This window comes from Poecile atricapillus, chromosome 3 (genome assembly GCF_030490865.1).
Source record: "Poecile atricapillus isolate bPoeAtr1 chromosome 3, bPoeAtr1.hap1, whole genome shotgun sequence".
Taxonomy (NCBI): Eukaryota; Metazoa; Chordata; class Aves; order Passeriformes; family Paridae; genus Poecile; species Poecile atricapillus.
This window is the reverse complement of record NC_081251.1, coordinates 94714912-95003269: the sequence shown is the minus strand read 5'-3', so window position 1 is coordinate 95003269 and position 288358 is coordinate 94714912. Positions and strand designations below refer to the sequence as shown.

Genomic DNA, 288358 nt, shown 5'->3' with positions numbered 1-288358 from the left:
CTCACACTAATTAAAAGCAAATAATCAAATACATTCAATTTGAAAAGTTGGCAAACTCTCTTGTATTATTGTGTTAGCACCTTGGCACCAAAATGATCACATCGTGCTAATCTCATTGTGCAGGAGAGCTCTTGAGCATGTTATTCAGTAGGTCTGTCCCTACCCCCCATCTCCCTAACCCACCCATCCTCCTCCTCTACCACCAGTGCTCTCTTTCTTTAACCAGATAAAGAAATTAAAACAGTAGCAAAGATACCCAAAAGCAGGGCAGTATTTTCATCATATTTCACTCAGAGGTAACCAGGACTTATGTTACCTTTTACAGAGATTTTGCTTCATCCTAGCTTCATTTCATCACCACAGATACAGTGGGTAAACCTGAGAGATGTTTTAAAATAAACTAAGCAGGCTGCATGTGTTTCTCATTAGCTTTCATATAACATTCTTAACTTATTGTATAGAGTACTTGCCCACCACAGAAACATGAAGAGTATAAATGCAATAACCAAAAGATCAAAAATTAACAGGTTACTGCTGACCAGGAGATGAAACCCAGAAAGCAGCTCTTTAGGATTTCTTCTCTCTGAAAGTTTTATTTTACAGTCTTTTGCATACAGGCCTGTGCACACCTGAAGTTAATGACTAACACCTATAGATGCCCATTTGTGGACTATGGAGAAGTATCAGTTTAATTTTCTGCAAGAGTCTGGGAGGAATTCTCCCGAACAGTCCAACAAATTGACGCTGAACAGACTTTCATGACCAAAGGTGCACTCATTGCAGTGTTTCCAGCCCCTGTATTTTTTTACAGCTGCAATATCCACCACAGTAGCTATGACTGAGGGCTAGGTAAGACCATGAGCTGGTACAACCATTCAGCACTAGATTTTCTGCCTTGTTGAAGAGATAGGCTAAAATCAATATATTTTCCCCAACATTTTCCTCTTCTGGGCTAAGGGAAGTATAATTCTTTCCAAAGTTTTACACCAGGGTCCTGTGCCTATGCTTTGACATGGATTTGGTTATTAAATGTATGACTCTTATCAGTGCCTTTCAATTGAAATATTCCATGATTCTATGATATGGCCTGCCATCCTCTAGCCAGGACATACAAGCAGTAGATTTTTGCCTGGATTCCAGAATCTCTTTTGAGAAAGAACTGTCTCTAAGAGAAAGGCAATGAATTAAAGGTCTGTGTCAGGAGAAATACCTTTTTTTTAATTTCTTGACATTTATTGGATAAAAAAACATTAAAATTAGGCAAGTGCTACAGAAGTGCAATGCTGCAGACCACAGCATTTAATGTAAAAAATTCAATAAATAAAAAACTTAAAAAATAAGATTTTTTAAAAAAACAAATACAAAAAAAAAAAAAGACAAAACAAAAAAAAAAAAAAAAAAGAAAAAAAAAAAAAGCCACCAAAACAGGGAAAGAGGTAGCTGGAGGAAATTTCTGACAGGACTGGAATGGTCCCACTCATCTTTTAGCACAAGGCACTCACAGTGGAAGGTGGCACTCTAATACACTCTTTAATTGAGGAGGGTGCTACATAAGAGAGTCTAATTAATTTGTGACCTTCAAGACAGTGCCTATTCATGGCTGAATAATGAAGGAAGCCCACACGCCTGAGCCTCTTAGAAAAAGAACCCAAAAACTGCTGGAGAGTCAGTCCCACTGAATAGTCTCTGAATTCCATAGAGGTGGATGTGCTGGCCATACACCATCCCATGTTGCAGTCCCCAACCTCAGGATCTCGTCCAGGGAAGCAGCAGGATTCTGGGGACCAGCATGGAGCACCAACGAGACGGGCCTTTGTTCATGAAACCATTTATTCAGCATAGGAACAAACTCAGATCCAGAACAGAACCCCGAACAGAGGCAGAGCAGGGGTTTTTGAGGGACAGAACTCCCGAGGGTCTCCACCCTTGAGGGTGGAGTTCAGGGTCAGGGACCAGTAGAAGCACACCAAGGGAGAAACCCCTCAGGGACTCAAACCCAATCAGAACTCCTGGGCCGCCCTTCACAAGGGGTTTGGGGTGGGACAGTGTAACTCTTTGTCTCCCTGAGGCCGCTGCCACAATCCCGTATGCTCCTTCCCTGCTAGCAGGGTCAGAGGACTGCCCAAAAGCCTGAGACAGACCTGTATCTAGTGGGGCCATGGAGGGAGAGCCAGACTCAGACTTCCTAAATTGTGCCAGGGTATGGGGAAGAAGTCCTGCTTCCAAATACCCTGCTCCTCTTACTAGACCTAGACCTATAAACCTGACTTCTTAAAAAACACATTCATCTTTCAGTTGACTTCAGCAGGTTTAAATCAGGCACCGTTTATGGACAGGCCTAAAGACATATACTGATGTTACTTACATTAACTACTACGGCATATTCATAGTAAAACATTTTGTTCATAAAGTTTGCAGTTAAATAGTGCTAAAAAGGTGAACTGTGATTCACAACAAAATAGTAGTTATTTGACTAAGCAAGTTTTAGTTTGAGTTGTACCTAAATTTCTGTCTGTCATGAAGAAAAGTTAATAAGCCAACACAAGTATCAAGAGTAGCGTCCAAGCTTGGAAAGCCCTGACTCCACAGGGAGAACTCCCATTGATACTACCAGGAGAAATGCTTGTAGACACCAGGATAGCATATGGCCTCTGAAATCAATATTGGTTTGCAGCTTGACACGTAGATGGATAGATACCACAGAGAGATTGAAAGAAATATGGCAGGCTAAGTCATACAAAGACAATGTGGATACACAGTCACACTTGAACAGATGCTTTGGCTGAAACAGGTGCTTTGGAGGAACACATTGTAGATCTGAGAAATGGAAAAATTAATCTAAAACTTACAGTATCATAATGAACTTTTGCAAGCAAAACTGAGAGAGGTTTCAGAGAAATCCCTCAGGGACAATGCTAAGAGAACATACTGGCAACAAAGTTGTTGGTGAACCTGGTGTAGATTTAACAGCAAATCAAAGTTCTTCCTTCCCCCAGCTTCCATATCAATTAGACCAGAGAGGTTTCAACAAAACACCCCCATAGCATGAAAGAGAAGGAGAAGGTAGATTTCTCCTAGGCATTACAACAGGGCGATGCAAACACTTCAGCCTTGTTTGTGGTTTAATGCATCACCCCAGAGATCTGAGTGTGAAGTCTGGATTTAAGGAATAAAATCCCCATTTAGCAAAGAAAGCACTTCAGTAGCTATGTGTGAAAATTCTTCCAGAACTGTTTTCTGCTTACCATATGGCCAGCTTCACCCACACTGAGAGAAACTACTGAGTAAAGCCTCAGCATCTTGAAAGAGAGATACAGAAAGAAATGCCAGTATCTCATCAGCAAGCATGGCCCAAGGAACACTCAGTTGTCCATTTACACTGTTGCTTTATCTTTGTGTGATGATAATAACAAAGAAAAAGGAAGTAGCAATCCCAGAAAGTTTGGAATTACATACTTTGGTGGTTTTGTAGCCAAAAATTATAGTTTCAAACAATTTAAACTATTCCAGTATCTACTGTTGTAGATGTAGGGACTGTTATGAGGTGTCTTAAATTCTTTCTACAGACTCATAAGGTTCAGGAGCTAACAGAAATATTATCCCTGTTTCTGTTAAATATATACACAGACATACCCCATAGGTATAATCCCCCCCAGTCTCCCATCCCACAAAACCAATTCCTCACCTGTGTTTGACCCTGATATTCAAGGGAACAGGAGTGTGGTTTTGGTTTTCAGAGGAAATACATAGGCACCATTCACTCAGATTCAGAATGCCATGAATTTACCACAACGGGGAAAAAAAACTTTTGCCTCCCTTTTGTTCCAGGGATTATGGTGATTGTTTACTGTCAGATGAGCCATAAATCAGGTTCCTGCACCACTCTAAAATTCAAATGTCTGTATTTACAACAGGTGATCCCATTTAAATGGGCTGCCTCACACTTTTCCTCACAGAACTTAGTGGCACAGCACTTGGGAGACCAGCTCTGAGCACAGGGAACCACTTGCAGCTGCATCTGCTCAGCAGCACCTGAGACTATAGCCAGGCTCCTGTGTCCTGTTTATCTGAAGCACCATCTTTCACCAGGAAGACTCCTTGGCCAGGGCTTTCAAAGGTTCATATTTCACATTGCAACAAGTCCTGAAACTGAGAGTGTTCTGAAATACAAGGCTTCACATATGACCTATTGTTTTATATTGCTTTCTCTTTACTATTTGCTAATTATTGATGCTGCTAATACCTATGTTCTCTCTTCCCTTCAGCCTCCCCTTCCCTCATTTAGATCTCTCAGTGAGAGCCAGAGTCCTGCCTGTGCCACAACCACGTGTTGGCAAAGAGCCACCTTAATGCCACAGCCAGGTAGCACTGGAAGTTCATTGACACACCAGCAGGAACAGGGGGTGTGCCTCAGTTAATAAACAGCTTTAAACTCTTTATAGATTAATGCTGTGATGAATTTATAGATGAGTTCATGTAGATGAATGCTTAAATGGACTGGAACCAAAGAAAATCAAAATCTGATTTATCCAGAGGGTAGATAATCCAGAAACAAAGCAGTCCTGTCTGAAACTGCCCTACAGAAACATTCCTTGGTCCTGAGCTACAGGAACCAAATTTAATGGCTCCATATCACTGAGATTTTCCTAAAAAATTCCCATTGCTGTTACTGCTGATGGGAACTCTAGTGTAGACAAGACACTCATCACTTCCAACATTTTTATTATTATGTCTTCTAGTCTTTCTGTTTTCCAGGTTGGATGACATTGCTTTGCTTATTCATCACTTTTACTTCTGGGAGCTGTGCTTGGACCTATTTGGTAACAGTAGGAAATTTTAATGTAGAAAAATTCTGCTCTGCCGCATTACCTGCTTAGCCCCTGGCCTCCCTGGTGAGAATATCATCAAAGACAGCAGCTAAAGCAATGTGCAGATTAAATATTTAACAGAGACCAGCCATTCATTCTCCTGCCTCAATGACTAACTTTCATACAGTGTAACAAATTTCAGGCTCACAAGAAGGCTATGGTTCCATAATCCATCCCTGACCATCCAGGTACTGAGAAAATTCTTTGCACAGGTGTGAATATTCCCCTTTAGAATTAAGCAGAAAATATTAGCTTGTGTGTGAAAAACAATAAAAACTAGCACTGGTGCCATTCCAATCCAAATTATAGTTATATCTTGTGTAGTATTTGGAGAATTTTTCAGTTTTGGCCTGGCAAATAAGAAAGTAAATTACCGAGGTAAAGAACAGCTATGTTCAGTGAGCACTGAAGCCTGGTAAATATTCAGTTTTTAATGGCATCCACTTCTATTTTGTTCACTGAATTATTGGGCTGACCTTAAATTAGAGATCTGGATGGAGCTGAATTGAATATTGTGAAGATGAGTGTAATTACCTTGCTTCCCTTTATTCTAATTCATTTTATTTTTTTAATTCTTGTTCTGTGTGACAAACTGAATGTCAGAGTGCTTGTAGATTTATCCTCACAGTAACAGAGAGCAGAGCTGATAGAGCAGAGAGTGGCACAAGGGAAGATATATCTGCATTGCAGTCAGGGGTGTGACTGCAGGACCTTCCTGCCTTCCTCTTCATGGAAGGACTGGAGTTGTATGTACTGTCCAAGTGTCAACATAGGCCAAGTAAGAATTCCAGTTCTGGCACATGCAAATGAGGCCCCTGCCTTCCTGGGAATTTCTTCCAAACCAGCTACACCCCAGGCTAGAGTAGCAAGGCAAGTGCATCTTTCCCACCTCAATCCACAGCAGAGGCATGGCTTTGGGATGCAACTGGGGCTGTTTTCCACTGCTCCATAGAGCCACTTCAGACAATATCTCTTGGCACTCTTTCTAATTAACTTCAAAAATTTCCTAATATGTTGGGTTTTTTTAGGCATACATTTAAACTTTCAAATATCTCCTGAGCTCCCCTTACAGTTAGTGCTATCTGGTCTTCCATATTTTGTCTGCTGACACCTTCTGTCACTTCTGACCCACTTCATCTTGGGGAAATAGGGCTCAATACTCTTTGATAAGTCACCAAGTAACAACAACCATGTCTAGCCATTCAGGGTAACTTGGAGTTACCAGTATGTCCACAGACACTCAGCAGAAGTAGATGTAGAAATAGAGAGAGTCCAGCTGGTTAATCTGTACAGCAGGCAAAAAGGAAGAAGGCCAACAGGAGCTCCTGATAGCCCTAAGGAAATGTGCAATGGTCCTAGCTGTGTTTGATGGTAAATGTGACATGTCAGAGCCTGCCTGGAAATTACCCCTGAAGACCTTATTGCCTCAGAAGCTAAATATTAGCAGCTGCATGCATGTCATTAACCCCTCACCTACCATGCAACTTTGCACTTGCCCAGGGCCAAGGACTTTAAAGGAAGGTTGACTGGTTTTCTTACTGGGGGTAAGAAAGCTACGGGACATGCAATGCCCAGAAAAGAGCACACAAGTACATGTGCCCTTTCATAGGACATTTATGTGATAGCACTGAGCATTTCAGGACTTTCAGCTGATTTGAAGGATAATACTCCGATGCAGCTGAATAACGGGCTATATTCCACGTTCTCCCAAATATTTTGTAGTTATGTTCAAGCACATTGCTTTATCATAGCACTAAAGGTATGGGAATACTCATCTACGTTGACTCAATTGTTTCTTGGCTGTGTAAATTTTTTGTTAAGCAAACTTCAGAAGCGTATCTTGACCCATAGTGGCTAAGTATAGAGCCAGTGTCAATAGGACTCAATTACGGTGCAAAGGGCAAATCTGCAAAACAGCTGTACTGTCCACAAAGAGCCATTTGGAAAACAAAGGACTTCATCATCCTAATCCTCTGCATGAACCCAGATTTAGTCCACAGACAGCAAATTCAGTAGTGAAAGCAGCCTAGAGAAGGGCATTTGGGCTCATAATACCTAATGTAAAAAGGTAGAACTATCCATATGAACTCGAACCTGAGAAAATGTTCTCATAATTTAATGGCAGCATAATAGACTGTGTCCAGGATTTTCTATTTTAGTCTTCCCATGATGTCTGAGACTTCACAACCATATTTCTAAAAGTACAATATCCTCTCTTTTGCCTGCTATTCTACAGAAACTTTTTTAAAGTTGTCTAACTAAGGGCCATGGCCATAGACTTTGATCCACAAATGAATTCAGCATAAATGTGAAAGAGTATGTGAGGAATTTACACTGTCTAACTTAAAAGTCTAACTTCACGTACCCACACTAAGACCCTATATAATCAATAGAGAGAGGTGAAACAAGCTCTTCCTGAAGGCCATCCAAAGGAGTGAACTCCAGTGTTCTACAATTACCTCTTATTTTTTTTTAAACTTTTGATTCTATTTTGTCTTTTCCATTTTAAAATTGTATTTTAATTTTTTTTTTTTTTAAATATCAAAAAGAAGTGAGGAGAAATAAAGAAAATGGCAAACTATGAAAAATGTACATTTTATATTGAAATTAAAATTTCAATTCCAATAAAGTCATACAAAAACAACTATTAATACTGACTAGTAATTTTCTAAAAGTATTTTCTTATGATAAATGTTGGTCAAAACTGGTGTGAAAGTGTCATAAGCAAATAAAACTCAAAGAACCCCCACGGAAATTATGCATAAAACCATGTAATTTTGTACCATTGTTTTCCTCAAAATCTACTATAAGCTTTCAAAGCATAAGATCACTGCATTTAACATAATAAACCTGTTCCATACAAAAAGTTATTATTACTAATGGATCTGGACATGCTTGGTAATGTCAGACCTCTAAGCACTCAGTGCAGAAATACCCATTTACAGCAAGTCCAACAAACAAGAAAATAGCATCAGATCTAATTCCTTCAATTCAAAGAAGCAGTTGCACAGTTTATCATCTTTTCTAATTCCCATTCGGAAATCAATGGATATGCTTTTAACTCTAGGGCAAAACAGGAAATAACTAATAAACTGGAATTTATTAACAAAACATACAGGATAATATTTGAAAACCCTTATTTATTCATCCTCCTTGGATGACTGACTCAGGTATGAGCAGCAGAACAACTTCTTTCCAGATGAACAGCATTCAACAAAACAAAACAAAAAAATTATCTACTGCTTGTCCACAAGATAAGCTGCAAGCTTGCAGTCTTATGGTATCCAGATACTCAAACTCGGGGATCTACCTCAAGCATCTGAACCAAAATATATCTTCCACAATGCCATATCCTATCTGAACACAGGACCTAGGTTTTACAGCAAAAATTCATCGGCTGCCAAATGTACAGGGCTGCAGATGCAATCCAGACTGAAAAGTCTTCCTTTTGAATCCAAGACAGCAGTTCAATCCAAGGCACTGCTCTGTTCATCTGAGCCCTTCCTGCCAAGTCACTACATCTGGCCCATCACTATATTCAACTAGAGGTTTCTGGGAGCAGCTTTCTGTGGCTTTGGGGTTAAATTGCAAAATCTGGATCCTAAATCAACAGATCAGATTTGTAAGCAAATATAAGCACCAGATTTTAATGCAGTTTGCTCTGTAAGTCCCTCTTAAAAAGCAGTCACAAATTCAGGGTATCTACTCTTACCCCCAGAATTCTCTTCTGTGTTGCCAGTAAAGTCAGAAAAAGAGGAAATTACTCTTGAAATTATTTCTGTCTTATTTATACACTTCCAAGGCATTAGTTTCTCCTCCTAATTTCAGAATTTTCCTCTGAGTATTGCTAATGCCGAGCAGCAAATTTAAAAAAATAGGTATTAATAGATATTTTGCCAAGAGCTTTTCATTGCAATGGCTAAAAGATAGCCAACTTCTAAGCAAGTTGGGCAACTCAGAATGTATTTCTAATACTCCAGTACATGTAACCCTTTAGAATATATTTCTAATATTCCAGTACATGCACAAGAAGGAGGCTGAAGCCTGGGTTAGAGCCATCCAAGCTGGCTACTCTGGAACATCACAAGAGTACACAGAGTTCCACAAGACCAATCTGACACTTTGCACTATCAAATTTGGGCATTTTCAAAGGTCGCTACAACCTTTATTTCCTTCTTTTCTATTCCAAGACACACTGAACATATAGGGAGACAACTCAAAGATTTGTAGGTGAAACTCAAATTTATCAGTGGGACAGCTTTCTGTGACAGCTACAAACTAAGGGACATTTTCTTGACTTCTTAAAATACAGCATGATAAACTGAAATGCCTGTAAAGAACCTGCTGTGGTCTAGTAGATTCACACAGTGACCTGAATTATTTTCAACATTAACCTGTGTTATCACACAGGAATTATTGGGGTGAGAGTGAGTTCACACTTCTGTTTGCCTTTGTTCCCTATGGTCATTGATATCAAAAGCCATTCTGCATGTGTTGTGAAAATAGATAGTGTCATCATTGTATTAGGCATCGTTGAGATGTATCCAGATAGATATTTTCCCTAATAGATGGAATCATAGCCTAAGTTCTAGACAGTCCATTTCACTGATTTGGTAAAACAGCAAGTTTTATCTGTCTGAAAACATAATTTTTTTATTATATCATATTTATGTAGTAACCCATTATAACATTATTTTAATATAATTATTTCTATAACAATTAAATTACTTTTAAATATAATATTATGTATTGCAATTTCTATTATAACCTGTTTTGTATTGTATCAGCTCACCTTATAAAGGTAAGACCTGTCCCTTCAAATCTTTCAGTCCTCTCTAATATCCTCAGACTATCATCGACCTAAATCTGTACTTCATGTCTTTTTAACTAATATATTCCTTCCATTCAAAATAAAACCTAAATAAGTAATAGTAAATAAGCTGTTCTTGTGCTCCCAGACTGTATTCTGGGCTTGTTAACTATTCAGTATAAGCTGAACTGCAGAAAAGTTATGTCAGACTAAAAGAGAGAAAGCTGGTCTTCACAGCCAAGCTTGAGCCAGCAAAACCAGTAAATGCTGAAAACCTCGTGAACAGCAAGGGTGGGTGAAAGGGTCAGCTTTAACTTTCTGTTGTTAATTGTTAAATGTCTTTAATAGTAGTGCTGGTGACTCACACCACAGAAAACACGGGAAGAGATGCAGTACGTTAGATACCTTGCCAGAGCCCATCACTTTAGAGGGTAGAAAGCTGAGATGGACAAGGAAAGCATGTTATGTAAAAGCTATTATTTCCATTAATGGGCTTGCACAGCCATAGATCTTTGATCTGGGGAGTCATTGCTCTTGTAAATATTCATCTGGCTTTAAATGTAACCAAACATATTCTGCTTCTGCGATTTCCCAATCTGTAACCAGTCATAAGAATTGCAGCAAAAAGTGGCTCTAAACAGAGATAGCAAAGAAATCATTGAATCTCTACCTCTGCTTAAAACACTTTACTGTATCTTAAGATATTGGCTCTGCAATGCATGGACAGCACTGTACAAACCTGAACTCCCAGGCTTTTTCAATCACATCCATCTTCTTGTACATCAGATTGTTTCTGCCAAGCTGGCTATATTTTTTTCCAAGCAAACCCTAACTATCAGGGAGGTCTAACACGCTGTTCCTTTACCGTCAGTTTTGTTTTCAAACATACAATGGTTTGGCATGACTCCAGTCACCACCAGGTGATTTTTGGCCCTTGCCCTTTTTATTATCTGGTATCTCTTAGGGAACTACAGATGAAACCAATAGAAAAGGAGAGAAAAAGAAAAAGCAGGAAAAAAAGAAAGACCTTCTCCTTTGCTTTCCTGGTAATGTGACATCTTGCCCTCTTGCACTGTATATTTCTGTCCAGCTGATGCTTTGTCCTAGTGGAATCGTGGTTCTGGTATTAGCTCCAAATGGTAGGCAGGCATTTTCATTAAAAACAATTACTATTTCCAAACAGGAGCTGGTTCCTCAGTTCCAGCCATTCTTGCTGTAAAACGTTCAGCTGAGAGGAGCAGATTGTTCCTGCTGAAAATGAATGGAATCTGGCAGGAAAACCTCATGTTTTTCCAATCCTAGTTTTTTACAAAGAAAACACTGGGATCTTGTTGAAAAATCACAATTGTTTTGGTGTGCACATAATTTTTCTCAGTTGAAATGTTTCCAGCTACAGGAGACAAGTTTTGTGCATACATATGTGCATGTGTGTGTGAATATATATGTATATATCTGCACAAGCACACAAGATTTTGTATCTAATTGCTATGTAGAAAAAAATATTAATAAGTCAAGGAAGAATAAACTTTTTCTTGTTGTTGTTAAAAAGCATTTATGCAAATTGATTTTTTAAATAGCTTCCACATTATGAACCTTCAAAAGAAAGTCAATGAGTAAAATACTATATCATAGTAACTGCTAGCCTCTCTTCTAATACTAGGAGAAGAAAGAGGCCAAGGTGACTGAACTGTTTATCCCTTGGTTGTTCTCAGTAACTTAAAAACATTGTCAGACTGAATTATTCTGATGAAAATATCAAAGGAAAGAAAACAGAGGAGACTATTACATTCACAAAAGGAGCAAGCTGCAGATGTCCCCATATTGATCACCTGTGTGGATGCTGCCATTTGGTAATAAGTGGTTTTGTTTGCCTCAGACAGAAATAGATAATAGGTCAGGCTGACCTTGTGTCTGTATGAGGGTGGAACACCTCCTTCTAGTAGCTGTTTTTTCCCTTTCATGTGAAGCAGTCATGCCAGACAGGTTGGATGCTGGTGTGCCTTGTGCCTGCTGCACCTCAAGAGTTGAAGGGCACTCCCCAGGCAAAGTTCAGCCCACCGTAATAGCAACCTTCAAATTAGGTTCTGACCCTCTGCACCAACAAATAGGCAGGATCCTGACACTTAAGCTAGGGCATCTCCAGCCACAACCTTCAACACAATTCAACTGCCTTCACCTGCACCTGACAATCAAAATTGCCCAGAATTGGGCAATAAAGCTTTCTCTACCAAAAATGTGCAACAAACACAGTACAATAGCACAGAAAAGCCCAAAATCCGATCGCTTCAAGGATGTGTTGCCAAGCCCTCTGATGCACTTCGATCACAGCTGCAAATATAACCAGTCCTAAAAAACACTCTTGAATTTTCTGAGGCTGAGAAGTTGAATCCCTGGTGGAGCCAGCTGTAAATCACTGGTTTTCACCAATCTTTTTGGGTCACCTTTTGACCCAACACAAATAAAACACAAAGGAAATTATAATGGAAAGGATGACAGTACTACAGTAACTGCTCATTTTAAAAGCAATCACCTGACAGAAAAAGGAAAAATGAGAAGCATTTCCATTTTCTGTTATTGTTCAGCTAGTAGAATGTCTTGTCTCCCTTTCAGTTGTTCTCACCCCAAATATTGTCATTATAACAATAAAATTAGGTAAGTTTACAGCCAAAAGGAACCTCAAGATCTGCTGGTCCAGCTGCTTGTAGCTAGGCAAGATCAGCTACCCACACCTTGTCTGATGGACAGCTGCTGAATTTGGACTTTAAAACCTTGACAGAATAGTCCAAAACATCCATTGTGAGTTTGCTATTTCAATTGTTTGTCCTGGAAATAAGTGTGCAGCCACTCAGCACAAAAGCCACCACAAAATGAAGTGTAGCATTGCTTCTGCACTCCCTGCCTTTTTCTGGTCTGAGCACACTGCTCCATCTAAGCCCTAGGACCTTCCTGGGTGAACAGGGGTCAGCAGCTTCACACTGTACAGCTGTGGCACACTTACCACAAGCTCAGCCTCAAGATCTCAGCTGCCTTGCATTGCACGAGGGCCAGAGCTGCATTGCTCTAATAGGATATGGTACCTCACAGTCAGAATTTGAATGGCACAAAGTACATTGAACAAGTTCACTCTTCTTCTCATAATTTAAAATCAGACACTAAATAAGGTGTCAGCAGGCTTCCCACAAGGATCTACCTGTAAAGTCTTTATTGTTGTGTTTGCTTTGAAGTCAAGAGGAAAAAAATTCTTGTTTTCCAACTTATAATTCAAAAAATGCCAGAAGAATCTTCTTTCAAACAAACAAGATGCAAAAGAAATGCACCAAAGTGGTGCAGTCTTGTGAATTATGGAGTTATGGAATCATTTTGAAAGTAAATTGTATGCTACATAAATGTTCATGTAATAAGAATAGATTTCTTCCACGGAGGGGGAGATGCAGATCCGAGATACAGATCCAAGGTACCAAAACTATTCATGGTCAGCCATCAGAACTGTTTACTTGATACACAGGTATGCAGCACATAACAAAAAGAGGACATTCTAGTGTGGAAGAGCGCCAGAAAAATGAGAAGAAACCTCTTTTTATAAAACACATCTGATCCTGCAGTCCTGCAACACATACTGCATAACAAAACTATTTCAGTCACTTGCAAATCTAGAAGCCTGCCTTTGTCAGCCATTTGCACATGTAAGGGATCAGAGCAGCTATTGCTCAAATGAATCAGTCATTTTTCTTGAAATAAATTAAAGCTCTGAGCCCTGCTGAAGGAGTCCTTTTGTACTGTTCCAGCAATTTTGTTATATTTTCCATTTGTTCTGGTTTTGTCTGATTTATACCATTCTCCCTTGATTGAGCCCAGCAGTATCCATTTTAGAGATAAACAAAACACTGCAGGGGCATTAAAATGGCAGGTACCAGACACCAGCCCATCAGCCCAGTTCCATATACCAGAGCATTTACCAGCACCTGAGCACAGCTGTGCCCACCAGGGCCTTGCACTTACCTGTGGAAAACATCTCGTTGTAAGTTCTGATTCAGTTTCTATTGTGTGTGTATAACCACACATGTTTTTCTGTGAGCCCCTAGTAGGCCTGAGGGTTGCTCTTAAACCTAAGTACAGAAAGGCTGTATCAAAAGTTGGAAGTTTTCTGTTTGAAACATCATTTTGGAGCACTACCAAAACCAAGCACAACAACAAAAACTATATTAAGGTAGAAAAAGCCAGATGTGGCTGTTGCGACACAGCTGTTGTGAGATACCTCCCACCCTCTGAAGGTACACAGAGCACACAGCACAAGAACATATTACTGACAACTCATCCCACCAGCAGCCTCAGCCTGTGGCAGCAGCTCTGTGGGAGTACCAGGACCAGCAGAGAAGGAGCACAAGAAAATCTTTTCCAATGTGAATGTAAGACATCGAGATCGAAGTTCTCACTTAGCCTTAAGAAAAAGGTTTGGTTCAGGCAAGCTGTCAAAACCCACATAGTGTTCTATCCATGTAAGGTTCTTCCTGACAGGAGTTAGCTGTGCACACAGCTCTGCTAAATGGTGGCCTTCAGCATGTGAAGGAGCCACGAGGTGGTGGCACTCTTCTAATGACCTAAACTATGGGCACATGTCCTTTTCCTGACAGAGAATTTAATACTCACAGCCAAATCTGCACCTCCTGGTTTTTGCTTTATCCTTGGTCTCTGCAGTATATGTGAGCACTCCCCAATTCACTCCAGGTCGAATATTCCAGCTGAAACCACAATTTCCAGTTGTGTAACTACCCCTAAAACAATTTAAAGAGTGAGGAAGAAGTGACCTCTGAAGATGAGGGCAGTAACATCTTCTATGAGCACATCTAGATTCGGAGGAGGACAAACTCTCTTTGGCCATAAAAGTGAAAAACCTGCAAATAGTTAAGTGGAAGACTGAGTTGTTTTCCTCCAAGATACCTCCAATCCTAAACTCAAGTGGAAATCAGATACCAACAGACCCCACTGAAGTCAAAGGCAGTTTTGTCATTGACTTTAACAAAGCTAGGATTCACCCTAGGGTAAGGGGCATTGTGTTTTTCAGCAGCCACTCATGTGGAAATTTTGCTTAGATGACTGACTGCCTGGAAGGTAGCAGTGGTAGACCACATAATACCAGAAATGTTTTTTGTTAACCCATGTACTCCAGCATTTGAAATTGCAGATATTGGAGTACCCTCTTGTCCTCTAAAAAGAGTATGTTTCTATACCCTTGGCTTCTTACTCCACCTGAAGCTGGTTGTGCACCTGAGGTACCTAACCAGTTGTTCAGCAGTGCTACTGAGTCTGACTGTTTATCAGGAAACATCAGGGAGTTTTTATGTTCTCACATTGTAAATAATGTGACAGACCTTGAAAATATAATGTGTCTTTTTATAGCTACTGTATGCATTGTGAATTATAACAACTCATGAAAATAGAGTTGAAAGTAGGCTGTTAACGTTCCTGCTTCATGTTCACTAAAATTCTGATTTTAAAAAATCCACTTAGAATGTATGTTGAGAGCATAGAAGATAGGTAAAACTATTATAAACTGGAATCTAAAAATTAATCCAAAAGCATGCCGAGAAAATTCCTAAACTAATTTCAGGAATTAATCTGGTACCTAGGCTCCAGGCTGAAGCATCATCTGAGCTCAAAAGAACTAACATACATATGAAAGGATATTTCAGAATTCCTCTGAGCTGTGAGTCTGAACAAAAGTTCTTGTTATTTCTCATAGTTTGACCCCACTCAGCAAAAGAAATGCAACCAAAGTCCTTGGCAAGACTGCTTGCTTGAGCATTGGCTTTTCAGTGCAAGAAGTCCTACACCGGGTAACATGCATATAAATTTTTACCTGTGCAAATACAGTTTGGTATTAAAACTGCCTTGAAAATGCACACTGTGTAAAGGTTAAAACCACATTGCAGTACAATAAAGCTTATGCTTAGCTGAGCTGATTTTACCTGCCGTAATTAAAGAGGGCCTCACATAAATAAAAGATAAAAATCAGAGGTGGAAGCAAAGCATCAGAAAATTCAGAAAGGTTGCAAAAAAGAAAAAAAAAAAAAAGAAGAAGAAAGCAAGAGAGATTCAAATAGCAGGCCTTGCATCTTGGGCTTCTTTCTAGTTCAGAAGCATCCAAGAAACCTTCCCCAAGCTTTTTATAATTTCTTCAGTCTAGAAATTAGAGCAGAAGAGAGGGTGCCTCACAAAATTTCCACCATTTCCTGCTTCTCCCTTCTGCAGTGGATTCTTTAAAAGCACTTCTGTGCTTCCACTATTGGGCCAAGCCACACAACAGGGCCAGAAGGAACCCCAGATTTCTTAAACAGCGTTCCTAAAGCACAGGAAGGGCCCCTCAGCTCCTTCATATTCCTGCCCCCTCAAAGAATCTTTCCATCAGTGTGCAAATGAGGGAAGACTCTCTCAGACATCCCTCTCCCCACTTACAACCTGCCTCTCTTAGAGGTATATTTTATGTCTACCGTCCCTCTTTAGCTGCCAAAGAGCTTTCCAGCTCAGTACTAGTGCCTTACAGAGCAACCACAAAACCCTGCAGTACGACAGAGCAGAGCTTCTATGGCTGGGACAACTGCTATTTTCATCAATTCTTCAGCAAACCAGCTGATCATAAAAGCTATTCTTGACTAGGCTGCCTTTGTAACACCAGTCACCAGGAGAACACAGCACTTACGATTGGCTGTGGCCCTCACTAAAAATACACTGCATTCTCACACAACAACAAAAACTCCCACAAGGACCAATGGACAGCAGACTAAAAACAGTAACCAAAAGCTTTAAATTGCACAAATTACAAAGGTAGAAGAACTGAAAGCAGCATGCCACTAAAAGCCATCTGCCATCTTGGCCCGCCCATGTGTCCCTTCTCCCCAGCAGTGTTTTATATTAGTAATGATGTCTCTGTATTATGTATGACAGAGTCTCTGCTGCTTTGAGCAAGCAGTAATATAGATGCTCCTTCAGTCTGGTGCTTTGCATATACACACTAGCTGCGGGAGCAGAAGATCTGCCTCCCATGTCTCTCTCTGGATCTAGTTCAGTTGGAAGGCAATATTCACATGCATATATTTTCCAAATCACATGTACATGCTGTATTATCAGGACTCCCATGCGCATTAATAATACACAAAAATACACAGAAGTAAGCATGGATTCAGACATGATGTAGATTAGATGAGACAAGAATGGACAACGTAGAAATACAGGAAGAAAATCAGCAAATGGTTAGTCTGATTATGGCCAGTTTTCAGAATATAAAACATGGTTTAGTTTTTTTTATTAATTATTTTTATTAGTAGGTTAATTACTTTACCTGTCAGTGAAGCTGTCATTTATAAGAGTCTTTGAAGTGAATTCTCAGAAGAGTTTTGAAGGAAGAGAAATATGAAGCCAGCCATTAGAATGGCCTGAAAGAAGCTTCAGAGATGGGTGTGGAGACAAGGATGGGGCACAGTAGCTCTGTAAGGAGAAATACTCAAGATAACTCTCAGTGATCAAGCGCAGGTACAAGAAACAGTTTCCCAGGTTAACACCCCTGCAAAAGAACCAAAAAAAAGAGAGAGAGAAAATTTGTTAGCCCTGGAAAGCTAAGACGGTGATCTATAAAAACTGCTTTTACTACCTAAGCTAATAGGTTAGCTCAGGTGTTTTCATGTAGCCCTGAAAATACCATCCAAGCAGCTGTACTGAGAAAGGACAGTGACCAGGAACCAGAGAAAAGACTATAATATTACTCAGAGAAAAAAAGCTTATCAGGAGCAGGTTCAAGTGAAATGACTACTTTTGCAGCTGACCTTGGAAACCACTGCAGGGAAATGAAGTGGGCTATTGGCAAGTTGGTGGAAAGGTTTATTTGCTAATTATACAAGTTCATTTATTCAGAGCATTTTGCAAAATACTCTGCCTAGCCCACTTTCTGGGCTGCTGCACACTGGAAGTATGAGACTCCAAGTTTAGCTGGGGTTCAGTGGGTATTCTCACAAGACACAAGAGCTTGCAGATCTCTGTTACCACGTGACTACAGACATTAGTTGACCTTCAACTTTCTGCTCAAAGAGATCTCCTCCTGCTCCAGTAACTTCCTCAGCTTTCCCCAGGCACTTGAGGAGACTGACAGACATCGAGTAACTGTGAGGTGCTGTAAGGAATGTGCCATCACCACAGCTTAGCCCTCCTCAGGAAACAGGTTGAAGGCACAGGATATATACAGGGTGAAGGCAAGGAGGACAGAAAAGGTGCACAGCACAAAATAGGAAGTGGAAAGATACAAAGGCGAAGGAAGGACCAGACAAGGAAACTTCACAGGGAGAAATAGGGAGGGAGAGGAATTATCAGAGAAGGAAAACAGAAACACAAACAGGTAGATCATGTGTAACTGTGGGTAACCAGCAGCCTAGGGAAGAACAAAGTCTGCAAATAACAGGAGGAAGAAATAGTATGATGGAATGGTTGAATCCATGAGGAACCAGAGAAACAAATAAGCTGTCCAGGTTCAGAAAGACAACAGTGAAATGTAGTAGACATATTTTTCTATTTCTTTGTTGGAGCATTTATCACTGTTAAAGCACACAAGAATTACTCCACTATTGAGTTGGAGATCCCAAGCCAGCGTAATCTGTATTTGAGCACAGGATGTTATATACTAGCAGATGTCCTCATTTTCAAAGGTCCTAATCTCCTAATCATAAATCTCACATTGATCAAAGGCAGCTGCTTTCCCCTTAAAAGCTGTCCTGCAACAGTAAAAGTTATTTTACGAGATTCATAATTTGGACTCATCAGGCCCCAGCTCAGAGAACTTCTGGACAAAAGCAGCTACTTGGCAAGCACACAGCATGGGTGAATCTGTTCTTGAAGTCAAAACTTTTCAGGTATTCTCCCAGGCAAGCTGCTCAACTTGTGGTGCCTCATACTTGTGAGATGAGAACATCTAATTCTGTAACTCCCAGGGATATTGGCCTAGGTATAAAAAGTGCAATCAGATCCTCAGAAGAAAGGCTTAATTTTAAGTCCAGAGAGTTGACATTTACTTGTTTTTTCCAATCTGCTGTTTCTTATAACTCCAAATCAAAAGGGATGGGATGGTGCAGGCAACTGGCGATATCATTGTCACAACAGCGACATCATGGCACAGAGAGCCCCAGCTCGTAAGGCAGGAGGAAGCACACGAGTTGCTACATCAAAAAGGACTGGCAGCACAATGCACTGTGTGGATGCCAGATTCACTGCTCTCTGAAAGCTGCACTTTCAAATCCAGCATTCGCCTCATGTTTGAGTTTAAGCTGACTGTAATAGGGGAAAAATATATTAAAAAAATATTCCAAGCCTGAGACTTTGTATTTCTCTTGATTCTTACAGCACAAGGAGGAAAACAGCAATTTTGCACTGAAATGCCATTGAAGTGTTGGTCTGGATTAAGCTTTCTCTTGGCATTCTGACTGTTCCTGCCTTTGTAAAAACTATCAGGCAAGGGTTTGTTTCTTTGTGAGATTTAATGAAGCTACAGGCATCCATTTTAGCCAAAGTGATTTCATCTGTTTTTCCTCCAAGGCTGCCCAGCTGAAGAGTTATCATCAGAATTTTTCTCCTCACAACTGTCAGTCACTGCTTGGTGACCAACCTGCTTTTCACTTCTTCCAGCCCCTCTCCAGACTCACAAACATCAAACAATTCAGATGTAGTTCAGAAAAAATAGTATCAATAAAAACTAGCAGAGAAAATAAAAACCCAAACTACTCTTCAGAGATCTGTACATATTTTACTTCACACTGAAGGTATTTAAGAGAGAATCTACAGGCTACTTCCTGACTTCTGGGGATGTTGAGATTCAGGCTCATGGTTTGGCCTACAGGACAGAGGAAGAATTGCTTACAGATCCAATTACAGGACTGAAAGCCAAGAAACTATGAATATCAATACCATCACCAGAATTTTCCCTTGTAAATCACTTAATTTCAGTGCCTCCTCATTCCTGTGTCTGTATGAGGACAGACAGACTTGCCTACTTTGAAATAAGTCTCAGAGTTACTGGCAGAGAATCCCTTAGGCCAAAGTCAGATTTGATTCTTGGGTACTTGTCAGGAGTTGAATGTGTAAATTACCCAGATTAGAAACAGCAATTTCAAGACAAAAGGGGACCTGTTTACAGTCTCTGAAGAAGCTTTGGGGAAACCAAAACAAGTTCAAGATTGATCTTGTAGGCAGAGAAGTTCTTTTCTTACCAGCCTGAGATTTACATTCTTTATGTAGCACTGGACCACAGCTGGAAGTATTTCCTTTCTCTCATTTTGGAGTATGAAAAAGATTGCATGAAAAATTGTTCATTTTACGGTCAAAATATTCCTTTCAGCACTGAAGAGCATAAGAAACATTTAGTAAAGAAATACTAAGAAACATAAATAAAAATATAAATATATAAATATAAAACAAATTATTATAGAAAAAATAAAAATATTAAATATTTTTAATTATTATTATATAAAATATATTTTATATACTTCATATAAAGTATATTAAAATATATAAAAATTAATAAATATTTTGCTTATTTTTGCTTATTTACATAGGCATTATTGCAGAACAGAAAAACTAAATGGGGGTGCATATATGTAGGCAATATTCTCTTCGTCTTAAACTCCCATGGGGTATTACAAGGAGATAATGCATGGGCTATGATACTGCAAGCTGTGAAAACTTAATTAAAGATCAAATACTTGCTGAATAAAAATAAATAAATAAATACCAAGAACAATATTTCTTAAAAATATGCAAGCTTTTCACCATCCATTTTTATCTAGTGAGAGACTGGCCCAAGGAATGCGATATTGTACCTGGCGTGCTCAGTACAGAATGTCTGAACTGGTAGTCAAAATAATTCAAATGCAGGGGGAATTATTTAGAAATTCTCAATAACATAAAATTATTTGGCAAGATTCATCACTTTTTAAGGGTACATTACAAAGTGACTTTGCTTGATGTAAAGTACAGCTATAAGCAGATATTTGATCAATGTAAAAACATGGATCATCAGAGACATCCTGATTTACTTAGATCAGTTGCTCTGCCAAAAGATGTGTCTTCAGGATGATTAGGTCCTGTCTATATGCACGAGGAGCAGCCAACTGCATTTTCATTAAGATCCCTAAATGAAGCGGGAAAATCAGGATGATGATGCTGGAAATTGTGTACAGCTGATTTAAATCCTAGTAGCATTTGCTTAGGAGTGAAAATAACTGTAGAAGCCAAGTTGAAACTAATGGGGAGTTTGTTTCAAAAATTTATTTTTCATCATGTAATGCTACATTTGCAAAGATACAGTCGAAGAGTGGAATACCAGTGGGGTGTAAAAATCTCCTTGCACATTTGGAGAGGGATCCATCTCACACCAATGCAATGTAAACAAATATAAAACACATAACAGTGAAGATCTCTTGTTTATTTAAATGATCCTATTCCAAACCATAGAGAGATAGTCAATAATTCTATAAAGACAGCCTAAAGAAGGAACAAAATTAAACCCCAGAACAGGATATACTCATCACTTATTGGAGAAGTCTTTGATGAAAAAATACACTCATTTCTCCAGCAATGTCAGAAAAAGACACAGGCATTAAAATTAAAAGCAATGTCCATTATGAAAAAATAAGCAAAAACTAAGAGATTATGTTCTAGCCCCAGCTGAAGTGTTTAGTAAAGAGACAAAACAGCACTTTGTGATACACATAATTTCTCCTGAAAAGCACAAGCAGAATCAAAATCCCCCCAGAAATACAGAAAGACTGACAGGAGACCTTGCCGAGAGTAATGAAATATTTGCAGCAATCACTACCTTTAAAAGCACAGATGTCCAGAAAGAGTCCAGAACATTTCCAAGTTATTGGGGACACCACCTCCTGCTTTCCAGGCCTTCAGAGGGCCCCCAGTAGCTGCTATCTCAGCCAAGCTCATGTAAAATTATTGAAGAAAGTGAAAAGAAGATAAAACTGGAAATAAATAGTGAGTTGAAGAGTCCTTAGAATAAATCAATAAATGAATATTAAGCAATCACTTGGATTAGAAAATACATATTCAAGAGCTCCAAAACAAAGATATTACTAATTTACTGATGGAGGCCTGTAACCAAGACTTCAAATCTGCCTCAGTATCTGAAGAAAGGATAGGCAAAAAATGTGAAAATACTGGTGTGTTTCCTAAGGGCTCCATAGAAGACTGAGAGAATGAATGATCAGGAAACCTGACCCCTGCAGTGGATAAATTGCTAGAAACCAATATAATGAGTAAAATTAGCAAACACATACAAATATAATGTTTTAGGGAAAGATACAACAGTTTCTACAAAAAGGAGTCATGCCTCACAAATTTTTTGAAGTATTCAATGAGCATATATGGTCTAAGACAGTACCAGGTCAAAATGGTGTGAACATCTCCACTTGCAGTGAAGCCAAGCATTCCAAGAATAAGAAATTAATAGCAGAAATCTGTACAATTAGTTTTCCCAGTGGAAAAAGGTTTCAAGCATGTTCTTCACTATATCCATAAACAACCTGGGGAAGCAGTACGAGTGAGATAACAAAGTTTGCTGACGATACAGCATTGCTCAGAACAGACAGAGCTGAAGCTAATTGTGAAGAGCTGCTGAAGGATGTCATGAACTAAGATGAAACTCAGTGGTGGCAAATGGCAACTAACACATGTGGGGAAATATAACACTAGTTATAGGTACACAGTGATCAGCAGTGCTCAGGAGAGAGATCTTGGAGTCACTTTGAATAATTATAAAAGGTCACCTCAGTGCCAACTGCTGTCAGAAATTCCCAGAGGGTCTTTTAGGAATTGCTAGGAAAGAAAATGAGAGAAAAATAGAATGAAAAAAAAAATCCATCTTGCTGCATAAATCCACAGTGCACGTGCATCTTGAATACTTTCAATCTCTATCTCAGAGCACAGAATGCGTAGAAATGTTATGAAGAGGGGTGGAATAGCTGATCATAGGCATGGGAGAGATTTTTTGCAGTGAGGAATGGGACTGTAGCTCATCAGACTGGAAAAAATACAGCAAAAGAGAGATGTGATAAAGTTTACAAAAGCATGAATGGTAGTAAGAAGGTGAACGGGGAATGATTATGTTAATACAAAGAGTTGGGGGCACTCAATGAAATTATCAGATAGAAAAAAAATTTAAAAAATTTGATGCAACACAAATTCTGATATTTGCTGTCACAGGGTGTTGTGAAAGCCAGAAGTATGAATGGGTTCTAAAAGGGATTCAAAAAATTAATGGAGATATAAATCTATGAGGGACTATTAAACACAATGCAGTCAGAAGTTTAGAAAGTTTCTGAAGTCCTAATTGCTAATATCTTGGAGGGTAAATCTTTGGGATTCCTCTAAATTTTCAGAAGGTGATGCACTTATTGCTTCTTCTTCAAAGCTGAGCAGTAAGTCTGGAGTGTCTGTTATGCTAAACGTGTACCCACATAACAGAGATGTTCTCAGTCCTCAAAAATATATCCTGTGCAGCGACAAAAGCTCTAAAAGGCAGAACACTCAGCTCCATTTTGCTGCTGAATCTGAGAAAACACAACTCCGGATTTTTTTTCAGGTGTTATTGCTTGTACTAAGTAATCAGAAATTATGGGATGACATAAAGAACAGCAAGATGTTGTAAACGGGACGGTTCCTGAGACAGCCAATAAGATGCATTTAGTTTGGACTTACTTTAAGAAATAAGAAAAATAATCAACCCATAGGAATACTTCACACCATTATACCTGAATTAGCAGATCTGTAATTCAACAGTAAGAATGAAGAAATCAGCTCAGATCAGGATTGGCTGATGACAAGTGAGCCATGGTTTAATGCACAAAGTGGACTCAGCTGTGATAAATACACCAAGATTTAAGGACACCATGGCATGACTTAGATGCTCCTTCTGTTATGCACAGGAAAACCACGTGAAGCCGTTAGCTCTCAGTTGATGGAGCAGGATCTGAGTGCAGCAGCTCCTAGCATGGACACTTCTTCCCACCATCACCTAACACTGGACAGGCTTCACTGAGCATCGGGATTTTCTCTCTGACTACACACAAGAGAAGGCAGTGCTGCTAAGGATAAGAGCAGGCACTCCAATCCCAGAGAGATATTGGAGCCAAGCTTGAGTGTACCCCAGGCTACAGCACCACAGATGCTTGCTGACACAGGGCTGCAGGCATGATTTGACACAATAGGAATGGGAAGGAGTCTGGTATTGTGACCTCTCTTACTGCAGCTTGCCATGGCAGGTAAGATATCCACAGAAGTTAAAGTCAAACGTGAGGACCTGTTTCACTCTTCATTCACAGGTATAGTTGCTGCATATCCAGAGGGATGCTCTCTTCCCTGCTTCCAGGAAGAATTTTCTGGTTTTGCAGCCAGGAGTAAGACCATCAGCATGTTTCAAACAGACCACAGGTGATGCATGGAGAAATAAGCAACTTCAGAACTGATCTGAAAGGAATCAAAACCACGTAACATGCCTAGTGACAGATGACAAAGTAAAAAAATAAGCTTTCTGTTTTTGTTATCTTTTTCCACTTCCTACTAATAATTTCCCATGCACATCATTCTCTTCTTTCCTGTTCAGTATCTGATATCACTTCTTCCTTACTGACAAGTAGATACTCATCATCTTAGATTCCTCAGGGTAGATTCCAGCTAACGATCTGGAGAAAATGGTTTCCAGGACTGTTAAAAATGCCCTAAGCTGCTCCACGCTTCCTCACTTTAGTTTGTCTGCATTGCAAGGCAACACTTCTATTTCTAAAGAAGGAAATCATTAAAGGCAGTAAATAAATAAATCATGATAGAAGAAAATGGAGAAATCACAATCTTTGTTCCATTTAAGTTTTCAAGAGAAACTTGAGTTCACATGGATAAGTAATATATTGAGAGAAGTTGCATCTAAAGCAGAGCATGAGCAATGAGCAGAACTTGTATTGTCACGCTGCTTTTCATCCCCTGTCAGCTCAGAGTGTCTCAAAATAGGAAAAAAGTGCAGCTTCACCTCAAGTCCTGTGTGTGGTTTTGAGTAAAAAACTTTTACCACAAGGTAAGAAGGATGTAAAGCTACTACAGAGTGTCCAAAGGGCAATGAACATGGTAAAGGATCCAGAGGGGAAGCCACACTTAGCTTATTCAGCCTGGAGGAGACTGAGGAGAGACTTCACTGCAGTTACAACTCCCTCATGAGGGGAAGAGGAGGGGCAGGCACTGATCTCTGCTCTGTGGGGCCCAGTGACAGGACCCGAGGGAATGCCCTGAAGTTGTGTCAGGGCAGGTTTAAGTTGGATATTAGAAGAAGGTTCTTCACCCAGAGGGTGGCTGGGTACTGACACAGGCTCCCCAGGGAAGTGGTCACAGCACCAGCCTGACAGAGCTCAAAAAGAATTTGGACAATGCTCTCACACACATGGTATGAGTTGGGTTGTCCTGTGCAGGGCCAGGAGTTGGACTCGATGATCCTTGTGGGTCCCTTCCAACCCAGAACATTCTGTGACTCTGTGATCCCAGAGACCCTCTTTCCAACTCTCGCAGGTATGGATGATTGTCAAGAATTTGTACATCTTCCTTGTGCATGAACACACTTCTCTGTCCATTTAAAAATATTCATGCAGGACAGTCACTGCATACACCTGAAGGTTTTGATTGCAATTTCAGAGTTGTATATAAGCATTTTAGAAGCGTACAGCCAAATCACAGGCACAGCACAGCATAAAGCAACCTATAAGACTCCCAGCTGCATCAGGAGAGCAGATAGAGATGGATGAGAGAACACTTCTTAGTGCATATAAGAATGGAGTTCCCAAGGGAGTTGCCATAAGTATTTTCACTGTAAGACTCTGACTCCTGTATTTTTACACCCTACAGGATGAGTATCCCTACAAAATGCATTGAAGAAAAGTCATTTTCACAAAAAAAGGGTGAAGAATTAAGATTTAGAGTGTGACATTTCAAAAGCATATTTCATATCAGGATAGGTCTGCTCTCATTAGGGAAAAGGACCCCATTTTTCAGGGAAAGGCTCACAAGCCAAGCCATGGTGTGTGTGGTAGAGAAAAAGAAAGAGGCTTATTTTCAAGTTCAAAACACCATACAAAAGCAAGGTCATGTTTCCAGCAGTTTTGTTGGGGTTAGGTTACATCCAGTTCCAACAATGCTATACTTATCAGACTTTAAAATAATACCTCACTTGATCTTACTCAGTAGAAAAGACAAACCACATAAAACAGGTGCTAGACAGCAATGCAGCCTCCCCACAGTTATCTGGTTTACAAACAGTAAACTCTTTAGCCCTATTATTGTTCTCTCATTTGCCACATTCTAGCTCCAAAAGGCACTCTAGTTCTCTAAATTGTTAGCAGCTTTTATAGCCAAAGATAAGTATCCATCACTTTTAATTTTCATCGTTGCATCTGTTTTGTCATTTAGCTGCAGCAGGTTGTATTACAATGATTAATGAGGAAATGGATACAAACATTTTTATTTCGAATAGCAGCCCTCGGACAAGATCTGGAAAACAGAACCAAGCCATATGATTGTAAAAAAATAAATAAATACACACACACACACAAACCTAAACAAGTGGGCATTGTGCCACTCTCTGTGAACACTCTTGAAATGCAAATATCTCTAGAAAGAAAGAAAAAGGTACATTTTTCACATTTGCCCATGTGATGGTTTGTTTGCCTGTTTTCGTTGGAGGGGGGTGTTTTGTTTCACAATTAATTTGGCCCCTTTTATTTCACATAAATGTCCAGCTCAAGTGTGCCACATCAACAAATGGGTTCATTTATCTTTCAGGGAAAAGCCAAACATTGTATTTCTCTTCAGAAAAGGTAGCATATATAAAATGCACTGCTAATAGCAGAGGCCTTTAGCATGAAAAATAATAATTTTTATTGCTCTCTATAGGACATTTGCTGTAAACATAGTTTATCTGTAACTACATTTTTTAAAAAAGTATTATAGTTACCTACAAATGTAGAAGTCAAATAATATTTTACCATTCCTGCTAGATGAAGAAAGGACTGTGAGGGCTTTATGCAGAAAGCAGAAAAGTCTTTCAGATTAAATCCCCTTTAGAACAATCCTTCAACTCTGAAGAATTAACTTTATTTCCTTATTATTGGCATTGTATTCACTTAGTTGAAAGATTTTTCTAGGAAAGCAAGAAAATTTAAAAAAACATAGCCACATGAAAGAACTATTCATCTAACAAACAAAATGTGAAAAACACAGATGAAGGCTATAATATTAGACTGAGATAAATAATCTAGCTGGAGACCTATTAGATTCTACACTTTCATGTCAATGAAGCATTTGGACTACCAATGTATTTTTGCCTACTCTGCCAGGCAGGGCTCAGGCTCTGCAGGAGAATACAGCCGTGGATCTCTGCAGGAAGAGAAGACCTTTTTTTCCAAGTAAAATGTTCCCTAACTCCACAAGGGAGGTTGGCAGTAGATCTCAAACTCTGGCCTGTCTTTTTAATACCCCTACAATAGCTCAGTTGGATTGAGACCAGCTGTTGGTGCATTACCATTTGTAAATGCTTTAAGCAACTACTCCTTGTTTTCTTGGCAACACGTACTGTGAAGGGGGGAAAAAAAAAAGCACTTTCATTCAGACATTAAGAATTGCAAGATGCCAGCTTTGGCTTACACAAGCCATTGTTTGCACAGCTCCCTTCAACAAGTTTTCACAAAAAAAAATCCTGTAGAGATAAATTGAGCCCTTAAAATCCTGATTTACACCATTCTCTTCATTAGAAACAAAATTTCTTTTTTTAATCCAACCATTTAAGGTTACAGGTCCTTCAGAGTTTCAATTTCCACAACACCCCCAACAAAATCAGCCAGTCTTAGGAATGAAAATTATAACTTTCTTACTCACTGTTTAAAAATAACAGTGAGGTTTGGGGTTTTTTGCTGCTAATATAAGCATAAAATAAGAGATCTAAAATCAGAGTTTCAGCATATGGAAGCTTGGTTGCAGGGGAAAAAGGAAATAAAAATTACATTGGCATTATACTTCAGCATTTGAGAAATACTGAGAGTCTCAAAATACCAGATTGATAGATTGAGTTGCCACAGTAAAAAGAGCCTAGTCACAGTAGAGAACATACACCAACATTTTTTATGATTATTATTGTTGTTCTTGTTCAGATATAAACAGCTCCAGTGACCTTTCATTGCCTCATCCTTTCCAACCACCCCTACTAGAGCTTGGTGTACTGGAAGTGTCTAAGCATGAATGTGAGCATCTTGGTGGTTGCAGCTGCTAGTACAATAGGATTAATTTGCCATCCACCAACTCTAATGCCCTTCTGTTTCATCTTCTTTCCCCACCAGGGGCAGTGGTGACAGCATCTGTTCCACTGTTATTTTAGTGGCGCCTTTCGTGCTGTTATAGTTAAGGGTCTGTCAGCATTTCCATTACACACACACATGCATTTCTTGAGGAAAGGAATGGCTCAAATCAGCCTCCAGAAAAACAAAACAAAACAAACAAACAAACAAAGCATTTGTATGTTTGATTTTGTGTGGTATTAGTTGAGAAAAAAAATGGAGATACAAGAAGCTCCAAGTAACCTATATTGCATTTAGCAATGGCAAATAATGGTGAAAGTTGATTTGGATTGTTCTATGATCACAGAGAAAGCAACAGTGCCAAAAAGACAAAGGAACAAAACCTAAACAAGGTAATTGTTCCCTGCCAAGCACCTTCTACTATTTTTAAAGCACCGCAGCAAGATTCAGCAATTGTGGGTGACCAACTCTAAATATGTAGCTGGAGCCTCAGATCTCCACGTTGAGAGTGGTAATCACAGAGTCACAGAATGGTTTGGGTTGGAAGGGACCTTACAGACCATCTTATTCCAAGCCTCCAGCCATGGGCAGGGACACCTTCCACTGGACCAGGTTGCTCAAGAGCTCCATCCAGCCTGGCCTTGAACACTTACAGGGACGGTGCATCCACAACTGCTCTGGGAAACACTCACAGTAAAAATTTTCCTCCTACTATCTAATCTAAACCTACTGCCTTTCAGTTTGAAACCATTCCCTCTTTTTCTGTCACTGCAGACTCTTCTAAAAAGTCCTTCTCCATCTCTTCTGTAGGCTCCGTCCAGGTGCTGGAAGGCCACAGGTCCCCCGAAAGTCTTCTCTTCTCCAAGCTGAACAATCCCAATTCTCTCAGCTTTTGCTCGTAGGAGAGGTGCTCCAACACTCTAATCAGCTTGATGGCCTCCTCAGGACTTGCTCCAACAGATCTGTGTCCTTCTTGTGCTGAGAACCCCAGAGCTGGACTCAGTACTCCAGGTGGGGTCTCACCAGAATAAAGAGACAGAACAAGAAGAACATGTTTTCTTGTAGGCAGTCAAGAACACCAAGAGATAAAAGAACATCTCCCGCTGCCAGGATTGGTTTGAGAACTTACAGGTGGATGTTCCCAGCCTCTCTGATATGTGTGGGATACAAAAGGTAACACTCTGCAGTCTGCAAGACACAGGCTTATCTCACTGGCGCTTTGTGGGAGCTGTTGCCCACACACACATCTGACTCATGAGCATTGCTTTCTATCCACAAAAGGAACAGATAAAAAGCAACTGCTGGGGCAATTACAGAACAGGTCAGCTTATTTCAGCAAAGAAAGCCCTCTGGAAGATGATAGGTGTGAGTTTAAGCTACTTAGGGCTCCTTCAAAGACCCCACAGATGATTTCTCTCCTCAAGCTCTGCCAGATTTCCCACATGAGATTATTGTGTATGCATAGGTTTCCACCTAGACCAAGAGAACTTTGAACTAGCAGAACTCATTTGAATTCTCAAAATAAACCCCCTCTTCTTTGGTATGCTTCACAACTGCAGGCAGGTATGACTTCTGCAAGGAAGTAGGAATTCTGTTTTTTCAGAGATCTCTCCTTACAGAGACAAATTAACAGAAAATTTAGAGGGTCAACACAGGTCTTTCCTAGCACTAGAGTACTCACTGTAGGATTGATAAAATCTGTAATGCCAGATGTGAGTATCCCCCCATTCCTACCAACACCCTACCACTTACAGCACTTTCTGCAAATCTCTCCAGTATTTTGAAGTTATAGTGATGATTCGTCTTGCAAAATACACAGACAAAATAGATTTGGAGATAACTGGGGATTTTCAAACTCACAGCATACTAGGAGGGTAAAAAAACAACAGTTAGGCAATTAATTTGGAGGCAAGGCTTTGAAGCAATGCAGATTTCTTTAGTCCCAATCATGGTAAGCACAGTCCAGTCTCTGTGATTCAAAATGGATTAATAATATGATGTTTCTTTTTCAAGTTACATTATCAAATACCTAGGTGTCCTTTGTCACATCACTTAACTGCTCTGCATTTCAGCATCCTCATCTGTGAAATGGAATAGGTAATTAAACACTCATGAATGCTTTGGGACTCTTTGGTGGAAAGAATTATTATGGTGTCTTATTACTGTGAGACAACATGCAATTGTCTCAGGTCTCTGTAACAGCTGAGCCTAAACAGAAAAGGAAGAAAAATCTAAAAGCTCCACTGAGATCTTCTACCCTATCCTCTGCAAGATGCAACTACTACTTCAGTCCATTTTCCATGCTGAAGAAATTGCTCTGAGGTTGATCACGCTGTGAAAATATTATCATGTTGCAGGACTTTCAAAACTAGTCTGAGAAAGGATAAAAGAAATAACACATCTCCCAGAAATATTGCATCCATGGATGGTAGGAATTATTTAAGAGATGAATGAAAAGAGAAAACTCAAAAGAAGAACATGCAATATAAAGCCCTCCCATCAGGAAAAAAAAAACAACAAACAAAAAAAAAGGAAACAAAAAACCACAAAAATCTAAAAGCAGCAGAAACCCACTCCCCACTGTAAAGACAATTTCCCAAAAGCTCACAGCAATGAAAAACATTTTATATTGCCCCAAATCATGCCAACAGAGAGATCTAGGTGGCTACTGCCCACCTCACAGCACTGAAAAAGCAAGTGCCCAGTGGGTATCATTCTCCATTATCTCTCAAACCTTTGCCACCAGTGTACAGATAGAAGCGACGGAAAAATGAAAAGTGTGTATATTGTAAGCATTGGTTAAACAACCCCACAGTAATTCTTATTTGCTGGAGGTTTTAGAGAGCAGATGTAGGATTGGCAGGGGCTGGAAGCTGGCTATATTGTTCTAGCACATTTAGAGCCAACACGGAAAGAACACGGAAAGCTGCATTTTTTGTGTGTATGCATGTGAATGTCTGTGTGTACGTGCATGTGTGTGTGTTTGCCTTTTGCCATCAGCTCATCTAAGGTTTCTTGGATTCACACTGACACATAACCAAAAAAAAAAAAAAAAAAAAAAAAAGAGCTAGGTTGGTTCTCTTCCAAAAGAAATATGACTTATATCAGCTGCTGCATGAGAGTCTCTCAATTGCCACTACTAAGCTGCCTATTTTGCAGTAGCAAGTGGCCATGTGCTGTAACACACTGATTGCCTGCTTTGGTGGTATCGGTTGCTAGAATAAGGGCAAACAAATGGGGAACCAAATATAAAAAGCAGCCAGCAGCACTGAAGAAGCATTACAGCTGCCAGGCAATAACTTAGATAGTTACAGCTGCCATCACCTAGTTCACGCAAGCTTTTTAATATCTTTTGGCAGCGCTTGGTGTCACAGCACAAAAGGAAAGTTGGCACTTCCTAGCATACTTTGTTTGACATAACTGTGGGCAGAACCCAGCTGATACCTTCATCAATGTGTGTGTGTTTGCTCTTAAGGTACGTTTTAGCAGATCAAACATTGTTTTTCTCTTTCTGTTGCACACACCACGGTTAAATCATAGGTTGGGAACCGCACCAGATAAATGGGAAAGAGCTCACTAAGCTGCAGCACACGGCCAGTCCCAGCAGCACCTCAGATAAGGAACACAAAAAAACCCTAAAAAAAAGAAAAATATAGTACAGCAGGAGGGGCTGTGGAGGGAGGTTTAAAAAAAAATAAATATACTGCTTTGCCAAAATGTTCTCCTGCCTCGCCAGTAGCAGCAGCAGCCTCAGAGCCAGGCCAGATTCTCTTCCCCATTTACCGTACTTATAAAAAACCCACAAGCACAAACACATAGACCATCACATACACATAATTAAAGCATCGACATCCCTTACTGTGATTTACAATCCACACCACCAGAAGTACACAGGCGCTCCCAGGATTTCATCAATGTCTCATCTGGTGCTCTTGGCAAACCCAACCTCTTCCTTAGACACAGCGCATGCTGCACCTCGTTCTCTCAGAAATGGGGATGCAGAGCTCTTCCCCTTATGTGAACTAGGGAAGACAAGCACTAAATGTGTCAGCACTGGGTGATTTGCTGCTGTGGGACCTCATTTTGCAGGAGATTAATAAAAGACTAGCCTGCAGCATTGACTCTTGAGACTGCTTTCTATCATCACAAGCCTTCTATGTGGCCCACGAATTTGGGTTACAATATTGTACAAGGAGCTGGACAGCCTCTGCGGAATGATCTTATTTTACAGCTCTTAAAAACAAATACACAGAGGGAGAAGATTTTGCCCCCAGGAGCATTCCATTACAAAACAAGCCCGTAAGCCTCTACCTGAAATCAGCCCAGGGTTCTAATAGTGTATTGAGTTAGTTCATTTATAATTCATCCCATTAAATAAATGCACTTATCTTTTAGGCCTCTGGCACTTGAACAGCATCAAGAAGCTACAGTATTAAAACAAGCAGCTTTACAAGAATTTTCAGGTGTAAGACCACCATGAAGAGTAACAATTAAGCTGACAGGAAGAAAAAAATGAGAGATCAAATATCAACTATAAATATCTCTGTTTGAAAATTAGGAAACTAAGGCACATAGATGTGAGATGGTTGGTCCAAGCCTGACCCAGACAAGAGGGACAGAAGGTTGGTCATCCTGAGTTCACATTCAACACCTCACCCTCACAAGCCCCTGAACAACAGTATGAAGTGGGTTTCCCTTCTGGAAGAAGTAGAGTCCTGCCCCAATCCAGCTGCAGTTCCATGCAAGCTGAGGGCTTTTGCTGAATCCAACCCCAGAAACACCAAAGGGGTATTAAGGAAGTGCTTGCATGTTTTCCTGACACATTGTATCTATAGTGGAATATATATTCTTTGGATAAACCAGATATTGACAATAAAATGTAAAGGCAGGTCAAGAATCACACCAATCTGATTTATTTAAAGCTGATCTAGGAGCAAACTGTTTTAATGGCAACATACAGGACAAGTGAACTGACTGTGGCTAGCAATTAATAAAATGCATACAGTGGCCCATGGGAAGGACAAGAAGTTTTACTTTGGGACCCCTAGATGATCCTTTTGTGGTAGCAGAAAAGGGAAGCCGATCCATAAAACATGCACATGTCCCCCCAGAATGGTTCAGGCTATGAATATATTTTGGAAGCTCCTAATACGCTGCATAAAGAAACAATCATTCATGTACACGCACACGAAAGGACAGTCCCAGATTTACAGCCACCCACCAAGGTAGAACAGGTGGCTGTAATGTAATAAAAATGTATTGCAAGGAACTTGTCATGAATTTTAAAAACAAAAATGCCTACAGACATAATAAAATTGATGTGACATTCAGTTAAAGCTAAAGCTTTCACCTATCTTAATAAAATGACAATGCAGGGGAATTCAAGGAAAGGGAGCATTCCCATCAGCCCTCACAGAACACAGTGTTTCTCTCCATTTGTGCAAATAATGTCATTGATCTCATCAATGGCATGGCTTACACATGGGTAGGAAATCAGGACCAAAGATACCCAACAAAATCACCCCAGACAACTGCTGCAGAAAATAAATGCCTCAAGGTCCTGGCAAAGAAAGCCAAGTCCTTTCCTTCCTCTACCACAGGATATTGCATCTTCTTTTCCTTGATTATTTTAAACATTTCAGGGGAGCTAATACCGTTAGCCAAGAATTGTTTCCTCTTTTCCTCGATTGTGTTTTTAGTGGCAGCACATGAATTTGGAAATACTGGAAATCCAAGTTATTTCTCAATAGCTTGGGCACAATAAACTGACAGATTCCCCTGAGAACCCCAAAAATAAAGTGGAAAAAGTAAGAAAACCTGATTTAAATTTTGCAGGCAAGGTATATCCAGCTCTATTAAGATGCAGATCAACAAGTTAGCCAGTCTGATAGCAGGTTATCATATCTTTTAACTGGGGGGAAAAACACAGACAGGTGCCATGGGATAGAGAACAGAAAGAGACTGAGATAAAGAATGAAACAAGGATAACCAATTATGATCGGCTGGTTTCCTTGGTAACTATGTTTATAACTCTAATGATGTTGCTATTCTTTTAGCAATGAATGTAAAGGTTTGGTACAAAGTTTCAGTGTTCAAGCATAAACCAGCATTTGTTCCATTGGTAAAGCTGAATCCATGCCTTAACACAAGACAACAAACATCAAAAGATTTGTAAATGCTTTTAAACAGCTTCCAAATGTTTATAAACTTTCTCCTAAGGACAGGTGAGCTCATAGTGCTGAATTTCTATCCCCATATCTGGGCCTGGCTGTTTGTAATTACCTCATGATCTTTGTGCCTGGAATAACACTCCAGCTCGAGAGACAGCAGGCACAGGGGAAAAGGAGAGAAAGAGGGGAAAAAAAAAAAACAAATGAGAAAACCTTGGGAATTATATTTGAGTTGTTGAGCAGTTTAAGTGCATATGACTGTTATTGAATGTTGCCATAATTGTACATGGCATCCTGACTGCTTCCAAATATTATGTTGGTAAACAACTCGTTCATTTTGAAAATTTACTTGAATTTCCACTACTGTCCTCTGAAACTGAGGTCTCTCACTGCCATTTTAACCATTTTGAGAAGTCCATTGAAATTCCAGTATAAATTACACCTGTCCTATAAAGGGTCCCCAGAAGGAGTCCCTTTAAAGAAGTAACTGGGGGCAGCACCTAAATGAGGGGTGTGGGCACCCTGCTGTTATGAATCTATGATCCTGATAGCAGGTCAGGCACAGGAACTGGCTCCCTCCCTCCACATGTTCCCGGCTTTTCCCTCAGTGATTTCCAGGGCTGGAGGACAAGCATAGCTGATGCTCAGTTTGTACATGGAAAGAAATAATCCTCCTGATGAACTACACTCTGAGATGAGGGCTGCCTGTGTGCCTGCGTGTGTGAAATGCAAGCCTTCCTTGCCTGACTGAAGCAGGCTTTTCAGTTGGTGCTCAGCACTGACTAATGGAAGCACTACAGCTCTAGCATTATAATGCTCACAAATTTTACCCTCTGCTGTCTCTTTAGGCCATTGCCCCAAAGGCTTTCATGTTCCTAAAGCTGTCATTTAAAACATTTGTGAATCAGGATGTGTGGACAATAGAAGAAGCTGGTAGAGCCAGGGAGTGCAGATGTGAAATAATTTAATCAACTGCAATTTTTCCATTTACTTCAATGGGCTTTGGATCACCCGCCTCATGAGTGGAACATGTATTGAGGAGGAAGCAACCCGAGCCAGATAAAGAGCCAAGATACCAAAGTAACAGAGTTCCACCAAACAAGAGAGTCCACAGCAGCTGCAGCTTGAGATGTATGATGTAAACATGGATCTAGACTCAGCTAGCAGACTGGGAAAAGGACTGAAGAGAAAACAGAAAATAAGCAAGGATTTAGGCATCAAAAAACAGAGCTGTATGAGTTACCACTAAGAATTTTTTTGTGATAGGAAATGTTACATAAAGTACAAGCAATATTCAAAGAGCTTTACAGAATTTATATGACGAGGAAATGAAGGCACAAAGAAACAAAGTGAAAACCTCAGAATACAGAATTTTTTTGCCAAATCAGAAAGAAAAAAATAAAAAAGCCTGAAGCTTTTTATTCCAGATATGACATAAGTATCAGGCTATGATACTCATTGTAATAGTTATATCACACTGTGGTGCTGAGATCATTGTGTGCTAGTTGACAATGCTTGCCCTAATTGGTGCCATTAAGTAATAAAATAATAATTGTACCTCAGATCATTGGCACTTCAGAAATGGCCATTTCCAAGCACAAACGGTGATGTGTCCCTGTGCACAGTTCAGTGCTGAAATGGTTAACACCATGTATTATGTGTCAGTAATGAAAACTAGCACTCAAGCAAGGAAATTCAAAGCTAAGGCTGACACATCATCGTTAACGCAGCCCTTTGTGCTTAGCTACCACAGGAGTCTTGGAGCAGCACATGGTGTTGTACCCCACACAATATGTGCTACTACAATACCGCATTCACAACACAATGAATTGAGGTCAAGTGAGTGACCTTAAAAAGAGCTTTCTTTTATTTCTTTAAAGAAACACCCCATGATATGTAGGAGCCCATTAAACAAAGCTGCAAGAAGATACAGTAAACTTTAATTAGCAGTGAAGGCAATAACCTCACTTTATACTTCATAATTTCTCCCACCATGTTTTATTACATGGAACAGTCATTTTAGTACCTTTGTACCTAAGGCAGCATCCATGTGGTGTGGAAAGGGATGTGTTGTTGGATATTTATTGTAATGGGGCTTCATGTGGTTGGAGGTCAAAGTGTAGGACTTTCATTTGTACATCACTGCTCTACTATCTGCTCATGTCTCTGGGTAACCTGATGTTCAAACCTTTTGTAAGGCAATTGCTGAGGAGGTTGTTCTTATTGTTACGAGAACTTGGAGAAAGGATGCTGGGCCCTGGCTACGGCACAAGCCCACTGTGTGACATAGGGTACTCCGCCAAAATTTTTTCTCACACTGATCTCAGAATCTTCCATTTTTAGGGGACTCAGGTGCATCCCCTAGGGTCTGGTCTCAGCCTGGGAATCAGTAGTTCCTGTTGACTTCTCAGGACCATTCAGAACCAAGCTTGGAAAAATCACGAATTCATCTCACAAATTACCTACAATATTGAAATCTTGCCTTTTTCCTCTCTGCCCATCAAAACATCCCACATTAAGATGGAATTATATTTTCCTAGCAGCTGGCAGTCTGAAAGGAATGCTGTTAAACTTTTCTTTGTCCTTTTTATGTTAACTATCTGATAATGGAGCACAATAACCGAACTCCCTGGACATTGTCTGCACTTTACTGGTAGAAAACTCAGTGCTTCTAGACAACAGTGCTTGGAAAGCTATAAACTGGCTGCATGGCAAAGATATAAGCCTCAGAATACCCAGAAGTCTTTTGGCACATCGATCAATTGCATTACATTTTGCCCAGTTCCCACAATTTTCTTTCTATGCGTGGCTAGAAAATGCCACCTTGAAAAGGCCCAATGGGGATTGAGTACTTTTGCCCCAGCAGGCATCCACACACTTCCATCTACCTCAGAAGATCAGCCTGGTCTTATAGGTACCTTTAGAACATCTGCTGGAAGGGCCTTCCATACAAAACCATCTCCACAGAACACTCCATTTCCTACATACCAGGGTAGAGGAGGAAGGCACACCTAGCCGTAATGGCAGCACTGGATTCCTATTACGTGTTTCACAGTCTTTGATACACAACCTTCCTTTCCTAAGTAGGTGTGCTAACTAGTGTGCTACAGTTAGGCTATCCTCACATCCTTTTACTATCCCCATTAATCCTGAATTTTACAACAAGCATTATTTTTAGAAGAGGCATGAAGAGTGTCTTCTCCTCTCATCCTGTCTAGACTAGCTTGATGTGCAGGATCTAATTCTACCAGAAAGGAGATGAAGGAATTAAGGCAGGAGAAAAGGAAAGTGAACTCCCATGTTCTGGATGAATGTACAAACCAGTAAAGTATCAGACAAATACTGCTGTCACCTTGTCGGTTCTTGAGAGAAAAGTCAGACACTAAGCTAAGTCCAGGTACAGGGTGAGAGTGCCAGTTAAAGAGTCTGTGCCTGGAGGACAGCACCTTGCAATGGTCTGTCCCTGGCCAGCTCCTGAACTCCATCTAGATGTTACCACAAACCTGCACACCTACCTTCAGGCTGCCAATCTCGCTGTGGGCACTGGGCCACTGAAGAAAGGTGGTGTGAAACTCGCTACTGTGGCACTCCGCATTGTATCTGTGTGCTGAGGCCAGAAGACTTGCTAGAACTGGAACAGAAAATGAAAATATTCTGGAGGGATAAAATACATCAGCTCAAATGTATCAGTGCCTTAGCTGAGACTTAAATACTGGATCAAGCTCTTCTTCTTGGAGCTTATTAATTTTTCTTGTACACATGGTTGCAAACAAAATTCTGCTAATAAGGGTGGGACAATTTCTCTCAACACAGTCCTTAAGAGGTGAGGCATCTTCACCTCCCTCTGACCTAGAAGAACAGCACTCTTGAGCATCTGGATGGCTACACACCACAATGAGCATGTCAACACGTGTAGACCTGCCTTAGCAGCAGGACACAACAGAGTTGCTGCATGCTCCCAGCAGCACATCCTCAGTGAATGCTGGGCTGGATACTCTGATCCAGCACAGGCTTCTCAATTGCCTGCAGAAGTAGCTTTGTTTGAGCACTTTACAACAGCCTACCCACACAGTGACAAACACACAGAAAACTGCCGCACCTTTATGACACAGGAAAAGGCAAAATCTGAACAACCCAACAGAGAGACAAGAGGTGCATTCATATGGAAGCAAAGGAGAAAGTTCAGCAGAATTAACACAAGATGCACTTCTTTCATAGGTTAGGCAAAAGGGGAAATAACAATTAATGGTAGTTCCATTTATCTGGTCAATTTTTCCCACTTTATGAAAGACACCACAGTGACTCACTGAGTGCCATGTGAAAGTCCTGTTGGGATAAACCTTTTAAAATCTGTGTTGTGTGCCTAAATCCTTGTTGCAATCCCAGCAGGCCAAGTACCCAGACAGCACTCTCATCTTGCTCTACAAAAAAACATTTTAGAACTTGGAAAGAATAACAAGAACGCCAAGCAAATTCCACTATAAAATAATATCATCAATAACTCCCTTTCACACATCTTTATTCCTAGAAATTATCAAAATATACTTGTTTAGATTTATCCTTGATGCAACACTACCAAATCTGTCTGCAACAAAATTATATCAGGTGTGATTTTTGGCCCTAGGGCAGCATTCAAGAAAATTTCAGTGCATTGAGGCTTAAATCCTCCAAGAGGAGAAACAACCAATCAGCTCCAGAAATTCCAGGGATGCCTTCATCTCTGTGTTTTCCCTGTGTTTTTATAGAATTTTATTACGTATGAGTTACAAATGTGGGAAAACATTAAAGTTGAGCCAACTACAAAATAAGCTAATATCTTGTGTTTTCTAAAAAATGCAAGCCTAATTAGAGTTTAGGTAATTAAAGCCTTCACAGTTATAAAAAATACAATACATTCATTTATGCAAATCTGTCACTGAGTGTGATTTCAGTAAAATACCATGTAATGTGCATAACGTCAGAATTTTGCTTTCAATTGAAACGTCTGCAAAGCAAGTTCTCTTCCTAAATTTCAGGCACATGCACTGTAATTCTCTTGCATTATGGATTTAAAACTCAGATTGCTTTGTCTTCATTTAAAAATGATTAGCAGTTTACATCGGATTTATGTGCTGGCATAGCCTTTGTATCATTGAACAACTACAAGCTGATTTACAAAAAGCCCAGATACACTATGTGTATATCTATGTAACTACAAAGTAATATGTGATGGCAGGCATAACCAGCAGACATAATTTATAATTAAGTGATTAGCAATATAAGCCACTATTATTAATTAATGTGTAATGCTGACATTGTGCTTGGGGCTGTATAAACTACAAGTGTAAGGCAATCTCTGCCTTGGAGTGGCAAGAGGCTAAAATGACAGGTGACGTCTCCCAGTCCCACAGCTTCTGGAGAGCTGGGAGAAGGCAAGACCCAGTAGGAGTCCTGAAGCCAGTTCAGCACATCTGGAGTGGCTCAGCCAGCCACAGGCCACTGCAGGCTGCCACAGCCACCAACACCTCTGAAATTACAGCAGTGGCTAAAGCTGAGAGTCCTTTTCTCTAGTCCGAAAGCGATCAAGAGCAACACCAAATGCATAAAGGCTCTCCAGCCTTTATAACCATGGAAAAAATGCAGTAAAAATACAAAGAAAGGCAGACCTGGTGTCTTTGCCTCTTGCTTGCTGGGGAGCAAGTGGGGAGAAGTTTCTTTGAGAGCTCCACTGGTGACTTTTTTCTCCATTCTGTCACTCCACAGAGTTGAGATTAGCTCTTGAAAGCAAAAACATGACCATGTTTCCTAAAAGGTCAAGAAATATTCACAGCATATGAGGTCCCCCCAAAACCATAACAGCCAGTTCTCATGAAAAAGCACCTAATGTACATCTGCACAGAAATATAGAAATTAGGAAGGTGATTCAGAAACACAGTCTGAAAAGTGAGATGCCACAACCAGAGAAGTTAATCAGGACATGTAGGAGCACAAGAACAATCACTAAATATTGGAAGAAAACATGGCTTTCTAGTTAGAGCACATATTTCTGTTTGATCCTTTCTTTCCAATTTAGATTGAGATTTTAACAGAAGCAGCACATTAGAGAGCTATTTATAGTTCACAGCACTCACAGTATTGCTCTGAAAGTAGTCACATTTCCTTGAATCCAGAAGCCCAAAAGATATGAAACTTCTTGCCATAAATAGAGTACAGCTCCAACAATGGTAAACACCCAAGAAGGACTGAATATCCCTTTCCATATAAAGAAGGGTGGAGGGATTTCAATACCTGCCCTATGAATTAGCCAGGTGAAGTTTACAGTAACTAAAATTGGGGTTAACATTTTTTGGGGGGTAATTAGACTTTGAAAAACATGTCTAACAGATACTGTCATTAGTTTTGAAAATCCTCTGTTTCTTTCATGCTCAGCAATCTAAATGGGAAAAAATCCAACCTGGAAGTGTCCTTCATCATTATTTACATAGAGACTTACCTGCTCTTTTGTTGATAAATTGAAAAGCTGTATTTGCAGCAAAATAATGATAATATACAGCTGCATGGGCAGATTACGAAAAGCCAAGCAACCAGACAATTATTTCCTGTGCCACTATAAGACAGGCCCTAACTTTCTTTACATCAACAAGTTTTAAAACTGTCACGCAGCTTTTAATTACCATTAATAAGGTAGAGATAAAGCCCTCTGGGTCTTAATCCCATCATTGTGGTGTCGTAAGTTAATGATATGTTAGCCAGTGCTTTGTATCACCAGCTTACAGAAGGGTCAGGGGGAATATTTCATCCTAGGCCATCAAGACTATATTCCATGGGTAACCTCTAACCTGTTGGGGCTGTCAATCAATGAGTACTATGCATGAACACCATGCTCCTGGTAAATCTCCTTTCACACCTAAGAGTTTTGTCAGTCATCATCCATTATTAACAGTTCTTTCAGTTGCTACACCTGGACTTCAGTTGCGAGATCTTTTTAGGAAAGCAGAGGGTGTTGGGCTATTGATCTTATCTCAGAGAATTAGGGATCTACTCATGGGCTTGGCTAGCTGATGGCACTGTGAAAGGCAGAAGATTATCTGACTTGCTTTGAAAGACCTCAGAAGGTTACAAGAATACAAGAACTGTAAGAAACCTGTAAAATATTGAAGAGGCTACCAAGGAAACAGCTTCAGATGAATTTAGCTAAGAGATGAACCAGGATCATAAAAGTCAGGTCATGGAAAGTAGCTGGGCCCCAGTAATGAGCAGGACCTCTGAAAGGTATTGTCACACAGATAATAGAGATCTGCATCCAACCTACCACAAGATTCATTGGCACTTTGATCAGATCTATGTCTCCTGTATAGGTAAGGGCAAACAAAGAATCCAAAGGAAAGGCCATTTTCCCTAACTTGCTATTGAAGTCATTTTACAAAAAAAAAAATACTCTGGAGACCAGGGGCTCTGTTGAATAGTTTTACATAGGAAATAGGACTGGAAGAGTCCTCCCAGGTCATCCCCTGCTACGTCTGACATATCATATCTCATTGATATCACATCACAATCTCATTGATAAATTTCTCAAGTTTTTTCTTGAAATCAGGTAGTTTTCTTGCCCCTGTGACTCCTATTGGAAAGCTGCTCCAAAACTTCACATTATTAAAACCTTCATCCCCTTTCCAAAGAACATTTATTCAGTTGGAACAATTATCAATTGTTCCTATGGCATTCAATACACCCTTAATTTAACCAGTTCTCTCTCACCACTTACCCTGATAATATATTTATAGGGAGAAATATACCTCTACTCAGTTTTAGTTTTGCTAAACTAAAGACACAGTCTTTTATCCCCCATTTCCTATGTCAATTTAATTTCCCTTCTTCTGGAGTCCGTCTTTTTTTGGATATCCCCAGTGGCTTGTACAAAAGTAGTCAGGAATCCCACATGTTTCCTGTTCCTGATGTAACATCCAGGAGAACATCTCAGGGAATACTTCCCTGCTGCTGTAGAGCCCCAGCATTTGTCAGTCATTGGGAGATTCAGCAAAACACTTCTCTCTTACTTCCAGCTGATGAGCCTCCTGCTCAGAGCAAAAAAACCATCTGCATGACCTTGTGGTTTATTAGTACCTCATTTTATCCGTTTTCCATTTCTCCTGTTGTCAGGGTCAGTCCTTCTCTGAACTGTCAAGGCCTCTCAGCTTTCTGTCTCTTTATAGACTTTGTATTTGCACGGATTTTCTGCTGTGCCTACAAATAAAAATGTTCAGATAGGTCAAAAGACTGATCATTAATAAACTTTCCTAGTTACTGTTCTTGCCCCTTGGCAGTTCTTTTAGCTCAGTTTCCAGCAATCTTTCCGTAGCCATTTCTTTACATTTACTGTGCTGTATCTTCTCCAGGCCAAATTATTTTCTTCTGTATGCCACTGTATTAAACATTTTATAGAAAGCTTGATGAACTAGAACTACTATATTTCTCTTGGTCACAAACTGAGGGAAATCTATCATAACAATGTAGCACAATTTATCTTTTGTAGGTATCTACTGCTATAGCATTCGTTAATTAATTTTCATTTCAACAGATCTACACAAAGTTCAGTGTCTAAGTATTATAATGCCAAAAAAGGTCAGTTGCCCCTAATCTCACTCTGCTACAAACAAAGATCTTAAAAACTTAGTAACATTACTTTGTGCAAAAAAGGATATAAGAGCTGACCTGCCTTGGAATATGAACCATTATGTAAACCCATAAATATAAGATCATTTACAGAGATTGAAAGGATTTGCCATCTCAAAAGTATGACACTGTTTATCTAGAATCAAAAGAGGTTGAAATGTCCCAACAGCCTTTGATATGTTTTGAAGTCTATGGCAGGAATTTTCATTGCTCACTGTTGTCGAGCTAAGAAAACACCATTTAGTTGCATACAGCTACTTGCCCTGGAGTGTGCAATCAGAGTATTGCAAAATTTACAGTGTTGTTCTAAATCATCTTTAATTTTGTCTCAGCAAATCCCAGGTGCCAGCCCCTCTCTAGTTATGACCTTGTGTTCTGTAGGACAGTAACTTCAAAATTACAAACATGCACTGAGCCCATGCTGCTATGGGCCTTTTCACTCTGCTACTCATGATGTCAATGGAAGTATAATAATATGGACAACTGGCTGAAAATTACATTCCTTTGTGAACTCCACTGTCTCACCAGGTCAATTTAATTATTCAGACAAGATTAACAAAGAGAGGAAGAAGTCCCATCACTATACCCCAAACCCTGTGCCAACCACATCCTTCTGTCAGGAGAGAGGATGACTTTGACTAAAACAGAGCAGAGAGACTTACAGTGGGACTCTGGATGTCCTTCATGACATTGGGTAAGTCATTTGAGCTCTTTGTGCCTCAGTTTCCCCACCGGTAAAGTCTCCGTCATGACAGTACACATAATCACAGACCCATTCTGAGCCTTTTAGATCCTTAGGTGAAAGTTGCTAGAAACTACTATTGACTCAGTAAGTGTGTTAAGAAGCAAGAATTCTGGTTTTCAGCTGAGTCAATAAGGCTGTCCCTCATATAAAGCTCTCAGCATAGTAGTTCTTCTGGGTTTAAAGAGCCTGACTTGCAGCCTTGTTGATGCAGCTTGGAAAAACAGAAGCAACGTGTACAACATAGTATGTGTTGACACACTTGTCACTGGAAGCCAGTAGATTTAGGTGAACATTAAGGTGACAGCAGACAGATACCCCAAACCCTGACAGAACTAAATGGTAGGAAATGTTTTAGCAAAAATCTGGCATTTGCCTACAGGCCCAACACTACAAAATGCAGGGCACTGTTTCTATGACAGCCGTTCACCTAACCCTCTGTACTGATTCACTCAAAGCTGCCTGAACAGTCTAAAACATTATCCTTACAGCTATATAATTTCTTTCTTCTTAGTTTCTTCTTAAACTTCTCAGACCTGAGCTTGTATGAAATCCAAGAGAAGTCACCAAAAACTCAGCATCTAACCTGCAAACCCATGCAGTATGCTTGACTGTCTTCCTGCTAAGTGTTCATAACTCCTGTTGTCCAGCCTTCTCTAGAGAAAGAGGAGAAGAGGAAAGTTCATTGTTTCCTCAAAAATTTGCAAGAATATCTGAATCAAAAAATGAAGTTTTGTCATTTGCATGGCAAAGAGAGCAAGAAAAGAGAGGAAGTATTGTTAGGTATTGGTAATGTAAAAACATAAGTATGCTGTTATTTATGTAATTAGTTATTGCTTTCATTATGGGTGCAGTCTTAATGGTTATAGTATTTATGTATAATTACCTTAATATTCACTGAAATTTCCAAGTAGCTCCCTAATTAACTGTCTCAAATATATAATTACATTGCATCTTTACGCAAGACTTGCCTAATTAATGTAGTTACACCACTTCTTTGTGAATGTGCATTATTAAATGCTCTTAGCATCATTCTTCTGACTTCTTGTAATTCACTCTTTACAAAAATTAAGACCCTGAATTAGAAACCTTCATGAGCAACCAGCTCCAAAAGCAAGCGCCAGATGATCTTTTCTTAACAAAAAACAAATCTTAACTAAGCCTCATTACCACTCCTTTTAATAAAAGCTTTCCATCTGGATCTGAAAGAAATCCCAGGTACCATTGTCTTTTAAGAGGGCATAGAAAACATGTTATATGTACATTTAAAGAGGAGAAGACTTTGCTGCCATCAAGGGTCCAAACTCCTGGACTTCCTAACTCATCTGATAAGCCCATCTAGCAAAGGCGTCAGGTGACTGCTTGATAGCACCCCAATCACTTGACAGCATCAGGTGGCATTTTCAAAATACAAAAAAGTAACAAGATTTTGGGAGACTGTCATTATCCTCCAAAACTATGTGTGACATGGTTTAAATCAAGAACTTTAAAATCCTTTTTCCCAGGTGTTCCACCTCTATGCTTGGCACACTGCAAGCCACTCTGAATTGCCTTGCATTTCACAAGTTACCAGTGTCTCACAGCTGGGGGGCTCTTTTGTTGAATTCAGCTCCCAGCTGAAATGGTAAGCTGGGAAAAGGACTGAATGCCACCATCAACCAACAACACATGTGAAGGGGAAGTTTCTGCTGTGAAGACTTTAATTGCATTTATATATTGAATTCCTCTGATCCTCAGCATCCTGGGCAGCCTGGGTGGTGACCAGAGAAGAAGATTAAGAAGAAATTTTGGGGCCTTTTCCTGTGGCAAGGTTTTTCTCAGGCATCATTTATGCCCACATTCACATATTGGACATTACCAAGCTACTGAAGTGGCAGAGAGGTTAGGCCAGACACAATTTCTCTAACCAGTAGATACACTGGGAAGTAGCAGAGCCATGGATACATCACGCAGAGAGAATCTAGCTGGCGATAAGAACATGACAAGCCTTACAATGTCTTCCAGCAGCAATGGACTCAACCTTCTTCTGCTTGTTCAAAGGCAGCACATTTTTTACACCCTGGGTCTTTTGAAGAAGAAGAATAGGGTCAATTCACCACATTTTCTAAGTATGTATGTAATACTTAAAGTGTTACTCCAACAGTTGCAATTTGGAGAAAATATTCCCAAGTGTACTTGTAGACACTACAAGCACTTCAGCAAGTGGCATCCACCCTTAAACTGAGTGAAGTGGGGGAAGAAACATGCTTCAAGGACATTTACTCAGAAAATGTTCACTTGCAGAACTGAGGGGAAAGCTGACACAACTATGACAAAGATAGTTGCTGTCAGTTCCAAATAACCTGGTTTTTACATTAGTTGTCCCTTTCCAATGTGAAATTCGACTTGACACATATTCATGGCAACTAAATCTCAGAGGTAAATTGCCAAAACCTTGAGGTTAGGACCCAGGTTTACATGTACTTGCCTTTGCAAAATTTGCAGGAACAGGCTGTCAAATACAAGGACTGTAAAGGATTTTACAAGTATGTAAAACTAAGCAGCTCATCCCATTTCAGCTCCAGGCAGTCACTACATACTAGCACCAGGATATACCACACATAAACTATGCCATACAGGAAGAGAACCTGACCCTGATAAGTCTGCTTGGATATAGATAGAATTACTTTGGTAAGCAAAGAGTTGGCATGGCTGAGCTTTACGAGGCAGGCTGATATTTTCAAGTGTAGAAATACACAGTTAGGCACCTTAATAGATAACCTGACTTTCAGAAGCTAGAATAAGAGCTGCTGTGTGCATCTTCAAATATCCTGCCCTATGCCTGTGTATTTTGGCCATTTAATAAGTACACCGTGTTTTTCCATACAAGTCTATAGTCCTAAACTACCTATATCAAACAAACCTGGGCCTGAACAGGTTCAAGCACTGAACAAATATTAAATTCATCATTGCCAGCAAATCGTTGCTATTTTAGAAGAGCCTTTTGCTTTTCAAAATAGCAGATGCCAACTCCTACCCTGAATAGATACAATAATTAAGCCCTTTGTAGAGCAGTATTTTAGATAGATGTTTAACGTATCAGTTGAACGTGTTTCAGCCAGCGTGTGACACGCGCATGGAAAATACGCTATCATTCCAATGTGGGGTTTTTCCACTTGCCTTTTTTTTTTCAGTTCTGTAGTACGCAAAAAGTTACTGAAATAACCAGGCATACAACATCTGGGAGAAAAAAAACACACACAGGAAAACGCAGCAGAAGGGCAAGATTCATGAAAACAGGAAACATTAAGAGGAGAGTGAAAATATGTCAAAACAAAGGAGGTAATAGACTGTCAAAACGAATGAGTTCACCAATCAGCAGAAGTTCCTCAAGAGCCTTCAGAGACCAGCCAGGTGACGTCTGCCACTCCTGACACAACAGAACAGCAACCTTTTTAACCTCCATTTTGCACATATACGAAGGATGCTGGTCTGCCCATAGACATGCTCATTCCACACAGAAAGGTCCATTTTCTAAGCCTGTGCCTCTGATAGGAAATAGTAGCATTTAAATAGTACTGCTAACAGCAAATGCAGATGGCCACAGGTGCCCAGCATAGGTGTTTAGACCTAGTTAAAGCACTATTTACAACATGCACATTGCAGAGACCTTTTGCTTCCAACTGTGTCCATACCCTTTTCACCAGCGTTGGCACAAATAGCCTTTTATTTGCTCAAAGCTTTGCCAGTGCTTCTTGCCTTCCAGGCACACAAGAGTATTCATTTGCATCCTTCATCTTCCCTTCATCTTCCGTGTTTCCATTCAGAACAGTTTAGTCACTCAGATGCTATTGATAATATTCTGTGCATTGGGATAGCTTTGCAACAGAATAAAAAGCGATAAATACCAAAAGTGAGCAGCCCTCACACGGACTGAGCACTGTTCACCCAAGCTCAGGCAATGTTTCATTGACAAATACAAGGGTAGAAATCAGGACATGATGCAACATGAGGAGCTGTGAAAGCAGAGGCCATTCTGCAAGAGATTACACAGACTTTAAAGCCTGTCAAAGGAAAACTTCCCCCGCCTTTCTGAGGGGACCCTCGGATAGAGGGAGCCTTTGTAAGACATCATCAGCTCTTGAATCTCTATAACTTTAGACAGAAAAGCAGCCAGGTATCATCTGTACAAAGACAAGTTCCTTGTGTGGATTTTCTCAGTCTTCTTATCACAAAACTATCTAGGAGGATTTTGACTGAGGAGATGAGGTATCTCAATGCTTTGTAACAAACCAATTCCTGGCCTGTGAGAAATGAAGGATGTGAAGGCAATTTAAAAAACAAAAAAAAAGACCAAAAAAACCCACAAAAAAAAACATTTCAGTGTAGCCTCACCCATTGGCTTTCTTTATCACTTGCAACAGATATGTGGGCTCTACCCATTTCACAGTATTTCCCTCACACAAAAAGGCCATTTAGATGTGTAACTCCTGTTGACTTTCAAAAGAGAGTAAGCACTTAAATGCATTTGTGCCTTCAAAAATCTCCCCCTAGTGACACAGCAGTAAAATTAAGCCTCCAAGACTTGCAATAAAATGTGTTCACCAATGCCCTATGAAACAGCCCAAATAAAAACCACACTTGTTCATGGGAATGAAAGCAGTGCATGGAAGAGAGAATTACTTTTGCCTTTCCAGCATAACTAGCCCTCTGTCTTCACTGATGAGAAGGGGAAATGATCCTGGCACATGATTTGCCCTGCCCAGGGCAAGGGGAATCATCAGCTGGGCCCCACTTCTCCCCAGGGGCGTGATTCTCTTTCCCCTCTGGCACAGGGGGAGGAGTGGGGAAACCTTGGGGCCAAAGCCACAGTGGGCCATGGGCACTGTGGAGGGAATGAGGGGAGGACAAGGAGGAGAAGATGGACACTGGCAGCTGTGCAACAGAAGTTCTGGCCTAAAAATTACATCAGCTTCAGTCCCAAAAGTTGCCATCTCAAGGGCACACCATCTCCATGAACCTGTATCAACACACAGCCTCTAAAAAGACTACAGGAGATGGGTTCTTCGGAATAGCTGCCCCCCCAGAGGCAATGCAAACAGTTGTTGGATGCCAGCCTTGGCAAGAGGTGTGTCTCCAGTTTATCTCCTTGGACATGATGAGCTTGAGCTCTCCCTCCAGCATTGCAACTACACTGCCATTGCCATGGGTGTTTCATTTTACTTTGAAAAATATTAAAGACTTTCACAATCTCCTATTTTGGCTTCAAAGGTACCCAAAAATCCTGTGCTGTTCACTCAAGACATAAACATGATTGCAGAGTAAAGTATCATTCCTGGGCATCTGTCAGTTTGCAGCAGATGTTGGGCCAAAAGATAAATGACTACAGACCCTGAAAGTTCATTGTAATCCAGGACCATGTCGTATTACATAAAGACCTGCCCCTCTCTGACCACAGATCCCCACAATTATCAGGCAAACAAGGGATACCCCAACTGCCCCAGATGAAAGACCAATAGCAGCTGCCAAGGCTGCCCTATAAATGCACAGAGAGCAGCAGACACTTCAGACCCCGCCATCAGGAGGACGCGTGACCCCACTCCAGCCCCTGCGAGTGAGCAGTACTGCTGTGCAGCACCGTGCTCAGCACGACACTGGGAAGTGAATCCCTAACCACACATCTCATTTTTACAAAGTTAATGTTAACCATTACCTGAAAGGCAACTCTTCCACAAAGTGTTGATCATTCACAACAACAATGAAATCAGGAAACATACAGGGGGTTAGGGAAAAAAATAAAAAAGGAAAAAAAGCCTGTTAATTACATACAGTGCTGCATGACTTCACAGAGCAAAGCTTTTCTTTAAGATCTTCAGACCACCCACAAGCATAACACATGGCCTGGAACCTGAAGAGAATATCTGAACAGGGGTCTCAGCATAAGGATGGGAGGGGGGCAGTTTTGCTTGGGCATATGCAAATGTTTGCTTCTATGGGATCAAATAAAAATTAACTATTTGTTGTGTCTGGTTATCATTTGTCAGAGCTGGGAGCTGCTTGGTAAAACAGGGAGAAATAAACCTTTAAAACCTGTGACACAGGAGGATTATTTGTCTGTGCAAGGCTTTAGTCACAGGTTTTGGTGTTTTATGTATGGCTGTTGTGCGGGAACAGGACAACAAGGGCTTTGTTCAACTTGATCATCTCATCAAACAAGGCTAAAAGAATAAAAGTTGGGATGCAAGACTAAATGGATATGATCTGAATGCATATTTGTGTTACATCTAATACAACTAGCATCATAGATGAACAAGATCAAATAAATGGTAAAACCTGACAAAGAGAAGAATAGATGGTGTGTGGAGCCATCTGTTTTGGAGGACACCCAAATCTGTCTGAATCAGGAAGGCCAAACTACCAGCTATTCTAAGATCCTCCATTCCAAGAGTGGCCTAATACGCAACTACACAATCAGCTTCTCTCACCATCACTTTGGCTGCAACTTTTTTGTGCAATTAAGTAATTTATTCCTTTCTTCATCCTCCTGATTCTAATGAATCCAAGCCACAAACAAGCCCCAGTTGCTCCTATTCAAGGAGTCTGATTGCATCTGGCAGTAATTGCTGAAAATCCTGAAGAGGAAACAGGGAAGGAAAGCATATTGTTTGTGGGGGTAATAGGTGAAGACCTGCCTCTCTTGACCTATAATACATTAGTGTCAGTGAACATTTGGCAGCCTTCAGATGATTAGCAATGAAGATGAATCAAGCAAAAAAAGAGGTAGAAATCTGCCTCATCTGAATCGCCAGAACTGCATAAATTTGCATGTTGATTAGCTGTTCTTTTGTCTGTGTTCCTAATTATTATGACACATTATGTCTTCATCATGCAAGATTCTGATCTGTCTTGTTCAAAATGCATGTAGAAAAAAGTGCTGTTTATTGATTCAACATGTAACTTTAATTTTTATGTTTGCTTTAATTAAATACATATTTGATTGCCTTTGACTGGTGTCTCTGATTTTTTTAACTCTTATTTACTTCATCCTGTTGACAAACAAACAGGTAACCTTTCTTTATTCTCAGATCACTTGGTGACTCAAAACCTCCCCACCCCCACCCTTGTCTTCACTCACAACAACCTTTGCTTCCTTGTTAGAGCAAAGATTACAAAAAAAACTCCTTAGGAGGTAAAGTGTGATATCTACAGCACAGAGCAGGATTGCAAGGACCTTAAAAGCGTTGACAATAGGAAAGCTATGCACACACTATAGGGTCAAGGTAATTTTCTTACATCACAGATTCATTAGCAACAAGACCAGGGAAGTACCTCAGTCTGCAGACTTTCTGATTCCCAGGATTAGGTACAACAGGACAGATCCTGCAAAAATATTTTTCCACTGACTTTCATGGTAGCCAGCTTAAACTCCAAAGCTTCTGAGCCCAGAGAAAGTGAAGTCCCCATCATCCCACCTGGTTGCAATAGCCGGAACATTTTATCTGTTTCTGGGAACTAGGAAACTTGAAATTGACATTTCTTCCTTCAAGCTTTGTTCAAGGGGCTATAAGCAGCCAAATCTAATCAAAGCCAAACTAATCAAAAGATAATATGTAATCATTAGTTGCTTTGACCCAAAATAAGTTTCCAAAAGTTTTCCTTTGTTTAAAAAAAGCAATAGCAAAAAAAAAAAAAATAAATTAAAATTAGCAAACTATATCATTCCAGAAAAAAATTTTATTCACTCAAAATAGATTAATTTATATTTCATCTCTTTCATTTTACTTTTTTTTAATAAACTGGAAGTAATTTTGAAAATAAATAACATTTTTAGTTGTGAAATCAAAGTATTTCATTGTAGAACATATTGGAATGTTTAGAAAGGCTGAAATGAAACAGGTTTTTTGGCCATTTTTTTTTACTTTTTTCCCCAGATTGAAACAATTCCCTACAAGCAGCAAAAATTCATTACTCTCTTTGTTTGACAGAAAACTGCATGTTTTAACCAAGAAATCAGTTTCAGATTAAACATTTGACCCTCTCCTCTGCTGGCTAATATTAGTTTACCTTCATTACATGTTTGCTTATTGTGAGCTCTGACCTGTTTGTAATGGGGCAAACAATACTCTGCTGGAATTTTTGTTTGTTAAATAAAAATAAACATAGTATTGTAATTTAGAAAACTAAATAGCTCACAGATCTTTTTAAATAATTCTTCAGATTCTGGGTCAAATATGAGGATCATCAACATTGACTGACTTCCTCTAAACATAAACATTAGGCAATTAAAAAAAAAATCCGAAATCCACCTCTTGAAGAAAAATAGTGAACAACCTATTACATTTTCTCTAATGGCAATAGGAAAATGCCAGTCAGTGTACAGATATTAATCAAAGCTGTGCTGATAAAGATGCCTGAAGGTGAAAAACCCTGTATATTCAAGCAATTGATTTAGCTGTTATTTTTTACCATCATACCCTTGCCAAATCAAATGAGATTTGAAACAACAGTGCCTGCCATTTTTCACTGTTAATGGCACAGGATTGGCTGCAAGTGTAATCAGTTGCTTGGTACCCACTAATCATGTTGAAACATAAGAATCTTGAAACATCAGGTAAACATAAGTATATTTATATTTTTAAGAATATAAACATGAAATTAACACATAGCCGCAGAAAAACTACTCAGACATAAAGACTTTAAGGTTTTGACATTTATCCAGAAGGTAGGAAGGAAAAAGTTGCTGCATATTCAGGCTTCTCATGTTTATTTTCGTTCAGTGCCAAGTGCATTTGGTCCCAACCTGATGGTACACAGTAACCATCCCCATGGACCTCCATTACAGCCAGAAGGAACGAAGGAGCCAAAAGAAATCTTACACATAGACACAGTCACAGGGAGCTCAAATGAGACAGCTAATAGACTTTCTCTTTTCTGTAATTCTCTTCTTGAGGCACTTCAGCACATACTGATCTGCACAGAGGCACAACAGCTCTGGGCTCAGCCAGCTTCCACAGCAACCAAGCAGAGATGGAACAGCTCAGTGTCCTGTAAACTGGGGCAAAGTGCAGTGGACAGCTGGGCATTCTTTTACATATGGCCAAAGTTACTTCATTTTAAAATCCTAAAAAGTGCTTTCATCCCTTCTATCAGAGGAAAAAGTTACCAGTGTCTTGACAGGATAGGGCTTTTGGCTGCAGCAACTACACCTCAGAACTCCTCCTTGTCCTGGATCTAACCCAGCAATGTTGTCTGGCTTCCTCATGCTGCCATCTGCCCAAGATTGTCCCAGAGCCCAACCCAGAAGGTCAAAGTCTTGAAAGAGGGAAGATGGGGAACACCAATTGGTGAATTACCAACATGTAACCTACCCTTGAGAAAACCTACCCCGTGGACATGAGTTCTTCCTAATCAATTGCCAGGAAATTTCCTATGGTTTCTAGCCAAAAGGCAATTTGAACTAAGCCTGCTAAAGGTGAATATTTTAGATCTGTCACAGTCTGGGCTGAAGACAGACCACGGAACTGGAGCTGTTCAAGTGGCATTGATGGATGACACCCTCCTGTCAGAGGAGAGAAGGCAGGCATCCATCCTCATCCTCCTTGACTTCAGCATTAACCATGAGATATTGCTGTCTCACCTGATGGGTGGCAGAAATCCAGGGTAATGTACTAAAATTATTTTGAATCATTCCTACTGGTACACACCTCCTGACTTGTGACAAAGTGTTGTCTCCATCACTACACTCCTCTCTCCTCTGGACTCCTGATCTGTATTCTTTGTGGTGCTGTTTCTACACAGAGCTGCTGAATGATACAGTATTGACTGAATTGCCAGAAATGGGCAGGTGAAATACAGCTATATCTAAATTTCTCTGTATATACACACACTGCTACCACCAACACAGCAGTGAAAGAAAAACAGCTGGTTAAATCCAAACAAAACAGAGGTAAGACAGATGTGAGACAGGAAAGCTTCTCTAAGAGCTTGTCACTTGAGTGCACTATGCCTGACTGGATGGTGTATTTCCCCAGGTGGTGTGTTGGCTTCATAATTTAGGTGTGCTCTTGGATTTGTTACTGATGCTAAGTTTTCCCATGGCAACCTCTGCAAGAAACACTTCTTTTCCATTGGTTAGGAGGCTCTGTGGCACCCTGGCAGGTGATGACCTTGTCTCCATTATTCATGGCTATGTCACTTCTCAGCTGGACTATAGTCATCTGAAATATGCAAACACGCAGCATTCATGCTTAGAAAACTTCATTTACTGCTGCAATGCATCTCTTCAGTGACAAAGGCATATCAAACCTGGCATTGGGCCTGGCACCAGCTTCCTGTAGAATTCCTAATTGAGTTCATGGTCTTCATTCTTATCATCCTCATCTAACACTGCATGAAACTGCAGCAAAGGAAACTTTTGACAGATTCACTCCACCAGCCCTATGAGCTCTCTGCAGAAAGAATCACACACATCTGTCCAGAGCCCTCAGCTTATAGATTGAACACCTTCAGGGAATATAAACCTTCACCAAACTTCCCCTCCATCATAAACAAGATACTCCATTACATCTACTTCTCCCTTGGCAGGAAGGTGGGAGAGGGAACTGATGAATGGGTACAAGGCTCACTGTATGGTGCAGGGAGCTGGCTGTTATGAGCATGACCCACATGAGCTCATTCCCCACCAAAACTACTGACCTCAGCCACCAACAACACTTTCATAGGCCTCTGTCCCTGTAAAAGTCTCCTTGTTGTGTGGCATGATTTCACCAGAAAAACCTTTTCCACAATGCCTGTTCCCCCTGAGAGACTCTCTCTGCAGGTAGCACTAGTCCCACCAGCCAAGCCAAAGCTTGGTGGGCATGGTAGAGCTGGTTTGGCATGACCCTGGCACCTGCTGTGCTAACCCTCACAGGGAATGCCAGCCACTCAGGGGGAACCAGTGTGCAGGGCACACACCTGGCTCAAGAGTCCCTGTTGTGCCTGGGATTTAGCTTGGATCTGACTGGAAAGAAACCAGACTTGTCTCGCTCACAGCACATTCACCTTTGCTATTTTTATTGGAAATATTGTTCCAGTTCAAATAAGGAGTTTCCATTAATTCTATACCTTGCCAGTTCCTTAGGATGCATATTATAATTGTTTAAACTGAGAGTTTATACATTCTTCTCAGCATATTAAACATGGTTTTGAAGGATGTTAGCAGGTTATTTGGCCTTTAAAAATCATGTGTTCTTCTCTGAACTTTAATCCAAATAAGGCTTTTTAAAATTGATTCTTTCAAGTGTTGCAGTATTTTTAAAGCATTATTGTAAATCCCATCTTCAAATACTGAGCTATCTCTGAGTCCTGAAATCTGAAAAAAAAATCACAGCAGATGATGGTAAGATGGCAGTCACGCTACCAGGTAGCAGACGGAAATTATTTACAGTACAAAAACCTGTAAATATAATGAAGACCTGCATAAGGGATGAAAGCATTTTGCTTAAAAGCACTTTTCACTGAAATTCACACTGGTGAAATTATTGTGGCAACTCTCATTCTTCCCCACAGCTAACTTACAAGTCACTCATAATATGGCTCTTTCTAATATCTTTATATCTAGGACACTGAGTGTTGTATTGCACCTACATTTTTTTGCTGTAAATACACTTTGCCTTCAAGAAAGATTGACACTTGTTCCGTACTCAGATTTCTACCAATATAATGGTCAGTTAGACATATTTATCTTGCCAGTGTATTCAAACTAGTACAATTCCTAATGCACACCAGAGCAGTGTACTCATACAGTACAAATCTACTTGTGTTGTAAGTAAGAAATCACTACCATGAAGCATCTTTCTATCAACTAAATTGCACTCACACAAGGGGGGTTGTGTTAATTTAACCAGGCTAACGTGATCTAAAACAGATTATGCAAAGCTTGCTTAAAGTCACTGCAGCTACCTGCTTGTGGGCTTCCTTGGGGAGAAGGATCACCAAAGTTCACATTTGCTGGAGCATTTTCAACTATTTTTGTTAGTATGGTTTGCCCAAATTTCAAAATCAAGTGAGAGGAGGGAAAAAAAAAAGACCAAAGGACTTTTCTTCTCAAAGGTGACAAGACCTGTGTTGAAACTTTGGAAAACAGGAGTTGGCCAGAAAGTTTGCTAGAAATGATCTACACACTCAGCAGAAGACAGCTCAGGGTCTGGGGCAGATAGCACTTCTTGACCTCCCCATATCTCTGCATAAGGGGTTTTACCCACCATTGTGCTCCACTCCTCCCAAAACCTGGAACAGATCAAAGAGCACATGGCTGTTTTATTCTTCTTATATCCTTGCTATTTTTTTTCCTGAGGAGACATCTCCAAAAATCCATGCCATAGTCCATGCCCTGCCACTACTGGCACTGAGACTGGAGCTGTAGGGGCCCTCATCTCCACCAAAGGCCATAGCACCACAGGGGTGGGGACAAGCCAACAGGTTCACCCAACTCCACCCTCCTTTTCTGAAGCTTTGAAAGGAAAGGGAAAGACACAAACCCGAATCTGCTCAGGAGCTGATGAGCACAATTGCCATAGGCAGCTGTGAGGGTGTTGGCTCCAGGGCAGGGGCAGTCAAACTTGCTGAGGGAAAGAGTTACAGACAAAAATATGCCAACAAGTAGTTGGCAAATTCCTTGAAAGTAAGGATTTGCAGGGCACTTCAGCTTTTCTGCTCTCATGGGTCCTGGGCAGCCCAGAAAGGAGGTCACCTCAGTGACCCACAGCTGTGCCCCCAGGCAGGAAAGAGACAGTGACATGGCACCTGCCACCAGCAGTAGTGAGGGAAACACCGCTTTGGGGTGGAGATTATTGTTCCTCATACTCCTTTGTTTGCCATTGTAATCTCGGCAGTCATTCTCCTTGATAAACAAACAAGTGAAAAGATGCAATGAGGTGTAAGAATAGATTTGCACAGGGCAGACAACTGAACATTTAATTTATTTACCTCTCCTAACAGATACCTGGGGTGACATTTATTAATAAACGGCATTATCAGGTGTCTGATATGTAGCTCACAGAAATTAATTACCCAGCCCATGGTAAAACCATAACAAGCCTGCAGTGCTGTAACATTTGTGCTAATTGAAAATGAGATAAGTGCTGTGGGTGCAATTTGCATTCAATGCAGTGTATTAATTATCTTCAGTTCTCTTCATGATAAATGTACCTGACTGAACCACTCTGCTAATTTACTGGGTAATAGAGTCATAAGTGGATTCCCTTAGGTGACCAACTACAGGCATCGGGCTCTTTGGAACATCAAGGCCTTCCCCTTTCCTGAGCACTCATATGGGTTCGCAACCATGGATCACTTGGAGGCTGGGCTGGAAGTACAGGGCAGCAAACACTTCTTGTGACCACAGGGATGCTCAGTCCAAAACTGGGAAACAGCACCCCTCACCCCGAAACTTCTGCACCAAGGAACAGGCAGTTTGCTTCTGTCAACAGCACACCACGGTGTCTGATGGCAGCTCCATAAGAAAAGGATTTTCCCACCCCTCTCGTCACTCCCTCCCTCCTCATTTCACAGTCAGGTTATCGTGGGATTTAATTACATTTTGTGTGAAATATAAATTAATTGACTCTTGTAATACCCATAATGATCAGGAAAATTCAGATTTAAAGATACTGTGTAGTTCCAGTAGATTAAGGCACTAATTGTTCTGCTCTCACCAACTATGATTTATGTGGGGATCAGGTTACAAAACCAATATGTGCTCAAGTTAAAGCTCTGTGGTACCATACAATTAGGGCTAAAGCTTTTTGTAAATGGGTCCAATAATGCAAAAAAGCTCTTTGCTAATCCTGGTCTTTTAATTCAGAGGTCACGCATTGTCTAAGGCAACCGCTTATACTGTACACAACCACTGTCCTTTATTCACCCTCCCCGTGTGGCTTGGGTATCTGAATTTGCCACTAACCTTGGACGTACTGTTACTAATTTCAGGGTAGGTGATGGCAATGCAAGAAGATCAGGGCCAGCGCTTTGCTGCCCTGCCCCCAGAGCATCCCGGGCACGTTGTGACTGAGAGGTGATATCTGCCTCCCCCAGCTCCCCTTCAGTGCGCAGGCTGCGGATGGGGTCAGCGCTTGGGCTCTGCTGTCAGGCAAGCAGACATCCGGGGCAGCAGACGGATGGAGGTGACAGTCACTCTTGCAGCTGAAGGGGGCAGGAGGTGGTGCAGGCAAGGAGAAGGGGCAGCAACAGAGGAGGGGGCACAGGCTCTGCTCCCCTTCAACCCGCCTACCCCACAGCCAGCAGCACTTTGTTATCTTCATGCAGACGAGTGCTTTTCCATCATTTTGTCCTTGTCCCTGGGGTGCTAAAATTCAGCTTAGTTTTCCCTGCTGAGCATTACTAGGACTCCCACCACCCTCCATCAAGTACTGGATACCCATGTAGTGAAGGCATGCGCACAGGGCAGGAGGTGGCATGGGATAAGCACGTGGTCAGTGTCCCAGAGGAACTAAAACATGGGAAAGGTCAACTCAGTGCCAGAATAATTAGTTTGCTTTTTTAAAAGATCACCTAAGTAAGCAGAAAAGAACCAGAGAGGAGGTGTGTCTCTGACAAAGGTTCACTTATTCCCATTTAAGACAGTGAAAGCTCCCTCAGCTGCTACTCTGTCCTACACATCAACAACAAATACAAGTTACTTTCCCAAAACATTTTGTGTGGCTGCCGAAATACTCCTTGCTTCTTGAGTTTGGTCAATTTAATATGAAAGGACCACTGTAACATTTTGAAACTATTTTTAAAGTGCTGATATTATCTGTGCCAGAGACATTAGCAGTGACATCTACGACGGAGGCATCAATTATATCTCCTCATCCCTTTCTCATTCTTTAGTAAGGAATTCTTTGGAAAGATACAATCAAAGAAATCTTCTTTCTTAGAGAGCTCTGTGTGTTAGCTTAGCAGTATCACTTGGTTCAAATGGTAGCCCAAAACCAGATTTCTTATCTTTCCCTTTGGTGGGCAGAGAAAAGGAAAACCTGGTGGAGTACTGTTTCTCCCAGTCCAAAGCTTTCATCATTATCTTGCTACAAGAATGAGGGATGAAGAGGGGTCTTGTAAGGGTGGAGTACTGGGGTAGTCCTCAACCCAGAGCAAGGGCAAGATTGATATCACTGACTTGTGGAAAAAAACAGGCATGGGACAACACCCACTGCAGCCACTCTTGCTTTACCATCCACTCCTTAATATCATCCAGGTCCAAGCTAAGTTTTTCTCAGCTGTAATGTGGACTATACATTCTTTTCCTGGAGAGGAGAAAAAAGCTCAGAGAGGAAGGAGAGCCACGGCACATCTGCAGCGCCCAAGGACCCCCAACAAATGTTTGAGCTGGCATCTTTTTGTGAAATGTGCTGCAACACCTGCCTCTCCCAGCACCATGCAGCCCACCTGCATCTTTACCACCATGGAGTCCACCAGCAGCTTCAGCAGTGTCACAGCCCCTCCTGAGGTGAGCAGGATGGCTGCTGTGCTGTGCTGCAGGGGCGTCAGCACCCTCACCCCTTGGGCAAACAGGACACAGCAGAGTGCAGGCACACAGCTTGCCCAGGGGTGCTCAGAAGGCTGCACCAGGGCTCAGGCAATGCTCTGCCCTGCTTCGTCCTTGTTTTGTTCTCAGCATGCCAGGCCTCATTGTCTTTGCACAGGTGCAGTGGGTAAAACACTTTCCTGCTCTTGCAGGCAAGCCAGCCCTGCACAGAATAGGACATGAGATGCAATCGAAATCATGGCAGGGAAAACATGAACAAGAAGAGTCTTAACTTTTAGTGTGAAGCACACATTTGCTAAATAGAATCCTAATGGCATTATTGTAGCTAAAAACAGAGACTTGAAAATGCTGTATACATTATTATGTTCATTATCTACCAACTGCAAGAATGCTGTATTAAAACTAACTCAAAACACCTCAGGTAAGGTAATTGCTACTAATGGATTTGAAGTGTGCAAAATTGAGCATTATTACACAGACATCACATTCTCAACTTGGTGAAGCCATTGGATATTGTAGCTACCAGCTCACTCATCTCTCGATCAGGGAGAGATTTGAGGAAAAGGGCAAGCTCTCTTTCATTCAGCACCGGAAAGAAAATTCAACAACACAATATTACAGCAGCCTGGCTGTACCTCTGTGGTTAAGAGGGGGTCAGTGCTTGCTTTCTGAATCAATGCTTCAGAAAAACATTTACAAAAATTTGCTCCGGGATTCAATATCTTGGGAAAGACCTGAAAGCAGACTTTGCATTTATAAACTTTTGCAACTTGTACATCAAAAGAAAAGAATGGGAGAGGAGCCTGCAAAATTATGAGGGGATCCATAAATCCTTTGTCATATTCTGATGAAAATAAGGGCTGGCTCTTCAAGATATCCCGAGCCTCTTGCCTAAAGACAGAAGACAATTTTAATAGATTCCCTCCTATGCTGGGATATGTCTGTGGGTCAATCACAACAAACCTGAACTTCAGCAAAGTCCAGGTGTGTTTGAAACAAGATACTTAATTCACCTGCTGGAAAAGCCCCATATAACAATATAACTAATACATTTAGTTTGTTTGGTATCTTGGCTTTCAGAGAGGGTAGGATTCATTTTTTTAATTTAGTGACTCTGCATAAAAATCCATGATTCAAACTGTTCATAGCTAATCTGTAACCCCCAGGTTATCTTCAAAAAAGGGCCTCCCAGGGGTTTTACTCTCTTTCATGAAAACAAAAAATTAACTCTACCAGAGCAGATGGTTTTCTAACCTTTGAGAACTTAAGTAATTATCTTATAAATTATTTTAGTAGTAACACTAAAGCTATGAATTGCTGTTTGGATAAAATTCTGTAAACCATTGTCATTTCCATTAATATGTCGAAAAAATACGTGGCCAGGTCCTAGTAAGTTTCAATTCCTTCTGATTATGTCGAGGAAAAGAAATTAAAAAGGCCATGTACATTCAAGATTAAAGCAGTCTCTATCCGAGTACAGAAAGCACAAAGAAATTTGAACTCACAGCTGCAACCGAAGGGAATGGGAGCTGTGCTTTGAACAGATAACAAACTAAGTCCTCTGAAAAATCAGACCATGCATCTCAGATGGGGAACTTAAAATTAGTGAATACTTTTGTACTTAATCTCTTTCTGCCTCAGTTCTTCATCATGAAATGTGGATAATACTACTACCCAACGCCAACTGCAGTGCAGTGAAAATAAGTTCATTAATGTTTATGAAACATTCGGTTACCATAGTGATGAGTTCTATAGAAAAGCCCATGTGGAAATTAATATTTCTGTCTTCAGAGCAGGGTTTGAATAGAACACATTTAGTAAGGCCTGGGGCCACACAATGGGGAGAAAAGTAAACAGTAAATAACTTGCTATTGAAAGATAAAAACAATAATCAAATCAAAATGGCCTGTTAAACAAAATATTTTTTAAAGAAATTTTTTATTTCTATAAAGTGAAATTTTATTTTACAATTTTTTACCAATTTCGTGGTAAAAAACTGAAGTTGTTTTGCTTTTAAATTTCACTGCTCTAGTTTTCTGCTTTTGTCTTCCTAGTCTAGGAGAGAGAGTTTATTTAACCACTGTCTTCTCCTTTTCAGAACTCAAAACTTTTACCAATTTGCTTTGGCAAAATATCTGAAATCTTAGCGACATTGGTGGCCTCAAGATTGCCAAGATGGGTTTCTGAACAATCCTGAGTCATCCTGACCCAGCAATTCTTCTCACCAAGTCAGTTTGCAAAGTGGGGGCTATAGGGTTTATATTTTGAACCATAAACCCAGGTACTTGGTTTGGGTTGGTTGCTGGCATATCAGGTGCTGATTTGGATTCTGATACTATAATGGCAATGAACACAACCATCTCTGAATCTGAGTCATTAATCTCTTGGTGATAAGTAAATCACAGGCAAGTACAAATCAACTCTATATAACCTGTATAGATAAATACGGAGATGAGAGGACACCCCCTTTTAAGAAGAGAGTTGCCTCTGTCAGGTGAAGAGTTTTACTAAGAAACTGCCCCATGGCCAACAGCAGGCTCCTATGACAGGTGCTGGACAACCACAGGAAGCACAGATCAGGGATAAGTTTGTCCAGGAGTACACTTTCCACTACTTCATGAACTGCTTTTGAAACTGGAACCCCGATTTTTCTCTTCAAGCTGTTTTGTAGTCAAAGGCATTGTCTTTCCTTAATAGGAGCACATTTGCCAAAAACCAAAGAAGAAAAAACTGAATACATCTACCTTCCATTGAAATCAATTATTCAAGTCTTTCACCCCACTTGTCGGCTTTAGTCATTGCCTTCTCACACACTTCTGCCATTGTGTCCAATAGAAATGTCACAGAATCATAGAATGTTTTGGGTCTTTCAAAGGGCCTTTGAAGATCATCTGATCCTGCAATAAGCTGGGACATCATCAGCCAGACCAGGTTACTCAGAGCCCTGTCCAATCTGGGTTTGAATGTTTCCAGGGATGGGACACCTGTCATCTCTCTGAGCAACCTGTTCCAGTGTTTCACCACTTTTGTTGTAAAAAAGTCTTCCTTCTACATAATCTGAAGCTCTTTTAGTTTAAAACCTCTACCCCTTGACCTGTCATTACCTGTCTTTTTAGAAAGTTTGTTCCCAGTTCTCTTGTAGTCCCTTTAGGTACTGGAATGTGCTACAAGGTGTCCCCAGAGCCTTCTCCAGGCTGAACCCCAATTCCCTCAACCTGTCTGCACAGCAGAGGTGCTCCAGCCAGATGAAAATTTTCATGACCTTTTCTGGACCTCCTCCAACAGTTCCATGTTTTTCCTGTGCTGAATATAGTGGCAGAACCTTCTGCAGCAGCTTTATTTTCATTTAGCAACAATGCTTTTTTCTGAAAAATGAAGTTTTAAAATGTTGCAGAGCAACAAGATTGAGGTAGGGATAATAAGCTGCTGGAATTATTTATTGTGCTCATTTATTGTGCTCATTCATTGAATTTAATACCAAGCTGGGTTGCTCACCTTCTTTTTTCTTTCTGATGAGTAACACTGTTGTCCTATTAATTACCAGTTATTTTAAAGCTATGATTAATAGTTTTTAAGTGTATAATAATGGAATTAATAGAATATATTTCAAATGTTCCTATGTAGGAAGCAAAGGAACCTCTTCACTCATGCAGAACTTCCACAAAGCCAAGACTCCAAGGTGTGTGGCTGCAACTGCTCTAAAACCTTTGTTGTCCTTAGCTGTGCTGGGAGGTGCTTCTGTTCCCTTCATTAGCACAGGAATTGCTCCTACCACACAGGAATTGTTGTGGAGCTGAGCCTGGGAGCCAGCACTCCAGACAAAAGACAGCGTTTCTAGTTAAGCACAGCATCAGATGGGCTTGTACAATCCACAGTCACAAAATCTCCTTAAAACCAAGACATTAATGGGATTTTTAAAACAATAAATAAATATTTAAAACCCAATAAATTTTAACAACAATTCAAGCAGATCTAGCTAAAGCTGTTCGAGTAAACAAAGGTAATATGGGTATAATCTTTTACATTTCAAAGCAAAGTCTGCAACTAATTGGACTTTACAGGGAACTCCCCCTATAAGAAAGTTATGTCACAGTTCTTTATTATAGAGATGCAATTCTCAGGCAGGCCTTGTGCTGAAAAAGAGTGAAGAGCAGGCACTCAGGGCAGTGAGTACTGATTTTATTTCAGAATGCCTGTTTCTGTATGGCACCTAAAGCTGAGGATGCTGCAGCATCACTGGTGCTGCATTTTTGCCAGGATGTGCAGTGGGAGAAAGAGCAGCCGTGCCTGGAGCCTTCAGTATCCTGTTACAGGAGTGGCCCTGCCTCACAGGCAAGGACCAAATGAGCCCACAGTTTTAAACTTGTCCCTCTGTGACAGAGAATCATGCTGTCCTTTCCCACAGACTTTAGGGAGCTGCACCAGGATTACAGAAGCTTTCAGGTTTCCTTTAGGAAAAGCTCTTCTAAACCAAGGTAGCCTAATTATGAAACCTGAGTCTGCTACACAGAGCTCTCATACCAGAAATGATGTGAGGGCCAATTGCCAGGACTAAACATTTACTGCATCAACAGGTGTTACATGTTATGCATCAATGAGGTGTACATCACTGAAACATAAAGACCCAGCAAGCCAACAGCACAGCTATCAACAGAACAACACAGCTATAAAATCCTAATTAGCCTCATACATGTGTTATGGACATTTTTATTTATTGACATGGTCAAATTAACAGGCAGCAGCATTTATTTTTAATGATAGCCTTGAAATCAGCCCAGGAAGAAAGTTAGCATTAATGTTCAGAATACTGCATGCCATACACATTTTTCCAGATGAAGGTGTATTTTAAAATAATAATTAAATATTGTCACCCTAATTAAGTTACCTTTAGCAGGTGAGAGAAATCCAGTTCTCAGTCAATGCAAATCTTGTTTGTCCTATTCTCAAGCTGTACAGGAAAACTACCCAGCAGGAGGAACTCAGCAAGCTCCATGGTTTTAAGTGTGTACTTAATTTAGGTGAATGATAAACTGTGTCTATAAAGATTTGTGTTGGTCACCACGGAGTGGAAGATTCCTGTGAAGCAGACAAGATGTAATTTCCAGTAAATATCAGTGCTAGCTCAGCCACACAACAGTTACAAAGCAGGAGGGAATATCTTGGTGTATTTATTATTACAGTGGGGCATTCTGACAGTCGCTCTTTGAGGCAGGTAAAGAGAAAGGAACTGGGCAGCAGTGCAGTTATCAACTGGGTTAGAAAAAGCACAAAGAGAAAAGGAGAATGAAGAGCATTTCACAAGGTATTTTAAACAGATTTACATTTGGATGAAGATATATAGAGTTTTTGGAAATTAAGCACTTGTGGGAATTAAATCATTGCTTCATGCATTTAAAATTTACTCGCTAGAAGTGCCTTCACAAACCAGACTGCCCACTTTAAAACTTCTGATTTACCCACCTTAAACAAGAATATTCCATAAATTGCAAAGAAAGACTGGGAAATGATCTGTGTGTAATAGCTGAACCAAGCAATTTGCATATTTTCATGAATTACTGTAATGTGCTCTGCTTGTTGGTAATTTCACTTGTATAGAAAGGATCACAGTTGCAAAAAGTACCAACATCTCATGTTCAAAAGTGATTCAGGAGTCTAATTTCATAGTCCAAAATGCTGACACACTTAAAAATTAGAAGTTGAAATCATTGTTCTCTTCATTGCACTAGAAAGTTTTGCACTAAATCCTGTTCAGTGGCTTAGATATGGGCTGAAAATTGGAGGAAGAGGAAGGAAAGCACTATTAGATGCTCCTTTATTCTTTTTACTTGGCATTCACATATGTGCATGCAGATAGACCTGTATCAATCTATTAAAAAAAGAGAAAAAAAAAAAAAGAAAAAAACCAACAAAACAAAGGAACTAGAAAAATCAATATTCACTTAAAGATTCTGTTTCTTTTCAGGGAAGGAAAGGTCTGTAAGCTTACCTGAGAAAAAGTTTCCACAGCAATTTTATTTAAAAAAAAAAAGATGACGAATGCCCCACAGTGAAGATGGGAGAAGGATCCAGTTCCTGCCCACAAGGGAGAAGAGTGAGGGCATGGTAGGCATCTTGGGCTGCAAGAGCAGGCACAGGACAGGGCATGGGCACGCAGGGCAGCTGCCTGTGGCTCCTGGCCAGTCTCAGCCTCTGTGGGGTCTTTGAGAGGGGCTGAATTATTGTGCCCAGGGAGATCTCCCCCCCCCATCCTGGCCAAGTCAGGATACATTTTTATAGCCTTTCTTCAAGTGATAGAAATATTGGGGGGAGGGCAAAAAATAGGGGAGGGGGGAAAGGGAGGAGGTTTCCAGTATTTGTCATTATTATAGGTTATATATACAGGAAGAAAGTTAATTAAGCTTTAAAAAATCCATCACACATCAATGGGTGCATTTTAATGAGTACAAAAAGTTGAGATGTTTACTGCCAATTAAAGTGGTTTTTAAATAAGCATTAATTAACACGGAAATCCAGAAGAAAGTTATACCTTGTCAAAGAAAGGCCAGTGCAGTCTATGCCCACTTCTGCTCCCATTCATACTCAGATAGTAATTACCACCAACCCTATATTTTCCATAATAATGAGAAGAGGCTGTCATGGCTGTCAAACAAAAAAAAAAAAAAAAAAAAAGAAAAAAAAAAAAAAAGGAAAAAACCACCAAAACAAAAAATAAAATAAAAAAAAGGTGCTGCACAAAAATACCCTCAATCTGGAGTAAACTTTTTTTTAGTGCCAGAGCCACAGGAGACAGCAGTGTGGAGCAAGGCAGCAAGTGGGGCAGTCATGCAACCACACCAGGGGCAGCTGCACACACATGGCTCCTTCCCAGGAAGCAGAGACTTGGATCATAAGAGGTCCTGCTGAAGAAAGACTGAAGAAAAGCCAAAGAATAAGCAGTTGTTTCATCCCTAGCACTGTAACTCATGGAGAAGTTGATTCCCTTCAGTCAGGTCAAAGCAACCACTGCAAATAAGTTCAGCTTGCATGTGCACTTCCAGCTGGTGCAACTGGTGACATGGAAAACAGTGTGACCATCAATTCTGCCACTTCTCCATTCTTGAAGGATTTCTTAATAATTGCCACAAGTTTCAACTCTACTTCAGCTAGTGTCAAATCCTGAGCACAAAGCAAAGGAGGTGAATTCTCCCATTGTTAATCAGGTGAACCTTTAAATATCTTAGGAAAACCTTCCTTCCCCCAAATGCATCTTAGGCACCAAGTAAGATTTTCAAACTGCCTTATTGGAATGGCTTCTCTACTCACTTCCCCAGCTGTGGACAGATGAAAACCCCACTGTCTTTTCAGCCAACAGAAGAGGAAGGTTCCATTTCCAGTAGCCTAACAAATTTTAGACAAATCTTTGGTGTAGTGTTTTTAAAGTTAACAAAACAAACAAACAAACAAACAAAACCATAAAATAAGGTTGTAGATATGCACAGACTCCTGTTCCTGACCCTTGGCATGTCACTCAGACAGTGTGCAGCCTCTCTATAGAGTACACAGTTTGTGTCTATCAGGGAGTATCTGGGAGCCTTTTTCCTACTCCATGTTCACAGGAAATATCTGCAATGAAATAAAAAAGGAGAGCATTAAAGGCCATGGAAGTTTTGTTAATTTACCTGGACAGGGCCTTCAGATCTTGCACTAGTCCTTCTAACATATCTGATGGCACTGCAGAGGAATATTTTATTGCTTGAAATAGTTGAGCAATTACTTCAGAGAAAGGACGGACGTAACACAAAAGAGTTTCCAAGTGCCGACAGGAAGGAGTGTTGCTCATGCAAAATTCCACATTAGGTGTTACAAAAATAATAAAAAAAACCACCGGCCCTTGTGATGTCTGAACTCCCTGACACTGATATATGGACAGGGGAACAGAGGAGGAAAAAGACAGGGAGAGCAAAGCAAATACACTGGGATGCTTACGAGCAGAATACAGGAGCCAAGTGTCACAAGCTGACCCTCTGTGTTTGTACTGAAATTTGACCACTCCAGACAAAACTCCTTTCGTGGCTCTTACCTAGTCCGAGCTAGGTGGATAATGGCTGTTTCTTGCAGTATTATGACATTAATGCTGTTGAATCAAGACTTCAGAGGAGGAGTTATAACTTCAATTCCTAAAAAAACCCATTGTAAGACCTTTATGTTTTCCTTAAAGGTATTTGACCCAGCTCTGATTAAGGGCTGAAATAAATAAGCATTGTGCATAGAATGGCACACCAGGAGCATGGCTTGCTTTGTAACAAACGAGATGCACACATCCAAGGAAAACACACTCTCCATGATGACTGCAGAAAAGCCCTGTTGTATTCCATGCTATCCATGTTGTATTCCATGCTAAAATCTCTGACTTCCTGCAGCAGAGCTGCCCAGTGCTCAGGGTGGATGTGCTGTATGTCATCCTCTGGGACTCCCATGGCAGCAACACCCGGAGACCAGCTCAGGGGATTCTTACCATGCAGGAGCAAGTAAAACAAACAAGTGAGAAAGTTGTGTTGGATATAAATCATCTACGCTTTTCTTATTAGGGTGAACATGGCACTGGGCTGGAGAGCATCTGGGAAATATCAGGCACCTGAAGAGAGACTGAAGAGCTCAGTCCCAGCAGGATCAGTGGTACCAAAGACTGTGGATTCAGCCCCATTTCTTCAGGCCTTCTGATGTGAGACCATTTGAACTGTCAGTTCTCTGGGGCTGAGGATGCTCCCTCCTTCAGGCTTCCACATGGGTTGTATGAGACTGCAGCACAAAGACAAAATAGTGCTATCTCACTGAACCCATAACAGGATTTTTTCTCTTATCCATCAGACTGTTGGGTTGGTGTCCTTCTCCAGCTGGTCCAATTCACACTTAGTTGGAATGGGGACTATACCAGCCCCACTACTGGCAGGAATTCTGGTGCTTTGGTTTTTGCATAATAAAAAAAAGTTAGCCTCCAGCCAAAAATCTGGTTCAAAAAGACCAGTGGGAACAACAATCATACTATCAACAGCAGGGTTTAAAAAAGTGGAAACCTGAAGAAACCCGATCTGCTTTCAGTCATCTTCTGGAAGCTGTACTGACCCAGCTCTGAAGGTGGACTCTGAGTTCAACTATGTCAGAGCTCTGCAGTTAGTCTCTTAAAATGATGAAAGATGAAGGACAGAAAGCAAGCTTTTGTTTAAAAAGGCCTCTAGCTGAAGGTTGACTTACGCTTTAAGCCAAAAGTGCTTCTAATTCTTCCAAAGCTCCTAATCTAGTTCACAGTATTGGGATCTTTTAATACTTCTCATTCGTTTAGAAACATTTTAATAGCCACATAAACTTGTGCAGCACTTGGGCCTTAGCATAAAAGCTATAAGGATGTACTAAAAAGAAGGAAACATGCTTTTAAATTATTAGAATGGAATGAAAGCCAACATTTCTGCAGCAAACCATCCTTTTGGTGGCTAGGAGACAAGTGAGAACCAAGTCCATCTAGAAAAAGACTATGAAAATAATAAAGTCAAAAAATAAATGAAACTCAAAACTGCTGTCATGTGAATGATAAAAACAACATTCATTTAATAACTTGGTTGTAAATGGAACCCCCTCAGGAAGCACATATATGGAGAGAGGAGGTATTTCCTTAGAAGTAATGTAGGAGCTGTCCAGGCTCCTAGGGCTTCGAGTGAGAGTGCTTGGTCGAGCCAATAAGCAAAGCTGTGCCATACTCCTAAGACTGTGTTTTATGCTGTTTTGTTGGCTTTTTTTTTTAGTTAAAACAAAGAAAAAAAACCTACCTGTATTCTGTGAAATCAGTAGAAACCTGATTTTTTGCATGATGATCGCAGCAGCCTCATCAGACACAGCTGGTTAAGTGTCCTTTCGTAGGGCACAAACATCATGACACACATGTAAATCTCAATATAACCAATGTCTTGCACCAACACCAGGACTTAAGAAAATGGAAACATCAGACAATATTGGCTTTGCCTGTACGTGCCAGGATACTGATAAAACATCTCAAAACCCAGCAGCACCACCAGGTTCAGCTCCATAAGCAGTTACAGCCATAGGACAGACAGCTTCCCTGTACCAACCACTTCAAGCATGCACAGCTTTATTTGTAACCCTGAAAGAGGTGCACATTTCCTTCACTGCCACATAAACATACAGTGACCCATCTCTGAAAACCAACTTGACAGTTTTACATTTTTTTGTACAGCTGGACAATAGGTTCCCATTTCAGTGAGGCCTTCTCTTTTGGTGACCCCCCAATAATATATCTTTTGATTAGAAAATCACTCAAACACCAGAAACATTTTGAAAGGACTAAAGAGATGCCACACTGTAAAGAGGGTCCAAAGAAAATCTCAAAAGACATATCTCTTTTTTCCCATTGGCTGTGTGGCAGGAGTCCTGATTTACACCTCTCTACCTGTTCAAGTGACAAAGGTCAACAGAAAATTTCCAAAACGGAAACAAATCTTTAATTTTAGATACTACATTTCCAGAGATGAGGCCAACAATGTGACATGATAGTATGCTGGTATGAAGGTGGATATTATTGTGAAATGAGTGGGAGGTCAAAAGACCATCCCCGAGCTAGGGACAGGAGGTGACCAGTAGCACAGGTTCCATATCCCTGTGCCAGAAAAGCCAAACCAAAACACAAATCCTCACGTGCCTTTGCACACGTGCTGCAAAACCAAGGTGTGGGACTCCTAAAGGGGCCATGCCAGTGCTGGTGTCACTTTGCAGACAGGACCTAAGGTCTGCCAAGAAAGCTGCTACCTCCATTGTAAAGACAACTTGCCAGATTTTTTTATTTGAAAACCAAAAATTATACACTTTCTAGAGAAAAAAAAAAAAGAGAGAGAAAAATCTAATTGTCATAACAAAAAAAATAGAGTACTGTGTTTCCAAGAGGGTCTAAATAAAAAGCCACCCTGAAAACCTCACGTGAAGCAGCTCTGAGCATTTAGAGGTTTCTCATGCGTTGTATTGTAAAACAGCAGCTCATTCTTTTCAGAGCAGCAGAGGTAAGAGCACACAAATGATTAAACAAGCAGGTTTAACTATCTTGCACTGACGAGGAATTTGTCAACATGGGCTCAGTATTTATGCAGCTCTGCAGCAAATACTGTATGGCTGCAGGAGTCAAACAGCTGTCTGTCAATAAAGCTATTCTCCTCGCTGGAACATAATAGCACAGACTCAACATGACCCTCAGAGGCCTCTTTAAGCTGCCTGGCTGTCTCCTCCTTCCCCATCCCTCCAGAGTCCTTCACCAGCAAGCTCTGAATTAAAAGGGAGAGGGGAATAAAAAAAAAAAAAAAAAAGGAAAAAAGAAAGAAAAAATAGTATTAGAGTCTTTTCTATCCATCTTAATATTAAAAGTGACTTAACCCTGGGCAAGTCAGTCTACACGCACAAGCCTGAGCTAAAGCAAAGTTAGGGAAAGACAGCTTTGATTCACCGCACGTGAAGGGCTACTGACAATCCCTTTTAATGGAGCTTACAACATTAATGTAGCCGGAGCCACATGTGACACCCATTAGGGCCAGGGAGAGCTCCCACGCATATATTTCAAGGAAGCAGTAGATTCCCCAGTCCCAGAAGCTGTCTTCATTACAAAAGTCTAATGCATTTTTTATTATTCAGCCTTCAGTGGAAATGTCACCTTTCTAAAGCAAGCTGTTATCGTGTGTTTCCCATGCCAAACACATGGCCTCTAAGGAGAGGGTTTTATCTCTACATTTTTAGTGATTTGTATTTCTCTTTCAAGGAGCTCCATGCCTTAAGGCACCTGAAACGCTCACAGCACAAGAAGGTGAGGTTACACAGGATGCTGCCGACGAGGACAAAAAAATCCAGGGCCGGGAGCCGGCACAGCTTCCACTGGTAGCCGCCCTAGCCGATAATTCACCTCCTTTAGCAGATTTAATTATTATCCCTGCTCTTGGTTGGGACCACATCCTCAAAGAAGCAGGGCGCCCACCAAGCGCCACCACCGCCGCCTGAGAGCACAGCCAGCACCACTGCCCGGCGCCTGCCAACCAGCCAGATGCTGCCACATATTGGCATCTGGGGCCTGGAAAAGCAACTGCGGGCTCCGTTTGGCGGCGAATCCTGACCCCGACAACTGAAGGAGACAAAAGGAAGATAGACGGGAGAGGGGGGTGGAAATCTCTCCTGACAATTTCACTGGTAAAGATTTAGACAAAAACCTATTGTTTCATTGCTCTCCAAATGAATAAGTTTCGGACAGGAGAAGAAAAAAAACACGCCCGACATATTCTAAATGCTGTCAGAGTCCAGGGTGCAAGGACAAGGGATTATTTATGAAAAGAAATAATGAGGAAACCAGATGCCTGCCTTTCTCAGCCCTCTGCGCTCCAGTCACCCTAACGGGGCATGTGCAACCCTGCTCATCAAAGACTTCTCAGCCTTAAAACGCAGGGCAGGCGCTCACTAACTCTTCCCATCTCTGCCATCATGCAAAATGCCCTCCCTGTTACATAGGGAGGCCCCCACAGTAAATCAGAGGCACAGCAAAGGCGAGGGAAAAGACTAGCAGACCTCACCCCAGGCAGGGAGAGTAACTGAACAGCCATATTAACTGCACCCACCAGAATAGCAAACAAACCAAAACAACGTTAAAGAAAAAACCAAACCACAAAAAAGCAAACAAACATAAAACCCCCACGCGTATTGCACTAACACCAGGACTGAAACTACATGGGTGTGCTTAAAGTAGGAAAGCAAACAAGCTTTCTATACCTGTTTCCATGAAATTGGCTTCTCTCTGTAATTGAAGGGTAAGCTCCTGACCCCAGAAAAGTCAATGGAAAAACTCCCAGTGATGTTAATGGGGCTGGGACTTCACACTGTGCAGTTGCTTTACCCTGGAAAGGTGATTAACTCAGGACTCTGCAGTATCCCAGAGCACCTGTCAAGGGGACTGCAAAGAGCTGGAGCAAGCCAGGGTCCTTCTCAGGAGAACTCCCCTCTCACCTCACCCTATCGTGTTTGCCAGGCGTGCCAGGGGCTGGTCACAGAAGAGTTCTCTGAGGCCAAAGAAGACATGAGGCTGGAAAGGACAGAGACCAAGGCAGCAAAATAGCAAATTTTAAAATTTGGAGAAAGGGTATGTGCCACTTGGCTCATGATCCATGCTGTTGAAGTAGCTCTTCTCCATGCCTGGTTTGTAAAGGAAGATTATGAGCTGGCAAATACCAGACCACAGAGCACAAGCAAGACCCCAAGTGGAGCATAGCTGGCCAGCACCATGCTCTAAATCATGGCACATCACTGGTGCCTCTCATGGAGCCTCCTTCCTCGTTACCCCACTGCTGCGCAAGGTGCCATAAAACTCTCATTACTCACACACTGCTGGGGGAACCAGTTTCCTAACATTTTTGCAATCCCTGGACTGTCATATCATGGGCGTAATCCTCTCTCTTTGCTTCACCAGTACATGGGGCAAACAGCTGCATTTAATAATGTGTTCCTGCATCCTAGCATTTTGGGGCAGCATTTCAGAATCAAGGGCACAGAAAGGGCAAGAAAATCTGTGACCAAGCCTGAAGGATATAACACAGGACATAGATGGAAATCCAGAAAATACCCTGGAAATAAATGGCTCAGCTTGCAAAAGGGGATGGGAGAAATTGGCACAAGTGAGGCTGTATCAAGGCAAAACGTCTCCTCTCCAAGACAAAGCAAAGGAGGTTAGCAAGGCTCTGCTAAGGAAGACCACTGACTCCAACAACTGCTCGTTCCTTGTCTGGTCTGTCTTTATCCAGCTCCACCACTTGGCAACAGCCTAGTGTAGCTTATCACTCCCAAAGGACTTTTCTCAAACTTGCCACCCTTAGGATCTCAACAGCAAAGCATCAAGGTGACCACCCACAGCCTACCCAAGACAACACCAATTCCCCACTGCCCAGATCTGCACGTCCCCAGCCCTCCTGCGCATCACAGAGCCACTGCAGTCCTCTGGCAGCAGCACTAATCCCTCCTGATGGTTCCCTGGGCCAAGAAGATGGAGACAGAGCGGCCTTTGGAGAAGGAGAGCCTCTGATCTGCCAAGAGACTGTGAGGTCCTGTTGGGGCAGCACATCAAGCTGTCACCCGCTGCCAGGAGTCTGGAGCATCCTCTCTGCTGTACCCTGATTAGCCTACTCTGCCCCGCAGCAGGGGTGCAGGAGATTTCATTGCACAGCACTAGCGAGCGGTGGGATCACTTCCACCACTTTGCCACACACAAGTTGGGATTTTCTTGAGGACACCGCAACCTTTGGGCCAGGGCTCCCCAGCTCTGCTCATGCAGATGGCTCAGGCAGCAACCAGCCCTCCACCGGCCCTGCGGCGCAGCAGCCAGCCCTGTGCTGCCAGTCTCAACCCCTGCTGCCAGCAGCAGCTGCTCGGCACCTTTTAAGCGAGTCCCATTCCCCCTCTGGGATTTGGCTCTGCCACCCCTTCCCAAACGGCAGCTGGAGCCACGCGAGGCACCCTGTCCTGGGGGCTGCCAGCACCCCTGCTGCTGCTTGGCCCAGTCCCTCACTCCCCCCTCACCCCTAAACCCATTCCCCAAAGCAGGAGCTACACCCCAGCCTGCTGACTTTGCCACAGCCCTCATCCCTGTGCAGCACCAGGGTGTGACACCTACAGGGGACCCAGCCCTGGAGGTACAACCACATGGAAGGTCCTCAGGTACCAGGGTGGCCAAAGCCCCAGATCTGGTACTCACTATGCCCCAATCTACCCTTTGTTGGTGGGCACATGCCAAACAACCACCATTAATGTATATGGTGCCACGAACCACTGCAGAGCAGAGCCCGTGGGAGGCTGCTGGGCAGGAGCACGGCGGAGGGAAACAGGCCCTGGCCACACGAGGGGCCTCTCCAGCAGCATCTCCCACCATCCCCCAGGACATCACGCAGCAAGCACAGCAGGCCTCAGGGAACAAGCCACTGCGGGGAGGGAATGGGCAACATTCAACCATGCCCTGCTGCAGGCAAACAGAGCCCACACACCAAATTTCTTGGGGCCACAAAAAGCTGTGGGGCTTTGAGTTGAAAGCCACGGGTGGCTCAGCATATGCACAGAGCTGAGGGCCGGCTGCCAGAGGTGCTGCTGACTGGAGAAGGGCATTGGGGTGCCCAGCCATGGCATGGCACGTGCTGGGGCCCAGGAAATGGCTCCTGACATGGAGCACGGGACCAGGCAGCAGCCAGGAGCCACAGCACTCAGCTAACAGCACAGCCTTCACAGAAAGAACAAACCCAACAAAGCTAACAATTGTACTTTCTCATTTTATTGCTAAAACCCCTACCATAAATCTCATCACACGGGAAGTTTCTGTTTCTCCAGCTTCCTACTCGGTGTCCTTGAGAAAACAAATGACACCACACTCACCAAAAAAAAAAAAATAAAAATCCCATAGTGGTATACTTTGCACTTCCCTGTACCTTGTTATGCTGAGTGCTTCGTTTAGAGAGGGCTGACCTCCCCAGCCTTCTTCATCCCAGTGCCCTTCGCTGCAGGGACACACCAAGGAACAGGTTAGCACTGGAGAGAGGAGCAGGGTGGATGTTCCGGCACAGGTAACCCTGCCAACTCAGCATCCCAAAGGTGTGCCGAGAGTCAGCGTGACAGTGACTGCTGTCTGCGAGGCGATTTTCACAGGAGACACAGGAGCTGTGCTACAAGAACAGAAGCTGTGAATACAGCCATTCAAAGTTATGCCCCTCATATTTCATGAGATCCAGTTTCTCCTATAGGTCTGGGCAGGGGCCCAGGCTCACCTCATGGCAATTCTACCCAGGGCAAGCCTTTTTTTGTATCCCAGTTTTTCTTAGAAGGACACAAAGAATGTTACAGGGTAGTTCAATAGGGTGCAATGAATTACCACTTTGAGATGCCCCAAGTGTGTAATCTGCTGTACCTGAACACCCACAGGAGAATAGAAAAAGCTACAGGTTTATTTTACTGTGTTTTACATAGACTGACACTAATTCCTGTGAGGAAAAAAAGGCACTGATTTGTTTTGCGTTTAACTACTAGGTGTAACAGAAGGAAGTGGCAATGAACAGTCATCCAAATGGAGATGTGCATCACAGGGCTTTGCAATAGGCACCAAAAAGAAGGTATCTAGAGCATTTCAATTCATTAAAGCAAAGGACAAAAAGCACTGATCAGGTAAGGTCAGTCTTCAAGAACTAAATGTGAAGTTCAGAAAGGTAAGGTCTGACTTAGGTTTGAAAGGTTTTGTTTATTAAAGGAATACATGTAAACACCAATACAACATAATACATGTTCAAGGAAAAAAAATTAAAGATAGAAGCAGGATTGGTTTTGTGCAATTAACTCCAGACCGTGCTTCCCTCGACAAAGCAATTATCTGAGTCAGTGGTAATGTTTCAAATACTTGTAGCATCTCAAAGGCTCATTTCTGGCAAGTCATACTGCCATTCCTTCTACTCTCTATGATCTAGAATTCCTCACTAACATACTTGAAAAAAAATATTTTGGTGTCATTAACTAAACCGAATGTTTTGCAGTCAGAGAGACCAATCATGTGGTTTCTGCCAGAACAGGGTTTTTCTTCTGCTGCTCACAGAAACCAGCTTGTGCTCTCATGCTATCTTATCCTGCCTTTGCTTACAGCCAGCACAGGGGCACAACCTGAACACAACAACATTTCAAAGTAACATGGAAAATACTTTTTTATACAGTTATCACCAGGCAAATGCAATGGGACAGATCAACACAGGGGCATTATCTGGTGGCTGGGTTAGAGAGCCCCAGGGAGGGAGTCAGGTGGCTGAGGGGATGGAGGCTTTCCTTGAGCAACGAGCCCTCTCCAAAGTGACAGGCAGGGCAGTGCTGGAAGGAAGCTCGGGATCAGCTTGGTCTCTGCATTAGAGATTTCCGACCCGCTCGGCACAGGAAGTTGTTCCTGTGGCTCACCTGAGGGAGTTCCTGTTATGAAGCCAGAGGGTGGCGGGTTGAAACGCAGTTTCTGCAAGTGATGTAATCTTGGACGGCACTGGGTAGGCAGTGATACTAGTGACCTGGTTACAACCTGCAGTGTTGTGACAGCCCCTCTGCTGGCCTGGTGATCACAAGAAAGGGAAGAAAAAAAAAAAGGGGGGGGAGTGGAATAATTTTAAGAGGAAAAAAAAAGTTTCCAGATTTCCTTTGTTTAAGTGAAGCATTTTCCTTTTCCACTTTATTTGAATACATCAACCTAGTGTCTAACAGATGGAGACTGTACAGATGCACTTTTGGGAGTGCCCATAAAATACACTGCTAAAATACAAATGGAAGGATACTTTTTTTTTTTTTTTTACTTCTTTTTTTTTTTTTTTTGAGTTGTAAATTCAATAATCGTTGCTGTCACTTCACTTTCCCAAAGGAATTTGCCCTTTGTTCTCCGGATAAAGCTGGGCAGAAGAAGAAAAGTAGGGGAAAAAAAGAGTGCAAGCAAAGAGAATATTTAGGAAAAGCCCCATGGATCCATAATCTGTACATCACAGTGTACAGCATTTGTACATCAGGAACCCATACAGGCATGGCTGCTTAGCAGCACTCAGCAAAATATTCTGCATGTCTTATATTCTTCTCCCATTCTCCAGACGTTTCTAGCAAACAAACAGGTCAGCTAATTGGCTCCTGCCCAAGTCTTACCCACTAGGGTTTGCTCAGAGATGTCACTTAGTCATTTGGCATGAGCAAATCCCAGGCTTCTTCCTGTTCAAGCAGCAGAGTGGGTGAAGGCTTTCTTTGATTTATTAAGACTATTAACAAACAAACAGGGGAGTTCAGAAGCTTCCTCAAGCACAAGAACACAAGCAGAAAGGTTTTTTTCCTGAAGTGGCAGCTAAAAATAGGACACTTAGAGGAAGTAAAGTTCATTAAGTGATAAAGCAGTGGTTGCAGCAATGAGAGAAGAGTTCTTCCTTTTTTATCTATATATTTATTTAGTGTTATGTGTTCTTGCTCCTTATTAGAGTGCTAAAGCAGTGTTTATCCAGCTGAGGAAAAGATTTCCCTTTCTGTAGTGACTTTAACATGTAGCTCATCAAATACAACAGAGTCAAGGGTTTTAAACAGACATTGCCAGCCAACAAAGTACAACATTTGACAGCATTATTTGCCTTTTATATGCTCTTTCCAGAATGGGAAATGATATGCTATTTTCAAGACACATTCCACAGTATTATGCAACAGCTTTCTTAATTTTTAATGGATATATTATTTTTAATGTGTCAACTTTTGCATAAAGCATTTTAGTATTTTATTTAGTATTTTCTTTACCATATACCATTAATAAATTATTTGCTTTTTCCTTCCCTACCCCTCAAGAGCTGCACCTAGCATAGGGAAATGGTCTATTGACACAATAAAAAAATACTTTCAACTGGCACAGCCTATAGACACTTCCATCACCAGACAAAGCACCAGAAAGACATTCCCACCACTGCTTATCTGGCAAGCTGGCAGTGCCAAACATGCTGCCCAGGAGTTGCCTTTAATGAAAGGACTCACACACACATAGCAACCAGCTGTGTTAAAAATAAGCCAGCACCCTGTACAACCAGTGACTCCTGTTAAAAGTGTTCACTTCTGGCTCTGTTGCTCCAGCATCCTTTAGCCAATACGTCCGAGTGGTTGGAGACATCCAAAAGGAGTGAGTCAGGGTGCTCCTGTGCCAGAGAAACTTGTCCAGTTGACCTGAGTTTGTTCAGAGGGCACGTGTCTCTCATCTCTGCAGATCAGCCCATTCTATAAGGGCAAAAAATGGATGAGATTTGATGTCTTCAACACCAGCAACGCCAGCACCAAGACGCTCCGCAGGATTAAACTGCAAAAGCTTGACATAAAAGAAAAATACACATGATTCAGTGAGTAAGAACAAAAACAACCGCTTAAAAGTTTCAGAAAGGTCTAAGGTAAGGGACATCCTACCGTTTTCCTGCTCTATGACTTACTTTCAAGAGTGCAAAAGCATACTTGAAATTCCTAAAATGCAGTAAATGGAAGAAGACTCTCCTTTCCTTGAGTCTCAGTCTTACAGTCTTCAGAGACTACTGATCACAGCATGCAATTCCCTGAAGCACTGCACACTGGGACTTCATTTTAAGTGTAACCTCATTTTAAAAAGAGAGAGCAGCAGCCAGAGCCTGCATCAGTAGAGCTCTGGACGCCGCATTTGCTTCATGTTAACCTTTGCTCACACCACTGTGTTACGGCTACACCAGGGATAGTGGTCTGTAACTTTCCATTTCATAAATTTCGAGTTGGTCCTAAAATATCAGGATAACATAGCCAGCTCTCCATTTCCTTAAAAAAAAAAAAAAAAAAAAAAAAAAAAAAAGTTTTAAAAAGTCCTCCAAATGGCCTAAAACTGAAAAATCAAACCAGTGAAAGAAACAAAACAGCCTAATGGCTTCATGGAAATTTCCTGAAATTCAGCACCTCGTTTGCTTTTTAGTTGTACATCACATGCTGAATTCATGTGAAAAGGAAATCACAATATTTACATCTGTTTAAAGATACCAATCCATATAAAAGGGAATGCAAAGGTAAACTCCAAAGAGACTAATAAAGACACACAAACATATTTTGCAGTTTTCAAGAACTGTTTATACTCTATTCAATTACAGCCAGTACAAAGGCATGATCTCTTGCTTGCTTTTTCTGCAACAGCTAATAGGATAACTTCTCCCAGTTGTCACTTGGAAAAATGTGTATTCATATCTTGATGCAGTCAACATCTAAGTGAGCCTACATCCATAAACATAGGAATTTACATATTTTAAGATGGCTCTGCTATTTGCAGTCATAGTGTCATAGAGTAAAAGTAGCTTGCTGACAGTGAATGGTGCTGCTCTAGTATCTCCCCCAAGCCACAGATACAGCCAGGGTGTCTCTGCCTTCCCTGGAAATACAGGCAGCACCAGCAGAGGGAAATCACACATGGTCACTTATTTTCTGGAGTTTGTCCTTCCAAATAACTTTAACCTCAGAAAACAAATGTAAACTTGAAACAGACACCTACTGAAAAGTCAAAGTGCATATTTTGTTGGTAGTAGAACTTGAAGGTTCCTGAAAAAAAACCTGAGTGCAAAATACCAAATCAACATCAAAAAACAATTTTATCTTTCAGCAGAAATAAACAGATCTCCGTTTTTTTAGATGCTGGCTAAATGAAGAAGATGTTTACAATGAAGTGACCTGGACTGGAAGCCACAGCAGGAGACAACACCTGATACAATTTTCTGTATAGCAGGACACTGGTCCTGGAGAGCTACCCTGTGATGTTTTGACCTGTTTACCCTTAGCAGTGGAGGGAAGGAAAGTCGCAATGACAAATTGCTATCCATGCCAAGAGAGCTCTCTTCCTTTTCCTGACAAGGCTTCCTCAACAATGAATGGCAGCTTCCTTGGATAGTCACACAACAAAAAATGTGATTTACTGCTTCATATAGCCAAACCTCCACCAGATAAGTCACCACCCTACACTAGACAGCTTGACCTAACAGGCACTGGGGAGACTGTTCTCTGAACAGACTTGGCCTTGTAACACAGCTGTGAGAGGCAGAAATTTGCCACTTAAACCCACCAGTGGCCAAAGAGACATTCTTTGGCATACGTGAAAATAGGCAATACATTAGTCTACAGGAAAAAAAACAATCCTGCATTGACATGGACACATGGACTGGATGACTTAATTTGTCTTCTAGTCTTACTGGGAGGAATTCTCTTCCTTAACTGTGATTTTGCTTTCCCTCAGCTATTTGTTTCTAATAGCATCTGTGGGTGAAGGTAAAAATTTGCTACCATCCAACTACATAAATGCAGATTACATAAAAATAGGATAGTTCTTCAGTCATTTCCCTGTCTACCTTTGACAGAAATAAAAAGACATGTACTTTCACCTTCAGTGACTTCACTTACTCAAAATAGGTGGTGTCCAAACATACAGCTCCATTTCCACTAATCATTTCACAGTAACAGCAAAGAAATCAATCTGTCATTAGGTCTTTTCACTCACTGAATTTTCAAAATCTGTATCCTTTGTTTTCTTCAAGAAATACTTTGTCCACTCTGCTCTGTTCAAAACTACCTCTAAGTCCTGCCATTATTTATGCATCCACTAGCAAGATCCTCTTCAAAGCTGAACAGCACAATTCACATATATCACTTATTCTTCTCAAGTGGAACAGGTCAGATCTAGGCATCACTTCCACAGTTATGTCAAAATTAACTAGAAAGAAGATTGCATTAACTGAATTTCAAGACCCTGTACTGTAAGTTCAGTTATGACTACCTAAAGCTAAGAGTAAACCAAAACCATCAAACAGTACTATTCCCATTAATTTTAAAATGCTGTATCAGTCTGGAAGCTTGTCTATACAATTTTGCCTTTTGTCCAACCTACCACTTATCTTCTGACTACAAAAGTCATTGGATTCACCATTTAAACTACTCTTCTTACCAAATGGCATCCCGAAGGTTTCCTGGAGGAGAGCTACAGACTTTCAACCACAGTGAAAGTCTGTAATCAGTGTGCTACAGGTTTCATAGTACTTTGAGCAATCTTCCTCAATTGGTCATCAGCATTTTTTTCTTTAGTTCATTACAAATGTTTCCATGAACATTTAGGGCAGAATTCCTAAAATGCTGTGTATCACCAGCAGGTTGCCAGAGCACTTGTTCTTTGAAGAAATGGCAAAGCACTCCACTTTTCCACAGACCCAGCCGGCAGCAGAAGTCCAAGCTTGCAAATGCAACAAGACAACTGGGCGCAACAAGACAATTGGGCAAAATTCATCAGTGCTGACAAAAGAGCCATCCATGTTCTTATCAGCAGCTTTCTGGTTTTACATTTACTTCACCAGAACAAGTTAGGTATGTAAGTATTCATCCCATCCACACACATACATAGAGAAAACAACTTCTCCCCTCACCTACCTGCTGAATCAGTGATCTGGCCTCCTTCGATACATGGTCTGGTATGCTCAAAGAAGTGTGAGTGTTTATTCCTGATGGATGGCACTCAACCAGAGACTGCAGGAGAAAAGGAAAAAGGGAAAAAGAAACCAGGAAGGCATATTTATTAATTTCAAAATTGCAGTGTTGGATTATCTCCTAATATCCATGCAAATTTAACACACAAAGCCAAAATTCAGTGCTTCCTAGTGTGAAGTACTGGTTCTGGGAGGAATGTATACAGGTGCTGATGAACTCCCCGAGACAGAGCTTTAGGATATTTACATCTTAAAGCTTCTGTTCTATTACTCAAATTTGAAGAGCCTGGTAATTTGGTGGACTTTGGTTCCTTCGTGCAGAGCTGTCAACCAATCACTAGTTTGATTTGGCCAAGCACTCTTTGTCTCAAAGTACTGAATTAATATATAGCAGCAACATATGCCTTCTACACAGTCTCAGGAAACAATAGTGGAAGTATTAGGGCAAAAGGTTTGTACATGTACAGATGGAATTTTAGAGAACTTAGATTTCAGTGTAGCTAAGACGGCAGCATAGTTTTGGTTATTTATTTTTTAGTCCTTATTTTGGGACGTCTATTAAGTTGTTCTGCTGAAGGCTGAGCATGTTTTGTTTCTCTGGTCCCATGCAGACTAAGCAAATTAAGAGTGCTCAGGTTGGCAAAGCTCATCTGAGAAAGACAATCAAAGGAATCACACCTGGACACACCACTGGTGAGAAACTACTGGCCAAGAAGTCACTTTTATCAAGTCACTTGCCCCCAAGCCCTACCTTCCCAGTGAGGAGTTCAAAAAGAATGGCACCCAGGCTCCACCAGTCACAGGCTTCTGTCTCTTCTAGGATAGCACCAACCTCTAAACATGAGACATTTCAATTAATATTAAAAAGGTCAGTTACACCTTCAAAATTAACATATATTTACAAGGTGACTGTTTAATGCTGACAGAACATATACTAAATACCACAGAGCTTTCATTATGCCTGCAATTTAGTTAGCCCTTTAGCCACCTACAGATTGCATTGTTCAAGCACAGCAACACCATACATTTCATGCATAATTTGTCTTTTCCATGCATACATAGGCACTTTCGAGACTTGTAGGCATTACAGTTATGATTTCTCTACACTGGACAAAACTGGACAGTGACAGACAGTAAGCAAAGCATACTTAGAGTATTTATCCTGGCCAGAAGAGCTGGACAGATTAGAGTGGTCTAAAACATCGAGAAAAGCAGCACAAGGGATGGTACAGTAGTCTACTGCATGCCTCAGTTTTGCCTTAGAGGGCAGGATTTGTCTCATGGCTAATCCACATCCTTTACTGGGATCACCATGGGAGGCTTTTCCCAATGGTCTCATAGACCATCATAGACATCAACTCTACTTCCCACAGCATAACCACAGCCAGGAACTGTCCATTGCTGCAGCCCAGCCCAAACTGTACCTTGGTATGGAAAGTTGTTTCTCCCTTGCATCCAACCCAACAGCACAGCTGCTGCACAGGCACAAGGGACAGCAGGGAGGGGAGATGGAGGTGACAGTCCCTGGCCATACACACACACGTATTCAGTAGCATGATGCGTGCAGAAAACTTGGCCTTCACTGACTCAGGCTTTAAACTACAAAAATTATTAAATACAAACACACCCTGCTTTCTGATCTAAAACAGGCAGAAAACCAGACTGCAACAAAGATGAAATCTTCATTTTGACTGTCAAAAAAATGCAGAAGCTGCATTAAAATAGCTTGGGTGGCAAAAGCCACACCAGCTGCCCAGCAGAGGACAACAATTAGCATACAGTCACATAGCTATTGTTGTGAAAAGCAGTGCAGCATGGGCAGAAAAATCCTACTCATCGTTTTTTGGAGCTTAGCATGAGCATGGCCAAGGAGAGCTCCAGATGAGTCCCAGCCCAGGGTCAGGGAGAGGGAGGTGTCACCCCAGAGCTCCCCAGAGGCAGGGAAGCAAAGCCATGCTGAGCTCAGGGATGTGCAGAGGGCTGCCCCTCAGGCAGCCTCCACACAAATTGGAGAGGCTCAGCACCTCACAGAACTAAGCTCAGGCTGCTCTTGCAAGAGCACCAAGAAAGGATGACTCAGACATTGTTTCTTGAGGTAGCACATCCCTCATGTTGAGGAGTTTACTACACTTAATGGCCTTGGAATGACCAATACATCACTATAAGGATGCCACACATCAGAATTTATTCCAGCCCTTACAGATTAATACTCCTATCAGCAGCAAGAAACTTTTACAAAGATGTAACAGCAACCACATGAAGAACTGTATCAGGATAATTACATTCATTTTTAAAATGTCTTAAGATACCAGGCGAGCACCCAGATGAAGCTGAAGTCATGATAAATTGAAAGAATTTGTATAAAAATCAAAATTTGTTCTTGCAATTTAATTTTAAAGCCCTTCAGAAAGGCAGACCTTCCAGGAAACTATTATTTAAAAAAAGAAAAATAAAAAAACTGCAAAGTTGGGCCTTTCCACACAAACCAGCTGGTGAAAGGTTTTCACAGAATTTCTCAATGAAACCTACTAAATGGAAATGCCTTTTCAGTTCAAGGGAGCTTTCTTCCCAACAAGTGAAGATTTTTATTTTTAAATTAAATTACACACTTATTACAGAATAAGGACAGCAAAGCCAAGAATTAATAAGATTGACTACTATATTCGCACTTCCATTAACTACCCAAAATTGATGGAAATTTTAGAATGATGCTACAGAAGGAAATAATCCATTTTTCCCAAAGGTGTTCAGTGGGAATAGGCCTCATGAGTCACAGCCCAACAGAAAAAAAAAATTACCTAAATGTGAAAAAATGCATCATTCAGAGAACAGGGAAAAGAAATTCTACCAAAAAAAATTTACTCAGTCTTTGTGTTATTTCCCTTTATGTTGGCAATCAGAGATGCTGATACAATTCTCTACAGAACCAAAGTTACACTGCTTTCTTTCCCAGAACTGTTCATTACAGGAAGTAGCACTGATGAAGAAAATGGAAATATATAGAGTAAGAGTCAAAAAGCAAACCAGAATCCACTTCCTCAAAATCCAAGCTCATATTTTTCAATTGGAAGAACACTTTCAATATATGCCAAGCAAAAACAAATGTCACTGCAGTTCTCTGACAAGAGCAGCACTGAGCTCTTCCATCCACTTTTGGCCATGACCAAAATGACACAAGTGGAATAAATTAAGAGCAGGCAAGTAACACAGATTCCTCCCAGGGCTAAAGGGTTCTGCTTGGGTTCTCATGCACAAGCAGAAGCTGCATGACAAGTCAGCTGAACCAACACAGAACAGAAAATGGAAAACTCAGCTGAGGGCAACACCTGAGTCTCCTCTTTTACAAAAACTAAATTTTAGCTAAACTTTTTTCCTATTATGCAATGTCTGCCTTCCAGCTGCTTTCCCTAGGTTCCAAGGTTTCCTTACTTCAGGTTAAAATAAATGTTTTCCTTATTAAAAAAAAAACAACTAAAAATCACTGTGAATACTACAAATAAACATGTGCTGTTTACATTTCCTTCCTTCAAATAGGTCATATGACTTCTGATGCAATACTGATCATAATAAGTCCAGGATACCACATCAATATTACTGCATTTTATCTTGACTAAACATCATGGGAAAATTTAGAAACTGTAGATTATGAAGTGCTTTTGAGGGACACAGAGTAGCTGGCTAATGCAATATACCACACAGGGCACATGCTTTTTTTAAAGCTTCAATATGGCAATAAATCTGAACTACAATATCTGCCTTCACTAAGAAAACATTTTCATCTCAATCCATCAGCAAAGTAATTTAGACAATAAATGGTAGTGACACATAAGCTTAAGTGAATAACATGGGGATATTTTTGCCAAATCTTTCCTTCATGAACCTTGAAATCAAGGACCTTACCCAGATTTGTACAAAAATAAGCATGTGTACACATGTACAAGGTGTTGGTGCTTCTAGGACTGGCAGAACAACATTTGCAGAAAAAAAAAACATTCATATCATCCTCAAATAGAAAATTGGAGAAATAATAAAGAAAGGTGAAAAAAAGCCAATAGCTCTTCCAACTTCACTGCAATTTCATTAAACAGAGAGCCTTCCTCTTTCTCCCTTCCCAAAGCATGGCCATAACATCCAGCACCAAACAGCACAAGTCAACAGCAATGCTAAATTCCTGCACAAAGCAATTCCAACAGCAGCCATTGGGACAACTGAAGGGAAGGAGATTTGTAAAATGCTATCAGGTTTAGACAGAGACAGATGGTGCAGGTAAACACCTTCACTACCCTGCACTGTCCTCCTTCCAGAGCAGCTGGTCTCAACTGAAAGGCCATTTCTTCATGGTTTCCATACTTATCTCAATATTTGCATTATACACAGTAATACCTTACTTCCTGATAAGGGAGACATAGCTGACAACACTGTATTTTAAACAGAAGTGCCAGTTCTGAAGAAAAAGAACTTCCCCTCTCCTGAACACACATTCTCAATAAAGCTATCAATAGCAAACTAAGGCTTATTTTCTCATTCTTTACACAGCACCTTAACTTGAAATATATACCCTTCTTGCTGAAGGATTTCAAAGGCTTTTACTACCACACCTCCCACATTTTTTTCAAAAAAGTTTCCTCCAGGGCTGACAATAATGCCTCATGACCAGCACACATAAACAGTAGTTAACATGGAAGAAGCCAAGCCTACAAGGGGCCTTAGACATTCAGTGTGCAGCTCAGGCCAGATGGCTTGTGAATCACCAAGAACAAAAACTTAATCAAAAATTTTGTAGGAGAAACTGTAATATTAAAAAAAAAAAAAAAAAATATATACATCTCCAGTCAGATCACAGGAAAACTGGCTCTAGGTAGATGTAGTGCTTCCCCAGACACCGAGGAGGCAAGAAAGGCTCTGCACTGAGATGGCTTCTTGGAATTAAGAAGGGCAGATTGATAAGAATTTCCCTGCCTTTCCCTTACCCCACACTCCAAGCAGAAACAGCATACTCTCAAGTATCATCACTGATAAAACAATAAGGAGACCCATCTGAACAACCATCAGGTGTCTGAAACTCATGAGGAATTGGACTTGTTCAACATCCTGAAAAGAAACACGATATTTTCCTCTTCTGTGGCCATTAAGATAAACATTGCATGAAAAAAACATTATTAGACACTGGAAATTCTGTTTACCTTACACTCCCTTAATTTTAAAAGATTACTGTTTTATCATATTTTGATATCTATGTATGTAAAGAAACATTTGCAGAGAATCAAATAAAGTAACTCCAACCTAATTTGCTCTCATCAGACTCAGTCAGCCAAGATACCATAAGATACAGTCACTAAATAAAATATCCCACAAGCAATCTGCCAATAATGCTCTGCCTAAAATGCTTCAGCAATTTATAAAACACAGTATTGAACCATCTATATTAAAGTATAAGAAGTTTATCATGGTCTTTAAACAATAAAGTAGTGAGGCAAGTCCAATGAACATTTGCTAAGATCAAATGGAGTATGAAAATAGGAAGTTTCATTAAAAAGTTATTCAAAAGCATATGAGCATCTATGTTCCTCTTTGCAAAAGAAAAAAAAATGAGGGGACTGTTCTTTTTCTTTTAGCAGCCCAAGATGGCACCAAAACTTCTTCTAAAATGATCATGTGACAAAAGAGACAAAGTTTTATTATTGTTCTCATATCAAAACAAAGCAAACATTAATAAACCTCGTACCTAGCTCCATTTATTTTCACAAGGCATCTTGTATACTATCTTCAAGGTTTAGTCCCATCTGTAATATTAACACTAATAATAATAATAATAATAGACATAAATAAACACAGGTAAAGTACAGTTTCTTCTGGAGTTAACAATTGGCTTTTATGACAGCCAGACTAAAACATCAGGTTTTTACAACTCAACAGCTTGGGTACATCTTACTGCTTATTCTAGCTACAGAGCCTGCGAAAAACCACAAGACCATGAAACACATAGTGTACTTACAAGAAGCCTGAGATCAGATTTTTTTCAGAAAGTACCTGATACTCTCTCCAAACCTATGCTTTCAATTACCAGCTCCAAGTTCATGACATTTTGCTGTTCTGGGAGCAGTCAGTCATTGTTTTCTGTGGGACTTGGGTCTTTAGAGAGCTGCCCCACTTCAAATGGTTGTTGTAAAACTGTTATTCTCAGCCTCACAGGAATCAGTACTTTTTCTGCACCTCCAGACCTTTTTCAAACCAGCCATGTATTTTTCATGTTAATGTTTGATCCTGTTTCATATTGCCAGGGCTTTTCCAATCAAGCTAGCCCAGCCTTCTGATTTTGATGCCCAAAACTCCTTCACCTATCCAGATTTTTTCTTTTCTTTTTAGGATAATCCTGAGACATTAATGTCACACAAAAATCTAGGACAGAGTCAGAGATAAAAAGCAGGAAGTCCAGTCTTAGACTATAACTATGAGACCAGCCCACTCCTCGACATCTCTCAGGGTCAATGGTACTTTAATCTACCACAGTTATTTTGCTTCTTAAACAAATTAAATTACTATAATACAAAATAGCAGATTTAATGAGTGCCTGCAAACTCCTACTGAAAAACACATACACAAATAATATGCAGGTTTTCCTGCATCAAATGTCTATTTGGTAAACAGAGGCAAATAATCCTTTTCCTTATTCACTAAAGAAAAATTATAGCACGCAGGCTAATAATATCAACTAGCAATTTTTTATTTTCATGCCATATATTTTAGGTGTCCAGCTGCACTTTGCATCTGTATTTTCAACTGTTTAAGAGCAAAGAAGTGACATCTGCATTTGGGAGTACAAAAATCAGGTTGCACATTGAAACATTTTTGTCTTTTTTGGGGGGACAAAATCCTTCGCACACAAAGCCTTCTTTTTGCTTAGGTTTTGCACTGTGCACAAGTAACAGCAGGTTACATAAAACCAAATTTACCATATATTTATGTGTAGGCTTCTGTGAATGCTAGTTTGTGTAAATAAGGCTTGATTATAGCACACAGCTTAGGAAAGCATCAGAATAATACGATGCATTACTGATGGCCAGTTTCCTACTTACATTTTCTATGAAGCTAAGCTCCCTTTGGCTTTAGGATCTCAAGCAGCAAATCTCCAGGTTTTAGTAAACACAGTCTAGTGAAAACTTGTTTAAACAAGAAAGAAAAGACTCTAAAGGCAGCCCGGTTCTGAAACCTCGTCCTCCAAAAACACTACAGGGATGCAACAGAAAGCATCCCCGCTGCTGGAACAAGAACTCGGGGAGTGTAAATAAAACATCTCATTCACACATCAAATTTACACAAGATGTCAGACCAGCAAGCTGCTTCTACAACATGACACTTCACAGGCTAGACTGAAAAAGTACCATAAAGATTTCTCTTAATGAGAAAATCCTCAACTTAAATCTGTTTTACCCAGTAATAGCCTTGACTAGGCAATGGCTGCAGACAATTCTGTCTTTCTCACAGGTGTTGAGCATACCGAGAAGGCTTTATTAAAAAAAAAGTTACCAATTTTATTTTTAAAGTTGTGACTGTCAAGAATGGAATACAATTATTACTGTATTTCAAAGTTAACAACTCTTTATATTTAAGATCACAATGTTGGCAAAACCAATACTTAAAATAACAGAAGGTGATAATTTGCATTTCAAAATTCATCTATCTTGCTTTTCTCTCAATTAGACCAAAACATGTTGATTCACAGGTTTGTGTGTGTGTGTGTGTGCATGTGTTTCTTTTTTAAACTTATTTATAGAGCAGAATAATGGCCCCCCTGCTAGGCTGGCATTTGCTCAAATTTCTGTCCATGTAAATTGAATCTGTTACTGGAATTTTCCCCCCTTCAGAATACCAAGGCACATTAACCAAGAGATAAAGAGATACATTGCTGATACTATCAGCCACCAGGCAGGTGGATAAAGCAAGGGATTTTTTGTTAGTTTTTGTGGGGATTTTTTGGACAAATATGTGATAAGAGTTCTCAGGGGGCATGGAGAGCAAAGGGCTGTTTAAACAGGAGTGAATCAGTCTCATCTGATCTGCTAATAACTTTGTATTCAGACATCAGCTGCTCAACACACTTTAATGTTCAGAAAACAAAATTACTATAAAAAGGAGGAAAGTTAAAGGAAATAAAACACATAAACCTCACAATAGTCACCTTAACCATATTAACACAGTAGAAATTCTCAGTTACAAGTGCTTAATTTCTTCTTTAAAAGCAAACAAGTCATTCTTGGCCAAACCCCCCACAGTTTTACTTGAAGTGGTGTTGAGTTTATACGGTATGATTTATAATCCAACGTTTCCCTTGTGAATTAGAGAAACAACATTTGACTTATCATAGGTGAACAGCAAAGATTTAGTTTGGCCCTTAATCAAAGTATAGCACAGGCACTACTTTTAAGCATCTGCAGACAGCTTTGTTGGTACCAGAGTTGGTTCGGGAACTTTTGCTCTTTTAAATTGAGCAGAACTACAGAGCAGCAAAGAGTTACCCAGTCACACCAACAAATTCAACAGCACAGTAACACACCATGAGCTTGTGAGCACAATTCCTGATGTGCAAATCATTACAAATGAGCCGCATCTTCCGTCTCCAGTTCTTAGGAGAAGTTAAGCAAATTAGGGGCAGCCAGTGGGACAGCAACATCCATTAATGGTACAATGCCACCTCCCGTCGGCAGCGGGGAAGTGCCACTCCTGCAACAGATGCAGCCCTGCTCGGAACTTACACACGATGTAAAATGACAACTGCTATTTCATACAAAACTAATTATACTGCTCACAGGGAGTGGGATGCAGATTTTTAAATATTCCCTTCCCTCATCTTTTTGACACTTCTGTATTTACAATCGTTGCAGTTGTTGTTTATATCCACTGCATAATGTCCTTTTGACAAACACAGTAAAATTGCCTCTCCACTTTTCATAGAACAACAGGAGCTGAACAAGTCCCTGCACTTCACCAGGGATCAGAGATCTGATCACTGTCTGCTGTACCGACACTGCCTTGTTTTACTTTAATGCAAGGTTACACTCTGGTGTACAGAAAGCCTAAACACAAAGTCCTAGATCCCATAAGCAAGTTCCACATAGGTGGACCTCTATTCTCTCTTGGCTCGGAAATGCTCCCACACTGATACATTACGATCCCTAGCCCATCCAGCAACTAGCTTTCAATATATAAATTGTAGAATTTAGGCTTCATGATTTTCTTCAACAAATAAAGCAACTCAAGATTTAAATACATCTTCATGCACTTCACTGAAAATCAATTTATAACTTACACCGTAGAAAAGCAACATCTGAAACCTTAACAACTGAAAAGGTACGACTGTTTCAAATACATGTTTAAAATTTTCATATAATTCTGCAAAACAATTTCCTACCTGTTTTAAACTGAAGATATCCTGCAATGTGTTTGAATTTCACATTCATCGTCCCCTTTTTCTGTCTCCAAAATTTGCTCCTCAAAAATCAATGCAGAAAAAGAACTGCAGCCCTAAACTCATCATCTGTTCTTGGTCTCCGACAGCAGACCCTTAAAAGCAATGTTTATTGATAGACACCTTCCCTTTCTTGCATATGTTGAAAGAATGCACTAAACTGTTGAAATCAGGTAGCATACAAGTTATCATATCCAAATATACTCTATCTCAAACTCTGTTAAAAACAGACAGCAAGCTAAACACAAAATTTTTACAAGACAAGTTTCACTGCATGCTTCTGCCAGGAGAGAAAAGGAGAAGGAAGGCCGACTACCCAGAGGCAGGGCAACACAGCACATAATCCTGAAAACACCAGGAAAATTCAAAATGAGATAAAGACTCATTTTGAGTCACTCATTTTAGACACTATGTTTTGTTATGGTAAGAAATCATAAGAGCTGGTAAAATTTTGTGAAGATAATTGTTCACCTCTACAAAACTACAGCATTTCCCTCTGAAAAAAAAAAAAAAAAAAAAAAAAAAAAAGTTGTGAGAAACACTTATATTAAAAAGAAACATAAAAATAATATTAAAAGCTCAAAATTTGTTCCTAGTGTACTGAACTGAAACACAAATTATAATTTCAAAATCCTTGTTCCAAGAAGCAACTTGAAGAGCAATGCGTTCATGATATAGGGGTTCCAGGGACATGGTACACCCCATGAAATTAAAAAAAAAATATCATCCAAATGAAGCTTTTTTTTCCCCCCCTGTAAAATTGGAACCTAGAGAAAGCTTATTAACGTGATTTTTTTTTTTTTTAATGCTAATCAAAAGTTCTAAAGCAACATTTACCAGCAGCAGTAGCCCTAAGAAAGCTGCTATGGACTCATCTATACATCATTAGCGAATCATTCCTTGTGACAGAATGGCACTTGACTCCAAAATATATTTTGTCCTGCTAAGTCATACCAAGTATTACTCTCCCCCAAAAAATTAATACGTAACAGCTACACTAAAGCACAAGCAAGCTTCACAGAGATAACATTAAGATCAAGAAATATGAAAGGCAAGAATCAGGGAGCAGTACCAATTCATCCACCTTGAATATCTAATACTTGCATTTGCAAATCTTCACCTTGCAGCTCACCAGCTGCAGACACACAAAGCCAATACAGCCTGGGGTAGGGCAGAGAGGGCAGAGAGGGCAGGGAAACTTCAGCAAAAAAAAGCCCGGGTGGGTACCGCACCTGTGCTGTGAGGTGGAAATAACGACGGTGTGGAAAACTTTATTCTTGCATTTGGGGACTTCTAGATATTATTTCAACTGCTCCCTAAACACTTAATTACTGCAGGAGTTGGCTGGTTGGGGCTTAGGGGGCAAAAAAAGCCTCTCTTTGGATCCTCATTAAAGTACAGAAAAATTAAGCTTTGACTTTCACAGCTCATTAATGATGACAGGGTGGGAAAAGGCTGCACTTCCATCTTTGCTAGAACTCAACTGGGGAGCGCTTTGTTCAAGGCTGGGGTAGGGAGGCAGGAAAACACCTCTCTCTAACAGGTTGTCACACATGTTGGCAACCAGGACAACCATCTATTTAAGAAACACAGTAATTGCTGGGATTCCCCAATTATCTTGCTCTTGAATGAAAGTGGCATGAGGGTAGAACAAAGATGTTGGACTTACTTTGATAGGTTAAAGAATTATTTTCTCTAACACCTGCCCTTTTGACATGCATAGAAAAAAATTATTTTTAATTTATCTCAAGAAGCTGACACTCAAAGTTTGTTGAGACCCAACCACCTTTATTCACAGAGACAGCTCCTTGCTGCATTTCACTTGCAGAACAAAAACACAGAAGTAACACCTGATGCCAAACTAAATTCAGAACTTCCATGGCTGGTAACTCTTATTCTAAATTTTTCTAAGCACATTAACAGACTCTGAGCTTGAGGACTACCTCAAGCTGCAATGCCAAGCTGCAATGCCTGGCCAGACCACACACTCAGCAGAGTTATGTTGGCATTCCAAAGTCTGAATAAAAACAATAATTTCAACTCTAGTTTTTATAAGTTAACTATGAAATTTTTAAAATATGAAGCTGTACATGAAACATCTGATTTTTGGCTGTCACTGCCAAAAATCATAGACCACTATATTAACAGAAAATAAATCGGAGAAAGGAAAAGAGGGAAGGCTCAGTTTCAAGTGCCATCCTTGCCATAAAAACCCAAGAGATATTGATTTTATCACCCTCGTGATTGATGAAAGCAGTTCTAAGGAAAGAGCTCTCTAAACTATTTCAAAGCCCACTGTAGCTCATCAAAAATGTCAGAGGCATCTCTGAGCCTATTAGGGTTGTATTTTTCAAACCTCTGTGGCTCTCCCCCCACCACCCATGTCCCTCACATCTATAAATTTTTGTATTTTTAAGGGTCTTAGTGCCACCTTTTCAGCCTCATTTGCTCTTTTCATTTATCAAGATGTACTCACACACAGGAAGTAACTGGAAGAAAGCAGAACATTCCCAACTTGCTTAAACAAGACATTCAGTACAATTACACATTATGGAAATGACAAACACCACCACAGTTCAACAGTAAAGCAGTTATGAGCCCTGTAGCTTTTTAAGACATTAAGGAAAAGAAGCAAAGAAAACTCAGATATTGCATGATCTCAAGCTGTATGCTACAGAGACTACAGGAGAAAATGAAAGCTGCTAATCTACTTTCCAAGTGAAACATTGTAGGTGATTGCTCTAACCTGGGGCACAGTACATTCTCTCTATGGCATCGTTGTCACAGGAATCTTCAACCTCCCTCCACCTGCTAAAATACGTTAGCTGAATGTGTCCTAAAAACAAAACGACAGGAGAAATCAAAACATTTTTCCCTTCCATTTTCTGCAGAAGTGAACTGTAATTACTCCTTTTGTAGCTAAAAACAGTATCATTAAGAATAATGGCATCATTAAGTACTAGAAGCTATTACTGGGGGTGAATTTGCTGCACTGATAATGAAGCTCTAGACAGGAAATGAAGATACTAATTACAAGATAAAACGCCTACTCAGTTAATTGGAAGCAACAGCGAATAAAAAGAAATGCATTTGCAAAAGTTCCTGACCTCTATCATTCAATAAGATGTTGTTTGGGTTCAAATCACGGCACACAATTCCTTCTCTATGTAAAGCATCAAGGGCTACCACCATTTCAGCTGCCCATCTTTGAATGCAATCCTCTGGGATATTAAACCTGGAGGTTAGCGCTAATCTTTCGTCGAGGTCCTGAAAAATTTGATGTATTTCCTTCTGCCCTGCTCCTGCTATTTTGTCTTCCTTCTTTGGTGCAGTCTTTTTACTTTCAGCTGCTGGTGACATAGCCGCGTCTGTCTCCTCTTTCCCAGCATCTTCAGTTTGATTGGAAAACAGCGACACTCCATTCTTTAGCACATCCGTATCCAAGCTAATCTCTTGAGCACCTGAGAGCAGGTTGGAAACACATGAACTTTCTTCTTTGCTCATCGTATTTAAGGAGCAGGCCCCAAGCTCTTGGAACAGAGCCCCATCTTCTGAAGCACCTACCTCTTGGTCAGATGTAAAGAGGGTCCCAAGAGCTCCCTGAGTGACACCACTTGGCTCATCTGCTTCCTCATGGGCAGGATCACCCACTTCTGCTGCCACATGACTTGGCTCTTGATCAAATGCTTTGCATGGCTCTGCAGAATTATTTAATTGCAAGACATCAGGTGTTTCTAACAACTTTACTTCTGACACATCCTTAACAGATTTTGTAAACTTTGTCGGCCGTGACACAGCTGGCTCCTCTGTTTCATCAGACATGCCTGGTAAGTTTATTAGGAGATCAGGCCTTCCTTCATCAATGCTATTCACATCATCAAAAGCAGCATCCTTAAAGGAGATAACTGGCACAGAGTCATTTGAACCCCTGCTCACAGTGTCATGAGCTTTCACACCCATTTTGCTCTCCAGGGCATCCAAACTTCTGTCATGATCTGGCACAGAAAACAATGGCTTTAAAGGCTCCGATTTCAGGTTATGTATTTTTTCTCCAAACTCAAGCCCCAGGAGCTCACTAGTGCTATCTTTGCTGTCTATCCTGAAGAGCTCCATGGGGCTGTTCTTGGATCTAGTTAACGAGTCCAATATCCTAGTAGGGCTGGCTATTTCCGACTCAGCATCGTCAATGAACAGCTTTCGTTCCTGAGGTACAATCTGGGAGGTGAAGCTGTCACTACCAACAACACTGCACTTCTGCAAGGAGCTCCTCTCTTTGGTATGCAGACCTTCACTCTCTGCTTTAGCCACTGGTTCCTCATTTAGGGAGCCAGAGTCAATTTTTTCCTGCCCATATTCATTGCACAATGTTAAGTAACTAGTGGTGCACTCTTCTTCTGAGCTAGATGCTGAGTCCATCCACTTGGAACTCTCCTGACCATCTTCCTGGTTGCTGCTGTCATCCTGAGAGCTTGGTGTCAGGCTGCTCCTCAGTGGGACCACCTTCAGCATGCTCTCCCCAGAGCTTTCTCTGGAATCAGTACTACTACCAGTTTCTTTAGGACTAGGCGTTGGTTGCTCCAGGAAAATTTTAGTTGAGCTGGAAGTTCTGGATTCAGGAATTTCAAAGCTCTCTTCAGGACTTCTGTTTAAGAACTTACTGACGTAAGACCAGAGTTTTCCTCCTGAAAAATAAAGAAAAAAGGGAGGGGATCTCTTAATTTCACTCAAAATAGCATTTATTTTTATGAAACAGGAAAATATCCTCACTGTCACTATACACTATACCCTTATGTCCACAGAGTTTTTTGGAACCATTTCCTCAGCAGGAAATAATTATAGGGACCACAACTTGCTTTTCACATAGATTTGTATTGTTACATAAATATTTAAAGAGCTTCATCAGAGATTAAGCTGCTGCTTTTTTTGTTTTGTTTTTAAACTTCAGTAAAGTCCCATTTCAGAGCATCTCTCAAGTTGCACAGTGGTCACGGCTCTCCACCTGCCACCACAAAAGAAGCAAAAACTAGGAAAGATCAAATTGTTTACTGCCCATCCCCACTTCTGCCTGCACTGAATAATTCTGTATCACAGCTCTAAACTCATCAGCAACATTAGTGGAAATAGACTGAAAACTAAACAGCAAGTTCAGTAAGGGAAATTACCATATCAGCAGGATATTTTAAGGGTCTGTGTCTGTATTTGAAGAAGTTGGGGTTTTTAGTTAAATATTGATATATTTCTTCCATTAACTTTAGAATAAAAAAAAAGCTTTTTATGCTTTACTACACCACACAAGGGCTTTTCAATACAAGTTACACATGCAAACAGCTCCTTCACAGCATCTAAGAAAGTTCTATCTTCAAAAATAAGTTACATTTAAAAAACACAAACCAGGACTCTTCATGTTTCCAAATGCTGCACATAATAAAAGAGCTCACAGATTTCAAAACATAAAATTTTAGCAAAATAAATCAAAAAAGTTACCGTAACTCTTATGTGTGCCAAAGAATTTGGCTTAAAGCTAGAAAGTCTCCTTTGATAACTTAGGGAGAAATACAATGTCAAGACATTTCAACTTAAAAGACTGTACAGAAATTCTGGAAAATGCAGGATTTTGAACAAAATCTTTGTAAAAGAAAAAAACAAGTATCCATCCCACTGGGCATCTGCAAAGTTGGTGGGGTTTTTTGTTGTTTTTTTTTTTTACTTATTTGGATAAAACAGAGTTTTATATTTTTCCAAAATACATTCTTTAATAGTTTGGGGTTTTTTTAACATTCTCTTTATCAGGCAAAATTCCTTTAAAAAGTACAATAAAAGAAGAAACTATTTATCATTGCCTAGGAACAGATTTTCTATACTCCCAGGTATTTCAAATAAAACTTATCAAAGACAGAAAAACCTTGACACTTTAAAAAATTAATTTGAATAATATAATGTGAAGTTTTCCTGCCCTCCATCCCCCTGGCTAAGACAAGAGTTGTTTTTCAAGGGGAAAAAAATATCTCACTGGTTATGGTGAAACTAAGTATATTAAAAACACTAAGAAGGAATTCTAACAGCTTGAGTCCAATAGTAAAAATGAAAATTTAGGTCTGTTAATCCACATGGTTTCTGCCATAAGAACAAAGAGAGTCAGCACCAGGTCAGGATAACCCTTGCCACCTTCTAGAATGCGTTGAGAAAGGATGCCAGGTAAAGCACCAGGAGCAAAGGGAAGCAATGCTCACAGAGAAAGGAACAAGAACTGCTATACTGACCACTGTATGGCATAAGTACCTTAAATTCTTACCCAGAGGTGCATCCAAAATATGCGCCCCAAAGTGTGCCCTGCCACAGCAGCAAGGCACAGCCCGAGTCCCTCCCAGCAGAGCAGCAGCCCCTCAGCCCAGCGAGGCAGGACAGCAACTGGCTCTGAGCCTGCCTGGGCACAAGTGACACCAGGCCCTGTGTTGGTGACACTGAGGGCCCTGGCCCTGCCAGAGGTGTCTCACGAGCAGAATTTCACCCCTGTGAGAAGCAGAGAACCCGTGCAGGCTCTTCAGGTGAGGCCACTTGCTTTAAACACATGTTACACAGCAGCACAACAGGGCAAAGGCACCTTGCCCTCTGAGTCCTTGCACAGCACTTCAGAATTACTGATCTTCAGCTGATTTGGTGAGAATGAGAGAGCAAGGACATACATAATTTTTACATATGTGTGAAAGAGTTTATTCTCTTTTTCACACTTTTATCCATAACAATTAATTTCCTTTAAAATTTCAATTAAATTACTTCAAGTACTATAATGAAATAACTTTTCCCAGTTTATTAAGTAGGCATGGAATTATTCAGGTCCATTTCATACCAAACAATAAAATCGAATTTGAGAACCACACCCTTTCTGCATTATTACTTACATAATTTAATAAAAAAATCATATAGTCTCCCCATCCCACCTGCATTAAGATTAATTAATACAAACTAAGTGTTTTCATCTACATTTTACTAGCGTTTATTACTTGTGCTTTATGAATTTCTTATGAAAACACAAATCTCAGACCATGACCCATGAAGACTCATGTAAGATTTTTGGAGCTTTGGGAAGTGCCTGGCACACCACCAGCTCAGCCTCCAGGCATGGCTTTAATGCAAGTAGGAGCACCATCAGTGCTTCCTCTGAAGGAAGCTGTAAGAGGAGGTCTTTCTAACAGAGGCCAGCCTTGAGCTTTGACCCAGGGAAGCAGAAAGCTCAAAACCTTTTCCCTGTGATCCTTTGTCAGATCCGTTTTTCCTGTTCCATTACCGGACACCAGGTATGCTTTTATATATGACACCTGAACAGCTCTCACTGACCCAAATGCTTTGTACCCCTACACTAAGATAAGAAGGGGCTGGGCTGCCCAGCAATATGAAAAATGCAAGTATTACCCTTGCATAATTTAAGTTTTTCACCTATCAACACATCAAACTGCTCTCAGGACAACTCCTGTCTTCTGCTCCCTCCACCTCACATCATGCAAGATTTCATCCAGCCTTCACTACATTTGGGGCTCTACTTGGCTCACTGCAGCTTAAGAAGGGAGACCCAAGAAACATTAAAGATATGTTTGGATCAATACTTAAAAAATCCACAAAAAAATCACTGGCAGATGTGAGGAGTTCAGTAAACATAAAAGTTGCAAAAGACAAAAAAAAAGAAATCTCTTTATTCTTATAGTGTTCAGGAATTCACCATTGTCCACGTGTGAAAACAGGGAGAACTGCGACAACTCATTTGTTCTTGCAAATCTATTATCTTAGGTTTTAAAAAAGTTTTTCATTATTAATGACCTGTATTTAAAAATCACAGTAGAAACGACTATTTACTGCAACTTTAACTTAAGAGTTAAACACAAGTAAACAAAACCAAGCAAAAAAATTATGTCCAAATATGTTAACATTCAAATATTTCAAGACTGGCCTCCTGGTCAAGTGGAAATACGTAAATAAATGCCATGCAATAATTGTGTTCTATAGTGAAAAACAACAATTTTATTTCTTTTTTAAAACGTCCAATTCAGGGTCAAACAAAAGTGATATTTGTATCTGCGTATGTAATTATGCCTTTATGAATGACATACTAATAATCTTTCCCCCTCTCCCTATGTGTTGTGTAAGATCAAGAAAACCCATTAGCAAGCCATGCTAATATAGTATCAGGAATCTATAAAAACTAAAATTACAGAAATCAATCCAAACAAGTAAGCTTCAGTCACTGTCAAATAGTCCAACAGGATAAATAACTATAAAAGCTACAGTATTAAGCTAAAGTTTATTAATGTTTAATACAATTTCAGAAGTATATTATTAACATAACTAATTATTAAGTTTGTTTTCTTCTACCATTAATTGATTCCACAGCCAGCCTAGTCCAATCTTTCTGGTTTTATAAGCACATGAAAATCATCAAGTTCCACATTTTTCTGCAGTTATTCAATGAAAAATTTCTTATTAGTAGTGCTATACTTAACCACATTTCCAGCAATCTGGAGCTTATACCTCTGCATCTAGAGGCAGAATCTAAAAAGTTAGTGTCCAAAATAATCAACAGGAAATTCAGCATAAAGTGACTAAGTGATGAATCTAACTAGGAATCTTTCATATTCTTTCAAACATTTCTGCAGCTTTTTTTATTACTAGCACTTGATGTACAAACACCAAAAAGAAAATGCAGACTAGATAGTATATATGACAGGATAAAATGAAACCTAACAGTTCAGAAAATTTAGTCTCCTAAACATGGTTTTGTTCCAGATGACAAGAAAAAAATCATGACCAGTTGGATTTTTCCTCACCCAGGGCTCAGACACTTCCCGTTTCAGCTTCACATCCTGAAAGACTGGCTGAATAAATCAATAGCCTTTGCTAGCTTGGCCCATGAGATTATTCCCAAGAATGAAGCACTGCAATTCCTGCAGAACTGGAATGCAGCTAAGAATGCAGCAGCCACTGTATCTAGGAAATCCCAAACAAAGTCAAAGTGGACAACCCAGGCTTCCAAATAACTGTAATGTGATAGAGAAGAAAAACAGCGTACTGAAAGACATATGCTTGAATTATTCTCCAAAACTGGGCCCAAATCTCTACAACACTGCATAAGAATTTGTGCATGGCCAGGACTTCTAATCCTAAACCATGCACCTCATGAGAATTAATAGCCTTCCTTGCTGGAAAAGGAACAATTTCGTGGTTTTCAAATAATCACTGTCCTTCTTTTGAACAGAGGCATACCTACTGCTAGACTTCACTATGTTAATGCAATGGCTACAAAAAATGAGTCTTGCCAAAAGTAAAGCAGACACACAGGCACTGCCATGGTTCAACAACAATATTCCACAGCATCCCAACAACAGCCACAGTGGAGTTGCAGCTCCACACGAAGGGGAAGCTGACCTCGTGCCTAATCTCTAACATGACAGTAGTTACAAGCATCCTGTATCTGCAGTCCTGTATTTCCAGTGCTGCTGGTGGACCTCTGCTGCAAAGTTTGCTAATTTAGGCAAAGCTTAGCAAAAGCTACTATTCCAAAGCAGCCTCCTGAAAAAGTTACTTGCCAAGGAGCGTATCACCCTCCCTACATTTTCTGATTGCTGTCAAATATTTACAGCTAGAATTATCTCCTCTCCTAACAACAAAACCCCAGCTTTGCAAGCCAAAGCACTACTGTGGTGTTGTCTATCAATTGCTGCGTGCAGCAAGCTTCTTCAGCAGGAAGTTTCTTGAGTGCTCTCCAGATTGATAGGAACTCCAGCTTGTTTATGCTTAAAGAGATTTGACAGCTTCTAACAGCCACTTAAACTTTGATGTCCCATGGAAGCCCCCCAGCCTATTTTTGAAGCATCTGTTTCTAAAATTTCTGTAGTCAGTAGTGCCAGGAAGAAGCGAGGCCTTATTAACATCAGATTGGCTCTCTCCCACATTAGAACTTGCCAAGTGCTTTCCAACAAAGCCACAAGATAACTTGATGGACTTTTGTGCTTCTGATGCACCCTTGAAGCCTCTCACTGTGGCCAGGAGAAAAATCTCTAAGAGAACCCAAGACCTCACTCACCAATTCTACGCATGTAACACCATCATGATTTACCAAAACAACCAACCAACCAAAGTCTTCCTCTTGAGTCTGTGGTCAAGCTTGCAGAATTCCATACAAAACCCAATAGTGCTGCTCTTAATAATACAGTTAAAATCAACTATGAACAGGAAACAGTGAGCAGCTTACATTAAAACCTCTGAATTTGCTACAGCACAAGCCACTTCCCATTTAAATTAATATTTTACCCTTCAAACTCACAATGGTGTAGCTAACATACCTAACATCATAAATCTGCGCCACTTACAAATTTAACTGGCACAATCAAATTCTTATTGGAATAGAATTACTTGGAGTATGAATATTTAGAGCATTCACAAGTCATGAAATAAAATTTCAAGACTATCACTTAAAAAGTACAGAATTAGAAATTTTTATCCCTTCTCAACATCACCTACAAACACCTTCTCTATTCATACCTGATCTGAGATGGATAAAATTTTAAGACAGGTTTGTCTGTAGGGATTCCTGGTATTACTACCCTTGTAATTTAAAGAATAAGTACTACTAACATAAGATGATCAAGACCATCATCAGTGGGGTGAGCTAGACTAGTCTGCATATAGTGCAGCATAACTTAAGCCCTATTTTCATTTATCCTTTTTTCACACAGAGTTAGAAGCCTTTCCAGAGTTAGAAGCATCAATCTCATGGCAGGATGAGGTGCAGTGGCCATTCAGTTCGGGATTTGGGATCAGGCCCTACACCTGCAATACACTTATTGAATAAATTTTCAGGCAATTTACTCATCACTGTGTACCCCAGCTACCCCTCTTTACAACAGAATATACCACTCTTCCTCTCCTTTTGCATGTTCTGAGCCCAGACAGTAGGTTCATGAAAATGAAAGAGCTCTGATCATGCAATGTCTATTTTTCTCACTGTGATATCACAATAAAATTAACACTTCCAGAAGATTGTCAACTGCTCACATTAGGCCTTCCTTAAAATTTTTGTTCTTACATCTGACCACTTTTCCCATGAAATTCCACTACTACTCCACTCACTTTTCCATCTATCTCAAGGAAGAACATTGTTCCTAAAGAGAAGAGCAAAACTGTAGGACTTCAGAAACTGCAGAAATACTAGGAAGAGGTTTTTTAAATTATGTAATTATGCTAGCCTTAAGGGCAGCTGCTATCTGACAAGGGTTGTGAGTGGGTTTTTTTTGTTTCTTTTGGGGTTTCTTCAGTTATGGGTTTTTAAAAAAAAATTTATCTGAAAAACAAAATGTAACAGCTTATGTGGAGATTGAAGCTCAGTTGAGAATCTCCCAGTCCTCTTGTGTATTATTATATACACACCTCAAGAGAAAGTGCTGCACTGAAAACTCTCAAGATCACCATCAGGCACTACTGTAATCTGAGGCTTTTCTTCCTGCATCAGTGCTCATGGCAAAACCAAGTCACATATTGCAGAAACATTCATTCCTGTTGCAAAGCTAACTTTAACTGGTCTCATATGACAACTTGTTCATGAAAAAGCCAAAATCTAAGTCAGTAGGGGAAAAAAAAAGTAACATTAAATGCAATAAAATTATCTTCTCTATCAGTCAACTTAGTTCTTTCACATCATCCATTCTGAGTTATTAACATTCCCTAAAAAAAAAAAAAAAAGAAAAAAAAGAACTATTAGCAATCCCCAAATTTATATTCTGCACTCATTCTAAACAAATATGGGTAATTACATTTAGGGAATATTTAAATCCAGGTGTTAGACAAAAAAATCAAAATGTAATTATTTTGTGCCACCTGTTCCCCTGTATATTTAACAGGAATTTTATAAATAGTCTGAAGGCACAACTCTGTGGTTCTGCTTTGAACTCCTGTGTGATGCCACTAGCTATTTTCTTAAAAATCCAGATCAGTGCAGTATTAACCAACAGGAAAATGTTCATGGCTTTTAGTGGAGCTATTAAATTACTGTGCAAATGCTTGTCATTTTAACTAGAAGATGTTAAAAATATTTACTAGTCAAAGTTTATGAAAGTAGCCAAAGACTTTATCTCTGAGAGACAACTGTAATTAATGCAGATAATGCAGTCAAAGCACTCCGTCTCCTATAGAAAATAAACAGTTGGAAGCTCTCAATACCACTACAATTCAAGTAACCCATCAGGATTTGAGGCCATTTGAAGCAGGAATCAGATCCACCACAGAATGAGAGGGGAAGAGGGGGAGGGACAGAGGAACAGAGTGAGGTGTCTTACATGACATCTCTCTGGCACACTTAAAATATTTTAACTGGATGTATGAGAGATTAATTTGACAATGAAGTGCACCATCGATTAAAACTGAAAACCTTTGACTCTTTTCAACAATATGCTTAAAGGGGAGACAAACCTTCTGCGTGCTGCAGCACAAGGAAGACAGACTCCTCAGAGATGATGTACTTGTGCAGACACACCATGTTGGGCACGCAGCGGGGGATGATGGTCGTTCTGCTCCTGCTGCACTCACTACTTTTCCTTAGACCCTGACAGAGAACAAAAAGGTCAGTTGTACCCTCAGTTGCCTTTGGAGCCTGCTGTGCTCTGTGTTTATCAACCAAACTAATCTATCCGAGTTACTCTGGGCTTCAGAGAAACCACTCATCTGCTGCTCTATGCCCCTCGGTCCCCCGAGGCTGTGCTGATGGCATCTGGCGTGTTTCCAGAGAACAGAAGATGGCACAAAGCTGCCATTAAAATCAATTACATGGGTCAATGTTTTTATTAGAATCTCTCTCAAACTAAGTCATCAGGATGACACTCAGTTATTTCCCTGTGACCCTTTTTTAAAATTTTATTTTTGCGTGTGACCAAAAGACACTATTAAAAAAATTCAATTCAAGTCTTAAAGACAAAAGAATGCCTTAGCCTCATAGGTAATCCTCACATTTCCATTTTACTTTACTAACGACAGCAACCACCTCAATAAAAAGGAAAGGAAAGGATTAGTCTCCTTGAGAGACAATGATTTTTGGGAGGTAGGGATGAAGTTGCCAGAAGTGAAAAAATTGATGTGGGAGGGTGGAAGGGAGGGGAGAGAGAAAGAGAAAAAAAATTATGTCAATAGTGTGACCTATTACAATATTGATAAACATAGGCAGTTACATGGGAAATTCAATGTTACCCTATCTGCCAGTAGATAACATGAGGTTCTAATATACAATATTCACAAATGAACCTTTATGTGAAATAAACAGGTTTGTTGTATCCTGCACATAGAATTTCAAAGGCCAGTGCACAAAGGTGGGTTATAAGCCAGATATAAAGCAACGTTACAAAATGTTAACAAGCAATTAAAGCTTTATGTTTGGGACACAGCCTTTTTTCCATCCTTCCTGCCATCAGCAGTGGAATTCATGTCAAAGGGAGCCTGAAGTAAATGGCCACAAAAACTATGCTCATAACTAAACCAATTCTCAGCATCACAGATGCTCTGATAATACTGGGGTCTTGATCTGACCACCTTCTGAAACATAAAATAATAATGCAAAAAATTTTATTCTGATCAAATAACTGTTCATAAATGCAATGGGTTAGTAATATTAAACTCAGCTATCTCAGACTATTGATGTAAAACATAAGGAAACAAATTTGAAGAAAACCAGTTGTACATTTCATCCACAACACACTTTGGCCAGTAGGATATTCCTCAGCTAAAGAAGACCAAACACAAAGCGCAGTGGATGTGCTTGGATAAAGAAGAACTTTCACCTTTGTCGGAAGTCCTGAGCCACCAGGGCTTTACAGATGTTTTAAGCAGCACATTAAATGTGTGATTCTTTACCAAAGCCTGCAAAGGCGTTGGCCTCAAGAACCAGAGGTATCTCAGGTGACTAAACCAGCACATCTGAGCACTAGGGATGTTAGAGATAAAGGAAAGGAATGCAACCAAACACTGACAAAAAGAATTCCAGGGCACTTAGTATGTGTTACCATAATAACAATATCTTGCTGGGATACATCTATAATTAAACACAAATTGATCTTTGTGTGGTGGTGTAATTTAGGAGACCATATAATAAAAGATTATTAACAAATAATGAAAGATTTTACTTACCTTCAATATAAAAGTCTCCTGTGTTCTAGTGTCCATTACAAGCAAAACCTAAGCAAAAAGTAATCAGAATTTATTTAAATTCACATGAGTAAGCTAACAAAACATAGTTCTTAAATCTAATGTTGAATATTCTTACAAAGAAAGTGATATAACAAATTTAAAAATTAAACCCCTGCAGCATACAGATTTGACAACCAGTCTTTATTTTAAGCAAAGAAATGATGGAGGACATAGATCTCTAAAATCAGGGTAACGATAAAAAAGAGGATTTACTTAAAAAAGTATGGATGGGTTTGCTGCAGAGAGAACACCTACAGCTGTGAAGAGCATCTCTGTTAGCAACGCACCACCTCTACTGAAAGCACTTTAAACACAGCAATGAGAGAAGCACTAAACAGCAACTACACCCTTAGCAAGCTCCATTTGTTTATGTGTTGAAAATAAAACAAACAAAAAGATATATGTGTACATACACTTAAGAAACTGCATCTTCAGAAAGCCGGAACCCTCTGCCTTCAAGTCACCCTGCTCAGGAATTAAGTGTTTCCGAACTCTAAGAACACAGATGTGCTTGAAAAGCACCAGCTGCAAGACAGCCACACGAGCAGCACAAGCACAAGCTCAACCCTCCTCTAGGAACAGGAGTGTGCTCTCATTGTTTATTTACACCAGACATTGTAAGCTTTCAGTATAAATATTCACATACAGTTATACCAAAATATTTAGGCTCCAAAATTAAACTCCTAGAGGGTTTCTTTCCCATGCTGGCACTGGGGTTACCTAACACTGGGTTTAATAGACAAGATGCAGCAACTCCAAATGAACAGACAAGGTGCAGTGAAGATTCAAATCAGCTGGCATCCAAAAAGACTTCTTGCAGAGGAATGACACATCAGGAGCAACACAGCTTCATCAGGTGTCAGAAGGAGCCTGCCCTAGCTCCCTGCTGTGAGGGGCAGCAATGCAGACATGCTCTGCTGTCTCTGGATGGCAGCATTCAAATCCTACTTCTCTCCACATTGCATCTCAAACGTAGTAGGAGAACTGTAGTCTTCTCTAATAATTTCTTTCTCAACGTATTTCACCAAAATAAATAAAGTCACAGACTCTTCCCCATTTCCAACACCTCCTCTTTTACTAGGGCTGCAGACAATTTTAAAAGCTTTTTTGTATATTTGGGGTGAAAAAAAATCAACATAAGTTGGAGCTACTGAGATTTTTTGGACAAAAGAATGACACAAAGTTTCCATGTCAAGGGCATGGTAAGGAAAGGCAAACATGCCCAGGCTATCGAGTTTGCTGAACAATTTTTTAAGCCTCTTACGTAGGGCTTCCAGAAACAGTGGAAACCAACTTAATAAATAACTACTGTAAAACTGGTTTTGTTATCCTTGCTTAACCAAAAGGTGTAAAATTACAATTAAAGAAAAACCCAAAAGCACACCAACCAATCAAATACAATCAACAGAACAAGAGAAAAATAAAAGCCACTTTACAAGAGGTGCCAAAAGAAGATAAAAATTGTTTGGAAACATCTATGTGTTTACAATCATTCTCCTTCCTCTTCTCCCAAGTTTGTTTGCAACTAGATACTGTTCACATTGAGGCAATAAATACGAGAACATATGTGATTTTTTTTTTAAATGTGCCCTTTGACTGTCAATATCTCCCAAACAGGTGTTGGCTAAATGATTATAAATTGGCCTCTGGATACACCTCTTCAACTGAGCCGTACAGGACTGGCGATAATATAATTAGACCTAAAAACATCAGGCTGGTGAATGCTTTCCATCTGTTTGGCAATAATGTTTAGTTAACAATAGTCTTTAAAAGAAGCACCTTCAACTTCAGTTCTTAAAGTTATTTATAGGGCCATTCTTAACACACCAGCACTCTTGCTAACAAGAGCTTTAGCCACTTGGAAATTATTAGCCATACGGCTGTATACGAAAAGGAATGGCAGCATTTAACATCTGTATCTCTCCAGATTTACAAGCATCAACCTCATTTAAAGTCATTTCTTAATGAACAGTTCCATGGTCTGTATTAATATTATAGTTGCATGCACAAAGATCATAAGGAGCCAAACATTTTTTTAATACCAACAGTAGGCCAATCAGTAATGAAGCTGTCAGCATAAAGGACAGAATAATAGCTTCTTTAACCCTCAAACAGGATTTGTTCATTTGTAAAGTAGAAGACACCAATTTAAAAACTGCTCATGGGTTTGCTCACCTTTATAAAGACAAAAATCTAATTTGGTACTAATTTGATACAATTGTCTTTCCAATAAAAGGCTCCTAAAGCCATCTTTTATTCCATGATAAAACAACTGCTATAACTAAAACTGTCATGAAATAATTACCTTTGATAGCATACCTTATTGCACAAATACAATTAATGTATTCCTCCCTTTCATTTTTCACATTTGCTTATCAGCATTGTATTAGCATATGGTGCAACAGAAGAGATTACTGAGCCCTCTCCCCTTAAGTTGAGAACAGAACCACGACCACCAACGCCAATAAAGCAGGCAGCAGGTCCCTGTAGGGTAACTTCATCTGCTGTTATATTGCAGCATCAACACGAAAGCAGCAGCTACACTTTTATACCTGCAATAACAACAACTAATATCCCTGTTCCTTTGAGGTTAACTACCTACATGGACTACCCAGTCCAACTAACCACCTCCTTTCTTTTTGCTTCCCATCAAGCATCTTACCTTCCCCGAGTGACTAACACCTCATTTACAGCTCCTCTTCATTTTAGGGACAATTATTTCTCTGTTGATTCAGTAACAACCTTTGGCAAGACTGTTTACATCAAAAGGGACTCCAAGAAGCCCAGGAAGAGCCTTGGAAGTAACTTTAGAAATTCGGCCCTGGCAGACTGCAGACTTGATATGGGCCCAGCAAATCACAAACTTGTTTCAAGTGAAAGAAGCCCGTGTGCATTATTACAAAGATGTGGTTTAACCAATTTCTCCCAAATAATTAAAGGACAACATGAATGGGTAAGTCACTGTCAGAAAGCTATTTCAGGAAGGGATAAATCCAGGAAAGAGAGTGTACAAGTGTATTTGTTTGACTTTTTATCACTCACCCAGAGCAGAGAAAGATCAGCAGCTCTTAGATGCATTACAACACTGCTGCACAACTGACCCAGGTGCTCACTTACTCTCCTCATCTCATGCTTTACAGCCAATTTATAGACAGCAGTGCACCAAGTCTCCTGTTTGCATTCCTTCACACTTCTCTCCTGTGGCTGAGGTGTTTTTGTAATTCTAAGATTCCTCTTTTTAAAATGCAAAGTGACAAGTCCTCACCCTAAAGGCATGATTGGACAAAACAGGACTCCACAGAGCATTCCCTAGGACAGAACTCTGCTGTTCTCTAGAGCAGATCACACCGGGATGCTGGCATTAGCCTAGACTGCTTCTAACTCACATGAGCTGATAGAACCTCTTCTACCACGTAAGTTGTAATATTTAACATCTCCTAACAACAAGCTGTTGACTGTAATATTCAGCATCCTTTCTTGGAGAGGAGGGAGAAGGATGCACAGCAGGACACTCCTGGGCACTGAGCAGCTAAACTGTGACACAAAAGGAGACAAGGCAAAATCCTATTTGTAATACTAATGGACGAACAGAGTCAAGGTCCACGTATCACGCTGGCTCTTATGACTCTGTTGCTTACTCATTCTTTCTCTATTTTTTTTCAGTGATAACAACCTCAACACAGCCAAAACTACTGACACACAAATAGCAATTACCACAAATAAATATCTAATGTAAGTGTCTTTAGCAGCAGAGATATCCTAATTTTGCACTGGAGCTCTCAGGAACATCCCAAAAACAAGTGAATGCAGTAGCACTGCATGACAGCATCTCAGTGAAGTGCAGATAGCAATACCCCTTCCCTCCATGATGCCAGATAGGATTTCTTCCTTTTTTTTTTTTCTTTTCTTTTCTTTTTTTCTTTTCCTAAGTCAAGGGTTAATTCTGATGCTGATAGCAGCTACTTAAAAAAATTAGCTTCTTAGATTTGATTTACAGTGTATCCAACAGCTTAGAGGAAAATAAATTAAATTCAATTCAATATAGTAGGTAAAATTAATTGAAGAAAAATAAAATAAAACCTGCTTGGTAAATAACCATAGTCTAGCTCTAAGAAAACAGTTAATTTTAAGATCCTTTAAATGCACAGAAATTAGCAAATGTTTCGGTATGCTAATTTTTTTTAATTAAAAGATATTTCTGCAGTAAAAGCTCTTTCATATGCACTACTGATTCTTCATCAAACGTTAAGTTTCCAACTTAACACCAGTATAGCCGGTGGCAGCCTGAAGGTTTACCATCTGCTGCCACCCAAAGTCACGGTGGCCACCTTCAGAACATATGCATCAAAGCCCTGAGATAAGAGACTGAAGGAATACTGCAGAAGTCAGCATAAGGGGGAGCACAGACCCAGGGGCAGGCAACAGGCAAGTCACCAGGAAAAAAGAACATGGTGAACCAGCAGTCACCCCACCAAGCACCCAGCCAAGGTCATGGGGGACAGCACTGAGAGAAGTAAGGGCTGCTCTAAACCGCGCTGCTCTCCTGCAGGTGGATTTAACATCAATGCACAAATCCTGTCACGCTGCAGACATTTGCCTCCCCAGTTCTCCTTCATTTTCTGGGATTTTTTTTCCCCCCACCCCCTTCTCCCCTTCGCAGCATCTCAATACTGATTCTTTTTTCCTAGTTTCTCTTCTTTCAGGACATAGAATATACCTGGGCTTTTTATTTACTGGAGCAGCTTTTAACACTAATCAAAACAAACACGTCAACAAATTTGCTTACAAAAATGTAACTAAGTTCACTAACACAAGTGAAAAATAGCTTGTGCCTGATCAAAGAAAATGGAGTAAGATCTCTTACTGCAGTAGTAGACAGAATAAAGGTTTCCTAGACAAACCACAGCTAAGGGATTACTTTAAAACCAGCTCCATTTTGTTATTAAATTGGTACTTTATACAGAAAATACATCATATAAATATTGGGCCACCTATTAACTCTGGTCCTTACCTGCTCAACAAATGTACCTTTTCATAGCAAAAGTCCTACAAACTTGAATATGTGTCAGATGGTCATCTAAGATTTTTTTCTTGTGTTTACCCCATCAGCTGGAAAATGTTGTAGTGACAGATGACAAGGAAAGAGACAAGTCATCCACCTGATCCCTGGCATGAGTATTTGGGACTGCAAGAAAACCTAAGCCAGGGCTGGAGCTCAGCTGGGTGCTGCACTCAGGACACAGCTGTGTTGATGGGCAGGAGCAGGGGTCCAGTTCTTCCTGCTCTCCTCAGCTGTGCCAGCTGTCACAAGGCTACCAGGATAAAAAGATCTACTTAACACAGATTTATTCTTGTCACTTTTCAGATTACACCACCCAGACTCTCACTCGTCTCCCTCTGTTGTTACAGAAAGAGATTACATTTGGCTAATATGTATGAAAAATGTCATTATTCCTTATCCTTGTACCTGTGCAATATGAATTATCTTCAGTTTGCAATTATTCCTCCTTTCAAACCATTATTCTAAGGAACTTACAGCCTGTATATTCTATGACTTGGAATAATAGTGTACTTATAAGACAAACGGTGCAGCTTTAAATAATGAAAATGCTAAAAAAGCAGCATATATTCAAATCTGAATTTTTAAATACTTTGAGTTGGTTGGTAACAGAGATGAAAGCCCATTTTCTTAAAGTAAACTAAAAACTGGCCAATAAATTACAAATGGTGAAATATTAACCTAGAAAATATATCTGGCAGGTTTTACTAGTGAAAGCATTTTACAATATGAAATGCCACTGGCATCCCAGAGTAATTGCCTGGCACAAATTATGTACCGAGCAACTTAGTAACAGTTAGGAAGACAAACTTAAATAATTTTGGCTTAAAAGAAAACACCTCAATAATTTATTTCTTTCTGAAGGCCAGAAGATATGTAGCACAGCCAGCAGAAGAATGTTCAACAATGTAATTTCTTTTTTCCTAAAGGCAAGGGCAAAATTTGCATTACTCTACCAAATCTCACTCCAAGTCAAAAGAAATTTTAGTGAGACAAACAAGAAAGAAGCTAGAGAGAAACAAAGGGTTACAACAACAAACACTCAGAAATGTTCAGATTTGTGTAAATGGAAAGATTTCAGGAAAACAAATGGCAGGTGTTTGGGGGCAAGGAAGAAGGGACAGGACATTTTCTAGTTGGCAGAGAGACTACATTTTAAAGTTGAGCAAGCTTTGTTACTTGGAGTTTGAAAACTGACAGTAACTTAGGAATAATCCCATAGCAGTAGGGAAAGAAAGGTAGTGAGCCAAGAAATCAGTTTTGACAATAACTCTGTAGGTGGTTTGATTTTGTAGCACTTGGCAAGCCACTTAAGAAACTAAAGGGTTATCAAAACATAAAAACAGCTCTTAAAAGTTTATTTGTATGAATAGTTACTATTATTACTCAGTTTCAGATTTTCAACGTTTTTGCCACTGCTATTTTCCATTATGCCCCATCTGTATGTACATTCCAGCTCCCCCCCACACCTCTTAGGCACACACAGCCACTCATTCAAATCCATAAGATGATCAAAAGATGCTCTACAGAGTGCACCTGAGAGCCAAGGGAGAGAAAACATCTGCTACAGTCAACTCCATTTCACAACTGCAATAGTCTTTAGTCTCACCTCACAATAAAAGGCTGAATATTTAAGTTACTAGCAAACACTAACAGGACATAGCCAGCTATGCCTGTTATTCATGCACAACACCACACATGCTGCCATAAGAAGGGCCTATTCCTCCTACCCCTCTGATTAAATTTCATTAGAACTATCCATAACCTGTTTGCATTCAGCTCTGGGTCTGCAGAATATGCATGTGAAGTTGACGTATATTCAACATATTTCTGCTTTTTGGCACTTTCATTCATTAAGCAGACAAGTAGTAATCACACTTTATAAATAATTAATAATATTATTTTTGTTCTCCTGCATATTTTTAATGTCATTTCACCAAAGTGTACAGCCACCGGAGTTAGGACTTCTCAGGACAGAACAGGAGACAAAAAAAAATCCTATATTCACAATTAACAGAATTGCTTCCATTTTCTAAAAAACGTTATCTATCTCTGAAACTCTGAAAAGAATTTTACCACAAGGCCTTGATGAGAGTATGTTATTTTTTTTTTAGCTTTCATAATAAAGCTTAACAAACAGTGTACTGAACAACAAGCTTAAATGCATGGACAGCTGTGGAAGAACTGAACACAGCCAGTGCCAGTACTGACAGTGTGCCCTGATGGGGGACCAGGGAGGGGATAGAAGAGACATAAAAGACAGCCATTGGTTACAGAGGCATAGTTATTACTTAATGCACTCCGCTTTCAAGATGAATCTTTAAATTGAATGAATCTAAATAACAGAGGGTTCTAAAGAATAAGAAATTGGGTTTGAAACAGCATTGTGAAGGTATCCAGCAGCACCATAACAAAGTCGTTTCTTTAGGGGCCGGTTGTAGTTTCAAAGGAAAGATTTGCCTAGGGCAGAAGCTCAGCACAGAACCTGCAACCTTGATTTTTAATTAGGCAAATTTTGAAAGCAAAACCCTTTCCTATTCCAAAAAAGAAGTTTTCTACTTTAAGGTACATGAGCTGAAAAAATAATGATCACTTGTAGTTGGTTATAACAACAGCTACAATATTTAGGTATTTGTTTTCAATGCAGTACCTCTGGTAACATTAATAAGAGCCTTGCTGACCAAACAGCAGCGCCTCACATTCCACAACGTTTTCAGGACAAAAGCCACCTTTACAATTAGATTACACCTCTATTTTCAGAAACCTACTCACAGGCAGCCTCTTCACATATTAAACATATGAAATACCTACAAATACCACCTCATTAACTTTTGACACCATGAAGTGAGCAAACACAGCAGCAGAAGTAAAAAAAATAAATAGAATGGATTCCTTAAGCAAAATGTAAGTCCTCTTTGGTCTACTAAGATTTATACTACAGCCTTTGCATGAGAGAAGAAGCAGAAGGATAGGAGGCAAGGCAGACATGGGCATTCTTCCCTGAATTTTCACAATAATTTAAGAAGTTTAGTAACTTAAATTAGTAGTAATTTAGTAATGCTAAGATCTCTAACTCTCTCAGATTTAGCAGAAAAGGGTCGAGGCAACAAAAATATTGAGGTGACAATATTGCTTAAAGGAAGGTGAAAGGGCAGACAGGAAAAGAAAGATTGCACATTGGGAATAAATTAGGCTAAAATTAAATATCTAATCATGCTGCCTAATCTAAAGTAGTTTGAAAAACTCAGAGTTTCAGGTAGCAACAAGGATTTTGTCTGTGAAAACGAAGCCAATTCAAAACACTTGAAGAGGCTTCAAAAGAAGAACAAAGAGTGACATTACTCTAAGGGGAAGCGCTGAACCTTTCAGCATTTAAATGAGGGAAGGTTAACAGCTGGTTTTCTCGAGGCAGCACTGTATCAGGCAGACACCACTCTGGGCTTCAGCAGTGGGAGAACAAGTCTGCTAACCAACCAACACCATTTTTAAGTCAGGGTGTTTAAGCCAGTCTTGCACAGGGTTAGTCAAGCCAGCAGCTACAATGCCAGTGGCTCATTACTACCCACACACCCATTTTCTGCTGAAACCAAAGTAGCTACCTTAGGGTTAGAATGGAAGATTATTTTCAGGCAAAACTCTGCATGGTGCTGAATCAGTTACAGCCTTGTGCCAAAAAGCATAGCATCTTCAATGCTGGCCCTGAAAATCAAAATCCATTTTCAGGAACAAGCACGCTATGTCATCTCCTTGGCTGCAGCAAGGATACTTACACAATGACTGGATTTCTCCATGATCTGAGCTTTAGGGCATATGGAAGCAGAGAAGGAGGGAAACGACAGTGATGGTGAGGAAGGAAGGGAAATGGTGCTTTTAACTATCAGGGGCATCATCTCCAGCCCACAGATACATCTGCACACTTTTGTTTCATATTCACATGCATTTTGTGTATGCATTATAAAACCAAATAAAATATTCTCTGGGCTTTCATCTGCCTCACAACTTTACAAACACCTAGAAATACATGCTAAAAAGCAGCATACTCAGAATAAGGCTAAGGTTGTGACGAGAGAATCTGGAAGTAGGAATGCAGAGTACAAAGACACCTGAAAGAGTCTAGCTCCCTTTTCTACACAATAATTAAACATGAACTCTGAGCCCTATGATACTGTTTACACAGGAGCATTCCAGCTGTATGCATAGGTATGTGCATACAGAATATGGAGGCCTGCTACTCCTTGCATACATGTCCAACTCTGAGAATTTTGTATTTTTGTCATCATTAGAACCCTGATTCTTCCCAACTCTGCTTCAAAGATCTGGACATGTTCAGCTCACACCTGGGACGGTTACTGAAACTGCCAAGAGAGAGATAAGGTGATCTGGTACCACTGAGGACTGCAAAAGGTTCATTCTGATCAAGCATCTTCCACTAGCTATTCATTAGCATTACACAAGAATGGAGATACTGAGAAAGTCTTTCTTGATCCATTTCCATTATTTCTGCAGGCTCACTCTGTCAGAATAATTCACAAAATCCATGCATACTGCATCCATTTAGTGGCTACTAATTTAGTTAGTGCCTACTAACTGGTGCTACAGATAGGTGCTCTGATATGTATACAGAGTGGAATACAGGCTAAATTCTGTGCTCACAACTGAGGAAAGAAGATACAATGAATATGAAGTCAGAGCTTAGAAAACCTTGTGTGCTATAAAAACAAGCACACCTAATGCATACAGCCCTCTAAGGAGAAGTTATCAACTTATGCACACAATTATAATGAAACAGGTAAAGAAAAACAAAAGCCAGTCCCAACAGCTAGGTTCAATCCAACAAGAAAAAGAAACCAAGAAATACAGACCTCAAGGGATGAGCCACAGGTTTTTGATGCACGTTACAAATGCATAAATTGACCATGCATCAGTAGCTCATGCACAAACCAGGGACTACATAAGGAACTATCAAAAGGCACAAGGGATCTGGCACAGCAAAAAGGAAACGAGCCGTTACAGTCTACATTAGCCACTGTCACACTGCTGAATAATGCATCATCTTAAAAGTATTTGGTAAGGTGGTAACTAATCAGCATTATCAAAACAACCCAACAATTCTTCTGGTCTCTTAATTAGGCTTGCAAAAAAATCCGTATGGTCCTTTACTGTTTACAGACGGGTATTATCCTGGGATTTTGGAAGACATTATTTGCATGACTCGAAAATAAGCTTGGCTTCATTGCTGAATCTCTGTCTTGGCAAGGGATTTCAACTCTGAATTCTCAGGGAAGGAGAACAGTTGTGTGTGTCCCCAGTTCCCATTTCAAGTAGGAGTTCAAAAGTAAGAATTTCTACCGTTCTGTATTTCTAGTATCCACCAGATTGTTCAACTGAGAACACATCAGCTTATCCTTACCCCAGAAAGGCAACCATGATTTCATTTTTGAAAAACAGGCCTCATCCTATTGAATGCTACCAAACATGTACCTTATCCTTTAGCTCAAATACATTTTGCATGACCTTACATGAATTGCTTAGATAAAAGCCTTTTTTCCTTCTACTTTTGTTATTTTAAAGTGCAGATGCATTTGAGTCATTTTCCCCTTTTGTTTCATATCCTTAAGATCCACAGCTTCAAAGACAAAATGTCAGCATGCAGTCGATTTATGACTGAATTCTTGAAGAGACACTGAAGAATTACCTTGTCAATCACCCCAAGGACTCTGAAGGTCTTCAGTTCCTCGGCAGGGCTCCTTAGGTTCCAAGAGGGCCTTGAACTTAGTGATCCTGGAGGCTAATGGAAGATATCAAAGATTATACATCAATCAGGGTGGTACTTGAAGGAAGACTGCCTGCTGAAGCAAATGCCAGGCCGAAGGAAACTAAATTTATCATAAATCAGAGAGACTGGAGATGAAAGGAGAAGTTTTCTGTTTGTCCTTAGTGGGGGAAAAAAAAAACAACTTGCAAGTAAATAAAAGTCAAGATAACACTGAAAACAAAAATTTAAAAAAAGAAAAAAGCAATGAATTTTTATATTTTCTATGCTTAATGGAACCCAGCAATTGATTACTTAGTTCTTACCACACAATAATAATCAATCAAAGCCTTACAGGTATTCTGGGTACAAAATAATTCAGAGATCACTGAGGAGGAGAAAGCAAATTAGAGGCTTTTTAAGTCTGAAGAACATAAAATATAGAATTATAAGTAGGGTTCTCTTGCTCTCTGGTGGGCTTTATGAAATCCTTTTAATAATAAAGGTGCACAACAGAAATGATTCCTAAAACTGCCTTAGAAAAAAGTAGCTAGCTATGTATCATTAATCTAGAAATTAACATCACAGCAAGAAAATTGGCAGTTATCGACTATTCAAGTAGTTAATATGCTAATATACATAGATGTTTGTCCATACTATGTTTTGTAGTTTCTCAGAGCCAACTCAAAGCTTGCATGTCAGAGAGGGGAACAATGTTTCAACTGGAAGTCTTTTGGGACAAAGATCAACCTTTTAAGTATGCCATATACCTCTGGCATGTGAACAAATATTTTCAGCAGTTTCTAGTTGCCAACTGAGACAATTCATTAGATCTTCCTCCAAAAATTCAACATGTAGCTTCTAGCAGAACTACAGACCTGTATCTCTTCCTCACCAATAAGACAACTTCATTTGCAGAGCTGCTGAATGACAAACTCCTTTTAAGCATAACCTGACCTCCCCAAGTAGATTTTTATCACACAAAGGTGAAAAGGAAAAGGAAGGTCAGCATTCTGAGGCAATATTTAACAGCTGTGTCACAAAGGAAAACGGTTGGTAAGCAAATATGCTGTGGATGAAATGCCTAACTATCAGGAAAAATCAATTTTTTTTCCTTGTGATGAGAAACTCTAAGATCCTGAACTAGGTAGAGCAATTTCCTGCCCCCCTATTTTTCCCCCTCAGGCATCCTTACTATGCCATCCTCAAAGGCCAAAGCAACTCCTTGAAGCCTTCCCCAAAACTGAGCCCATTCACTCCTTCCAAACAACATTCTCGCCTTCCAAATTCCTTCCTAAAAATCAGTACTTCTTTAAGTACTGATTGCCCACAAAATCCAAAAGAAAGGGCCATAAATACATGTTCAAAAAGCTTGGAGAAAAGTGTGCTTTTCTGGGCTCAGAGTTTAGGAGTTTATTAGTTATCTCCATTTTGTTGTATGGATCTGCTAATTATTTTGTCACGTAAACCCTGGCAAGCAGGAATACCAACAGCAGTTAAGAAAAGAGCCCAGATTCTACAATCTAAAACTAACGGCTTTAACAGGAAGAAGAATAAAAAAAGAAAACTCTACATGAACTTTTTTCTCCAAACCTAATTTTGATTCCACATTCCAGCAAGCTGTTGAAAGTATTTTGAGAGTGTGCAATTTTTCTGCAATAATGAAATAATTCCTTTGAAACAAAGAGTTGTGCTAACTCAGTTTATTCATGACAAGATTTCAAAAGCATTCTAAGGAATACATTTAAAGGAAGAGAACATTTCCTAATCCACTAGACTCCTATAAAAGATATTCACTTCTATCTGCTTGCTATTACATTTTAGAACCATTCCTCAATAATCATGCCTTTAAAATTTTCTCTTATGAATAACATTTCAACCATGAATTAAGTTCATACATCTCTACAGAAGTTAATAGTTGTCTAATAATGCTATACAATCAGATTTCTGCACCCATCCTGTCCAAAGAGCCAAAAAAGCCTGGTATAAATATTTTAGGCTCTTCTCTAAAATGTGACCAGTGGTAGCACAGTCAGTAATAATGCATATACAGACTGATTTTTACATGTGTGCTCTACAATCACTTCTTACCTTAAAGGGATTTACAATCACATCCACAGCTCCCATCAGGCTCTCCATTTTTATCAGTTTTGCTCTTTACAATACTTTGGTTTCACTGTTTCAAAGTCTAATAGAAGAGCCCAATGATGTGGAGGCATCACATTCTGTTGTGAAGCAGGCTGGATGCAAACTCTAAATTCCCAGAACAATTCCCAAAACTACAGCAATTAAGCACTATGAAACAGAGCCTGCTCCTCTGAATAGAGTAAAAATCCAAGCTCAGCATCTAGGCAGCAATAAGAAAAATAACTAAAAACCCTCACTCTCATCAAAAAACAGAGCAACAAAAAAAATACAGGAAGGAGAATAAAAAAAAAAAATCTAAAGCTTCATTTGCCTTTGGAAATGAGACAAATATTCTGAACAAAGTGTCAGGCTACCTCTGCCTTCAGAAGGCCCTCAGCAGCAAGTCCAAATGTTCAGCATGCTGCTCAGGTATCCCAGGATCTTCTCTGTTGTGGTCAGGCCCTCTCTATTTCCAGACTACACTCTGAGCTGCACAGCTGGATTTATCCAGAGTTAGGATAGGCATCACCAGTTCCCCTCCCACCATCACCTTTTACCATGTGTAAATTTCAAGTAGAAAAGGTGTGACTTCTCTCTCCTTGTCTCCTTTGGGCTGAATTTTCTGTGGATATAACTTTTCTCTAGTCTCTCAGCCTCTTTTGGGCTGAATTCCTTTGGGATCCTCCCTCGTGGGGAGTCCCACTTATCTCAGTCCTTATTATTCAAAGAAAATTCTCGGGGCTCATTAGATTCTGGTTTCTTGTGTTTATTGAAGGATCTTTACAAAACTTGGCAGGTCTATCTAGACTAGCTGCACAAGCTTAAATCATCATAGCTTGGCTCATCTCGTACTAATGATACAAAATGGCCTCGAACCACGCGGTCTTTTCACCTTTATACTAATTTTTATCCTATTAACTACAGACACGTGTATTGTTATTATATCTCAACAAATAAGTTTTCTACCTCTACTCACATAATTAAAAGTGCTACTAACTCTAAACTAATCATATTTTGTGCTTCTATAAATTGCAGAAGCATGGAGAAGAAGGAAGAAGAAGGATTAAAAACTACACCTTTTTTCCTCCATTTTTACTCCACTTTACCCTCTTAAAATCTATACTTTCACCTCTGTGTTAAAAGAAACATTTTTCTACTTTCTATTTAATTTCTTACGAACTCTGGCTTGTTCAGGGATATTTGGAAGCCTTTCTGTCAATATTATGTATGATTGATGTATTTTTTAAAGAATTGTATAGACAGAGAAATGTCCCTGCATTTCTAGACTCCTACAAAAGGCTGATGCTGATTGTGATGCTCCTGCAAAGACCCAGACTGTGGCCACTGCCTGCCTTTGGAAAGCTCTGGTTCTGCAAGCTGCACAAGGAATATGGGAATAGCCCTTGCCTCAGCTTTGGCATCACTGCCAGAAGGTAGAAGAGCAGGGGGAGACAGGAGTACTCCACCAGTCAGATAACAGAACGGGCATTTCATGTTAACCTCAGTTAAGGCAAGAGCACTATCCCTACCCCAGTGGCACAAATACCATTTGATGGGAAATCACAGAATATCCTGAGTTGGAAGGGACTCACAAGGATCCAGGTCCTGGGCTTGCACAGGGAAACCCCAAAATGGTCCTTCCTTGGTTGCTCAAAGCAATCCATATGCTCCAGCAGTGATGCCCCTCCCACTGGTCTCTCAAAGCTTTCCCAGCACAACTGCTACTTTCCCTGGATTTCCCTCTAATTAAATATCTGATCTTTATTTTCCCCTCTTCATTCTTTCACCCAGAAAGCTCTGCTACTTTAATTGCTAATGATGCCACCTTTGACATCAGTCACCACAGACCCTCAGGATAAGAAAAGAGAACTTTCATGAACACCAGTGCAGATCTGCACATCAAAATGCAATTTCCCCTTGCCATTCCAAGGTCCAAGTCTGATGATTTCAGTAACTGTCTACCTGTAGCATAGCCAGATCTTCACTTGCAGCAAGAAGAGATGCCTTGTTTTGATGCAGATACACTGGCATGTGCCTCATGCGTGTGACAGTGCTTCCGGCTCTCCTGGTCTGGCAAACATCCTGACTCCTTCCTGTCTCTGCACCAGGAGAAAACCAGCTTGGACTTCTGCCTGCATTTGAACCAGAGAGAACTACAGCGTGCTTCAGAAGGCCCTCAGCAAGCACCAGTTGGAGAATGCACCTTTCCTGAAGCTGGGACACACCTTGGATGTGATCCTAGAATTTGAGACTGAATCTCTTATTTTATCTTAAATTTATATCTCACAGAACTACAGCAGTGGATTTTCTTTATACTTCATGTAATTTTCATGCACATTTAATGAGAATTTTAGGGAGATATGGAAACCACAAAGTTTTCTTCTTCTGTTTGGGCATCAGGCTTGCATGTACGTCTTGTTACTAAATTGCTTTGAAAATCAAAAATAATTGACATTTTAAAAGACAACAGCTTTCATAATGGTGCAAAAAGAAACAACTCTGAATATATGAAGTTAGGCGTAAGTAGACTCAGAACTAATTTCAAAGAGGGAAAAAAAATACACTTTATAAAAACTACCAAAGTTAAAATGGCCCCACAGCCTGTACAAGCAGCTGTGCTGGGCTTTGCAGCTGACAGCTATGCTCCAGCTTTCTGATGGTCAATCCAGTGTGTTTTAAACTCCAGCTTTCTGATGGTCAATCCAGTGTGTTTCAGAGGCTGTTGCTGCAGCTTCCACTCAGGCTTGAAGGTGGCCCCCCAAAGATGCTTCTTATAAAGGGGCAGAGGAGAAAATGCAGCTTGAGAATCTGCAAAATGACCTAGTGGTGCTCTTACACAGCACTCTGCAGCACTTGTCCAGGAGATAGTCCTTGAGGCTGCTGTGCTACATCAAAGGAAGAAGAAAAGGACAGCATTTGCTGCAACTTTTTCAAGAAACTCCACATGCCTGTTTAAAAGCTCCAGAAGCTGTCTCTATATCTCCTACTCTTATGGGTCACAACAAGGCTTTTCTCAATATTTACAAGACACTCAGATAAATTCCCAGATCAAGGTGACAGTTGAGTCAGTTCCCTTTCTTTTAAGCCCTCTACCTAAAACCTTTCTTTAACAATGCCAAGGATTCTCCAAACACCACCTTCCTGTGTTCCTCTCTTCACCACTTGCACTTGCAAGCAACAGAGTGGTTGCTAAGGATGCTATCCTTGAGAGCTACACTGCTGAAAAGTAAGAAAGTAGTTGTTCTTTATTTGGTTTCCATGACATCAAAGACAATTTTGCTTCTCAGCTCTCAAATACCAGACTTCTGCCTCTTTGGGGAAATCTGGTCTTGGAAGAGGCAAGGGCCTAGCACTTCCAGCCATGAAAGAATGGATCTCTTTGCCCTGGGCCCCAGGGAAAAGCCAGCCTCTGTGCTTTACCTGCAAAGGGGTAGCTTGCGGCACATTTAGTGGGCACAGGCTTTTGAGACGGCTGCAGGTGGCTCAGCACATGGCTGGCATCCCAAGCCTTTGGGAGATCTGACAGGCTGTGAAGTGCAGGGCAACAACTGAACCTGCACTTCTGAGCTTACCCCTTCCCTGGTTGGACAGTTCTCTGGCCTGGTAGAGGAGAAGGAAGTAAAATTCCATGGGTAAGAAGGACAGGTCAACCTAGTTCTGATGCTGATGCCCATGACTGCTCCTTTTAAGGGCACAGTAATAAACACAAAGCCACCTAGAGCAGACAGGGGTGGCAAAACAGTTCTGCTGTCTGACACCAAGTCATGAACAAGAGCACTTTGCTTTAAATGCCCACGCCCCCTTACTAGCCAGACCTCTTCCTCCAAGGGGCAAATGGTCTCAGCACCCCCATTGCTCATGACAGCCCCTGCACTGAACCATGCTTTCCATAACAAAACTGCACTAACCATGCCCACCATGGACTTAATGTCCTTAGGAGAAGGACACAAAGTATCTGCAAGTTGCCATGGGTATCTCCCAAGAATCACACTCTATATAGATGCAGGTTCTTTCACTGCACTTATCACTGTCCATATGGAGTGGAATAAGTCATGCAAAGTCCAATATAAACTATCCTGGGCAGTAAAAATCCTAAGCAGTAACTAAGGTGCAAAAATTCAGATCTGCTCAGGGACCAACATGCAAGAACAGTTACATTCCTCATTTTCCTTAAGACGTTGAGCAAAAGCACCGAGCATGCCAATTCTTTGTGGTCCCTACCACTACCCTCACAATAATTATGGGAGTTAAGTCCTTCTACCAGGTAACTCTCAGCTATGAACAAGAGACAAGCTGTTCATCACCACAACTATCATGACCCATAAGCACCATCTGCCCTCGGTATCAGCAAATTCCAAAATTCTAAGAAAAAAGTAAAATTTATGCATTATGAAAAGCAGTAAATAAAGGACATTAAAAATACATGTACAAGCCTATGAAAAAACAAGGCTAAATCATGGCTGCATGGCCTTTTTTAGTAAACAGGAAAATTAGTGAGGTGCAACACTTTGTACGAAACAAGATTTGCCATAATTTGTCAATTTTGAGTTTCAGCACAGAAGGAGAATGGTTTTTTTTATTCTATCTGGGTTTTTTTCTTGTCTTATCCCAATTAAATCTGCTTTTCTTTGGATCTGCAAAGAAGGCATGTGTCTTATTCAGTACAGCATGAAAGAGGAAATACTTTACCTCTCAAGTTCACACAGAAAAATGCAACCTATTTCTTCCTCCTTCCCAACCACAGTTAGTTTTTAAACTTATAAAAAGGCAAAAATAGGTTGTTCATGGATTTTTTTCTCTTGTTCTTCAGTTTCCAAACACACTGAGGATTCCATTCAATATAGCTTCTTCCCCATTTTCAGGGGTGTTTGACCCAAAGAAAGAATACCTAGTAGGAGTTCGTATCTGTCCAAAATATTAAATTGTTCAAAGTACAGTTCATAGCAACAGCAAGACTCCAAGCCTCACAAAATATATCCCATTTGGAACATCCTCAAAATTGTACTTGTGGGCTCTCAACATGAAAAAATCTACCCTTAAAAAAATCAGTGTCTTTGCTTTTTAAATATACTTATTAGACAGACAGCTTTTAGAAGGCTTCCAATTTTTGCAGCAGTCATCTCCTTAAAGCATTTTTAGATCTGTGCAAAGTAAGAAGCAATAATCTTCTATCCCTTTTGTTATCCCTTGATATTAGAGAGTCAGGAAGTTTGTAGCTTTTATACTTACTGCAATAGGGCAGTCATTGACAATAACAGTTTAACATGACTGCAGTAAAAGTCTAAAGCAGAAACAGATAAATCCCAAAGGAACTGTTTAAGGAAGGGCAATTTAGATATTTATTGAGGGTATCTTAGAACAAGCTTTGTTTGTCTTTTGTAGAAGCATAGATTAAGGGCATTCTGCTCAAGAAAGTGGAAATTAGCACAGAAACTTCTCAAAAATCAAGAAGGAGATGATCCCACAAGCATATCCAAGAGAGATGTTTGAAAGTATCAGGGTTCTATTCTATTAAAGACCTGTTATGTGAAAAATTAATCTGATACCCTCTACCCTGTGCTTGACTCACTTGCGATACATCACTATATGCTAGGCTAAAGAAACCAACAGGCTTCTCCCTTCCTACAGGACTGACCAATATTCTCACGGAAAAGTCAAATTAAATGTTACATTCTAGTACGGTTTTCTGCTTTACCTTTAGATTCTTCAGCATGATTCAGAAAAATGTCTATATCATCAACCATGAGCAGTAGGAAAGCATGTGAAAACCAGTCCTGTATTAAACCAAAAACTTGCAACATTATCAAGAATCAGAAACAATGGCAACTTAAAAGAAACACAGCATCAAAATATTCCTCGGGCATCCCAAAAGAGAAATTCTAGACAGCTTTTGAACCTTAAGCTTTAATATCCTTTGCTACTTAATTATGAATTCTGAAAAAAATTAATTCAAGCCTACCATAGAAACAGATGCGTCTTCAGAGCTTCTATGGTAGAGACTGGAAATTTTTTCAGCACGCATAAGGTATTCTGCAGTCTTCCTTTTCACTGCTTCTCGACGAGTTGGACTTGATTCACCTCAGTGAAGAAAAAAAAAAGTTATGTTTTCTATAAAGAGAGAGGTGTACTAAGTAATCAAAGCACATGAGTACTTTGATTCTACCTTTTTGATTTTGTTTGGGTTATTCACAATCAAACCTAAAGATATTTATCTTCTAAAAATCCAGTACTATGATCTCAGAGTTCTACAAAAAAAATTAATTGAGCCTTGCTATAGACTAAGGTAAATAAAAAGCCTTTCCTAATATTTCTTGATTTGGTATATGTTCTTATGGTAACATAAATAAGAGCTGAAACAAACCACTGATCCAAACCCCGTATTCCAAAAAGCAAAATCAATTAGGAAAGACAGAATAAGATGTTTACAACAAAACAACAAACTTATTTTTTCATCATGTTTCCAGTATGGACTTACCTAACTATACATGAAGTCTAGAAATGCTATTAAAAGCAAGAAGGCAACTGAGGACAGACACTAAGAACTCCTGCTCACAGCTTTTCAGTGCTATACATCCCTTGCCTCTTGTCCTGGGGTAACATGGGAAGAAAGCAATAAGCACTTGCACTAACTACTTCACTTTCCAGACGGCTAGAGGACAATTGTATTATTTCTGATCTACCCAAACTCTTGGTGAGAACTACATGCTACCACACAAACTCTGAATTCATTCTGAAGCTTTCAGTTTAGTTTAGGCATTCACATTCTGAGCAATACATTGCTGTAACAGACTCAACCTGTGATGGCAACACCCAACCAGTGAACCACCAAGCAAAGATAACATGCTGTGAGACACCACTGTTGCAACACAGGAATGAGATTATTATGCTGAAAAAAAGAAAGAGGTAAACGTCCCAGAAGAAGACTGAAGGACAGCAGAGACTTGACGTGGCCCTGACAGTCTCTCCCAGACCTAACTGAGGCCATCCGAGCCTTGCAGAAACAAAGCCTTGACTGTGACAGGCTCTGCACTGCCAGGTGCAAGTCAGCATCTCTCAAACCGATGCTCAAACAGGGCAAGGAACTGCAAGGATATCTGCCCAACAGCTACTCCACATAAAAGACCAGGCAAGGAACAGGAGAGGCAATAAATTAAACACACAAATACACAAACCCCAACCAACGGCAGATAACAAACATTAATGAAGACTGAAACTCCTAAGACACCGACCACAGGGCCATGAAAGGAACCGAGTGTAACCTTGAAGGAGTTCAGCCAGAAACTTTGTAACTGATAAGAAAAAAAACAGGATTATTGTGGGTTATCAAGAACGAGTCTCATAAAAAAGGGAAGCTTACTATGGAATTTCTGATAGAGAACTCACCGTGTGAATGCTTGCATTCAGAAATTACTGCAGGAGGTTTTCAGGGGCCAATTGTGGCAATGTGTAAGACACTGTGAGATTTTCAAGGGCAGAATTAAAGGTAGGGCTCAAGGTGGATTGTTTTAAAATAGAGACTCCCATTCCTTTCATATCACAACTAGAGACTACCCAAACACACAGAACCATCACACCCAGACTCCATCAAAAGTATGCAGAAGAGACTTTGGGTCTACTCCTAGTCCTGGGATAAGTGATCTCTTGCAAATTTTACCATCCACCTCACAGCAGGAGAGAAAAGTGATTGTCCCCTCCTTGGATACAGACACAAGACTGCCCTGCAAAAACTTTTGTCTATATTTGGGTTGAGACAGACAGAAATTCAGCACATATTCAGCATGCAATATTACAGATATTTATCAATATCTCAGTAATTTCTCTCATTCCAAGACAATGGGGAACCTTGGTAAAAAGTTCCCCTGATAAGACTGCCAGTCTTACTCTCATCTAGGATTTAAAAAAAATAATATCACTCAACTCTGTGAAGTTGAAGTTGGCATTATCAAAAGAGAGTAGATACACAGTATGGTTTTTTATAAGCGTTGTGTTGCAATTTCATAAAACAGGACTAACTCTTGTTTTCACCTCTACACCTAGTGTTAAAGCACCCTGAAACTTTCTCCTGCCGATGCGCTGGTGAGTACCCAGGTCCTCCCCAAGACACCAAGAGGCAGCTGCTCAGGGACTGCAAGACATTTGCAGCAATAAACTCTTCAGCCAGCATTTCCTTCAAGCAGGCTGCTAGAATACTGCCAGGTTAGTGTCTAAGGCTATGATAAAAGTCAAGCTTACTGCTTAATTGTTAGCTATACGGATTTGGATTAGTTTGGATGTTTCTTGCTTTTTTCCAATGCTTCAGTAATTTTACAGTAATTAATGCAAACCAGCTAGGATGTCCCCTTAGAGGTGTCTTTGTTCTCCCTACTTTCACAACACATTAATTTCAGTTGTCCTTCTACTTTTCCTTCCCAAGCAATTTGTTAAATAACCTTTGCAAACTGCTCCCCTCATTAAAATCTTCAGCCCTGAAAAAGGGTGTGGATTCACCAAATAACATTTATTCAACAAGTTCTTGCATCATATTTGTGGATAAGATCATTAACAGTTCAGTCTCTGAATACTTTAACAGGTGGATGACTGAGAATTAGGTTTATGGAAATAGGATTTTGGCTTTTTTTTTTTTAATTCTTTTTGCAATAGTTTAACCACGAAAATCTAAAAACTACATTGCAATAGAAATTCCCATTTAAACAGCCAATATCTCATAAAAATCTGTAAATAAATACAGGATATAAATTTAATAAACAAATAAATGCTACTTAAAAGCCTCAAACGCAGAGAGTAACAATAAAGACCCCATTAAGCTAAAAATAATCTTTAGCATTTATGCCAAATTCGAGGTCATAGAACTGTTCACTTAAAACCAAACAAATCACTAAAACACAGTACTAGAACAAATCCTTATATCTGACAGATGTCAAAGCTGTGATTCAGACTTCATGGATTTTTTTAAATGCAATGTTACATTTTGCCCTGAAATACTGGTTTTAGTTATGTAAAATGTGTCTTTTCAAATGCATCAATTTTATCTTATAATAAATTAGGAATAATCATTTATTCCTAGTTAAGAACTTTTGTTTTAAATATTGTGTGAGAATATTGAGCTCCTATTTCCATTCTATGGTTAGCCCACAATAATCTAAAGAGGTATCTCTCTAATTACAATTTAAACTTGAAAGGCATTTTTCTTTAAATGGCAGCAAACAGGAGATGTTTAAACTGTGTCAAAGGCTTTGATGAATCTTTACAACTGCTCATAAAAGATCATCCTGCTTAAAATAATATTGATTTTTCATTTATTTTCCTAGATACTAGAAGATTTATGTTGCATCTGATCAGGATCAAAGCATCTTCCCCCTCCTGATCACTGGGATTAAATCAGCAATGTCATTTTACACTTTTAAAAACTACTCTGCTAAAGCAAGATATAAAAGTGCAGCAAGGCTGATCATAGAGACCTTAGAATAAAAACCCCTCAAGATTCCCCGTCTCTCTCTCTTTCTCCCTCCGCATTTGCTACAGAGCAGCTGTGCCTCACGCAGATTCACATGAATGAAAATATTAAGGCGAGAAACCACCCACTTAGTTTATTTTCCATATGACTTTCCCGTAATTATTTTGTAAACTGTTCGCACAACAATATATAAAAACATCTGCAAAAACAGGTAATTAATGTGTCAAGCCAAACTAATGCATTTTTTATGGTGTCCATGCTTCGTCAACTGTAATTATAACTCTTTTTAAGCAAATGATGATGTGTTTGTTGCAATGTGCAAGTGGTTATTTTAGATGCTCTGTTTACTATTACTGCAAACAGAATATAAAAACTCTACAGCTACTTTGTTGCACATATAAGCCTTCATCCACACACATAAGCACAAGCAGGCTGCTCCCTCATTTTCCAAAGGCTTTGCCTATTTCAAAGAAATACCTTAAAATGAAAATTGGCTTTGGAAAGGCTGACCAGGCCACCCGCTGACCAAAGTAACAGTAAGCCAGGACATTAGGACAGCAGCCAATGATTTAAAATTTGTTCTTTAATTTACTTTTCCAAAGACAGCTCAGATACAATATATTTACAAATATGGATATTCCTAACAACATTCAAATGATTTTGAGGGTTTGACAGAGGAAAACCACAAATATCAGAAATATTGTGCCACTGACTTCTGTGACTTGTCTGATTGTCTGCCAATAGTGCACTGATTTGAATGAAAAACACAAAGAAGCAGCCCTTTCACAGCAGTGTGGAAGTGTACAGCAGTGGCATTTGGAAAACTAGCAAAATTCTTGCTTGTCTTCTGCTCAGAGTTTTCACCCACACTTCACAGTACCTCAGAAGAGGATACACCTTTGAGAGATCATCTAACTCAATGCAGAAGCATTTGGCTCAGTTAACTGCTTATTCACACATCAAATCTCCTGTAATTCTATCTTATAGGAAATTACATATGTTTAGGTAGTAACAGCAAAAAGCTATTGAAAGGAGGCCATATTCAATCAACTTAGACAAATTTTAAAAAATTTGGTCAGTAAAGACCATGGACAAAAAACTTTTTCCTCAAATAATGTGGGATGCTATAAAGAGAACACATCTCAGAAGCATAGTAGTGCTGTCAGACTTGCTCTGGTGTGTAACTTTTCTCCTCCAAGGGTTCAGGATGAAGTCATGATTAAGATCTGTTTCCCTCTGGATGATAAAGATAGCTCTAGCTGCCACTTGCTACTAACATATACAGAAAAACCCCAAAAATAATCAGCAAATAATGATGTGTAGCACCCACCCAGGAATTCTAGATATCCCTTCCTTTCTTTGTGCCCGACCAGTTCCAAATCATCCCCCTTGAGGTGTTAAGAGGTTTTCCTCAGCAAGAGTTTATCTGTCAGGGCAACATAGGTTGCCTGAGTAGGTGCTTGGCCAGGACGGGGATATTTTCAAAGAAAAAGTAAGGCCATACAGTTGGTAATACCTGTCCCAATCCTCTGTGACCTCCTCTTCCTGCTTTTCTCTCAGACTTACTAAAAATATATGTGGGCTGCCTTCCTTTAAAGAAGATATCAGAAGAGATTTGCTCCAGGAAGGAATATCCTCTTCCAGAACAAGCTACAAGGAACTTGTGTGAGACTGCCTGTTGTGCCAGCCCCAAACTCCACGTTCTTAACAATTTAAACAGTAAAACTTTCTCTAAATACTGAAATCTTCAATGAAACATTTATAATTGCCAAATCTAACAGCTATAATACCATTTTTTATTTTTAAAAGTTTCTTTATCTTCTTCACAGTCTTCCTGCACATATCACCCAGCTGGATTGCTGAATTTTTCAAAGAATTGCTCTCTATAAAAATGCAAGGGAGTAAGCCTTAAAAGATTTATTTCTTCTCACAATGAAAAGAGGTTTAGCAGCACCTTCCTTATTAGTGGGTAGCCCAGCTGTTATTTTTGCCTAATTGGTTCAAGAGGACCTCTGTTCTTCTTAGGGCAAACACTTCTTACATCATGTGAAGCAGACTCCTTTGTCCATATTAGCCAAACAAAAGCTCAGGCACACCGTAAGTGACAATGCGACTCATAATCCAGCACAGGTTTGTGATGACTTTGGACACTGTTTTATAACCCCAAAATTTATTTCAGGAAGGGGAAAAGCTGCTGATTTTGGAACCAGTCTCCACCAACTTTCACAGGAGGGTGGGTAACCTTTAATTTTCAAACAATTACTTAAGTGAAATGTGGCAGGTGCTGGGGTAGACGGATACTGCAGCATCAAGGAAAGAACTATAGATTTTAGCAGCAGGTGGGGGTTTGGAATTGTGAAATAAGACCACTACCTCATCAGCTCTAGTATGCTTTACATTATATTAACTGCGAGTTCCTTTGAGGTGCTGATCAAATTCTGCAGCTGAAAAAAAACTGTAAATATTAAAAAATAAGACAAAGGTTAAGCCCATTATGATAAAACAGCTTGAAGTGATCATTTTTCCTCTTTTTTTTTTTCTCAACATTTTTTTCCCCTTTTTTTTCTCTTAACATTTTGAGAGAGCTGAAATTTATTAAGATGCAACGCATTTAACAGAACCATTCTCTCTTGCTTTTCTGAAGATTCAGGACAGCACTGCTCTCTATCAACCAAGAAAAGCCACTTAAAAGTTAAACCTTTCACACTAAAGCACAAATTTGTGACAGTGAGTGAACACCCACAAATTCTTCTTCCAACTTTCCAGTGTGCTGGTAGCTATTATATCCATATGTTACACACATCATCTTCACTGCAGGATGCCTGAGACCCTTAGAAATCTACATTTCCTATGAAGTTGCCAGTTCTGCATCCTGTAGAAAACCTATGGCTACACACCTGTCATGTAAATGTCTAGGTAAAGACATTTCTCCCCAGGGGAAAAAAAAAAATGTTGGCATATTTGCTGAAGTTAAGATTACACAGAATAATGGTGTGGGTGAAATGTGTTTGAGTGACCAGTAAAGCAGGAGGCAATAAAACTGAAGATAAGAAATGTAACTTGCCAGAAATGCTAACCAACAAACATCTGCCTCTAAAGAAACTCTCATGTTAAATCCACAAAGTGGTGGCAGCTTTTCATGTGCACGTACAACTGCCTGGAAAAAAATAAAATTAATGGTCACAGCACCCAGCATTTCAGGGAGGAAAGTCCTAACTTCCCATCTATCTGCTAATACTTGTAGTCCTAACTGTAAGGTATTTCACCAAAGTAAGACTTAATACAACAAATGTTCTTGAACATTCTTCTGTTGAACTACTTCAGAAGGCAATAAACCCTCTAAGTGTTTCAAAGACAGAAGGACAAGCAGTGACATTCTGGAAAATTAGCAATATTCTTGCTTGTTTTATTCTAAATATTCTAAACTAGCATAGAGCAGGGGACAAAATGGTGACAGCAGCAGCAAGTCCTCCAACACAAGCACCATGGGAACAGGGGAAGACCACTGATAGTAAGAGTAAGGAAAGAAGATACACAGGCCACCACCACAGGAGAGAGGAAATTTCCAAGTTCTCTGCACTCCTACTTCTTGACTAAAAGGACAAGTTCAAATTAGAATTAGCATCCACAAACATTCTTTGCCTCAGAGCATAGGTAACCCAGGCACACAGGAACACAGACACCTACCCCTTCAAGTAAGAACAGTTTGAAGTAAAGTACTTCAGGGGATAAAAAAGAAAAAGGCAGAGTAAAAAAACCCAATTATGAGATTCATAAATCCCGACAGTCTAATACTACTCATATTTATGTATTAAACGCAAATCATACGTACTTTTATATACTACTATGGGAAATGGTATTTTTCCCCAAGCAATCACAACAATCTCTAAAACAGAAGAGCCAGCAGCAGGCCTTGTAGAGATCAAACCTATACTAGTCCTTCTACACAGCTCTGAAGCTAAGAGGAAGAGTTGAGAGGGAAAGAGGACAGGAAAAGAGAAAAGGAGGATGTGAAAAGAGAGAAGCTGTATATGCAGGAACTGTTTGGGAGATAATCAGAGCACTGATTATCATGCAGTATCATGCCCTTAAACCTATCTATGCAATTTTTCTATTCCAGCTAGTAATTTGCCTCAGTTCACCTACAGTGCCTGAGGCATTGAATTCTGCAGCCAGAGACTCCAAATTTCTCACCTGCGGACAGCAGCGACACTGTAACCTAGATCAGTCTGCCCTGTCTACCCTGCATGCTGCAAGGAGTGTGGCAGACCTACTGGGTCTTCTGATGGGAGGCAGAAACCCCACACAGCTACAGTCAAAAGAACATTCCTGCACTCTGCAGCTAAGTGTTGTGGCTAACAACAGCTGAGATAAAAGACAGTGCAGGCTTGAAGAGATGGCTGTCAAAGAGGCCAGGCACAGGCAGCAACCTGGCAAGGAACTGCTATGAGGAAAGACTCAAATCTTGCAAAGGTCAGAACACCACCAAGTCAATGGAGCTAGCTTTGTCCCAAGAAGGAAGAAAAATGAGATTTCTAAGGCTCAACTGGTCACATATTTATTAATTCTTTAACAGCCACATGCTAAGTAACCACATTCAGAGTCATCTCTGCATCACACCCAACGCATTGGATGTATTGCAGGTATTGCTACAGTTCACTTTCACGTGTATTGCAAGGCTCTAAGCTCTGCAGCCTCAGACCTTTATCAGCCTCCAGGTGCAGAGAAGTCTTGCAGCTTAAATGGAACTTTGCCTTGAGTGTTTCTTTGCATAGCTGAATCTGGCTGTATTTATATAGCAACCAGCTTCTGGCATTAACTATATGCATTAACCATATTTCACTGGCACATGCTGTATTTTACTGCTTTGCCACAACCAGGTGCCTAAACCCAGCACCTTCACACAGGTAATGACATCACTCAGGGTAGTCCATCCAGCATGTACTGCACAGTGAAGGATCCTACAGCACTAATCTGCTCTGAAGCTCTGTGTGGTCAACAATGGGCTTGGAAGACAACACATTCCAATTATGAACAGTTCAAACTCCATAGTAGCATGTGTTTCAGCATCACTGGCAGCATGGTGAAATATGATTTTTTTTTTTAACCAACCATAGTATTTCCAACATCCATTCTTAATCCAGCTGCTTATCAACAGACAAATCCTGTCATACACTTTTCTTATGAAGCAGCAGCTGTGATTTCAAGGTTGTATGAAGCACTAGGAGAGAGGGAGCACTTTGTATCATTGTACAGAAAGCTCAGCCCAAGTTCTACAGCATCCTCACAGTCCAATAGCAGAAACAGAAATGGGTTTCGGTTCCTTTGGTAGGAACCAGGTCAGGAAGTTTTTGCCTTGACTGGTTCCAGCCTCAGTGGAAGTATAAAACTACAACAGCAAACAGATTGAACATAAGAACATAAGAACACAGATGCCTAAGATCAGGGTGGGAAGAATTACAGTTTCATCAGTCATCCCATCACCAACCTTTCCCTGTGGAGTCCAGCACAACTCTGAGGGTTTCCCTGCAGACATCAGCTCACACTCCAATTCACCTTCTCAGAAAACAGGTCTGTTGTTTTCTTAAAGACATTGACACAACCAGACACATCTGCTGGATAGCTCAGTAACTGTTAACATCAATGAGGAACACTACTCAGAGACCTTCATGAGTGAAAGGAATTTAAAATAGCTACTGTGTGGTAACAGAAGTTGTCTTCATAAGTGCCATTCAACAAACAAGCAAAGGAAGCCAGAAATGTGCTGGTGGAACGCCATGGCTGTTTCCCTTTTCATAAAGTCCTGTCTTCTTGGCATTCTGTCAAGCATACTCCTGTTTGCATCCCTGGCTCCATCACAAGTTCAAATCATAGCCCATCATAATCCCAGTAATTAGACACAAGTTGGTTTGTTTTCAGTATATCCAAAAATATCACCTAGCTGTCCAAAGTATTCCCAGCATTTCATTGTACATGCATTTCTGGGTTAAAAGTCAAAGTCATTTTAGCAAAGTTCCAGTAATTTGTGTAATTTTTGTTCCAGCTCTGTTTACTGGATAAACATTAAAATAGCACGGAGCAGTACAAAACTGACATTCACAGTCTGCTTTCAAAGACACCAGCAGCTTATTCAGAACTTGCAGATCCCTAACACAAAGCAGGGATACCTGGAAGACAGCTTGTGGCTGCTGACACTCCAGAGGCATCACATACTTCATGCAACAAGGTTCATACTGCCTAAACTAAGTCAATATTCATTCTGCCCAGCCACAGCTGCTACATGTGTGAAAATAAACATCCCAAAACTCTGACAGAGTAAATGGATCATCTCCCTTCAGATGTTAATGTGCAACATGGACAGACCAGCAATGAACACGTTTGGTTTCTAAAACACAAGGAAGAGATCCTGTACTTTCCTACATGAATTATGCTGGCCATGCTGTCCAGTGTTCTTGCTTCTTCACATGCCTGAAGTTATTGAAACACAGCAGTAAACAGCAGGGTTAACTCTGTTCATCACACACCTCAGACTGACCAGATCCATAATGGATATAACTAAAGAATGGCTGCGGATGTAAAAAGAGGAGCAGTTTATACCAACAGGACTCCCTTCTTTATTACAAAAAAAAAAAAAAAACTCTCCATAATTTCATGATCTGCTTGTTCCTAACATAAGCTATGCCCTATACCAAAGTCATGGAATGCACTACTTTGCATAAAACAGAGTTAACTTCCAGCTAGAAGTTGGTGGCTTGCTATTGATTAGTGCATTTTTTTCCATCACTAGGCCTGAAGCAATGCACTGACCTCAAAGTGCTTTGACATGCTAACAAAACAAAGGAACAGCTATAATTGCGAGCCAAAGTTTCTATCACTTAGCATACTTGGTATGCTTAAAAAGGCAGAAAACCTTGAATTCTAGAAGGTTTCAGCTCCTAGAGAATTGTTGAACCATTCTACACAACCCTTACACACCTGTCTTCCAAAAGATTCCAAACCCTGCATGCAGCAATGCCCAGAAAAGACAAGAGGAACAGCAGAATTGGTACATATTCAGAAGAAAGAAATAGAAAATTATGGCAGCTACTCCCTGTCACTGCAAGCAAGGCAGCTCTGGTGAAACAGGAAGGCACGAAAGGTGCAGTTCAAAGGCTACACTGCCAGTCCAAGATTTCGTCCTTCTTCCCACTGACAACTGGTTAATATTAAAGATGTGTATGAAGCAGAAGCAGGCCAAACACGTGTAAGGAGGAGATGCCCAGAGTCCAAGGTATACACCAGTCTCTGAGCACACAGGCAGCAGTCATTCCCCAAGGGACACAAATTGGGTCTCTTGGCAGGACCACAAATAGGACATGAAAGGATTTAGTACTAAACTCTGCAAGAGACGAGCAAAAGAAAATACATATGCACCTTGCCCAGAATAATTAACAGCACTGTACATCTGAGAGCATGTGCACAGCTGAAAGCAAAGTCAAGATGGCAATTTCTCAAACATAAGACACCTGCCTCACCCAACATTAGCACCAGCAGCTCAGAGAGCTGGAAAGTCATCAGTAATACAAGAGGCTCAAGTGTGCTTAGCTGCCTTTAGGGAAGCCTCCTACTTCAAACTAACCAGCATAGGTCTATAAACCTGCAGCACTGAACTTTCTCCTACGTGGCTTTGACGAGGCAGCCTTGAGCAGCAGATCTTGTGCTGAGCCCAGAGGAGCGACTGGTACCTGCCACAGCCTCACCCTTCAGACCCACCAAAGCAGCTCACAGAGGTCTTGCACCCAAGCAAGCGGACAGTCTCAATTCCCAAGTCCGAAGCACAGAGGATGGGTGGCATTCCTTTCCCCATCTCCGTGCGCTGGTACAACCGCCCGATTCCAAGTCTCGGGCAGCAATTTCTATTTCCTTGCCGCCACCTCGTGGCCAAAGTCTGCGTTCCTGTATTTCTGCATTTTCCAGGGAAAAAGCCACCTGCGGCCCGCTCCAGAGGCCACGCGTTCTGCAGTGGCTGCGCTCAGAGACAACGGCACTGCACAGGTGTGTAAGGATCGATGAACACTGGGTTTCACTCTCAGCTGTTACAAAGTCTTATTTACTCTAAACAGGTGCAAAAGAACCAGTGGCAGAAGACCAGAAGCATTTTGTAGTAATTGCACCATCCTTATCTTTGAAAGGAGTATGTTATTATCTGTGTGAAATACATAACTAGGGGTGTTTAAATAACTGAAGACATGAGGTGCAATGCAATATACATTAAATGTTCACATATTAATGCTAAACGCACTACCTTCACAAGGCAGCTACATTAAAAACTTTTGTTTGGGTGTGGTTTTTTGGGGGGGTATGTTTTTGGTTTTTTTTTTTACTGTCCTCATAGAACATGAGACAGCACATTGTTTTTTGATGTCTCCTTTTTAGGAAGACATCTGGACCAGCCCTGTCATGAAGAGGGCAACAGTGTCTCTCTGCCAGCTTACAGAAGCTTCAAGGAGAATGGGACACAAAATGAGCCGGATCTACCCAAATCTAGTTTGAATGCCCAGAAGAGAATGAATACTCCTTCACAGCCATGCAGCGTAACACAGAGAAATTAAAAAAGAGATGACTGCTAGGAGCCACTCTGTGTACAGTTATCCCAAGGGATAAGATGCCACTTAAAATGCAACACATTCCCATAACTCCCTCTTGTGTGCTATACAGAGGCAATATCAGGGACCGCAAAGAAAAAGGTGCCGGTGCTGGTTACATGTTTCTTCATCCATCAGGAACACTGACACACACCACACAAGCACCATCACTAAAAATTCATTAGTAACTCCCACCACACTGAGTAGCATCCAGAAAATTGGGCAGAATATCACAGATTTCTAAGATTCCTTGAATTTCTTCCTAGGCTGAAAAGCAGGGATAAGTGGGTAAGAGAAAAGGATTAACTTCTGTCTGAGGTAGCTGGACAAGTGGCTAGTCAACAGCAAAAAAAGGAAAAATCCTTGGAGGAAATTTTGGCAAATATAAGAACCCACTCTGGTTTAACAAGTTCGTATGCATGAGCTGAGCGAGTCACCTACATGCAATAAAAGTCTTTCACAACTTTAAAGCAAATGTACTGCCCTAAGGATTACCACAAATTCAAAGCCAACATGTTTAACCACTGCCACAACTCAAGTATACATGATAATTACCACAGCAAAACTGATGTGCAATAGACTGACTTGTTTTCATGCCCTAACAGTTTGAAACTGTTTAATAAAGAAAGCTTTTGAAGTTGAAGTTTGAACTGTCAGTTCAAAACAGCATCATGGCAGCCTTGCATCATGGCTGGCAGACCAAAGTATTTATGACAAAATAGGATATCCTTCAGCAGATCAAAACTGAATGGCCCACAGCTCTATGAAAAAGTACACTTGCAAAGAAAGAATAGCTGGGCTCTCCAACAGAAGACTGCCAGCATATTTGACACTAAGAATGGAAAATATTTTGACAGCACAAGCAAGGAAAGGTAGGATGCTATTGAAAAGCCACAACAAGCAGCAAAGCAGCAACCCTACTGACATCACTGAGACTAGAAAAGAGGTAGATTTACTTTTGCCAGAAAGTATAAGATACTTTAAGCAAAGGCTATGCACATATCTTGGCTCACGACTCTAGTTCTCATCAGCAACCTACACATTATTTTTTGCCAGGCCCCATTAAATCAGCTCAGCAGGTAACTTCCATTGATAGAACTGTTCAGAAAGTCTGGACCACTGCTGTGCATCCCACTGGGACATAGCAAAGGCTCCTTGCTTGTGTGTGTCTGATACATTCATGTCTAAGTCCAGATCTGGAGCAGCAGAATGCACCTGTGCTGTACACTGTCAAACAAAGGCACAATTATTATCTCACTCATTTGATCTGTGTGGGACAGAAGCACAGATCCTGAATTCACTCCAGGGAAGAACAAATCTTCCCCTGTACTTTATAGTTTTAAGGCACTGTTGGGGAAAATGCAAATTATGTGAGGTTATCACTCAAGATTCTCAAGAGCTAGAGAAGGGAAAAAATTTTCTCCCTTACTGACAAGGTGCAAGGAAGCAGAAATTTGCATTTGGTTGCATCCAGTCTATTAACAACAGCTTTTGCAGATATATATTGACAGACCAAAGTCTTTTGAAAAGAAAAAAAAACAAACTGTTCTCCTCTAGCAATGCAAGCATATAAGTTTCTATGCATCCTTTAGCTAGAAAAGGATAATAGTTTAATGGAAGAAGCAAGAGGCTGTGAGACAAGAGCAGTTCTAATCCTGTTGTGATTGGGAAGTTAACCTGAGTCTGCCTCTCCCCATGCGTAAAATGGGGATAATTAATCCTCACTTAACCATGTAAATTAAATAATGTTTCAACAGTGCTGCAAGTGCCACATATTAATTAATGGCTAGGCAATAAAAAGGAAAGAGGCAAAAGTGGAGGACTTTGCTACTTACCTGCAAGTTGAAGGTTGTGCTGCAATTTTAACAGAGGAGGTATTGGGCACTTGGAAGATGAGACCCTAAATTATCACTCAGTCTTAGACAGAAAGACAGAGAGAGAAAGGTTTCTCTCTCTCACAAGCACACAGCTATCAAGTACATGAAAGCAAGGCACGTGTAATTCTGCATTTCAGATCACTTCTCTGCAATGCAGTAAGCTGATATTAACCATGGAAACTCCATAAACAAACGCAAGGAGAAGACAAGCATCATGGTAAGATCCATACCTTGAACACCTTCCAGAAGCAGATCAACCCCGTTTCTATAAAAGCTTAAGGCGGTTTCATAATCTTCCTCCTCCTCCTTCTTCAAGGCCAGTTTTATTAACTCGCCTGCTTTTTCCAAGTAATCTTGTTTGCCTGGCTTGGATTTTAAGCTTCCAGTAAACAAACCATGGCTTTCCTTTTCTCCTTCGGGTTTGCTCCACTCCTGCTCAGACGCCAGTGTGCTTTGGCCTGGGGGTTCAGAAGTAACACAAAGACCAGCAGCTCTACTGGGAGAACTTTGGTTGGATGCCATTCCATCATCTACCTCGGCAAGAGAATCTACATCGACTGTCAGAGAGATCAGGTCACTATCACTGGAGAAGCCTGAAAGTCAGAAAGACATCCATTATTCTACATTGCTCATATACCTTAGGAGCCTTCCAAATTCTCCATCCCAAAGATTTAGCTCTTTTTGCTTATGCAGTTTCCTGAGAATGCCCACAGAAACTCCCTGATTGCAATGTTGTCTCTAAAAAATTTTAGTACCTATAGAAACATATTTTTAAAAATTAACAACAAACTCTGCAGAACAATAGGTCTTCATTTCAGTACTGGGAATGAAGAGACCAACATCTAACACCCAACTTAAACTTCCAAAACAGCTCACCACTGGGCTCCAGGAAATTACAAAACTAAACCTGTGTGAGTGCTATTAAAAAAGTCAACCAGCAGGAGCCAAATTACTGCTGCAAGAAATTCAAACATACTGTTTAAAATCAGTAAGATGAAGCATCCTCAAAACAGTAAATGAGGAGTTTGAATTAACACAGATTTACTGTCAGCTTATGTATCATGCAGCACTCAGTTCACATATAACACGTATAATCTTCCTTCACTGCTAACACATGGCAGAATTAATTACTTAACACCTCTTTCGTCACTCAAATCTGAGCTAACACATTTTATTTTACATTTGCCATAAGTCACTATACCCTTACTGCAAGCTGACCTTCAGCTAGATCACAGGAATTTTTCATGGTTATTTGGGAATAAATGGCAACAAAGGTACTTTACATATATACCATTTAATTCTATGAGGACTATCATCCACAAAAGACTTTCACTCAATTAGCATTTTCCAATGATTTAATTTCCACAAATGTAAAGGAAACAACTTCGAGATCTCACCTCCACATTCTGATTGGCTCGTAAGTGTCACATCATCAAGCCCACTTAAATCCTTTCGAACTGAAAAGGAGAAGGACAAAAATGTTTCTGACATCCACGTGTACAACAGACTACAAGTCCCCTTGCCATCGGAATGAAAAAGCATGACCCTCCTACAGGTAAGTCTATAATATGAAACTGCCCTATGACTGGCTATCAGAGACATCCAATTGTTAACACACCATTAAAACTGGGGGAGTGGTACTAGGTTTGCCATTTCTCACTGTCTCAAAGATTTAAAAACAAAACACAGGTCCTTGCTTGAGTGGGGGATTATTCAAACATCACACTCCAATCCCCCTCATTCCAGCAGCAGAAAGACTATAGTCCCTATCTCTCTCTGCTCTGATGATCTATGGCTAAGGAGACTTAAAGCAGGAAAGTTTTCAAAGCTGGGACCTACACACCAGGGGAAAAAAAAAGCCAGCTTTCAGTCTCAAAAACATCTTTCCAGACTAGTACCCTGCATGAGACATATGGAGCAAGGCACAAATTTGGCAGTGCCACCTGGATATCAAGTAGCAGTTTGTTTTTATCACCTTGGCACATGTACCTACCGAGGTAATAAAACAGGCAACAAGGTCAAGATATTTAGCTGTTTGTATGCAGAGATACTTTCTCCTATACTATTGTCACAGTGAAGATTTTAACCACATTTCCAGATAGCATGTTCTGACTCATTTCCAAAAAGTATGTGGCAGCAGCAAGAAGCTGACTCAAAGGCAACTAACTCAAACTTTCCTTTACATTTTGTAGCTGTAGAGTTACAGGAGTTTACCATTTGTGGAAGAGGAGTTAGAAGGCACTGTAGAAACAGTGTTTTTCTAAAAGCCAGCAGTTCTTTACCATGAATGAGAGGAAAAAGTCATGAAGGAGAACAAATTACCAGTCACTCTTTGTCTGAAAAGCAAGGGATGGTGATATTTGTGACCTAGACTACTTGAGAGGAAGGGACAGGGCGCACAGAACACAATGCTCCTGAACTTCTCATGGAAGGGCCATAAAGTGAAGTGTTCATGCAGAGAAGAAAACAGACTGGGTAGCCCTCAATCCTGCAAGAATGAAGGAAAACTCACAACAGAAAAGCTGGAGGAAGACAGAAGATTCATTTAGTAGTGTAATAATAATGGGCCATTCACCTGCTCAATTTAGGGGCAGCAATATCAAATTTGAGGGTGGTGAACTGAGCATTTATTAAACACCATTTAGAGGTATATCAGGTGGTAGAAGCAGATCTGATTGATGGACAAAGAGTGCAGAGAGAAAGCATGAATGGAAAAGCTGGGGGTTTTGGAAGGGTGTTCTGGCCACCCAGATGAGATGAATAAGAGCCCATCCACACAGATCTCACACAGACTCAAGCTCCCCTCCCTGCAGGCTAAACAAAACTATGTTTGCTCTTGCCTTGTAGCCAACTCAGCCAAAAGCTGTATGAACACAGACAGCATGGCACAGAGCCTGAGCTAATAAACTTTCCTTTAGGTCAGGTTTAGAGCCTGGAGCTGGCACCACACAAAAACAGTCATGGGGTTTCCAGTCAGCTTATAGGGTAGGAAGCATCTCAAGTGCACAGGCTTATTTCTGGGAAGATAATGTGTACATGGTAAAACAGAAGGAGAGAGGAAAAAAGAGAACAAAAAAAAAAGAAATTACTTCCTGATGAAGTTCTCTAAAGAATCTGGCAAGGTAATTGATATAGAAACACTTATGAAGAGAAAGCTGGACATCTGAACATCATCCCATGTACTCGGAGAAGAAGACAAAGTGACTGTTTGTCAGGAATATAAGATGAGAATAATGAAGCTGAAATTGAACACTGTATTTTTCACTGTAATTGAATCTCTGTACTTGTCTCTGCCTTGTGCAATTTCACTGTATCTGAAAAGTAAACAGTTTCCAAAAATTGGTGGAAAGCCTGGGTAACCTGGCCTCTTGCAAGCAGACTCCTATGAAAGCATGAAGTGCAAACTCCTTTTACAAGCAAGGTATTTGCTGCTTATTTTGGTACAAAAACATTTCTACTTCTGTCAATTTGCATCTTCCACGATTGATATGCACACCTTCTGCAAAATGAACTTTGTCTGGAAAGAATAGATGAAAGTGAGAAAACACAACCCACCCTTAAAAGCAAACAGCAGCACCTGTTAAGGGATGGATTTGCTGCTTCTCAGTACAACAGCCTGAATGAACCGTTCCCACGTGGAGGCCCTTGGATGCCCACAGAAAGCAGCACAATGAACCAGCCACAGTTAACTGCCATAATCAGACTGGGAAAAATCAGATGCAGGCAGGAGGCTGTGAGGAGAGTCAGGGAGAGGACTCAAGGCCGAGTATTGCCACTGCCATCTAGAGGTTTTAAAGACAGATGTTTCCTTCTGTCCATAGCCTCCCCCCCACCACCAAAATCTGCTTTAAAGCATAAGAAGATATGAGCTGGAAGACACATAAGATTTTAGAAAATATAACTCCACAAAATTCACATTCAGCATCTCCAAATCCTGTGTTCATAGGTTCCAAGTATCCCGTAAAAGCCCTCCAGTCAATTCAGACGGGTATCAAAGAAATTTTTTACTTTTCAGCATTTTTTCTTTTCAGTATTTTATCTGACATGAAGAAAGTGGTTTTCTTCTGCTAAAAATGGGGCCCTTGTGAATAATGAATAGAAACGTTCACATTAAGCACTTCTAGAAGCACTCTTTATTTTATAGGGCAAAGTGTAAAGTGAGTGCATTGTCAGAATCCGAAATGTTGAATTTCACAGATATCATGAAAACCCTTTAAAACCAGTTAGTGTTACTTATCATAACTGCCCTCTTCAACTAAATAACTATATATAACACATACTAAAAAATACATATTTTTATATATACATATAATACACATACACAACAACTTCTATACCTTTCCCTTCACAGAACAAAATATTGTGGGGACATTAGTTCATTAACATCATATAAGATACTACAAGTGAGCAAAGCTCACTTCCTATGTAGAATATATTGTACAACTAAGCACAAAGTTATTGACATAGAGAGAACCTAGGGACAAGTCATACAACCTCAAGAAAAAAAAAATAACCAACAACAGTTAGAAGAGAAAACCCATTTTTTGTTATGCAAGGATTGTTTTATCAAAGCAAATTTATACCATAAAGAGCAGATCCCTTCCTAAATAAGCCCTAATAAGGGTTTAATAATGTGGATTTATACATGAGTGCTAAGCAATTCCAAAGGAAAACTTAAGAGCTGGAGAAGGATTTCCTAGAAATCACAAGGACCAGGCATAGATTAGAAACACATAGATATCTAAAAAATTGCATGGTGCACAGAAATGCTTAAGCTGACTCAGCCTACAAGCAGGCAAGAAGCTCTAGTACAGTATTTATTTGGGCTGACTGACCCTTCCTTACAGCTATACTATTATTTAGTGCAAGTGAAGTGCCACTAAAAGCACCACTAAAATTACTCTACATGTGGTATCCAAGTCAGCATGTAGACCTTCAGAAGAAAAAGGTCTACTCTTTAGGAGAAGAAGCTCTACTTCTTCCAGAAGTGCAGACAGCTCTGCTGAGCCAAATTTCTCTCTTGCCAGTCCCACCTCAGCATTTTTGCCATAAAAAGCAAACAGAAACTGGAGGCCAGTGCTCCATGAAGAAATCTGTCACTTGTCATTTATGAGCTGCTTTAAAACAGATCGTGCTATGAGGTTATGTGGGAAGACAAAGCAAACCTTCAGAGCTGCAGTCAGACAGGTTGTCAGTCAGAGAGTCAGACAGAGGCTCAACAGGGCCAATCAATTCAGAGCCATCATGCACCTCTCCACCCTGAAAAGAAAGAGGCAAAGGAATTACTTGGCTGCTGTGCTCTATGGAAATTCTCATTGTATAGAAAGGATACCCAAAATTATATTTCCTAATCAGTGAGTGCATTACTTTAGCATTAATGAATTAAATTAAACCATATAAGCCTGCAAATTAAACAATGATTTTTGGTTAAGTCATGTTTGGTTGCCACAGACTGACTACACATCTAAATATTTAGCCTACTGCAGCTTCAGAATTTTGAACCACACAGACCTGCACACCCAAGTCTAACAGGCAGACAATAATAATGCTCCTGATCCCCTGTGTCACATATAGTCTGTGCCTTTCAGTGGTGCTCCCAAGCACAGGACTTTGTCCATCAGACTAATATCCCACTCAGGACCCACTATCTTGAGTTCAGTTGTAGTTGCGACTTAACAAAGATACAAGAAGGACATTCCTCTCCAAGCCTGAAAGAAATCAAAGTGAAGAGAACTAACAACAGCACCAGAAACCACCTAAATTTTTTTGCTGTTTTTTTTAATTTCTGCTTCACATCTCAGGTGCACACTTTCCATGCCGCTTTAACAGAAAGCGCACCATTTTCAAGGCCGTGTTACAAACCAGCATTGCTAATCTGTCTTGAATCAGCCCAGCACATTTTCACACAAGCCAGCTTATTCTTCTGGAGATTATAACACATAGATACAGAGAACACTCCCTTCAGACATTTCTAAGAATTCATTGTCCAAGTCTTTCTTACCACAGCTATTTGCACAAAAATCTGAAAAGGAACAAAACCACCCATGGGCAGAGCTAAAAGCACACAGGCTGAGCTGGTGACACACCAAACCTAAGGCTCTCTTAGAGGAAAGCATGACACCACATCAGCTAACAAATGAGCCTAAATTATTGCATTTGCATAACCCCCCTTGAAGACATAGTTCGTCCTAAAAAAACATTGGTTTTTTAGTTTTATTCATTTCCCTGCAAAGCCAGAAAAGGTCCATTGGGAGGCTAAAACTAATACTTTTATTAATCAAAGGAGGGAAAGAGAGGTCTGAAAAAGTACAGAAGTATTTCCAAAGAACTGAAAAAATGCAAGTGCGAATAAACCAAAAAGTAAAATAGTCTAACGTGGTCTCACACTCATTTATTGACACCAAAGACACTTAAAGAAAATTATTTAAAGTATTTTAAAGAACACTGCAATAACTTCATCATGAAAACAAGTGAAGAATTTTAAGCTTTGATAAAATTTTGCTCTTGGATACATATATGTACATATATAATTTAAATATACTAAACACATTAATAGGCTTAAGTCTCATCTCAGCCAGATGAACATTTCCTTAATTCCAGAGAGTTACTATCATGGGTACATGTAAATTTATGCTTATGAGTTTGCAGAACATTAGACTAAGCTACTGAAAATAAAGAGCTTTGAAGGAACTATTGAAAAGAAACACGCTTCAGCTGTAATAAAGAAGAAGTCCATATCAATGTGCTGTCCTAAAATTTGTTATGGAGACTGGTTCTCACAACACTGCACAAGCTGCACGTTGGACTAGTTACATGCCAAATTTGTTGCTCTGGACCTGAGTCCACAAAAGACCATAAGGAAACAGTGTAAACAGTCTTCACTCCTTTGGTTTGAAACTATAAACACCTACTGAAAATACAGAAACAGTGATAATATTTTTATTACTTCCCACTGGAATTTATCATCACAAGTTTTGCTCATCATTCAATAAAAAAAAAAATTCAAATCCCTTCACCTGAAGCTCCTGTAAAACTTTCCACCTTGCAGAGGTGTGGCATGGGGTTTTTTTAAAGCCGCACTTCCAGAGCGAACGGAAAACTCCCAGTCCCTTCACAAAGCATGTCAGACCAGCTCACTCTCACTCCATGGTGTATAAAGTACAGCAGAATCAGCACTATACTTCAGTCATGTCGGTAAGAAGCAAATACTTCTGCAAATACTAACCAACCTTAAAAAACTCTTCCAGCTGTTTGCTGTTATAGAGAGCAGGGATATTGGCAGAAAACTGCAAGAGATCTTCAGCACATTGCCTTCTTTCTTCAATCACAGTTTCATCAAATCGCCCTGGAACAGAGACATAGATTAACAGTTTTAGAAATAACTACACATTTATTTTGCAATGATGACTGCAACAAAAGAAAACAAACGAGACAAAAGCAACCTTCTGGAGACAATGCCCTGAGTCTATGAAAGTTACTCCAACGCTTCAGGAGAACATAGCAAATCTTCAAACTTTCTATTCTCAATTGTCCCTAGAGTCCCGTCTTCTGCAATCCACTCGGATGATGAAAGCTGGCAGCTACGACAAGAATCCTTCGCCCTCTTATCGTAAGAATATGTGAGGCAACACTCTTGATTAGCCAAGAGACACTAACGGATGTCCAGTGTTATCTGACAATAAATGATACATGCACAATTTGACAATATGCCAGTCAGTGTCAGCCTTGATTATGGCCCAAATCCTGTAAGGAGCTGAGCAATCTTCACGTATTCTCAAGAACAATGCACAATATGAGCGGGAAGTAAACAAAGTATTGCTAAAAGCCCCCAAACAGATCTTCAATTCCAAGGTGCCATTTATGGAGGAGACAAAGTGTAGGGGAGATGGTGAAGCCCTGCTACCAGGCACTGAAGCTTTCCTCTGAAGTAGCTCCATGCAGACAGGGTCTCATCTCCTTCTGGATTCAAGAGGTAAACAGAGCTGGGAAGCAGCTCATTTACTAAAATGTATGAATCTTCCTTTTTCTCTACCCAGCACCCAAAACATTCCAATTAGAAAAAACATACTTAAAAAACAATCCCACAGTTCACCTGAAGAGATTTGCTTCTCAGGAGAAAACCCTTGGATTGCTACCTTAAATTCACATCCTTCACAATTGCATGCAACTTATTTTAGCTTTTTATATCAACATCACTTTGTTGTTGAAATAGTTACAAGTTTACAAAAGAAAAAGGGCAGAGGTTAACAGTAATAATTGGAGGAGAATAGAACAGTTATGGCAACAGCTATACAGAGGGGAAAAAAGGACTGGGAAGACAAGTTCAAGAAACAGTACTGCTATAACAGCATGACCAGAAAAATAAGAACCACCTGTGACAGCTCTGTGGCATTAACCTTTGAAGAGGACAAAAGAAACATTGAATACAAAAGCAAAATTCATTTATACTTAGAGCAAGCAAAAAAATAATCCCAGAAGAAAGTATCAAAGCAGGATTCTTTCCAGAAATTCTTCAAGTAAATAGCTCCTGCCCATGCGGTATTAGAAAAAAAGAAAATAAAACTAAAAAGACACACACATACTCACAAGATCACAAACAAAGCTTTTGGGGCTTATTTTTCCCATGAAAGAAAAGAAAAGACATCATTGGGCTAATTTTCAGCTGGACTGGTTCCGTGCCTTGCTCACCCTGCCGTTTCAGCTGTACAAACAGGAGCAGCTGTACAAAAGAGTGAGCAACAAGCAAGCAGAAAGAAGGCAAAAGCAATGCTACCACGGTGAGCGATAACATTGAAATCAGGTCCTATTAAACTGCTCCCCAAACTTCCTAAGTCTTCAGAGCAACACTGGGGGTGCATTAGGGCTCTTGGTTCATTCCATGCAAAATTGGACATCATGGAAAGAAAACAACTTCCCTCAGCAAAGCACAGCAGCATGGGTCAACTAAATGAATCCACAAATTCACACAAATGCTGTTACAATGCAGTAGAAAATCAATTGTGAAGAAGTAAACACCGAACAATACGAGAAACAGAAAACTTTTGCTAGAAAGAAATTCTGTAGGATATTTTTCCTTGTTTCTCAAGAATCTCTCCGTTTCATTTCACTAAACACAATAAAAACTAATTTTCCTTATCCATATCTTCTCAGTATTTCCATTGGGCACCAGAGAAAAGACATCAGGACCAGCCCTGCCAGGCTGACCAGTGTGCATTCACTGACTGCCAGGCTGCTGTAAACCTCACAGGTATGAGCTGAGCCTGCCTGGCCCTCAGCAGCACCAAAACACATGCTCTCTTCTTACCCAGCTGCCATTTCACAGACTCTGCAGAAGTGTAATTACATTTGCAACCACCTCCACTCCCAAATTTAGCTGATATTAGCCAGATCAGTAAGGGGTTCGACTTTCTAAAGGCACAATTATACATGCCTTAGTTTCTCAGGAAGCTGAGCAAAAAAAAAAAAATAAAAAAATACATGTTTGAACAGAGCTGTTGAAACATTAGTCACTGTTGCATTTTCCAGCCCATTAGCATCATGATACACTATCAGGAAAACTGCTTCTAGAACTAGAGGGCTTTAGGGGAAGGAAAAACATTATTCAGTACTGGTTCAGTTCACACACCTCCTGGCATCTTGCTGGCAGTTTAATTCCCAGGCAGCCCTGCCTAACTCCTTCCTCCTTTTCCTTTTTTCATACTTCCAAGCAATGTTGTATTGCTCAACACTTTCATTATCACTTTTCCCAAGGAAATGCTCAAAGGTGCTTACACAGCCAGCTGACTCTTCAAACATTTCTATCAGGATGTCATTCTGCATCTAAATCAACACTATTTCTGCTAGTCTTTACAATCCTCATACACAAATTTCATTATAGGGATCACATCTGATTTTTTTAAGAAATGTCAACTCCAGCTTTAGCACCTAATACAGTTGCTACTCCTCCAGCAATGATCCATTCAAAATTTCCTATTTACATAAAAACCAAATGTAAATTCCTGTAAAAAGAATCCACAACTAATTTTGTGGTGCAGACCTGAACTAAACACCCAGCAAACTGTGTGTTCATGTTTCAGTTAGTTTCTCACAAGACTTCCTACTGTATACAACACCAAATTCAAAAATATGCTACTTCATTCAGTGCCTTCAAATACAAAGGGCATCCTTATGTGAGCTTTATAATGAAAATAATCTTTCTGACTCACTGCTAGCAAGTTATCAATATCTGGGGGCGTTTTGTTTCTTTTTTGGTGGGTAGGGGGGTGTAATAATTTTTATACTAGAGTACATTTCTGCAGTTGCTAGATACAACACAGGCAGATTTACCCATATTTTGGTAAAATGCCATGTGTGGTCAACATATGGAAATACTTACAAGTGTCCAACAACAACAACAAAATAATTTGAAAGTACTGAAGAAAATTATGTTGTTGCATATTAGGAGAGGACATTAATCATATCCCAGATATAGGTATCATAATTTTAGCAGCTGGATAGGTTAGGGCATCTTAGATTTCCATGATCAAGTTCACTGAGGTTTTCCTATAAAACAAGAGGAAATTGCTCAAGTGAAGCACAGAGGAAGTCACATGATTTCTTTTTCCCATCCATAGCAAGTTTTCTGCAGCTCTACTGCAACAGCATTAAAATACACACACTCTGTGGCAAGTCTTTAGTTGCACAAAATATGGAAGCACAGCATGACACATTTGTTTTTGAGTACATCTCAGTTCTCCACACTATCTCCTGAAACTCTGAATGAACTGAACTGGAGAGTCTCCTCAGGTTTAACACTTCTACTACAACTAAGTTCAATTGTGAGAACCACCATTGCCCATTTTGCAAACTGCACTCTGTTTAAACAATAAGTACATACATGATTTAAAGCACAGGTATGCAAAAAAAAAAAAAACAATAACAACAAAACCAAAAACCCCACCTGTTGACTGCAAATCCACTCACAAGTTTAATTAGAAACTAGTCTAAAAGCTGCAACGATTGTAACATCACCACAGGGAAGCAACACGGCAGAAATGGTCCCTCAAAGCAGCAAGGAAACAGAAGATCTTGAGGGAGACTGGCCTTGCAGGTCATCACTAACAGAATGAAACTGAAAACAAGTTTGTCAAAACCTTGTTATCTACTAAGACTGATTTTTTTCCTCTAGTACAAAAAAAAAATTGGTATTTTTATTTTAAATAAAAACAAATCATATGGCAGTTACCATGTGTAGAATTGCAATGGAAAGATACACAGTAAAAGTTTATGTTGTAAATACAAAAATAATTCTTAAATTGGAGATTCAGTAGGGCTGCTCCTTTCAGCTATGTATCAATCATTTAAAATTTGCTTTTACATTACCTCCACTTTTCTGTATTCTTCTGTGTCTCAGTTTCATTTAAATTAATTTAATTAATTTAAAATAATTTAAATTAATTTCATTAGTGGGGTTTGGTTTAGTTTATTTTTCATTTCAAAGAACTTTTTTAATAAATAACTGCATCGAATGTTTCTGTGGATTTCCTTCTCTCACACTGTACATTTCAATCACTTTTGTTCACTAAATACAATAGAAGGATGTTTTTCAGAAGGGATTTCACTCAATTCTTCCCTTGCTTACATAGCTAATGTAAAAAGTTAATTTGCATTTATAGCAATTCTAAATTATGTAAGATATTAGACACCTATATTCTCTTCCACCCTGATTTTCTTTTATCCCTCTTTTCTTCCCTATGAATAGCTATCATATCTTCTACCTGAACTTAAATCATGCTTTGGAAATAGTAGCTTTTTTAAATAATTTGTCCAGTGAGAACTCTATAAATCAGATTTAAAATCATCTCAGAATGAAATTAGTACTACATGCTTTAGTTAAGCATTATTGCCCATGCTCTCACACAGCACCAAAACTTCCAAAGCACTTCCAGCTTCATAAACACGCAAAAATAAAATTACATAAAACTTGGGTACAATTTGGCTGATGTGAAATACAATTTAAGTCAGGCATTTCAACCAGCTCTGTGCAGAGAACCACAAAATCCGCATCAGAATTCAGCTTCATACATGCAGGCCAATAAATATGAAACGTGCTGGATGCTAAAACATACCAATCTGAGACACACAGAAAATTTGTGAAAATAGTCTCTTGATGACTGTCCCACACTGCTAAAAAATACCACACAAAGAAAACCTACAAAAATCAGCACTAGATATGCACCAAAAAACACCAAATACTGTCTGGGTGCTAAAATGTACACAACACATCCAAACCATGCAAAACATGTATGGCAATAAACACAAAAAACAGACACAACACATGGAAACTGCAAATACACATAAAGTATGCACTACAGGTGTGAAAAAAAAGCCAAATAAGCTCAACACTAAAAATGCTAAAAATATTGGGAGAAAAAAAAAAAAAAAAAGGATGTGGTAGCTAGATGTAAAAGGGAAAAAAAAAAAGGTAAATCCATGCTGAAGTGTGCTGTATGCTTAAAAAGCCACTGAAACATATTTGAAACACATGGCAATGGAAAGCAACACTGCAGAAATGCCTAAGAAACAAAAAACACTTTTTTAAAAGTGCAATAAGCTTAGCCAAAAAAACCAAAACAAACACATCAGAAATTCATTCCAAAAGATGCCAAACATGTTGGACACCCAAAATACCACTGCAGTAATGCCAAACATCCTGGAACAACACTGTAAGAACCAAAACCCACACCAAAAAACACATAGAAAACCCAGACCAGAAACAAGAGTATATGGCAGATGCACTTTAAAAAATGCCACCAATCCTGACACTAAACCCCATACAAGATGCATAGAGAAACCATAAACACAATCTGAATGCTGATTAAAAAAACAAAACAAAACAACCACCAAGCTAAACCAACTTGTAAGCATCATTAAAAGGCTTTAATAACCCCAAAATACCCTAGGCTCTGATAAGCCTGCCCCAAAAAAACCTTCAGAAACTTAAATCCTTGCCAAAAAAGCACAGGAAAAAGAAAAAAAAAAAAAAAAAGAGGACCTTGTAGACACATGCTAAAAAAAAAAAAATCACAAAAATGTTCAAAGATTAAGAACCATTAAAATGCTCAATGGTAAATTGCACATGGCAAATTTATGCTTAAAAGGCCCAGCAAATATACTGGATAACTAATAAAATCCCACTGGATAACTCAAAATAACACACTGAAAAATTACACTGTGCATGTATGCAAAAGAAAACCACTAAAGAAATCCTGGACAGAAATAACACCATAGCCATGCCCTAGGGACCAAAACCACATCTAAAAACAGTCCAAATCCACACTGGAAACCTTGCCAAGAAAGAGAACACATGCCAAAAATCATTGAACATGCTGGACACTAAACATCATGCAAGGTTCATACAAAAACAACACAGGCTGGATGTTTATGAAAAAAGTAACCCCAAATCAACTTGTAAACTCCATGGAAATGCCTTAGTAACCCCAAAAACACCTGACAAAGCAACAAGTTCAACAAAAATGCCTTAGAAGCCAAAAATCCTGACAAAAACCACAACAAAAATACAATGTGGTAGATTCATCCCAATAAAACACTAAACACATTGGATACTTAAATGTTAAAATTCCCAATAATTCTCTCTGGTAGATGCGCACAAAGAAAATCCAAACTTATGTTGGACTCTCAAAAAAAAAAACTATGAAAAAACAGCTCCCAAAACCCAACAAACTAAAAAGCACCACTAAAACCATTCCAGAGAGTTAGAAATACCTCTGAAACACTTACAAAGCACACAGTAGGTATGTGCCAAAAAAAAGGTAAAACATGCTGGACTCACCAAAACATGCTAAAACCTGCTTAACAACCTGCAGTATATGCATGAAAAAGAAAAAACTACACCTAAGAAATGCTGGATCCAGCAAAATAATCCCACATAAAAATGCTGCAGCAATGCTTTAGGAACCAAATATGTTGCCAAAAGAGCAAAGAATTCACACCAAAAACCTTGCCAAATAGGTGAGTAGATGGTAGATGTTTAACCAAAGAATACCCAACATGCTAGATGCTCACAGCTATGCAAAAAAAAAAAAAAAAAAAAAAAAACCAAAGAGAAAAAAAAACACCAACACTATAAACACCACAGACTGGGTGCTTAAAAAAGCAAAATACACTTAAACAACTAGTAAGTACCACAGAAATGCCTTAGTAACCCCAAAAGCACTTTAGAAACCAAAATGCTCATCCTAAACCAAACCAAATGCACATGACAGATGCAAGTAAACAAATGTCAAACACTTGCTGGGCACTTTAAAAAAACAGCTTCAAAATTCTTGGGAAAAAGGCTCAAAAAGAAGTGGCAAATGCACACAAAAAGCAACAGACAGCAATGCCTGAGAAATATCTCAGGAACAGTCTGAGGAGATGCATGCAAAAAAGATGCCAAACATGCTGAACACACTAAAAATTGTTGAAAACACCTAAAAATCCAGTGGATACCGTGTAACATATTTACACAAAAAAGAGCACAATTTGTGCTGAACCCAAAGAACACACTAGAAAATAAAAACTGATTTTATAAACACAACAATTGCTAAAAAGGTGTGGTAGGTGGAATTCTATACAGTCACACTGCTTACTGGAAGTCTACCTATAGTGCATTCATAAGGACATATACATCAGAATGAAGTTGACTTAAAAGAGCTAATTCCATTGTGTCACTTGTTTCTCCTGCAGAATCACAATTCTCTTGCTTTAGTGAAATACATAAAACTGATTTCAAAAGCCTAGCTAGATAAAACTGACAATTGTAATCAAATTCCTATATTTTTTTTCTGTAACAACCATTTAATACATTAATACAGCTCATCACTAAAAATCAGCTCATATGTAAAATATCTTGTTTGCTCTTCAAGTGCTGTTCACAAAGCTAATATAGACTTTATGCTCCTGAAAACAGGGAATGTATGTTGTAAAGATACAGAACATAAACATCAATAAATATCTCAGCTAGTATGTCTAACATGAAGGTGAGGACATAAACTCTTATACATTACAAAAAAAATATAAAGCATCATGTTATGATACCAGCACACCTACAAGATGAGTAGTAAAAGCACAATGAAAATTTTCCATCCAGATACAAAACAAAATGTATTTATAGATACTGAGTTATCAAAGAATTTCAGCAGGTCAGGAGGAAATTATGCTTACCAAACACTATTGCTTTGGCAAAAGGAGGAAAGAGCTCTGTGTGTCTGCATAGGTTTTTATGAATTTGCCAAAGATCTTTGTGCAGTTTCTTAAAGTCACTGTATCTCTTCCAAACGACTATCTGAAGCAGAGAAACCAGAGAGAAGTATTAGTGGGGTTCATTGTTCATATTACATCACACCAGAAATCCACTGGCTTAATCACATCAGACTACTAATTCCAGCAAATTTGTTTAATAAAAATATACAATCTGAAATGCCAACTGTAACAAGCATTTAAAAATTATTGTTACCTACTCTCAACCCGCATTTTGGCTAATGCTACAGTGCATAGAAATAAATTCAGTAAAAGCTAGAAGGAGGGTAAAGGCAGCACTGCTTCAGTCACTCTGAGATCCAGACCTACACAGGGAGCCACTAAGAGAGGAAAAAATGCTGAACAGAGTCTTACAAAATCCAACATTCAACAGCATAGTGTGCCTGGTGCAGCTGCAGGTGTGAGGGAAAGACACAACAGCAAAAGAGAAAACCAGGGAAGAGAAATCAATACAAGCAAGGGAATTTTAGGTACATTAAGCACCCAGAACTACAAAACAGCTCCTACATTGTGTGTGCAAAGTGTTGACCACATGTAAATGCATGCCCCCATCTTAAATGTTTTTCTGTAATAACACCAAAAAAACCAAAGAGTATTTTCCTTTTATAATCTAGACAAAACCTCTATTTTAGGAATATAAATACATCATTGGCTCATTATAGCAGCTATTCCTGATCTATCCTTTCCAAAAAGTAGTCATCTCACAGTCAGGTATCTACCTTATCCTCTTCCATCCCATTCTTTCCATTCAAAAAAGGAGAACCCAGTAGGAAAATCAAACCAATGAAAGAAGTCAACAATAAAATTTACACTTGACTGCTACTGGATTTGTTATCAGGATGAAAAGATATTAATAAAGATTTTTTTATATCCTGACCTCATTTTTGGTCAGACTTACTAAGCCATCACAATAAACCTCAACACTAATGTAAAGTGATTAAAGTAGAACAGAAGGGAAAAATACAAGGGGAGAGAGTGCATGCATTCAGCAGTTAATTCCACAGTTGCACCAGTTAAATGTCTCAATTAACTTAATATAGCTAACCACAGCTTTAAATGTTCCACATATTTCTGAATGATTTACCAGGTTGCCTTCTCATGAGCAATCATAATTGAAAAAGTTTAATTTATTTCAAGCAAACCAGATTTAGAGCTAAGCAAAAGGTTTCAATTTAGAGCATTTTTGTGTTTTTGTTTTTTGGTTTTTTTTAATACTGCAATCAGAGGCCTTCTAAATTTCAACATATTCAAGTTCTACCTACAGAACAATGCAGACATAAGGTAAGAGGATTGTTAATAGTGGATATGCAAAGCTTTAGTGTGGCAACACTCTACCCACCTTACAAATTTAGCTATAATGGGACCAGCAGTCCTATTCAGACTCCCTTATTGGCACACATTTTCATGACTTAATTACAGCTGGTACTCACTGAAGTGTAACACACAAGTGAGGAATCTCAAGTTTGCTATTAGAAATTATCATTTTTCAAAGCTATACTTGTACCTAATCTAATAGCCAGAGAGTGGATGATTAGCACTTCTTGATCTGTGTGCGTATAGAACACAAAATTGCTCAAGATGGTGAATTCTTTAAACATTAAGTTACTGCATTGTCAGTACTTGGAAACAACGTGAAAAGCTGCCAGAAAATAAGAGCATGAGATTTCATTCCACTAAAAAAGCATAATTTTTCATTGCTACAAGTGATCACTCAATAGTCAAGAGGAAAAAAATAAATATCCCTAAGTAACTTGCATACCAAAAGCAATCAAGGTTATCCTAAAACCTTTCAGAAGGCTCATGGAAAACATGCCTTTTCATGCATGTGGCCCAGCAAAGTTAGCAAAGTTCCCATTCTAACATCCTCATTAGAAATTTGATTTGGAGGAAGGACACACTGTACTTTGAGGCCCAATGGAGCACAGCAAGTATATAATAAAACATATGTCGGACTTGTAATGCAATAAGGTGTTTGTCGTGGCGAGAGCCAGTAGATCTCTATTAACTCAGGCAACTCATCTGTTCCACAATGAATAAGCCTTTTTCCTAAATGAAAAGGAAAAGAACCCACAGGACTACCCTAGATGCAATTGTCTTACACACCACATTGCCCCTATCAGTCCCCAGAAGCAAGGACATTAAAGTTAGGCCTTTCTGTGTCTACTATCCCCACACAAAACATCATGTTGATTTCCTTCATTTTTTCCAGAGAGAAGCCCTTAAAATGTTCTCTTCCTTCCTGCCTCAACAACCCAACATCCCAGCTGGGATTACACTGAATTCTAGCTGTCTGCAATGGGAGAGGTGCTGTAGTAAAGACTTGTATCCCAAAGGGCAGCCAAAAGACATGACAGAAAACTGGCAAGTGGAGTTGAGGTCACAGCACACAGCCTTATAAGCAGCTGAACATATGTAAGGAATGTACTAACATCACAGCAGTGGCATTAAGAGACACCTGCAGGAGAAGACAGGCAAATGGTCCTACACAGATGTGGGAAGCGGGTTGCACAAGACAGATCCTAAAGCAATGGTGTGGTTGTGTGCACAAAATTTCCCCCTGAATTCCTCATTGAGAATTCTGGAAAACTGAGGTAAATTTATTTTCAGTGGGAACAGGTTAGGGACATATCCTTTTTCTTTCAAAGGCTGCCCACAGTTCTTTTTTTACTGTAAGAAGCCACGTAACAGAAAAGCTCTCAACGTATGAGGGTGTCTGACTACAATTCTCCCTTATGGCAACTAGCATCTAGGATACTCCTTGTAATAACCAACTATTTTCAGATAATGCTTATAAAAGAATCACCCCACACCTAGCATGCTATCACATGCAGAAGAATTAATATGGTACAATTCCAGGTGGAAAAGGGCAACTATCAAGAAGTTAATCTCATATTTATGTCCTCCTATTGTCTAGAGCATATAAAACTCTGCATGGGTAACCTACAGTCACAAATCAAAGAAACAACTTTGAAACTAAAAAATAGTTTGCTGTTGTGTCAAAACTACTTAACACATATTCATGCAATACTCTAGCTGAAAGACACTTACAATATATTTTTCTGAAGGGACTCATCAACAGCTCTTATAAAGTGCTTTTCCTCACAAATGAAGATTAAGGTAATGGCAGAATGTGCTCATGGATAGGTTCAATTCAGGAGTCTCCCTGGAAAAGGTGAACATCAAGCTACAAACTACAGTAATGCAGCTCTAAACTAGATTTGTGATCATCTCTGATTCTGACAGGTTATCTTAACGTCCTAGAGATTAAAAAAAAAAATATGCAAAAAGCACAAATGCTCATGCTTGCCTGATTATCAAGATTTCAGATGCAGTAAAGGGGTTTTAGATGTATCAGTCAATTCTCACCTCTGCAAAGCCACTAATCAGTAACTCATGTTTGACCACACAGAGATGCAATGAATTCAGTTATGAGCTCTTCTTTCATCAACTATGCAGGTTCTCCTCAACTGTAGTAAGAGACTGCACCAGAAACTGAACATATGCACGTGTAACATGATGTCTGAAAAGCCATAAGATTGCGCTATTGAGGGAAGATTTTGCAGGTACATAGTATATTAGTAACCATGTCAAGTCATTAGTCCAGAAAAAAAATCAAAGGGCGGGGAAAGGTTTCTTACTTAAAAAGAAAAAAATCTACAACACACACACACGTGGTGTACTTTTCTCTCTCAATAAATGACTCCTGTGACAGACTTTTGAGGTATTCAAGAGGCACAAGAATAGAGCAGACCCTTATTCACAGATTCTTCAGAAGAGGCAAAGAATAAGCAATTTTAAAGTTTTGTCGAAGTATATCACTGGAAAATACTAAAGGAGCCTCAGAGAGACAGGCATAATATAGATGACTTAGAGTCTAATCTCTCTCAACAACTCCTAGACTCCTCCATTCTCCCTCTTCACTAACAGACAGTAATGGTGTAGGCTTTTCAGTGAAGTGTTGGTTAAAGAGGAAAAGAGTACCTACAGCTGAGACCTAAGACTTGAATTGTGGACTGATCTCTAATTTTACCAGTAGGAGTTAAGTAACCATCAATTTGCCAATTCCAGCCCCGAGAAAAGAGCTCGTAAAGTTATCAAAGCAGTTTTGTCATCAAAAGACACTTTACTCCCTAAGACTTTATTTCAAGTCACCATTCATCACTGAGGGATGAAATGCATCATGTTACACTAGCTACTGTTTTTAACTATGAAAGTTAAAGACAAATGGAAACATATGAAAATTGTTAGCTCAATTACAATGACAAAACACACAGAAACTACTAAATTACATCAAAGATGCTTCAAAAGGCATAGTGAGATACATAAAGACACTTGCACAAGTTTAAACTGTTACCTCCTGGACATCCTCAGGATTTTTTCTTGAAACGATCTGAAAAGCAAAACAAAAATGACACTACGTAAGTCCTTGGATTTTCAGTTTGGAAGTTAAAGATTAATAAAATGATTTGTTGCTCAAGAGAAAAATCTGGAAAAAGGGAAACAGATGCATGGTCCTGTGCACTCAGAAAGTTTTAATTTAGTTTTAGAGAAGTCTAATACCCAAAGACAACACAGTGAAGGATTTCAGCAGCAGTCAGTTGTGATCACACATAAAGACAGACGTACATTCTAGGCAGAATGGCACAAAAGGCATCTCTCAAAACAAAGCTACATAGAACACATCTCCTATCAACTTTCCAGTCTCTTCCTATTAATTCATATTAGGGCCACATTAGTCCCAATAAGAAGAGCTCACTAAGGCTACTTGGCTTAATATAAGCTGCAAACAACCTCACTGAGAATATGAAGATTTGTATTTAGTAAGACAGTATTTCCAGTTTACTTACAATCACCAGAGTGCAGACACATCTGACTATCCTTGCGTATTTGTTTCTCCTTAAAATCTCTTGTCCTAATTAATTATAAATGACTTTGTCCAGGGGAAAAATGCAGTGAAAATCAGGCTTGGCTGCACACCATAATGAAGCCAGTATTTCGTCAAGATTTTTTTTTTTCTTTAAATACATATTGATCACAAAAGCCTTTGTTATCCAAGTTTTGTACTGGTCTTATAAACAGCAGAAAGAGCATATCCCCACAAACACACAAACCAAACAGATACATCTTTAATTCATAACTGCAATTACCTTGTGCAAGTCAGTATATCCTTCATCGTAAGAGCCAAAGCTGTTTAACAAAATAATTAGTCTATTGTTACCTAAAGCAAAATAGGGCATTCTTAATCCAACTGGGGCTGTCCTCAGCGACACACCCCAGAATAATTGATGCCCTGAAGAGGTGATGCGTGTAAGGAAGCGCAGGGAGCCCACGGTACTTTGCACCCCAGAGACTCGCACACCATCCCGCTGTACCGCAAGCACCACGCAGCTGTTGCTCTGAGATGGAAGCCACCGAATCCACACTTTCCTCTTGCTAAGTGACAATAGCATATCTCTTACATTTCCCACAAACTTATCTCTCTTCCTCCCTTCATTTTGCAAGAATCCTTGCCAAAGCCTCACAGATTTTATATCATCCGTTTACTACAACCCAGCCACTCATCTCTCACACATTTTGGAGGAGACTAGATGGAAAAGAGAAGTGTTTTCTTCTCTAGCAATCTCCCAAAAGACCTGAAACATTTTCCTTCACAGCTCTGTGTTCTTTCTCTCACCTTGCACACCAAAGTCCTCTTCTTCCAGCGTAGTCTACATTGGTAAAACCTTTCTCAACTTTTCCTCACTCTTGAGTAATCTAACATTTGGCAACTTCACCAAATGTTAACCTTGGTGGCTGTTGCTCTTTCATTCACTACCAGGCAGTTTATAAGTACAATTTGTGAAATAACTCTAACCTCCTTTTCTAATAGCTGGCATACTTGATGCAAGGAGTCTGTAGAGCTGGGGGAAGAAAATATCACAGGCATGGCTACGCATCACAGAGAACACCAAAGGGCAGACACCAACTGCTTTGCTTTGCAGTTCACCTTTAGTTAAAGCCTTGCAACAGTTTTGGCAGCTAGGTAAGTTACCAGATGGGCAGAAGGAGACACAGAGAGATGAGTAATTACCCAGCCAGTTAGTAAGAATCTGGAATAAAACCCAGAGGCCCTGTTCCACACTTGTTCTTATGTTACACCACCTTCTATACCTCCCAGCCATGCCAACTTGAAGTCAGTATGTAATAATTTATGTGCTGTCCTACTTTGTTCTTCGTATCCTTTTCTGAAGGTCAATCTCAGAAGAGGTTTGCCCTTTCCATCCAACCTATAGTCAACCTACTGACCTGGCAAAGATGATCCCAACCCCCTAAACTTTCCATGTACTTTTTTTAATCCTTCCAACAAGGACCAGTGCAGTCAGTTCCTTCTGCAAAACTGTAACATGAGCAACTTTAACCTATTTTCAAAAATATCATTAGGATACCCACCAATGAGCTAAGTAATGTGCAATTACTGCACTAGACTTTGAAAACAGAGATCCTACAAGGATCCTCAACATCGAGAAAAGTGTCTCCGATTATACCATTCTTCATCTGACCTGCAGATGTCCAACATAACTCATTGGAATTTTAATTATCATTAACAATTTTAATCTTCCAAATTCTCTAAACTTTTATTAGTGGCCTATATTTTCATGTATCGTTAAAGAACACTCCTCATATCACAACTTGCTTAGATCTGTTTCTCAGTATTTGGAAATGGGTATTAAAAAGCCAATATTCATTTAATCTTGTCTGAATTTACAATTATGTTACAGCTTACAAGTAAATAAAATACATATTCTCTGCTATACAAACAAAACTTTTAAGAAGAAAGCTGCAATAATGATGTCAGACCCCCTCTTAGCACTCAGAAAAGGCTGCATGGGTAGCAGTCTCTTGGGTCTCAGATGCCTTGGGACAGATATTTATGACACACTAAACAAGTGCTTTCTTATCCATGATTATTTATCCACATTACATTGAAACATGAATTTCCTTTATTTCACAAAGGATTCACTCACGTACTGCACTAAAGAACCACAGATCTCCACTAACACATACTGACTACCCTAGATCTCAGCCAGAATGATATTCAACACAGCAGGAAGGTCCACCTCACTTTTTTCCTGGCGGTCCCCCAAAGTTGCTGAGCTGATGCTCAGCAAATACAGCTGGAGTGCTGTGATATCAACCATGGAGCCAGATCACTGCAGGAGCAGGAGGGAGGAATAGGAGGAAAAAAACAGAAAGGGTACCTGATATGTACACTGAATCCTTTTAAAATCATTGTATTCAATTCCCAAATCCTCACTTCAAGTACTACACAACAGATTACCAGAGCCTCGCTGAAACAAAAGTTATTTATATTTCTGCATTTGTGAGTCCAAAGCATCCTCTGCTGCAAAAAAAATGGAACTAATTTTTCACTTTGAAAAATTGATTTGAATTTGATTTTAGCTATCAAAACATTGTAAAGAACTAATGATCTCTGGTTAGGTCAGTTGAATTTGGACAGCTCATAGACTGATCAGCTCCTTGCCCTGTGCTAAATCAAGCACATCACCTAATTCTACACTGCCTAGTTTGAAAAGGCATCAGAGCACCCACAGCTTATGGGACAAAGAATGACATCCCAGCCAGTTAGCCACACCTTGATTTTAAAAAATTCTACAGAAACATCAGAGAGAAATTTAACTGGCTTTAGCCAATAAGAACAAAGCACCAAAGCAAAATAAGTAGTAGTAGTAGTCTTGACTCATTCCTATTAGTCCTTATTTCACTGATACAGCTTTTTAGTATCCACACACACTTGGGCCATCTGGAACAACTGCAGAAAGATGTGACGGCACTGTTTTCCCCTCTGCATCTATTTCAGGAAAGGCTTTTTAAATTGCAGCACCATAGGAAAAAGCAACTCTTTTTTTCCTCTTCACAAATACTAAGTTATACTGGACTAAAAAGAACGGTTTAAACATATTTGTCCCCTATTTGTGTTTGGTGAACTTGGAGAGAGAGAGAGAGAAGAGAGCAAGAGAGAGAGAGAGAGAGAGAGAGAGAGAGAGAGAGAGAGAGAGAGAGAGAGAGAGAGAGAGAGAGAGAGAGATGACCAAAAAAATTTTTTTTTAATTTTTAATTTTACAAGTCATACACTCTTATCATAGGCTAGCAATCTCACATTACAATCTCTATACATATACAGAATGCTGTATTCTTTGAATTAAGAGGGTACTTATAAGCATACGTTTATCATCACAGGCAGGATGTCTACAGCTGCAGTAACTACGAGATCACGGGTCATTTAAAGACACTCTGTCTCTCTGTGACACTTTCTGATGCTTTCAATATACCCCACCACACCTGTAAGCTAAACTGCCACTCCTCCTGAACCTATCTCCACATATTTACTTACTCGCTTTCCTTTTTTGGTTTAATAGGAAAGTAGAAAAGAAAGCAAGGAATTTCCCTAGCAGAACAGACGGAGCTTTCATCAGCACCGCAGCAGCTCTCCCAACATCTGCAGCAGCTTTCCTGCTTCTCGTGCTAGGCCTGACTGACCCAGAGGGCTCTACACCCTGGCTGGCTCCTCCTGGGCAGGCTCAGCCTCCGTGTGCGGCTCAGGCAGCTCCGCGCTGCCGGCGGGGGCGTGCAGAGCCCCCGCACCCCGCTCCCTGCCGGCTCCTCCCGAGCGCGCTGCGCTGCGAGGCTGCCAGGAACGCTGGGCAATCCCGCTGCAACGAGATCTGGGGCGGAAGAACGGGAGGAAAAGAGAAGGAGCTGTTTGTTTTTAAGCTACTTCATCGCCCTGCAACGCACAGCCAGGAAATTGAGAGTTAATAGCTGAGCGGGTCTGAGGCCATTACAACGCTGCGAGGCTACAAGTTGCAGGAGGCGACCGGGGCTCGGCTCGGGAGAGGCCGCCGTGTTCCACCGACCCACCCTCCCTTCCTCCACTCCCACCCGTGCCCCTCACAGGGGTTTCCACGTCGCGGCCGAGCGCGGCAGCCGCGGGCGCTGTTCCGCACCCAGCGGCGGCTTCACAGCCCGAATGCGGGGCGGGCCGGGCGCGGGGAGCCGCGGGGGCGAGGGGCTGGGCGGCGGCCGCCGACTCACCCGCGCCGTGACCTTGTAGACGGTGTGGCCGCGGGGGTGGCGGCGCGGCTCCGTCACGGTGTAGAAGCGGGCCAGGTCGGCGCCGCGCTCCCGCGGGCTCAGCATCCTGCTGCTGCCCCCGCCGCGCCGCCCGCCCGCCCGGCACAGGCGGAAGCGGCGCCCGGGAACGCCCCGCCCCGCCCGGGCGGTGCCGGGGGCCCGGCCCGGGGAGCCCCGCCCGCCGCGGGATGCTCGGATGCGCGGGGCCCCGGCTGGCGATCGCTCCCCGAGGAGGAAGGTCCGCGCCGCAGGGATGAGGCCGAGGTGTCGCGGCCCAGACGTGGCAGGCACAGCCCCACGGCGGCGGCGGCGCAGCCCCGTGCCAGGTGTTCTGCAAGGGCACGGCCGAGGGGAATTTACACTTGGCGGGGGCTGACCGCCGAGCCCCCCGCTCACACAAGCACCCGTGGCCTCTGTAGATCCGTGATGAGCCCCTGGTGCGCCGCTTCCAGCGTCTGCCGTGGGCTATTTTAAGCTATGCTGCCCTAAATCCATAGGCCTGTAACGCAGAAATGACTCACGGATTTTAAAGAGGAATGCTGCCAGAAAGGCAAGTTTGATGGTTATCGAGTCACCATGTTTTGTGTGTTGCGTCCCCTCCGGGTTCTTTAAGCTGCTCCTGGACTGCTCTCTGCGGATGGGCTCCCGTGCGTGCACAGGTCTGCAGAACACTTTGGTCTTAGGAAACCCTCCAGGATTTGAGGGGCATTGCTTCAGTTCCAAGGAGCATGACTCTGTGCCACAGGACCTCGTCGTTTTGTAACATCGCTTTTGATTTCTTGTCTGTAGTGGAGCTTGTACCAATGTAGAACTCACACCTTAGATTATATAAACTGTTTCTTTTTTTTTTTTTTTAAATCACAGTAGTTTCATTCATTTAATTGCGGATGTTTAAAAAAAACAGCTTTTCCTTACCAGGTTATTAATATCTCTGTTCTCATGCAGGTTTTTGACATAAAGTATTTAATATAAATACTTAATCGTGTGTCTTTGTGAAAGATGAGAGTCTTGTACTGAACTTCATAGTAAGCAAGTGCCTTTCCTTTGAGGAACATTTTCTTAAGGAAGAGGGAAGAAAGAGGGCATTGATTGTTAGCAGCTCACTTCTCACTCTCACTTATCTTCTGAGGGGGGAAGACCATGTCCTTAACATCTTGTGCTGCTACATATAACTTCATGGAAGTTCTATAAATTATCAAAAGTTTGCAAATTCAAGTACTTGGGGGAGAGAGTGAATAACTAAAGAGACAAACACATCAGGCTTAGGAAATTCACACAGCTGAAAACAGAAAGAAGCAGTGAGAGTATTCATTTGAAATTTTCCCAGCCCCTGCACATTTCTAGGCATCTGCTGCTAACCACGTTTAGAAAGCAGGAAACTGAGCTCAGTGGACCATTGATCTGAGCTACAGTGGCTGTTCTTATGTGCAGCATAATCAATCAAAGCATCCCTCAGTGACTCAGTCGCCTCCATTCACTAGGGAGTTTCAAAAGCTCAAATGACTCATAAAATAATTTGGCTTCTACTTACAAATCAGAATTTGGAGATACCTAATTCTGCAGAATATCTTTTCACATGGTATAGCCAACACAAAATAGTAATCAGACAGAAATAAAAAAATCCACAGTTAAGTGTTACTGGCTTATTAAGACTTCACTAGGTCAAGGCAAGAAAAGCTAGTAACACTGAGATGAGAAACAATTTGCATCATATTTATAGGTTAGTCTTTTTCTTCTGTTTTGTCTATTACACAACTTCCATGTTTTTTTAGCGCATCTTCATTTTTATTAAAACCCAAAGCTCCTGTGATTTCTTTTTTTTTTTTTTCCCAGCATCACTACTGAGTTTATTACTATGTAGAAACATTTGAAGTGACAGATCAATTTGTATGTCCCTGTGCCGGTCAAAATACAGAAAATAACTGCATGTTAGGTGTAGATTCTGCTCCTAGAAACAACAGCAGTTGTTGTTGCTATAGTTCTGGGTTACTGTCTTCTGTCCTAGAAGTACATTTTAAAAATAAGTATACAAAAATTCAGAAAAGAACAAACCACCAAAACAAGATGGTCTTGAAAATGCAGTTGGGAGATCCTTTACTACACATGTGTTATGTGGCTACTAGTTTCACTCCCATATGGTGAAGAAACTAACAGAAAATGGGTGGGTATTTTTACCTTTCACCAGTAACTTGTGTCCAAGAAATGGAAAATCCAAACTGGACCTGACACGTTGCCTAACTAGCATGCTCGTCACTGCATTATTTCATTTTTCCTACCACTCCTGGGAAAACTTCAAATGTTATTTAAAGTCACTTTTATGACAGATATACAAGGAATGCAGGGAAATAGTATTTTACTTGATTAAAGTTCCTGCACTATTCAGCACTATAATTTTTCATATGCATTGTGCTACGTTTCCTTACAGTAAACAGGGCCAGCATTTCCTCTGTCCTCAGAAGACCTCAATAAAGTGTTCTCAGTGCTTACTCAAGCAACATCGGCAGAGCCAGAGGATTGTTTCTGCAGCTGGTAAGCAGCGGTGGGTCTGTCAGCAGGGCCTGCAGGGCAGGCAGGTCTCCCACCCATCTCTCTGGCCAGCTCTCCTCAACAGAGCACCTTCAGCTGCATTTTAAAACTTGAAAACCTTGAAACACTTGCTTGGATGAGTGGGCTTCGGGGTTTTGTTCTTCTAACACTAAGCATGGTGCTGCTGCCCTGCAAATACACTACGGCACCTTGAAATATACGGCAGCTTTTTCTCAGCCCCTTCGACCCTGCAGGAACACACGGTGATCCCAGGGAGAAGACCACGTATGGAAACTCACAGAATGTGCTGAGCTGGAAGGGACCCACAAGGATCATCAAAGCCCTGGTCCTGCACAGGACATCCTCGAGGGTCTCATCATGTGCCTGAGTGCGTTGTCCAAATGCCTCTTGAATTCTGCCAGACTCGGTGCTGCGACCACTTTCCTGGGGAGCCTTTTCTAGTGCCCCACCACCCTCTGGGTGAAGAAACTACAGCGCCAACCCAGTGTTACCTCCATTTAAACGCTTCAAAAGCCGGCAGTCAGGCTGCCTACACGCCGGTTTTGCTGCGCTCCGGAGCGGGCGCTGTCCCGTCGCGGCCCCCGGCGAGGAGCGCGGGCTTGGGGGCGTCACCCGCCCGGGGCCGAGATGGCGGCCGGGCCTCGGCGTCGGCTGCCCGGACTAAACATGGCCGCGGGCCCGGCCCTTGGACTACAAGTCCCAGGAGCGAGCGGGAGGGCGCGGCGGCCGCTGCCCGTGCGGGTATGAGGCGGCAGCGGGGCGGCCGGAGCGCGGCGGCCGGAGCTGGCGGTGCCCTGGGCTGACCCCCTCGGGGGGCGCCGGGGCTGCGCGGGGCCGGTAGCGGGGCCCGGGCCCGCCGGGAGGTAACCGGGGCTGGGGGCGCTGGTGTTAAATGCCCGCACTTAGGCCGAGCAAGGCCGCGGTAAACAGAGCACACCGCGGGGCGTTGTGCTGCCGGGGGTGGGGGGCTGCGGGGCCGCGGGGCCGCGGGTTTAGGAGGGAGCTGTTTCTCAGTGCTTTTCTGTAAAGCAGGTGTTTTAAGGGAGGTTGTAAAGGAGCGATGCCTCTTTTTGCTCCATAGTAATGCTGTGGTGTTCGGGGGAGTGTTTTGTTTTTGTGTCTGCCGGACTACATCTGGTGCGCTGTGGCGGAAAAGGGTTATTTCAGGACAAGCGGGTTTTGCTGAAAGTTGTATTAGCGATTAGAGGGTGTCCAAAGGAGGGCAACGAAGATGGTGAAAGGCCTTGAGGGGAATCTGTGAGGAGCGGCCGAGGTCATTTTCAGCCTGGAGCAGAGTGAGGGAGACTTCATGGCAGTCTACAACTTCCTTATGAAGGGAAGAGGCAGGGCAGACACTGATCTCTTCCCTGTGGTGCTCAGTGAAAGGACCCGAGGGAACGGCCTGAGGTTGTGTCAGGGCAGGTTTAGGCTGGATATTAGAAAAAGGTTCTGCACCCAGAGGGTGATTGGTCGCTGGCACAAATTCTCTTAGGGAAGTGGTCACAGCACCAGGCAGCCTGACAGAGGCCAGGGAGCCTTTGGACAATGCACTCAGGCACATGGTGTGACTCTTGGGGTGGCCTGTCCAGGGCCAGGAGTTGGACTCAGTGATCCTTGCAGGTCCCTTCCAAATCAGCATGTTCTGTGATTCAGTGATTCTGTATTTCAACTTATTTCCTCGGCTGAATGGCAGCTGGGAGGTTTTCACTTCAATGCAACTTCAGGCATACCAAGCTTTGTTATCTTTTGCTTATAAGCTCCAAATGCACCTTATTTAAACAGTGAGGAAGCTGAGATATTATTGTCACTCAGCCTTCTTTCCTGTGATTTTTTTGACAGATTTCTTTCTTCTAAAGGAAAAAAGAAAAAGGAAAAAAACCCACTTATTTTTCATGGCTTTAGTTGCTGAGCTGTGGTTTGGTCTCCTGGACAAGAAATAAGAATACAGATTTAGTCTTAAGCTGGTGCTAGTGATGCCTTGAGACTTAGTATCTTTATTTCCCTGTCGTGTTAGCTTTGGGATTTGAGCCAAATCAATGGCTTTCCAAACAAAGCTCTGACTGCTTCCAGGAAAGTGATCTTCTCATTCCTTACAAATAGCCTTATGATAAAGTGAATGCAGCATGCAAACATTACCTTTTGTAAAGGTCATTCCTCTGAGCACTTGAAAAATCTGACACTTGAATTCAACAAGGCAGATAATAAATTGTAAATAGTTACTGGCATGGATAGGGTTTGGACAATAAATGGCACTTGTGAATCTGAGGGGGGAGAAAGGATACAAGATCACTTTGTCAAGTCCCATTTTGCATGTCATGTAGATAAATGTTCAAATACCTTGTATATAAGTGTTTGGATATCTTGTATGCATTTACTTGTAGAGAAAGAGTATCTTGGGGAAGTCCTGACCAGGATGACTTGGCCTCCACAGCTTTCTACAGGCGGATGTACTTGTCTGCCAGTAATGAAACTTGTGCTTTTTTGGTAGACACTCCATGCTGCCCCGCCATGTGCAGAGGCTGGGCAGAGACTGGATCACCCACTGGAATGGCTCCCAGATACTCACCTTCAACAGCCCAGTTTCCAGCAGTATGAGATGGGCTGGACACTATCCTCCATGGGCCTCGTTTCCACTCCCTATTTCAGCTGATTTTTCAGCTAACTGGAGATTCCCTCCATTTTTTGGACCTTGGAGACAATTTCAGAGCTCCAGTTGGCACCTTGATAACTACACGCAAAGTTGTTGCTTTCACCTACCCAGCCCCAGTATGAAATCTGAGGGAGAAGAACCATTGACAAAGAAGAGAAGACTCAGTGCCCAGGATGATACTTCAGGTCCTGAACAAGAAACAAACTTGTCTAATCAGAAGGAGGTATCTTGTCTTTCTGTAGCACAGAATGAAGAAATACATGGCAGCAAGAAAGGTAAAAGATGCTCTTTGCTCATTTTCCGTGTTTATTTGTAATCCTAAGTAACACCAAATGAGTTAGAGTTATGAGCAGTAGTGCCTGCTCCTTTTGAGTTATTGTTTTTCTTGGCACCCCTCTCAGGAAAACATGTCTTAAAAGTGGTCCAGTTTTGTAATGCTGTTTAGTCTGCAGACTTGTATTTTGTGCTGTCAAATAGTCTACCAGAACTAGGTTCGTTGCACTTGGCAGTAGAACACAGTCAGTTGTATGAGGAATTGCCCAACCTGGAGAGTCCTGAGCTTGGTTTAGACAACATTCTCATGTCTCTGTCACCAGGTCATGTCTGTTAACCTGGAAGCTCTAAAAAGCAAAAATATTTGGATGACTTGCTGTAGGGCTGAGCTGGGCTGGCAGTTGTATAGCTTCATTCCTTGTGCTCTACCTGAGATCATAAACCCTACTGGACCTGAACTGGTTTCTTTCCAGACCACTTGAGTTATCTGTGACCTAGGAAACTGAGAATTAATGGTCTGAGTTTAAATGGTGCTTGCTTCCTGTGTGTTTGTGTGATTTTCTTCTTATAGCTGTATTCTGCCACTGGCATGTTAGCAAGTTTTGTGTCAGATCTGACACATCTTACAGAGCAAGCATTTATCCAGATAAATACAGGAAGAAGTTCAGGGTTGTCTACTGGGCTCAGTAACAAACTTACATGAATCTTCAAAGTGTCTGTGTTAGCTTATTACAGATACAATCTTGTACATAACATCCAAATATTTTTGGATTTTTGGAGTCTTGTGTATATTCATAGTTTTGTCTAGTGTGCAACAAATAGAGGGACACAGTCAAAATTGTTGCCCTCTTGCATAAATCACTTCCTTAGCAAAATAAACTGAGATTGTATTATGACTCAAAAGGGCAATAGATGCTATCAGCGTCCCTAAGGGATTTTTGGACACAAATACCCATAAGGCTTAGAAACATCATATTCATCTTTAGGTGCCAAAGGAAGGGACTTTGCTTCATGCCTTAATTATTGAGTCCTCTCTTAACCCTGCTTGACATACCTTTATCTGAGAGCATGGCTGGCATTGTGGTCCTTCCCAGTCACCCTTTGTAAGGTGATGCTAATTAAAGATACCTACTGAGGAGCAATGTGGCTTCTTCCCACCTCAGAAACAGAACTTAAAGCCTCGCTGTATTCATTGCAAACTCTGTAAAGTCCTGAATAATCTAAGCACAGCAATGAAAATTCCTACTCAAATAGGACAGATGGTAACAGCTATAGCTGCAGTCTGCCACTGGTTGTAAGCACAGGTAACTGTGGATCTCACCTTGCTCTCAGATGAGGTTAGATAAAAAGGCTAAAAAGCATCTCTGTGAGTTTTTAAGTGGAGAAATACATTCCTTAAAAAGAAATTGAATGCTTAATGATGGGCAGATATGTTATTATGAAGTTTCCTACTAATAATAAGTATGAAATTTAAAACAGAAGAAAGGTGGAGAAAGGCTTTTCAGAAGTTCTTGGTAATTCTGAGACTTAATAATTTCTTGATTTCTCAACTCACTGAGGAAAATGGGGTTCATTATTTGTTTTGGGACTTCTGTAGTAGACCATGTTGCAGCTTATGGCTGAGTTTTACGGACTGTACAGGACTAGAGGTGATTGATGGATTCCTAAACCTTTGTTAGTCATGGATAGAGAAATCAACGAGGTGCCCATATGCTGCCCTAAGGAGTGTATACCTAGACTGGCATACACAATCTCTGCTGAGGTGACAGTGGCTTAAGGCGGTGTAAGACTCTCAGCAGACTGGATTTGGCTCACCAGTTTGGCAGCCCTTCTACAGGAGCAGAGGGTGTAGTCTGATTGCAACAACCTCCTTAGAACATGCCAGTTTCCCAGTTTCAAAGCAGTTGAAATCCAGGGCATGTAATGGTTTTGTGCTGTTTGTCTTGAGGTTCGGGTTTTTTTGTTTGATTGATTTTTTTTTATTTTTTATTTTTTTTACTGATGCTTATATAAAATCCATCTTAAACAGAGGGTCTGAATCACTGCTAATTGAATAAGCTTTTAGAATTATTTAAGCAATTTGAAAGACAAATAGTTGTCAGTAGAATGATTTCCAAGAGCAATAAGAAGTTATGTGGTCTATAACATAATTTTTTTTCTGCTTCATGTGCTTTTAACAGGAACCATCAAAAGACACTGGGAATATTTCTGTCAGCAGAGTAAAACAATGAAAATCGCTAAAAATAAAGGATCTGACCAAACCAGTATAGGAAGCGAGGCAACATTTGATTTTACAGTCATGTCCTACAATATTCTCTCACAGAATTTGCTGGAAGACAACTGTCACCTGTACAAACACTGCAGGCAGCGATTGCTATTCTGGACCTACAGATTTCCCAATATCCTACAAGAAATCAAAGAGCTGGATGCAGATGTGAGTAGAAAATGAGCATGTGGATATATCTTAATAATGAACTGAAGAAGCAAATTCTGCTGCTCTGTACTGAGATCTGAAAAAACGCTGCTGTAGTTTTGGTTGGTTGTAGTGTTTATTGTTTGTTTTTGAGGACGCATAAATTATTTTAAGTCTTACTCAGGAAATCAAGTCAGTAAAATTATGCTTCAGCTGCTGTTCAGACCAACAAAAGCTCAGTGATAGAATCCATCTGGTTTGTGTCAGAAAACAGTACTGAAAAAAAGTAGTTGTGTTATGTAAGCCACAGAAAAACAGCCTTGCACCATTGGAAAAATGGAGTTATGTTAGTTTGTAGCCATAAATCTGGAAATTAAAGTCCCTTCAAGCTCTTCCTTCCTAATAAATTTATACATCCTGTATGCATATATCTTTAAAATGAGATACCTTGGGTAGCTTTCTGAGAGGAGCAGCTGCTGTCAGACCCTGGTACATGCAGGTGCCCTTTCCACAGAGAAATCTCTTGCTAAAGGACATAGATTTTTAACTCTTCCATTGGTTGGAAGTGTAACCTTAAGTGAAGCGGAGATTTCAGAGTGTTGCTTGAGATTTGATTCTCCCTTGAGACCTTGAATGAGCTAATGTCATCTGGGCAAGTGGAATGTGTTGCTGCAGTTCAGCAAGCAGGGAAACTTCTCCCCCTTTGGGAACTCAGTCCTTTATCCTCAGTGGTGGGTATAAATCTGTGTTACTGCATCATGCCGGGGGAAGGCTCAGAGATGCTCACAGCTGGAGTTGGACTTGATATTCCTTGTGGATCCATTCCAATTCAAAATGTTCTGCGATTCTGTGAACTCTCTTAAATTAATATTTTGAGTTTGATCTTTGATTCAGGTTCTTATAATATGGTAGCTTGTTTTCCACCCTGTAGTAGGTCATTTGCCTCTTCATCCCTTCTCCCTGAGCCTTCCCCTGAGCTGGTGAGAATGTAGTAGCAAGTTACTATTTTGATTCAGTTTAATCTCACCTCTGAAAATGTCTGTCTGAAAAAGGGTGAGAGGAATTGGGGCCTTCTTCATAATCTTAGGGAGCATTTTCTATAGAAGAGTGAATTCTTTGGTGGGATTATGATAATTATTATAATAATTATATTATTATTATTATTATTGTTATTATTATTGTTGTTGTTATTATTATTATTATTATCAAAAAGCTTCTGAATCTGTTTTTTTTTTTTAATACCTGTACAGACTAGTCAACAGAGATATGCTGTGGTAATGTTTTGATGTACGTACTAATACATTTTAATTGTAAACCTTTCCTTAGGTGCTCTGCTTACAAGAAGTCCAAGAAGACCACTATAGAACAGAGATCAAGTCAAGTTTGGAATCCCTGGGTATGATGAAACTAGGACCAATACATTGTCTTCTCCCCTGCAAGGGTAACTTGTTACCCTTTGGGACCTCAGTACTAATTTCCTCAAAAAAAACTCACATAGATTATAGAATCAAGTCTTTTGCCGTCACATGCAACGATGTTGTGTATCCTCTTTGATAAATGCAGCAAGTGCTCTCTCGAAACTACCCTAATCTTTTTTACCAGTATGTCTGTTGAGTTGCTCTTCAAGTCATGTTTTTATTGCCTTAAAACCTTCCAAATATCAGCACTAAATGTCAGTATATATTCATTAGGTTTTATACAAGTGCTGTCCAGTCAGTCTGAATAGACTGTCTTGTCACTATCCCTCATGATTTTATGGAAGGAATATGTTGCTAAGGGTTGATTCCATGGTGGTTTAACCTGATCTAGATCCTTTGTGCCCTGCACAACCTTCCAGTCCCAGGGCCCTGCTTCCATCCTGGCACTGATTCTTGTCTGATGCCAGGAGGACATGGTAAAGGAGCAGCACTGGACTGATACTTTTTTCTCTTTTGGTTAGTTGAGGTAGTCTAGCTCCCAGAATTGCATGTTTGCAAAGAGAGTAATGGCAGTACTGACTGAAATCCACTTGAAACATGAAACAACACAGTGAGGCCAGGCTTGTTGGGGCAAGTGAACTTGTAGCTACTGTACATGAGGATCTGGAGCTTGCTTTCGCTCTTCCTTTCCCCATCCCTAGCTTCCAGATGCGTGTCCTGCCCCTTATCCTGGGCTACTTCTGACACTCACTAGTGAAATCCACCAGTCCTGCAGAATGCTATCCAGACTAATTTTATTTTTCTGGGTTAATTTTCTGTTGGATTACTGAGTTAGCAGTAAGTGCCACAACAAGTGGCAGGAGCAAGATGGCCTGAATCTGGGAGAGGTGAATGGGAATCCCCTGTTCCAGCACTGGTGTGAGCTCACTACATCATGAATTCATATGCTCTGGGCAGGGCAGAGAACATTTAAAAATGGCAAAAACCTAGATACTGTTTCAAGATGAATTTTTTTTTCCTTACATAGATAAGGTCTTGTTTAAATCATCTCAACATAAAATGAAGAAATTGGCAAATCACTGGATGGACTTTCTAGATTGACTTGGTTGAACTCCAGTGCTGTCATTTGATAAATGTCTCTGTTTCCTTGGTAAAAGCTTGCCACTTGCTGCTCACTGGATAATTGCATAATTATGCAAATATGTTTGAGACTTTTGTTCCATGAATCATTTCAGACATTGACTAATGACTTAACATGATTAAGGCTTTTGATTCATGATGCTTCACTGGTATTACTCCTAAATTCTAGTTACATCCAGTAATAGCTTCAGTGCACAAGACCACTTTTATGTGACTGGGGGGCTTTATTTGTTGGTTTTTTTTCCACGTGAGGAGATAAGAACATGGCTTGTGGCTTAGAGTATGTAGATGTTTACACATTGCAAAGGGTATTGGATCAGGCTTCCTGTCCTGGACTAGCCTCAGGTCAGATTAGGGCAGAAAGAAAAGTGAACACGAGTCTGTGTAAACGTCATACAGACTTTGATACTTCAGACTGGAGGTTGACTATCATGTGAGAAAAGCAGCATGAGATTTTTCTGATTTTTCTTTTGTTTTAAAATCTCTGTGCAATAATATTTTATGTTCTTAATTGCCTTTCTTACAGGATATCACTGTGAGTATAAAATGAGGACAGGCAGAAAACCTGATGGCTGTGCCATTTGTTTCAAAACTTCCAAATTTAGCCTGATTTCCTCAAACCCTGTGGAATTTTTTCGCCGTGATATCCCACTCTTGGACAGGGACAACGTTGGACTGGTGTTACTGCTGCAGCCGAGATTTCACTGTAAAGCCAATGCTGCCATCTGTATTGCCAATACACACCTGCTGTACAACCCAAGGAGAGGGGACATCAAACTGACCCAGCTTGCAATGCTCCTGGCAGAGATTGCCAGTGTTGCCTCTCAGAAGGATGGCTCCTTCTGCCCAATTATTATCTGTGGGGACTTCAATTCTGTTCCTGGCTCTCCACTGTACAAATTTATAAAGGAAGGAAAGTTAAATTATGAAGGACTTGCTATAGGGAAGGTAGGCTGTGCTTCTCACTTCTCACCAAAACAATTGCTGATTGAAGAGAAATATTTGAATGCTGCTGTGATTGTTTCTATAGCAGTACCTCTCATAGTACCCTCTCTGCAGCCTGCAAAGCAAAAGTTATTGCAGTTAAATAAGCTTGGATATATTAGCTGTGCCTTAGGGAATATTGTGTCCTCTTCCAGCATTCTGAAAGGAAAAACTCAACAGCAGTCATTCATGAAACGCAGTGAATCCACAGGATGATTTTATCACAGTATTTAAGTGTCCCAGTCTTTCAGTAAGATTAAATAACCACTTAATCAAAACCTACTGTGTGCTCTGTGGGAAGATGACTCTTATTGTAGATAAACTTGGTGACTACAGTAATTGTAAAAGCAAAGCTGCTATTAGATGCTGAACCTCAACTGTTTCATATTAAAAGATGTCTTGTTGTGAGCTCTTGTATGCAGCTGTTGGTGTGTGACATGCTAAGTAATAGGAGTGACTGAACTACATAAAATGAGAAAACATGACAACAAAATAGCCCTGCTGGGTGTTCTTTGCTAGTAGGGATTCAAGCCCCCATATGACGACTTGCTCCCAGAAGGATCAGCATCCTTGAGCTGAAGAAGTGTCTGCTGGGTAGCTCTGTATGCTGAGCCAGTGCTGTCACATTGCTAAAAGTGTCCTTGGAAGTATCTCAGTGTCACAAAAACCATCTGGTACCCGCAAAGAACTTGCTAAGGATCAACAGAGTGGATGTACATAAATGGTGTTATTTTTACAGGGATTTGACTCATTATAAAAGAGTTATTCTAAGTGGCTGGGCTTTTTTCTTTAAACTTTATAAAAAAAAATAATTTATTTCAGTTTTGTTTTGTGGGGTTTGCTTTTGTTTTTTTTTTTAATCAGATTTCTGTCTGAAAAAAACTTGTGTTGTCTTTCTCAGGTCTCTGGACAAGAACAGTTTCCAAGGGGACAGAGAATCTTATCTATTCCAATTTGGCCAAAAAAATTAGGTATTTCACAAAACTGTGTATATGAAGTAAAACAGCAACAAAAGGAAGAAAGTGCAGGTCAGTTTTTGGATTAATGAATTTTTGTGAGCCTTTGAAAATATCATTCAGCTAGTACTGAAAACCATATGTTCTGTTTTAGTGGGGGAAAAACAGTGAGTCTTGAGCTTACAAAACTTTCTTGTTGGGCTCATTACAGTGATTTCTTCACATAAACTTTGCAAATTTGAATCTTTATGAGATAACAGTTAGAAATTTCCCTTCAGGATTTGGTGTGTAATGTTTAAACTCCTGTGTTTGCATCCTGAAAGCCAGCTGTGCTGTGACTGATAGGAGGGAGGTGAAGGAATGCAGCACATGGACAGAGTGTGAACCTGCATTCTGCCTCAGTGTTTATGAATTATAGTGTTGGCATTTCATGGAACAGTTGGGAAAAGCAAGTGATTCATTGCTGAGTATGGCTACATCTTTCTTCCACTATTTTTTTCTTTGACAGAAAAAATAATTTTAAATTAATGGAACATAATATTAGAGTCTTTGGAGGAGATGTTACTAGTGGGACAGAATAATTTAATCCAGCTTGGTGAATTGTATCTCGCCTGCTGCAAAAATAAGTGTAGTTAAAGATACTTTTTTTTTCCTGTAGCTTTTCTGGATCTCTTCAGAATTGGTCTCACTTATATCCTATTTTAGATCTAAATTTAATTTCTTTTTGTTTTGCAGGAGAAAAATTGGAAGCAGCAAAACCAGACAACACTCAGGAGATTGTAATAGCATCTGAAAAGTATGTATTGGGAAAAATATGGAAGTCCTTGGCTGGTTACTTGGGGGTTATTTTTGGTTTTAGACCAAATTTTATATCTGATTCCAGCTGTGAATACCTGATGATCACCAAACCCAGTCTGCCCTTTTGGCAAAAACATCATTGTTCATTTAAACATGAAAAGGCTGATCAGACAGCAAAAGACTAGAACCGGCAATAGTGGAATGTGTGTTCTTTCAGGAAGTTCCAGATATTTTTTCAGAATGCAGGGCTGAGGTGTGAGTGCTGTTTAGAGGCTACATTCTATCTGCTTATTAAAATAATGTTTCTGGCATGTTATGTCACTTCTTGACAGAATATCATCCTCTGTAGAGAGATTGCAAGAAACATGAAGTCAGTCCAGTTGCAGAAGCTATGTTTTTAAAAGAGGGAGAGGAAAAAAAAAAAAATCAGTGTTTTCCAGCTGCTATAGTATTGGCATATCTCTCTCTTTTTTATTGTTTTTGATACACTTTTTATGTTTATGATTTTACTTTTTATGTTTATGGATGTAGTAAAATACTATAATGCAGTGTGAAACTGGGATGAAGGAGGGAAAGGAACTGGAAAGGTCATAAAATCTTCCTTGTCATGAGTTCCGTGGGAGAATTTAAGTTCTTTGAGTGTAAGAAATGTGGAGTAGTATGGATTTGGTAATGCAATTTTCACTCAGAAGGAGGAAGCCATGGCTAGAATGCTGATGAGGAAAATGTAACTGCTTTTTGAAAGCAAGAATATATTTGCATTTACCAAACTGGTAAAGGCATATAAAGTAAGGCATAGAAGAAGGAAATTGCCCTAAATATGTGTGTGGGGGATGTCAAACTCCAAGTCAGCCATTTCTTACCAGAAATGAGATCTTGGTATCACTGCAGATAGTCATATGAGAACTCTTGGTGATGAAAAATGTGTCATGGCATTTCTGAGAGAAGAAATAGATAAAAAACAGGAAGCTCTATGCTATAGTTCAAGTCCATAGCATGCTGAATACTTCTTGAAGGGTTTTTTCCCCTCATCTTAAAAAGGATGTCATGTAACAAAAGCAGAAATTACTACTTGTCTGTGTTGTACCAACTGGCATGTTTGCTCTGAATCAGGCAAAGTAACATGCTAATTTTTTTTTTAATTGCTTGGGTTTCCACCAGAACACATTGCAGCCCAGGTTTAAAATGCAAGATGAGGCAGGTACAGCTGAGGGATGGATGATTTGCAGAGATGATGGAAGCAAATGTCTGAAAGACAGGAGTTCTTTTGCTGAAAGGTGCAGTTTTGCAGTTTGCTTTCAAGATTGAAAAGACAGGTGAGACAAGATGGGCTGAACTGAAGAGGAACAGACAAATAATGGGGAGACAGAAAATGGGAGCCTGAATGGAAGAAAGACATAAGCATAGCCTAACTTGGAAGCTTGATACCTCTAGCTTGGGGGAGGAAAAACCTCTAAAAATCTGAATTTCTCTTTATACTGAAGGGCCTGTTTAGATGAGTTTGTGTTTTGTTGCTTTCATATGAGCTGCTTTCATGGACATTTTGCCTGCGTGTTGGGGAGAGATTGTTGAGTGAGGACATGTGAATGCATACAGAATGTATATGGAGTTGAAAGCTATCTATAATTAAAGTGTCAGCTAAGCCAGTTCTGATCAGCTCTTTGACTTGAAAATGCTACCTGCATTTTGCCTTCAGAGTTTTAGGCCTCTCACAAAAGGTTACGGGATGGCTTGCAGGAGAGAAGCACTAGTTTGCATATTCAGATAATTAATTTTGTTTGTAACCAGGAACTATTACGTATTTCTTCATTGTTTATTCCTTCTTGCAAGAAAATAAAGTTCTTTCCTTTGATGTCTCTTTAGGTTGTCTTCAAAATTGCAGCACCATTTTAAATTGTCTTCAGTCTATTCTCATTACTTCCCTGAAACTGGGATACCAGAAGTGACAACTTGTCATTCCCGAAGTGCTGTCACCGTGGATTATATTTTCTATTCTGCAGCAAATGAAAATACTGCTACCCATACTTACCAGCCAGGTAAAGAAACCAACTTTTAATTTTCATAAATGCTAAACAAGAATATTTGTTTGCTGTTGTAAGAAAAGTGTAGTGATAATTTCATCCATGTGAAGTACCTCAGAGGTTTGTGGTAATGCTTTCAATGTCAGCTGTTACCTGAGAAATGTGGCTGGCCTTGTCAGCTACCACAGCTGGACTTGTAGTGCTGCACAGGGCAAACCTTTTCATCTGACTGAACATTTCTGTAGTTCCTGTCTTAGCATGGAGACAAGCTGGAGGTAAAGGAAAGTAGCAGTGGAAGTAGCACCTGAGAAACACTGCTGTCAGTAATGCAGGCCAGATCTGCAGCAAGGTCATTCACATCATTCACAGTCATTTGATCGACACAATGGTGAACAGCAATTTATGATGTGCATTTAAACTGATGAAAGAACCACTTCCTGGCAATTTACTTCTCAGCTTGTCTTGCAGTAATTTCTGCCAAGTAACAGACTCTTGGCCTTTGCTCTGAGCACGGTCACTGGCACGGGCCCAGCTGTCACTCTCTGGTTTGCAGTTGCAGCAAAAAGTCACCAGATGGTGCAAGAAAGTCGCGGTACCTCTGTGGGACTTCGGTGATGGGTATCAGTGTTTCTCCACGCTTTACTGCTCTGGGACTTGTTCCGTGGGTGCTTCTGAGCAGTTTGCTTTCCATGCCTTCATGAGTTCTGTGTTTTATGCCATTAACAAACATCAGTGTACTGCTAACACATAAATGTCTCTGCAGAACTTGGAGCAAAGAAACGTGGATTCCATTCCTGCTCCCACTGTAGAGTGCAACTGATTTTTATAAATTAACTCTGTTTTCAGTATGTGGAATGAAAACACCACCTTCATCTCTCACAACTTGAGACTAGATTGTTAAAATTCATTGAGTCGATTCACAAAAGTCTAATTTGTCATGACATGCACAATAAATGCTACCTTAATGTAAAATGGCAAATACAAAAGCTTCGACTGAAAAACCACAATATGGGAAGTATTTAAATAATTTTTGAATGCCATGTGATTTAATAGAGTCCTGTGTGATTCAGAGTGTGTCCCTGCACAAAATTTAATCCTAATTGACCTGTTTTTATATTTTTTGCATCATCATTGCTCCAGAAGCGATACAGCACTTCTTGCACTTTTTTTTCAAATAGATTGTTTCCACATCAGAGCACAGAATGGAACCAAACTTGAACTTTCCAACTACTTTGAACTAGTATAGTTTTTATTCATGAGCTCTTAGAAATTAAGCCATGGTTTTGATTTTCAGTTTTCTAATGACCTGGGCCTCTGTATTCAAAGTTGCCAGAGTCTGTACAAGTGAATTTTACGTGTGGTCTAGGCTCACTGATTGTTTTGTCCATTTAAAGGGTTTTATTTTAAAATATTCATGTTTTATTCTGTCATGTTCAGCCAAATATTTGGTTTGGTATTCAGGATTTCCTGTAATCAGGGTTCAGTATCTACCTGAGTTATGCAGGGCACAGTTTTGCTGAGTGTTCAGAGTGACATTAATCACTGTATGCAGACCAAGTTCCCTGTGGCAACAAACTGCTTCTTTGTAGATATGCAGGTGCTGTCCCAAATGATAAATTTGTCTCAAGACCTGGTGGATGTGTGCTCTAGGGGTGCCAAGAGATCTTTACAGGGTAAAAAAGCTTTTCTTTAGGGCAGCAAACAGCTGCTGGGTTGTTAAAGGGCTGGAAAGAAGGCAGATGGCAAAGGATGAAGCTATTGAACTCTCTAAGGTGTTTAGCAGTCGCTGGGTAGTCCTTTAAAGTATCTTTTGGGAAGCCAGTACCAGATTCAGCCAGGAAGTTCTGCATTTGCTGAGAACTTACACATAGAAAGTATTTCTGTCAAAAGTCATGGCTGCAGTTTGTGCTGGTCCTGAAAGCACTCAACTTGCCCAGTATCCTCTCTGCATTCTGAAAGCAATAGGTATGGCTGCTGAGTAGTTGTCTAACTTGAATACATAGCTCAGGAAATCTAAATTTTACACATCTTAGAAGGATCTCAGTGGAATTTCTCCACCTGAGCTGAAAAAGCTGGTTGCTCTTTGATGAGGGGAAAATTGTGCCTGACAAATCTAGTGGCCTTTAGTGGCAGGGTTACAGCAGTTGTGGAAAAGGGAAGAACAACTGATGCCATCTACCTGGACTTGTTCAAGGCATTTGACGTGGTCCTGCCCAACAGCTGGAGAGATGGATTTAGTGGCTGCACCACTTCATTAATTGGCTGGAAAAAACCAGTTGCCATCAATGGCTCAATGTCCAGGTGGAGACAAGTGGCATTCCCCAGGGATCAGTACAGGGACCAGTGCTGCCCCATTCCTGGAAGCCTCCAAGGTCAGACTGGGTGAAGCTCTGAGCAACCTGGTCTAGTGGAAAGTGTTCCTTGTCCTGGCAAGGGGGTTGGAAGTAGATGGTCCCTAAGATCCCTTCCAACCCAAACCATTCTATGTAATTGTGTAATACTTGCAAGGCTTGAGCCGTGTTCCACTCTTGCATGAGCAGTGTGGTGTTTCATCTGGGGAAGGAGGTGGAGGTAGGTTTCTTAGGTAGTTATAGGAATAGGTAGCAGGAGATAATGGAGATCCCTTCCTTATGATGAACAGTTAGGGAATAGAAAGCGAGAATACCTTCATCCTTAGGAACAGAAGTGTCTGTATGACCTGCCTGCTGGGGAGCTGTGTGCTTGAGGATACAGAAATAAAATGTTATGTGAACCAGTAACTCTAAAAAGATACTGAACTTCGCAAGTGTCAGCTTTGTTTAGCAATGCTGTTGTCTAAAGTAATGGACTGGATTATATGAGGCTTTTTCAGGCGAGTTACAATGAACAAATAAATGCATTTTCCTTTTTACTTCTATTTACCCCTCTGCAAAACAGTGCCCTTCTGAATGCTTTGAGCTCTACTGATGAAACTCTACTCTGAGAGTCATAAAAGAATTTCTGAACTGTCTTACTGGTGATTTTGCATGGAACAGTAACAATTTTGGATTATTTCCTCCTACATCTGTATGAACATTTGATATTTAGTCCACACTGATGAACATTTCCTTTTTGTTTGTTTCTTCTAAAAGGAGCAGAGGATTCTTTTTGTGGAGGTCTGAAACTTCTTGGCAGGCTGGCACTTCTAACAGAGAAAGATCTTTGGACTGTTAATGGTCTTCCCAATGAAAAGAACTCTTCTGACCACCTGCCACTGCTAGCAGAGTTCAGGCTTATTGAACGGTAATATCCAAAGGACTTTTGGTGTAGGTAAAGTTCCCTTTACTTTCTGTCTTCATGGGATGATTATTATTATTTTTTCAAAAGGGTAATTGAAGCACTGCTGGTCCGGTTTAAATAAGTTTGCCTGCATGCTGATTTGTTAGTGTTAAGTAGAACTTTCTAATGGGACTCTGTTTTTTTTAAAAAAAAACAAACCAAAAACCTGTTTAATTTACGTTATGAAGTCTTTTAGGGAGAAAAAGAGAAGATTTTACATTAGCTGCCTCTTTGATAAAGGAAAACATCTGTGCCAGACTCAAAATGGCATTGTTTTTCATGGATATGCTGTAATTTTTTTTTATTGTAAATCACAGTAAAAAGGACTATTCTGAGAACTGTGTGTTTCTTCAAGCAAAAGGGAATGTGTTTGTGTGCCTGCAGCATTTTATAATGAGTTGAAAATAATGTTTTACTACAAATGTGCTCTGTGGACACTTCATCTTTACACTTCTTCAAAGGAATTTACTCAGTCTTCTTGGTGCAGAGGCCACAAGATTGAACTTTCAAAGGAAGAAAGGCATATAGGCAAATATTTGTGCTTTAAGAATTTGCTGCTTAAAATTGTAAGGGCTTAAACAGAGGTAGCATTCACTGAAGTATTTTTTAAAATATCTGAAATAAAGCTAAGCTTCATGAACACATCACAGGAAACTTAATTGATCTATTAGAGGAGGAAAAGAAAATATTAGCCCTTGACATCTTGGGGTTTTATACATATTGAACAACTGATGACAGGGTGGGGTGTTTTCCATATTGTTATTAAAAATGTCAGATCCTGAGGTATTAAATGATCAATATTTTGTATTTACTCTCACTATGCACTCATAGACATCCTGTGTAAATATACGGTTTACAAAGTAATTAAAAAAAACACCAGACTGCCTGAATAAGAAACATAGAGCTGGAACTTGGTCAAACGACACATGGCTGTGGATGTAGAACCAAATTTGAAGTAACAGAATTGTCTTTCACAGTAGTGCTGGAAAACCTGTACCCATTCAGAAACATTTGTCTCCCAGAAACATGTGGAATTTTCACCTGTATTCCCTGTCCCAGACTGCAGACAACTGCAATTACTTTGTTCTTGGAAGAGTAAAGCAGGAAGTACAGTGGTAGTAACCATAGAACCCATTGAATTAAAGTTCCTCAGGGTTCTGTTACAAAATATGACCACCTGCCAAAACATTCAGCTTACATTGCTGAGAATTTGGAGGGGGCTACTTTCATCACAGGCAGTTATAACTAAAGATCTTTCTTTAAGATCTTTCTTCTACCTGTTAACAGTCATGTTGATGCTGAGGATGACAGCCTGTTTGGTCCTGGATGCTGTTTAGTTTCAAGCATCCGAGTAATCTCATAGATGCCAGTATAAAATAGAGGCTGCAGATCTCTGGGTACATCCACGTTACAGCTAAAAATGTTGTTCAGCTGTAGCAACCCTTCTTAAAAGCAAGGACAAAAGAACAAGTCATAAAAAAAAAAAACCTACCATGATACTTTTATTGATGTTTCATGCTGTGCGTATACAAGTGATGAGAAAAAGCCCAAAAAGTCATGCATGTTTTTCTATACTATTTGACCACTTTGCTGTCACTTGAACCACACTTAAGACAAATGCCATCATAAGCAAGTTTCAAGAGAATATGTCAGCAGAACTTTAAACAAGAACCAAAAGCAATTCGTCAACACATCTCTACAGCATTAAAAAGCTTCAGTATCAGTTAAGAGAAAATAAACTGTGCTGGACAAGGGTAGAAACTATATACAACCATTATCTGAGCTGAAGTAAACCGTGGTTTCATAGAAAAAACTTGCAACATATCAGATAACATTGTGCTATAGGATACAGCTGATTAAAGATTTTCCACATAATTTTATCCATGAGAAGTCATAAAAAAAAATTGTTTAGGTCACAAGACACTGGGCAGCACAAAGTTTGAAATCACAACTCTGCAGCTGCTCTCAGATTACACAAAAAAATTTACCAAAAGACTATTTCCCTCTCTTCAGCTTCACTCCTTAACCAAAAAATCCTTACTGGGAACACAGGAGTGGAAAAGTTTAGAGAAAGAGGGATGGGAAAGGCCTTCCTGTTATTGATATGGTAATTTTGGATAAAGAAGTGTCACACTTTTGAAAAGTTTTCTTTCTCGAGCTTCTGAAGTCTTAAATAGTAGAAAGCCTTTCACTGCCTGTAGAAGGTTGCTGGGTCTTGGCTTTTTCTTCCTGTCCCAGGCAGGCGAAATTCAGTTTTCTGAGAAATGAGGTCTGTGTACAAGCAATTCTTTCCTTCTGTATTCATTCATTTTCTGGTTGATATAAGTGTTTTAGGAGCTTAAATCATTCAGTTTGAATCATTCAGAATAAGCCTTACTGTCAGTCTGTGACAGCATCCATCTTCATTGAGATCCCAAAAAAGTCAGTGCCCAGGAGGGGAGGTACACCAGGCCCATGGCAGCATCATCTATGAGCACAGCACAAAGGGTAGAGGCTGGACATGTACAATAATCCAGTTTATATTTAGGCACCTAATGAAACATTTCCAGGAATGCAGCACTCAAATACTTTCAGAGAACTTCACTAAGTTGAATGGCGGACCCCAGCAAGTCTTAACCACGTCACTTGAAAACACTGCTGTCCATCACAGGTCCTTAGCCAAGTCTTACAACAAAACAACTGAGTAGATGGAGGAGGGAGGAAGCAGACAAGCTTGATTTTCATCTATTTCAGCCATACTTCCTTACTCAAGGCTGACTAAGCAGTTGTTAGTACAAAACGTGTAGGAAAACTCCCTGCACAGCATGGCAGAAGGTTAACTTCAGCCTGCCATGTCTGATGTAATACAAGGTGTCAAGGCATCACCATAGGAGACTGCTCAGCCTTTCAGAGACGAGGTTCAAATTTGCACATAAATGTGGAGAGAAAAGCACATAGACTCAGGTTAGCAATTCCCACATTTTTCCATTATTCCAGGTACTACATATATGAGAAAAAAGCTGACTTGTCTCTACAAAACAGCAATCTCTGTTTTTTGTGCTTCAGCAGTGTAGTTCAGAAAGGCTAAAAGCTTGTGACAAAAGTATAAAAAAAATTATCAAAGTTTAAAAATTCATTATTCATTAATTATCATCATTTAAAAAACCTCAAACCTCGTATCTTGCCTAACAAGACGTCAGTGTTAAGAACACACTTGCATATTACTATTACTTAACATCTTTTGGCAACATGCAAAAAAAAAATAATACAGGTGGCAGTAAAACATCCAGTGCTGTTTTAATACTCCCAGTAATGCTGGAAAACAGTACAAATTAGTTAGAAAACAATAATACTGACAGTTTTGCATATCTATTAAGTCTAGTGAGGTAATATTGATACTTTAAAAACTTATGCCACTTCTGCACTGCTTGCTTTTATTGCTGAATTAAAGATTATTAGTAAATATGATTTTTTTTAATTGCACTGCACCCCAGCACATCTTAATACTAAGAATATGATTCGTTAGTTATTCCAATGCTACCACCCAGCACAAGGCCAAGTTCAATTAACACTTGTACGGGGAAATTATATTTGAAGAAACTCACACCACTGGAGTCACCTGCTACATGATGGGAGAGAAAAAAAATCTCATATCCTGGCAAATCTAATCTTAGGTTCTCTCTTCACTGATGCCTTTTTTATAAATTTAAATAAATACTGCCACCAAAAAAAATTACCCCCTATTTTCTAGGTCAAACTTTTATTGTGAGAGTACATAAGTTAATAAATAGTCCCATTCCTTTTTCCTTCCAAGGGAGTGCAGGTAAAGTGCAGCGGCAGCAGCGGGAAGCCCTCTGGAGTCCATGGTCTGGCTGTGTCAGATGCGGAGCTGGTAGCCCACCTCGTTGAGTGGAGCCAGGTCTCCTTTCTTGTCCAGCAGCGCCGGCCTGCGCACAGGGGAGGGAAGAGGGCACTGCTGACCAGTGATCCCGCACAGCTGTGCAGGTGTGGACAGCACAGCAGTCACACAGGGAAAAGCTTGCCTCAGAGGAGGGCTGGACAGAACTAATGTTGTCATCTTAAACACAATCCTGGTAAATCTGCTACAGGAACTACTGTGACGGAGCTATCTGTGTGTTGCCTCTGAAGCCATGAACCGGTGAAGGACAAGCTCTGCCATGCTGGGATCCAGGATCTGAGCCTGAAGCACCCCCTCCTCCTGACTTGAGAGAGGGCCTAAATGAGTTAAGACTAGACACTCCCCACCTGTCATCTACCCTAGAGCAGGACTCCAGCTTTTAGAATAAAGCTGAAACAGCTGAGAGCAAACAGCCAGGGCCTCTCACATGGCTGCTGCTGTTGGCTCTCCCAGCCTGTCTCTTCCTCCTGGTTGGGTCTGTGTGAAGGGCTGGAGCCCACCAAGGATCCCTTCAGTCTCCTGGCATCCAACATTCTGATACCATTCACCTGAGTAATCACACACACATGGATGCTGTTGGGCCATTTAAGTATTCCCACAGCCTGAACCGAAGGAAACCTTGAGCTCTCAATCTCTTTTTAGCAAGCAATGGAAAAGCTCCTGCAAAAAAAAGCTGTCAAACCAAAACTGTCCAGCTAATTTACAGTCTGTGGAAGGGTCTAATCTGAGAATTTATTGCTGGCTCTTGGCTGTTTTCACACTAAGCCGTCTGTTTGCTTTTCTAAAGACAGACATTGTTTAAAGCACACATTTCTCTAGTACTCTATAGCATGTCTGCTTCCCTGCAGAAACACAGCTAAAGCCCCGGTAGTACAATGGGAGGCTGACCATGGCTCCAGTGCTTTCAGCTCCTCAGCCCTGGTTTCCAGCTCTGTGTGGTTACTCTTTGCTCCCTCTGCAGCAGATGTGATGTGACCCCTGAGTTTGCACAGCCAGGCTGGCGCTTATCTCCCTGCTGCAGGCTGCCAGCCCCAATCCCGCTGGAGCAGCTCAGGGCAGGCAGCAGGGCCCCAGGAGAGGCAGCAGTGCCACAGGCAGGCTGGAAACCAGGGAAAGCCCAGCCCTGCCTGGGGCACACTCCAGGGAAGAGCTGTACTACTGCAGCCCCAAGAACTGGGGGTGTATAGCTCACACACACACATGTGCAACAGAGCCTCTGAAGTATTTTTTAATCCTTTGATTCAATAAGGATTTTTTTTTTTTTTTTTAAGAGCAGAACTACTAACACCAGATCCCTGCTGAGAATCTGCACTGCATTTGAGAGCTGGGAACATTGCTATGGACAGCTAATGCTCTTCTGCTTAGCGGCACATTGAAACCTGTTGCTTTGCCACTTATCTAAGCACCTCTCATAATAACCCCCACCATCCTCACTGCAGTACAGCCTTGCACCGTGCCTCGTGTTTGTCTCAGTTTAAGTACTTCACAGAAGTGAAGGAGTCTTCACTGGTCTCTCTCACTTGCAGGAAGGGATCACACTTAAAGAAATCACTGTAAGATAGTTTGCATTTTTCCACATTATTCCTTCAGAGCAGATGGGATTTGACTAACCAGTAAAAAAGCTACAAGCTGTATCCCTCAGAGCTTGCGTAGGAGTTGGAGACCAACAAGAGGTGCACTGTATGAAATTTCCAGTGTCCTTCCTTCCTCCCTCTCTCTGATTTAGGGAACCTCTTCACACCTTTTTCTCCCTCCCTTTAATTAAGATCACAATATGGTTTTAATTAAAGCATGCCTGGATGGTAGTTTCTTCTCTGATTATCCAAGGGAGATGAGGAGTCACTGTACACTCATGGTGACATGCCCATTTCCACCCTTCCAAAATTGTGTGTAGCTTTTAGCTACAGACTGTCCTACGTAAGTTTCAAGAAAAGACAATACTTGGACCAGAGGCAGCACAGATCCCATTCTCCTTGGCTGGCAAATGATGTTATGCTAAACATGCCCTCTGAGGCAAGAGGCCTCTGCTTTACTGGCCCATCTGAGCACATCTCCTGTCCAAAGGTGAGCAAGCTGTGCCCAGTTGCTGGGCACAAAATATTCATGAGTTGTCTGCACCAGAGCTGCCTGATTTTACACATCTTAATGTAATCCTGCCCCCTTGCACATCCTGATAAAACAGATTAGCCAAATTTCCCTTTCAGCAGCTACACTGGTCTGGAAGCACACAAGGCCAGTGTTGCCATGCCACTCACGGAGTGAGTTAAACCTCAATGTGAAATTCAAAGGAAATAAATCTGGTGACCTGACATTTAGGAGCAGAGACTCTCCAGGCTACTACATGACCCTTCCTTCCAAACTCATAGCAGCTCTCCCAAGCCCCTCCAGCTCCAAGCACTCCTAGTGAGAAATACTACATTGCCTCTTCCAGCACAGGTCTGCAATTTACTGTACCCTTCTGCTTTGGGACTTCAGAGGATGGGCAAGTGGACACAGTAAAGCTTCAGACTTAACAGAGATTCACACCACCCTATCTATATCCTCTGTATTCATGCAGTCTCACACCAGCTGTGGGCTAAGAGCACATGGATTGCTGCATAGCTCAGTTAACAAGCTGCAATTTGACTACACACCAGCATCCTAGGCAGGCATGTACTTGGTACTGCATTGCCACCTGTCCTGCCATGTACCCCACCTGCCTTGCAGCTGCACTTCCAGGCTAAAAGGCTATTGTGGGCTTGCTGGCAGCCACCACTAATATTTATCTAATGAACTTGAAGGAGCAAGGATGAGAAGTTAAATGTTTGTGGCTGTGAAATCCTCTTCCATCCTTAAGCACAGTTTCAGCCTTTGTCCTTCAGAAACAATCCGGCCAAGACACTCTAGTTCCCCACTCTACGGATCTTTCAGTGGGAGATTTCTCCCAGCAAGCTCATATAATCTCACTGTTGACAAAACCCAGGCTGTAGTAACAGCTTGTCATCAGCGTGTGAAGCCTTTCAAATTAATTGTTATTCAGCCCCTGCCAGCTCACACTGGAGCAAAATACTTCTCTCCCCCTCCCCAGCAAGCTCAAGAAAGCTGTAATTACAGCACATGAGCAAGAGACACACAAAGAAGCAAAACACACTGTTGATAAGCACAGCCACTCTTTAGCTAGGATTCCAGCCTAAAGCCTAGCAAACCTGACTCTTTCCTATTCTGTGTGTAACTCAAAGGCCTCTCACTCCATCAGGTTCACAGAGGTCCATCAATATGGAGAAGAAAACACCCCATTTCTCCTCTTGTATTTCTCACCTTATGTAAACCACTGCACATGCTGGGATGTGTCATTCAGCTCACCCCTGACCAGGGGATGCCATTCCCCATTCAGGGTTCACAGCTCACCACACTGTGTCTGGGTCCTGCATCTTCCATCATGGTGACCCAGGGTTTATTTTAGAGTTACATATAATTTTCTCTTGATACAGAGTAACAGAGCAGAACCACTCAGCAGGTAACAGGTGCTGAAGCCACTGCAAGGCCATCTGTACACTCCTGTCTTTCTGCCCTGGAAAAGTAAAGCTGCCAAGGAGAGATCAATCACTACAGAGCAGCCACATGCCCAATAGCTATTTCAGGAAACCACCTCAACTGGAGAGTCTCCAAGCCCATTGACACTCACTCGTCTCCAGGAATACTTGATCCACTCCAGGAACTGTGGAAGTACTACCAGAAACTCAAAAATGAAACTGTTCCTCAAAGAGAATCTAGGAGGTGAAGAAGCCTGAAGCAGCTGAGCCCATTACAACTATAATTATCTATGCACTAAACAGGAGCTCTCAGTGATGAAGCCCAAAGTACAGCATTGTGAATGAACATGTAAAAATAAAAGCTTGCTGTGAAATCATCTGCTGCTAAAGTATCTTGAAGTTATCTTTAGAAGGTTAGTCTAATGTCTTTGTTAGCTGCTTTAAAATAAATAAATAAGTGCTGAGACAGTAGTCTGGGAGCCTATTTAAAAAGCAATGATCATAAATATATGACTAATCTGGGTTACGTATAGGCTTTCACAGTTGTCAGCTTGCTGGCATGGAGCACTACAGCTAGAACTCAGTTCTTCCACACCTGATGCAGGGGAGTCTGAATTGCCAGCAGCTGTAAAAGGCTTGTGGATGTGGAAGCACAGTTTTATCCATTTAGAGGTATTGCATCCATCCTTCCCAACACATCTAAAGAACAACTCTTGGCTATGACACACATGCAAAGTGGCCTGTTGTTTTTTAAGCTGATGAAAATCAAAGAATACAATTCAAGTGATGTTGTCACTTTGGAAAGACAAGAGTTCACTTTTCCACTGTCTATGTAAGCTGCACAGTCCAAGGACCCTACACAGAGGGGCCATCAGGCAGAAGGATGCACAGCAATGCCAGGACATCAGCAGCTTCTGGAGCCTCTTTGGTAACTAAGGCACCTGATGCAGTTTTCCTGTATATGCCAGCGAACACAGAAGTTTTGTACAGCGAAGTAACATCACCACCCTCCCCTTCTGCCCCAGCAGGGATGGTGGCAGGAATACTCACGATTTATCTCTCTTGCAGGCCCGTCTCTGAGGGCTGCCTTGCCTCCGGCGAGGGGACAGCGACTTACCCCGGGGTCTCTCCTTTGTTGGAGAATGGGCACTTGAGGGTTTCAGGATCTGTGGGAGATGGGGGAGGGAAGAAAGTGGCCTTTAATAAAGGCAATGATTCACTGCAAATGAAAAATTTAAAATAATGGGCCTCATAGTAGCACGGATGGCACACAAAGAGCCTTCAGTCCCTTGGGGCTTATTCAAACCCTGCCCAGGTTAAGAGGAACTCAAAGCTGTTATCATGTGATAGCTGTTCAGGGGCCCCCTGCAAAAATTAGTTGGTGTCACCAGTTCAGTTCCCAGCTGAATACTGTCTCATCCATGGCTTTCTTCAGAGCTGGCAACAGCAAGAGATAAGAAAAATGGCTTTGAGCCTCAGCTGAAAGAAACTTAGGCAGCCAAATCACCCTCTCCAGCTTTTCTCTCAACAGAGGTGACCATCTCCCAGGCTGGCAGCTGAACTCTGACAGTAAGGCTTTTCAGTAGGTTTTCAACCTGCCCCTATCCTCCAGGCCCTCCAAAGTCAGAGGGCCATCAGCATTCCACTCACACTCTGCACTGCTTTAAAAACCTGGTCCTCCAAACTCTGCCCACTCACAATGGAAGCCCTCAGAATTCTGTAGTAACTCAAGGCAAAGATCAGATGAAGGGCCTTCAGCCTTCAAGGGTTCAAGGCTGTGGTCCTGGCCCTGATGCACTGACCAGGACTAAACCCAGTGTCACAGCTCAGCACACACAGAGAGCTGGTCCCTCTATCAAAAATTCACTAAGTCATCCACCCACATGGACTTCTTCAACTCGAGCCTGCTTCAGCTGTTTGTTCTCTGGATAGTATTAAAAGCGCATGAATATCAAAGAAGGAAAAAACCCAAACTTAATTACATCAGTAATCAAGCCCACATGCTTAAGGTGATAGCATGGTACAAGGTGGCCCTCAAAACTCCTTGGAAGGGCAAGAGAGATGGCAGCAGAACATAGGGGCTACGATGCCACTGACAAGGCTCAGACCAAGGTCAGGGCAAGGGGGCAGGTGCCTCAGCCAAAAAGGCACGTGGCTGCTACGTAGGAGCCGTTCTTTAGCAGGGAAGAGGACGAGAACCCAGAATAACTTGGACACGATGCCACATATCTCTCCACAAGAGCCAGACCCATACTTAGCAACACACCTGCTCTGCTCTCGCTGCTGGCAGCCAGCTGGACAGGCACCAAATCTGCTTCCACCATGACCACAAACAGCTCCTCGCCCATTCCAGGCTCAGAGGCACGGTCAGGGACACCCCTCATCCCAAGGGCAGCCAAATTCTCCATGCCCCTGGCAGCCTGCCCTGTCCCCCCATTGTTTCCCAATGATCTCTTCAGTCCAACCAGCCAGCAGGGAAGCACCAGTCTGTAAAGAGTTGCTTTACTTGCCCTTCCCATGTAACCTGCTCTGTGTTTTAGCTGAGGGTCCTGGACATCAGCCCCCTGGCACATCCTGCAAGGAAAGACAACCACTGACACAGATATCCCATGGCACCTCCTGCAGCTCAGGTGGAAAACACAGACCTCCCCCCTACCTCCAACCAGGCCACTCTTCCCAGCAGTTCCAGCCCCAGCCATGCTGATTCTTCCCAATCATCTTCCTCTGGAGTCATTGAGGAAAGCAAACTGGGAAACAGCTCCCTGATAGCCAGGGACAAGTATGGGTTCAAGTGTTTCCCAGGCTAAAGGGGAGATCCTTCAACTAAATAGCTGTAAGGGGTGGAAAGCACACCAAGTCCTGGGGAAACAGCACCAAGACAGGATGTGCCCCCAGCACACCTGATTACCTGCATGATCTCAGGCTGACACAGAGCAAGACCCATCTCTGCAGGATGGGACAAGGCACAGCTACGTCCTGAGCCCAACACACGTGTGCAAGGACCTACCTTCATCCTCATATCCCTGGCAAACTTCTCCAACTCCTTTCTGACTTCTGTGCGCATCATTTTGGACACATTGAGGACCAGCTGTTTCCACTCAATGGGCTGGAAGCTGTGCGGCTCGTGCGGGACATACAATCCGATTTTGACTTTTTTGACTGAATGCAAGTACTTTTTATAGGAGTCTTCGAATTCGAAGATGAGGTCGCTCAGAGTTCGGTAAGTGAGAGGTTTGTCCATCAGATCCGATCGCCTGCTCATGCCCAGCGAGCCGTAGCGGCCGTTGCAGTAAATCCCAAGCACCACGTGATGAAAATAGTTCCCTGAGAAGTGGGTTTTAAAGCTGATGGGGAATCGTTCCACGGAGGGCTGCCCGTTTGTTAAATAGCTGGGGTGCACTGATCAAGGCAACAACCGTGCTGGGAAAGCAGTAGGTACAATTATACCTGTAAGACATCTTCAGCAGATTTGGAGTTTTTAACTGCCGGGGCAAAGGGCTTTCTTGTAAACACAAACTTGTTCTCACTGTGCCCAGATACAGCCAGTGCTGCCAAAGCCCATTTCACTGCTTGGAAAATAAGATGCAATGGTTCAGGCAGGGAAGGGCATGACTCTTAATCACACTTAGGGGAAAGACAAAAATCACAACACTGTTCAGGTCAGCACACCCAAAGAGAGACCACCCTCCCTAGATCTGTGGAAGCTCCCCATTTGAAACCAATATCAAACTCCCATATTTCCAAAGAGCAAAGTGTTTACCTCCCCTTCTTGAGGGTTTGATACAACTTAGTTTACTGAGCCTCATTTTCTCATGTCTTCAAATGGTACCAAGAAATTTGGATTTATTCCTCTCTAAGGTGACAGTCTGCCTTTCCTTCTTTAAACTGGCCCTTGACATTGCCACTCCTCATACAGAGTGTTTTAGCATGTTACCTAACACGTTGCTGAGAGGAACCAAAGGAAAGACAAATAATTAATTAGACAAGCACAGAGGCATGGTCAGAAACAAGACTCTTAAAAAGCAAATCCTGTCCCTGGAATCACTGACTGGCCATTTCAAAGGCACCACGTGCAAAGGCCAGGACCAAGCTCTATGCCAGTGTAGTGTGTGATCTCAGAGGGGAGCTACGTGCAGGTCATCTCCTTGGGAGGCTGCTGGCCCGTGCCAGGGAAAGGACAGGCTGAGAATCCCTCACGCAAGCAGCTTTGCGTCAGCACCTATGTTGCACGCAGCTCCCTGCTGCTAATCCTGGGACAGCTGGAACTCACCCTGGCTCCACGTGCTGGCACCCAGCCCCTGGGACAGCAGGTGCCCTTCCCCTCTGCAGCTGAGGCCCCCACCCACGCCTGGGGATGGAGGAGGGATGACCAGAAAAGGCTGTAGCAACAGGCTCCAGCCTGGGGTTACTCCAGCCAGAGGCACCTGCTGGAACCTTGGAGCCATCCCCCGAGTCAGCAGGCCATGGTGTTGTCACTACGAAATACAGCAGCCCAAAAGGCAGCACTGCCAGGATAGTCTTGGGGCATCCTGACAGATGGAGATGTGGGCTCAGTTCCCACTGAAGCTGCAGGAACCTGCTCTGTCCAGGATTCTGCTCTGGGGATCGCCAGCATCACCTCCTCTCCCTACCTCATGCCCAAAAAGGAGGTATTTAACAGCAGTGAAACAAGAGCCACCGCACAGCTGAGATATCCTGGGATGTTACTGTGACCAGCCTTCCTCCCTGCCTGCATAGCACGTCTGCCTGACAGCTGCTGGGAAACTGAGAGCACAAAAAAGCCTTTGTATCAGGACTGTAAAACACAATTTGGGCTCAGTTCTGGTTCTGGCCAGCTTGACAATGCCACCACCTCACCACCAGTGTGACTCCCTGGGATGCTGACCCCTGCCTGCACCCCACATTTCACCTCTTCATTCTATAGGGATGCATGAAAAGCATCCAGGGGCTCTCATCTATTTCTAAACCATTTTCTCAAGGGGGTGTTTCACCTAGTGTTGAATTTCACAAATACACACTTTTGGCTTCTGGGTAAATGAAGAAACCAACTAATAAGAGGTTAATGAACAGCCCAGAAACTGAGGTCAAGAGCAGCGATTTTCACAAACAAACAAACAAAAAAAGGTAAGAAAAACACACTGGCACAGAACTTTCAGAACAGCCACAGGGAAGCTTTTCAGTTCCATGTCAAACATGCTTAGCTGCATTCAGTGCTAGATGTCATTGGCTTTAGCAGCCTGGAGAAAACGTGTTAGAGGGTAAAGGAACAGACAACACTGTGGGCTCAGCTCACAGTGCACTTCACTGGCTGTATGACCGTGAGTCTGGAAGACTGTGCACAGCAGAGCACAGACCTCCCTATCACACACATCTGTTACCCAGCCAAGGCCATGTGCACCCACCTCCTGCCCCACTGCCATCAAACTCAGACACCCTGCGGCAACTGTCAAAGCCCACCCCGACACCACCTGCACAGAACACACAGCTCTATTTGCCTTAGGTGGTCTCACTGGATCACTGCTGCCTTAGGACTAGCTTCTCCAAGAAAAACACCTCCACCCCACCATCAGTAGATGATTTATAATTAAAGATTATAAATACACTGCAAGGGCAGTATGGGGCCCAGCGCCATTATGTCAACTGGAAAACGCAGCACACAGTCACCTCATTTAAAAGGTCACCTTGCTTCAGGCCTTAAAAGGTGCATCCTGTGTATATCAAAGTCACATTACAATAATTTGTGTCCTACAGACTGATTCTTGCAAAAGTCCATTGTATTTATCATTCTGTGTAACTGCAAAAGCACTATCTTTTATTAACACCTATGAAGCTTTCAAACATTGCCGCTATTTTTCCCCCTCATTATGAAAGGGTTTTCACTCTGCTCTCCAAGTGCCTTTCTGTTAAGTCCATACAAAGCTCTGGTGGCCACCTGCCACACATACACACTTCTGCCACAAGGGCTCAGAGAAGTTGCAATTTAATCTCATTAAATACTTAGTAGGAGTAAAAGAATCTTTTGAGGGCAGAAATTACCCACCATCAAATAACCCAGCAACAACCGCTGTGGAAATTAACCTTTAGGTACAGGTTGCTTCTGCTGAGGGACTGGTTAATGAGAGTCCCCACCCGAGATGAAATACACAGCAAATGGGCTGGAAAGGCACGTCAGATCTTCCCCTCTGTCCATGCATCATTATTATAGCTTTCCCTTTCTGCTCTGCCCAAGGAGAGCTGTATTGTGGCAAACAAAAGGCAAGCACACAGCAATGCTGCAGCTGTAATCACACTTCTGAGCTGGGACTGTAACTGCAGGATGGAGACTCAGGGAGTGAATTACATGTCACTACAGAGAAGCCGTGCAGAGCAGGAGAGGGCAAAAGCAGCTGCAGCAAAGCCCAGTGGCCCCCTAATCCTGGGTCTTCATGACAATCAAGATGATGGAGCCAGGCTCTTCTCAGTGGTGCCAACCAGCAGGACAAGAGGCAACAGGCAGAAACTGAAGCTAACAGTCCAGGCACAAAAGAGTTCTAGAGAATTGGTAACATCAGCCCAGAGTCCAGTCACTCAAGGGGTTCTGCAGGGCTCCATCCTCAGTCCAGGTCTCTTCAACATCTTCATTAACAACATGGACACAGAACTCAAAGGATTAAGTAAGTCTGGGGACAGCACCAAACTGAGAAAAGCTGTTGACTCCTTCAAGGGCAGAGAGGAGCTGTAGAGAGACCTCAACAAATTGGAGAGTTGGGCAACCAGCAACCATACAAAGTTTAACAAGAGCATGTGCTGGAATCTGTAAGTGCTTCAATGTCTTAAGAGCCCAGCAATGGTGTTTTTGCTGCAGTCTGGTCAAGATGAGCACAGAAAACTACAGGGTGTCTGGTTCTCCCCTCTCCTGCCACTCCCATGGGCTGGGGCAATGAGCAAATGCCACTGGGCAGCAGAGAGCTGGAGGGATGGCAGCAGGCTGGGGAGCAAGGAAGCAGCTCTAGTTACATCAGTAATGGTGAAGCTGCTAGCACAGAGCAGCATGTGGAGCAGGAGGAAAATAAAGGTCGTGCTTTAAAACCATCAATAAGGCTTCAGTAAAACCAGAAGAGTTGTTTCTCCATGCAATTTCTCAGAGGTCCCCCAACCACCAGCAATAAACACTAAGAGAGGTTTCCAGCTGGAGTCAGACAGCATTTCCCATGGGCTTGGGATTGCTTACTGTGAGGCAGAGTGCTACTGAGCCTACATCTGGATGTTGTCTACACAGAGGGCCCAGAGTTCTCCCTGGCAGCTCCAGGGTCCATGTAGGAAAGGCTCAAGCTGGTTCAGCTTCCCAAAGCGGGACTGTGGGTACAGAGGAGCCCGCTGGGCCCGAGATACTGGCCCTCCCCTGGAGAGGAGATACTTCTCTGTAAGAGCGACACAATGTTGCTCCCAGGGGTCTTTGAGTTAGTTATGTTAAACTGTTGTGTTTCATTGGTGTTCCCCCTGCTGTCCCACCCCGATACAGGTATCTGGGGCTTGCCCCCGCCCCTCTCCTTCCCCATAAATATCCCGGGTTTTCCTCTGTTCGGGAGATTCGCTGTTACCGGCACCCTTCGCCGAAGCTTTGCCTGAATAAAGGCTTGTGCCTTGGTGGAACGCTGGACCAGCTGTCTCGTCCCTGCTTCCTGTGTTGCCTGCCCGCCGCTGCTGCCGAGCTGAGCTGAGCTGAGCTGAGCTGAAATCACTATACTATTACTGAGCTGAGCTAGAATCACTCGACTGCTCGAAGCTGCTCGCATGCGCTTCGGGCCAGCCTTTTTCAAGGCTGCTTCTGGAGAAGTCGCGGTGTTCCGGGCTTTCCGCCGCCGCGGCACGGGACTGCCAGGGTGACATCTCTTAGATTTAGAACCCTACACTCCAGTGCTCAGCTACAGTGAGAGGTGACTATCTAAAGACTAGACTGTGACAATGTAAGAAATTAAAAGCTCTCTCCCAGCTCTTCACAGCCACCACAGGGGCTGTAGATATTCAGCATGATCTTCCCTTCCCATATTTCAGTTAGCAAGCTGTAGACAAGCTTGCAGGACACAAAGAGGAACACTACACAGACATCAGTATCCTGCAATGACTGCAAGAAACTCTCTCCCTTACAGAAAACACTCGCTCCCAGCCTAGGGATGAACCTGCTGGAATGGAGGAGACAGATGGACCCAGGTGATAAACATCATCCACTGACTGCATCCACAGAAGGAACAGTGCAAAAGCTACTGAATAATTTCTCACTCCTGAGACACTTCTGCTCTTCTCTTCCTTGTTTAATGATATTATTTGCCAGGGGCTCTAATACCCTGTGCAGGTCCAAGCATTACCTCAGATGAACTGGGAGAAGGATGCTGAAGGCAGCAGGAGTGATCTATGCTCAGCCAACCCAGACATGCTCTGCAAGACTCCCCAAGGAGGGATACAGCATGCAGCTTCCCTCTCCCCCTCTGATATTTTGCTCTCCACATTTTAATAAAGTGAAATGCAGCACAGATAAAATTCCCTTGGCACTTTTTGGTTTACTATTCCCTTTCATGAGCTCAAATCAATTGGATCTTTGCTCAGAAAGAGTGGGCTGAACACACCATTACTCAGCTGATTTACAACTGAACTGAGAATTGCCCTGGGGAAGACAGCAAGAGGAATGCTTCTGGTTAGGCACTGACAAGCAGATCATGTAAGCAGAGAGATATGAAGCCAGTTCAGACAGCTTCACAGAGAAAAAGAGCTGTGCAGATTGCTGCAAAATAATACTGGAAGATCTGTTTGAGCTGTTGGTCATCTCAGAGCAGCTGCTTCCTTGATGTCTGCAGACAGGGTAGCTCAGTACTTTACCTCACTGCCCTATAAAAATGCTTCAAGATCAAGTGCATAGGCAATTATGCAAAACTTAATTCTGCACCAAGAGGGATTATAGAAGCATTTTATAAGAAGTCACACACTAAAAGGCAATTGCACAAGCCAGCGAGCAGCTCAATTAAAGTGACATCTCGCTAAGCCGCTCTGGGCGAGCTGGCCTTTGAAGGAAGGCTCACACTGAGGGTCTGCTGGAGTGAGCTGTGCTTTTTCAGTATCCAAGCAACATTCAAAGCCTGCCAGCACACAAATTACAGCAGTACCTTATTTCCGAATACATGGAATGGAACCAGAGGTTAACACACATACAGGGCTGCTCAGCTCAGGCCTGTGTGAAGGCATAGGCTGGAAACTCAGGACAGGGTAAGCACATCTTCTCCAGAAAGCACCTGAGCTTGAAACGCTGCTGGCCTCACCGTGTCCGCATCCAGAGGGCAGTGCTAAAGATCAAAATCTCATGGCTGACAAAGTAAAGCAAACTTCCCCACATGCCATGCCAAAGATGCCTCCCAAAACCCCTCATGCTGCACATGCATCACAGCACTATGAGGTTCCATATTGGCACAGGCTCTGTACCAGCCACTTCCCAGACACACAAATTCAGCTGGCCCATCCACTCACTCACCACTGCTACATTCTTTGTGTACCCACACATCAAGCAAAATACCTGTAGTGCATGAATCTTGTAAACTTAAATGCCGCTGTTACTGGACCACCAGCCAGCACACAGTCCCTGCTCTGTCTGACATTTCTGAAGACAGAGACTTCCAAGATGGGAAGCAGAAGTCCCAGAAAGACAAGCCTGTCCTATACTCTCCCCTGGTTAAATGCTCTCAATTAAAAAAAAAAAATAAATAAAAGGTTTGCCCTAAGTTTGGGGGTTTTTTAGTTAGCACCTAGAGACAGAAAAATTCATATACATCTTAACTCTGAAGAAATTTCAAATGACAATAAATAGTATAAAATATAGCTTCTGACTATTTTTCTTCCTTCACTTCTCAAATAAAACCCCAAAACCACCAAATTGAGCCCACAAGTCAGGTTTGAGGCAAGCAAAAAAAAACCAGCAAAAATAATTTTAGGTTATCATGGTTATCTGTAGGCCACTAATCACCCTTTGCTACCGAAATATGTGGAATAATCAGTTCACTGCTAGAAATACCGCACTGCAAGCTACATTGACATTGCAGAGCAGCGTCAACTCCACCTGGGGATTATTTCCCCCATTCATTTCATCCTCAAATAGTTTGGGACACAACCCTGACACACAAGGGTAAGCATAACAGATGCACTGACATCACTTCAAGTGAAATCAGTTAATGTAAACTTTTTGGGCTCCAGGAAAGCTTTCAATACCGTTACTCCCAGTATTCTCCTGGACAAAAAATCCAGCATACGGCTAGAGAAATACAAAACACAATGGGTGAGCAACAGGCTCATGGGTCAGACATGAAGGGTTACAGAAAATGGGGTTACATCAGGCTGTCAGCCACTCACTAGTGGGGTTCCACAGGGCTCCATTTTAAGACTAGTTCAACATCTTCACAAATTACTTGGATGCAAGACTCAAGTTTACTGATGACACAAAATTGGGAGGAGCTGCTGACTCTCTCAAGGGCAGATAGGCCCTGCAGACAGACCTTTACAAATTGAAAAATTGGGTGATCACCAACCTATGAAGTTTAACAAGGGAAGTGCCAGATTCTGCACTGGGGAAAGGGTACACCCAGTTGTGTGGACAGACTGGAGAATGAGAGGCTGGAGAGCAGCACCACAGAGAGGATATATGAGCCAGCAGTGCCCTGGCAGCCAGGAGGGCCAACCCTGCCCTGGGGGGCATCAGGCACAGCATCACCAGCTGGGCAAGGGAGGGGATTGTCCCACTCTGCTCTGCACTGAGGTGGCCTTACCTCAAATGCTGGGGGCAGTTCTGGGTGCCACAATGTAAAAGGGATATAAATCTATTAGAGACCATCCAAAAGAGGGCAATGAAGATGGCCCTTGAGGGGAAGCCAGAGTGGCTGAGGTCACCTGGCTTGCTCAGCCTGGAGGAGACTGAGGGGAGACCTCACTGCAGTTAGAACTTCCTCATGAGGGGAAGAGGAGGGGCAGGCACTGATCTCTACTCTGTGGTGTCCAGGGGCAGGACCCAAGGGAATGGCCTGAAGCTGCGTCAGGAAGATTCAGGCGGGGTATTAGGAAAGGGTTCTTCACCCAGAGGCTGTTGGGCACTGGAACAGGCTCCCCAGGGAAGCAGTCAAAGAAGCAGGCAGCCTGACAGAGTTCAAGAAGCATCTGGACAACACAGGGTCTGAACTTCAATGGTTCTTATGGGTTTCTTCCAACTCAGGATATTTTATGACTCTATGATTTCTTCTTCTAGAAGGGCTTTGAAGGGGGTTTGAGCCTCCTGTTGACATCAAGCCCCCAGGACTCTGGTCCCTCCAGCTGCATGCAGAGCCTCAGCATTTCCAGGGGAAACCCTGTCAGCCAGAACCACCTCTCAGATTCCAATCCAAGGCCCATCCCTGGCACACGCTGCTCGGCCCATCCCCTTCCCACCCCCCAGCAGCCACCAATTCTCACAGGCACTACCTGCCAGGCTCTGCCAGCTCCTTCTCCCACGGGAGGGGGCAGCAGCAGCCAGCAAAACGCTGCAGAGACATACCAGGAGATGGTTTGCTTCGGGCTTATTTTTAGCTGGGATTTGTTTTAAATGAAACTTGATCATTTCTGACAAGATGTGTCTGGCAACCTGTTCCTACAGCCCTGCCTTGCCCTCCTCCAGTGTTTTAGGATGGTGCAGGTTGATTCATCAGTGACAGCACCAGAAGGCGGAGAAGCAAGTCAGTGTCTAAATGACTGAAGACTGAGTAGGAAGCAAGTATTATGTTAAGGGGAAGCTCAAATGTTTAACTGCAATACACGTTTCTGCACAAAGCACAGCTGTGGGTTCAGAGACAAAAGCTAACATGACTTGGCCATGTAAACATCAGACAAACACAGAACAGAACCCATGCTCCTTGGGTGTTACCAAGCTACAACAACAACCAACAGAGATATGCTAACAAAGAAAACAAGGATTGTATAGACAGGTACTCATCTGGGCACTTTAGGTCAGATCCTGACATTATGCAGATTACCAGGGCAGAGGGCAAAGCCTGCATGGCCAAACCACAACACTTGTGACCTGGCACACAGCATCTCAACTCCTACCTACAAGCCCAGGCAATTCAGCAACTTGGTGATGAATACCAGGGCAGCTCCCCAAGCTGCTGGCACTCACCTCTGGCCATGGCCCTCTCAAACACCATCCCTGAGGGGCAATGTATCAAACAGAGCTGCAGTGGAAAAAGTCACAGGCATGTGAAAGGATACATCCCCAGGATAACTGCTTCAAGGCATTTGATAGGTAAGGATTCCCTGGTCATTTCTTTTGCTGTCTCCATTAACCTAGAACAGAAACAAAACAGTTTTCAGTCCTTCCAGCTAGAGCATTTGACAGGAATGAAAAGTCCTCTCATAAACCAAGAGCCAGGCACGTCCAGTTCTTATCACAGCAAGAGCTGGTGAACTCAACTCTCCCCTTCAGTGACTTGTCAAGAGTCCTGTTAACTTCTGGAGGATGACTGGGGGGAAAAAAAAGAAAGAGAAAAAAAAAATTGTACTTGGCATCCAAGTGCCTTCCAGCTTCTGAAGGTGGATGGGAGGAATGCAATCCTCTCTGCTTCTTGCAGCAACTCCCTGAGCATCACTTCAGACTGTAACAAACACAAAGCCCTGCTGAGCTGCACGGGCTGGCAATCATGGAAATCCCAGAGCAGTACTGAGTTTAGCTTATTTTCAAAATAACCCTGGCTCTCCTCTGGAGGAAAAACAAACAAACCAACCAACCAACCAGGAGAGAGAGGATGGTTACATGACCCCCTAAAAGTTACAAATGCCTCCATAATCCCATATTTATATAATAAATCATATATTTATATAACATATATCATAACAATATCCAATTCTGGCTGCAGACCAGAACTTATTACCTTTTCATCAAAGCCTGTTCTGCAGAAAGCTCTACCAACACAGACATTTCACACTCCTGCAAACTGAGTTATTGTCTTGCTGCTGCTCCGTATCTCCTGTGGACAGGGAAAGTGGCAAAATCCACACAATTTCCTGCAGGAGTGCAGAAAACTATGCATGCCCAGGATTTCGCAAGTTCCCAAACTTTAGTTACAATCTAGACACTACCTCTGGAGTACAATTATTTGACAGCACTGTGACAAGCAACAAGCAACCTCAGGTCAGCTGAGAAAGCTGTTGTGTCAGACTGACACTGCACTATTAACCTAGTAGGTAACCTATCCCCTTCCACAAACAGATGCTGAAATCCTGGACATTTTGAAAAAAAAAAATACTGGAAGCAGCCTAAAAAAGGCCGGAAGAGTCACATCCAATGCCACACCAAAAAACTGCCCCCACTCCCCCACCCCCTCCCCAAAAAAAAGTGCAGCTGAAAACTAAGCAAAAGGATAATTTTTATTTTGCAGTCTTCTCTATCCATATCCTTTCTCTGGGAAGAGCTTTGTAAACAGATCCCTACTCTAAGGAAATACAACATTAAATGACAAAAATATTCATTTTGGAGAAGATTATGGAAGTATGCATCTGAAACCCTCAGAGTCTGTTTCCCCCACTTTCTGATTCACCCACGTCATGCATTTTAAACCTTGTGTTGAATGCAAGTGACAACAGAGCTTCCAGTGCTATTACAGTCTGTCACAGCCATTTCATATCCCATTTGTCCAAGTTAGAAATTATCTTTTCATTTGTAAACAACCACCCCTTACACTCTGCCTGCAGTACAGAAGACTAATTAGAGTTTGCCCGCCTCCTCCACACTCACAATCAGCCACAGAACCCCAGAGAACTGCTGGAAGCACAGAGCAGCCCCGCGGAGGGCACACAATGGAGTCCTTCATTCCCCACAGAGGCTCCCCATGCTGGTCACCACAGTGGCCACTGCAAAGCCCCATGTCTGTCTCAGTGTTATGTGCAGATGAGGCATGGAAGCATGCAGTTATGTGCAGATGAGGCATGGAAGGTATCCATAAACAAGATAATCCATTGAATTTCCTATCTTCTAACTACATGAGAATTACAAAAAAAAATAAAAATCAACAACAAAGAAGAAAAAGCTGATTATGAATGTGCATCATGAGGAAAAATGAAAAATGTCATTTATCTGCAAGCCATTTGGTGCAACCTGTGCCTGGTTAACACAGTCTGAGGGGCAGGGGCAGGGCCAGCACCTCCTCCTCAGGCACCCAGAGCAACCTGCACCTGGATGCAGGAGCTGCAGCGGGACCTGGCAGCTCAGAGATACCAACGGAGCAGGACAGTGACAAGAGTCTGTGCGAGGGGAGCATCGCTCAGGGGGCGCCGCCAGTTGTCAGCAAACCAACATCCACCCGCACTTCTGGGGCAGGCTGTGCCCTCACACACACATCCACCCTGGAATCCTGGGGAATACTCTGCAAACAGTTTGCTTTCTCTTTGCATTTACAGCACAGACCACAGGGTTTATGTGCATGACCCAGTTCAAGAGCCACTGAGAGTTATTCTTCCACTTTTAAGAAGCTTGAGACGAAGCATGGCCTTAAACCCTGTGTTTGTATTGGAAGCAGAGCCCTTGGAGAATCCCCAAGTCACTGCTCTGCCCAAGGTAGCACAAGCCAAATCTAAATGACTCCTCACAGATTATTTTTCAGTCTATTTTCAACTGGCTTCTCAAAAGCCTGAGAACCCACCAGCTAATCTATCCTATACTTAACCTTGCATCTAAGAAGGTCCCCTAATGTTTAAACTAAATCCTTCCCTTTTTGCGAATTAACTCTGGAGCTCCTTCTGCTCTCCACAGTGGGCATAGAGATCACTCATCATCTCTCTTCTTGCTACAGACATTTGTATATGCAAAAGACTAATTTGCCCTCTCCTCTGTAAAAATGAGAAATCAGACACCAATTTTTATTTAATTCTTCCCTCACTCCGCCTGAAAGCTTCCTCCTTAGGTTATAATTTTAGGACAATGCTTGTTTCTTTCAATTTTGGAATCCCTTCAACCAACTTACTTCTCACAGTCCTTTGGCTAAGCCCACAACAGTACAAATAGATCAATTTCCTTCTGAATCCATCTTTTAATGCATATTTGCAACCAAGCCAGCTAGCTGTTGGCTTTTCCCTGTTGGCCCACACTGAAATGGGTTCTGGTGGCTTTTGGGTTTGTTGGTTTTTTTTTTTCTGATGTTTTTGGTGGAGTTTTTTTGTGGGTTGGTTGGGATGGTTTTTTTGTTAGGAGTGGGGATTTTTTGGCTGGGCTTCCTTGGTAAATTATGTTTGGTTTCTTTTATTTTTTTTAAGCTCAGCTTCTTTGCAAAACTAGCCTTTTGCTCTCCACAGCTGGCTTTCCCCAAACCCTTCTATGCATTTGCCCTCACTAAATTATCTCCTGTTTGTTCCAGCCCAAGAGATCACTCTGAATATCCCAGTTTAACTTTACAATGCCTTGTCCAGCCTGGACTGCAAATCATCCATCAGCAAACAATTTGTCTCACCCATACCATTAAGGAAAAACAGAGCTGGGACAGACACTGCACACCTCAATTGACAATCTCTGCTAGGCAAGATTGGTAAAGTGCCACTTTCTATGTGCTGCTTTTTACCAAGTTCAGTCTTTACATTAAATAGGTTTTTTTTCAGACTCAAGGCCCCTGCCTTATCTGCAAAGATAAGATGTGGCCTTATGAAAAGCCACACTAAACAAAGGATTATTACCTCCACATCTTCTCCCTTGTTGACCCAAGCTCTTACGTGCTCATAGAAGGAAATTCTCAGAAATGAACCATGCCCAACAATAATAATGTTGCCTTTCCCTTCCCTTGAACTGCAGATAAACTCAAAGTTCCTAGACTTATCTTTTCCCTTATTCTTTTTAAAGGCTGCTGTCTTTGCCTTCCCCAGCACCCACCCTCCCCATGTTCTCTAACACAAATATTAATGGTTGAAGGCTGCTTGTCAGTTCTCTAAGGAATCTATGGCAAATGACAGAGCATTCAGCTCATTTGAAAACAGCTCATTACAGGTGCTCTTTGATTTGTCCTTTCCCTCTTCTGCTTCACTCTTATATTCTTATCACACTGTCTCAGACATTAAAAGTGACCAAAAGTCTGCAGTTACACTTGTGAAAGGAGATTTAAGGAAGGTGGAAAAGAATTAAAAGACAGCATCAAGCATTTCTGTTCCCTAGCTTAGCAGGGTTTGCTTCTGGGATTTTCGTTAAATCTTGACAGTTACCTGAAAAGAGTCCACATATATAGCTATTCTTTACGGTCTTATATCAGACAGCTGGGAGTTAGCTCACAGTCACCCTCTCCCCACACTCCAGTGAGCACTGGGGGCAGCCCATCTCTTCCAGGAACTCAGGAGAGACTGCTACAGTCAAAGACAAGCAACCTGCAGCTCCCCTCTTTGTGGCATTTACACCACTATCTGACGTCTGCCAGGCAGATCTCTATTCCACGCCATAGTGAACACTTCTGCCTCTAACAAATGCAGCCAACAGGAACAGGCTGCTTGTTCCTCCCTCGAGACCTAGTCCTTGGCAGATAGTGATATTTCCTTGTTAATTGATTCAAATTTCTTTTAGTGTTTTCAGGAGCCCACCAGGACGACCTCTCTTGCTTCCTGCACTAAGAGAGGCCCTGAAAGGAACTGACTTTGCCTCTTTAGGATGCTTTCTGTTTAAAATGGCAGTGTCTAAAGACAGCTCATAGGAACCACTAATCCCTTTTGGTTAGAAAAATCTTAAAAACCTTTCAGCATGCCCAAAACTGGAGGATCTCACCAGCTGGCACCAATCACACTGGAGTCCCTTGATGGATGGCCATGCTTAGGAGAGGCTCCCTGTTACCTTCACCAGAAAGACTCCTACAAGACTGAATAAATTTTTTGTTAGTGAGATCCTGCACATTTTTCCACAAAATTCTCCTTGCACAGTCCCATGTATTTTGCGTGAGGTCAATAAAATCTCACTCTCCCAAGTTTTTCTAAGGATCATAACAGTTTCACTCATGATAATAAAGCCGAGAGAAGAGAAAGGCAGCAGCAGGAGTGAAAGGAGACAAAACAGCAGAGCAGATACAGATCTTGTGAATCTTCTCAGAAACAGTGCTTCAACAGCAAAAGCATTTCCACCACATGCTGAACACCACACCGTATCTGTAACATTCCCCCTTTGTGCGAGAGAGAAGCAGATGTTCAAATGCCTTCTGCAGTTTATTGTCTGGAAATGGTACGAGCCCATTTTTCTTTACAGCCCCATCAGTGTTCCTTAATAACATGGTGTGTGGAAACAATATTATTTCCCGTCTCCCCTTCTCTGTTATTCGGTTGTGTCGCTGCCACGTGACAGCTCCTATCGCGCTCCTTTACTGCCATCGATTACCCATTATATCTGCAGCCACCAAATGTCTCTCCCTCCTCACATAGCAGCTTCTGGGCTATAATTTCTCAAAGACCACAGAACCTACCCAAACATCAGTTTCTGCTTCAGTTGTAGGTCTCCCTGTTCAGCTGGCACTTAACTGGAGGGAACAGTACAACACTGCACCTCCCTAGATCCTCTGGAGGACAAAGAGATTTGTTTCTCATTGTGCCTCATGCCTGCATCCTAGAACAGAAGCTTCCAGAGGGCTTATCTCTCCTTGTAAACCCAGTAGTAACAGCTTGTTGACATGGAATTCACAGTTACAGATATTACTAGACATCCAGACATACGCTTTTTTCCTAAAACTCTTACATGATCTAAGCCTGGAAGTTTTAAAAATAATATCTATGTCAGTCAAAAGTACCATTTTTTATCAGACTGGTTGTACCAACAAAAGTCTGATATAGGTTTAGCTGACGTAATTCTGCATGGGAAAATTAAAAACAGTCCTACTGGTGTCTGAAACATTCACGGTGCACACATACATGGATCAGCAGAGCTGAACTTCACAGGGTTTACCTGTTTACCTTTACCTATTTGGTACAAAAAGGTACATCATGAAGCCTGTGAAGGGCACTGTCCCAGGATACCTGTATTAGCAAAGCACTCCTAGGGTGGATGTAGCTACACCTGTAAATTTGGATTTTGTGCAAATACAGACAGCTCGGGAGAGGTGAGAGCCAGGCACATTTTCTGACACAGTTTGCCAGTACAACAAGAACAGCACACAAAGTTTACAGGTTCACAGCTCTGCCACCCTGGCTCGCACAGCTACGCCAACAGAAATCTAGCATTTCCAAAAGTGCTATCTGTAGTCTAGACAAATCCACGTGGTGTCTGGCACTCTAAAAGTTAAGCTGATAATAAGAGTGACTTTTTCTTAAAGAGATTGTAAATACTGAGTTATAGCAAGACTATATTCCTTAATGAATTCATATAGATAATTTATGCTCTTCTTCCTATGCTCAGACACGCATTTTTATTTTCTCATACATCACACTGATGCTGGCAGTAAATCTCTACAATATCTAGTCCTCCCTCCATAATAGAAAAACTCATTAATATGCCCCAGCTGCTTTAGGACACTTTCACATGAATTTATGAATATTCAAATTCCATCTAGTACTCAGCTTCTTTGTGTCCAGCCACTGCTGTCTTCAAGAGAGGCTGCCAAAGATCTCGTAATACTTTCATTAGCTTTGAGCCCTCACATTATGAAATCAGCAATATGTTTAGTGTCAATAAAGCTCTGGGAACAGCCTCATTTTTCAAGAGCCAGTGGCAATTGGAGGCTTTCAGCATCTTGCCCGATCAACTTGCAAATGCTGTGTTGCAGCAAGTGAGGCCTTTTTTGCTCAGAGTGAGGCACCACTGAAACTGCTCAGAGCAGCTCCTGTCAGCTCAGCACAAGACACCTGTCATTGCCATGCTGGGAGCAGATTTCTTGCAAAGTAGAACACACCTCCCAGGGAAAAAAAACTTGGAGGTGTAGGTGATTTTCCAGCTTTGATGAAAACTGGCCTGCACACCAGATGAAGGAAAGGGAAGCTCCTGTTTGTGAGCACACCTCAACATTACGGGGCAATCAATGCATTATTCACACAGAATCACCAAAGCTGGGGTTGGAAGGGACCTCTGGAGACTCATCTGCCCAACCCTCCTGATAAAGCAGGTTCATTTAGAGCAGGTTGCACAGGTCAGTTTTGAATATCTCCACAGAAGGAGACTCCATAAGCTCTATGGGCAGCCTGTTCCAGTGCTCTGTGACCCTTAAAGTAAAAATTCTTTTCCTCATACTTAGATGGAACTTCCATTTTCTTCCCACTGCTCCTTGTCCTGTCATGGGACACCACTGAAAATAGTCTGGTCCCATCCTCCTGACTTGACCAGGTAAATTTTAAAAGATCTGAAATCTAATCCAGAAACTATAAGCTCCATAAAAACAACTGGCATTTAGGTTTCATAAAAATGACAGGAAGTTCAGACAGCCTTGCAGGCATTCTCCTTCTCAAAATTGGAGAAACCAATACCAGCAGGCAAGTGTTAGAGCCACACAGCAGTACAACGGGATCTGGGCAGCCCATGCTCCTGACAGCTCCACTCCTCCCAGCACTCCCATCTACACAATCCAGGAGCAAAGCAGCAAAGGTCCTAGGACTTTACACTGTTTACACATGGTGCACACAACATGTTCAGGCAACTGTGCCTGGAAAGCTGGCAGACCCTAAGGGATTGGACCATTTCCAGGGTACCATCATTAACTCCATAGAAGTCCTCCCGTACCAAGAAGTTCCAAGCAGCAACAAGGAGAGGAGTCAGACACTCATCCCCAAGCAAACACTAAGGCAGATGGATAAACAGAGGAAATGGCTCCACTTGGAAAATGATTCAAAGCCACAGGCACATCTCCAGCTGCAAGCACTGTACTGTTCCCTTCTAGGAAAGAGCACCATCCTCCTAAGCCAGGCTTTTATCCAGCCCAGGAAGACAACGACCTTTTAAGTGGTAAGTGCTGAGCATAATTCATTTTCATCCTTCACTTCCTTTGAAAAAAGTAATGGGACAAATTTAAAAATGAGCGAGCAGCTTCAAAATTGGTTTAAGCTTCTGTAAACCCATCTATCATTCAAGGCACAAGATTTGTTTTAAACTAGTTCCACCAGATCAGTGAACATTAGATAAAGGAGGCGAGAAAGACTGTTGTCAGCACGATGAAAACCTGAAGCACAAAGCTGAGATGGGAACTGGAATTTTAGAGTGAGGGACCATTAGTTTAATGACAGAGAGCCGGGAAGACCTAGAGACAGACCAGTCTATGGGAGTAATTATATTCTGCTAATCTAAATTTCACCCTAAAATATAAGCATAATGTTAACACCCTTCCTGCCCTAACCTGCTAATTTATTAGGTTCTGTTAAAGAGAGACCCCAGTTCTCTACTGCCAGGCTCCCTGGACACACGTTCATACTTGCACTGCACAACTTATCACCAGCCAGCACAAGTCCACCACATGGACAGAACAGCAAGATGAGCAGCAAGGCAGAGGCACGGACACAACTTAAACAGTCCATCGCCAGCCTCCAGGCTATGCCCAGGATGTCAGAACTCCCGCAGTGTTTTGTGCAGCTAATCCCTTCCTACCACCTGCAAAGGGCATTTCAGCACAACCAGAATATCAAGACTTACTCAGTTTTCAGAACAACAGCCCATCCCTCCCAGCCCAACACCAACAAGCAGAGAGTTTTCCCACCCCTGTGCATGCAGCTCTGGCCTGCAGCCAAGCAGCTCCCACACAGCTGCTGAGCAAGAACAGCCCTTCCACTCCTTGGTCTCGATGGTCCATTTGCCACCTGGCAGCAAGCTGGGACACTCCTCACAAAAGCAGCAACAGAGGCAGCTTTGGCCCTGCCAGAGAAGCTGTGGCACAGAGGAGACAGCCCTCCCATGCCATGGTGCTGCAGTGCTTAAATGCCAGGTGATCTGGGACAAGGGACTAGACCAATTCCAGTGACACTTACCCACTTAGAGGTCTGGTTTTTCTGATCTCGAAGAACTGTGTTCCTGTGTGATTGTATCTGTATTTTGTCTGTTAAGGGAAAGTAACTTGAACAGTCAAGCAACAAAGTAACACTGCTCAAAAGGTGAATTTCAGTTCTGAGCTCCTGTTGAAACACAAAACGGGCAGTAAAAGCCATTGACTCTCAGATATGAAACACCTGGCATGTGAAATAAAGCAAAACCTTTCACTTGTCTTTTTATATGAGCTATTGACAGCATTAGATGCAGAGTCAGATATTAAAGTTGACCATCTAAAATGACACTCAAATTTGGCATTTGAAGGTTACAAATTCTCTTTTCCCACTAGGTCCCACTCACTACTAGGTTGCAAGCTTGAAAAAAAAGCCTCCCATTTGAGCAAGAGAAAGCTTTCATAGTCTACCTTAACCAATCACTATAATCCATGTCTGAAAAAACTAATTTCCTTTAGAAGTTTTTTAACTCCATCAGCCACATGGCTCACCTATGACCTGTCAACCAAGACCACTGCAGGTATACCCATTCACACTTTCAAAATATGAACCATTCTCTAAAAAATACGATGCTCTTGAAACAAAAGCAACCAGCTATGTGCAAGTCAAAGTCATCAGCTAACAGTAATAGTAGAAAAGTTCATCACAAATGATGCCAGCAGCCAGTCAATCAAATCTCAGCACCACCTGCCTAGAAGCACAGGCTGCCACGTGTCAGCATCACCAAAAGCTGCCTCTTCCCTGCTCCTTGAGCATTGTTGTTCAAGCAGCAATGCAATAAATCAGACCAGGAAAACAATCTGTTCAGTAAAAACAATCTGTTCAGTAAAAACAAAAACAAAACAAAAAATCCAATGAAGTTTTGTAAAAAAAAAAATAAATTAAAAGATCACACTGCCCTTACTTTTGCTAGGTTACTTTTCCAGTTGAATCTCTTTCGTAACCTACTACCCAAATTCTATTCCCATCAGAATGTTCATGCCAGTAAAACTAGTGATACCAAGGCAGATACCAGGGCACAAGCAGGTGACCCCATGGAAACAAAGAGCTGCTTGCAACTTTTTGCAAATCTTTGCAAGTCATAAATAGCACAGCTGCCAGATGTATAACCATAGGCTAAATACAAACTCCAGCTCTCACCAAGATGCTCTGAACTGACTTCAATTAGAGTTCAGAGTTCTCCACAAACAAGGCATTACTTCCCTCCTGCCTTCAAAACCTAATTCATGAGGCCCTTTCAGGGTGCTCTGCACAAAGCACTCATCCTCTTTCAGCCCTCAAAGGAAGCCCAGACACTGCTCCCCAGCCCACTTTGAAGCATTTCTGAATACAGATCCAAACCTTGTGCCTCAGGCCTGCTCCTGCTACGTAGCAGAACGCAGGATTTCAAAACCACTACGGAGTGAGGTGGGGGATAATGTAATTTTTGGAGCTCTGTATGACATGGTATCCTCTCTGGCACAATCCCAGCAAGCAACAAGCCTCTTGTCCTGGCCAAGTGGCTGACATAAAGAAGAGAAATGCCGCATTCCCCTGCAGAGCAGGCAGGCCCCAGCCTCCCTCCCCACGGCAGCTGCTGCAGCTCCAGGCCCGGCTGCCGCCTTGATCCCAACCATGACTCCCCACCAAGCTAACCAGACTGCTATTTTTGGATGTTCTTCCAGCTGCCACCCATATCCTTTCTTAATCCTTAACAGGACTTTACACTCATTCCTCATCCCCACAGTTCCCCCCACACACACGTACACAAAAAGGCAGAGTTTGGTGAAAAAAAGGGAAACAGAAGAGCAGCATCTGGGCCAGCATCTGGGCCAGCAACCTTCTCTGAAATTATCTTTCAGCAATGAAAAGTCAGGAGAGTCTAGACAGATGTGTACATCCCTGATGAAACCCGCAAGCAAGGTGGGACATCTGGAAAGGAGATTGATTCCTTTGGTCGGTTCCTGCGCCGCAGGCAGGCCTGGCCACCTTGGGGTCAGGACAGCTGCTTGTGCCCCCCACCCCAGTGACAAGCAATCCCTGCAGGCTGAGCACACAGACAATCCTCAGGGAACCCACAGGGGCTGCAAAGGCAGGGGGAGAAAGGGTTTGCCACAACACTGGCTCTCTCTTAGCTCCTTTATGACGAGATGCCGTATCACTTCTCCAGGCATCACGCTCTGATCATAATATCCTCATAAATCAACTTCAAAATAAGCACTTCTATTCCCACCAACGTCACTTCAGTTAAATTTTTCAGTATAATTTAAAGTTAATTACATCTCCCAGAGGATTGCTATGACAAGCTCAGTGCTGCTGGTAATATCACAAATCCCTGGAGGCGTCCTTTTACCCCCAAATGATCCCAAGCCCTTGCAACAAGCTAAAGCTTCCGTAAAGCTCTGTTAATTCACACCAGGCACAAGTCAGCCTTCTTTCCAGAGACCACACACTCAAGAAGGATACTGCAGCATCTTCATGTAGGTCTGTATTGCCTGGAGCCACTCTGGGATTGACATGGAGAGCTTGTAGTTTGGCACTGGAGGCACTGAGGGCTGGACACAAGAAGAAAGATAAAGAGGTTAGACAGCCACGGCTCCCCACAGAGCAGATAAGTGATTTACTGAGCAGCAGCATTTGCCTAGTGCAACACAACGTAGCAGCACAGATGGCTTAAACCTCACGTGAACTCAAGCATCAGGCAAAGTCATCCTGCTGACTACAGGGGCTGCCCCAGCAGCAGAGCCAGCCCCATCCCTGCACAGAGAGGCCATGGCAGGCTGATCATCAGAGCTGCCAGCATCCCTCAAACACCACCCTGTGCAGGCAGGCAGTCCAGCACAGAAAGCCTATGCCTCCCATTTCCCCCCTCCCCCAGCACAGGGCAGTTTGGATGAGCAGAGTCCCAGTACTGACTCTGCTGCAATCTCTCCCCCAGGAAGCCATTTCATGTCTAATTTTTGGCCTCCTTTACCACAAGAGAAAGATAAAAGGAGACAAGGATCCCGGGCTGCATAATTTCCCATCTGCTGTGTGTCTGCAGCACGCTTGCTGGGAGGGAGAGCACAGTACCTAGAAGACCACCTGGGACCCAAATATTTAATGACATTAAGACAGACATTAAGACACTTAAAGATATAGACTGGCAACATAATGGGATTTTTCCAAAATCTCATAAGACATCTGCTTGTGCCTAAGCATTTTAAGAAGGCAGGCCCTCAATCCATGTTTAATCCCCCCAGCTATTTGGCTTCTGAGCCTGCAGCCATACAGGAAAGGGGCACAGCCTTGTCCCAAGTCCACTTATTTCAGGGGTGAGACTGCAAAATATGGGGTCAAGAGATATTAAAGTGAGCAGCATGGCCAAAAATAAGCTAGCACAATTCTCACAAACACAGTGTAGGAAGCAGTTTATATGAATATTAATGCAGATTCAAATTCAGGAACCAGCAATTTGGGCAGCTGTGACGAGGTGCAAAGAAAAGCGTCTGTGGGCCCACATTGTCTTAACCATAGTTTAAAGCTCATAAAGTGACATATTACTGTCCTTAGTACACTTCAAGTCAGCAGATACTGATAAGAACTGCAAGTTCAGGTGGTATGGGGTCATCTCTGCCACAAAGACTTTCCTCTCCAGTTCCCACCTCCGTTAAGATTGTGTGTTTGCTTTCAAAGAATGAGTACCAGCAATCCCAAGGTGACAAAACCCAGCATTTACTACACACGGTGAGTTACTACGGTCAAAAAGTAAATACACCTTGGAGAAGGCAGAGAAAAACACCAAACCAGACAGTCCTACACTACTGGCACACAGAAACATACTGTAAGTGGTAAGCAGATGGCAAGGCTTCCAGCTCACCCCCACCATCCCAGTGCTACACGGGCACCAGCATGCCTGCACACCTGGGCTTCCTCCGCTCACTAGTGGGAGTTATGAGCAAGACTCATTAGCGCTTCTTAATCATGATCTTCATGCCTAAGCTTTTCATTAGAGGCATTTTTTTGGTTCCACAGGTTCCTTTCTCACCCAGCCCCTTTGGGCTGGATGAATTACTCACCTGCCCCTTCCAGCACAAAGGCAGACTCAACACAGCAGATAAGGCTCAAGTTTCAGAAGCAGCAAGGAACTGAATAAGGGAATTATGGCAGGGCTGTCACACCTTCCCAGGGTGGCCATTTCTGCTCCAATATACTCAGTCCTTTGCTTCAAAGATACAGAAGCTCTAGATGCATGCGCTGTACTTCCACAACACACTGAGGCAATGGGAGCCCCAGCCAGTGAGGGGCCTGGCTGCTGCAGAGGTGGGGATTTCATCCTTTTCCCAGCCCTCCCCCTGCTGTGGGACTCAGGACAGCATCCCATATGGATAGCACTAATCATCTTGGCATTGTGAACAGACACAGCCCTTCCTGAAAAATCCACAGTGGCCACCCTCACCAGAGAGGACAGGTTCAGACCTCCAAGTGAGGTGCTCCTCATCTCCAAGGTAGGCAACCACATTATCCAAGGAGGATGATAGTGTCAGACACCAGAGCATAGCTTAGAAAAGAGAATCAGGGTTTTCCCACTGGCTAGAACATATTCCAGTTACCTCAGCGGGCCTGCTGAGCCAGGAGGCCCAAGCCCCCCCAGATCTCAGGCAAGAAAGGAGGAGCATCCATAAGCCTGAGCCCACTTGTGAGAGTGCAGGGCAGCACTGCTCTCCTCTCTCCAGTGCAGGACAGGCGGTACAGACATCAAGCTGCCAGCCAGGCCAGGCAGTGGGGAGCCACATGCCACTCCCACTCCTTTCAAACATTTTTCCCTTCCTGATTGCTGCCCCAGCTGCAGGAGGACTGATCCTGGGCACCCACCCAGCATGGAGAAGAAGCCAGAGCTGCACGATACAGCAAGTGAAGGAAAGCACAGCTTCGTTGTGATTGAGGATGCAGCCCTCCAGCTCCTGGTATGCATCCACAGCAGCAAGGAGCAGGCAAGGAAGGGTTTGTAGCAGGAGGTCATGGATGGCAAGAGGAAATGCAGACACAGCACTACAGACCATGAATTTGTAAAGCAAGTGAAATTCAGAGACAAGTCAGATGAAAAGCCTTGACCTTGTATCAGTCTTTCCAAGGAATAGCAGTTCCAGACAGTGGAGCTGATGCAGTTCAAGACCACGTGGCAGAGCTGGAGACTCATCCCATGGCTGGAAATGCTATAGTCTCAGTTCGCCACAGACATCCTGTGCAAAACTCATTTTGCTGGATTCCACTGTCTCACTTAATGACCAGAAAATCATTTTCTACTAGCTCCCCCTGCAAGCACACTGTTGTGCTCAGCACAGATGAAGATGACAGACAAGAGTCCTCAAAGCTGCTGAAAGGTTTAATTTATTAGGGTCTCCAAGTATCTCCAAGATCACAGAAGAGGTAAAGGATTGCACAGCCCTTCCAAACTGTGAGCTTGCACTATTCCCAGAACTCAAGCCAACAGCCAGAGGTGGGTTCCCCACAAATTCCAAAACTGCCTTGCAGACAAGCCAGCTTTTTGTAAGGACTCTGCCTCCCAAGAGAGACGCAGCCCTGCACCTCTGCAGTTTGCATTTGTTCCAGTAAGGACAACCTCACTGACACAGTCAGAAGCTACTTACCACCCTGCGTGTATGATTGCTGAGACTAATGCCAAGATGATTAGAGCAATCAAGTGGAGCTTCTTGGAGAGGGGATCAAAACTCTCTCCCATCACTAGGGATTAAGAGCAGATCAGATGCAGAAATGGAGCAGTTGCACACGCCACTCACTCAGCCTGAACCAACTATCAATGCAAGCAGATTACAAATCATCTCATAGGCAGGAGTTTCCGTCATCACTCCCAAACAGCAGTACCTGGTCTTTTACAGGGTGACACATGCCCAGCAGCACAAACCAATTAAGAAAATTTGTACCATGAGTCTCCATTCACATTCCTACTCCGATGCAGAAATTGCCATCACAACCTTGGTAATCCACTACCACTTTGTGGCAAAAAAACCCCTGCTCCATTTGCTTACCTGAGCTGTGTGGGCCCTAATAAGGACCAGATAGTCCTCAAACTACTCTCTGACCCCAGAGGACCCACACTTAGCCAGCAGGAACTACTTACTCACAGAGAGCACCAGGTCCTCCTGCCCCTGAAGAAATTAATCTCAGTAAAAGGGATTCTGCTTCTGCACAGTGCTGGAGGAATACAGCTGCTACAGCACTGGGCACTGATCATCAACATCAAATTATTTGGCCAGACAGATATCAAAACATTTTTTATTCTGCCCAGTTTACACACATGCTACAGAGAGTCAGCCCAGAGCTGTGACACTGAGGAAGAAGCCATGGGCAATGCTCTCTGGGACACTCCCACAGGAATCCAGTGTGCAGGCCAGCAGACTGGAGCCACTGGCATGTCTCTCACCAGATGCTTTGTCAGTCACCATGGGTGTCACCAGTAGAAGTTACATGCTCTGGAAATAAAGGATGAAAGTCAAGTCTAGTGTGTGCTTTGCCATCGCTTCACACCAAATGGGCTTGCAGGCCATCTAAACAGGCATAAGCTGGTCAGGCTGCTGAAACAAGAAGTTCTGCCCAATCCCTGCCCCTTCATTTCCACTTCAAGTGCTTCTGTAAGTACAAGATGAACCACACCAAGGAACCACAAACTCAGCATAACCTGATTCTTCTTTAGCTGGATATGCTCCCCCATCCAAACAAAGGCTGGTTCCAGCACAAGGAGAGCAGCGTGGAGAGAGATCATCCCTTTTGCACCTGCACTGGACTAAACATTGCAGAAGAGAGATGAAAGGCCTTTTCAGCCTGTATCTTATTTGACAAGCACCTTCTCAACAGCCCTACGCAATAAGCTTTCAACTTCCCTGTGCACAGAATTTCCTTTCTACTCCAAGAAAAGAACAGGCATATGGTTCATGTCAGTACCACTGACAGCTTGGACCATGACAACAGCAGCCCAGCCATCTCACCCCAGCACGCAGAGGGGTGTGAATCGACCCAGACTTCAGCGGTCAGCTCACATTAATGCCGCTTGATGCAAGGAGCGAATCGAGCTCAAAGTCTGCCAAAGCAGAGAGTGTTAAAGGCATTGTGATCAGTTATGCAAGCACAGTGTCCAGAAGCCTTGGAACAACAGCAGACATCAACATTTTATTTGCTGGCTGGAGGAAAAGGACTTGGGTGAGGCAGAGCTGTTTGGGGCTTGTACTGAGAAACGTACCAGACAAAAGCATTTGGAATCCTTCCACATACTGGAAATGAAATGTCTGTGTTTTAAATCCCTTGTTATATTTGAGGAACAGCGCTATGTTTAAGGAAATGTCTATTCCAAAAGGAAAAAAAACCCTGCTTTAAATTGCACAAAGTGCTTCACTCAGTCCCTGAAGATTTCTTTTAACTCTTGTTTTGTGCTTTTTTCTCCCCAAGCTAAAAGGAATAGTTGAACATTAAAAGTAGTGCTTGTTCCCCAGCACACCAACTGCAGCCCCTAAGCACCCCGCGGCCCCCGTACCCCGCTCTGGGCGCTTTCGGACAGCAGATGCCCCATCCTTGTCCCCGCTGCCCCGAGAGCATCCTCCGGGCTGCGCAGTCACACCCTCCGGAGCACCCGGCCCCGGAGCCGCCCCGGCCGCTCGAGGCGCACAGAACGCGGCAGCCGCCGACCTCGGGCTCGGTGTCACCCGCTCCTCCCGCTCGAGGGGACACACGGGGGCTTCGCCTTACCCGAGCCAGGCGGGTGGCGCTCCGGATGGCCGCCGCCACGGCACCGCCGTCGGGGTGCACCCGCTCCACGTGCCCCCACATCCGCTCCCAGGTCTGCCCGTCCATGGGGAAGCCGCTCTTGTTCACCAGGAAGAGCGAGCCGCCGTCCCGCTGCTGCTCCTGCTCCTCCTCCTCCGAGCCCCCGCCGCTCCCGCCGCCGCCGCCCGCCGCCCGCGGCTGAGCGCTCCGCGACCGGCCCCCCTCCTTGCCGGCCGCCGCACGCCGGCTGCTCCCGCGGCCGCCGCCGCCGCCCGCCGCGCCCGTCATGGCCCCGCGGCCATGCCCGAGCCCGGGACCGCTGCCGGGATGTGCCCCGCGGCCTCGCCGCCGCCCGGCCGCTCTTTATGTATATCTGTGTGTGCGTGCCTGTGACAGGCGTGCGGAGGAGGACCCTCGCTAGCGGCGCTGACCCGCCCGCTCCGGGTGCCCCGCTCCGACCCCGGTACCGGCCGCCGCCGCGCTGGGGGCGCGCCCCGCGCCGCGCGCCATGCCGCGCGTTACCGCGCGACCGGCCGCCCGCCCGCCCGCGGAGCGCCCCCATTGGCCGCCGCAACAAAGAGGGGCGGGGCCAGCGGGGCGGGGCGGGCCGCCACTGGCGGAGACGCCTCTGGGCGGCGCCCCCTGCCGGACAGCCCCAGACACCACAGGCGGGCGGCGCAGTCCGAGCGCTTTCACCCGCAGCCGAACCGAGCCGAGCCGAGGCCATGCCCTCAAGCCGAACCCACCCCAGCCCGAGCCCAGCCGTGCGTCCCTGTCCCCACTGCGTGATGGACGCCGGAGGATGAAATTCCTCATCGGAGAGAGCCGGGCTGTTCCGTTCTGCTCCGTTCCCCTGTTGAGCACTCAGCGTTACGGTGGTGGCAGTGAGATCCCGGCCTGAAGGCAAAACGCTGCCCAGAGAGGCACCAGGCGCTTGTGAGGGATGGGCAGAGCAGCGCCCCAGGCCCGGGCAGAGAACTGGCGGTGCTGCCCTTTCCAGCGCCCACTGTGCCCTGATGGCTATGGCCACGCTCGGACAGGAATTTTCAGCTCTTCATATCAAGCGCAACAGTGTCAGTGTACTGCATCTCCTAGAGCCATGAGTGACCCCCCCGTGTGATACAAATAGTCTGAGAAACGGCGCTCCCGTCCCCTGGCCATGCTCTCAGACACTGCTGCCACTCTGATCTCCCCTGCTCCCAGACAGGAATACATTTCTGCAGTGCCCTAATCAGCTTCCCGAAAGCTCTCAGGAGCCAGGACTGTATGTTGAGTTGCTAATCGCTCTCCACAGGAGCCGATGTCTCTGTGAGTCCTACTAGTAATCCTCCCTGCAGTCCCCTGGCCACATGGTATGCCAGAATCTCATCGGGGGGTTTAACAGAAGGGACGACAGTGAAAAGCTGTTCCATCAGCTAAAGCAAATCAAGGGCTTCAGCTTACATGGCTTGCCCAGCGTCAGCTTTCAGACCAAGAGACTTTGGTGAAGGAAACCCCCCAGTCTGAGTGTGGGAGCTCTGTGTGTAAATGGCAACACAATGCAGGGGAAAGGGGTAAAGGTCAGAGTGGATTTAGAGCTGCTGTGAAGTCTTCACCCTCTCCACCATGTCAAGCATTTCCCTAATCATCAAGCAGACACTGCAGTTGGAGGGAAAATGTGCATCCGTGCTGGGCAGAGACAATACACACACGTACACACACTCACACACACCCTGCTGGGTTTGGAAGCAGAAGCAGGATCCCAGGAGAAGCACAGTCTCTCCTTCTGGAGCACAGATGATGCTGAACATCAGCAAGATGTGAGAGCACCAAGATGAGTTCCCGATGGGAGATGATGAAACACAGAGACCCAGAGAGGCTGCAGATGGCTGCAGACACAGAGGAGAGGGCTCTCAAGGAGCCAGGGGAGGCTCAGGCAAGACAGTGCAAGGAAAGAAAGGCAAAGAAATCCTGCAAGTTCACTGGAGAAGAGCCAGGGGAAAGCCTGAAAATCCTTCAGACCTGGACCTTAGAACTAATGGGACTGTGTAGATGGTGGCATCCATGTGTGAGCAGCTGAGGGGCAAACTGCATGTGACAGAGCCTGGAGTGCTGGCATTACAAAATGTCATCCTCAAGGATGCTGATACACAAGCTGGCAGTCACATACATCCCAGAGCCTTGTTCCCTGTTGGAACAGACAACCATGTTGAGGCTGTCACAGCCTTGCTCAGTGCTGCTTCACTGCCCAGAGCAGCCAGAAGCCTTCAGATTGTTTTCCTACACCCACCCGCTTCTTAGCCATCCTGGAAGGGTGAAGATTAGAGTGATGCTACGTGCTTTGCAGTGCAAAGCCTCCTGCATCCACCATGTCAGGGTGTGCTCCATGCCAGAGGGAAGGACTCTCCCTGGCCAGACAGGTAAGGGGCATGGCAAGGTTCGATCACCACAGCAACCTGCAGCATTCAGACCGCTTCCAGTGAGAACTGAAATAAATAAAATTCTTACCACCTCCTTTCTGATGCTCAGGTAGAAGAGTGACAAGCTGAACTCCCAGAGATCAGACCAAGGCCAGCTGTGGGCTGGACAGGCAGGGCAGAAGTTAGCTGAGGTCCTGGAGCTAAAGGAAACTTTGAAACAACAGCCTAAGGAAATAAAAGTAGAGTCCCTAAGCCCCTACAACTAAGGGAAAGTCTCAATAACGCTGTTGCAAGCTACAAATTAAGCGAAAAACAGAATAACACTGCTTTTGGGCCAAAGCCCTCCCTGGTATTAGTTATGAACAGACATTCAAGATGAGTAAAAGCAGGATGGGATATACATCATGCCCCCAGTATCCAATGCCTTTCACCTCATGGGGTCACCTAATTTTGATACCGTGACTCTTAGCAGAGCTGCCTTGCTCCCTGTCCTGTTTACAGGTCTTCCTTTCACACCAGGCTCCTGCCCAGCCTCTGGCCCAGTGTGCCAAACCTGTTTGACTCTGAAATTCAGTCACTTTGTAGGGACATGCCTTTCTAAAGCCAGCTCTGAACAACACCTCAAATCTACTGTCTTACTCCTAATGCAGAGCTCATTGCTACCACAGCTGCTTTCTGGGTCAAAGGAACTAATTTGATCATAGAATCATCATGTAAGAGGGTTTTAACCTTCATTATTCCAATTGCAGACTCATTTAAATGCAGCATTCAAAAGGCCCTGCAGTGCAATTACACAACCAAGTGCAGGAAAATTAATAGCTCTTAATTTGCACCATGGCAGCAAGGTGATATCAGCATCTGCACTTTTTCCAAGCAGACTTCTCCAAAGTGCCACCCCCCACAAGGAGTCCTACTACCCTCTTCATCTGAAAGCATCCTCTTGCAAAGAGCAATGAATTCAGCCCAGCCACACAGCAAGCCATCACTGCCCTGTGATATGGAGCAGAGGAAGTTCATTCATGTATTTATTTGGGCTTGTCTGGAAAAACACTTCCTCTATTACCCATTGTTTCCAAACTCCTTGTGCAAGGAACCAGCAGGACAAGGCTTTCCTGGGCAGCAGCTCCAGCCTGACCTGGCCTCAGAAGAGGGAGCTGCAGCCGGGCTGGGGAATGGATGACTGATGTCATTTGCTGTCTCATGGCCTGTGAGGTCTCATGCTCCTGCTTTGCTGCTTTGAAATTCGGTGGCTTTCTGCTCTGCAGATCTTTTGCCAGCACAGCTCCAGCCTTTTTAAGACCTTTGTAAGGTCTTGTCCAGACTCTGCTATCAACAAACCTTGTTAGGTGAAAATGCTTCTTGCTGTGAGCAGGAATGCCACTCTGTGCTGCCAGGGCCCCAAGGGAGGCAACAAACCCAGCAGTGAAACAAGACCAACAGCAGCACTGCAGCAGAAGATGGGCTGGTCAGCAGATTATCCTTACCCCTGCCCTGCCTGGCTTTGCAACCTTGGACCTCTCCAAGCCAGGCCATGTCGAAATTCCCCGGGTCGCAGTCCACAATAGTGCCCTTCTCAGAGCCACAGCCGTGCCACAAAGCTGGCCCTGGTGCATTTGTTTTCATGACTCTGCAGGAAGGGAGCTGCTCCAGGAGCAGGGGCAGGGAGCATGTCTTGTTCTAGGAACAGATGAAGTTTTGCTTAAGAAGCGGGTGTTCAAACCTGCTGCCATCCAAAGCAGTGCTGGGAAGTAAAAACTTGTTTATCTTTTCCTCTTTCCTCCCATCATATGGTAACAGGACAGATCTGGACCTGGGTTGTTTCCCAGGTCAGTAAAAGTGGACACTAAGTGCTCTGCAGTCTCTGGAGATCCCTGTACCAGTATCAGTTACTGGTGGAGCAGGAAATGTGTCCAGTACCTCCAGCTGGCAGCACTCAGCGCAAAAGCCCAAAGCCTGGGTACTTCCCAGAGAGAGGAAAGCTGATGTCTTTACAAACGATTTGATGAGTGAAGGTGTGGGTGTTAACGCCTTTGAAATAGGTCTTTATGTCTCTACTTACTTTGGGCAGCAGGCTCCCTGCAGAGCCCAGACAGCTCAGCTCCTGAAACAAACAAGTGGGGGTCTGCACAAGCCTGAACTTCTGAGCTTTGGGAGTAAAAGAGTAGGTTCAAGGGGAGAGTATGTGGTAGGCAGTTCGGGAAGGCTGTACCTTCCTAGTACCCCAGCCAATGGGGAAAGGAAGAGGGCAAGGTACGGCCAGGAGCTTAGGATAAAAGGAGCCTGCGCCCTCCAAAACCTCGGGAGAGAGGGGTTTGTGGGTGTGTGCTCTGGTGGGCTCTCTACTTTATGTGAATAAAGTTTCAGGACCCCTCTGTCTCCTCTTTGGACATAAACCTCTGGCGTTTGTGGATTTTCCTGACACCAGCTTGGGCACACTGTTCCGCTAAAGTCAGGCCAAGTGATCTTAATGGCCTTTCCTGCATTTAGGAACCAGCAGAGTGGCTGCTGTCCAAAATGGTTAATCCTACAGAGGTGCTTCAGCTTTGCAGAGGGCAGCAGAAAAACACAGGTCAAGAAAGTTTGCCTGCTGTAAGTAAATTGCATTATTGCAATGCAAATATTGGCCCATGTCCTGAAAAGACCATAGTGACCTCAGTTGATCCTTTGAAAGGAATATAAAATTTGTTTGTTTGGGGTTTTTTTCCTAAATTGAATGTTATGCTGGAATGGGATTTTTTTAGAAACTAAAGGTCAAACTGTGATAAGGATGTAACCATGGCAATATGGGAATTGCTGTTGGTACAAGTTTGCAGGAGCGATTTGCATAACCAATAAGGACAACTTTCTGTAATCATAAAATTTCCCTGTGATCACTGGGAAAATAAATATGTAGTGCAGTCTTTTTTTTTAAAAAAAGAGCAAGTTATAAAAGAAATGCTTAAGGGTGTGCTTCCTTGGAGCTTTCCCCAAGGTAGCCCTTTCTGAGAACTCATAACACACTGTTTGTTTTGCAATGGTCTAGCAGAAAAAACAGCCATCAACTGCTTTGGCTGCACCAATTAAGAACTTCAGCAGCATGTTTTGATTTCTATCTGAGCAAGTCCAGGATCTTCTGCAATAATTCTACTGCAACAAATCATTACAGTGTTTATTTTAGATGGGACTAGATGGACTCCAATTGTTCTCAGACTAGTCCAACAGGCCAGATTTCCTTTCATTAAAAAATATTTTTAAAAGCATTAAAAAAAAAAACCAAACAAACAAACAAACAAAAAAAAAAAAAAACCAAAAAAAACAAGTGTCATGAAAAGCCTATAAATCAGACTTTTCCCAAAACTGGTTTGCAAATTTTCACTTTCCACTCCCCACTGCAGGTCAGCATGTCCTAGTAACCTGACAGAGCCTTTCCTGACAGTGAAATAGCCTTTTCCATACTTCCTACAGTCACCTCACTCTGATCTACAACTGATGGCATCAGGTACAGGTGAAACTGTTGCTTCTGTGTGGTATAACATCAGCATCCCAATTAGCCTGCTGTACTCCTGTCTTGTTCCAAAGTTTCAGTCTCAAACATTGCAGTTGCTTGAGAAAATAATTACATCAATACAGTTTGCTGTGAAGGTCTTACTTGAGACTGTATCACATTTGTTCTCTGCAGCAAGCTCTTCTTACAAAAACAAGAAAACACTAATGTAACCTTCCATAAATATTGGCATCCTTTTGGTTTTTTACTAATTACTTCTTTAACCTTTAGTCAGCACAATCACTTTTTTCTTTTTTTTTTTTTCCCCAGGGGAACTGCATAATAAATATACAGGTAGTAAAGAAAGGCAGTGGCTGAAAAAGCCTGCTACCTAGAAATGAGATTTCTTTTCAGCAATCGTCAGCACCCACAGGAGTTGTCACAAGGGAGCTGCCAGTGGTGGCACCAAAGGTGAGAGTCAAGACTTACCTCCACTGCCAAGTGAGCACCTGAGTCATCCCTGTGTGGAGAGAGGAATGTACTGCAATAAACCCTTGCCTGCTGGAGGTTAGCAGCACAATTGTTGTTCTGATCAGAGATAAATTAAGCAGTCTAATTCTGTTATGGGATAACCTGTGCCCTCTAGGAATAGTATGATGCTGGCTAGGAAATACTGACCAAATGTCGTCCTTATGTACTGAAGTTCCTCAAATGCATTATCTCACCAGGAAGAAAGAAAAGTAGACTGGAAAAGTTATTAAGCTTAGCAACAGAACGTGTCACAAGCCCAAACACCAAAAGCCTTTGAACTGAGATGCTCTGTGAAATCTGAAAAGAGAAATATGTGATTTACTGTTCTCAGTGCCATGGTGCTACAAGGTGTCATCACGACACTGATGATTTCATCAAACAATTTTTGATCTGAAGCATCACTTCAAGCATCCCTGGGAGACAGTGCTCTGCAGATTAAGAGTCCCCCTTTCCAGGGAATGATTGAAGAGTAATCAAAATGCTGCAGAAGCACCTGAAGCTGACAGTAAAATTCAAATGCCGTGGTCATATTAAAAACCAAACTCTTAAAGGAAATACAGTAATCTGTATCAAAATTACTTTTTTTCAGCCATCTTCATTATTTGCCATGATATGAATGGTAGTAATTTTCAGATTACTTTCAAACTGAAGCCTACAGAGCACCTTCTGGCTTTGGAATCAAATCCAGGAATGCGGTATAATCACACAAGCTCCAGACTTCAAGGAGACTCCCTAATGCTCTCGGTGCACACTGACATTTCAAACCTCATGAGATTCTCACATTCTGGGCAGATGAAGTAGGTCAGAGAAAAATAACACTGACCATGAGGCATTTTGTCCCACAAAAGCTGGGGGTCCTCTCTATCTCCCCTGGCAACAGTCTGGTTTGGACAACTTTGTCAAGCTTCCAAGCCTTTGAGAGCTTCTCTAACCTTTGGAAGCTTCAGTGGGCCAGTGACAAGATGAGAAATAATGGCATTTCTAGGCTTTAGGCAGTAGCCTCTGAATTCCAGGCTTTTAGCATTAGGGCCCCAAGAAAATACAGTTGTTCAGTGGGAGCAGAGGATAACACAAATTCAAGTCCCCTGGAGCCAGTTAATGATCCCTGAGTGAGTCATTCTCACCCTTATGGGACAGTGCCTCTTCATTTCAAGCAGGATGTACATTCTGTCTAATGCCTGCAGGGCTGTTCAGAACCAGTTGATGAATTATTCTGAAAAAATCAAGTTGCCTTCCAATATTTAATGGAGAAAATGCCATGCACAGCCTTGGAAACTGTGCTGTTACATTTTAACTTCTTTTTCTCTTGGCAGCAAGCTGGACAATTTGATTTCTAAAAGAATAATTGACTCTGCAGTCCCTCTATTACCTTAACCAAACTAGCGATCAACATCTGAAAAACCTTAGGACTGCCCCATTCTGAAAAAAGAAAGTGGGAACTCTCTGGTTCAGCCTAACACAGGCTAGAAAAGCCTCTGAAGTCTTCAATACCTCCCTGGGATTTTTCCATCTGCATGGAATTTATAGCTTTTATAGAATCTTGTGTCTATTTCTGGAAATTCGTAACACAAAGCCACAATCCTGACAATGCCCTTTAGATACTGTTTACGGCCTTTTTAATGGTCTCAACACTGTTACAAGCAAAAGCAGTTTACTGAGGAAACACTAGAAATTACCATCCTAGAGGATGAAGTTTGCTCACCGATATTAAGCAGATATCAGCTCATTACTCACAAATATATAATTACTCACAAATAAGTAATTATGCCTAACCATTGCTAATACTTAGCCTTTATTACATATCTGCTGAAGTCCTTCTTACAAAGTTCAGGATATTATTGTTTTGTTTTCTGAAAGGTTGTTGTTCAATAGAGCTGTAAATATTGATTTAGAACATGGTCAGATAGGGTTAGTTCATTGTGGAGCACAGACAGAAAGAAATCCAGCAGACTTTTAAGAAACCTTTCCAGCCCAGGAAACAGCTGAACTGTTAGGCAACTAACTGCCTGTTTTATCCATACACAAACCACATCACTTTCTAGAAGAGGTAATACTTTTCAGCTTTGGATCACAGGGCCTCCTCCCAGCTATAGAAATGATTATTTGACTAACTATAGTTGGGCTGGCTTCACATCTCCCATTTACCTGATGAGGTTCCTAGTGTTTCCTTTGAAGGACTAAGAATCTAACCAAAAAAAAAAAAAATAAAAACCAAAACCAACAAAAAACAAAACACCAACCCCAAAACTCCAATGACAAAGAAACTTTAAGACGATAATAATTTTCTGGGATTGTTCCTTCCTAGCTGTGGGAATGTTTAAATTACAGTGCTAAATGGAGATATTGCCTGCAGCTTTCACAGAGGTACCATAAAAGGAACACACCTTTTGGTCCTGGTTTTAAAATGAAGAACCCACCTGAAGGTTCAACCCAGCGTTGAACTGCATATTAGCACTGCTTTACAACACAAGCATTGCTGTGCTTCTGCAGCACGTGCAACCTCCTTCTGTGAAGCATCTCCTATACCAAAATAGCTTAGAGAGAATCCCAGCTTTGTGGAGAAATGAGATAAAAAAACCTAAAACATTTTCTTACCAAGGCTCTACTCTACTTTGAAGCAGGTTCTTCAAATTTGCCTGGCTCACACCTGGGCTAAATGCCTGAGGGCAGGTGACAGAACCCTTGTCGAGTGTTCACAAGGGTTCTGCTGTGCTCCCACTGAAGACTACTCATTTTAGCCATAACTGAATGTAATGTCTCACTTTTATTCCATCTCAGAAGTTATCCTACCCTCTCTTCCCAGATAATCTCTCTGCAACCAAGTGCTTTATTAAAATAATATCTGCACTACCCTCAAGAAGCTGCCTTTGGATGGCTCTGTTTTAGGGGTAAAGTTGCATTTTCTTTTCATTACAGACCTTTTCCAAAAGAAAGGAGAAATCTCTGCACTAGAGCAGTACCACTCAGCTACCAATGCTAGCACTTTAGTTCCATGTCCTGAGAAAATTTCTCTGGATGCCAATACTCTTGTGTAGAACAAATTTCTATACTCTGTGTACATGCACTCTGCATGTACATGTATGTTTATTAATGACACAGAAAGTCATACACTTACACATTTTCCAACATTAAAAGGCAGGTTCCAAGGGAAAAAAAAACAACTTTTAGATTAGCAGCTGTATTAGCATCTGCCAAAAATGTTACTCTTGGCTCCAATCAATTTAGGCATTATACACTTTATTAGTAACATATAATGGTAAGGAATGATGCCATCCACATATACACATACATACAGTATTGCAATCAGAGAATATTAATTAAGAACTTTTAATTTTCTCTTGAAATAAAGAATTGGACAATAACAAAACCAAAATATTACAGCAAAACTTATTTGTTATTTCATGAGTAGAACAAAGACATGAGTGGTAGATAATATGGGTCTTACACAGAAATACTTTTCTCTTAGGAATTTTTTTTGCTTAATTCATTCTAGATCCTGCATTACCATCACTTCTCCCTCTTCACAGACTTCAGACCGAATGGTGGGGCTGGGGCAACCACATATTATTGTGTGAAATGACAGCTTGTGCTCCATGAAACATTAATAGCCTGTAACACTTGAGAAAGAGGTACGTAAATGTATAGAAAGACACAAACTGTAAAGGGCACACACCCCCCACTCACACAGGAAAGCTAGTGAGTTCACAAAATGGAAAAAAATAAAGATTTACAGCTTAACCAAATTTCACTTGGTTGTAGATGCACAAGGTAGTCCAAATATTTCTCAAAAAAACATTTTTTCATTAGGCAACACAGGCTGGCAGCTCTAATTACACACTCCACAGATTGTCTTTGAAACAACAGACTGCCTTGAACAAAAGAGATGACCAAGAGGCTGAAGTTAGAAAAGTTCTATTAATCTGAAATTATTCATATGTATTTTTGCTACTTCTTCCCTTGTTCTTTCTTCCTTTTAAAACACGGGTATTTAGCAACAGAAAGAGATGTTACTAAAGACAAGCACCAATCTACAAACACTTGTTCTGAGGGACTTGCCTACCAGCAATTCCAGACTATGCCCTACAGGTCTGGTATTTTCACACCCAGCCAATAGAAATGAGGGGTTTAAGGCCATGGTAGGAATCCTAAATAAAAATGTGTCAATGTTCTCTGAATCTCTTCCACTGAAATTACTAAAAGTTTAATATGGCTGGGAAGAAACACAAAGAACTAATTTTAAGGCTAATCTCTGAATTTGTAGCTGAAAGTTAGCAATTGCACAACCTGCTGAGCTCCTGGGAACTTGGGGGCAGTCCCCTTGTTTATGCTCCCCATGTGTGTGTTCTCTTGCATCCTCTAGAGCTCTCCTGAAACACTTGAAAAACATGGAAATTCAAAAGCAAGAGCTGATGCATGGGATTGGGATGCCTCTCCTCACTTGGTTTCTTATACCACCCTCTCCTAGTTGATGTGCAATTCTGTTCATGATACAATTACCTTTTGAAACAGTTAGGATTTTTAGCCCCCAACTCTACTCCTGGTGGGGGGCTGAGCCAGGACCTCAAGGCTAAGAGACAGAAACCCTATTTCCAATTCCAGATGCATATGGAATTTCCAGGCTAAGAAGGTTGCATGGAGAACTTGTGGCAACCTTCCAGTATCTGAAGAGGGACTACAAGGAAGTGGGAGTGACTCTTTGTCTGGAATTGTCATGATAGAACGAGAAGGAATGGGTACAAACTAAAAGAGAGGAAATTTAATTTAGGTATCAGGAATAAATTTTTTACTGTGAGGATGGTAAGTCACTGGAACAGGTTGCCCAGGCAGGCTGTGGACACCCCAAGCTGGGCAGCATTCCAGGCCAGGTTGGATAGAGCCTTGAGCAACCTGGTCTAGTGGGAAATGTCCCTGCCCATGGCAGGTGGGTTTGGACCAGATGATCTTTAAGGTCCCTTCCAATCTCTTAGCATTCTATGTTTGATTGAGTGGATGTTGTCTTCTAAAACCCAAAAATCAAAAACAAAAACCACAAAGCCTCAACTACTCCAGATTTATTTCTGCCATGAGCTAGAACACAAATTTCTTGACAGATGGTAAGACTATTGCATAAAAAATACTGATTTGCTCTTTATCCTGCTGCTGAGCCTTTCATTTAAATACTTTATTATTGCCTGAAAATAGCTCACAGGTTTCCAACTTTCAAGCTCCTTATAGAAGGGGAATATTAAATCAAGGATGTAACTGAGCCTTCATTATTAGGAATATTTTCTTTTCAGGGACCCCAGCAGGGTTTCCAGCAAGCCAAAATCTTGTTTCAACCTTTTCAGAAGAAGGTAACCAAGTAATTTGGCAGAAGATAAAAAACACAAGGAGACAGAACTAGAATATTTTTTCAATAATCAGCTGAACATAACTAAAGAAAGTGGAAACTAGTAGTGAAGAAAGCATTAAAAAATAAATTTTAAGACAGAAAGAAAAATACTCAGTCTTTGATTTTGAACAGTGTGTACTGAACAGGTCAGCAAACATCCTGGATACTGCCAAACACTTTCTACTGGACATTTGAAAACAATTCCCCAAAACTACAAAAATATTATCTTGTTAAGATTTTGCAACACCAAAAGTCAAAGCAACCATGGGCCATGAACATAAATATTTTCTGTGTCCGTATCTTGCTGAAAAACATATATATATATTGGCACACGTTATTATCATTTTTCCAAAGGGAAAAGCCACCCACATATGCCACAAGGCAGAAACTTTCACTTTTCTCACTCAGGCTGAAAACGTGCACATCCCTTGATGGGGCAGCTTCAAAGTAAAGGACTGACATAATGAAAGTATCTCTACTTTTACTCCTACACCCTTGGCCTGCCATTTGAATAGCCAAGAGTTACTTTTCCTATATTCAACTATTTCAGCAGTGGACCCTTCTAGAGTTTACCTCTCCAGGAGCAGCAAGGCCTGGCCATTTTCTCCCTAGCACAGGATTTGGCAAAGAGACACGAACTCTTTTTGGCAAGGCAATTGTTCCAAGCGTGCTTAGTTTATTCTGATAGGTCTTCCCCTGTCTATTTATCATACAAATGTTTAAATCAAAATCATCACATTTAGAGGCTAAGCTTAGAAAGGTAAGTTTTCAGGGGCCTCTTTATACAAAAGGATTTTCTGAGTCTACAGTGAAATAAGAAAAAGAAACGCTTTTAATGGTATTTATTGTACTTAGAGATTTTTGATATTTTTAGATATTTATCATACTAGAGACTATCTTGGAGTTTGTTGTTGTTTAAGCCCAGCCATCCACCAAGCCACTTGCTCACTCCCTTCCCCACCAATGGGATTGAGGATGGAATCAGAAGGGTAAAAGCTCAAAAACTCATGGCTTGAGATAAAGAGAGCTTAATAGGGAAAGCAGAAGCCACACATACAAGCAAAGGAAAACAAGGAATTAATTCACTGCTTGCCAAGGCAAGGTGCTCAGCAATCCCCATCAAGTGCAATGGCTACTTGGGAAGAAAACACCATCACTCCAAAGATCCCTCCTCCCTTCCTCCTTCTGCCCCGCACTGTATACACTGAACATGATGTCATGTGGTCTGGAATATGCCTTTGTTCAGTCGGGGTCACCTCTCCTGGCTGTGTCTCCTCCCAACCTCCCATGCACTCCCAACTTCCTCACCTTTTCTGACATATAAAAAGCAGAAAAGGCCTTGCCTCTGTGTAAGCCCTGCTCAGCAGCAATAAAAACATCGCTGTGCTATCAACCCTGTGCTCAGCACAAATCCAAAACACAGCCCCATGCCAGTCACTGTGAAGAAAATTAACTAGTCCAGCTGAAACCAGCACAGAGTTAAATAATTCCCCATCCCCAACTGGAACAATCTGTGGTAAACTTTGAGTAGGATTCCAGCTTCTGGATGGCACTGCACCATCAAGTGGGAACTTAAAGACACAGCATCACTAATGGCACTGAACTTGCAGGTTCAGTTTGCTGAGCTAAAAATTAAGTGTTTCCAAAAAGTCTACTCACCCAGGTCTGATTTTTCCAGCAATAGTATTACTGTAGTGCTATCAGTTCTGTGGTGTGTAGATAGAGCACAAGGTAAAGGAGAAAATTTTCAAAAGCACTGCACTGAGAAACCTCCATCCCAAATACAGGTAAACAAGGTAACAAAAAGTTACTGTTAATGATGTCTGCTCATTTTGCAGCTAAGATGGTATAAAAGAAAATATTTGATCAGAGAAAGTAAAAATATCACTATTTTCCTTTCAGTCATCCTTGCAGCTTCTATCAAACTGCAAAAGACATGATTTGAATTACACAAGCACAGGAATTTCACATGCGACAAGTGATACAATTCATAAAAAGGACAGAACACATTTTCTGATACTCCACAAATATTCAGAGGTTTAACACACAAAATGGAATTTCTTCAGCAGCACTGATTAAACTCAAGATGAGGCAGGGATCTTCTTTACAAAGTAAAGGCACTGGCTCTTTGTAAACACGTACTCCTCTCTCTTTAACTGAGAGAGCACTCAAAATATTCCATGGAGGAAACTTGTGTGGTAGTTTTCCATTGCTTATAAATATTCACAATAGAGATATCAGAGGTCTTTGCTCTCCTTTTTACTGTATTTAATAAGAATTGTTTATTCTATAATTTATCTAGTGAGAAACTTCTTAACTCTCCCCAGAAATGCTATAATGAAGCTATAGCAAGAACAGTGTTTTCTCTTATCTGCCTTCTGATACCTATAAAGAAATTTCAAGGCAAAAGAATTGTCAGATGCCAGTATGAAACACACTCGTCATCTCTTGTTTTCAGTATTGTGCTATCACTTTCCTAGAAGGAATCATTGGCTTATATTCAAATACAGATACATTTAAAATAAAAAATGAACTCATGAACATCCTCCTGCTGTGCATCTCCTTACTCTTTGACTTTTCAAATGCACCAGCAAGACTGAACAAGAAAAGAAGATTAGATATTTCTGATCATAACTGTACTTCAAGATTCCTGATTTTTTTCAAGTATGCATCCTGGGTGCACATGTGTCCCTACTGTGGAGAGTGTTCACACAGCTCTTTACTAATGTAACTGCAAAACTTGAAAATGTTAAAATAAATATTCCATACAAAGGTGAATTGTTTGTATCTTGGGCAAAATGAGCTGAGTATCTTCATAGCTTCCAACACACAACTACCACCAATATCAACAAACACATATTTGTACTCGTGCACACAAATCCAGTGATTACACTAGCTCATATTGTTCCAGATCTAACCAAACTTGTGCGTTTTTAAGTCACCTTCCTTCAGCTTTATAAAGCTGACTGAATCTTTAATGCAGTGCTTTCAGGTTCTACAGGACTGTCAACTGGTACCTGAAGAGGGAGATAAAAAAATAAAAACACAACAGGAATTAAGCTGTTATTCAACAGAATTATTCTTAAACTCAGTATTCTTGGGTAATTATTAGGTTAGACTCCAACAGTATATATAGTTAATTAGCTCAATTAAGCAATTATATAAAACACTATTTTCCCTTCTTTTTGTAATAAAAAAAGACACGAAACATAGAATTTAGTTTCTTAGTATAACTCTAAAGTATATATTTACTGCATGTAAGTATTTGTCACATGAAGATTAACTTCCCATTTTTTTCTCCGTTACATTTAACCACAGTAGAATTTTGATCAAGGTTCAAAGTGATATTGAACATTATTAACACAGGCAAGTCTCAATCATGCATGGCAACATCAGGCCAAGGACTGCAGCTTTTCTTACACCCTGGCTGAGATGAATGAAGCTGTGTGTCGATCTAGGCTAATTAACGAGGTGATGATGGGAAGCAGATGAGTCATGCACAGCCCGGAGAGAGCCCCAGCTCAGCTGGGAAACCCACAGGATGCCACGCTGAGCACACGCAGCTGCACAGGTTTCAAGTCAGCCCAGACAGCACCAGCTCGGAAGTTTCTGAACCTCATACAGACATTAACAGTGTGCAGTTAGTCACACATGATCAAAAGCTGCTGGACATGCAAGACACCTACACAAAAAGAAGTATGGCAGAGGATCTTGCAATGTCTGACTCCAAAGAGCTGTCTCATATCTTGATCCAAACAATCAAAAACTCACAGCACTGAAAAAATTTTCCACTGAAAGCTTTATTTCTACTAGTAACTATAGTAGCTTGGAAAAGCTGCTGAAACATGGAACCTTGTGATCATCAGAAAATGCTATGTTTGCTCTTCATTTAAATTGAGAGTGTCAGCAGAAGAACAAATCCAGCTCTTTATGGAGCACTGTATAAAAACTCCAGCATGGTTTCTGTTTATCAGACACTGACTTCATCTGAAGGGACTGCAGATATTTTAAATAAAATACATAGTCTATAGGAAGGCCTCATAACCCAATAAACAAAAAGGCTTCACAATTTACAATGCTATCCTGCTACTATGAAAAAGCAAGATTCAAGCAATAAAATAATATTATTTGCCACTTAAAATTCAAATATTCAAAAAATTCAAAATCTCAAAGCAAACCTGAGAGCAGAAGTTTTTTAGGTTTTTTTCATGGGAGTTAAAGAGAAAAACAGAGGGCAGCATCCCATGTGGTTCTGTTGCTCAAAACCAGCATGGAATCAGTTATAAGATTTTGTCAATTACTCTTTTACAGCTAATATTGTTATGCCAGTAGAAGTCAAGCATTCAAGCAGGCAACACAGTCATGGCAAAAGAGTCACCACTTACAGCTTTAACGTCCAAGCTCATAATCCCTGAATTCACGTTGTGTCTTCGCAAATCTGATTTTATTAAGGCTGAAAAAAAAAGAAAAAAAAGGAAAGCTGGTTCACGCTTTTGCAGTGACATGCACTTCAAGGAAAATGTTTGTATGGTGAAAGCACACAGAAGCTGCTTTCAGCACATTTTCAAAATACCCGTATTTGCTCTTTGCTATTTGAACTCACTGACAATTTGAGCTTGCTCCACGCAAAGCAGGAAATGACAATAAAATCTTTTAAACCACAAGAACTTAAAGAAAAGCTTGATAGTTTCAGCACTTTCAGCACATTTGTGAGTCAACATGTGTAAACACTGGCACAGTTCCAGAGTGCATCAGCAATTTCCTGTATTTGGAAAACTGCAAACTGCCTCCATTTATGCATTTGTTTCCATTTCTCAGCTCACTTTGGAGATGGATATCTGTCTCGAATGTAAGACATATCTCAGGAAATGGGGGGCAGCTGGCTGTCCATATATTAGCAACACCATCCTTAAAGCATATACATTCTTACATTAAATAGAAACTTGTACTTGTACTTGTAATTACCTGTTAAAATAATGCCCACAAAAATCCAAGCACAAAGAAAGATGTTTCCTGCACGAGGACTGTAGTCTGTTGTGAGTTTTCCTTGAACAAGTGTAAAGACAATTCCAAATATCTATAAACAAACAAGTAACTTCATCAGGATCACATAGAAAAGAGTCATCATTTTACCTTCAAAATTTCCAGGTCACATCTTACAGAAATCAAATTTAGAAAAAAACAGGACCATAGCAACAAAACAGAGACTTAGCTAAGTCTAAGAAAGCCCTCCTAGGCTCAAGTACAGTAGCCTTCCTGAACATTACTTCACTTGAAGAAATAAAATGCTGTAACCTGTGCTGATGCATTAAGGAGACCTGAGGAAGTGCCTTCAGACTCTGGATATGTAATCTCCACAGCAAATTCAAACCCAAGTGGAAGATAGCCAGTCATGAAGAACCTGTTGAAGAGGAGAGTAAGAGGATGACAGGTGTGGCCTTCATCAGTTACTACAGCTAAGAAAACCTAACATATACACATGGTATTATGAATTAGCTGGTATTCCAAACAGTCATGTGCTCATGACTTAACATAATTCAATAATTCCAGATAATAGTGACTGCTTCATTCCCTCAAGATGATCCAGGGATTTTAGTCACACATCTTTCTCTTTAGGACAAAGCTGTTAAAACATTTTTGTCCTACTTCCCATAACCACCATACATATGAAACAACCTTTTCTAACAAGTCCACAAGTCACTCCACACTTGAAGCCAATTAGTTTCAAATTAAAGACACACACAAACATCACTGTTTGATCAGCCCAAATATGCATGCTGGAGGACAAAAAGAGACCATGAATAGGGAGTGAAGCTGTACACTGAAACACCTGCTGGAAGCTGCTATGGAAGAAGCTGAGGGGAGCGATGAGTAACGGGAAGAGAAGGGGCTTAATGCAGCTGAGGTTGGTTGATTGGTTTTTAAACTGGAACTCTCAAGACTCTGGTTTTATCTTGACTTCTGTGTCTGAATACAGCAACATTCCCTCAGCACCTCCTGGGGCTTTTAGATCAGGTATCTATGAGCACAGCAAACAAAGCAACCAGCATGTGGCTTGGGCTATCAAAGTATAGATTAATGAAAATGCAGAGAAGCCAGTCTTCATAAATCTGCTCAGTTAAACTCTAATCACCTACACACTGGTCAAGATAAAGCTTCAACCTCACTGTAGACAGCTTTCTGAATTGGAACCAAACAAATTGATCACATAGAGACCTCTCTTAGGTCCATAAAAATGATAAACAAAATTTACTGAAAAGTGAGTTACTTTAGATTTATTCTGATGTAACAGAAGGTGAAACCCATCTGTACTGTGAGCTAAAGGCTCACAGATCATGGTGACAGAATACACAGCAGAATTATCTAGGTAAAACATTTAAATATGTTTCAGAACAGAACTGCAGTAAGTCTCGTAGCACTCTATAATTGCTCACCCAAGCACTCCTCCAGTCACAAACACTACTATAAGGTATCCGAGGTCCAGGGTGAAGGTAAATACCAGCAACCCAATGAAAGAGAGAATGTAAACAATCAAAGTAGTTTGCCTGCAACCCAACAACAACAACAAAAAATTAACATTGTTAATGGAAGGCCATCGCACATTGCTGAAGCATGAAGGGATAACATGAACATTACATAAGCCATTCTAAAGCTATAAAATTTCTTCATGTAATTCTGCCTCAAACTTAGCATGCAGTGAGCACATATCCTTTCCTGAACTCTTCACTGTCTTGGTTATCTGGCTGCTTCACTCAAGGCTAAGAACACTTACTCAGACTCTCAAAGAATGGACAATCGCAGCACATACTACTTCCTTAAGACTATTTTAGTTCTCTGCTATGTTGTACCTCTTGGCCATTCTGCAGTGCTGCCCATTACACAATACATCAACACAGGAGTAGCTGGGTCCAATGCTATTAGCAATAAAAGTCAGCCTACCAAGAGGCAAGCCAAACAAATCTCATTACAATGTTCTATTTATTTTGAATCTGAAAGAAGGGATGTCTTCCAAATTCTTAAAGCACATATTTATATGGCAAAACACGTGCAGAAACAAAGCCAAGCTACAGCATTAACATCCATTAGGCTTGTAGCGGCACATAATGGACTAAGAGTCACAGGGGAGAGCTACTCCATCACAAACAGTGCTCCAGGGCAGTGCTCACTCCTGGTGTCACCACACCATGGATGATGGACCCAGGAGTTCCTACCCCAGAACACAGAGCTCTGCTCTGTGGTCATCCTCTGAATTAAAGCAAATGTTACACTTACTAATAGGATCACGAATAGCATAAAAAAATTGAAAATCCAACAACTGGCCATTTTACGAAGCAATGCAGGGTAGGCTTTGAAACTTTATGAAGAATCTCTCTGGGCCACCTGGCCACTGTATGTAGGACCTACAGTGCTTTCCTTGTTAGTCTTATACTCCTGAAGAGACCGGAGTAGATGGAAAAACCTCTTGCATATTTGCATTCTGCTCTTTCATTTTAACTTATTTTGACCAATAGCCAGTAAGAGTCTCAAGCTTTTGCTGTAGCCTCAGAAACTTGTCTCCATGAAGGCCACTAAAATGTCAGGGACAAACTGCATTTCATCAGCAGTTCATTTCAGCCCTTACATTGGAGCATTTTCCTAATGCAATTGCACCACTCTCCTACCCCTAACCCCATACATGCCTACCCACACTTACTTGTAAGTTTTAGTGTAATCCAGCCACAAACCACAAATAATCGAACCCACCATTCCTGCCACCACCAGTGTCAAGCCAATTCTCCCAGCGTTCACTTCTTCTCCCTTTCAACAAATATTTATATGGTGCTCATTAATAACTTGCTTCCACTCAGAGTCAAGTTCAGACCTCTTGGCAGTCATAAGTGCAAACAAACATTCCTATGACTCCCACAGCTGTATGGTACAAGAAATACAGAGGTATAAGAGAAACCAAATGTCTGAGCACACATAGCACCTACAAAATAAATATCACCTCTGCAAATCTACAGTGAAAAAGAGACAGATAAGATCCAAGAAACTTACCTCATAATGAGTTACTATCATCTGGTTTAATAAGGTGGAGACAGAATAAAATGCCCCAGTCATAATACCTGCAGTATCAAGAAAAAAAGCTTCAATCATTCCAGGTGCAGCCATGCAGATTTGTTACCCTAAAGAATTAATCTTCTGACACAAAACCTTTTATGTGCCAGGTAAAATCTCTACACTGGACCTATAAGTGGTATTTTGGATCCTTACAGATTTGCCAGCACGGGCACCTGAATAAATGAAAGTTTGACACTCCCTCTTCCATTAAAAAAAACTCCTTCACAATTAAAATTCTATGTGCTTCTGGCCCACATTTGAACCTTTCTGCCAGACTGCAAACAGATAACACCACTTACCATAACTGATTAGCAAAAGTATAAATGGAATATTTTTGAACAAGTTAATAATGGACTGCTTGTAGGAGTAATCCTCAGGAGGTTTAGTTTGCAGGACTGCTTGAGAGTGACTGGGAGGGTATTTGGGCTTTTCTTCAAACACTGGGGAAAAAGAAGAAGGAACAATTTTTGATTCATCTCTACCAAACTAATGTGCCTATTTTTTTTTTTTTTTTTTTTTTGGAAGTGTTTCAGCTTGATGAATTTCAGAAGACTGACTTGTAGTTTTAACAACTCCATGAAAAAAAATTCTAAATTTTCTCACTCAAGAACTAAGTCACATCCACAAAGGATGTGTTATTTGGTCACATCTGATTTCTACCAAAATATGCTCAAAGACAGACTTCACCTGCAATACATCAAGACCTTTGTGTATAAATTGTAAGATTAACAGAATGAATTCACATTATATCATAAGTCCTTGCAGCAAAGAAACTAAGAGAACTAAATATTCTGGAAGAAATCACCCCATGTGAAGCACGACATACAGTGAAATGTTTATTGCTTAACCCTGGCACAACAGGTAAGTGAACACAAACTGGAGAAACTGTAACCTCAACATACTTTGAGCAGTCAGCTGCTTTAAGTGAGACGTTGTCAACACTCCCTATAGCCAGCATATAAATTCCAGTAATTTAAACACTTACCAACTCCTGTTAAGAAGAACAAAAGCGTGGACACGATTGCTGTTCCGTAGAACATGATGCCGATGTTATGTGCCATAAGATCAATATCATTCGGTGTATTTGGGACCAAAACAGGTGGCAACAAAAAGCCAATTGCAGTACCAAGCTGTAAAGCAAGAAGACAAAACCAAAAATCATTTCCCTCTGAACACAAAAATTAACAGAAGTGAAAAGCCTTACCGGGCAGAATTCAGAATTGTTATCAAAATAAGCTTACTTTTTTGTGATACTTTAGTATCATACTTCTGAACCACTTGCTTTCAATGTTGTTTTACAACCAGATCTTCCATAACTCAGATTTTAACCTTTTCATTTCTCAACTGAACTACAATGCCACACTTAGTGTATATATTTACACTACAAACAGTACTTGTACAAGAGTCTTTATACTTATACAAGAATCTTTCACAGGAAAGTGAAAGTACCAGGCGTGAATATAAATTTGCATCAGTCATTCTGCAACTTAAGGGCTAGAGATGATGCAAGATTCCAGCTACTCTTGCGGAAATGTTCTTCATTTGATGTCACGCTCCTTCCACTACAGTAGCAAAGCCTGACTGCAAGGTTTACTGTAGAACAGAGCAGAGAAAAGCAAGAGAAATGGAATATCCTTATTAAGACCAAACCCAATGATTATTGCTAAGGAAATAAATAAAAATCACAGAGTGAAGTAATAGTGGGTTTGTGTGTGGAATAAATTCCAAAAGAACAACTGATTTTGCATTAATAGAGACATAAAACAGGGACTGAATTTTTGTGTATATAAATAAAGCATTTCAAAACCTGAAGGAACAAGTCCTGGACTATTCTCCAGTTTATCTCTTCTCCTCCCCCAAAACTAAATGGCATTTTAAAGTGTTGGAACATTTATTTTACATAAAATTAAATTTAAAAAGAGCACCGAAAACTTAGAGTAGCAAGTCCAACAATCAGAAAGCATCACATTAGAGGTGTGCCACTGAGCTTACAAAGTATCCTTTGTGCACACCCTGATGAGGGTTTTGCTACCTTTTTTTCCCCCCAGGCTATCAGATTGACACAGTATCCAGTAGTTACAGGGAGAATTTGTCGCCTTTTGTCCTCACTCGTCAGTATACGAGCCGGACAAACATGAACTGAGCACAAAGTTAATTTTTTTCTTTAGGTATATTTTTTCCTCCCCCAATAGGAACCAATACCGTACCCACAATGTTCCTACAAAGTCGAGTTTCCATTTTCCATCGTTTACACCTAGAGAGGTTGAGGGCAGAAGGATGTGTTCCAATGAGTTTGGCGAGACTCATTTAAGGTGCTAAACACTCGTGGAGATGGGGCATTCCTAACAACCCTTGGGCTGACATGGCTGCACTCCCAGTGATTTGTGTTCCAGTTGCAAACGATCAGCATCTCCAAGAAGTGAGATAATTGTTGATAACTGCTCTGTTCCTGCCCTGCCTGCGGTCCCGGCCGTGTTTGTAGCTCTGAAGTTACACACAGTACCTGAGAAGCAATCGGATGAGCAATAGCCGCGTGGCTTTTAGCCACCTGTTCTGTTACACAGTTCACCTTGTGCAATTATCCAGCGCAGTGATTCCAACGGGAATGCCTATGCAGAAGGGAACTGCAATGGGATACACAGACATTACTTCTACCTTCCAAGTGCCTAACTCCTTATCTCGCCACTCTTTCAATCTAGCTTTTGAGAGTTTTTAGGGGTTTTTAAAGGAAGCAAACCTGAGAAAAGAGAAATTCTGTTGTTCTACTGACAGAGTACCTGGAAGCACTTCAGCAGGCACACGGAGATCGGCCCTAGCTGCTGGCGGGAACACACTCCAGAAACAGCCGTGGCTTATTTTGTTCACATCCTGTCCATCTTTCCTTGTGGATCCTTGTCCATCTCTCTTGTGGTTCCCATCCACACAATCCCTGCTCTCCCCTCCCGCTCCTGTCCTGCACCACTTCAACCCCACATCTCGGCATCCAAGTGAAGCACCGGTTCCAGGCTCCAAGCTGCATGCTTGACACTACGGCAGAACTGAAAACCCGGTAACTCCTTCCTACTGGAAGGACCGGTACATGTCAGGAAGAGCAGAACTTCAGCTGCCAAAGAAACCTGCAACCTGATACCAGGATGCAGATCCAAAATTTTTGCCTCACTGCTGAAACAGCCAACATTTTCTGAAATCTTCAGTCCAAAAGGGACAGTTGACTTGTCCACTCGAAAACTTCGATGTGAAAAAAAAAATATTTTGGAAAAACTGTGAACAGCCAAGTATCAGTTAATGAGGAATCAGATAGGTTACCACCCTAATTGTAAATATGTAACATTAATGTCACTGCTGTCATAATCCAAAGTGCACAAACATAAAATCATTAGACTCACCTGACAAAAAACAAATTCCCCATTACCTTGACCAAACTCTGCCTATGACCTCAGCCTGCACCAGTGATACTGACTTGAATCTTAGCCATTTTTTGCCACAGGAGAAAAAAAAATAACAATAAAAAAGCTGGGACAGTGGCAGGAGGTAAGAATAAGGCTATTGGAGGAAAAAGTGCCATAGCTGCACCTGCGCTTTCAGATGCACCTGTTCCAGCTCTCTGGAACTAACCAGTACCAGGGAGCTTGAGGAAATCCGTGACTCCAGCTCCCAACAGTGATGTGAACTATGGCAGCGTTAGACAAAACTTCACGAGTCACCAGGGTATTGACTACTGGCACCTGGCAATTAGAGGCCACATTTTGAAAAGCAGAAACCAATATATGTTGTTGTTGGGGTTCTTCATGAAAGTTCACGTAGTTCACACCTCCTTCAACCGGGGGTGGATTCAGTTAAATGAATCCAAGTGTCAAAATGAGAGAGGAAGAGGAGCAGGACCACATCTGAAAAGGGTCTCGACTGATGTACTGCCGACAGCTGATGGAAGCGTGTGAGCTGCCGCACGCTGCCACATGGCCCGGCTCCTGCACAGCCAGGCTGGCCGGGCAGCGCGGGATGCAGCATCCGTCACCTTACCCTCGGCCCCTCTTCCTCACCTGTCGGCTCTCCCAAAACCGTATCCTGGAGAAAGCCTTTTCCCGTTTAAGCACCTTGTTTTTAACTCGATGCCGAACTCCAAGGAAGCCCACTATTACGAAGCCCCCCTCGCTCCCCGGCGGCCCTACCTGGTTGCCCAGCACAGCCACGGCGCAGGCGGTGGAGACCTCGGTGGGGCCGAACCAGACGGAGGCGATGCGGGAGGGCAGCCCCAGGATGAAGACCTGGGCGACGGCGCAGACGGCCTGAGCGGCCAGGGTGAGGGGGTAGCGCTGGGGGGCCAGGCTGCCGCACTTGAGCCAGGCGCCCAGCGCGTTCAGCCCCGCGCCCAGCAGCGCCGTGAGGCGCAGCCCGCGGGCATCCAGCAGCCAGGTGGCCGGCAGGATCAGCGGCACGTAGGCCACCATGTACACCATGGACAGCCAGTCGATCTGCGTGAAGGAGACGCCGTAGAAGCCGGCGAAGACGTTGTTGAGGATGCTGTACTGGATCCACTGGAAGGCGTTCACCAGGGAGTAGCAGCTGAAGACAGCCAGCACCGCCAGACGTCTCCGCGACAGCCGCGTCTCCAGCCGCGCCTCCGGCCGCACGCCGCCCGCCGCCAGCATCGCCTCGGCCTCCGGGGCCGCCGGGGCCGGCCGCTCCTCGCCGCCCTCCGGGGCCGGCCGCTCCCCGCCGCCCGCCGCCTCCTTGCCGGGCAGGAAGCCATTGCAGCGCTGCAGCGGGGCCGCCGCCGCCGGCACCTCCCCGCTCTCCCCCTCCGCCTCCTCCTCGCCGCCGTCCTCCACCATCTCGGCCGTCTCCCCACCCAGCTTCCCCGGCGGCGGGCGCAGCCCGGCTCTGCCTGCCAAGGTCACCTGGCTGCGGCTCCGCTCGCCGCCGCCCCGCCCCGGGGCAGGGCCGGGCGGGCGGAGCGGGAGGCGGCCCCGGGGGCGGGCGGCTCCGGTAAAGCGGGACCGCGGTCCGGGCTGCTGGGAGGTGCTGGGAGTGCGTGCATGTGGATTTACAGAGAGGGTTGTTTTGTTCACACCTCTGCTTCCGTTTTCTTTGTCCGTCTTGCTCGGGGTTCCTCATCTGCACAATCACTGCACTCCTGCTCCTTCTGCTCCCCTTCAATCCCCACATCCCAACATCTGAATGATATATGTGTGCACACATACACATACACACATACACACACACTCTTTTAAGTCTTTTAAACTGAACTTACAAAGGCTGTGTGACTTTTGCTGGCTGCATGAGAACGACAGGACAATAGTAATGATGTAAATAACCCCCACAACATCTCCAAGGAAGGAGTAGTGTCACCTCCTTCCTGTAACCATTTTGGCTGGTGTGTCCAGCCCTGGCGAGGCTGGGTGGGCACAGACTGGCGCTTTGTGGCTCGTCCCTCGCCCCTCTTCCTGGGCACAGGGCAGGGCACCTCGGCTGCTGCACGGTCTGTGCCAGGGACACATAGGCTGCACCTCTTCAAATGCACTCTGGGGAAATCTAGGGCCTTCCCCTGCCAGAATACGATTTGTCTCTTTGCAGTGGTGATGCAGAGAAATGTACTGAAACGATAAGAGACAGCTGGGCAGAGACAGAGGCCCAATTTGCAGCAGAGGGTGGCCAGTACAGTGCATTATCAGGATGTGTGCATCCACCCCAGTCCTTCATTGCCTCCAGAGCCGCAGGCAAAGCATTCCTTGTTTCCACTCAGCCTCTGAAATTTGATTTGACACATACCCCAGAAAATTGGCCGTCTGGCTCATGTGCAGAGGCGGGTAGCTATCACTTCCCCCATCACTTCCCCCATCACTTCCTTCCATCACTTTGGGGGAAGTAATCTTCCCCCAAACCCTGCTCGGTTCGTGTCTGCACAGGAGCAGTGTCTGGCGGCCCCTGTCAGAGATTGTAATTCTGCTGCTGCAGGCAGTGTCCCCAGATAAAGAGACAAATTGTTCTCCAAAGTGTAATAAGAAAATACAGAAATCTTTAAGTTTGCTAATGATGTTAATAGTATTTTACTGGTCTCTGTGGGAAATTGTTTAGACTGTGCTCAGCAAATAACACACTGCACATTGTTCATGGGTATGTCAGAGCCTAATCAGATCTGTCTGGGCTGTGGATACACTTAGCCACCAGTCTTAAGTACTCTCACTAATAGGAGTTGGTATTTTACTCAAGACCAGTTGACCTATGTAAGCCACAGCTCCTAATCTTATTTGCAGTATGGATAATAATATGGGCATGTGCTTCAAACTATTAATTTGGCTATGTTTGCTTTCCCTGAGCACTTAGCTGAGCAACAGTAGTGATGATTGCAGGCACCACAGAATTTGAGAGACTACTGCGAGTAGCCCTGAATTTGCAGGAAAGGGATGTGTGCAAGAAATCTGCTCTTTAAAAACAAAGTTACCTATGTCAGATTCAGGCCTTCTTGCCTCTTTCATTCATGAAAAAAGAAAATTCCTCATGAAAAAAAGTATTCCTCTGTAAGATCAGATGCTTGGTAAATTTCTCCCGGTTCCTCTGCCTGACTTGTTCTAAGTACTGTAGCAATGGAGCTTTTTTTAAACAGGACTTCAAGAGGAAGAAGTATAGTGGGAGCTGAAACAAACACTATCAAAGCAACTGGACAGCTGGCTTTCGCTTTAGGAATATCCACATTACACACTGTATGCTGAAAACACAGCTGAGACTGTCTGTGCCAGTACTTGCAGCAATGACCCTTCATGATCTCTGGCACAGGCTGTGGGTTGGCCTTGGGGTCAGGAAAGGGCTGTGACACTTCAGCTGGGTGGAATTGATGTAGCATTAGCATCCTAAATTATTCTTGTTCTTTTGGAAGAAGGTACAAACTTTGAGCTACAGCTGACTTCATTTAACATTTTTTCCCTCAAATTTTGGATGATTTCAAAGTCCATCCAAAGATAGCATTTTCTCCTTAAAAACAGAGGAAAATAGGCTTTGTTTTCCCATTTTAACTTTCCCTACTGTTGCAGCCTCGCCAGCTTACAGCAGGCAGAGCTGCTGCCAGCTAACAGCCTCAGAGGACGGTTCAAATTCATCCCGTGCTAAGAATGGCTGGCACATCTTGTGTTTCACTGCTGCCGTGTCAAAGAGCATCATCTGTCTTCGCTATCCACCCAATGGCTCGGCACACTCAGTGTCATGTGCTTCCTGCACGGAAGTAGGAACTAGACACCAGGGAACTCTAGAGAAAAGGAGAGAGGACGTGGATGCAGGCTAACTCCCAGAAGGAGACTTTCTCCAGAAAGAAGCAAGTTTATTTCCAACAGATCAACACAGAGGCAAATCCATCTTTGCTACACTGCACTGGTCTCAGTGAAATCAAACCAGTTTGACTTTGATGAGGTACAACCAATGCATTGGCATCCTGGGAACGTTTATCTCCAGAATTACCTTCATAAAAAAGAAAGGAAAAGGCAGATCAAATTAACATAAAGGCAAAGCTTTGATATTTATCTCCTGCTGTATTTCATAGGCTTCACAAACATTACTTCTGATTTACAGCCATTTGTTTGAAAAGGGCCAAGGGCAAAGTTTCCCAGCAAGAGAAAGTTATGTCATGAGAAACATCCATTGTAGCAGCTCACTTAAAATGTGACTCCCTGGATTTCTACATTTCATGGACAATTTATAAAGCTAAAAACAGAACACTGACATCAAGGTTTACAGCACAGTTTAGCATAAAATTGCTGCTATCTGTTTTAAATTTACCCTCCAACTGAACATTTAGGCTCTTCTGAATATCCCTGTTGGTGATAGAGTCAGAAATTTCTCATGTATACCATTAACAAAGTTATTTCCCTGAATGCTGTGGAAAGGACAAAATATCTCTTATGTATCAGGCAGTCACTGGGACATAACTGATACTAATTTACTTCACAAAAATTATTTTCTTGTATCCAAATTCCAGAAGTCAGGCAGGGACCTAACATTTAAATTTTCAGGCTGGAGAAGGTTAGAAAGCAATTAGAAATGCCAAATCCTTACTTGCAGTAGTGTTGTTGTTTCTCCTGTAGCATATGTGCCGCTGAAAGAAGAGTGTATCTTCACAATTATTTTGAAACTAAAAATTCATCTTTAGGGTACTGCATCTTTGTACCAAAAATGGCTCAGAAGCCATTTACAGAAGCCATGTACAAAAAGAAGGCTCAGAAGAATTTTGTTTCAATCCAGGGCATTTCACAAAATACAGGAAACTCAGCTGTAGAGTGTTGCTTTCAGGCTGTTATTAGCTTTTGGGCACTCCTAGCCAGGTTACCTCAGTCATATCAATTCTTAGTCATGTCCTCTTTCCAAACTTCAAAATGGTATCTAAGCTCCCTATGAAAACCATACAACTCAATCCATCTTGAAGCCAAGGTTAGGAGTCTGAAATGGAGATTGTAGAATCTTGTGAAAATATCAGCAATTCTAAAACAACCCTATAAATTTTATGTACATCAGACACACAGTTAAGATTTCCAGATCTTCTGGATTGAATGTCTCAAACTCTGTATCTCAGTCTGGAAGAAAAAAACAAACCAAAACTTTATTTTATAATGCATCTAACTCTTGGTTATTATTTTCAGTGCAAAAGCTGACCTCTCCATGCAGAGAAAACCCACATGACAGGAGTGCACCAAGTCCTTGTCTCCCAGATGAGCTGTTTAAAATCAAAAACCACAGCAGCTCAAGGAAGGGATTTCAGAACAAAAGATCTGAGGTTCCAACTGAGCTAGAAATGAACTATTTTAGCTGGATATTAAACAAACTCAATAAGCTGGACTTGAAATAAAGTAGTTGGAGAGTCACATGCCTAAATATCTTGGTGGAAAACTCAGAGAGAATACAGGGGAAAATGTAAACATCCTCTTCCTCCTATGCAGTCCTCATTCCAGCTACATTTGCCCAGCCTCCCCACAAGATAAAGCCAGAACCCTCAACTGAACAAAATGCATTTGCAGCTCAAGGAACTTGCCTGAAATTTTGTACCTCCGGGACTTTGCCTGGCCACCCCAGTTTGGGAATATGACTTCCCACAGTAGACATGTTTGCCAATGACCTGGGTTCAATTTTTTGATGTACTGACAAGAATATAAAAATGTACCCTTAAGTATCAAAGTTCTGAATTTTAAAATATGGATAATTAACTTCTGTACTGTAAACAATAGAAAATTGTGTTCCTGGGTGTCTCAATCCATACAAAAGTTGCAGAAATGTACATCTGGTACTTCTACTTGGCTCTCAATTTCATATATGCAATGGAATTTTACCCCTGAGTTTCCTACAAAGCAAGCAGGGGAAAAATTACAGACAAAAAATACATTTTTAATACAAAAAAAAAAAATCATGTCAACAAATATATTTGGGAAAATTTATTGTGTTCTTATTCTCCAAGATTAACAGGCTCTTCATATATTACAAAAAATGTAACTTCCATCTGAATCCTTTATACACAGTAATAAAAGTGTATATGCCCACAAAAAAAATTAATAAAACACATAATCTACAGAAGGGTTGTCTTAGATGAACATTCTCATTTTTGATTAGCACTCATTCACTGGAAGGTTATGAAAATTGGGGAAAGGCTTGGAGGCATTTGCAGTGTTACATCACAGATTCCCTCCACTGATACACCAGCACAGCCATGTGTTGTCAGGCAATCCTGATGTCTTGGGTTCATTTCCTTACTAAAAGGTAAACAAAAAGCTTTTTTGTGAGGAAGATTAAGTAACATCAACCTGGACCATCAGAGAGCTGTGGAACAGGAGGGATTGGAGAAGTTGTGTAGATGCAGCCAGATGCAGCTGTGTGTGTTCCCCCACAGCCCAAGGAACTGCTGGGCTGGAGTTCATCCCATCCCAAACAGAACACCTGGGAGATACGGCAGGATTCCACTAACACACTCCTCTTAGCAACTCAGCTTACAGGAATTCAGTAAGCTGAGAGTTTTCTCTGTTGGCTGTAGCAGGACCACGAGTGACTAAGTCAGAGGTAGTCTTCTGTGGATGCCGAATGTCCACTGAGAGCTCCTGCTCCCTGCCCATCTACATAGGAATGGTGAACAATTAGCTGGAGAAAACACTTTTCAGAGAAACAATAAAACCTTCATTTCAAGGACATCTCAGAGTTATAACAAAAAACACTATGCTCTTGAAAAAATATAGTGTAGCTCTCCTTCACTGCCTGATTCATTACGTTTTACCTGCCTGGTCCATGCACACAGATACAAAATTAAATGGAAGGGTCATGTGATTTTGGAGCCACTAAGAGCCTGGTATGAAAAGGTGTTTTAGGGACAGATTGCTCACCCAAGCTTGAGAAACATTGCTACTTTTACTATTGAGGAAAACCAAATATTTAGCAACAGCTTGAAGTTCCCCATTTCTCTCTGAAGAAGTTATCAGCAGGAAGAGAGCCTTTAAAGGTCTACATGCATTCGATGGGGAAGATGTTGGCTGACCTCAGCTTAACTAAAAACCAGCAGGATTTTTTTTTGTTTAGACTGAGTAACAATAAAAGATTCCTGCCCAAGACCCTGGCTGTGAGAGTACATTATGGAAAATGCATTGACATTCCAGCAACATTAATAATTTTAACAGGAAGTCAGACAGACACCAGTGACTCTCCTTGTTGGAGCTCCTGTGTTGGGAAAGCACTCCAAGTGCTCTCCAAAGACCTTTTGAACAGTAGTCTTTTGCATCACAGCTACAAGATATAAACTATTTCAGATTAACTGCAAAGCCAGAATCTTTCACAGAAAATTCTGTCTCTTTTATTGTCAGGGGAGACAAACTTAGTGCCCATATCAGCCCCCGGACAGTGGGCAGCTCCTGTGACAGGACAGCCACAGAGCATGTAGAACTTTTTGCATGCAAGTGACAACATCTACTTCATCCAGATGTTTAGAGAGCAGAGAGCCTGGCCTTCTGCTCCTGCCTCCAGCCTGCACACTGACCAGCTCAGCACCGTGCCCAGCTCTTGCTGGCACCACAGGGAATGGAGGGCACTCGGCACCTCCAGCAGTCACCCAGCACCTGACACCCTGAGGTGTCCACAATTACATTCATCACTGTGTTTCACTGTGTGTGATATCAGCCCAACAGCTGCAGCATTGACCTAAAACCAGTTTCTCTATCTTTTGAGTACCCTGTGGCTCTTAAATATAGGATGACAGAATTTATTTTGGAAAAGACTTTTAAGATCATCAAGTCCAGCTGTCAACCCAGCACTGCCAAGTCCACTACTAATGTGCCTTAGTGCCACATCTACATGTTTTTTAAATACCTCCAGCAGTGCTGACTCCAGCACTTCTCTGAGCTTCCTGTTCCAACACTCAAAAGCCCTTTCAGTGAAGAAGTTTTTCTTAACATCCAATCTAAACTTCCCCTGGTGCAACTTGAGGTAATTTATTCTTATATACACCAGTGCAGATGGGAAAATAAACATGAGAGAATGGCCCATGAGAAGCTGTCTCACTAGAGCAATCCATACAGCAACATGCAGAATACATCCCAGCTCTGCCAGAATGGCATTCAGACTGTTTAAGCCTTTGGAGATAATCCTGTATTTCCAATGAACTGCAAACACAGGGTGAACACAGTATTTGTGTCCCTTAAGACCTCAGACAGTACCAACAGTTCATAGCTTTTAAAAACCTTAGGAGGGGAATGAAGTGGAAATAATTTGGGTCCTGGGAATAACTGCGCTTTGAGTGCTCTCTCCTCTCTGCTGGCTGTACAACAACCTTGGAAGTTATGCACAGGACAATGGTGATGTTGGATGCCAGAAGACAGGCTCACAGAGCTGCTGGAAGACACTGGGCAGTTTCACAGGGATGATGAAAGCCCATCACAGCCAGGAGCTGGCTGGAAGCTTCAGAGTACTGTGCTCAGAAACATCCCTGCATCACTCCTCCCATCCTAAGCGAAGGGACAGGGAGAGCTCAGATTGCCTCCCTTTACCTAGACAGATTTGGCAGTCTTGGTGACTCTCCTGTCAGCTCAGCTACTGCCAGAAAAATGTCAGTGCTGGGAGCAAAAGGCCTTGTTCCCCTTCCTCAGACCAGAGGGAGGTGATAGAGCAGCCAGAGTCTGGGGCAAGAACAGAACTGGATGATGCTGGGATAGATGGTGGTGAAGGTGAAGCTCCCATTGCTCCCTGACGAGGGGTTGGCTTAGGAGAGTTTGCATTTTTTGAGGAACCAAAGATACCTAGATGTTTGGGCAATTTTCTTCTATTTACCAAACTGTTTCACTGAGAATGTAATACTGATCTTTCCCTTAAGAAGTGTGGAAATGTTTGTTTTTATCTGGGGAATACTGAAAAATAAATGTGCCTCTAGTTTCAAAATGGGCAGTTTTGTTTCAAAACAACAGTCTATAGGTGGCTTAGCTTCAAGCTGCTATGTGATTTCTCTTTCTCATGTTTTTTTTCCCCAAATCAAAAAAATCCCAGTGTCTCATTATCACTCCAAAGGGAAACATGAGCATTGATATGTTTTGCAGCAGCCACAGCCAATTCCTCATCCCTGCTAGTATTACTTTTCCTTCTACATTGATTCAGACACAGGAAAATGATAGTTGGAAGAGAGAGCAAAAGGTCAAGGCTCATGTAATCCAGTTATAACCCTGCTGAAAAGACTTTCAGGAACTATGGAAGGACTAACCTGATCACGCCTTGTAATGGCAAGAGGGAAAAAAATAACAGCAAGAGGAAAAGAAAAATAATAACCAGCTTGTACCTCTTCTAGGATGACAGACTGTGTCCCAGCAAAGTTCAGGAGCAGCATGTCCTGAACATCCACAATGCACATATGAAAGCCAGGGAGCTGGGACCTGCAGAATTGAGCAACCCAAACCCTGTGCATCAAATTTTCTTTCAGCAGGGTGAGAACGCTCCAAGATTTTAAGCAGTACTAGAGCCACTGCAAAATGCAGAGCTTGGATTTGTTAACCCTGCCCTCCATTTGGTGAAATGGTTGCTGAGGTTCCCTCAGCCCACTTGTAGGTAGGCAAGGACTACCAAATTAACTTACAGTCACCAAAGGACTGATAATGACATTTTTCAGTTAGCACCTTCCTGGTCCACCATGGGACTTGAAGGTACTGGAAAAGTCTTTGCTGCAATTGCTCAGCTGCCTCTCTTCCAGGTCCATGGCACTTTTTTCTGTCCTGTTGTCTTCTCTCATATTTTAAGATACTGTTTTTTAATGAGTGAAAAGGAGGTATTTTTCCCCATGAAATGAGTAAAATCTGATACATACATATCTGCTTAAAATAGTCCACATGGAGAAAAAATACCTCACTAAATCATACTTTCTTTCATACTTTCATACTTTCTTTCATACTTTCATACTTTCCCACTGTACTGGCTAATGCTCTGGCAGTGGCTCTTCTGCTCCACTACCTTCACCACTCCTCCCCCAAAGTTACAGTGCCTTCCTTGGTTTTTGTTTCCCTAATTTTCAGGTGTAGTTTGGGATTCCTTATGGTACTATGTCCATACTAACTAGAACCCATGAGCCTTTGAGATGAAGAACCATAAAAAGAAGTCTCCTTTGGGAGAATCTTGAGGAAAAAGCTAGGAAGTCTCCCACATCCTCATCAGAGGCACAGCTGGAAAGGAACAGTTTTCTAGTTTGCTTTTGACAAAGGCACCATGCTCCTAGATGTAAGTGCTCACAAGTATGGTTATCTTTTCATCTTAAACCACTGAACACTTAGATAAACTTCAAAACAATCCCTAGTGTTCTTTAGGGGATGCCTGTGGAGCTGTGATGCAGGAAACAGGTGTTGAGCCTAGTTAAAGTCCCATATACAAAGGAGATATTCTGCAAAAGTTTCTGACTCCTGTAGGCAAGTCCAGTTGTTCTGCTGTGCCAGCTGCTGCACAAGGGCTCTCTGCTGCTCCTCACACTGCTGAGGCAAGGACACAACCCATGAAGTCCAGCCCAATCCACATAAAAAGTCATGTAAAACTTCATGAAATGTGATGAACTTCAAAATGGGGGGATATAATGCCTTTGCTAGCTTCATTTTCTCAAGAGAGGGGCAGAAGCTTTTATCAAAGAAGAAACAGAGTAGAAGACAGCATCCTTCAAAAGACAACAAATCTTGAAATATAGTGACATATGAATAATAAAAATCAAGAAAATGTGATAACAGCTGCGAAAACACTCCTGGCACAGATTAAAGTAGCTTCAGTAGCTTTCCTACTATGTCTTCATTGCAGGAAGCCAGAATTTCAGACACCTATCAATGTGCTCCCCTTGTGGGATTCTGCAATTTTCATTTTACTCCTGCATGGATGTTTAGCCAAGAAATGAAGTTTGGGGGTTTAATCGCAACTCATTTCATATCTATCCATGCAGAGGAATGAAAGCAGTCAGAGGTTACAATGAGATAGCTTCAGACAGTTTCCACATAGCCAAATCAAGCACCCTCTGGTTCTGTAGAAATCAGAGCAGATTACCTCACCAGTGGCCGGATTACCTTACCAATGGCCACCAGCTTTATCTTTGTGTTTCTTGAAGAGCAGGACAGATTCCATGGCCTGAAATAAACAAAGCCACAATACAAAATTGTATTATTGTACAAGCTGAAAAGCAGACCATGAAAATGACTGTCCAGGACAGAGGGTACCAGTCTCCTGTGCTGCTGACAGCTCCTAAATAACCTAATTACTCAGTCCTTTGAGAACAAAATTGAAAGATAGATTCAAAGGGAGTTGGAGGGATGTTAGTCCAGGTAACTCTGCTAGTGGGCAAAGAAAAGCCCCAGTGTTCATCATCTGGCTGAAGTACTGAGAAACCTCTGAGAAACCTTTTAATAATAGGTCTCTGGCAGCCTGGTCCCAAGTGGTGTCCTTTCCAGAGAAAAGGCAGTTGTCAAAGCCAGGGAACAGGTCTTGTTGAACCAACCTTCCAGACCACAGATCACTGCCTTTTCAGCCAAGCCCTTCATCACTTTGGGCTACTGTGCTGGCTGAGGCTGGGGTTAACTTTCCTCAAAGTCCCTGGTACAAGGCTGTATTTTGGATTTGCTTTCTGAACAGAACTGTAAATAAATCAAATACCTCAACTCTGTGTCTGGGTTGGCCTCTTGCACATTGGGTGAAAGAAAGTGAAAGAAACTATTTTGGAGCAACAACAGCAGCCTACATGTGCTGGTCAAGAAACACCATCTTTGGATAAATGTCACACACGTAGGCCATCAATGGATGTGCTGCACTCACCAGGAGCACAGGAGGGATTATTTTGGACAGCGCTGACATCTGCATGTGCATATTATACACCACATAGTGCATGTGCACTTCATTGCTTCGACTCAGCACAGAGGTCCTGTGTAGTACAGAGCTGAGTTTCCACCCTGACTTTTCCAGGCAGGAATAATTACCCCTAGAGAAACGGGAAGTTATCTGGTGATGTTGTGATTGCAACTCCCCACATAGTGCTCCATTTAACGTGTTCCCACAGCACTCCATTTGTTTGCTTCCTCACCCTTTGTTGTGTGTCCAGAAATGATCTGAGCACAAAAATGCTCTCTCTATATGTTTATAACAGTAAAGCCAGTGCCAATCAGCACTTCAAAGCTGCCCTCTCCAGGCAGTGCACTTCACAAAGACAGACCTTCCTGCTAGATAACCCCAGGTCCATTTCACAGGTTCACCAGTGGTCATAGGCTGAGCAGGCCTAGGAAGCTCCAAGCAACAGGTCTAATTCCACCCAGGAGATGCAGCATTCCATGTATACACATTTCTATGGAACTCACTTAACACAGTCATGTTGACCCTTAGTCCACATCCACAGCTCAGAAGTTTTGACAGTGGTCAAAAAATTTGGCAAAATGTCTTGGAGATACAAAGTCCCTAGAAGGTTTGTGGGAGTTTGTGGACAGGTAGATTACACTGTCTCCATTCCCTCTCAAGGCCACCAAGAGGAGTCACACACCCAGCTGCCAAGTCTGATGCCAGCAACTGTCTAAACATGATCTACCCAGACTAATCTTGTCTAAATGACAATCCAACAGGCTAGGGGAGGCACCATGGAAGAGAGATTGGGAACTACAGGGAGGTCACAGGGACACAGAAGAAAGCCAAGGTACTGCAACGGGCAGAGCCCAGAAAGTACGTGGAGGAGCGGCTGGTACCATGACAGAGATCAGGGAGACACACCAGGAGCTGGAAATGCAGCACTGGCTGTAATGGGAACATCATAGGACATGGGTAGGAGATTGGGATGGCTGTGGTGAGGAAGTCATTAATCCTCAGGGCAAAAAAGCATTATTGGTTGTGCTGCTTGTGAAACAACTATCAATGTTGTATCATGTACTTTAAGGTGTGGTTGGGCACCAACAAGGAACCCAGCACCCATTTGCGCTCTTGGGTGACAAAGCACACAGCCCTGGCACAACCATAAGAGTGAATGCAAAGTCCATATGGGAACACTAAACAAGTTAAACCCAATGTCCACACCATTGCAGAAATATAAAATACATGTGGGCATCTCACCTGGACTGTTGGCGCTGTGCATCTGCTCTGCTCCGAATGGGATGAACCCCACCACACACAGTGGTGGAGTCAGGATACCTTTGGGAGGCTGAGGAGGCAGGGACATGTCAGCTGCTATTCCCTGGCAGCCAGGGCAGCCCAGGTGCAGTAAGTGCAGGCAGCCACGGGGACCTCGCAGCAGATGGAGAGGACAGCGGCCACGGGGAGGGCTCTGCTGCTCCTCAGCACGATGAGCTTGGTCGAGAGGGACTGAGCAGGATGGGGGGCACAAACAGCTCTCCCTGCACTCCTGCACTGCAGGCAGGCTTTAACAGCCAGCCCAGGCACAGTCTGTGTGTTCACCCAGCCCATCTACCTGGTGATATCCAGGGCAGCAGGGGCTCAATCATACTGCCCATACTGTCACTTTTCCATGTCTCACCTACTGCTCTTCCAAAACAGGAGGATGTGGCCCTGCTTCCCCACATGTCACTGCTGCTTCATGGTCATTCAGGCAGCTGCACTCGCCCTTGTACCGGGCAGCTGGAGGTTTGCTCAGCCTCAGCACAGCCGGTGCTCTGCCATGGCAGGCTGGGCTCATCTGAATCACTGCCCACAAACACCACACAGCCACCTCACCTGCCCTTAGAGGCAGGGTACAAGGAATATATTACCTCACCTGGACACTGCAGACAAAATCCAGATATTTTGATTCTGCCACTTTGGTAGGGCATCAGATATGTTCCTCCAGGCTCCTTGTCCTCAGTGCCATGTCTCAGAGGCACTTCAGTACCTCATCATTTCTGCTTCCTCAGGGGAACCACATGCCCGTTTTCATCAGCAGACCTGAGCAGGGTAGTGGCACTGATTTCCTGTACTTGAATCAAGCAGTGTCTCTCTGAGCAGAGCACCAAACATTTCGGGAGATGGGTATCAGCTTCAGCCCCAGGGTTCATCAGGACCATGATCCTCACTACGGTTTCTCATTTTTTTGTCATTCACAGTAGGTCACAGGGGCATAAAAACCCACCACCTCCTGGAGGAGGCACTTGGCACTCACTGCATGGTGAGGCCACCACCCAGTGGTTTACATGCCCATGCTCCAAGAGATTCACAATGATAGAAAAACCCACCCCAGCAGGGAAAATTAACAGATGGATAACTGCTTGGTGAAGAGGAAAATGTTGAGACAACTGGGTGCTATGGCAGTTCATATTCTTTCTTTGATCTCAGCAGTATCTTTGTACTGCCTATAGAAAGCAAAGAGAACAATAAACCTTTATGCTAAGCCAGTGACTTTCTCAAATTCACTTTCCTGCTCTGTAGTGGGAACAGAGGATTGAACCCCAGCCTGCATTAATATAAAAACAAACAAAAGCAGAATTTCATAAGCAATGAAAGTTGCATTTCCAGGCATTTATTTATTTGCTTTTGCCTCTTAAGAGCCTGTCTATGCATTGCATAGGAGTCTGTTGGAAGCACCTCCAGTACAAGTCTTTACTCAATTTGTCTAAACTCTTATCATGATAAACAGCAGGAATAAGCAGCATTTCATCCACTTGGCCTCATCACCATCTCCTCATTTGTTCCCATGTCAGATTTTGGAAAAACTCAGAGCAGTTTGCCCCAGAGTTCAGGAGACTCAGTCCCTGTTAATCCATGGCTAAAAACAAATTTCAGAAGAAAGGCCCTGGGAGGGTGATCCAGCTGCAGCCCTCCAAAGACTATTTCAGTGAACACAGATAGAGCCCTTCCTTGGTTTTTTATCACTCCATGAACATCCTGAAAGTAAAACAACATGGGCAGTCCTGCAAAGTGCAACCAGATCTGCTGTTTGTAGCATCCCAAGGAAAGCTGATGGATGAAGGTACAATGGAGATTGAGACCTACCACTTTCCACACTGCTGCAGACAATCTGTGCCATTCTCTGAGACAGAGGTCATCTGGGCTGTGTGTGACCTCCTAAATTGATGGTATGGCTGAAAAGGAAACTTGGGTCACCACTTACTTTCCCAAACACTAAATTTGCACTGTGTCCTTCCTCCAATACATCCTTGACCACTTCAGCCTCCTGTGTTACCTAGGGGAAGGCATGGTTTATCCAGACACCCTGAGAGGCTTGCACCAGGGTTCAGCACACACACTGATGTTGCTAAGGCCAACCTTCGTGGGGATGGAAGGCTTCACAGTGCACGCAGCACCCCCAAAGCCACCCACCCTTCCCCAGCCTCTCCAGGCCAGGTGTTAGCCTAGGAATGCAGGCAGAAATCCAAGCCTTCTATTAAATCCCCCTTATGAGGTAAAGTTACAGAATGACTGCTGAGGATTGGTGATGTTTTCCAGCTCAGAAACCACACTTCCTCCTCACTGCACAGCAGTACCACCAGTCCTGAGTGAGCAAATTAAAGAGTTTCCTGGGCAGAGCAACAACTTTATTTCCAGTGCCTGCAGCCCACCCTCAGCACTCACTGCGGGGACTGGGGCACAACTCGCAGTCGAACCAGCAGCACTGGGAAAAGGGCACTGCTTCTGACCCTTGTTATGTGTCAGGGATGCCAAGGCAGGGTGGGAGTCACACCGCACTTTCCTTTTCTGGAACTCCAGGTCACCTACTCCATGACTTAGCTCTGGCGCCGCAGGTCTAAGGAGAGGACAAAGCCAGCTTGTTTTGCCATGGGCCCCCTGCCAGGCTCACCCTGCCCACGGCTGTTGCAATGCCAGCTCTCCCTGGCCCAGGGGGGAGCAACTCTGTGCCTCCTTCGCCAGCCTCAACCACACTCCCGCACCACCAAAAGCAGCTCCAGGCCTGCTGCTGCAGGGCCCAGGGACACAGGCTGTCCCAGAGCCCCATGGCCCCCGGGGGCTGCCCACCTCAGCAGTGCCCTGCCCACACGGGAGCTGCAGGAAGTGAGTGTGTTGAAAGTTTCTGCTACAGCAAAAAGGATTCCAACACTCAGGAATCATCCTGCTGTAAGACTAAGGCTGAACCAGAGCAATGCCACCCCCCTGCAGAGACAGGGATTTTGAGGAGACTATTTAATATTCCCTCTTTTTGCAAAACCAGTGTTTTCATCCAATGCTAAGAATTCCATAGAGAAAAATAATTAGGTCAAGACTTTGCAAACATTTGGATGCTGCCTGACTTCTTGCCAAGAGCATCTCATCACATAGTTGCATTTCCCAGCAATACTGGGAGACTTCCCAACACACAGGCAGCAGGAAGTACATGTAAGGTTGCCCGGTATCTATCACGTTTAGCATCTCCAATGACATGATTATTAATCATTAAGTGAATCACACTAATATTCTGACTATTGCACACCTGTTCCCTAGCACCATCTGGAGGCAAACTCTGTCCTTCATTCCATTTAGTGGAAATGGTGCCTGTAGATGCAGGATAAGGAATGGCTCTAACTCCTTTGGATCACTCAGCAAAGATCCAGGTGTTTGCTGCTTTAAATACAAGTTGTAATAGAGACAAATTATTTAAGTTTGGTTGTTTGCTGCAGGCTGAAAACTGTTTAGGAACACATGTTTAAACTTAGTAAGCTACCTCTAGTCAAAAGGCAGAACAGCTGTTCTGATAAAGACAGAAAAAAAACCTCCTGACAATGTGGTTTTAAGAAACTGAGGAAGACATGAAGGAAAACAGGACTTTACGATAGAGCATGACTTATATTGCAAGCTTTGGCCCCTTGCCTCCCTGAGGTGGTCCTGAACTAAGTTAATACTTGTATATTTTCTTCACTGACCTGGTAAAACTCCCCATAGTGAGAGAAAACCTTCACTTAGTGGCCCTCAGAAGAGCTGGGTGCCATGTAAAACCCACCTGGTTCAATTGCTGGTTTATAATCAACAAAGTTTTGATCAGTATTTCACAGGCCTGTGTCCACACAGGTGCTGTGAGGGAGGACCAGATTCAGTTTTAGGACACTGCACAACATAGCTGAATCCACAGAGACCACCTCCAATATATGACAAAATTGAGCTTGTCTCCTTTTCACATCCTATATCTCCTGATACTGAGCAGTTAGAAGAGTGAATCCTTAACTAAGACCAAACACAGGCTGTTTTCTTTGAACACTATTAAAAAAATAAATTATTTTAAATATCCAAGAAAATCCTTCTCAAAGTAGCCAAGATCTTGGCAACTACTGTTTTATACACGGGAAAAGGAGAGGAGTAGATGGGCTATAATTCTTTCCTCCCAACTGTATTTTGAAAAGATGTTGTGTCTGCACCACTCGGAGTCCAGTCAGCACAGAATACAGAGAATGTCTGTCCAGCTGGGTTCTTTTAATGGCTCAGAAAGGGATGCATAATTGGCCAGTTGTAACAGGAGCTTTCTTACCATGACTGGGTCCACAACTTGTGACTTTCAGTCAGCAGAAATAAGGAGTGAAGGGGACATCAAGCACTGTACAGGAGCCATCTCCCAGATTAGGAGCAGCTGGCAAGCAGCCTGAGAAACTACATTGACAACTTTATGGTACTCTTCGTTACAAAATATGTGTTCATAGACATGAGAGATGCAAAGAAACAATGTGTTTTTATCACATCCAAGAGATTATTACAGTGCACACCAACAGCCTTTGAGAAATTCCCAATTTTATCCTATCCAGCTATATAACACTCCTTACATCTTAACTTCCAACTGCAAAACTCCACTTTAACACAAGATGTACCTTGGTTTTAGTAATTACACCACAAGTAATACTTTCTGCAACATCATATATTTCAGTTTCTGAACCTATATCCGAAGAAAGTGCTGAAGTTTGGGGAATACTTTTAGTGCATTCTGTGTAGTCACCTCTATAACTTCTCCAACTGGAATTCCTTTAATTTTGGCAATGTATTCAGCAGCAATGTAGATATTTTTGGGTTCGTTTCTCACCTGAAAAACAAAACAACCAACCAAATTACAGACCCCTAGAGATCACAAGTGCTTCTGAGACAACTTCAGTCACATCATGGCATGTGTGGCAGAAAAATGACATGTATCCATCCCTCTTACATTAAGTTCCCTTGGAAACCTCTTTCCTTTCTTCTAACCATGCTTAGATTACTCCACTATCCTGTGCCAGTAGCTGACTTCCACAAGGTGTGGGTTTGGATACAAATACACAGAAGTCCCTCCCTCCCATCACTTACCTGCTTTTCAGGCCCTAGAGCAGGAGAATCAGTTTCCAAACACATATTTTCCAGAGGCAACTGTTTCACAAGCTTCTGCTTCTTGAAGAAAATAAGAAAGCCATTAAATGCTTTGTGCACTTAAACCTGTGAGAAAAAAACATGAAGGGAGGATATTCCGTACATTTAAAGGCAACATCAAAAGACTTTGGTGCCACTGTTTACATTTTATCAACAATTTCTGAATGGAAGCAAGAACACCAAGAGCTGCTCAAGAAGTCCCCTCAAATTAGGGTTCTCCTGTTTTCTAAATATCCATCAGTGCTAAATTCATTGTTATTTATTAAACCATGCAGTTATATTGCACTTATAGAGCTGTCAGTGCAATTCCAATTTGCTATTTTCTGTGCATATAATATTTGTGTATCTTTTCCTCCTCTCTGCTTTACCTCTCAACCCCAGTTTGCTTTCCTTCCTCCTAAGTACCTGACCTCATCCCCATTCATTTCCACCCCTCATGCTCCCTCCACTTAAATCAAACTTTTTCCTCTCTTACATTTCCTGAGCTTATCATAGAAAGCAGTCCTATCACAAAAACTACCCCTCTACATTTCTTGTCCCTACTGTAAAACAGTACAATGGCAGAATCTTCCAAAGAAGAGTTCACCAGAAACCACAATAAAACAAGAAAAAAACACCCCCTGTTCTCAGGAGTAACTGAGCTGTTTCAGCCAGAATTCCCCCTCTGAAGTCCAGATAAAGCAAAAGCCCCAGGCAGAAATTCAGCCAAAGTAAAAATGTGCAATGCACAGAGAAGGAGCAGACCCCAGCTGGAAGCAGGACAAAACATTACCTGTTCACTCCTTATAATGGAAGGAGGAATGGAGAAGTAGTATCCAGCTTTCACCCCTTCCATGGCTACAGATGGCTTCCCATCAAAAGCATGGAGCAACACCTTGGTAGCACCTTGGAGAAACAAAGCAAACCACATCATCAGGTTACAGCAGGGCTGCCACGTCAGCTTCCAACAGGACCTGGGTCCCATACAGAATTAACACAGAAACTCTGCACTTTTGCTCTTGAGTTAAACACACACAAACTGATGAGAGGATGTGGCACAGCTGGAGAAATCCTGTTGGTAAAAGCCAACAGGCAGAAGAAATGCATTAAAAGCATACCTTGTTCCTTCAAGAGATTAATGGTTGGTCTTCCAGCTGAGCGGGAATGAACATTTCTGCACAGCAAGGAGAGGCCCAGTATTAGGAAATTTAGCCAAATACCTTTTTTTTTTTGCAAATACAAACAAACTAACAGTATCTTGGGATGAAAATAATTAATATGTATTACAACTTTTATCAAGAAAAAAAAACAGGGACGTATATATGAATCCTTTCAGCTACAGTAAAGATAGGAAAAACATAGCACGGACAGGACATATAAGATGTCTGTACAGAAGTGCAAATACAAGGAAAATTCTGTAATTAAATCTCAAACCCAAGACTGACAGGATACTTATGCCAGTTTAATCCATCTAAAAAAAGTTCTGCGCGCACTTAATAACCATAAATCCTGGGAAGTATTTCAGCATGTTACTGAGACCTGGCAAATTCTCCTTCTGGTGTAAACAAAACCTACAATGGCAAATCCAGTCTTCTTGCCAGCTCAATCTGCTTGATCAAAACCTGTCTTTGTCCTTCCTTCTGTTCATCAGTGCTGGCAAATCTGGGAGTGAAGTCTAGTCCAACCTGCAGCACAAGAGAAGGGAAAGGGTTTTACAGACCTAACACTTAACAAAACCATAATAAGACCTACAAAGGCATAACATGCTTCAAAACTGCAAAGCATTTCAAAATATGTATACTAGAGACTGCAAATAAAATGAGCTCAGCTGCAGCTTAACTCAAAAAAAGAATGCATTCTCAACCATAAGCTTTTCAACTATGAAAGCATCTGTGGGCAGACAGCTACTAACAAGGGTATTTAACATTTTAGTCTGTCACTGGTTTTCTGGAGGTTTATATTCTATTGAATGTTATGTCAGATTAAGTCTCAAATATGTATCTCCAGTATAAGCAAAATTTCTGACCTGAACCCATAGTTGTAGTCCAATCTCTACCAAAAATTACTCATTAATTCTATACTTTTTTTTATCTAAATGTGTTCAGGCAAAATTTAAAGTTTGTTAAAGCAGTCCCTTTCACAGTTAGACGGAGGGAAGTTATACATATACAACACAACATAGCAAATTTAGCTACAAAGCTCTGCCAAAACCTGCTTTTTCTGTAGCCAGTGTAGAACCAGATGTAAGTCCCTCTGATGCTAACACACAAATAGAGGCAGGCTCCATCCTAAAGCCTCAATTCATTTATAAACACATGTAAGACAGGAGACAACAGATGGATACAGACAGATGAAGGAGTAAAAAAAAAAAAAAAAAGAATTGTACAAGTCAGTGTGGTGTATTGAAATCACAGCTTAGCCTAACTTTGTCAGAGAAGGCAGGAAGGATCTGCCTTTGTGTATAACATGAGACAGCATAAGTATGTAATCTTCCAACGACTCCAGGAGTATAAATTCCATCTATTTTCTAATAGCAATATCGGAGGAAAATAAGGAATCAAGCAAATCTATAAAGGAAAGCATATTAAGAGAACCACCAGTCAGACTTAGTGCTTGTTCAGGCTGACAGCAATTCTTATCACATACAGAAAAACAAGCATTGACTCAATTTTTGTAATTCCTGTGACAGCTGCTGTTGGAGAGATTTAAAGAAGTTTTGGAATTTCACTCACTTCTCCAATCCCCACCAATTTGTCTTTGTAAAATTCTATAAGAGGCAGCGCAGCATCCAGATCCTGCAAGAATAAAAGATGCAACTCTCACTGCCCTTACTAGAGGAAAGGTTACAAACTCAGCACTATGATTAAATTGGCATTTACTGTTCTGATATTCTGTGCTTTAGACTCTGCCGTTACTGTGAGCTGTCCAGTCAGATGTTAGAAGTCTGAAGGATTTATCTTCTTTATTTAATAACCATTTCATTACATACTATTCTATATCTATACGTATATATCTACCTACCTCTCTCTCTATATATAAACCTTATTCTAAATATCCTAAGCTAACTTTTCAGAGTAGCAGCAGAGGTAATTAAAACAAGGCCCATAAATAGCTTAGCAACATTAAATGGCTGCAGACAGCTCCCTGAGATTTTTAGGATAAGGCCACAAACAGTTGCCTTCCAGCTCCCATGTTAACAAAGGAACATCTGCACATGCTGTTTGCTGCAAGCAAGGCACGCTTGGGATTTCTAAAACCATTTCACTGCAGTATTACAGCCAGATGACTCCAGTGAACAATTCTGCTTTAAGGACTAACAGGGACAAATGGATGTGCTGAGAGAGCCTGGGATTTGGTCCGCTGGGTCTCCTGCATTACAGAGTGCAGAAAAATCACTGGGCAGACCTGAAGGTAAATCAGGCAGATCGGAGCATCCTGTCGTCTGTCCTGAAAAGTCCCAGCAGTATTTTAGAGGCCGTGTTTTACCTTCAAAGCAACACTGCGCTGCTCCTCTGGAGAAACCTCTTGAACGGGGTGAACTCCCAGGCATGGCAAGACAAACCCTGGGAATCTAGGCACGGAACAGATAGCGAGAGTGCGAAAGACCACAGAAAACCTAAGTTTAACGCCAAGAGCCCACAGAGACCCCAGGTTTAAAGACAATGAGGGCTGGCTGACTGAGGGGAGCAGCGCATCCCCGTCAGTCCCCAAGGCGCCGACGCGCGCCAGGGACACGGGTGGGCGCCGGGATCCCCGCCGGCCTCGCACCTCTCAGACAGCTCCACGACGCTCCGGAACTCGCCCGCCTGCTCCGACACCACCACCAGCGCCGACACGGCCGCCTGCGGCACACAGAGACCCCCGGCCCGCTGAGACCGGCGGAGCCGCGGGGCCGCGGGGAGAGAGACCCTTCAGGCCGGCCCCGCCTCACCTGCTCCGCTGCCCGCACCACGGCCGCCACATCCTGCAAGAGACACGCACCGCCTCAGCGCCGGGGCCGCGGCCGGGCCTCCCCCCCCGCCCGCCGCGCCTCACCCGCTGGAAACAGGGCGCGGCCAGGTGGCAGTGACAGTCCACCGGCCCCGCCATGCCGCGCCCGGCAGGAAGGCACCGGGCGGCCGCGGGTTCCGCTTCCGGGCCGGCATTTTCCCCGCGTCCCAGGCCGAAAATGGCGGCGGCTCCGGGGCCGGGGCCGGGGGAGCTGGGGGAGGAGGGCGCGGCGCAGCGGGACCCGAGGGTGCGCTGCTACTCGCGGCGCCGGCTGTGCGCGGTGCTGGAGCTGTGCGCGCCCTTCGTGCGGACCCTGGAGCAGGGACAGCCCGGCGGGGCCGCCGCCGAGGTAAACGCGCTCTGGGTGAGCGGGGAGCGGGAACGTCCTGTGCCGGCACAGGACCCGGCGGGCCCCGCCGGCAGCGCTCGGCAGCCGCGTGAGGGAAAGGCTTGCCCCGGTGTGGCCCCTGGGCAGGGCGAGGATTTGGGATGGGCCCTTCCTGCGGGAGGGATGGATGGGTGGATGATGGATGATGGATGGACAGACGGACGGATTCTCAGCCTGTCCCATGCCTTGCAGAACTTCGAGAAAAAGGTGCAGGAGAATGTCACCATTAATGGGCAGCCGTGGGAGGAGGCCTCGGATGACTCCCGGCTGCAGAACGGTAGGCGGCGGTTTCCATTCGCTTCCCTCTGGGTGGGTTTGTTTCGCTTTGTTTTGGTTTGTTTTGGTTTGTTTTGGTCCGGAGGTAAAAGGGGGCCGATTGAAGGGGGAGGTTCTGACTTGCTGTAAGGAAGTAAAAACTCATTCTTAGAATAACAGAGCATTGGAAAAGACCGCCAAGAGCTTGTCTCCACTACTGGAGGCTTCCAAAAACCATCTGGGCAAAAGTGTTCTGAGCAACCTGTTTTGAAATGGGCGTTGAACCTACTGTGAGCAGAAGGCTCTGGAGGGTCCTTCCAACCTGAGTGTTGGGGGCAGTGACTTCTGTCAAAAGACCCTAGGAAACTCTGTTGCTGCTATTTAATATAAAGATTGTTGAAAATTATTGCTATATAAATATATGTAATAGAAACAATATAATTACTGTCTTTTGAATAATAATAGTGGAGATTCTTGGTAGACTGGTGTCCATACAAAATTTTTGTGCAGTTCATTCACTCACGTGTGTTGGCATTAGGTGCTGTCTGCCTGAAGCTTGATGCTCTTTGCTGTTACACTGCAAAAGAGCTGAAAATACAGATACATTGAGCTAACTGTGGAGCTGTTGAACCGAAAACATTGAACATGAGCAAACATGGGCTCTGAGCAGTGTGATCTAGTTGAAGATGTGCCTGCTCATTGCAGGAGGCTTGGACTAGATTGCCTTTAAAGGCCCCTTCCAACCCAGACTATTCTCTGATTCTGTGAAGTGTCCACAGTTGTAGTTCTAGAATGATGAAACTCCAGCTACTTAGACTACAAGGTCAAAAATGCACTGATCTCACGACGCAAAACTGAGACACTGTCATCTGCCCACAGCTGGCATAAAGCAGGTGTAAGGACTATGTTGCGCTTTTTAATTTGATATAGATTTACTCAGGTGCCTATCTCCAATCCAGTCTGAGTCACCAAGAGATCTGACATTTTGTATCTTCCGTGTTTATGTTGACCGGTGGCTCAAGTCTTTCCTGTCTGTATTTAAATGGTTTCATGGTGATCTTAAAATAAACAACTAAAACAAGCCCACAAAATGTTAAAACCTTGACTTTTCCCTTTTGAGTTTTGTAATCACTTGATTCTGCGCAGAGTGACCCAGAGAGGGTGCTCAAAATCCATTCTTTACTAGTAGATGGAAAACATTGCATGACTTACAAGTTATATTCAACACATTTGTGGGAACAGTGAATTTAAATGTTAAACTGCTTATCTGTGCACTGTGTGATATAAAATCAGTTAGGCTTCCAATTACTGTTTGTGCAGTTGGAGTTTTCTAATGCTTGTAAATCACACAGATAAACCATTTTTCTCCTTAAAAGATAGCCATTGCTTTGTAAGGCTTTCTTCACAGGTGCAGAGTTCACAGGGCTTTTTGAAAAAACATTTTTTATTTTACTCCCTGCATAGTTCTCTGCCTGCCTCCCCCCGAGATAATTTACTTCAAAATAACTGACCAACATCAAGTTATGCTCAATACTGCCTTAGCAAGGAGATTCGGGACATACATTTATCTCTGTGTTGATAATCATGCATGATTTTTTTGTTTGAGATCTAAAGCTTCTTTTTCTTGATAAGTTTGTAAAAAAAAAAAAAAAAAAGTTTGAGAATTCCACAGCAACTATGTGTGTTTGTCACTTTCAGATTCCAGTATTAAAATTCTGGAGGATCAATTTGATGAATTAATAGTAGAGACAGCAACTAGGCGTAAACAGTGGCCTAAAAAGATCCTGGTACATGCTATCCAAACCATGAAAGCAGAGCAAGAGATGTTGGTGAGTAACCTAAGACTTCCAAAAAACCTTTGCATCAAGAAATCAATCATCCAGTGACCTTGAAGCTCCTTCCCATGGTTTCTTTTGATTCTTTATCATAAAATGAAATTGCCTTTTTTCATTAACTGGTTCTGCAGTAACTAAGGGTTAAACTTAGTAAGTTTACTAAGTAGCTACTAAGGGTTGCCACAAAACATTGTGACTGTGTCTAAATTGGGTCTGTGGCACAAAGAAACTGGAGCAGATTGCTTCAGCCTGGTGACTCGGGATTTACAAACCAGTAGGCACTTAACCTTCCGAGTTCCTGAAGTCCATGCCCAAGGGCTGGTTGAGGAACAAAATGTTACACTGCATACAGATAGATAGTATCATATGCAGTGTATGACTTAAAATGTCAGTGGCTTCCTCGTCACTTTTTTTGAGCTAGTAACTACATGGAGTAATGACTTTCAGTAAAGCATGGGAAAAAAGGTACTGTGGATTAATGAATCAGCACAGGAAATTCTGTGAGATTTTTGACACACAGTATAAAGTAATTACTGGCATTAAACAGCTCAGGCATGTCCTCAGCTGCTAGATTTCTTTCCTGAAGTCATGTTAGGCCTCCCTTTTGCTTACCTCCTGATTAATCAGGATTCCATTGGCAAAAAACAAAAGGCTGAGGCAGAGTCAAACTCTGGCACAAGTTGCCCAGTGAAACTGTGGGGAGTCTTCACCCTTGGAGAGGTTCATGGAGATACTCGAAAGTTGACTGAATGAGGCTCAGCAACCTGCCCTAGTTGGCCCAGCTTTCAGGAGGGTATTTAGAGGTCCTTTCCAACTTCAGCTTTCTGTACTAAAGAAGACAGGAATTTTATTAGAAAGTTGTGTAGAAGCCTGCGCTGCATTTCTGATGAATAAAATTGACAAATGTTAATTCTCTAGGTTAGCCAGACAGAGATGATTTATGGTAAGGAAATGTGCATGGGTATGCTTTTGTCTTACATGTGAGATATTTTCTAACATATATTGCCTTTGTGATCTCTCTGTTTTGTCAGTATACCAAGTATGTAAAACAAGCAAACAGAATAAACTAAAATAAAATACGTTATTGCATAACACCGAGATTTAACAAGACCTTTTATTCTTTCTGCTACCTGAGTCCCACAGTGGATTAGTTACTTGGAATGCCTCTCATGCTACTTTTTTTCTCTTGCTGATCTCTTCAAAGTTTACACCACCACAACTAGATGATTATTTTAATTATAATTGTCTGCAAAAGTTTAATTTATCCCTGAGAGAATATGTAGAAATACATGTAAGATATATGGAAAGCTTAGTTTATCTCTGTAAATGTTTATCCCTTTTTTTTGCCATCTCTCAGCTATTTCTGCAAAGGTACCAATGGTTTCTTTGATTTTGGTTGAGGATTTGTCGTGTTCTTTCATGACCATAGCTAATGGTGTGATGTTTTCTGAGGCATAAAGAGCAGCCATGAAGATGTGTTTTATCTGGAGAGAACCACTCATTTATTGTGGTAATCTCCTTGCAATTGCCAAAGCAAGAGATCATCCTGTGGGTTTTCAGTCAATATGTTCTGTAGAGTTTGAGGCTAATGCAAGCCATGTTTGTTCTTCTGCTTGGAGCTGTTACTGCAAACTTGCTAAGAAGTTGTGTGAACTGTGCAAAATTTTTTCTGGCAAAACTACAGGAAGTTGCTTTCCATTACTTGCTTTTACTTGAAGAAGGTTGAGAGACAGCTCCTGAAGTGGAGAACATTAACTTGCAGATGATCTAACTTCTGTTCCCTTGGCCTTGCTTTTTTTCCATCTTCCCTGTTAGCTGCTTCTAATTCCACCTTTAATACAACTAAGTATGGGTTATGTTCAGTTATTAGTTTACTTCATGTCTCAGTTAACTGATGTGAGGTCACAAGACTCACAGTTTGTGAGGCAGGATGTTCTTAGTTCTATATAAGTAATTACAGGGCTAGAGTGTAGTTGTTTATGTAGTTTCCTTTTTCTTAGCTTTTTATCTTAATGTACCCTTTGTTGGAATTTGATACTCTGTGAAAGCATGCTGATTCTGTGAATAGCTCCTGAGAAGCTAGAGCAGCTCTTCTTCCTCAGTGCAGCAGGTGGCAATGCTTCTTGCTTCTTCCAAAATACCTGGATGTCAGTTCTCATGCTTTAATAATTAGAATTCTGCAAACTAAAGCAGATTCTGGAGATGTGCGTACAGAGAGTGTAACTGTGTTAACCAGAATTCTATTTTCCGTAACTAAATAGCTATAAATTGTACCTCTAATAGATTCTTGATTTAAGTAATTCCACCACATCTCCATTGTTCTGACTGCTCTAGGTGTATTAGATATCTCGTAAACCAAGGAGGTATTTAATAATTTTTTTTTATTTTTATTTTTTAATATGCAGAAGCTCTACCAGCCTGTGGTAAAACCTGCAGAGATAAGACTTCAGCCTTCTCAAGGTAAAGATTTTGTGGGAAGGGCAGCTGGCTAACTTACTCACTGGCTCATTTACTAGTTAACTGTAAATGTTTAAGAAGTTTTCTTTCTTTAAGCTTGTTTAAAATTGACTGTTTAAATGATTAACTAAAAAGTTACAAGTTTGTCATGAGTGAATGTATTGCTGTCTGAGTTTTATCACGTCCATTTCTCTTGTTCTGACTGCTGCCTGCAGTTAGGCACTGTACTTAAAGGCAAAAAGCTGGCAAAGGCCTCACTGTGTATTGGGGAGAAATTGTCACACAGCTACCCCCAGAAGGCTTTTTTACTTCTTTCTTTTGTCACTGGTGAAGGCCAGGTGGGGAACTGCATGGATCACCAACATTATACTTTGTCTGTTCTTGTGTTCATTTTACATGAGTACTTGAAATGCTTCAACCTCTCTTCCTAATCAGTCAGTTCCTTCAGGGAATTGAAAGCTGTTGTGTAGGACTTGGTGGTGGCAGTGTTGACTTAGGTGACAGTCCTAACTTGCTAAGCAGGACACAGATTTCTTCCTGCCTCTGTCACTTGCTAGGGTTGATGAAAGAACAGAGCTGCAAACAATGCTTTAAGTTGGCTGCATGCTTTGGAAGGATACCTTGTACAGACTCCTTGGAACAAGGTGGTGGATTTTGCAGTAGGTGATTGGGATGTGCTCTCTTGAGGCTGGCCTTAATAAATGGGAAGTTTTGTGTTGTCTGTTGTTAAGTATTAAAAAATGACAGAATTCAGCAGTGCAGTTCTAATTTGAAAAGTGAGAATCCTCACAGTGAGTTACTGCACATGATGTAAAGCTGGTGTAACAAGCAGTGGTGCTCAGATTTTGGGGAGCTGAGCTGAATCTTCCAGTTCTCACCCTGCTGATCTGACTTCATTCTAAACATCATTTCCTCTTTGTAGATGGGAGACATGGCTTCCAGCAGTGCCAGCCTGTGCATCAAAGCAGCTGCTAGGAGCAGTACTGTGGGTCACTTTATATCTGAGTTCCTTTTGGTTTCTAGTGTCCAAATCCAGGCTTTTCTGATGTCAGTCAACTACTTGCAAGTTAGTAGCAGTTTGCACTATGATACTGTGGTTTTGGGTTTGGTAACAGCAAAGTTGTAGCAAAGTTACGGTGGAGAATTTTGGTATTATGTAGTCTTTGGGAAGTTTATGTATCCCAGTTTAGCAAGTACAGTTTTGCCAGAAACCAAAAATGTTTAGATTACTCAATACCTTTCATTTCCTTGTTTCATTTCCCTATGTTTTGGAAAGCCTTGAACACTGAGGAGTATAATGCCAGCTATGTAAAGCCAAACTCCTGTAGGCAAATTTCATTTAACTGTGTCTCAGTCTTTGTATAATAATCAAAATAATTATTTCTACTTTACTTAACTCCGTTCTTGCCGTTTCATAAGGTCACTAGCCTCCTTATCCCAATACTCTATTGTAAGAATGCTTCATAATGGACGTATCCTTCTTTTAGAGAATGCCCTTCCATAGGGCTCTGTGATGGGTTTAAAGAGGTTGCTTCTGGACTGCTTATTCTTCCAAACTGGATGATGGTGCAGTGTAGTGTCTGTGTTCACATAGGGATCATGTGTTCCTAAACCAGCTCTGACCAGCACATCGGACACATAGACAGTTCAACAAACACCATCTCTTGGTGATTACCACATTTCAGCAGGGAGTCACTGTAACCCTGGGCTAAAACACCTTCAGCAGCACTAGTAAGACTGACTTCAAAACACGGTGCTGGGTTTAACCCGAACAGTGTTTAGGGGTGTGCGCACCACCTGACACCGTGTCCTACTGCAGGCATTGGTGAAACCCTACAGAAAACTAATAGTAGTGGAGGTGAGGATCCTTACTTCCCAGAAGCATGCTTGTCTGCTCATTTTGAGTTTTGTGGATGGAGAAGATGCAAAACAGTTCCATAATAGGCTAGAGTTTAACTCTTGAATACAGAATTAAAGTATTGGTGATCTTATCATATTGCTACTACAGTTGAATATATGCTGTATTCCCCTGGTGTTCTGCACCTGCTGCCTGCTTCAGTGTTCCTGAAAGCTGGGTTTTTTTTTTATTTCCTTATTAGCCCAGCAGAATTAATGCAGTTAATGTTATTTATGCTTGGTTCTTTTTGGTGTTAATGTTTGGTAAGTTAAGCCAGAAGGGAAAACAACAAAAGTAGCCTTTATTGTAAAAGCCAACTTGTCAGAGACATAGGATGATTTATTTGCCCTCCTTAAAAAGAGTTTTCTTCATCTCATGTTCTCCACAGTAGTGTTTATTCTCTGTGTTCTGTGTGGTTTTTATCAAATGTAATATGAGCGTAAAAGTTTTGAAAACAAATCTTTTTGTGTAATTATTTCATTACAACAGTCCTCTTGTTTCAAATATTGCCTCAATGTTTTCTAGGTAAGAACTTTGGGGCTTTCTGTAGTTGGGACTGATATCCTCTACTGCAATTTGAGTGATAAAGAATAGTACTAGTAAGATAAACCATGCCAGCTGTCTTCCTCAGTGTTACAGTGAATGGGATGTGCTCCAGGTTTAGGTTTTATACAGGGACTTTACTAGTTTTCTGTCTATTTTCTGCTAGTGAGTAATGGGCGAAGGAAACATGTTTCAAAAGTTGATTTGTGCTGTGTTTGTCTGTAGATGCTTACATCGCAGATCTGAAGCAGGCGACAGAAGTGGCATCCAGACAGATCAGCGAAGCAATGCAGGTGAGACCTCTGTGTGCTCAGAGAGAAATAAGTTTTTATCTTCTTGATCTGGTAATATGTCACAAAACAGGAGTTCTAACTCATTTTCCTTATAGTTTGGTCAAAAAAAGCCTGTGTGTATAGTTATGAAGCAGGTGAAGTGTTGTGTTTGTAAAGCATTCCCCCTCACGTGCTAGTAAGGGAGATGAGCCTGTGGCTGTAGGAAATACTTCTACTGAGATTTTGGAACCTGCAGCATCTGGAAAACAGAACATCTTTTGGAGACTTGTGCAGCTTCATCTTCATATTAGAGTGTGATATTTGTTACTTCAGTACCTGCTTAGGCTTCAGCTGTGGTGTTCCTTTGATACCTCCTGAGCTTAGAGATGTCACGAGGGAACACTTCAACTTGGCATATCCTTTGCATGGTTTCTGAGTGCAGACACCTCACTGTTGGGGTGGTAGCTCTGCATTCACAACCCTCATCCACCATCCTGAGTGTCATCTCTGCAGACACTGAGGCTTTTGTGCCTGTATGAATCTCATTAGCATATTGCATGGCTTATAACCATTGCTTTTCCCATGTAACTTGAGATACTTGGGTTTGTTTTTGCAGTCTATTCCAGCACTCATAGAAAAAGCAGAAGGTTTTTCCCAAGCATTAACTTTGCAACCAACCTTGGAACTCTGCAAGCTGCGGGAGGAAGTCTTTTCTGGTGGCAGGGTGAAGGAGGAAAACAATGTCCAAAATTCAGTACCACCGGGAGATGTCACACCAACAGGAACTGTTTCCAGTAAAAATCCTTATATTTTGCTAAAAAGAAGAAAAGTTGCAGATGCCTCCAGGAGAAGGCGTTACCCACTGCGGCCGAGGAAGATCACTCTCAGTGCATGAATTTCTTTTGTGTTTTCACATTGGAATCTCATTTGTACTTTTTTTCCATGTGTTCCACCTGTTTTTTTAGAACTCATCTCCCCTCAGTGATATGCACGGGAGCTTCTTTAATTATTAGTGTTTGACCTTTTAAATATTTCTACTTTTGCTGACATGCCGATGGTATATGAAAGCCTACACGTACCAGTAGCATCCAATATCCAGCAAATGCATTTGCCATTTAACTCAGTTTATGCTCAGTTTTTAGCTTGAGTCTTTGTGCTTCTCAGAGTTCGTGTGCCTGCTTTATGTATGTAGGCACTCTTTTAGGGAACCACTGACTGCCCATTTACATTCAACGTGTCTCTAAAGAGTTTGGAGAATGTCTAGTTCTCCTAATGCACCTTCATTAATTACTGAGGCAGGTGGCTTTTATTTTAATGAATTGACACTGCAGCATATTGAAATCACCAGATTTGATGCAATGTTGGAGTTTTAAGGAAGTCCATGAACACATGTGGCAATAGTCCCTTCTATTCTACCTTTTCTAAATGTAGGTCATCTAGGCTTACTTATAGTCATGTTTGTTGAAACTTGGATTTTTAATGATTGTATGTATTTACTTGCAGTGTGCTCTTCTGAATAGGAATTCAAACACCAGCATCTTAGGGTCTGATATTTCATTCATTTCATGTAATCCAATTATGCAGCCTGGGGTTTTCTTAGACAATATTTCTACCCATGAGAAGATCTTGACTTGGGTTGTGTTTGCATTTGTGTTGTTTGACTAAACTTTAAAGATCAGTACAGGCTACCAGTAAATGGTACTCACTGGAGCTAGCTTACTTTTGTTTTCTTTACTCATTAGTACCTAGAAGATTCCAAATTAGTACTAAATTGAGCATTTTGCCTTAAGTATTTATAACTTTTTCTACTAAATTGAGCATTTTGCCTTAAGTATTTATAACTTTTTCTAGTTTATGGTTGCATGTGCCTGCAGTAAATACTTCTGACTATTATGTAACATATTTCTTACACAGTAAATGGAGGGTGGTTTTAGAAGCTTTATTAATGACATGTGTGGTGCTAAGAAGACAGGTCCAACCTGATGTCTAAGAGACTGAGAATTCTCAAGAAAACAGATTTTGGCATCATTTATTTTGTAAAAGTGAGCATCTGTACTGCGACTTTGTATATGTAATCATATGTAAATATTTTTCCTGTCCTTGTATATACAAATGTGTGTTTTTATATGAAGTAAATTAAATCAATTAAAGAAGATCAAAGCTTCAGATAATATTGTCAGTTCTAATCCTGGAATAGATGGTGGCTGAGCAGTGAGCGTACTTCAGAGGACATCTGTGTTAAATTCTGGCTGGAGTAACTGAAGTAGTTCCATTTACTGCCTTTGAACTCACAAGTGTTATTAATCTCGGGGCTACAAAGCTTCTCATGTAAGAGAGGACAGGATGTGAGAGGGACTGGAGCTGCAGAGCTGTGGAACGTGTGGCTCAGACGGCTTCTCACACAGCCACTTGCTATTTTGAGTGCCCGTGCTCTGTGCGGCGTTGAAAATCCCCTCTATGGCTTTCTTCATACAGATCCTGGGTGTTGCTAGGCTAAGGCGAGCCCTGCAAGATTTTGCATGGCAACTATTACAGTATTTGGCCATTTGCTCTGTTAACAGGAAGATTCTATGCCCTTCTCTGCAAATGAAAGGCAAGTACAGAGAATAGCTAGAAATACGTACCTTTTTGAAGAAGTTCCGTCAAAAATGGTTGGGGTAGGACAAATGCCATAAGAAATGAAAAGGAAAAGCACTGTGGTTTAAGACTTACAGTAGATTGACACTACAGTGCATGTTTCTAGAGACTGAGGCATAGTTGGTCTGCACAGGATTTCAGGTAAGTGGGAATGGATGCCCTGAGTTACAGCAGTCACTTGTTCCATAGCCCGTGTTGTAACTGCAACTGGGTGGAAGAAGAAAAACGCATCTGGAAATGTTGGCCAAACGGATTGTGTAAAGAAAATGATAAAGCAATTAGGACTCCAAGTGCAGCGTATAAACTAGGAATTTAAAAATCTAATGGCTACTTTTGTCCAAGCAGCACTGTAAAGTGAGCCTCCCCTTAAATTCAAGTTCTGTGATGAGCTAAACTCAACACTGGAATGTTCAGCACTTTTTCAAATGTTTATTAACAAGTTCTACAGCCAATGATAACTGCAACTAGCTATTCTCCCCATTGGGAGAAATATATAAAACACTTCATTTTTTCCCTTTCCAGTAGCCTTTTGTCCTTCAGTTAACTTTTCATAGGAATTGGCAGTGTTGTGCAAGACATGTCTAATCAGGCTTCTACTGAAATGTCACAACAGCCAAACTTCTTATTTTTAACTTGGGCCGAATTGGTATTGCATCAAGAAACGTCTGGTAGTTTTTCTTTATATAGCCTTTGAATTTTGTAAGACAGCTCAATGGTGATGGATGCTTAGGTTCATTTACAAACTGAGTTTGAGTTCCTTGGCTTTTGGGGGTGACACAGAACACCACGCTGTTTGTTAGTGTGTACTGTCTGCAATGTGCTTTTTGCTCATGAGGCTGGGCCATCCCCAGCCAAGAAAAACTTGCAAATTGGAGCAGCATCCACGCATGCTTTTGCTGTGTTTAGGATTACAATCCTAAAGAGGAAGCTCCTCTTCTAGAAATCTTCACGTGGACCCTGACATCTGTTTGGAAACCTGGGTGCTCTGAGACCCAGTTCTGACACGTGCCATTCTCCAGATGAGCTGTGCTGTGCTAAGTTGTGATCAGAGACTAGTCTGCATGTGTGTAGGCTGCTTCAGTGCAGACAAAAGTCACTGATAAACTGCCATTATAAAATGTAAGCTCAGCTGACTAAGCTGCTTTCTGGGCTGCTTTTCTCTCCTGCACAGAAATGCTCTGCCTTTACTGCTGCACTACCTGGAATTACTGTGTAGGCACTTCTACAGATGTACCAGAGATAGCTTTAATACTAACTAGAAACTTGTTCCCACAAGCAAATTTTGACTTGTCATTTCCTTTGTCATTTGTTCTGAACAAGAACAGACAATTCAGACTCAAGGGGACTGTCCCCTGGCTTTGTCCCATGCTTGTGTTATCCTGGAAACCTTATTCTGCAGCTGCTGGGAATGATTCAGTGAAGTGGATATTTATTCAGGACTGATAAATTCTTGGTGAGCTGCTCATGATTTGATGCTGTCAGGTAGCTTGTGCAGGTGCCATTTGTGGCAGCATTGCTCCTGGAGCGTGGAGTTCAAAATCCTTCTGTGGAAGGGGGCTTTCCCACAGATCACTCCAGAGGGCTGTTGAGGTGTTTTATCCACAGAGTTCATACTGTTTATTGCAAGAGAACATACCTGTTCCCTGAGCTTGTGAAAATATTGGTTTCTAGTTCTGCTTATTTCAACTGAGCTTAAGCTACAAAGGCAGCAAGAAGCCAGTGCTCTCTTTTTAAGCAACTGTCCTGTCTTGTTTTGAAAAGACAGGTGTCTGCCAAGGAAGGCAGGAGCCTCTCTTGAAATGGAAAATGTAAAAAGCCCCTCTCTGAATTATTTTGAAATTAAGGGGCTCTCAGGCAAAGATATGGGAGTAGGAATAACAGTTCTTTACTAGTATGTATAAATAAAAGAAACAAAAGTACAACTTAATTGGAAAATTAAAATAAAATGCAGTAGTACAAAAAACCCACTGGCAGAGTCAGAATACATCCTGGCCCCTGTTGGTCAGGGTGTTGGTAGCAGTCCCATTAACTGGTGGCTGCAGTCCTCCTAGAGAGACAGATGTGATTCTGTTGAAGCAATGATCCTGTAGAAGGGATCCTGTAGTTTTCCTCTGAAGGTCCAGTGGTGGTGTAGATGGGTCCGGTCTTCCTCTGGGAATCCAGTGGAGAAAGGCTGCCTGTGGTGGTCCAAGTCTCAGATTATATCCAGGTAGGAATGCTTGGCTCCTCCCCCTGGGTGGAGCATCTCCCAATGGGATGATGTAATTTTATCAGTCATGCACTGAGACTCAGTGGCCCATTAACATGAGATATCCCCCTGGAGTTATGAGAGATGGGTCATGGAAGAGATAAAGAACACTGCCCCACCTGTTTTTAACAGCTTGTAATAGAATACATACCTTTGGTTACATCTTGCATTGCAACCTAAGACATGTCCCAACTAATTCTCTGCTCCTGCTCTCGTGTACTGCTTTCCTTTAACTGCATGAGATGTAGTTAAAGCAAGATCAGGCTGTTTCAAAGGAGCAGTTGAGAGCAATTCACCCTCTAATAACTGCCTGGTGGCAGGGTTCTTTCCAGGAGGTGCTGGTTTGTATCATCTCAGCTGGAGAATGGCACACTGAATCCACACCTTCTGCTGCCTCCATGAGCAGCCCTTGGTGAACATCCTGCTCTTGGTGCACAGGATGGCAAAGGGAGAAAGAAGCAAGACTGCTTTTGAAGAAACCAGGGAATGCCCTGTGAGATGCTTGGGAGACCCAGCACAGCCTGGGGATGCATGTTAGGTCAGGGTATATTGGCAAGAGTGTGCTTCCCAGTTGTGGTCACCAGCCACCTTCCCGTGGCTGTTAGGGTAGGAAGACTCACAGAGACTCGGTCCTCCAGGGTTGGAGACCTTTGAAAAGTGCAAAACCAAATAAATGCATGGATAGCCTGGAGGGTGGAGACACAAGATGCTTTGAGGTGGAACAGCTGGGAAGAAGTGATTCAAACCAAGGAAGTCATGCTCAAGTCTTTTAGTCACAGTCTCAGAGCCTACCAGGAAACCTGTGGCAGAGCACAGACGTCGGTTTGACTCTTCGACTCCTGGAGAACATGGTTCCCTCACCTTCAGGATGAACGGTTAGCCAGATCTTCCTGGAAGGATAGTCTATATTTACTCATCTTGTCAACTCTTTAACTTCATCTAAGCTGGATGACTCAAGCTTCTGAGGAAACCAGAAAAATAGGGAAGTATCTGATTTATTGAGATACCTGGGGTTTTATGACTGACTGCCCTGCAGTTTGGGGGCACATACCCTGCTCATCTGGTCATGTGTGTTCGCCTCTGTGAGTTGAGCTCACCCAGGATGGTACAAGAACTACAAATCCTTTTGCAGTAGAGCAAGGATGTTGAAGTAGCAGTCAGTGCAAACACCCCCTTTCAGAGCATAAGGCCAAAGTAATTGTGCAATTAAAATGCAAGGAAGGTGTTCCCAGAGGTAAAAGAAACAGTGTTCAGTCTGTTAAAATACTCTCGATGGAATAGTAGAACAGAAAGATTTTTGTCTGCAGCGACTGTATTTCCATCAGTCTTTGTCTGGCTCTGCCTTTACAAGAAGTCTGTCGCATTTCCTTATTATTTAAAGGAACAGGGTGAGTAGCGAAAGTGAAAATTGCTTTATCCCAGCACGGATGCCGCGTCCTCACCCCCATGACCCTGGGCTGAGCTGGCTGTCCCTCATGTGGGGCTGCCGCCGCTTCAGAGAGCCGATGTCACAGGAGCGCGGCGGGCGGGAGCGGCCGGAGGTGAGCGGCGGGCGGCTCCCGAGGGCAGCCTGGAGAGGAGAGAAACTGCGGGGAGTTTATTTCTGCAGCCGAAAGAGCGAGTCGGGCCTCCCGGTGGGGCGTCGAACCCAGCCGGCCCCCGGGGCTGGGGCTCTCCGGGGGGATTTTCAGGCAGCTCCTGCCCGGCAGCGCCGTGACCCGGACTTTCCCCCGGCTCCCGGCGGCTGACGAGAGCCGGCGGTCCCGGGGGGCGGTCCCGGCGGGGGAGCAGTGCGGGACGGGGCTGCCGGCTGCTCCCGGGCTCCCGATGCAGGCGGGCACCATGTGACGGCCATGTGGGCGGCGGCTCCGCCCCGGCACCTGGCGGCGGCACCCCCGGCCCGGGGCGGCGCGTCCCCCGCTCCGGCCCGCCCCGGCCCGCCCTGCCCTTGTGCTCCCTTCCCTCCGCTGCCTCGCACTCGCACCCCCCGCGGGCCGGGGGAGCCCTGCGGGCGGCTCGGCGGCGCCGGGATGTCGTGCGCCGTCCCGGCAGCGGGGACCAGCGCTCTGCCCCGGGGCGCGGCGGCCGAGGGCGGCCAGCAGGTAGGGAGCGGGCGGGGGTCGGCGCTGGGGCCGGGCACATGGGACCGAGTCACGCCGGGCAGCGCCGCGCCGGGGGTGCCCGCTGCCCCTGGGCATCGGCCCTTCTTTCCCCGGGAGGCGGCCGCCGTGCTGGCTCTTCCCGGGTGGGAGAGCGGGCGGACCGCCGGCGATGGGCGGAAAGGTGCCAGGACACGGCGCGGTCAGCGGCTTTTCTCCAGCCGCGGGCGGCCGGGAAGGGAGCAGGGATTTCATCTCCGCTGCTCGCACCTCCGCCCCGTCGGCCGCGCTGGAGCGGGGCAGGTGTAAAGTGCTGCCCTCCGGGCAGAGCGGGAGCGCCGGTCCCCGCTCGGGTAGCCAGCTTCCCCCATCAGCAGCAGCGCCCCTGCCCGCGGGGCTCTGCGGCATCCCCCGGGCAGCCTGCCGGCTTCCACGCCTCCGCTTGGGGTCCGCCTGTGCGGTGGGGCAGAGGGATGCGCTGCTCTTTGCAGGCACCATGCGGTCTCTGGGAGACCGAGGATCAGCGCTGTGTAACTGGAAGTGTTCGTTCTCAGAAAGTTACACACCCGACTTTGGGCATCTTCTGTGTGCACCTTGCAAACTAGCGGAGTGTTTCTGGCTGATGTCTTCCAGAGTCACGAAGAAGATGACAGAAAAGTAAGGAGAAGAGAAAAAAATCGAGTTGCTGCACAGAGGAGCCGGAAGAAGCAAACTCAGAAAGCAGATAAACTTCACGAGGTGAATGGGTACTTAGCGCTTTGCGGGCATGGCTTGGGTACCAAGCACGGGACTTTACAATAAACAGGAATTCTTAAGCAGGCGTGGGCCTGTCTTCACACTAATCCTACTCAGAGAGCTGTGGGTGTGAGGCACAGAAAGGCATGCTGTGGGATGCCTGGTCGGGAACTCCCAGGCACTGATGCTGCTCTTGGACAGTGCAGCTCTGCCTTCAATGGCACTGCTAGGAAGAGAGAGACAGGGTCCAGCCCTTGCCTCATCCTCCCTCTTTTGCTCCTCCTGTGATCACCCAAAGAATGGGATCACAGGGCTCCTTTGGGCTAAACCAGATCCATTTTTTTTTTTTTTTTTTTGTATTAGTGTTAAGCTTGTCACATTTGCTATGACAGTGGATGAATTCTTGCTGTTGGACGAGGTAGAAGGTGATGGAAGAGGAGGGGATCATGCAGTGGCAACGCTGGCTTAAATCAGTTCTAGAACGGTAGTGTCAGCACTGCTGCTCAGCAACGGGGTCCTCAGACATACCCAGTTGAAAAGGCTTCCTAGGAACATGGAAACCTGCAAGCATGAGAGCTTGGCTTGGCTAGCTGTTTGTTACACTTGTATGCTTTGAAAAGTAACAGTAGATGTTAAACAAATAAAATGAAAGTAACTGATTCTTCCAGAAGCTTTTAATATTGCAATGTGGTGTGGTTTTCTTGTGTCCCCAGTGCAAACACTGGAGGACAGGGACAGATTTTCTCCGATTTTGGATTTTACCTCACACAACAGTGCTCTTGTAGCCAGGAGTCAGCTTTTGGGGTAATTGTCAGTTTTGCAGCACACTGCCATTGAGGCTGAGTCAGTTGTTCAGCTCTGAAGATTCATCACAGGCTTTATTCTTTCTCACTGTGGAAAGATCTGCCAGCAGTTAGCTGAGACTAAGAGGGACAATGCGGGGAGTTTTGGGCTTGGTTTTTCCCAGATCTTCTCTGAGTCAGCGCCTGAGAAAGCCAGGTGCAGGGTACTTCTGAAAAGGGGTAACCCCTGGCTTTTGTGGAATCATATTTGGGCCTGTGCCATTCTGCAGCCTCTCCGATGTTCCTCCTGAACTTGAGGATCTTCCTCATGCTGTGAATCTTCATTTTGAGGCACACAGATTTTTCCAGGTGTAGGCAGATCTGGTTTAATAGACATTCATTCTTAGCAAGAGCAATGTGACAGTCTCACCCCTGAAAATGGGACATAGCAATGGGACAACAACTCTTATTCCAAAACCCAGGACCATGGAGTCTGGGGCAATAAGAGATGAGCAGAATGACAATCGGGGTCTGACAGCTTGGCTGTAGTTTGGCTCTGATACTGTGTTAGGAGGACTGTGATTGTTTTACTCTGAGAGGTGGCAGAAGGGTGTGAGGGAGGGCAGGGAGCCCAGAGTTCTGCAGCTAAGGGGAGCAGAGGCAGTGCCAGGCTGCCCAGAAGAACATTGCATGGGAGGCTCTCCCTGCTGCCTTTTAAGGCTTTGCACGTGTAGGCTTTGCAGTTTGCTCTGAAGCTTTCCCAGGGAGGTGAGATTGAGTGGGTGGATGTCGAGATTGAGTGGGTGGATGTTTAGCCTTGGGCCAGGAGCAAGACATCCATCTGCAGATTTCCAGTGGGCTGGCTCTCAGTCTCTAGCTCCCTTCTCTTTGGAATGGGAAGGCTTAGAAGCAGGGACACTTGAGATGCACAGGTATCAAAAAATGTGGCACAGGAGCCTTGCATCCATCACATGTGTGCTGAGAACAACTCAAAACTCCCCTGCAGTTAACAGCACCTTATTTATTGCCAGAGAAGCCTTAGATCAAAAGCAGTCTGGTCAGGGATAACCATGGCAGTGATCTGGCCTTCTGGTGGCAGAATGAGTCTGGCATCAAGCTGGCATGATGCTTCCCTCCTCCTTAGTTCTTGGGCTTATGAGCAGGTGACTACAAGCTCTGGCAGGCCTGGAGGAGAGCACTGGCCACGTTGTGCTAGCCTGGATAAATGTCTTTTTCCTGCACTGCCCTGGGGCAGGGGTGCCCTTCTCTCACCAGCAGTGCCAGGCACCGTGTTTTCCCAGCGCCCCTCGTGTTTTCCCAGCACCTCTCGGCAGTCAGTACTTTCATTTTCTCTGATCTCACAGTGCAGAGTCCATTTTGGCCCTTCCCAGCAGAGGCAGCCCAGGCTGGAAGAGGCCACCATGGGGACACAGCCACCCATGCCTGCAGCCCTGGGCTCCTGGGGGACTCCTGAGAGCCAGCAGCACCTCCTGGTCTTCAGGGCCATGAAAGGAATCACAGTGTGGTCAGGGCATAGGTTGTAAAGCACTTGCTCTGTTCAGCACCCAGGCTGTGTCTGTCTTTCATCAGCACTTTGTGAGTTGTAGTAAGGAACCGCACTGTTTTTCTACAGTTATGTGAATGTACCCAAGGTGGAAGCACTGAAAGGAATGTTTTGACTGTAAGTTGTTGGGTTTTTTCTTTCTTTCCCCTCCTTCCAGGAATATGAGTCTCTTGAGCAAGAAAATACCTCCCTGAAAAGAGAAATTGGAAAGCTAACAGATGAAATGAAACACTTGAGTGAAGTGTTGAAGGATCATGAAAAGATCTGTCCACTATTGCACTGCACCATGAACTTTATGACCATACCAAGGCCTGATGCACTTGCCAGCTGCCTACCCAGATGAGTGCTCTCCTCAATCACCTCTAAATGTGATGTGTGAAAATGCCATTAACAGGAGGTTTGAAGAGCTGCCCACTTAGTGTGCAGCTCTTCCATTGAGCAGGGCTGGACTCGACCATGCAGCTCTTCTCCACTTTGAAATGTTACAGTCTTCTGAATCTCAGGAAAACACCAGAACAGAAAAAAAAGACAATTTGATCAGCAGCTTCTAACTTGGTAGACTCTTCAAGTCATGGTTTTGCCTTCAGAAATATCTAAGTGCCCTGCAGCCCACTATGGAACAATGGAATGTAGACAGGGAAAAGTACCGACCTCAGACTGGGATGCCTTTCTCCCACACATCCACTGCCAGTAACCCTTTGTCACTTGTCACCCATGTATGTCATGATCTGGCTGCTGGGTTTTATCTCTCTAAACAGGTTTGGTTAATAAAAGTGATATCTTTATAATGCTCTCCACCTTCTTCAATAATCAATGTCTTTATAGCATTTCTGCTTTTCATTTGCTTGTCAATGCCAAAGTCTAATGCTAATCTTCCTGTAAGTTGTTCTGTTATTTACTTATCACCTCTTCATTGGTTCCTCTTTAGAAGTGTGTGTAACAAAAGAGTTTTCTTAGTCCTTAATATTCCAAATCATCAGCCCTGCTGGCATTAGTCCTTGGAGTGTTTTATATCCTAAAATGTGGCTTGGCCAGTTTCTGATGGTGATTGCTCTGTGTGGAAGAAAAGCAAGCAGAGTTAGATGATTTTAAACATTGTTTTAAAAAGCAGATTTTAAAATTTATTCTTTTAATGCACCCACTGGAAATGAACAAATATCTTCATCCTTCCTTCATCTTGCTTTTTGCTTCTGGAAGATTATGTCTGTGGATTGAGCTTTGCCAATCATTTTGTTCCACATCCACACTGAAGTTGTTTGATAATTGTTTGAAAGAAAAGCATTCTGTTTTCTATAACTATTTCTTTTTAGTTACAAAAAGGAAGTATGATTGCAATGTTACTGAGAAATACACAGATAAATGTGTTTACCTTCTCTGAAGATTCCTAGTAGTGTCAGCCTCTAGAAATGTGGATGCTGTAGCTTGGGATCCAGCAAAGAGTGTTTTTCTCACAGTATTTCCCAGTCAAAGAGCACCTTTGGATAATAAAAATCTCCCCATTGCCAACTCTCTCACTTCAGCATCTGGATTTTTTTCAGTTAAATTATGGGATTAATTTCTCCTCTCACCAGGATCACAGTACTATCAGCAGAATACAATCTGAAATGTCTGAATTATATATTTTTTTTTTAGTTTCTTTAGTAAAATGGTGCATTGCTGATCACTGCCAAGATAGAATTTGGGAAACCATGCAGTCAACTCTGCCTTCTAAAGGACCCTCTTGTACCACTGCCTTAGGCTAGAAACTCCAGATGAGCTGTTGGCTTCTTCAAATTTTTTGTTAAGTTGTTCCCAAGAGGATTTCCAGAATTTGCATCTGCATAATAAATGCTGTCTTCAAAGTTCCTTATGGTCCCATAAGGACTGAGTCATCCCACAAAGAGAATCTGCTGCAGTCCCTGCTTAGGAAAACAGAAGTCTCAGTACAGTTCAAGATATGCATTTTGGGTAATGTCCTTGAAACTATTCTGTGTGTCACCCTTAAGAAAGGATCTTATATTTATCCACACACCCATGTTCCTTCAGGCCCTGGATGCCACTTTGTGATTTGGGCAGAGTAGAGATGTAATGGAGAAGGAATGGGAATGAACAACATTCACTCTGGGAAAATCCATCATAATTTAGGATGAAGGGAGAGAGGAAATGCTTCATATCTCTTAACTAGGTGTGTGCAGCTGACTGGAAAGTATCTAATTTAGGTCAGGACTGTGCAAAGCTGGAGCCTTACCATACTGAGCCTTGTGGACCCTCAAAAATGGGTGGAAAGATCAGCTAGTCCATCCCAACAGAATCTTTCTAAAGATTCTTGTTCCACAGATGCTCTCTTCTAGAAGTAGAAATCTAGTTCCCTGTGTAAAATCCTCCTTACACATTTATTCTTCTAAACACCTGTCTAGAAACTGACTCCAGCTTATCACTTGGTGTCATATGCAAGTTCTGTGCTACACTCCCCATCAGTAAGCGCTCTTCTTGTTCTGGAGTAAAAATTTTGATCCATGGTTTCTGCACTGGAGTTCACTGCTTTATTAACCTTATAGTGTCTATGCAGAGTGAACAGGAGAGGACAGCAGAATTTTCAGCAATGTTGTATGATGGAGACAACAACCTAGGTCCAAGGATACGTTGCTGTTCCTTGGAAAGGCTGGGAGCCCTGTAGGAGCACTGTCCCCACTTTTTTCCCCCAACCTCAGGGAATAGCTCCAGCTCTTCCTGTGTCATGTCCATTAGTAATAGTAGGGCATGGGTTGCTTCTTCCTCCGTCTCTTGCATCACCTTTTTTCCCGGGAATATTTGCAAAGGGCCTTTTGTACCGTTCTTCCATTTGATAGATTACTAAGGCACCTCACCAATCAGTATATTGTGTGACTAATGTTCAAAAGCAGCTGGGAGCCTCAAGTAGAAGGAGTGAGCAAAATGAGTATCCCAAGCCATTTAAGTCCAACATTCTGATATATTTATAGAATTAATGTCATAGCTGAATCATGGGTCAGCAAGGACCATGAGCTCTTAAAGCACAACCTTATGTGTCCCTACACATGCAGCAATTGCACTTTTTGCAGGAGCTGTTCGTAAGGATATTGATTTACGGGAACCTTCAAAACAGAAAGTATCTTCTGGAGCCTGGGATAACTTTTACATGAATAGGGAACCAGAAAGGAGAACAGAAAGGAAAAAGCCCATTTGTTAAGGAAGCAACATAAAATTCTTTTTCGGATCCAAACCTCTCCTTTTGCAGCAGTGTTACACCATCAAAAAAAAAAAGTTTTCACATCTATATATGGCTAAAATCCCACTTGACGTACTGTAGCTGCAAAAAGCTTCTAGTTGGTTTGACTCGTTCCCCACAGAAATGTGGTCTGCGTTACATCCACATGATTTTCAGATGCAGGTAAATAGGGAAGATCTCTATATTCAGATCATGGTTCATGTGAGGCACACTGTGAGTTTCAGTCTTATTTGTGGATGTGTTATGTGCATGAGAGCTGCTAACAAAGCTGGATTTTACTTCTAAGGTTCAAAGTAAAGGTTACAATTTGTCTAGATTCAGTTAGTGTGGATTTCTTTATTTTTTTTTTTGCATTTTCTATGAGTCTAATGAAGAAGCAAAGTGCTTACTGCAAACTTACATACAAAAGTATTTATTCTAGGAACAGCCTGGGTCCAATTCAGCTATTTGTCTATTAATTCCTTTCAGGTTTAGTTGGGTCAGATTGAAAATGATTATATTTTGAAAAGTTAATTTTAGCCTTCAAAGCTAAAAAAATCAACAGAAAGGCAAAGTCAAACTTCCCAGAACTGCTCGTGTAACAGAGATCAATTGTTACATCTCAAGAGAGCTTATTAGAAAGTCTTGCTCCTTCCCACTGGTATTTTACATTCATGCCTGTGAATGTTTATAAGTGCCTTCATGTACTCATCCAGTCTCACTGAAAGTACATATTTTAAAAAAACAAGTTTAAATCAGCCTGTTCTTCAGACTTTCTGTTCTTTGCCCTGGTACCAGTTACTGTAATTTAGTGCTCCTTCAGCAATGCCTCTTGATCTCATCTGCCTTTGATACTTGCGCTAGCCTTTGTATTCTCATTATTTCAAATGCCACTTTTATTTTTCTTCCTCTTCTTCCTGTTTCCTTCTGTTTCTACATAGCTTGGTGACATCACTAAATGGCACAGGTATTAGAGGACCAAGGCTAACTGTAGGGCCATCTAGAAATTGCACTTCACTGGTATGCCCTGTATATGGTTAAAGGCTTTGACGTGTGCCTTGTTTTGTCACTCAAGTATTAAGGAAGGTGTCTGTGCAGTCTTTTAAAAAGTACTAAAAGGTAGCATAACCTTTTACTGTAGCCCATCAAACCCATACTGTTTCCTGTCCATAGATGAATGCTTTGCTGCATGGAGTTTGGGGTTTTCACCTGTGAACCAGTCTAGAATTTCTGTCTCAGTGAAAGTGATAGATAAAACAACCATTTAAAAAAAATCCCTTTTCTTCCCATCAGTGCAGTGATACAATTCCTGTTACAGGAAGGAAGCACATCTGATTAGCAGGAGAAGTGGGGGGGTTACTTACTGTCACAAAGATTTAATGTTATTCTCTTTATAGAAGGGTAGGAATTTTCTGTTTGTTAACCTGGGTTACTCTCAAGTGGTCACTGGAGAAACATCTTACATGTACATACAGCGTGTGGTGTGGGCACACATCCATAAGGGAGTGAAAGAATTTGGATTCATTCTTTGCAGAAATGTGGGATTTACATTGATTTCACTGGAAGTAGAACTGGTCCTACAGCTGCCTCAGAGGACATGCAGTACTTTTTACACTTGGGTAATATTTATCTGAAGAATAGCTAGAAACTCGCTGGAAGTGGGTAATTCTTAAGAAACCGTAGTAACAATCATCCCTGGGATTGCACGCTCCATTTCTGGCATTCATTCAGGTATTTTTTTCCTATGTAGCTCCTATGGAAAAAAAACTGTAATGGAAATGTAGGAATCCTTTCTCACTGCTGAGTTTTGAAATCCTGACATCAAATGTATTGTGAAAATAGCTGGCATAGCTTTTGAAAATAACCTGTTTCCTACTAATTATGAGTTTGGTCTGCTGTAAAGGAATCATTACTGTTCCCTTTAGAAGTGGAGAAGCTAAACCACAAAAGTCTTGGTGTAGAATGAAAACATTCATTTGTGGAGGCAGTACTGAATGGCTACCACGCTTCAGTGCCACAGCTTATCTCATCCTGAAGCAGCTTCTTCATGGAGCCAAAGAGAAAATGCCATCTGTAAAAGGTGTGTTTGCTTTTAATTTGCAGTAGGAGAGCTTTTATTGTATGTGTTTAGAAAGTCCTACAGACTGCTGGTAGAGCTTGCTACACCCATCTGGCTGCAGTCCGATGAAGTCTACACAGATCATTCCCCTCAGAACACAGTAGGGGTACATGTCTCCAGTCAGGTGGAAGAATTTTCTCCTTTAACTGTCACATAATGATCTTGTTGTCATGCCTTCATTATTCTAAATTATTAAACCATCAAAGCTCTTGAAATTCTAAGCAAGGGCTGTAAGTAGTCTCTCTTGGGATAAGCAGATTATTAAAATTTGTCTCCCCATTATAAACTAAATCTTGAGAGTACTAATTTGTTATCTGTCTTAGGTAAATAATTGACAATAAGGAATAAGCAACAAGACTCTGCTTAAATATTTGATGCAATGCCACGTAAGATACAATTGCTTCAGCTGGAGAAGTTGTGCAAGAATTGAAAAATAGGACTAGCTACTGAAAAAAGTAGAATTAGCTGAAGGAAAATGGCAAGTTATTTTTAAAAAGCAAGCTATTAGGCTAAGAAATTGTTTCTAAGTGGAGGTTCTCAAGGACTGATCACAGAGCTCTCTTGCCTAGTATCTTTGGTAAAGACTTTGGATACAAATGGACCATTACTACAGAAGAAGACTGAAATATCCTGCGAAAGAAGCTGCATGACCTTGCAGAAGGGAATAGAAATACCATTATTCATAGAATCATCATCACGGGACAGCCTGTGTTGGAAGGAACCCTGAAAGATCATCTGCTCCAGCCTTTTGGGGACAAGGAAACCCAGATGAGATTATCTGGCATCCTGCCACCATGCAGAGTGTACAGTCGCAAACTTGAAGAACAATTCACAAGAATTTCACTCACAAGGTGGAGACTCCTGAGCTGGAAATGCCAATGGAACAAACAAGCAAAAGCAAATTAACAACTGATACTGAGGTACCAATGCAGTGGAGAAAAAAAGAAATAAAAATAGGCAATCAGATGTGTAGTGATGGGGTTATTTCTTTATTTGTGGTCTAAAAGAGAGAAATGTCAACATAATTATGTGAGAGCCTGGCCAAACCTCATCTGAAATACTGCATACATTTCTGCTCAACCATGATAAAGAAAGATGAACCAAAACTAGTACAGGTACATAGAAGGGCTACTGGGAGGGTTAGGGGAATAAAGAATATTTTTTTTATTTGAGACTTCAGAGACAAAGTCTGAAAAGAGCTGGGATCATGGTCTATGTAATAACCTCAGGGTAAAGATCATTTAAGGGAAAGAGCTGTCATAGAGAAGTAGTAGTGTTAATAGAAGAACAAATAGGTATAACTTATACTTGGTTTTGAGCTATTTGTGAAGAAGTTTCTACCTGTCAGACGAAAGACATCAGAGTCTTCCAGCAGTAATGTTGCATATGAGCAATTTTGTGGGTTGGCATGTGTGTATGCAACCCACTTAGTTTTGGGATGAAGGTCATGTATTTCATGCGGGACGAATTCAGTATGCTGGTGATGCAAAATATTTCCCCCTGACCCAATGTCCTTATTCTCTTTGGAGAAGGCTTGCAATTAAACTTTAAAGGAAAGCAGATCTTAAAACAAACAAAGCAATCCCCTAATATTTCATTATCCAGAAACTCATTTTGACAGGAGGTCAGATGTAAAGTTTTGTCAGAAGTAGAATCTCTTACCAAACTGAATTATTTGATTAGATCCATGTAAGGAAAGAGCAGAAAAGAAAGAGAGTTTTCTTTTTTAAATGCCTACCATTGGACCGTGATACGTTCCCAGAGAAAAAAATTAGAACACTGTTCACAGAGAAACAGAAACAAAATCTACCAGGAATTTGGGGAACTTCCCAAGCTGTTTAGCTGTTTACTTTAAAAGCTGAGTTACTTCAGCTTTGCAAATATGCATTTCACAGAAGATTGCGGGCCATTTTTGTTTGTCTTACATCCAGTTCATTGATTAAATATATAAACAGGATGTCTTTAAGAGCAGAAAGTTTTAAAACAGGATTTGATACTAAGCAAGAGCTCTTTTAGTTCCCTTTTAGCTATTTGAGTTTCATCTTTGCTTAGCAGAGCTGTTTTAGGGTACAGTAATTTCCAAGTGCATTATTGGGTTGCGAGGTAAATAATCTCTAGAGATGAATATTTTTTTTTCTTTCATTTCTTACAGTAAATGACAATAGTACATAAGCTAGAAATTTCCCTTGTAAATTCTGGTCATCCCATTTGTTTCCTGAGTTCCAGCATGGACTCATGACCTATTCTGTCAGTGCACTGAGAGGTTAAGCACCTTTGCTCATACTGTTCTAGGGGTAGAACAGTACTATCAGCTCTGTTTAAGGACTTGATTAATAGCCAAGAGCAATCAAAATTGAAAGAATCTTTTTAATCATACAGGTGAGGAAATTACTGACCACAACTTAGGTATTGTCCTGTTTTCCAGGTGAATAAAATGTTGAGGGAGCCTTCCTGTGAGTGAACCTTTGCCCTGCTGGTACTTCCACCCTCTTCTGTCTGGAGGTTCAGGCAGATCAAAGAGTCAGTGAAGTCACCCCATGCAGAGCAGCTTGCAGCAAGAACAGGATCTTCCTGTGGACACAATGCAAGTAGAGGAGCATAAATGGGAATAATGGGCGATTGAGTGCTGTAATATGAAGTTAATATGAAGTTACATAACCAGGCTTTTTATGAGAAATGCTGAGTGACACTCACATGTGAACACACTTGTATTTTTGCCATCATGTTAAGAGACTGTATAATCAAAATATTTTCACCCTAAATTACTAGATTATCAGTTTTTTATATAATTTTGATTGATATTTTGCAAAACTCCAATATTCCACTTAATTCACATGAAAATCAATTCCCACAGTTTTCACTAATTGGTTTTCTATCATTATTTGTTTGGGGTTTTTTTCTGTGCAGCTCCAACAACAAATTCACAAAATAACATACATTTGTAGATAATTACTTTGATACCAAGTTATGCATTTAAATGTATTCAGGAAAATTAAATTAT

The 288358-nt window shown here is 41.9% G+C and overlaps 7 protein-coding genes across 16 annotated transcripts; 3 read left to right on the top strand and 4 right to left on the bottom strand.

The window, feature by feature from the left end:
* Nucleotides 1-76478: 76478 nt before the first annotated feature.
* Nucleotides 76479-162277, bottom strand: RPS6KC1 (ribosomal protein S6 kinase C1). The gene is made up of 16 exons (XM_058836044.1): nt 162128-162277; nt 157389-157424; nt 152939-153059; nt 144964-145079; nt 142900-142993; nt 139132-139191; nt 137965-138327; nt 123739-123857; nt 115596-115688; nt 104782-104829; nt 103078-103210; nt 93732-95306; nt 93371-93460; nt 81910-81992; nt 81103-81198; nt 76479-77998 (listed from the first exon to the last, which is right to left on the bottom strand). Exons 1-16 carry the CDS (start codon nt 162230-162232, stop codon nt 77888-77890), a joined length of 3243 nt encoding a protein of 1080 aa, XP_058692027.1. The 5' UTR covers nt 162233-162277; the 3' UTR covers nt 76479-77887.
* A 3053-nt stretch (nt 162278-165330) lies between these two features.
* On the top strand, nt 165331-188515 carry ANGEL2 (angel homolog 2). Of its 5 annotated transcripts, none has more exons than XM_058835120.1 (10): nt 165339-165576; nt 167202-167638; nt 169817-170070; nt 171376-171445; nt 173134-173555; nt 174493-174619; nt 175283-175343; nt 177209-177381; nt 180477-180654; nt 188032-188515. In XM_058835120.1, exons 2-9 carry the CDS (start codon nt 167209-167211, stop codon nt 180629-180631), a joined length of 1692 nt encoding a protein of 563 aa, XP_058691103.1. In that variant the 5' UTR covers nt 165339-165576; nt 167202-167208; the 3' UTR covers nt 180632-180654; nt 188032-188515. The 5 variants fall into 5 exon arrangements, with proteins under 5 accessions (XP_058691105.1, XP_058691104.1, XP_058691103.1 ...); XM_058835119.1 differs by lacking the exon at nt 188032-188515 and adding an exon at nt 184457-184714; XM_058835122.1 differs by lacking the exon at nt 188032-188515 and having other exon boundaries at nt 165331-165454; nt 180477-181307.
* On the bottom strand, nt 180812-217244 carry VASH2 (vasohibin 2). The gene is made up of 7 exons (XM_058835123.1): nt 216736-217244; nt 211462-211550; nt 209005-209061; nt 200326-200400; nt 191081-191462; nt 189124-189239; nt 180812-184589 (listed from the first exon to the last, which is right to left on the bottom strand). The coding sequence occupies exons 1-7, from the start codon at nt 217039-217041 to the stop codon at nt 184520-184522; spliced, it is 1095 nt and encodes a 364-aa protein (XP_058691106.1). The 5' UTR covers nt 217042-217244; the 3' UTR covers nt 180812-184519.
* A 9122-nt stretch (nt 217245-226366) lies between these two features.
* On the bottom strand, nt 226367-241495 carry FLVCR1 (FLVCR choline and heme transporter 1). Of its 2 annotated transcripts, XM_058835144.1 has the most exons (10): nt 240787-241495; nt 237603-237747; nt 236917-237057; nt 236555-236622; nt 236211-236314; nt 234952-235062; nt 233813-233918; nt 233483-233594; nt 232903-232970; nt 226367-231534 (listed from the first exon to the last, which is right to left on the bottom strand). In XM_058835144.1, the coding sequence occupies exons 1-10, from the start codon at nt 241447-241449 to the stop codon at nt 231472-231474; spliced, it is 1581 nt and encodes a 526-aa protein (XP_058691127.1). In that variant the 5' UTR covers nt 241450-241495; the 3' UTR covers nt 226367-231471. The 2 variants fall into 2 exon arrangements, with proteins under 2 accessions (XP_058691127.1, XP_058691128.1); XM_058835145.1 differs by lacking the exon at nt 234952-235062.
* A 16175-nt stretch (nt 241496-257670) lies between these two features.
* TATDN3 (TatD DNase domain containing 3) lies at nt 257671-262464 on the bottom strand. 3 transcript variants are annotated; one of them, XM_058835177.1, is made up of 10 exons: nt 262367-262464; nt 262263-262295; nt 262100-262173; nt 261818-261902; nt 261064-261126; nt 259907-260016; nt 259450-259505; nt 259125-259237; nt 258293-258373; nt 257671-258035 (listed from the first exon to the last, which is right to left on the bottom strand). In XM_058835177.1, the coding sequence occupies exons 1-10, from the start codon at nt 262418-262420 to the stop codon at nt 257892-257894; spliced, it is 813 nt and encodes a 270-aa protein (XP_058691160.1). In that variant the 5' UTR covers nt 262421-262464; the 3' UTR covers nt 257671-257891. The 3 variants fall into 3 exon arrangements, with proteins under 3 accessions (XP_058691160.1, XP_058691161.1, XP_058691162.1); XM_058835178.1 differs by having other exon boundaries at nt 258293-258370; XM_058835179.1 differs by having other exon boundaries at nt 258293-258367.
* Nucleotides 262465-262499: 35 nt separating this feature from the next.
* NSL1 (NSL1 component of MIS12 kinetochore complex) lies at nt 262500-272152 on the top strand. 2 transcript variants are annotated; one of them, XM_058835181.1, is made up of 7 exons: nt 262500-262670; nt 262902-262986; nt 264663-264793; nt 265718-265742; nt 267205-267259; nt 269922-269989; nt 270585-272152. In XM_058835181.1, exons 1-7 carry the CDS (start codon nt 262500-262502, stop codon nt 270764-270766), a joined length of 717 nt encoding a protein of 238 aa, XP_058691164.1. In that variant the 3' UTR covers nt 270767-272152. The 2 variants fall into 2 exon arrangements, with proteins under 2 accessions (XP_058691164.1, XP_058691163.1); XM_058835180.1 differs by lacking the exon at nt 265718-265742 and having other exon boundaries at nt 270585-272150.
* Nucleotides 272153-276280: 4128 nt separating this feature from the next.
* Nucleotides 276281-281523, top strand: BATF3 (basic leucine zipper ATF-like transcription factor 3). 2 transcript variants are annotated; one of them, XM_058835605.1, is made up of 3 exons: nt 276281-276394; nt 277586-277690; nt 280191-281523. In XM_058835605.1, exons 1-3 carry the CDS (start codon nt 276281-276283, stop codon nt 280374-280376), a joined length of 405 nt encoding a protein of 134 aa, XP_058691588.1. In that variant the 3' UTR covers nt 280377-281523. The 2 variants fall into 2 exon arrangements, with proteins under 2 accessions (XP_058691588.1, XP_058691587.1); XM_058835604.1 differs by lacking the exon at nt 276281-276394 and adding an exon at nt 276651-276955.
* The last annotated feature ends 6835 nt before the right edge of the window (nt 281524-288358 follow it).

Coding starts and splice junctions, on each gene's coding strand:
- RPS6KC1 (XM_058836044.1), bottom strand. CDS start 162,232: ATGCTGAGCCCGCGGGAGCGCGGCGCCGACCTGGCCCGCTTCTACACC. Junction 81,199..81,909: donor TTGAACTCCTCACTGGGAAG/GTAGGGCTTGGG, acceptor TTTCTCCTGCAG/TCTCTGGTTGAGTGCCATCC. Junction 77,999..81,102: donor CCAGATCACTGATTCAGCAG/GTAGGTGAGGGG, acceptor TTTTATGTCAAG/CTTTTGCAGTTTAATCCTGC.
- ANGEL2 (XM_058835120.1), top strand. CDS start 167,209: ATGCTGCCCCGCCATGTGCAGAGGCTGGGCAGAGACTGGATCACCCAC. Junction 173,556..174,492: donor AAGGACTTGCTATAGGGAAG/GTAGGCTGTGCT, acceptor TGTCTTTCTCAG/GTCTCTGGACAAGAACAGTT. Junction 177,382..180,476: donor TACCCATACTTACCAGCCAG/GTAAAGAAACCA, acceptor TTCTTCTAAAAG/GAGCAGAGGATTCTTTTTGT.
- VASH2 (XM_058835123.1), bottom strand. CDS start 217,041: ATGACGGGCGCGGCGGGCGGCGGCGGCGGCCGCGGGAGCAGCCGGCGT. Junction 189,240..191,080: donor CCAGGGATATGAGGATGAAG/GTAGGTCCTTGC, acceptor CATCTCCCACAG/ATCCTGAAACCCTCAAGTGC. Junction 184,590..189,123: donor GCCTGCAAGAGAGATAAATC/GTGAGTATTCCT, acceptor CCCTGTGCGCAG/GCCGGCGCTGCTGGACAAGA.
- FLVCR1 (XM_058835144.1), bottom strand. CDS start 241,449: ATGGTGGAGGACGGCGGCGAGGAGGAGGCGGAGGGGGAGAGCGGGGAG. Junction 236,315..236,554: donor TGATAGTAACTCATTATGAG/GTAAGTTTCTTG, acceptor ATTTGTTGAAAG/GGAGAAGAAGTGAACGCTGG. Junction 235,063..236,210: donor GATTACACTAAAACTTACAA/GTAAGTGTGGGT, acceptor GTTGGGTTGCAG/GCAAACTACTTTGATTGTTT.
- TATDN3 (XM_058835177.1), bottom strand. CDS start 262,420: ATGGCGGGGCCGGTGGACTGTCACTGCCACCTGGCCGCGCCCTGTTTC. Junction 261,903..262,099: donor GTCGTGGAGCTGTCTGAGAG/GTGCGAGGCCGG, acceptor TTCCGTGCCTAG/ATTCCCAGGGTTTGTCTTGC. Junction 258,036..258,292: donor CTCTAGGGCCTGAAAAGCAG/GTAAGTGATGGG, acceptor TTTGTTTTTCAG/GTGAGAAACGAACCCAAAAA.
- NSL1 (XM_058835180.1), top strand. CDS start 262,500: ATGGCGGCGGCTCCGGGGCCGGGGCCGGGGGAGCTGGGGGAGGAGGGC. Junction 267,260..269,921: donor AAGACTTCAGCCTTCTCAAG/GTAAAGATTTTG, acceptor GTTTGTCTGTAG/ATGCTTACATCGCAGATCTG. Junction 269,990..270,584: donor AGATCAGCGAAGCAATGCAG/GTGAGACCTCTG, acceptor TTGTTTTTGCAG/TCTATTCCAGCACTCATAGA.
- BATF3 (XM_058835604.1), top strand. CDS start 276,707: ATGTGGGCGGCGGCTCCGCCCCGGCACCTGGCGGCGGCACCCCCGGCC. Junction 276,956..277,585: donor CGGCCGAGGGCGGCCAGCAG/GTAGGGAGCGGG, acceptor GATGTCTTCCAG/AGTCACGAAGAAGATGACAG. Junction 277,691..280,190: donor AAGCAGATAAACTTCACGAG/GTGAATGGGTAC, acceptor CCCTCCTTCCAG/GAATATGAGTCTCTTGAGCA.